The sequence below is a fragment of the Stegodyphus dumicola genome, chromosome X1 (assembly GCF_044657685.1).
Source record: "Stegodyphus dumicola isolate Sdum_Otavi_A_Nest chromosome X1, ASM4465768v1".
NCBI classification, from domain to species: Eukaryota; Metazoa; Arthropoda; class Arachnida; order Araneae; family Eresidae; genus Stegodyphus; species Stegodyphus dumicola.
In genome coordinates this window covers 53,893,464-54,181,821 of record NC_140780.1, presented here as the reverse complement: position 1 = coordinate 54,181,821, position 288,358 = coordinate 53,893,464, and the positions used below count along the sequence as shown (strand labels likewise).

The 288,358-nt window shown below is 32.8% G+C and overlaps 1 protein-coding gene and 2 non-coding genes across 3 annotated transcripts; all 3 read right to left on the bottom strand.

The window, feature by feature from the left end:
- Positions 1-43,584: 43,584 nt before the first annotated feature.
- On the bottom strand, positions 43,585-43,657 carry TRNAS-UGA (transfer RNA serine (anticodon UGA)). The gene has a single exon. It is a non-coding gene; the product is annotated as a tRNA-Ser (tRNA).
- A 41,603-nt stretch (positions 43,658-85,260) lies between these two features.
- On the bottom strand, positions 85,261-264,532 carry Tbh (Tyramine beta hydroxylase). Its single transcript, XM_035351496.2, has 12 exons — positions 264,144-264,532; positions 241,097-241,243; positions 218,784-218,957; positions 210,221-210,307; positions 194,041-194,220; positions 184,997-185,099; positions 134,720-134,886; positions 100,554-100,736; positions 97,122-97,181; positions 94,709-94,836; positions 92,234-92,387; positions 85,261-85,525 (listed from the first exon to the last, which is right to left on the bottom strand). Exons 1-12 carry the CDS (start codon positions 264,462-264,464, stop codon positions 85,415-85,417), a joined length of 1,815 nt encoding a protein of 604 aa, XP_035207387.1. The 5' UTR covers positions 264,465-264,532; the 3' UTR covers positions 85,261-85,414.
- TRNAT-CGU (transfer RNA threonine (anticodon CGU)) lies at positions 168,558-168,630 on the bottom strand. The gene has a single exon. It is a non-coding gene; the product is annotated as a tRNA-Thr (tRNA).
- Positions 264,533-288,358: the final 23,826 nt, after the last annotated feature.

The window sequence follows — 288,358 nt, the reverse complement described above, 5'->3', positions numbered from 1 at the left end:
TTGAAAGGCCTGGATAATACCTGAGAACTTCTTTTAACTTTTTGCTGAAACAAAACCTCTTTCAGCGAGTAAAGATGTAGTCTACCCTAGGGATTCTTCAAACTGATGAAGTATTTGAGGTCCGGTGACCTCATGTAGAGATTTTATATTGGATGGGGTCAAACTTCATTCTTACTGGAGTGAGTAACGGTAATAGGGTACTGGAGTAGTGGAAGGGGAAAGAAGGCCACTTGTCTCAGATGAATAATTATAAGGGGCTGCAAATTAATTGTGGAAATTTTAAAGTTTCCAAAAAAATTAAAATATTTAAAACATAAGAAACGGCATTTTCAAACATCATGTTTAAAGTAACAAAAATTTTATTAAAAAGATTTACATAATTAAAAAATATTGTCCCGCCCCCATTCTTGATATTTCTTTGATTCTCCCTGCTAAATGGCCAACTGTGGTAACTGATTTGCTTCCTTTCCTTTCTTCAGTGAACTTATTAATATCTATATGTATAGCTATTTATTTATCTATTTATCTATCTATATATTATATAATGTATAGGTTAAAAATCACATTTATTTATATATGTGTGTGTATTATCGAATGGTTTCCATTTCTTTCTAAAAAGGGGTAAAGTATTCTAGTTGAATTGAAAATGGAATTAGTGATATTAAATTGTTGCAAAAAATATTGCAGTTTTACAGTAACGAACTCATTGTCTTCTAATATTAAAATCTATTGTTGGAACTAATGCTCTGAAGTTTATTTGCGTTTATAGAAATGAGCTGCATAAACTGAACTTGCCTAGAAACCACCATGCTGCCAACAGCATTAATTCTGTGCAGTCACGTTTTAATCTGACTTATTGCTCTTAATGCTCTTACTTCGTCAAAACAAACTTTCCAGAATTCACTAACTTAATGTGAAAGACGCAGCGCCAGAATAATTAAGTTTTATTAATCAGACCTAATGCACAAAATTCCATTGGCACACAGAACATTAGGAAATTAACCAAGGATTTCTGTAAATTTAAAGTACCGTATTATCAGTTTCTTTCTCCAAAGTGAACTAATCAAACTGTTATAATAGAGGGATTACCATTTTCCTTATAGAGAATAAAATACTATTTCTGGGAATGAATTTGAGAAATATGAAAATTTAGCTTTAAAGACAAATAAATAAACAGAATGTGAACAGAAGCAAAAAGTAGAATTAATAAATAATATTTTGCGCCTTTTTAAGAAAGACACGGTAACAAGAATTTAAATTTTCCTAACCGACTAACCTAACTCAAATTTAAAATAGGAATTGCGTTGTGTGTTTTAATTCCGAACAACACTTTTTTTATCAAACTAGAATCTGATCATCTGCTGAAATGTCAGTAGTAAAGTTAAATAAAACATACTAGTAATTAATCTAGAAAGTATGACAATTTATTTACTAAATGACATTGTTAAATTCAATAATCAAGTAATAAAAATCAAGAAAAGAAAACAAAACAGAATATTATTTTTCCGGAAAAATCTGAAGAAAAACAGCATCAGCTTACCATACTATTGCACATTACCATTTGGAGTTACATTATCAGATACAATTTAATTTTCTAATGTATCAATGCATTAATTTGCTTCAGAGGAATAGTTGCTAACATCTGGTTAAAGCTAGAAGTACTAGCCTAATAGCACATAGATTCAATCATTCAAGAATAATAACTTTAACAGATCCATTAGAGATATTTAACTTTTGGTATTAATTTTCACACCGGAGTTAATATACCAAGACTTATTATCGCACATACAAAATCAATTTATCATGAAGAATGGAAAAGACTTTAGCAATTCTCTAGTGATAAAACAATTTTAAATTTTACAGTAAGAAATTCTTATCAAATATTTCCTAACTCTTACGCATAAGGCGAATTTGGTAATTACTAAGATCATTGGGATTTAGAAAATAATCATTTTTGGGAACCCACCTACAGCTCCATATAGAAACAAAACCCATTGATTATCAATAACCTTTTCGCTAAGGAAAATTTGCATTTATACTTCCTAACCAAAACTTAATCGAACTAATACGAAGAATTTAATATAGCCTTAAAGTGATTAAGTCTATGAATAATTCTGCTGCATTTGGACTTAGATGTCCAAATGCATCAGCGTAGATGACAGAAATTCAGCAGCATAGATGATAAAAAGCAGCAGTTGGTCTCATCAAAATCATCCAGATGCAGAAGGCGCTCGCTCCAGACCTCTTCTGGGACATCGGGAACTGAAGGAACTCAAAGGCTGATTTTTTTTTTCTTTTCAAAATATTTAACGGTGAGTCAGGAGATTCTCTCGGGTACTGCACATGGTTATGGTTCGTACGTCAAAATAATAATTGCAACAGGTGGAAGAAGAATAAACAGGCAGGTTAATTTTTTTAGCCATGGATTGAGAGGTAGGGTAGATTACAATTTAATGTCTGTGACAACTTGCAACGCCCTTTGGGCGAATGGCCCCGTAGATTCGGCGGGAAGAATCACCGCCATTTCGTAAAGACAAACCTGAGCGTGCGACAAAATCGAGCAGCAAGCGTAGAGTGACGAGAAACTGAAAAAGTCAAGGTTCTTTAATACAGTACTAAAGGTTAGGCCAGGAACGGAAAAAGCGTGCCATTGGTTGCTGGTAGTGACGTCACCCGGGAGACAACACAGCCAACTCTATAAGTCGGCTGTGGGAGACAAGACGCATCGGCCGACGCTTCTACTACATGATTTTGGTAATGGAAAAAATGTAAACTAAAGCAAAATGATCATTTTATATGTGGTAGATACACCGGAAGTACCGGGTATATACTTTCCGATTAAGTATTTTGTTAAAGCAAATGTTTATTTTATGCACAGAATTCGTACGAATGCTGAAAATAATTGTAAACATTAAATTCTTTTCGTAAAGGAAAGCATTAGAAAATGAAAAACGATATTTAAATTAATTAAAGGAAATAAATATTGTAAAACAAGGTATTTTTCAATATTTTTTCGTAGTATTTTTTACACTAAATAAATCTTGTTGAACAGAACACATGATGGCATAACTGCTAAGACCATGGTAAAAACATAATCAAAAGTATTATTCTATTTATTTTCATTGCTCATGCACTTTTTTTAATACAAATGAACTTTGACATTCCATGAGAAATATATGATTGTGATTTTCAGTTTAAATTACATATCTCAAGCAAATATATATATAAAAAGATTTGACTTAACAAATCCATATTTAAATACCATAAAATTCTACAAATTTCTTAATCTCCATCATTATATTTTTAAATAATATACTTATCACATTCTTTTTAAAGCGAAAAGTCACTGATTCGCTTCAGATTTTAGCAGAAGTGCATATATTTTCAGTATAATCTAAAAGTACTCTTATAATCCCTTACACTCCCAAGATTTCTATATAACATTTATCCTGACGTGAATACTTGCTATAGTAAATAATCTTCGATATTGGCATCCTATTCTTCCTTCCATACATTAAAATGGAACAATTAAAATACATTTTTTTAAACATATACGCACAATAATAATAATAATAATAAATATGCCTTATATCTTAGTTTTGGCCCTCCAGCGGCCGAGCGGTAAAGTCGCTGAACACTGGTAGTTCGGTCCGAATCCCGCGAACGGGCTGGCTGCATGGGCGTTTTCGTGATTTTCCTCATGTGTAACGTGTATACGAGCCAGTTTCCCTGAGAAAGTCCTCCACGAAGGCATCACGTACGGTTCGGTACACGACGTTACCCAGATAGCCCTAGTGTGCTTTGCCATAATTAAATACACCACCACATCTTAGTTTCAATTCAGCCTGTACACAAATTAAATATACCAGGAGAACAGCGAAATGAACAAGATACCTATCTCTTTAAAGTCGAAATGCTAGGAAATGGAAATCCCATTTTTTTGTCTGAGATAGTTGTAGCATCTTCGGGATACTGCCCTAAGTGTTGCAGATTTGCAAATGTCATCTGCATTCCATTTAACAAATTTTTTATTTGACATGAGAACGCGAATTTGATTGTCGGTAAAAATTGTCCCTAAAATTTTTGTAACTGCACTATGTACTTGTTTGCTTGTTACTTTCCTGCTCATTTTCTGAAAGCTACGCAATTTTCTACGAGAACCAGCAAGTTCAGTATAAATAATTTTCTTTTGCATTTTTAATTGACTGCACAACATATTTAATCTCTTATTCTCTTATCTTATTGATGGAAGATGTAAGTGGGAACAGCATTGGCTTTCAGCACCCTTTTAGGAGTTGAACCAAGCAATTCTGCCTTTAGATCTCGTAGGTAGTGATCAGGTGTAAAATGAAGAGCACATATTCTGGCATTTTCGATGTTGAAATTATCTGCTCTTTTGCAGCGAATAGTCCATAACTTACGAAGTTCTGGATCACCTGGAAAACGATGGTATGTGATACCTTGACTTTTAGTTTTCCTTCTATAATTCTGACACAACGCTATAGCACAACATGCCATTTCCGACTAGGTATAAAAGCAAATTAACAACACAAATCAAATGTATTCCAGATCAAATGCAACGAATGTAAACAAACGCCGAGAACTAACGACTGTCACCCACATGACGTCATACGCAGGTGGCATAATTTTCTCCCTGCACTACGCATCGCTCTTGGGCCACCCCTGAAAAAGTGACCTTCACACAACAATGAGATAATTAAAAATCAATTAAACAATTTCGGAGCAATCATTTTTCTTTGTAGAAACAGAGGCAGGTTCATAGTTCGCTCAAGTTGCAGTTGTGACAATGGCATAATTTTCTCCCTGCACTACGCATCGCTCTTGGGCCACCCCTGAAAAAGTGACCTTCACACAACAATGAGATAATTAAAAATCAATTAAACAATTTCGGAGCAATCATTTTTCTTTGTAGAAACAGAGGCAGGTTCATAGTTCGCTCAAGTTGCAGTTGTGACAAATTCAACTGGCTCCACATTCCAATGAGCTCCCGCATTTTGCTACTAAATTAAAAAAAATAGTAAATAGATCTTGTGCATTAATATGAAAATTCCGAAAAAGATCGGCTGATATAAGATTTCACTTCATAAATATGCCACTATGTGTAAATAAATGAAATGGTAGGTATTTTAAAACTCACAAACAAAATTAAGAGAAGAAAAATTAAACCAGGTAACTTTCGATTTTTCATTTTCTAACTAGTGAAACATTAATGTTACCAGATTCAGCTAATTTACAGTTTAGCACTTACCAAATATATAATGATGCAGAACTTTTTCCCGAAGTACGTAATTTTAAAAGCCACTTTTGTCATTGCTTCATATTTAAATCTTTCAAAGGTAACTGACGAATACAGTTTAGTTAAATTTTATCGGAATTCGTAAGTTGTGCTATAATAGTATTTAATAGTAACAGTGGATAGAAGTGAAAGAAACGTCCCCTACCTTTGTAGAGTCATTAGGATTTTTGAAGCAGAAAATATGTAAATGCTGCAAGACCCTCACTGGGATTCGAACTCAACACCTTCCTATTGCTAGCGGGTGTGTTTCAAGTTACACTATGAAGGAAAGCGGTCAGGAAGGATAAAAGCCTTACAACTAAGTACAATAAATATGATTTAGGATTTTCACTGGGTCAACAAAAGTTTCAAATATGGCTTAATGTTTTAAACGCGAATTAGGTAATCAAGTAGGTTTTGAAAAAAAAATATTGATGAATTTATTTGTAATAAAGGCGAGAAAAATAAATTTATAAGAAAATCTTCAAAAGAAATAGTGTAAAAATGTGTCATGCGCTATTCTTTTATTTGAGTTTGTGTATTAATTTTAGTTACGTTATTAATTTTTTCATATAAGCATAACTGTTTACATTCGTTTTCAGACAGTTGTCTTCTTAAAATTTACAGCAAAAACTTCAACTAAATTAGAACCTACTTCCAATTTTCTTCGCATATATTGTTACTAATTTTCCGTAAAACCCGTATGTCGCAATAATAATAATAATAATAATAATAATAATAATAATAATTCAGATTATTTCTTAAAATTTATTCAAAAAGCGATGAAAATAAGCTCGTATTTATAATTAAAAATCATGAACTTATGATGCAAAATGAAAACTTTATTCGTTTTCCCTGACACAGTAATGCACGCAAATTTGCAAACAAAACTTCAATAAAAAAACGTGTAAGCACAGTCAGAACTATTGTATTGAAGTGCTAAATTGAAAACTATAAAATACTGTTTGGAACAATTACTAACATTTAATTTATTTTAGGAGATATGTCAAATAAGTCATTTTTGAAGTAAAAGCATAGAATAGCCCGAAAGTAATAACTGTTTTAAGTTCTATATCTCCGTGCTTCGTATACAGCTATTCTATTTGTATTTAAAACATTGCTGTATGTAGAATACTGTATGTTCAGACCTCATGGATGGTGCTAGGTTGCTTTAAAAGAGATATGATTGCTCTTGAGCTCTTTGAGGAATTGAGAAACTGTTCTGTAAAGGGGAAACATACAGAAGGTATGCGAAAAATATTGGTGAGCTTTCATATTAGTTTAAATGTTCATAAATGTTCATCTTAGATACACACCTTAACATGCGCTAAAAGCATATGTCAGGGCATATTGATTAACATATATCTGTAGTTAATAAGTTTCTGGAAAGCATTTCTATGTTCCATATATGTTCGTTAATACCATGACACACATTGAAACTGATTTCTCTCTCAATTGTGTTTGTATCGAAGGGACAAGAATTTTCCGTGTTTCCTATTTAAGTGCTGGATGTCTAAATGCCCGCCACAGTTTAGATTAGCAAAAAACAGCCATCATTATTTATCAGACATCCATGAAAAGCTTTTTTCCTTTGATCTTCCAATAAATGTTCTTCTTCCTTATTTAGCTAATTAATTAATAATATATTCAATTTTCATTCATTTCACTGTCATCAGTTTATATAATTGACAAGAGAAACCTAATTATCTAAAATACTGACTAAGAATATGATAGATGTAAGTGTTAATTTAAATAAAATATTTTATTTTGATATTCATTTTACTAAATAAACTACTTGCACCGGGCCCTTTGTTAAATATTTGTTTTGCTAATAAAGCTTCTATATAAACTCTTATTAAATAAAGATATATAACTTTTTAAGTAAAATAAAAAATGTTCAAAGTAGTATGAGATGTACAACTACCATTATATAAGAATGTTTTGTGCAGGGTGTTCGTAAACTGTGTCGATAGGCTTCATTTTCTTACGTATTGATTGCAGACAGGTATAAAATGTCTCAAAATATTATTTTATACTTTTTCTTTGTAAATAAGAGAATTAAAGGTGACACATATTAAAGATGATCTGACTGAAAATATTGTATTTGGAGCTGGAATGTCTACGTTGAATGTACGTGAACGCATGTAGGCAGTCTGTTATTTTTCGATCCGACGCAGGGCACCAGGAGACAAGTAAGACTCTAAACTAAACAGCAAAAGGTTACCTTTCAAACTGTTTCAAGCAATATAATTGAGTTTTGAAGTATTATTCAGAAACGTAATAGTGTGTGCGAGGTACAAAGACGATAGAAGAAAGAATTTTATACCCTGCTTCAGTCAAATAAAAGAGTTATGAGATTGCATAATAAGCTTGTCAAGGAAGGAACTGCCCGTAATCTGCAGAAATAATGTTGCAACAATGCGAAACTATCGGCCGAAATGCAGCGATGGTATTACAGACTTTCCACGTGTACGTCAAAATGCCACGGGCAGGGATGGTGTAACATATGACATAAGATGGAACCTCTCAGAGTATCTCCTTTTGTTCAAATTTCACCCGCACTTTGTCGGTTTATACTATAGTTTGTAAACATTATATTGCTGCTAATGAGTGCAATTTTAAATGACTGTAATTTGAAGATATGTGACATCAACATCTGTTGTAATTAGTATTCCTACAAAAGAAAGGAAACCTTACATTCAAAATTTGCAAACATTATCAAAATGAGATAACGCCTTTTCAGCAATGTGGGAAGTAGAACAATTTTGTAAATATAAACTTTTTGTATGCCTCTCTGTACTGAAATATACCCAGTTAGTAAACTATTTATTATGCTTTGATAATTTAAGTAATTTTGACCCAAGTAAAATTCACACCTTTATAGGAGCAGGACTCTTTTTTTAAAATCTTTAAACAAAATGTACTTAAAGTGAATAACGAAGTAATGTTGCAGTCTGGCTGAGATCCAAAGGGTTGTGAAAATTTAAGGCAATTAGACGAAAGTCTGAAACAGTTTTGGGAGCTGGAAGGAAAATTGAGGCATACAAGATGATATTCCCAATTTCGAGGTTGATTACGCTATGAAAATTATCATTAAAACAACTGCATTTCGTGATGGCCTTTATGAAGAAGCCCTCCCTTGAAGAAGAAATGGGGAGAAATGAAGCGACAACCTTTCTTTAGCTAAGCAAATGTGGCATACGTTAGAGATCAAATTGATAACGGAGTAATCCAGAAAATAAAATACATAACTAAGCCAGGCAGTAAACCGATATTCTATTTACCGCGTCACGTTGTAATGAAGGAAGAAAGCATTACTAAAAATTGAGGATTGCTCACACAAATATGGATAACTGTTTTAAAATGATTGTCTTTGGCCTGGTGTTAATTTAAATCCTAATATTTTGGATTAATTAATGCACTTTCAGTTCTGTAAAATTGTCTTTCTACCTAACATTGAAAAAGCATTTTTATAAATTTCAGTAGCGGAAAGGGATTGGGATGCAACAAGATTTCTTTTCCCGAATTATAACGCAGATGTTGTTGAAGATAAGAATTTACAAATATTTAAATTCACTCACATATGAATGCATGTGCAGTTTTATTAGCTGCTATGATCACAAAGTATACTGAATGTTTTCGCAAGGATTATCCGATAACTACAGAAATACCTGGCACACGCTTATAGGTCGACAATCTCATAACGGGTCAGGATTTTCCCGAAAAAGCCACCGAAGTTTCTCGCGAGGCAAAATTTATTATGGAAAAGCCTAGCTTAAATATTCAAAAGTGGATAAGCAACGATCCACAATTGATGCTTAAGTATCAAGAATAAGGGTTTAACGTGGACCCTGCTTATTCATATACTTTCTTAGATAAAGTTTTAATACTGTCGTGGTACTCCAAAGAAGATTATTTTAATCTCGATGTTAACAGTGTGCTTGAGTGTGCTTATCCTTCCCTACGAATACTAGGCGTTCATGTTTGCAAGCTATTGGAAAAACGTTCGATGCATTAAGCATTATACTGTTATTTACTATCTGTGTGAAATGTCATTTGCATGAATTATGTAAAAGGAAGATTCCCTGGGATGAAAAACTGCTCCCTGATTTTCAAGCAGAATGCTATCATTGGTTCAAGAATCTTCCTTAAATCTCGAATTTAAGTATTCTGCGGATTTAAGTATTTTTTAACGAATTTAAGTATTTTTTAACACAGCAAAGGAAGAGACTAATGTCGTAATCGGAATTTATATTTTCGGTGATGCCAGTAACACGACTTACGGTGTTATAGTTTGCACAAGAGTGCTTAAGGAAAATACGGTGAAATTAACCTATTCGCATCCAATAATTTAGTTTCACCTTTGAAAGAAATCACATTACCAAGGTTAGAATTTCTTTTTGCTTTCTTGGCAACACGCTTAACTGATAAAGATATGGAAATTTTTAATTTAAAGAAACCACCAAGGTGTTTCACCGGACAGATTCCAATATTGTTCTTTATTGGACTAAAGATGCTAACAAACCCTGGAATTAATATCTAGCAAACAGTGTGACTTAGATAAAAAGTTAAAGACATTCAAATTCTTGACGTAATTGTTCCGGTAAAGACAATCCATTAGTCACAGATATTGTGACTAATGGATGCTAATTTTTTTCTAGAGAATACAAAGTGACAGCATGAACCATCCTTCTTAACAGCACAAGAGTTACCTGCTGTAAATGAGGACACTTATGTTCTGAAGAAGACTACCGTCCTGAGATGAATAGGAATTATATAGACTGCAATCTTAATGAGGACTCGACGTTAGTTCTATTACTGCAGCACAAATCCAATTTCCTAGATTCGTTGCTTGATATTAGTAATAACTTTACTATAATTATATACGTTTTAGCATATATTTTCAGGTAATATAAGGAATTTGAAAAAAGAATGAATAGTAAGGTCAAGGGGGTCCCCTTAAAATCTGTGAAGAGAAGGCTGCCAAAGAATTTAATGTGAGAGATATTCAGTTAAGGGTGACATCACAAATTTAAACCAGAAAGCGTCTGTGCAACAATCCAGTCACCAGAAGGAGCTATTCGCCATTTTAGATGAACATGGGTTACTAAGAATTAGATGTAGATTGCGTAGCACTGAAATTAAATATAACTGAAAGCCGTCATAATTCCCGTCCAATGATAATTTAAATAATTACAAAGTATTTCATGGAAGATTCCGTCATGCTGGTCCTCAAACACTACTCGGTATTGATATTGGTCTTTAAACGGTCGGAATGCGCATAGGAAAATTTTACACAATTGTGTTCAATGTTGTAGCAAACAATAGAGCAAACAAGAAATTATAACCCCCAAAATTACAGATTTGCTGAAGAAGAAACAAATCCATATTTCGTATTTAGCCATAGGAACAGAATTCTGCCGCCCATTCTTTATACAAAATAAGAATCTGCTGAATAGATTCGATATGAGAATTTATATTTCTCTTATAACCAAATCTTGTCATTATATGAAAATTGAATATTTTAATATAATGACATAAAAAAATATAACCAAATCTTGTCAAATTTATATTTCTCTTATAACCCAACCACTTGGAAATTGTGTTTGGCTTAAGGTTCATATTCACTTATATTACTCACGTTTTATGGCCGGGTGCGGAAGGTGAACTAAGAGTTTTTTTTTATAATGGTAGTAGCCTGATTCGAACAAATAAGGATTTGAAAAATTTTTCCAAATTAGTTATGCATGATGAAAATTTAGAAAACATATTGAATGCAAAATTCTAAATTATAATAAATAAATAATTCTAAATAAAAGTACTGAATGCAAGTTTCTCTCAACAGCTCCAAATTTTGGCGGATTCTGAGAATACGTAGTCAAGTCATTTAAATACTATTTCAAACTCATTATGAGTGATTCGAAAATGAAGTATGACTCATTCTTGACTATCATGATTCAAATTGAATCTACGTTAAATTCATGCCCTCTAACGCCTTTTTTGGCGGATATCGATGAATCCTGACTCATTAGACACCCTATTAAGAAATAGGGTGTCTAATGAGTCAGGCATCATTAATAGGGTGTCTAATGACTTCTATTCCCGAACCATCAGTTGTTAACATTAGAACTAATAAATTAAATCTGTGGGAAAAAACTTCGAAAATGACACAAACCTTTTGGATATTCTGGAGTACCAATTATTTGAATAATTTACGACAGCGAACAAAGAGGTACTTTGAAAAACATAACGTAAATCTTTGTGACATGGCTGTGATAAGTAAGAAAAATTTTTTCATCTAAATGGTTATTAGGCCGCATAGTAAAACACCTATGCCGAAAAGGATCGAATGTTTAGGGTAGTAAATAGATGTCAAAACTAAAAATGGCATCTTAAAGAGACCTATTTCTAAATTAGGAATTGTACCTCTTGAAATGAAGTCCTAGAAATAACAAGGGTATTGTATTCTTACATAAAATGTATCATTCTTACTTGTTATATCTGTATCTTATGTAATTAATTCGTGTTTTTTTTTCTTTTTTGAAAGCTTCTAGTTGTTAGAATTCTATTTTCCATATTGTAATCATGTTTAACATCAACTTAAAAAAATTGAATATTTTCAATATTGTTAGGCCGGGCGGCATGTCCGGCCAATGTATGCGTTTCATATTTGATAGCGTAGGCATTCAGTTAAAAAGTTAATTGAGCGAGATCAATCGATAGTTTATTTATCATTTACGTAATAAGACTTACAAAATAACGATTATAATGTTTAACAAAAATAAAGTGGCAACACTAGACATAATTCTAATGGAATTTAAAAAGATATTTAATTCCTTCATTAATTGTTCTCCTATGACAGCCAGATTGCGGTAATATACTTAATTTATAATATTATTCTGAAGCAAGCTTTTCTACCGCTCTTGCTATCAACTCACGCTTCCGGGCTCACCCAATACGAAATTGCTAATGCACTTACACCTCGAAGAAGCCTGCCTTTAAGCTCGGACGCAGCAGTCGTAACTTTTTGCGCCTCTGGCACTAAATGCAGTAGAAAATGGGAACTTAACCCTCCGATAAATTTTAGAACTGGGTTCTTCCCATCAGAAGTTGCTGCTGGTTTAATAGCAGCCTTGAGAGTTTCAATGATAAACCCAAATCCCTCCATGGGACTAACTGTGGCCGGCCAACTTTGCGACGTTCACGGGATCACACTAAACGGTAAAATTTATTGTGATTTTTTTCTTCTTATTATTCGGGCGCCAGTATAACCTCTCGTATTCTTAGGTAGCATAAACTAACTAGACGTTAGAAGACTGTAGGAAATTATCTTTTAATTGCAACAAAGTCCAGAAATGGGTGTAAAAAATTCTTTATTAACTTAAATTAAACTGCACATTTTTATCTCTCCTACTTCAAAAAAAACCTAATTACTATAACAGTGGCGCCCGAACTAAAAGGTAGTGGAGTAGTGGACGATAATTCGTCACCACGAGGAACTGGCGATTGGCTCCCTAGTCGCCGTTTAAAAGGGGGAGTGTGTAAAGTATTTGCTCCCTTCTTTCCACACGCCTTTCTGGTGCAATTGGAAGCATACTCAGCACGTATTCCAGTTGTCCAGGTTCGAGTCCCTGGCAGGGCATTGCACATACGTCTATAGCATGAAAAATTCTAATGACTCTAAATAATGAAGCGGATATAATGTTCCATTTTGTGTCTTGAAAATCTCCATATGTATCTAGAACTCTTGTTCCGTCGTTGTTAGGTAATTTCTACAGCTCTACAGAGGAAATAGTAATTGTTAAAACATTTAGTCATCATAGTCATTCTTGAAAATTTAGAAATAGAGTTTGGTACCATGAATTAAAAATAGTACTCAGGTCTCTACATAAAATTTTACTGTAGACAAAATATAAAGCTTTTTCATTATAAGTTTTCATAAATATTCTTGAAAATTTGAAAATAGAACTTGGTACCATTAATTAAAAAGTATTCATGATTTAAAATAGTAGCTTCCATAGAATTAATTACATTAGTTCTTTTCTCATAACTTAATTAAGTTCTCCATGTCTTTTCATCGGATTCTGTATTACCTGTAAAACGATTTCTGCAGTCAGTAGTTACTCATTGCTGTGTAACCAACTTTACAGCTTACGATATTTATTTTGAGCTCACTGAGTTTTAATTCAGTACAACTCCAATTATCCGAACTCAAACTACCCTAATCTCTGATTATCCGAATCACTTTCAGAATTTAAGCTAAAAATTCAGACTAAAAAAAATTAAGAGTGTGGCCACTTGCAACTTCTAATTGTCAAGCGGATGCACGACTTGGCTGCCCGAAAACTGTCAAACAGCTTACTTTTACCGAGATGTTTAGCAAGCAATGACTTTCAGCACTTGTGAGTACTGTCCAGTATACTATATAATATGTACGTAAAATATTGCCTTTTCATTTTATTTAATAAAAGCCACTTTTTCTTTAAAAATAGTTTTTTCCCTTCCATTTTCAACATACAGTAATTAATTAAAACGTACGTAGACACTTTCTTCAGAAAAAATCCAATTATCCGAATGGGGTTCGGTCCCGATTGATTCGGATAACTGGAGTTCTATTGTGTATGATAAATACTGCCCTATCTTCTCTTTAGTTCAAGTCATATGTATTTACTTAGGTCAGACGGTTATGCTAATGTAAAGCACTCTCAAGCCGTTTCGAAACATTAAAGTTAACTATAACTGAAACGCTCAGCGTGAACACTTTACTTCGTAATTTATATTTGACCAAGAAGTTTCAGCTAGTTGAGTTTGGAAATGTAGTTGTTGTGATCTTGAACTTTCACATAGAGTCACATGACATTCTAGAGAATAAATGAATCCCTTCCGCAATTAGTTAGATCAGGATTAGTCCATGTATCTTTTTGTAAAGTTGAAAACTTTTGATAGCTATATATAGTGTAGGGAAGATCGCATGAATTTTTTAGTTTCGTGCCAACTGGCATCGATCTTTTATGTTGCATAATTCCTCCGTAGTTGCAAACCACATTTGGTAGTCAAATAAAAGCAAATTTGTTCATATTATTCTGCAATTTGTGTAACTTTTATTTTAGTGATGCGATATCTCACTGACATTTTAGAGAGCTTAAAAGCCGATAAGGGAACACAACTTTAGAAAAGTGTAAATGCAGAGTTATTAATAAATTCAGGCCGGTTCTTTTATGAAATACTCCAGAGAGGCGTTTCTTTCCGTTGCAAGCAGTCCTAACGTGCTTAACGGAACCCAAATACAAAATTTCACTCCTTTCTCGTGAAGAACAAAATAATGCTTTTGTACTAACAATACAAAATATGCTGTTATACTATATTTGAATTTTTTGCAAGCATTTTACATCAAACTTTATATAAAATTTCACTTCAGAACACAAAGCTATGGTAAGGATAGTTTGGAGTTTTTGCCTCTTAAAAAAGACTAGATGATTTGTTTACATTTACGTTTCACCAAATTCCTCGAATTATATTTCCTGAACTATGCATTAAATGCTTGAAACTCGAATAGAGCTACCAGTGTTCAGGGACTTTACCGCTCGGCCGCTGGCGGGCTTTATAACTGTAATGAAAATTGAAATCATATGAGAATTTCGACTTCTTATATATCGTTGTCTGTATTAAAATTATCATAATTGTGCATGCAGTAATATTCAAATGTATAGTTATGTATACTTACAAACTTGATTTATATAGCTTTATTAATATTAGGAAAACAATCTGCGTTTTGAAGGATTTGAAGGCTATTTTATCTCAAAACATATATATCTTACAATATTCTTAACATTTTAATTTTCCTACTTGGGCATATGATTTCTATGAAATCGTTAGTTAATTTCGAGAAATTTTGATTAATTATAAAAACTCAGTGTAGGTATAAAATGTCTAGATTAAAAATTTTAAAATCAACAAACATTTAAACGTAAACATTTCAAAAGCTGCCCATCAATTTATGATTAAAAAATAATAATGATAATTCGAAAATCTGAAAAAAAAATTTCATTTTAGGAAAATATAATTCGATTATTTTTAAAGTAGGTCCTTTTAATGATTTCAATTTCTTTCAAATTTGGGAAAACGATCAACTGAAAGTAGTGATATTTTTATCCATAACGCAGCGCGCAGTATTATATTACAGTTTTACATCTATGATAATGAAAGTTATTATTTTTATTTTATTTAAAATATTTCAATGTATAAAAAATGAAGTAAGATAAACAAATACAATAACATAATATTGAAATATATTTATGAAATATAAGCATTATAAAACAATTATTCATAAAAAAGTATTAAGATTTAAAATATATTCTAGTACTTAGTAATTTGACAGTAGTACAGTAATTTGACATGTTAAAGACAAACCAAATTTACTTAATTACTTAAATTTTGCCTCCCACGAGACCAATATTCATAAATCTACTTTCAGTACGATAAAAATAAATTTATGAATATTAATGGTGTATCTGATATCAAAACTACTATTCCCTTAGCCGTTGATGGATCGGAACTTGTTATTGAATGTTATAAGTAGGAGATCTTAATATGATACACAAAAAACTTATATGCAAAACTGAAATGCAAAACTCATACTAAAGACAACATACAAGGTGCCTCAGTACCACGTTTCAGAATTTCTAGCAGGGGTAGGACGCACCCCAGTGATTCCGAATCATATAGCAATGCAGGATCGGAAATGCTTTCCTGATTTAAAGGAACTATCGAATTTTTATGACAGTATCAACTTTCACGTTTAAATGGTATATGTATGGATTATAAACATTATGTATTTATATTTACTACGTATTCCATTCCATTGAAAAGGAATAAGCTTCTGAGTTTCGAATATGTGCCCTAAATTATTATAAAATTCTTGCTCTGTCTTCAACTCATATTTGTGGCCAACGTCTATAATCCTAGATGTTTTAAGCATATTTCTACGTACATTTGAAGAGACGTTACGTTAAAAACCGACCGCAAAACACATAACACATGCATGAAAGGATGTTTTTTCAAACATGTGATAATATAAACATTTCTTCATTTCGTGTTGCCTTATTTACTGTTAAGTGATATTATTCCATGAAATTTTAACTATATATAAATAAGCTGAAAAAAACTTCAGATTTGATGTGTAGCACTGGCTGTATATATGTGCTTAATTTTAAGTATGTATTTTTTTCTCTTTTGAACACACGAGAGTTATTGTGACATGTAGTTAGATGCCTATGGAGTATCCATGTGTAGGGAAGAAGGAAATCATCAAACAAATGGACGCGTTTAATACTTCAATGTATGTGACCTGAGAAACATCTCATTCAAAGATTCGACATAGGCCATCCAGCATGTTTTGATTCCAGTAATATTTATGTAATTTATTATTATGGGCAATTCGAATGAAAGTTTTCAAAGCTCTCAAATCTACCTACGCCAGTAATACAAGTAGAAATTTCTCAGCAACAGGTGCAAACGATTAGCCAAATCTCATGGATCTCCATAATTTGGGAATGTTATCTGTCAATTAATAGCTCTCTATCCTAGAATTAATGCAATACTTTTGAAATATTCTTGAAAGAGTATCATAGAACTTTTTCAAATGCTAATTGGCTTCACTGATCCATTTATGATTCACTGATATAATTGTAATTCTTGTCGTCGACATCATTTCAAATATTATAGAATCATCATACAAAATATAGAATCACCTCAAAGGAGTAGCTGTTCTTAGATCTTATACATAGACATAATAAAATGGAGATTGGATAGCTTGGTATTAACGCACGTCTGTGGATACGTTTAGACTTTTTAAGTGTTCGAGGAGTAAAATATTCGTACAGTAAAACAGAAGAAGCATGATAAGCTCGTTCTTAAAACGTAGTTAAATAACGGAGACAGATATTTCTATTATTCACGCACAATTATTCGTTCCAGAGTAAATGCAACACATCATAAGATAACAGGCTCCGTGTTTGCCGATCGCCCAGAATGCGGTAAGAACGAAAAGATATGAAGATAATTCAAGGATGAATTCATTTAAAAAGACAAAAATAGGAATGCAATTCGGACCTCTTTCAGCTGTCATTGGTATAAAACTACTGCTCATTTGAAACCGGGGAGTTGAAGGATCATTTTTGTTAATTTTCAGATAAGAGAGTGAGAATGCAAAATACTATCTAATGGGTAGGGAGACGATATTACACATCCTTAAGTGTGACAAGTAGGCGTTTTGTAAATAGAACTTCATAGCTGAGGAAAGGAAGAAAGAAACATTTCTAAGGCTAGTTTTAGGTTTAAAAAGGTTTATCTTTGGAAGAAAGAAAGGCAAATATTTGAATTTTACAGGTAGGTGAAGTGGTCAGAGATATTCAAGCATCAGAAAACGACGCAAATAGCAGCACCATCCATTCCAGTAAAGCAGTTTTTATCTAACCATTATTCATGTGTTAGCTAACAATAAACTTCCTAAAATCTGAAAAAGTGACGCAGAAGCCAGTCTAATCATTTTCATAATCGCTACGGTTTCCCGTCCTTTAGAGCAAAGTCGAAATTCTTCAGTCCTCTTAGGAATTCAAGGTTATTTTCCACTACTCGATGTTATAAACCACTACCCATTGCTGTCACCTTGACAAATGAAAGTAATGTTATCTGAAGAAATTTTCCAGTACTTTCACATACTCCATAAGGAAAATTCCAGATAGTCATTTCTTTCAAATTTAAGTTGACTTACTGAGAAAGCTTTTTTATCCTACCATTTATCTGCCTTTCTTGCCTGAATTTAGTTTTCAACTTTTTAAATGTTTTAAGCAAATTGACTTCATCATACCATTTAAACTTATTAAAAGAACAAAAGGCCTATTACACAACTGCATTTACAAGGCGTCTTGATTTGTTTTGTAAAGAAGGATTGAAATATCTATACCTACAGATTAAAGTATTAATACTGAGTGCTAGAGGCCATACCCTATATGTAAACTTAGAAGAAGTGAAGAAACTGAGCTACTTTTGTTCTCCATTGTTAGGTTTAAAAGTAAAACACTTGATTCTAAACACAGTGAATATCCTTGCCATTTAAGACAAACCTTTTAGAAGATTCTGAAATGTTCTCCTTGGAAACAAGCTAGTCAGCCACAGATCTCCTTTCTGTTCTTTTCTCAATCAGAGAAACTTATCTCAGTTCCCCACCTACATTTTACCTCTCAATCACTTAAATTTCCTTGTGATGTATTATACTTTCCACTGCAAAATGATAGCATTTATATTACACAGTACATAAATCTGTACTAAATTTCCGCGAAACTGAAGATTTAGAAGAATAAAAATTTACTTATTACTTATCATTAATCTATGCTTTACGTAGCTTCTTTTGATTTGGGTATTAAAATCTGAAATTGCATAAATAAGAAGAAAAAATGCATAAGACCACAAAAAAGAAGACATTTAGTTTGGAACTTCATTTACAATGATATCTTACCTCAACGGCTTCCAATATAAGACCACCTCTAAACACTTCTAAGAACATAACACCAGTATTGATCATTTAAGCAGCAGCAGTACTAGTAGTGAGCCTTGGGGATAGCTCCTGACCACAGGTATGAACCAAACACGGTTTTTAGCTATCTCCATGGAGTAAATTTTCTAACTGTTAAATCCTAAGTAAGGTTGAATCGGCAATTCAAACCATATTTTAATAAGTAAATTCAAATATGGCTTGAATTGACATTTTTCATGGTCATTACAATATATACCTCATACAAGGTTATATATTATGTAATTCTTTAGATCAAAGTATAATTTTACTATAAAGTTCACTAATTAAAATAATCTACTGTCGCTTAATCTTCTGCTCATCATGAACCAGAAATGAGATGAACCTTTAAAACAAATTTCGCACAGTAGTAATCATACTTATAAAAACTTTTGATTCGGCTTCTAATCAAAATTTTATGGTAATGAAACTTAACAGAAATCAACCTATTACTCTTTTCTTTAAATTAAAAAAAGTAATTCTGTAGATCACTTGCAGTGTTTAAGATTTCAAATGGTTTTAACTTTTCTATTGGCGCTTTTCATTCTAAGCCTTAACTTCAAGAAGAAATACAAATCAAGCATAGGTTTTTATCTTAGCAAAGACGAATGAATTGATCTTATTATTTCACTCAGAAGATAGAAGTTACGGTTTGGGAAACACTAGATAAATGTTCGATGGCAGGGGAATGTGAAATTAATGTGAAATTGTTGTTATGGAAAATTCCCGCAATAAATAACTAATCGTTACCACCAATGGAATACGTTTAAAAAAAGAATAAAACAGAAGCTAAATACTAATGGTTCTTGTTTTTCATGCTATAGAAACTTAAAGACACTGCATTTTTACTTTCTCATATATCAATAAGGCAACCGTGTGTCATTTTGTGCGATTGACACAGTTACCGTGTGTCAATCGCACAAAATGACACACGGTAACTGTACGACACAATGAATGCGCGTTTGCATGTTTGTTTTTAACATTGCAGTAACTACGGCAATTATTAATGGGCCATCATTTCACATTCGAAATCTGTGACCATGAACAGGTAATCAAATAAATGTGTTACCTAGACAATGGCTTTACGTCCATTTCATTCCTCTTAATTGATTTCTTCTGTATGTTATGAATTGATTGTCTATCAATGAAAGAAGATTGAAAAATTAAAAGTTAAAATGAAATAAAGTTCATAAAGTCCACGGTTCATAAAGTCCACGGAAGTTCATAAAGTCCACGGTTCATAGAGTCCCCAACATTTGATCAAACATTCATAAAATTGGTCATGAAAATAACCATAATGTCTTAATTAAGCCTTTACACATTACGCTCATAAAATAAAGTTGCAAATAAAAGTGAGTTTACGAATAAAATAATGAAATTTGAGGTAGAAATAAATATGCTACTATTATATTCTTTTTTAAAGCAAGATGGAAAATACTTTTTTTCCAAATGCAGAAATCAGATTAATAATTATAGAAATTTGCGAACAAGATATCTTTGCTTAATCGGGAATCTTTAGAAAGAAATGACATTAACTACAAGAAATTCAGTATGGTATTGTTTCTTCAAGGGTTTTTTCACTATACACTCTTAGAGAGAAAACAAAACGATGCACCACGTCGACCGAGAAGATATAAAGCAAATTGGACACAAATTGATATGCATACAGGTTTCGACGGAAAATGCAAAATTTTACATTTTGGCTGCCAATGAATGAACAGTTGTCGCTACAGCGCATCTGATCTGCGCAAGTGGCAGGATATTTACTAGAAGAAATTAGGATTCCAGGTCATAAATTCTTCACGAATTTCATTCCGTGTACTCTGGTAGACAATGCTTGGAGTAAGGGGCTCCCGACCTGAAGACTATTGCCAAACGGGATTAGTGCCACCCCACCCACTGATCAATCTACAATGTTTCGAACCCACAGAGCAAGGGCAGACAAGACAGTGCCAGTACGGTCCCTGCCGAGCCTTACCCTGTCCCGAGACCCCTCAGGCCGTCTGTGAAGAGTGATTATATACTCCCGTGGTTGAGACTGCCTAGGTACAGATCCTAACCAGTACTTCCCAGGCGTTCGCCTGAGTCAACCATCGGGGGAAAACTCTGGTAGACAGTAACAATGCCTCGCATACAGGTACAGATGTCAGAATTTGAAAGAGGTCGTGTAGTTGGATTCAAAGAAGCCGGTTGGTCTTATCGGCGAATTTGAGCAGGAGCGATGTCACTATTAAACGATGTTGGCAGGAATGGGTGAACCAAGGCCGCACACAGCCTCAAGAAGGAAGCTGTAGGCCTAGAGAAACGACAGAACGTGAACACAGAGCAATCATCAGAGCGGCACTCACAGCCTCAGATGCATCATTATCATCGTTTGCACGTGCAACTAGTGCTTCAGTGACCGCAAGGACCATTCATATACGGCTCACAGAAAGGAGGCAGACGTCACGACGCCCCTTGCGCCGACTACCATTGACCTCTGTACAACGTCAAGCCCATTTGCAGTGGTGTCGGGCTCATTCGCACTGGAATGTTACTCACTGGAGTAGAATAGTCTTCAGTGATTAGTCCCGCTTTGAACTTGCCCCGATGACCAGCGAAGGCGAGTCTGGTGACGCCCCAGACAGCGGTGTGATACCAACCTGAATGTCTTCCGGCAGACAGGCCGACAACTAGGAGTGATGGTCTGGGGTGCCATTTCATTTCATAGTATGACCCCTTTGGTTGTCATACTTTGCAACCTTACAGCACAGAGGTACATCGACGAAGTTCTAAGGCCCGCTGTGTTGCCCTTCATGTCACGCCACCCTGGGCTTACATTTCAGCACGATAATGCCCGTCTCCACACTGCACATGTTTCAACTGCTTGCCTTAGTGCTTGACGAACATTACCAGCATTGGCCAGCAAGGTCACCGGATCTCTCAACTGTTGAGCCCGTTTGGAGCATTATGGGCAGAGCCCTCCAACCAGCTCGGGATGTTGACGATCTAACGCGCCAGTTGGCCAGAATTTGGCACGATATTCCTCAGGAGACATCCACAACCTCTATCAATCGATGCCAAGCCGTATAACTGCTTGCATAAGGGCTAGAAGTGGAAAAACGCGTTGACATTTTTAACCTTGTGAAGCTCTATCACTTCAATAAATCAACCAATTTTTCTCAAACTGTAATCATTTGTTTTCCTGTACATGTACATCACTTCTACCGATTTTCGTCCCTTCTTGTTTCGTCTTTTTTTTTTTTTTTCTTTGTCTAAGAGTGTATAATGAGCAGAAAATCCGATGTCTCCCCAAACACAATAATCAGTATTGGTAAATACATGTATACAGTAAAATAATGCTAAGAGTCCATGTACTGTTACGTACTATCTTGATAACTGCGGAATCGAATATTACGAATTAGATCAACTGTTGATAGTTAGTTAAAGATGCGTATTCCCGGTTTACGAAATTTCCATTGTTCTTGCCCTTTCTCAGTATGATTGTCAAGATATATTTTTCAAAATATGATCTACGTCAAGCAACGGAAACATATTCCGCATTATAATTTTTATCGGCCTTTCTTATTAATTGGTTAGCTAACTTATTGCACTCCCGCAAGATATTTTACAAGTACAGATATAACCTCTTACTCTTTCTTATGCTACATGTGCCCCTATCTAGTTTGTAATCTCTCAATCAAGAAGCTGTTATCCAAAGTTCATTTAATGATAAAAAAGTAATTTTCAGTTATATAGCTCATCCATTTCTCATAATTTCTGTGTGAAACCATAGTATCCTCAAAAAATACTAATGTATCCTAAAAGTAAGATGACGCTAATGAGTGGTAACCATGCCTTACGCACATTTTTCTTTCACGCTATAGACGTTTCACTTTTGAAGATAAAATATGCATGTTTAAAAAATAAGTGATTCAAAAATATAGGTAAATAATTATGTTACATCATTCTGAGAAATAGTATGAGTGTATTCCATTTGTCATCAAAATATTTCAAATTTCAAAGCATAAATGCCATAACATTATAACATATAAGGAACAATCTTGCAGTGCGTAAATTCATTAAATGTTATAACCCACTAAATGGTTCAGTGTAAATAAATGGTTTGTGTAAACTAAACTATTAAATGAATAGGCTTGTTTAGTTTAAAAGAGAACATTATTTATTTTGTACTTTGAGAATGTAGTTCACAACCTTAATTATAAGAACGACAGAAGATGCATAGGTGGCAGCTGGTTAAATAATAATTCATGATAAATATGTAAATCATAAATACCTTGAAAAACCTGGGAGGTGACCAGTTTCGTAAACTGGTCTGCTTATAATTTTCTGCATAATATAATCATTATAAAAGGATAATCATACAGGTAAAAAACTATAATACATGCAGCTTAACAATTCATATTGTCTAAAATATCGTACAAAAAATTTCCAGTTAATCAATGGTAAATTTCATTTCTTTTTCATATGCTGACAAAACTACAAAGACAAGTTAAAACACCGGGTTAAAATTTAGACTATCCAATTACAAACAAGTAAAATTTTTATGATATATATATATATATATACTTTACATTTCTGATCTGGATAACACCCGGAGGCAATTAAGAATTTCAAATTGCATCTAACGGTCGTAATATTAAAACAAATTACTTAAGTTCGTGATTACTTTTTCACTGGATAAATATTACTTGTACGAGGGAGGAAGGGAGAATTTCCTTTGGACCTTGTATTTCGCTCATTTTATTCTCGAGAATTTCTGAAAGACCATATCTGTTAAAAAAAGGAAAAGCAAAGGGATTTAGTGCATATAGTAGTGGTTTTAGGACTGGAAGGACCTTTCCATTCCTTGAGCCAATCAAGGTGGACACAGCTCTCCATGATTTCACTGACTGACTTCTCGATTTCCACTGATGATTATGACCTGTGGTGAGTAACCCCACTTTCCCATCAATCAAACCGAAGAGGATCGCTAACCTCCAGCACACAATAGTGGGACTTCTACGAGATGCATCGACAAGAGAGTCTACCAGAAGTTCGCAGAAGAATTTACTAAGTTACAAATAGTCAGAAAATACCAGCTGAATCAGAAAATAGAGGTTCGTTAATTGTATAAGAAGTAAGGGGAAAATTTAAACAATTTAAATTAGCAAATCAATTAAGTTTAAATACTATTAAAAGGGACATAAAATCAAAATTGAAAATTAATGAACCTAAAGTATAATACCAAACAAACAACAATTAAATTCAAAGTAATAAAACTGAGCAAGCATAAATTGCGTTTTCAAACAGAAATGTAAGTTTGTTCTTATCATTACTCACCAAGTAACTAGTGTTCTGTTACATGTTTTTAAAGTTTGGGGCCATAGTCAGGTTAGGTGTTTAAAAAAAACACGTTGAGTGTTAGAAAAGTTTATTTTAAACTTAAATCTGCGTTTCTGTTACTCTGCTTAAGAATTTACGACTTCTTACTCTGCTTAAGAAAGTTGTTTTATGACCACAAGTTGCTACGATTGACTAAACGTTACCTGTCTGTCTTTACGATTCTAGGAGTTAGCATTTAAAAGAGTAGAATTTATGACACAGTTAATTGGGAAAGAAGTAATTGTCGGAATATGTTATTAAGAAAACCATGCATGGGTATGATATAAAATTACACTTATTTTATAAAACCAAAAGATGATGAACAGAAGGATTTCTAAAGAAGCGGTAAGTATATTAAAACTCTATTTTCAATAATTAACAAATATATTTCCAACTTAACAAGTTAATATTTTCTACACCCAATAAATAAGAAATTTCCTAAGTGTATCTGTATATAATCAAAATTCCAAAAAACTTTGCATTGCTCTAATAATGTAACAAATAAGCAAGCTCTAATAAAGCAACAAATTTTCCTCTAGTGCCTACAACAAAAAGCACTTTTAATTATAGGAAACAATAAGACTTTTGTTTATAATATATAAAGTAGTAAATATATAAATGAAATAAAATATATGGCTATCATATCTCTTAAGATTCTAATGTTTAATAACAAACATAACAGTGGCTTTAAATTCCAAGAAACGTTAAAAAAAGACAGAAAGAAAGAAAAAAAAATGGTATATCGGACTGTACTGCAAAAGTATTCTGTTATAAGTTGATAACAGCAGTACGACTTACTGTTTTAATGCATGAATGCATTTAATAATTACTTAAGTCTCAGAGAAACATGCCGCGTCATTTACCATCTTGAAAATCCGTTTGGATAAAATTACTAATCTTTAAATTCATTTCATTCGTTCAATTTTGATGCTAACATACGCATCCAGAATGGACAAGCTAACAATATTCATAAAATACATAAGTACTATATTTTTATAAAACTGAGACTATCAGCGGCTTTTCGTGTCATTTAACGTGTTAGAAGTAGTACAACCAAAAAGCAAATCGTTGCCGACAAGCTAATTAGAAAACTTCAAAATCCAAAGTACAGTCGTTTTAACTTGCTATTCTCTCTGACAACATTTGAAACTGAGGGTTGTTTATACTTAAATTATTTTGCATCCTGGTGGAAGATGACAAAATCAGATATATAGAAACCGAAAATAAAAAGATAACTGGTTAATTTAAACCTTGTAGGTTCTTGGTACATAATTAGTATAAAACGCTACTTGAAAAATGCGGAATACGGTCTTCAAATTCTTAAATACAAGAATCGGGAATGATGCTAGAAAAATGTAAAGTGAAATTCCAGTATCCATAATAAAGTTATTTCATTGAGAAATAAAAAATAAAATTCAGAGCATAACATTCGCAGTGCAATATCAGAAAATGGTTTCGTTCTTCTCAATGTGTTTGCACCTATGTCATTTCAAGAGAAAAAAAATTACCATTCCTCTTTTATATTGATTTCGTTCCTTTTAAAGATGTTTATTATGATTTCATTTCAAGAAAACTATGTTTATGATTAGAATTTATTTTACTCTTTATTCATTCAGTAGCAATGCATTGCTTGATATGTATTCAGAATGAAAGATATGAATTCAATTTGGTGAAGCTTAGAAGCAAAGATCCTACTTTTATTGGATACAAACTTGTTGATACAATTCAAATCAAATTCTCTGTGACAGGTCTCATGGTTTTCAAATTTACCTTTGCTAGTACAATACATCTGCGGTATTAATTTAAAAACTAAAAACTGTTCACTTTTTAAATATAGAATAAATTGCAAATGGTTTTCAAATTTACCTTTGCTAGTACAATACATCTTCGGTATTAATTTAAAAACTAGAAACTGTTCACCTTTTAAATATAGAATAAATTGCAAAGTCAAAATGGATTTCATCTCCTTTAAAAGTAAATATTACACAACCGAACTCAGGGTATGAGATCGCACCCTTTGGCTATCATGCGAAGATAGATCTTTTTAAGCCAAGTGACTTCTCGCACAGGCGTGAGGAAATAGTAAATAGTTTTTTCCTAAGTATGAGTTTCAGAGATAAACACCATATTCGTTTTATGAATTTTGAGAAAAAACAGATAAGGAAATATTTTCAAAAATATAAATAGGTGGTCAGATACATACAAGTTAAAGTGAATCAAATTTATCTGTTTTCAACTTTGACAAAAGTAATTTCTTTATATATATATAAAATATTTATTTTAGTTCTTCAGATTACATAGAGACAACAATCATGTTTACAATCCGGTGTAATTTCAAAAATTTAAAGCGGACGCATCGAAAAAGTAACTGCAAAGGTAGTTCTGAGAATAGTTTATGTTTTGGGGCAAATGAAGCACTCTTCTTTAAACCACAATATAATATTTAACATTATAACGAGTATAACCAATTTCATATCGACTGATTAAGACATTTTTTATAGATATAAGGTGGGATTTTTATTTTTATTTTATTCAAAACTTTATGAAGGTAAATTTTGCAGTGTAACTTTATTTATTGAGGACTACAATATAGTGAAAATAATGCCCCAGCTTGAAAAACATCTTTTATAGCTAACTCAATACAAGACAACTTAAAGCGAGGTTTTACACTACAAATCAGTTTTTAATAGCTGTGTCTTATCATATTTGAAAAGCTCAATTTCTGTCTAATGATAATTGCTCCTAAACATGGTCGAATCTAAAAACGAAACGTAGTCAGTAAATAGCTGTATATCTAAAAATCATCTTCATTCCATCCTTGTGGAACAAACATCTGCCCATGTTTTTTTTTTTTTTTTTTTTTTATGCAACAAAGTTTCAAGCAATGATTCTATGAAGCCATACAAGCTGGAGGATCATCTGAAAAGGTGCCATAGTGATAAAGAAGGTAAAGACTTGAAATAATTTCAAACACTGAACGAGAAACTTTTACAAGAGACCCACAGTGAAGAGTATGTTCGCCTCAAAAATAGACGATGATGAGTTGCCGGGGGCTTACAGTATCTCAAAACTTATCGCAAAATCATGAAAGCCGCGTTCAATCGGAGACTAGCCAACTTTGCCAGCCATTTGAGAGGTTTTGAAAACTATTCTACACAAAGCTTCACATGATGTACTCAAAAGAATCCCTTTGAGCAGTGACAAAGATAAACGATGGAGTAATGAAATAAATGATAATGATGAAAACTTATAAAGTATTTTGTCCCTCCTTCTAGCATGCCTTCCTAGTGTAAAGATAACACACTCGGCGCTTACTCGAGAGGTCTCAGTTCGAGTCCCGGCGAGGGCACTGCTCACTTTTCATGTCTCCTGCTTCAAAATATTCTAGTGACTCTACAGTGACGCCTGATCTAAAAAGGTGGTGGACGATAATTCGTCACCATCAGGATTTGGCGATTGGGTCTCCTGCTCCCAGTCGCCCTTTAAAAAGAATACATAAGGTATTTTGTCCATTCTTCTAGCATTTCTTCGTGTCATAACAGCAGCCCACTCGGCGTGTATTCGATAGTTCCCGGTTCGAGTCCCGGCGAGGGCAAATAATAACCAATAAACTTCAAAATAACCTAAAGACTCTACAAGCTTCTTGCGTAATTATCTGAAAATGATCCATTTTTTCACGCAGTTGGACGAATTAAATTTTCCTGGTAATGAAGCACTATTATTCGCTTCTGTTCATTATATCATGGACGAAGAAATCCATAAAGCACTGCTTTTCGCGAGGACTTTGGCAACAAACACTGAAAGCGATACAATGTTTAATGTTTACACAGATTATGTAATGGGAAAAGCAATCCCTTTATGTGATATAGCGTGAGTAGGAACAGATAGAGCACTTGCTTTGTTTGGGTGCTATCGTAGTTTTGTAGATCAGTTAAAACAAAATATAACTGGTATATGTTTGCAATTCACTGTATCATTCATCGGCAACATTCAGTTGCAAAAATTCGGAGTGGCAGACTGCCTTAGCCTCTTCAATCCGTTCTAAATGCAGTGAAACAAAATTTGGTGAAACACTCTGAATTCTAGGTTATCTGCGCCGTTGTGTGAAGATGATGACAAGAACTTTCATAGATTACTCCATTACGCTACAAAAGGCTTATGTTTGACAAGATTTTTTTTCTACTTTTAAGACGATTTTAATTCTTGGATGATAAAGATCCCATTTTGAAAGAGCATTTAGCGAAATGGAAACGAAATATTGTTTATTTAACATATTTGTTTATTAAATCTCAGTAGCTTAACTTGCAGTTACAGAGTGGCAATTTAAATGCAATAAAAACCAAGTCCATCATTGCACGTTTTCTTACCAGATTGAATCTAATAAATCAAAATATTGGACTGAGGCACTTTTCCCAGTTTCCCAGTTTGTCACAAATTGACAGGATGTTGAGGTTTCGGACTAGGTTCAACATTTAAATGCCCTTCATATAGACATTTAAAATCAGGTCTGAGGATGCTTTGACTATGGAAACACCACAATGAATTATCAACCTAATACGGTGATAATGAAGAACAGGATGTTACATTACAAGAACTGATTGGATTAAGCACTAATAAAGAACTTTAGATACAGATTAAAAAGGGATATCAACCACTCTAGCTTTAGAGAGACATATCTCTTACTTATCCTACATCGCGGACTGTCGCAAGAAATGTTTTGATAACTGTTCCATCTTCCTACCTCGTGGAAAGGGTTTTAAGCGAGGTTACCAGTCTTCTTACAAAATCAAAATGAACAGACTTGCAATCACTGAAAAGATTTAAAGTTAACCCTGATTACTTTGAATCCAAATATTAAAAATATGCAATGAAAGCATTAGGTTCATCTCTCCGATTACAAACATTGGTTTTTCTGTGTGTATACTTACTTTATGTAAGAATGTTAGTATGTTTGCATTTTGTGCCGTGTTGATTAATAAACATATACAAATAAAAAGTTTACATATTCTTCATTTTTAGTATATTTGTATTTTGTGTCGTATTGTTAGTATATTTGCATTTTGTGTCTTGTTGATTAATAAACATATACGAATAAAAAGTTTACATATTCTTCATTTTTAGTATATTTGTATTTTGTGCCGTGTTGATTAATAAACATATACGAATAAAAAGTTTACATATTCTTCATTTTTGAACTTGTCAATCTAGAATAAACCCTGTCAAAGTGCTTTGTGTCAGCTGTCTGAGCTGATGACGCCTCAAACTGATGAATTATTAAAACTTTAGTATTACGGTAGTGTTCCAAACCATTCAGCAGGTAAAAAATTTCGCTTAACAGCTGTCACTGTCAGGTAACTTTTCACTCTACCAATTAAATTTCGTATGTCTCATGTGACACCTTACCTTAAGTTTTACTCTGTAAACGTTTTGGAATGTTCGAGTATAAATCTTACACAGCCTTCCTGGCTTTGGAAAAACCTCTAAGAAGGGGTCAGTAAAAACAGAAAAAAAATTGGCAGATGGTCTACGGGGGCAAGAACTTTTGGGTACTTCAGATTTAAAGCTTATTAATCATGTTCAAATGTGTTTTAAACTTTCCTAATGACTTTAAATTTGTTAAGTAAATTATCCAAGCAGAAATAATTCTGTCGGAATATCTCCTTGTGGTGCAAACTTTCGTGATAGCCCACAATAAAATTACTGAATATTAATACAATATAATATTCATAGAAATTTGCTCTGCAAAAGCATTCACAACTGGAAGTTGCATGCGAGGGAGAGAGGGAAAAACTGCGCTTTATTATCTTATATAACTGCGATCAATAGATTTTTATTTACAAATAAAAATGTTTCCTTGTATCGAAACACGCAACTGCATTTTGATAGAATAACATAATCTCCATCAGACAGAGAAGCTCAGATTTCCATTTACGTAATTTGATCGTGCAATGATACACTGAATTATGTAATTACTTTTTTATATATGGCATGAGCAACTACTTTTAAAATTAATTTTCGGTATTAACGTTTACTGTTAGCAATACATTGATCAAAATCTATCGACAAAAAAGTCATGAACATAAAACCTCTAAGGATAACAAATAAGAATACATGTGATTGAATGAGGCAACGAATGAAACACATTAAAATGCTATAAAAATTGATAACAAGTAAAAATATTTTTATTCAATAATTAAAAAATTCACTTACTTTTTATTTAGAAAAGCAGCTAACACTTTTTTCGAACTTCGAATTATTTTATAGATTTGTTAGAAAAATTATTTTATAGATTATTTTAATTTTAAAATGTTTTGCCCTCATATTTAGAAAAACAAAATTTTAAATAACAATTTAGCGAGTGTTTTTTAACATTAATTAAATTTAATATTTGAAACGTATTTATATTTTATTAGATGCATTCACTTTAGATTATTTTATTTAAATGAAATAAAATTAGAAAATGAATCTTGCGCGGACTTTAAATTCTTGAAAAAAGCAGACTTAGCATTTCCTCATTCTAAAAGTAACGCTGATAAAGAAAGGTTAGAACAATTATGTCTAAAATTGGTCATATCACGACGTTTCATTGACGTCGGCAAATTAAATTTCCAAGATGCGACGACAAATATTTTGCTTATTTGTTGCGTTGTATAGACATTGTAAAAGTAACCATGGTCTCATTACGACTTCTCGGACCAATTTGCAACATCTTTGATAGAATACGTCACTTAGCCTTGCGTCACTATCCCCGCCTCCTGTAACCTGTCATTAACTTAAAGCACTTCAACGATTGCATCCCCTTATGTAATTCTTAGTTGACTTTGGGTTTGAAATTAATTTGACGTCTTCAAACTGACTTTGTGCTAAAAAGAGCAAAAGTTGGCAAATCCCAATTATTCCTTTTATTAGCTCGGAAGAGCCTTCTATCAAGCAAAATCAAAGATCCTTTCTCTGCATCAATCATTAGGCTAATTTTATGCATGCATATACTATCTGGAATACCACTGCAAAGACACATATTATGAAACTCCAATCCTTCAAAGTCATACACTACGTTTATCCTGGTACGTTTGTAGAGACATTAGGTTATTTCGAACCAGGAGAGATGGTTAGGTTAGGTTAGGTTATTCAATTACGGCAAAGCCTCGAGGGCTATCTGCCTAAGGGGAGGGATGCCTTCGTGGAGGACTTTCTAAGGGAACTGGCTCGTATAGACGTTACACATGGGGAAAACCACGAAAACACCCATGCAGCCAGCCCGTTCGCGGGATTCGAACCTCGGACCGAACTAACAGTGTTCAGCGATTTTACCGCTCGGCCGCTGGTGGAAGGAGAGATGAAAAATGAGCAATGCCCTCGGCGGGACTCGAACCACGGACCTCTCGAATTCGCGTCGAGCGTGCTGACCACTACACCACGAAAGCATGTTAAAAGGTCGGGCGAAATACTTTATACTTTCTTGTAAACCCTGGTACGTCCGTAGCAAGATAATTCATTCGAACTCGCACATTAAGTCAATTAATGTCTTAATTAAAAGAGTCAAACTTTATTATCTAAAATCGAACCGTTTGATAATCGTGAACTTCAGTCCATTCCTGCTTATGACTCGTCGATTCCGAGTTCTGCAAAATGTCCTCATTCCGTGATTAGCTTCAGGAGTCTTCCGTCAAGACCATATCTCACTCACTCAACTTCAGTTCCAGCTACGACACTGTCTGTGATGGGCGCCGCTGGAGCTGTCGTTTCTGTGACGTAAGAAGTGCTTATTCAACACTAATATTGGTATATTTCTACAACTTCTTCACCATTCACTAACAAAAATGTTCTTCAAGTATTATTATCAATCTCTTTAACTTCATTTATACATCTATTCCCGCAGGTTAAATTCTACCTCTGTTATTACTAAAACATAGTCTTATCATTAAATATCATTAAAATAAAAATACCTCCTTCACTCATCCCAGATACCGAGCAATCCAGAAAAACTAAAGACAAAACTTGCTCACTTACCTGGGTAGTGTGATGTTGAATCTGTAATAAAAACTCTAATATGTTGATTTATCTAATTATATTCTCTCTATACTACAAAATATATACATTTTTTAACGATTGTCGGGAAATTTTTCTGGCCCCGAAAGTTATTACACTTAATCAGTTCACGTCACGAGGTCGAAAGGGGAAAACCCTTTTTTTCTTCCTACTTCAATGACAGCCAACGCCATCTGTGTCTCGTACATCAAAATGAAGAGATTTGTTTTTAATATTTGTTAGATACAGCTAATCAGTTTCACAACACTCCCACCTTTTTGATTTTCAGAAGGAAAATCAAAAATCAAATAATGGTATCCTTAGTACAGGAACACACTTCTAGAGGGTACAGTTTACGTACAGGACGAATCAGTATGCCATTTCTAGTTTTCACTTTTACAACTCTTACACGTCCATCTCTGCTTGTACAAAGTTCTTGGACACGAGCAATTGGCCAGTTCACTCTTTTAAGGTTCTCACGACCTATTAGCACGATGTCTCCAACTTTTAATTCACAGTCCGTCTGTCCATGCTTTTGTACTAACTGTCCAAGGTACTCCTTGCGGAAACGGCTACGAAATTGTTCTCGAAGTTCCTGGCAGAAACGCTGACGAGCCAAGAGTTTATTTCGATCTAAAGCATTCAAATCTGCTGTACCTGAAACCTTAATGTCCTGTAAGAACATGGAAGCCGTTAATGGTAGAAGATCCTCAGAGTCATTTGACACATAAGTTAGTGGTCGACAGTTTATTACGGCTTCCACATCACAGATGACGGTGAGTAACTCTTCGTAATTGACTGCAGCTTGTCCTAAGACTCTCACAATCAAATTCTTGGCTGTGCGGATTAGACGCTCCCACCATCCGCCCCACCAAGCAGCAGTGGGTGGAATGAACTTCCAAGTGATGGGATGCAAAGTTTCCTGAGCAATTACCTTTACCCAGTCAACCTTTTTCAGCAATGCAGATGTACCGACGAAATTTGTGCCGTTCTCTGAATAAACTGTAGATGGCCGACCTCTTCTGGCTATGAACCGACGAAACGCTTGAATGAAGCATTCGGTACTTACGGATGTCACTAGTTCCAAATGTACACATCTATATACAGCACACGTAAACAGTACTACCCAGGTTTTGTTTTTATTTTTGAGAATCAGAGGGCCACATAAATCTATGCCGGTAACTTCAAATGCGAACGCATCTCGAACTCTGTCTAATGGTAATTGAATGGGTGCAGTAGTTGGAGGTTTTGCTGAAAATCGTTTACAACGGACGCACTGTTTCACCACCGATCTAATTCGGCGTCTTGCACCAATGATCCAGAATTCTTCTCTAATTATAACAGTTAATGCTTGTACGCCGGCATGAGAATGCTTTAAATGGTAATCTCTAATTAAACAGTCAACAATATAATGCTTAGAAGGTAATAAATTCGGGTACCGGAATGCATAAGAATCATCTCGTTCGGTGATTTTTGTTTTTACTCTTCTTAAGCCACTCTGATCTCGTACGGTCAAAAGACCATTGATGTAGTCTCCAGTCTCTGGAAAACTCTCCCCCTGAACAAGTGAAAGAAGTATAATTTTAGATTCCTTTATCTCGGAAGCAGACAGAAAAGGCTCTTTATTTACAATTTTCTTTTGACAATTTTTGATAAATCTTTTTATCCAACCTAAAACTATTAACATTTTTGAAAATTTAGAGAACTTCTCACACCACTTAACTTTATCCGCTTTTGTAGTTATACTAAGATTTACATTTAAATTTATGCCTTTCCTGCGCTCTGAAAAAACTAAAGTTTCATTTGGCTTAACCTCTAATTTTGGCCAGCTATCTCTAGGGTCTTTGAGCCAAACAGGCCCTCTCCACCAATTTAATTCGAAAAACTGAAGAGGGGAACAACCACGAGAAGGTAAATCAGCTGGGTTAGAATGACCCTGTACATATGACCACTGATTTGCTTTAGTGAAAGCGCAAATTTCCTTCACGCGATTGCCCACAAAATCCCCCACGCATCGTTTCTTTGAATCCAAGATATGGCCGTGGTGGAATCGGTCCAAAAGTATTTCGGGATGTCATCCAATGTAAGAGCTTCTGTCACATATTTGGAAAGACGCAAGCCCAAAAGACAGGCCATAAGTTCTAGACGGGGAATAGTAAGTTCTTTTAAGGGTGCGACTCTTGACTTAGCCATTACAAAACTGACTAATGTTTCTTCTTTAGTTTCGCATCTCAAAAATATTACCGTGGCATAAGCATGCTGGCTAGCATCACAAAATACATGAAGTGTCCAGGAACTTCTATCTCCAAAACCTATACGTCGCGGTATTCTCAACTTATTCAAAATTTGTAATTTATTATACCACCTCGAAAATTTACTTTTGATACTATCTGGTATCCCAGTCTGCTTTTATCGCCCAAATTTCCTGTAGCAGTAACTTTGCAGGCAGTAAAACAGGTGTCAAGAAACCCAAAGGATCAAACATTGTCTGCGTTACTGACAAAACCTCTCTTTTAGACAAATCATCCGAAACCAATACAGTCTTAATTTCAATATAAAGGTTATCTTCTATTCTGTCCCACATAATTCCTAAAACTGGTACAGAATTCTCCATTGTGGACTCAGTGCACAAAGTACTTTGGGTTAGTTCCACATCTTTTTCTACTGGGCCATAGGTCCACATACGTAAGTCCATTTTTGCTTCAGCTAATATTTCAGTAGAAGATTTCACAAAATTCACAAGCTCCTTTTCGTTATCAACAGAAGTCACACAATTATCAATATAAAAGGATTTATTTAATTTCTGAGCAATAGAACTTTGTTCCTTTGGTACTTGTGCCAAATGAACTGAAATAACCGCTCCTAATAGAAAAGGGCTAGACTTTACTCCAAAAACTACCCTCGTATGGCGGAAAACCTTCAGTACATTATCTTTCTCCCACCATAAAAATCTTAAAAAGTCCCTATCTTCTTTCCGTAATTCAATCTGTAAAAATGCACGCCGGATATCAGAGGTTACGCCAATGCATTTTTCTCTAAATCTTAACAAAATTGAAGGGATTTCTTCTATTAAATTTGGTCCTTTTACTAAGTAATCATTAAGGGAGGGCGATCTATTAACTTTACATGATGCGTTAAAAACAGGTCTTATCTTAGTTGAGACACTGTCTGGTTTAAATACTGGGTGATGCGGTAAGTAGTGCCCTTTATAATTCAGTTCATTGTCTGGTACTATTTCAATTACACCCTCCTCCATCCATTCATTAAAATTTCTATCATATTCTTCATATTTATGTAAAGACTTGAGTTTTCGGGTGACACTGAACAATCTTTTTTCTGCTACATGACGATTTGATGGCAATTCTGCGTTATATACTAACCAAGGTAATCCGACACAATAACGACCATCTTCGTTTCTGGAAAGAGAGTTTAAAAATTGTTCGTGGGCAATTTCTTCCTCAGCAGCGTTAGTTGAATTCTGATGAGCATCTAATATTCCGATCGTTTCTAAGCTCCAAAGATCGGAGATTTTAAAGTCCTGACCCACTAAACATGCACACAAAATGGAAGCATCTTTATCTTTGTGATTAACAAATTCCTCCGATACACCACAAACTGTCCAACCAAGTTTCGTACAAACTGCTGTTAGTCCTCCTTTTAATTGTTTTACTGATCCCGTGAGAATTTTTCCATAAATATCACTACCGATGAGCATTTCTATTTTTGGACAATCTGCTCCCAGATCCGACAACCAAATGTTGTTTCGTTGTAATTCTTTTAATATTGGACCCTTGGGTACCCGAGGTATATCCCCACATATTATGTCTTGATCTAAAAATTCAAATTCTAGATCTGAATACTTACGCGGACTGGCTGAACATAATTTTACCAAATATTTGTTATGCATCTTTGCCTCTGTTCTGGCACCTCCAAATAAAGTAAGAGCAACATTTTCTTTGGAAATAATTGGTAACCCCAATTCAGTGGCTAATGACTTCAAAATATACGATTTCTGGGAACCACAATCTAAGAGTACTCTAACATCTTTATGCTTTTTCACACCAGCTACTCTTACGCGTAAAGTCATTAAAGCTACGTCAGCGGTACAAGTTTGCCTGGCTGTAGCCGTATGTATGTTGTCTATTTCTGATTTTTCTGTAGGAAGTTCAGTTTCATTATTAATGTCCGGACACAAAATAACTGAGTGTGATTTACCACAAGCAAAACACCTAACAAACTGTTTACAGAACTTTGCCATATGATTTGTTTCCAAGCATTTTAAACAGCATTTTTTCTCCTTAACTTTAGAAATCCTTTCATTAAGAGATAATGAACGCGCATCGTAACAATTTTTACTATCATGCATTTTACCACAAAAAATACATGCATGTTCTCTGGTTGTAAGAAAACCTGTGGCAGTGGGAACATTTCCCTGTTTCTTAAATTTAAATTTACCTTTTGTTTCCCTCTTTGCTTTATCATGATATCCTTCTTTACGACTAACACCATCGAGTCCATTACGCGCCAATTTTAATCTCTCCTCACCCTCCACTTCAGACTTTAAAAATTTCATTAAGTTGGTAAGGCGAGAAAGATCAGTTCCTTCAGGCTGGTTAAAGAGCGAACTCCTTTGCCACGCCTTTAAAACATCCTCTGTGAGGCACGATTCCACCATCGGAAATAACCACGATGTGTTTTCGCTCGATTTAAGACCTAAAGACTCTAAGGCTCTCAACTGAGCTTCAATTTTATCATACAGTTTATCAAGAGGTAATTTATCCTTTTGATCTGCCTTCACATTAGAAACAATTAATTTAATTAGTTCCCTAACATACACTTCTACTAATAATTCAGGTTTCCCAAAACGTTCCTTCAAAGCTAAAACAGCTTTATCTTAATTTTCCGAAGTCACCGGATAGCTTTCAATGAATTCTTTAGCACGTGATCCGGGCTTCATACACTGAATCAAATAGGAAAATTTGTCACTTTCATATAAATCAGGGTCAGTGTGAATTTTCTCAAACTGCGACCAAAACGGTAACCAATTTATCAATTCCCCATCAAACTTCTCAAGTTCGATTTTCGGAAGTCTATACTGTTTAATCTTACTACAACAAATACCAGCACCATCATTTGGTCTTGTTTCTAAATTGATTTCATCTGAAAATTGCAATTTTTCATTAATTTGCCGAGTTAGTGTTATGAAATCATCAGAATACACCTCGCGACTTTCGATTTCTTTAGTAACATCATCCTCTAAAGTTTTCCCGTCTTCAGCTAACAAATCAAGAATTTTATCATCTACATTTTTTTATATCTGAATATACATTTTGTAGTTTAGTAAGTTTATCTCGTACTAAATCTACAGAAAAATCTTCTTTTACTAATTCCGTTTTTAAAATATTAGCAGTTTTTGCAAAATAAGTGCGTAAACCTGCCCGTTTAAGTTTCAGAGCCTTTAAAGCTTCCATAGTTAACTTTCAAAATAAAACAAACTGCTTTACAAAAAATAGTTTCGAATTTAAACTTAATTATACTTTAATACATCAAAAACTATCTATAACCATTAAAATATTTTTTTTACAAAAACTATCTATAACCATTAAAATATTTTTTTTAAAGTTTATTTCTTAAGAGTCCTGTCGCGGACGCCACTTTTTGTTATTACTAAAACATAGTCTTATCATTAAATATCATTAAAATAAAAATACCTCTATCACTCATCCCAGATACCGAGCAATCCAGAAAAACTAAAGACAAAACTTGCTCACTTACCTGGGTAGTGTGAGGTTGAATCTGTAATAAAAACTCTAATATGTTGATTTATCTAATTATATTCTCTCTATACTACAAAATATATACATTTTTTAACAATTGTCGGGAAATTTTTCTGGCCCCAAAAGTTATTACACTTAATCAGTTCACGTCACGAGGTCGAAAGGGGAAAACCCTTTTTTTCTTCCTACTTCAATGACAGCCAACGCCATCTGTGTCTCGTACATCAAAATGAAGAGATTTGTTTTTAATATTTGTTAGATACAGCTAATCAGTTTCACAACAACCTCGGATATTTCGAATTTACCAATACTTTTGTTAAATTAAGAATGTATGACCACGTGACCTCGGAAACCATTAATCTTAATCTCTTTTATATTAACTTTTATCTTTTGTGTTCAATTTGTGTCAAAAAAATTTAGAAATACCAAAAAACTTACATAGTTTGAAAATAGAAAGATCTTGGTTCTTTCCCGAGCTCAGAAGTTAACGCGCTACTTTCGTATCCGAACGATCTCAGTATCGACTCTAGCTAATCACTGTTGCTTTTTATCAAGTTTTAAATATTGTTAAACGTTTACTTTTTCTCCTTAAACTGTCTTAAGTCAACTTGACTTTCTCGTAAATAAGTAACCTTAACATCTGTTATATAATATTTTTTTTTAATTCTGCTCGTTATTTTCATTTTTATGATGGGGAGGTACAGGGTCATTAACCCTAGGCACCCCGAAATATTTAGTCCTTGGGTCTTCGTGTTGTCTCCAAACATCCGAAAATTGGTTATTGGAAAAAGATGCGCTATTAGAATGCGTAACTGAACAATAGATATCTATTTACCCGACTTTCCCTATGTTCCTTAAGCTAAAACTTGTACGTATTTAATCACCTTTTTAAATTCGCAATTAAGTATGAAAATGACTTGTTATTGTCTCGGGGCCCGCATTATTGCACATTTGATGACTGCTTGGCCACTTAAGATACTGGGTTTGACAAGCCAGCCATACATCAAGGCCTGTTCTTGCTATGAACCTTTAAGGTATTTCTCCCGCCTTCTTGGCGTGCCTTCGTGGTGTGGTGATCTGCACGCTGGGCGCGTATTCCAGAGGTCCACGGCTCGATTTCCAGCGAAGGAGTTTTCTCATTTTTCACGTCTCCTGCTTCAAAAATATCTAATGTCTCTACAAACTTGCTTTTATGTTTTAATCTGTAAAATAATTCACGCTTTTAGATTTTACACATATTAGCAATATGTTAAGTACATGATATATATATGTGTAGATATATTATTGTTACTTGTACTTCCTAACCATTATTTTTGAACAGCTATGACTATTCAGAGAGAAATTTATACCTTGTCAACTTCGGAGTTAAGTTGACTGGCAAACTTCGGGGGGTAAACAAATAAGAAATGTTCGGTGTGTAAACAAATAAGACAAGGATAAGAAAGGATGGACAATTATGGATTTGGATTAGGATTATTTAATTATGGCAAAGCACACGAGGGCTATCTGCCTAAAGGGAGGGATGCTTTCATGGAGGAGTTTCTAATGGAAACTGGCTCGTATACACGTTACACATGATGAACAATTATGATAAGCAAGATACTTTAGTAGTTGAATTAATGTGAAGATACTTTAGTAGCTGAATTAATGTGGCAGGAAGTTAATGTACAAGACAGGAAAGTTAATTGATGGAATTGGATCTTATTTCCAGTCGATAATATACGGCGGCATTCGATGCTTCTTCTTACAGCATTTTAACCAATGCCGAAAGGTAATTTCTCTCTTCAACTAAACAAACTATTTTAAATACTTTAAAATTTAAAGCAGACATAAGGAAAGCGTTCTAAATTTAGCTTCAGTGTATGTGAATACTAAGCATTAGCTGCTGTTGAGATTTAAGAGTCATTTAAAAGCAGATCGCTTTAAATGTTGCATTATTACAATTTTCCTGAGATATCAAATAGTTTTTTATGTTTATCTATTTTCAATATATGTCTTAGCAGATCTAAGTTAAAAAGGTCTTAGAATGACTCGAGAAATTACATATTTAACTCTTACGTTAACCTGAATATACTCTTAAGATTTAGTAATACTTCCAATGTTTCTAATCTCGAAACGTCTTAAAGATATTTCCGTGTTTTAAAGTTACAAAATGTATAGTTTAAACATAATAAAATTAAATCAAGTTTGTAATCTCTGCTTGCAAATTTCCATTTATGCACAACTTTCAGTTGTTTCAATGGTTGAAAATAGCGAAACACTAGAAAGCAATTTGGCTATGTTAAAATGTCTTTGTGGAGTGCTTTCTAACATAAATTGTCTGAATTTTCTGATACCTAGCCTTAACCACACTAGTCAAAATTATCTGAATAATAATCACTTTCATCACAGTGCAATCTCCGAGATCGTTGTATAGTATATGCAAACTAAATATTTATTAAACAGAATAAATGTAATAATTTATTTATTACTTGCCAATATTATAAAATGTTAAAAGCATAAAATATGAATAAGATTAAGCTCTAGGTTCCTTATGCAGTATGAAATTTTAGCAAGTAAAAAATTGTCATGAACTATAAGATTTCTCCGTGAGAGTTTATAATTAAACAATAGAAAAAAAGCACTCTCGCAGCACGATTGTTCTACAGCTAAGTATTACTCAAACTCGGTATTAAACGGCTTGTACATTACCTTTAGATATTCAGGCAGGTATGTGTTTATAAACCGCACAACATTTCTATCATACTAATATTTACCACAACTATACAAGAAACTTCAGATAAAGAAAACCTCAATCACACTATATGTTGGAATACAAATTTATGAAAAAGCCCTAAAATAAACATTGTTTTGATTTCAAAAATCGCAAATTCTGTAAAGGAAATCTATACGTACTTGCTTTCATTGCATAGAATTTTAAATCTTAATGTATGTTTTAAATGCATACGTTTCTATTGTTATATTCATGATTTTATTGTAATGGTATTGTCAAAAGATATAACGGTTTGGCCACAAATTAATAGCATTACAAACAAAGGTACAAAATACTTGCTTGATCGTAACTTTAAAATTCTGCTCAAAATATGAACTCATCCAGACACATTTCAAAAATTATTATCACATTAAGAATTAAATTCAGGAAATATGTAGGATTTTATTCGATGTAATCAAGGTTATAATATAATTCTAATGATTATTATACTTTACTTCATTAAAGCTTCGTTTTTAGCCGTTCTACAAATTAAAATCCAGTGATCAAAATAAAGCAACAACATTTCATTTAGACGTTAGAGTTTAATATTCTGCTTTAAATCTCTAAGTCTCAATTAATATGTAAACTAGAACTATAAAAATTCAAGTAACTTCTTCGAAAATATAATCATTTACTATACAAACATTTTTGTATATATCTGTGCGTATGTTTTATATGTTAGAACTATTTTAATAAGGCCAAGAAATTTTAATATGGTTATTCAAAGCTCCATTTATACATTATCTGTTTTCATTTCACCTTTCCAATGATACGTTTATTCTTTTCAGATTTCGCCATGATCAGAGTGCGTTTACAGATCTCACAAAATATTTTTATTTATTTTCAAACCGCATTTTAAATTTTATCTCCTATTCGTATTTTATTATAACTGGTATTTTCTTCTATTTCTACGTAACTGGAATATAGAACAAAACGTGATTTCGCGTGATAAAATGTACTTCTTTATCCCCTGTAAAATCTAAAGGTATTACACTGCAAACATAATAAACAAATATGTTTCTCGTAGCTCGAATAGGAATTTTTAACACGTTTGTTTTCAACCATTTATTTACGATCTGATATTGAGTGTAATATTAAAATGCTTTAATTGTCAAAATATAGGCTAACATTTAAATTTGCTTTAAAATATACTTAAGTCCAACAAAAGAATTCAGAAGTAGCAAATAAATTTATATTGATAATCCCCCCCCCAGAAAAGAAAATCTTAGTTTTCCCCAGATAAAGAAAATTAAAAAAAGAGGTAAGATAGTAAAATGTTTAATCTGAAAATCATAGATAGAAATACAAAGCCCGCAAATCTAGTTTTAAAAATAATCTAGCGATATTTATTTCATAACAGCTACATGTAATTCAAAATAGCAATCAATTTCAGGTAGTATAACATTTGATAATTGTTAGCTTTCAAAACAAAAAAGTAGAGAGAAAAATAATGTTAAGCGAAATTTTTAATTGTTGCTTGGAAAATTCGAATTTTTAAGAGTGTTTTAAGCATTCATAATGAAATAAAATAGAATCCATGATAAATCTTCAAAAGCGATAGGAATATAAGACTTGTGAGTGAAAATGAGACAAAAGTAAAGTATTAGACGAAAATTAATGATCGATAAATTATAAATTTGTAATTTTTGAGATTTATTACATCGTTGAAACAAATACTACATAATTTCTACAGCGGCTTTTGAAATAAAATTTTGCGGAAATGCAGTAAGAAGCATTTCATGATCATTTTTAAGAGAGAAACTGTAAAACAAATTTCCGTTTCAAGTCTGACAAAGCGTATAGGCAAATCAAGCCGTATAAAAAGAAATAAGGGGAACGAAATAAAACTGCATTTAAAAAGAGGAAAAATTGAAAACGGGATCTAACTTGTGATCCACTGCTTTTTTGTACGATGTTTAAGTAACATCTAATTGTGACACGTAATACATAATTGTACTCTACTGTTAAAATTAGGCCTTGAAGAATATTTCATTCAAACAGAAATAAGCTGTATAATTAGCATTCAAACAAATTATAAAATCGCATATGTTAAAATATAAATCGCATAATTAACATTGTTATAAATCGCATAATTAACAATCAAACAAATTATAAAATCGTATTTGTTTTACATTTATATTTAGTTTTACATACAACTTTCCTATGAAACAATAAATAAGCAAATGTTAATAAAATTGAAGGCAAAAGCGCAAAACATCTTAAACTATAAGACTTAGTACATTTATATAATTTGTGATGGGTAATTTTCAGAAATATAAACATAGAGATTTAATTAAAGTACATACTGTCAGACAACAAAAGATCAAAACAAGTGAATTAAAAATATCGCACATGTTTTGCCCCTTCAGTGACACTGTTGTTAAAATAAAGCATATGTTTCAAAATCTTATTATTATTTAACCCACCAGAAAGCAAACTTCATTTAACGAATTGTGACTTTCAAAAGGCAGAACGACAAAAGAGTAGGTTTCAAAGGTAGTTCAAAGTTAGAGGGTTCCTCTGCCAATAAAAATATTTCAGCTTAATAGCAGCTGCTATCAGAAACAATTTCTTCCCTGTTGTAGGAATTTCAAACTTTCCAAAATATTTTATTTAGACAAAAAATAGCTTCTTGAGTCTTTCATACACAGCGCACGAATGATATCATATCGCACTGAGATTGAACAGTATTTCTGAGAAAACTGTATTGTTACTCTGGCAAAGAAGAAACAAAACATTTAGACACATTGTAGAGAGATTAGGTTATTTTGAAGCAGGAGACATGAAAAATAAGCAATGCCCTCGCCGGGACTCGAACCATGGACCTCTCGAATTCACGTCGAGCGTGCTGACCAATACACCACGAAGGCATGCTAAGAAGGCGGGAGAAATACCTTTTAACATTATTGGTTGATATAATTTAAAAGAAATCAATAAATGAAGATAGCATTAAAGAAATGGTTGTTGAGGTAAAATGCAGTTATCATTAATTTGTACTTCAAAGTCAAGGTAAATTCATACGAAGAATAGATTTTGTGGAATTTGATGAGCGTTATTTTGGAAAAGATGGTCCCTTTTCTTAAAAAACAAAAAAGCGAAATTAAACAAAAAGAAGAAAATAAAAAAACACTGAGAACATACAACATTTCCATAGAAACAAGAACTATTGAGAAATAAATCAAAATGATGTATGAACTGTTGGGGAAGCCACAAATGTAAAATGCATGCTTTCAGAATGATTCATTTCCACTCCTTATCGATGAAATAATTTGTATTGTCAATAGTAATTGATTAAACCAACTTTTATTTTAAGGGGGTTGTTTATAATGGACTTCAAAACTCTGAAAAGTAAATTCAGATTCAAATCCTGAAGGTGAATGAGTGTTTTCATGTTTTTCTGGTCCGTATCCCGACTACCAATTCAGGCAAACAGATTGTTCAGCTGAATGGCTGGTTTAACGGTTAATTCGCATGGCAGCTCTTAACGGTTTTCGCTCTGTGTAACGTGAATGCAAACCAGGTTTTCTTAAACTGTCCTCCACGAAAGCACGAAGGCATCCTTTCCCTTAAGCAGATATCTCTGGTGTGCTTTGTTACATTAAGATAACTTAACGTAACCGCTTTATTTAGTATGAATAGAAGTTAATTTTCCTTAGAAAGGATTTCACTAAGGCATCTCTCCTCTTTGGTTAATGGCTAGCTTTGGTGTAAACATCTACAAACAAATACGCTTTATCATTATTGAAAGATCGAAATTTTCATTGGAGGAAGACAGCAAAAATAAAACCATTAGTCCATATTCTCTAGAAGTAGTCACAGGATATTTACAAATAGTCAGAGAGGAAGAAGATGAAACTTCTGGGACCACTAATAACGCAGGACTGAATTCATGCATTGTTTTATTCATATAGTACAGTACTATTAACTAAATACAAGTTTTTTGAATAAACAAAAAATATGTATATTTATTTATATATTGAGGTTTTTTTTAATTTAAAAAAGCATTTACCAAGCTCTATATATATACACTGAAAGCTTCTGTCACTATTGCTGTCCATGGCTCCACGGAATTAATTTCAGTGTATTTTAAGCTACAGCAAAATGGAAGATTTAATTTTAAGTTTATAGACCCGATTACAAATTTGAAGGCGAATGAATTTTCTTAAAATTCCTACTCAAGATATAACTTCGACCCATAAGCTCCGTCGATGTAAATCAGTTTGCGAAAGCTTCAATTTTTGAAAAATAATTCAATCACTCACATTTGCTAGAAATCCCATTCACGTTTGCAAATTGACAGGAATTTCATTGTAAAAACATTCAGTTTTTTGAAAGAACCAATGCTGTTACTTCTGAACTATTGAAACTCCCTTCTGTTATTGAGGTATTCTTGACATGCTTTGACACAGCTAACATATCCAGTGACTTCACAACGTTTTATAACTATTTTAACACTTTTCCAGTAAATCTGCCAAATAATAGTTGACGGCATTTATTACTATGACATCTCCACTTATTATACTATCCGCTTATGGATAGAATTTTCTATGCATCCAGTCGTTCCTGTTAAGATCCCCCATACATAATGCACTTAGCTCTGTGACAGCCCTAAACTAAGTGCAGAAAAAGTCTCAAGAGCTTAAGATAGGACTGGCTGTTACAATACCACAGATGAGGATATGGATATGGGTAATATTATAATTCCATATATAATGCTATATGTAACTATATATGTAGAGACATTAGGTTATTTTCTAAAGAGCAGGAGTGATGAAAAATGAGCAACGCCTTTGATGGGAATCGAACCTCGGACTCTGGAATACGCTCCCAGCGTGCAGACCACCACGCCACGAAGTCATGCCAAGACGCCGGCAGAAATACCTTATATATATTCCAATTGTACAGAACTCGTTGTTATAATTAAAATTTGAAGGTATTTTCAGACTTAATTTACCCACGCAGTCACAGTTTGCTTTCATGACGAGAACAACTGCTGTCCTAGATTCGAGAGCTGAGCCAAGACTAGTAATAATGTTCTGCTATAAAGTGGGAAAAATAAGAAAATATTTTAAGCAAATTGCGTCTGGAGATGAAGCGTTGTGCTTTCTTTACGATCCTGAGACAAATTAGCAATCCTTTCTGTTCATAAAGTTGTCTCGCAGCTAGAAAAACGTAGATTTCAGAAATCGCCAGTTAAGAATTATGTTTGTAAATGTTATGATAAACAATGGATAATTCACAAGCGGTTTGTTCGTACGAGACAGATGATGAACTGCCTATTTCATACAGACATAATGGGCAGAAATTTGTAAATAACTGCCCATGTTAAACAGGAAAATTTCAATCGATTAACTGGTTCCTGTTTTACGACATTACACCTTGACACAATTATATTCTCATCAAGAAGTTTCTAACTTTCTAGTGTTCACTTCCTCTCTTATGCGACAGATTTGGCATCACCAGAATATTTACCTTTCCGTTACGTGACATTTAACATCAGAAGACATTATTTTAATACAATTAAAGAACTTGAGAAAATCATAAACAGAAATTTAAACGATTATTCCAAAATATGTATTATATGAAGGAATCAAAGAGCTGTATGGACTTGCCAAGCATTGTATAGTCAATACAAGGATTGTATATTGAAGATAAAAAGGAAAAATGTTGTTTTCTTCAACTTTCGATTCTTTATAAATATAGTCGAATGTTTATAGACATAATACGTAATCAACTATAAAGGAAAATCTGCATTTTTCTCGTGGCACTTTTATCTTATAAAAGTTTTAAACCTAATATCTTCTGAACTGTTAACGATAAAAGAATACATACAGTATACAACTATTTTTAAATGTTAAATATAAATTTCAGCCAAAGAGATGTGTTATTAATGCTTGTATATGTTGTTATTGTCGTCTTGTCCATGTTATATGGAACAATGGTTGCCAGAGCCTACTCCGAAGAGAAATTGAACTTCTATTTTCCACCCCCAGTTTTGAGGGAGAGCATCCCGGGGAGGGATCCGGGGGCTCCCACCCCTCTCCCCTTCCACCAATCCACACGAGACGAGTTTCGTCTCGCGCATATTTAGAGTGCCGCCATGCCACACCGACACTATACATTTACAAACATCCATGTCTTCTCCGGGATTCGGACCCGGGCCTTTCGGTACCTTATTAGGCTTCCCTAACAACTATACCGTCTAGGCGACGATATTATTGTTTATAAAGGAATGTTGCAACATCTTTCCCACAACTAAAAAAATATATATATATGTATATATATATATGATTTTTTTAATTTGAAGAAACAAAGAAGTTAATAAGCAGTAATTATATGCATAGAATAAAGAATAAAATAAAAAAGGAATGAAAATTTTAATAAAATCAAAATGGAACCAATAATGTCAAAGTAATTTAAAATTAGTTAAAGAATAATTAATAATATGATAAACTAATAGTAGGAATAAAAAGAATAACTAAAGTTTGATTCAACCTAGTCAGAAAAAAACGGCTGAAACACTTTATTAATCCACGTCTATTCCCTTGAATCCACGTCTATCCCAGGTTGAATCAAACTTTATTCCTTTTCCTATCATCAGTTTGCCATATTACCAATTATCTTTGTACCAGTTTTAAATTATATTGATCTTTTTGGTTTCGCTTCGATTTTATCACATTTTATTAATTTTATATTTTTATTCTTTTTTCATGCATAATTTTTCGTTTCTCATTATGCAGTTTGTTTCTTTATAGAAAGAATTACAGTTAATAAAAATATTGTCACCGTTTAGTTAATTGTTGTTGAAACTAAGCAGATTTAACTAGTATGCCAGGAATTTCAAAAATTTTATTTAAATTTATTTTCATATATACCTATATACATGAAAGCTGCAAAATGGACAGCTTACGAATATATAGCGAAACCTCCATTTACGCGCTTAATTCTTGAAGGAATTCTTTCCTGAAGGCTTTTCGTCATCAGAAACGTTCGTAAACCGAACCTATTATTCCCATAGAAATTAGTATAAAATAGGTTAATCCGTTTTTGGATCATAGGTGTTTATTTAAAATTTACAACGGAATTTTGTGCACAACTTCATGCACACTAATGGGAATCATTACATTTAATTTATAAAATGTGATGTGTACACCACATGACTTCCTTATACGGAATATTAAATTATACGCATTTTTCTTGCATTTTATTTAAACTTATTAGATTGAATTAAATCTGCTTTGTCGATAGCGCATTTACCACAATAGAATAAATGCCACTTTAAAATTCACTATATTTGTTAACCATAGCGACACTCTGGCGCTAGGTTCCCTTAACAGCGTTATATTTCGTTCATATTAAAACTCAGAATGTACAAAATTTGTATCATTAGCTAAGCGTTGCCTCATGTTCTATTCAAATACTATAATAAATCTAGAAAGATGTATAAAAGAAAATAAGCAAACAAAACAAAAAGGAAACAGTTTTTCACAGACGATTTAGTATTTCTCATTCAATTAATTCAGTTCTCACTTCGCGACAAGGCAAAAATACATAAAAGCTCAAAATATCTTTTTTAAAAATTACGAAGTAAATCTTAAACATTTCCTCGAAAAAAAATCCAGAAAGGATTAAGCATGATTTAATTCGCAATAATAAATAAAGACGTTATCTTTGTTGTTGCGAAACTTAGTCTCGCTAGATTGGCAACAAATCTAATATTCCGCTGTTTCAAATGTAAACAAATATGTCCACCATGTTATTTAATAATTAGGCTTAACTGCACTTAAACAGCTTTTAAATTTTTGATAATTGTACAAATATTGCTTGCAGATTTACTAAAGGCATAAAAACCTTAACCGTAAGATAAGAACAACATAATTCAATCATTTTTAAAGCAAAAAATGCACAATTTACGAGGCGTATAGTACCGTTTTGGGGGAAAAAAAAATAGTAAAACAATTTTTTCGAATCCAATTTTATTTTTACATGAAAATACATGTCTTAAACTATTTTTCAACATAGTTTCCGCCAATGATCAAACACTTGTCATAGCGGGTGACCAGCTTTTGTATACCATCGTCAAAGAAACTTCCCGCCAGTTTCGATAACCACGACTCCACAGCATTTTTCGTGTCATCGTCAGATCCAAAGCGCTTGCCAGCAAGCTCGCGCTTCATGTGCAGGAACAAGTGATAGTCGGACGGCGCCAAGTCCGGGCTGTACGGCGGGTGATCGAACTGCTCCCAACGAAACTGTCGAATTAACGATTGAGTGACACCAGCAGTATGGGGCCGAGCATTGTCATGGAGCAACACAATTCCTTTACTGAGCATTCCTCTTCGTTTGTTTTGAATGGCACGCCTTAGTTTTGTTAAAGTCTCATAATATCGTGCCGCATTAATGGTTTCACCTCTGGGAAGAAATTCAGTAAGCAAAACGCCTTTCCTATCCCAGAAGACAGTGCACATGATTTTTTGTGATGACATTGTCACTTTGAACTTTTGTTTTTTCGGAGAATGAGTGTGTCTCCACTCCATCGATTGTTGTTTCGATTCTGGTGTTAAATGACACACCCAAGTTTCATCACCTGTCACAATTTGGTTTAAAAAGTTTTCTCCCTGATCACTGTACCGCGTGAGAAATGTCAGGGCACTACCAAGTCGCTTTGTTTTGTGAACATCAGTGAGCATTTTTGGAACCCATCGGGAACACAGTTTGCGATAATTCAAGCGGTCAGACAAAATTTCGAACAAAACAGTACGTGAAATTTGTGGAAATGCCTCTGAAAGAGTTGTCATTGTGAAGCGTCTGTTCTCATGAATTGCTTCATCAACTTTCCTTACCAAATCATCGGTGACAACAGAAGGCCGACAACTCCGAGTCTCGGCGCGGACATTTGTTCGACCTGCATTAAACATTCTTACCCACTTTCTCACCATTCCATCACTTATCGAGTATTCACCGTAAACTTTTGTCACTTGACGATAGATTTCGGCCGGTTTAACATTCCTCGCGTTCAAAAATTTAATCACGGCACGAATCTCTCAGTCAGCGGGAGAACTAATTGTCTTAAACATTTTGAATATGCACAGCAAACTGAAAACAGAACATAGAGCAACCAAAATGGCGACAATTGAAAGTCAGTGAACAAGAAAGACTAGTGCGCATGCGCGGAACGCCTACCACAGCGCTGCGGCGGCGCTATAATGAAACGGTACTTAGGTTCCGAATACGCTACGTATAAACATAATAAGAGTAAAGAAAATGTGATCATTGAGGCAGGTAACAGAGTGGATATACATATAAATATATTTATATACGTTTGGTGCGGCCGATTGCAACCAAAATACAATGTGCACATCTACATGTTATAGCAGTCCTATACACAAGCTTTCAACGTTCTGAGGCTAATCGTTTTTGAGTTATGCGAGATACGTACATACATACGTACGTACAAATGCCACGAAACATTTTCTTCAGAATTCACTTTAAAGCAGTTTTATAATTTTTTTGGAGGAAAAGAGTCTTTATATTCTGTCCTTACGTACAGACGTCACGCAAAAACATCGTTAAATTGCATTCGATAGCGGTCAAAATGGATATTTTCAAATGGATTATGTTGCCTGAACATTTTCGCGATTACAATACTTCCTTTTTACTTCGTACAAGGAAGTGAAAAACTGAATGCTAAAGCAGGCGAAAATTCAGTTTTACTTTACTCGAAAGAAGGAGGTAGATGGCATAAAAGGGAAAGTTATAACGAAGAGAAAAGGAAAATATGTCGTTGTGTCAATGAAAAATTCCTTTGTATAAAACACCAGTAAATTGTCGTTGAGCATATTCTTTCAAGTTCTTTCCCCTTCACTTAATATTTCATTGCTGTTTATGTTTTAAAATACTACTTTTAAAGTGAGACATGACATTGTCACTGAAAATTATTTACTAGAGCTTGCTTCTGTTTCATCAGGGTGGTGTCGTTAAATCAAATTTTGCATCTTACCAAGCTGATATCATAATTCACATTTTGCACAACTTTCGAGGATCAAAGAACTAGGCTCATCTTCTCTTCCATAGTTTTGAAAACACTCCCTTCATAATCTCCTCTTGTTCTGCTTCTAAAGATTCTCCAAACACCTTTTCTTCAGGTCATTTTTATAGTCCTTTACCACCTTCTCCTAGTATTTATGTTAACTTCACAGATTATGGCTTTATCTAGAGACACAATATCGGAGATAACAAAGTATTTTCAGCGTCAAAGCCCGTAAAATACCTGCCTGCAACAAAACCTCGCCATACTTTTCTCTACAGAAGCACTGCAATATCGTGTCTAGAAAACACTGAAGGGTGTCAGATTACCTCAAAATAAATGTCTTTGAAAATTATGGAATTCCAGATAACACTCGTCACTGAAGCTGTTTTTTGTTCTGGTGATTTGTTCGCGAACCGATTTGTTCAAGATGAAAGACGTTTATGATCCAAGACGTTTATGACACTGTGTAAAGTTATAAGGTATTTCTAACGCCTTCCTAGCGTGCCTTCATGGTGCAGTGGCTCTGCACGCTGGGCCGGTATTCCAGATGTTTATAGTTCAATTCCCGGCGAAGGCGTTTGCTAATTTTTCATCTTTCCTGCTTCCAAAATACCTAATGTCTCTACAAAGTATTTTCTTCCTCCTTTCATCATGCGTTCGTGGTGTAACTCTGTAGCACGTATTGCTGGCAAACGGGAGGTCCTGTGCTTAAATTCCAGCAAAGGCACTGCATATTTTTCATGTCTCCTGTTTAAAAAACCTAACGACGCTACAGCTGTATATATAAGTAAATTACCCAATTTTATCTGCTGAGAAATCTTTTTGAAGATCACCAAGTCTAATCTGATTTTAAAATTTTCAATCGTCAAGTTTTAATATCTACTTACTACAAGTATTATACATGATTTAAAATGTTCCTCGTCGTAACGAAAATTAATAATTCGAACATTTATAGGTATTTCTTGCATGATTCGCATCAAAGAAATGAAATCAGAACAACTTGTTCATTTTCCCAAGATTTCGTTCAAACTGAGATTAGAGTTTCACTTTTATGCTCGAACCAGACATAATTCCGTATAAAAAGGAAGCTTTAATTCCATTATGATTGCATTATTAGAATACTGACGCAACTTATGGCATTAATACTAATCTACTACATGAGCTGAATCATTTCAAATTAGGGTAGCTTTAAACCTTGCTTATTAAATTAGATTGTTAGTTTCATGTACATACATACGTATTCGCATATATTTACCATAAGTTGCTTCAGAATGAGGAGAAAAATAAAATACGGCGTATAGTAACTTTTGCCGATATGCTGTATAAATTCATTTCGCCTATTCATTGAAAACTTTACCTTTTTCCAGTTTTTAAACTACAGTTCTGCATCTAACTGGCGTGTTTCATTTATTCCTATGTTTGTATCTCATCATGCAAAACTAACTACTTCCGTTGCTTTCAGATCTGCGATATTCCAGAGTTTTAGATAAGAAAAAAAAATATGATAAGAGAAAAGCATCGTACATAACAGGATCAGATTAATTTCCGGTTTGCAAAACGAACAGCGTTTTCTCGTAAATTTCTGTCTATCTTCTCACTCTTCATTGGTTTTATTCTACCTTCGGAACATTTATTCTCCTTTATATTCTTTTAGAGAAGTGAGAAATAAATAAGCACTTCAGCAAGGTTACTTAAGCTTTACTTGAAAGTTTAATATTTACTACGAACAGATACTCTTAATTAATTTTAAGTAAAATCATTTCTAAACCTTTGAATGTAACTCTGTTTTGATGAAAATTTTTTGAAACATTAATATATTTATCCATTTGCATTTTTTAATGTCTATTGCTTGTTTGGGACAGTCGGGAGTTTGTGTTTCTTAAACACATGACTTCAAGTTACAGAATTTCTTAGAATAAGAGAGTATTATTTAAATGAGGGAGAACAATAATTTTATGAAAGCGGTTTTAATAATATAAGGAGAGTCTTTCCAGATCACCACATACATTTCAGTACGACTTTTGTAACGCCGGAATGTGGTAGCCACATCAGACTTTTATACCATTAAATCATCTGTGCGTTCTTCAACCCGTTAGTGCCAAATTAAGTTTATAAGGTGTTTCTCCCGCCTTCTTAACATCCTTTCGTGGTGTAATGGCCAGCACACTCGGCGCGTACTTCGAGAGGTCCGAGGTTCGAGTCCCGACGAAGACACTGCACATTTTTCATGTCTTCTGCTTCAAAAATAACTTAATGCCACTCTAGTGGCCCCCGAGCTAAAAAGGTTATGGATGATGATTCTCCACCACCAGGATTTGGCAATTGGTCCCCAGTCGCCCTTTAAAAGAGGAGTATATAAGTTGTCTCCCGCCTGCTTAGCATGCCTTCGTGGTGTAATGGCCAGCACACTCGACGCGTATTCGAGAGGTACGAGGTCAAGTCCGGACTAGGACACTGCTCATTTTTTCCCTTTTCCGGCTTCAAAATAACCTAATGTCTCTACAAGTTGTTGTTGTTTAAAGTTGTTTCACACTTTTTCAACGTTCTACTAAAATTTTAAAGCACAGAGTAGATGATGAGAAAAGCAAGCAACCCTTTTCTGCTCAAACATTAACACTCAAACATAAAAGCAGCTTTATCAGAAAAATTTGGTGTTAAAGTCTGGTGAAAGAGGTGTAGTCCTATAGTAATAGATGTGCGCTGGTAGTGCTGGTAGTACTGTCAAATTCAAAGTGTTACTAAATACTTGTTTATATTTTAATTTTGCTAGTTATTGCGTACATGTTATTTACAAATGTTAACATATCTGTTATTGTTGAATTTGAGTTTGCGAAATAAGCTGAAATTGTCTACAGTTTCCAGTTTAAAGTTACAGAAATTATACTTTAATTCAATCTGTGAAATTTAGCTGTTGTAAAATGTATAATCCTTTCAATCTTTTTTCTGCACTTCATCGGTGATATATACTTAATCCGTAATAAGTAGAGTGCTTTGTAAAATGTATACCTTAGCATCTAGGATAACTGAAATATAAGGCACATTCATTTTGGCAGCATTTTATCCTTCAATTTCATTTACCTTTTCGGGCTCAAATTAAGTTATCACGTACTGAAAAAACAATTTTTTGCATGAAACCTACTAATAGTGCGCGTGAAATCGATTAATAGTGCTTATAAATGCTGACAAGAAATAAATATCATGGTATACATCAGTAATAAATAGAATGAAAACATAAATAAATAGACACATGCAAATTATGATTCCGCATAAATCACTTCATTTATTATTTACAGTTTGCTCCCAGACGGATGATTTCAAGGACTGCTGAAACTTAAGGTGTCGCAAAATATGACTTTCTTTCCTTCAGTTGTTATGATTTGTTCTTATTCTTTTTTCAGTATTCCTAATTTTATATTGTTAAGACCCGGAGAATATAGCGCTAAGTTCTGGGTTTTATTATTATTATTATTTCATCGGAGGATCCCAGAAATGCTGAAGAGCACCTTAGTCACTTGACCAGTTATTCTGTAGATGACGCAAGAGAAGAAAGAAAAAAGATCGAAAAACACTTCATGACCATTTTCTCATGTTTCATTTAATTTTCTCCTGCCTATAACAGTTCAGCAGGTGACTTTTATATTTCCTTAACATAATATATTTTAGTACCTTTATATATATATATAATGATAGCACAAATTTTGGAAGCACTATGCTTAGATACTTGAAGCTTAGAGCGTCCATCCATTTTGAAGAAGAATCAGTCGAGCCGGATTAAATTCCTTTTATTTATTTAAATTCCCTTTTGTGGTCACAATTCACTTGGCACTCTACTTGTGCCTATTAAAGGACATTTACAATTTTGATACTATTGCTATAGAAGAGAATATAGCAGCACACACGTGATTGCAGAAAGATATCTGGGGAAGAGGAAAGCACAAACAAAAGTGACGCATCAGTTCATAGAAAGAAGGGAGGGAGTGAAAAGTTTCAGTTTTTAGGTTTGGTTTGCAATTTGGTGATTGGTCAAGGGGCATCTGCATTAATCATACGTAAGATCGCATGATTAATTTGAATGATGCAGTTTAGACTTACAGCACTATTTTTAGGACAGATAGATGAAGTTCCCAAATGAAATAAAAAATAAAAGAGGTTATAGTAAATTAAATTTAGAAGTTTGCTTTCATATTTTTTATCTTACACATATATTACATTTTTTTATACTCGATGTACACACACAGACATATATATATATGTCTGTGTGTGTACATCGAGTATAAAAAAATCACGTTTGGAGAAAAACACGTTTTTATGTAAAAATCCTCATTGATCAAAGCAGTCGATGACAAATTAAAACTAGATTTTTTACAGTTCTAACATATATATATATATATATATAAAGATAAAAGTAAGATAATATATATATATATACATATATATTCATATATTTTTGTCTTCTAATACAATATTTGTTCATATATTTTTGTTTCTTCAAAAACACTGAATGTAAAATGTTGACAGACTTAGTGCCGCTTTTCAATATGAGATCTCTGCGCACCGACTTGACAACCTCTTGTTTCACTTCCGCAAAATGGCTTTCAAATATTTCCAAAAATTATGTTTTCTGTTCATTTTATCATATTTTACTTCATTAAATTTACTTCATTAAACTTTTAAGGGGTATCAGCAACCCCTATACCGACAATGTTAAACTGGCCATTTTCGATGTACCTTCTTTCAAAATCTGCTGTAGATACACGCTTGAAATTTTTTGTATACTTAAAGTATACCTATTTGATTATACTGAAATGATCTTTTGAAACATTTTGAATTTTAGAGTAATTTACAGAATATTTTGTTAGGCATAGTCAAATTTAGCACTTCTCACACAAAAAATTTCGGTTTTTTTCCTATCACAAAAAGTTCATTTCGGTAAATATTAGGAAGCCTAATCAATAAGCCATAAAAAGTTTAGATACCTGTGAGCAGTAGTTCCTGAGAAAAGGTACATGGAGTATAAAAAAATCACGTTTGGAGAAAAACACGTTTTTATGTAAAAATCCTCATTGATCAAAGCAGTCGATGACAAATTAAAACTAGATTTTTTACAGTTCTAATTTTCATAGAGATTAATGAATGGTATTTTTAGAAAGATAAAAGTGTAGAGAATTTGAAAATGCAAAAATGTGAAATCACAATGTTTTGAAGATTTGGGGGTTCCAACACCCCTTAACTCCATTAATAGTAAAACTATGAAACTTTTATTTGTCTGTGTTTTTCTTCTACGTATTTCCCACTGTTATTTGTAATTTATTAGCAAATGCCTTTTCCCTTTAACTTAGCTAATTAATGCTTGTAAAACAAAACCAAATGTCACAAAATTTATTTTTTGACTCTCTAGCAATTATTTCTATTTTTTTACTTAAGTGCCTGATGTTCCTTGCACGTGTATTACATGTAACTTTTACGGAAGACATTAGCTTTTTTATCATACGAAATGGGAGAAATCCCCAAATGATGTTTAAGACATAGTGCCATTCTGTTTTTTATTTTAAAGGATAATTAGTAAGCTTCTGCATTTTAATTCTGTAATATTTTTGCTGTTATTAATGATGACATTTCTTCTATCTTTTCTTTTTCTCGCCACAAGACCTTTGCATTTATTTAATTAAAACTCGTTTTTTTCTACGTTGGGGACCCTTGGGACTGCTGTGTGAAACGTTTGCTTCATTTTCTTCTGAGTTCTCTCAAATGGCATTACATACATGCTTTAATATTAGAGAGATTTCCATATATGCTTTAATATTAGAGAGATTTCTATACAAGTCTTCAAACTCTCAGGAAAAGAATAAAAAGAACCCTAACTTTTGACGGCACACTTAATGTGAACCTTTTTTATACTATCATGCCATATTTCAGGTAATTAAGATATTATTATACTGAATAGGTAAAATATGTTAGGTTTAAAACTATGTGCACAGCAACCGAATCTCTATTTGAAAGAAATTGATAGATAGTCGCAAATGGTGTCTGAAAAAAAGCACCTTTTATTTTTCAGTAGTGAAAATATTGACAGTAGTATATGTTCACTACAACAGGATACTCTAAAACAAGGACATGCAGACAAAATCAACCCCATTTTAAAGCCTTTAGATTAAAATTTTGAATTTTGGAATTTCCATGCCATTTTAATCAGCATTTGGTCTCAGTCACAAATGATACCAAGACAAAATTTTATAAGTTGTTTTTTTCTGTTTTTTTGCTCAAAATATGTCCCTTTTACACAAATTTCAATTTTCTATTGAAAATAAAAAGCTTAAAATCTAAAATCACCATTTGAGACATTGATAAACAAAAACAAATCTCTTAAAATAAAAAATACTTAAAATTAGGACATGTATGAAACTGAAACACCCTATTTTCATAAATTCCATCTATTTTACACTATTTATTATTTATTCTTAACCTTTTTACTTTCATTTAATGTATATTATTCTTATAAATATTATATGAAATTATGTAAAAAACAATACATATATATATATAATATAAAATATAGGACGCTTTTGCTCTATGCGAACAAGCAACCTTTAATTAGCTTTCTGCATATTCAGGATCTTTCCCCTAGACCAGTACTTTCCAGAACATTCCAGCCTATTACGTAACCGCTTCTATAAATAGAGAACTAGAGAACTCACGCCATTTTGCATCATAGAGAGAGACCGCTTTCTGCTCAGATCTGCGCTGCTGCTCTTCTGCCTTTCTTTGTTAGAATACTATGACGCATTGAAATTAATTTATTTAATAAAGAATGATAATATGCCTGTGAATTGAATAAAGTTGTGGAATCAAAAAAACAATTAAGTTCTGTGCCGTCCTTGGATTGCAAAGCTTCACTCATGTGCCCGACTGCCAAAATATTATATATATATATATATATATATATATATATACAGTACAGAGTCCGAGATCCGGACGTCCAATATCAGAAATGATCTAATATCCGTACCTCAAAGCCACCACCAACCATTTTCTTTTTTAGGATTTGCTTTATGCGTTAGCATTTAATTTTTTAAAAATTATATGCTAATGCATAAAGCAATAATAAAACATGCGGAAAGTTCCGATTCTTAATCTCACTTCGGCACTAAATAAAATACCTCATTATTGAAGAAATAATCATTTTAGCATAAACTTGTGTTATCAATAATTTGACTTCGTACCTGCGTATCTGCTTGGCATATAACTCAAACAGAAATATTCTACATAGAAACATCGTTGATTTTACACCAACTAATATTTTACATCCTTGACGCCAAGCTGGCCAATCATTATTTATTAGATTTTGCTTTTATCCCCGCATGTTTATCAACGCATGACAACTTGAGTGATGACTTACGCAGCGATGCTTAAACATTTTTTATATTAGTAACGGAATAACAAAGAGTATTATCCGATTACATCCGTTAAATGAGCTAAGATATGTTGACGAGGAAAGATTTAACAAAAATTTCTTTCCATATGCTAAAAATATATTTTGTTAATTATACTCATAGGCCAAAAGATTACATTTAGTGCTGTTTTAATTAAGAATAATTAATTTTTTATTTACATAGAGCCAGAACCGGTGCCAGAGCTCGCATGGCCGCACTGGGCGGCAGCATTTAGGGTGTGTTCGGTGTGTATTTAATTATGGCAAAGCTCACTAGGGCTATCTGCCTAAGGGGAGGGATGCCTTCGTGGAGGACTTTCTAAGGGAAACTGGCTCGTATACACGTTACACATGGGGAAAACCACGAAAACACCCATGCAGCCAATCCGTTCGCGGGATTCGAACCTCGGACCGAACTATCAGTGTTCAGCGACTTTACCGCTCGGCCGCTGGTGGGTCTTGGCAGCATTTAGGGAAGAAGAGTTAACAGAAGTTATTCATCGCGATGACAATGCCCCAATCACCAATCAATTGACGGACTGCGATATCTGTAGTATGATTCTAGATCCAGAAAATACCGCTATCGATAGTGAAAAAAGTGACAGAGAAGTTAATGAAAACGAAAAAATTTTGATTGACAAGTTAGTCGGAATTCTCGATATAGCAATTACAGGACTTTAAGAATGGAACGTAGTAACTGAACAAGAAATTATGTCTGTCTATAGAATTAAAGAGAAAGTATTAGCACAAAAAACAAACACTTGAAAGAAATATTTAATAAGTAAACATATAAATATTAAGCTCTTTTATTTATCGTTAATCTTGATACCCTTTAGATTATATATGCTTCATTATTTCATAAATCATGATTTCATAATTTTAATTTTAGAATTTCTATATACCATCTTACTAGATTTATTTGATGATACTGATGATCTAATATCCGGAAAAATCCCAAATCCGGGATCGCTGAAGTCCCAACGAATCCGGATCCCGGACTTTGTACTGTATATATATGTGATGTACCAGCTTCTGTCCGGAATAAAAGATTGGTGAAGAATCATAAATGTAGTCGTAGCTTAAATTATCAGACGATAAGTTTAAAAAAAAACATGATCCATTTTTTATTATTCATGAGAAATAGCAGTTACAAAATCAGATATCCGGAGTAAATAAAAAGAATTACTAATAACTTTTCGTATGAAGTTTACTGCATCGTGACATTAAAGAAAAGCCCCCGATATTCCTTTGCGAGTCCTTTTATAGCCTCTGGAAAGGCAGAGCTTCCAAGAAATGACGTCAGCCAATCCAGTTCGCTTTAAATATTTCCAGAACATTCTATAACTGTACGTGTAGAAAAGGCGGGAAAAAACAACTTGATTACGGGGCTGTAGATTTAATTTCACGTACTTTCAAATAAGAGACCGTCGCCATTAAAAATGAAAAAGAACATTTTTTAGTGTAATTTAGAATTTTAAGTTAAGAATTAGTGTAGATTAAGAATTAGTGTAGAATTAGTTAAGAATTAGTGCAGTTAGAATTTAAAGTGTAATTTTTTGAATATGGAATTTTATTATTACATATATATATATATATATATATGTATGTATATTAATTGTTTTCTTACCATATTAATCTCTTTGAATAACATCATCGTCTCCAAATGATGTATCTTCCTCTCTAAAAATTTATCCTTAAATATAGCCATGAAAAACACCAGCTGAAGTTACATATTTAAAAAGATCAGTATCACTTTTCGACTCCTATAGAATAATAATCATAATAATATTCATCAGAATATTTCTTCCTAAAAGCTTTTATGGAAGTGAGAACGTCAAAATAATCCCTATGTCTAGTGTAAGTCAATACAGGGATGGACAAAAATATGGAAACACCTAATAAAACATATTTCTGTGATTAATACGATGTAAGATAACGATTGGCATTCATAATAGTTTGCAGTATTCTCAGAATGAATAAATAGAGGTCTTGTATGATTTGCAACTTCATATTGTACCATTCTTCCTGTAGAACTTTTGCGAGTCCAGTTAACGTTGATGGTGGTGGTTAGCGCTCGAGCAGATATGTCCCCAAAATAACCCATAAAGTCTTAATAATACTGATATCTGGTGAATGTGGTGGGCGTAGTATATGTGAAAGCTCGCCCTTATGCTTAGAAACTGAGTCCTGGACAATGTGAGCTATGTGAAAAAGCCTCTGTCGTCTTGGAATACGGCATCATCATTGGTGAACAAAATTTGTACAATGGGACAAAAGTGATCAGCCAAAATGGTCACGTAATCCTTTGCAGTAATGTAACTCTCCATAGTAATGATCGTTCCCATAGAATATCACGATCTGGCTGCCCAAACCGTGACTGAACCCCCGCCATATTTCCCTCTCAGCAGTAAACAGTCTCCATCATAAGTGTTCGCCAGACGTAAACTCGCCCAGATGTCGGAAACAGTGTGAAGCAAGAATCATGTGACCAAATGACAATCATCTATTGCTCTACAGAGTGCAGGTTTTATGACTTTGGCGCCACTTTCTCCTCTTGCAGGAATTTTGATGAAGGATTAGTGACTTTTGAATTGCAGCTCGCTCTACCATTCAGTTCAGCAGTCACTTTTGCTGCAGACCTCTTATTTTTCATCACAATCGTTTTCAGTGATTGTCTGACATGCTTACACAAAACAAATTTTCATCCGAGCTGTAATTTAGAGAATGCGGTTTTCGGGTTTTCCTGTGTGAGTTAAAAATCTTAGATAAATGTGATTCTTGAAACACCAAACACTTTAGCTACTTTGGTTACGTAAGCACCCACCATACGAACCCTAAACATTTGTCCGCGATTTATTTAGCTCCAACATTATACACTCACAGCTGCACAAAGCACTATCCTCTACAACGAATGACACTTGTAAAGTATTGAGGATGTTGTACAAGTGGCGTTAGTGAACAAACACATCAGCGCCACCAAAAGCTTTTGCAAGAATAAACATTTCAGTTTAAACATGCATTTTACGAGGTTTTTCTCATATTTTTTTTCAACCACTGTATATAAAGTTTTATATATACTACAATATAATCTGCCTTTAAAATGTTCCTTATGAAATACATTGATTTTAATATCTAACAGTGTTTTAACTCAAAATCGTAAAAACAACCTTGTATTTAGCGTAAGTATAGTGAAACACTCAATCGATTTCGAGGGCAGCTAAAGGTCCCTCCTCATCAGGAGAAAGAAACTGGAGTATTACTGGAGTCTCTAAACTGATAAATGAAGGCCCATACTGCTCGATCCCTAAAGATCCTTCAACTTCGGACCTCACGAAAGTTAAAAGTGCTATTAAATCTTCCCACATTCTTCCAACTCAGTTGAAGAAATCACTTATTCCACCTATTACTAATTGCGCTAGGCTTTATGCTCTTCCAAAAGTCCACAAAACCGGAATTCCTTTTCGACCAATTGTTTCCAACATAGGTACTGCTTCATATCCTTTGGCCAAATATTTAGTTTCCAGATTTTCTCCTCTACTTGCTAACAATATTCACACTGTAAAAAATTCTGTTGTAGTCATTGATAAATTTAAAAATATTTCTCCACTTCGTTCCATTATGGTTTCATTTGATGTCAAATCACTGTTTACTAATGTTCCGGTCGAAGGAGCACTAAATTGCCTTGAAACTAGGCTTCGGGAATTTCACTTCACACATACTGAAATTAATGAGTTGGTTTTGCTTACTAAAGTTTCTCTAAGTCAAACCCACTTTGTTTTTCAAAATGCATATTTTCGTCAAGTTGAAGGATTGGCTATGGGTAATCCTCTCAGTCCGGTACTTGCTGACATTTATATGCATTATTTTGAGATGAAATTATTTGATAAACTATCTTTTCGTCTTTGGATTCGGTATGTTGACGACACTTTCGCACTTTTTGACGGTTATAAATAGGATTTATCCGAGATTCTATCTATTATGAATTAAATTGATCCAGCCATGCAATTCACTCTTGAAATTGAATCCAACAATTCGCTCCCCTTCCTTGATATTCTTATAATCCGCAATGAAACTGATTTTAGCACCACTGTGTACCGTAAACCCTTTGCAGCTTGTTTACCACCCCATGCCAAGTCATGCCACCCTGTTAAGCAAAAAATGGCTTCTTTTTACTATTATGTATTCCGCGCGCTTAAAGTTTGTTCCTCTGAATCTTTGCTTACCAATGAACTTAATTATTTGAGAGCAGTTGCGATTGACCGTGGATTTTCTCCCGTGATTATTGATAAAGCCGTTAAAAAAATGTTCAGATTCCCATCAAAGAAGACATTCCACTGTTAGAAATAATATTAATGACCTTGTCGTGCTACCATTTTATCCTTCTGTTAGCTATAAAATTGCACGGATTCTCCAGAAATTCAATTTTCAATTTTCAAGTCGGTTTCTCCCCTATTAATAAAATTCACCCTTCGATTCTAAAAGATTGCGTTTCTGTCTTGAATTCTTGGGGAATTTATAGTATATCGTGTTAGTGTGGTTTAAGATATATTGGCCAAACAAAAAGAGCGTTGAAGTTTCGTATCAAGGAACATGAATCTTATGTCAGAAAAGGCGAAATTAACAAGTCTTCAATAGCGTATCATAGTTGGACATTTAACCATAATTTTGACCTTTGGGTCTGCAAAAATGATCCAAAAGGCTTCTTCCATAGGTGAATTGGATTTTCTTGAGGCTTTTCACATTCACAAAGAATTAGCAGGTTTAGTTAATGATTTGAAGTCCAATCCAGTCCTTCCTAATGCCTTTAAAATTCTACTGTCTTAATTCAGTTATTTTTGCCGATAGATGGCGTTACCTCCTCACGTTTGGTACTACCAGAGGGTATAAATAGCCGTTCAGTGATTGCTTTCCATTATATGAAGTTCAGATTTTGAGCGTGAAGTTGCATTTGCCCCTCGCTCCCTATTTTAACTTCGCTAATTTTTCTTGTCCTTTTTGCTTGATCAGATAGCCTGGCTCAGTAAAAGTAGGCGGCCAGTGCAACTCTGATTAAAAATCCAGTTATAACCACGTGCAGTGCTGATAATGACCACGTGTTTCTGAGACTCCTTCCCTCCCCCCCCTTTTTTTTTTTTTCTTCTTTCTTGATATTTCTTTCTCCTGATGAGGAGGGACCTTTAGTTGCCCTCGAAATCGATTGAGTGTTTCATTATACTTACGCTAAATACAAGGTTGTTTTTACGATTTTGATTGTCACTTAGCGTGTTTCTCTTCTAGTCTAGTTTTTTAACTATTTTAATATGCTCTTAATTGCATATTTTCAAAGTAATCTCATGCAGATCATGTAATTTAATGGCCAATGTTTTTTATGTAATAATTTTCCTTTTTAATTGTACGGAATGTCATTTTTCGTTACTTTTTCGAGTATTAATTTATCGCTTTAAAGATCAGCATTTTGAACTGCTAGAACTATTACTATAGATCTAGCTGAACAGATATTATTTTTAATTCGATAAATACGTCTGTTCTTTACAATATCGGATTTATTTAAGAATTCTATGTGTTTAGTAATTCAATCACTGCATACGGATACTCATATTCTGCAAAATGTAATTCTTTATATATAATTTTATGATTTAAAACATCCATAGGCATTTCAAAAGCATCTTTATAGGCATCAAATAAGAAGGAAAAAGTTTTCCCAGTCTTGGATTATACGTAATAATATCTGTTTTAATAGTTTACCAATAGCTTTCCTAAATAAAACTTTTAAAATATTATAATATTGATCAGGTTTCAGTTCGTTTAACCTTGCAGCTGTAAAATTCTTTTTATATATTTCATACCATTTAGTGAAATTTTCATGAATTGTTATAGCTGTACAATCCGATTTGAAAATATTTTTAAATTGTTCTATATTTTATCTTTCTTTTCCTAGACGCAAATTAATTTGTATGTTTATTAAATTTAGAATTGTGTGAATCTAATACATTTCTTAAATTTCACCCATCTTTTGTAATACTTAATGAACTGTTTTTATATAATCCTTAGGGATTTAATAAAACACTTGTATCTACTATCTTTTCTCTTTTGTTATATTAGATTCGAAATGTCTTGCTTTTTACCATTTTTCAAGTTTAAATAATAACAATTTTGTTTTATTTTATATCTTTTATTTGGATATTTGATAAAGAGCTTCTTCTTCCTGTTTAAATAATAAGTCATAATTCCTAATAAATTTATTAAAACAGATTTATATTACCTTCTTTCTTTAATATATTTAATTAACAGTTCAATGAAAATTTCTTTACTGCAACCTCTATAATCTTTTACATTTAAATGCTTTAAAGTACTTTAAAATTTACTCACAAGTTTTAGTATTAATTGCAGTTCCACTTATTAGAAAATACTTTTATAAAGGTTTTTCCACAGTGACACTCTTAAATCGATATTTTGAATTCAAATACCTCTTTTTATGAGCAATAACTTAAAATTTTCCATATTCATAATAACAATTAGTATATTTAATGGTAGATTTACAAGTATTTCAAATACTCTCACGATTGAATTTGCTATAATTTGTATGTTTACAAAAATCCTTTATTTTTTAATGTTATACTGCATAAATATAACCTCCATTTATTTCGATTTATTTTTTAAAGAATTTTTTATAAAATTATTTAAATTTTTTCTATTATTTTTTATTTTTAAATTGTTAGCAATATGAAAGACGTCCCTATCTAATTTCATTTGCATGACATACTTTCCAAAATAATTATATTTTATGAATTTTTTATGAAATCCTTTTCTCTTACATATGTTTCTCCTTCAGATATTTTTGCACTTTAAACAAAATTTTTTAATTCTTTGTAAAAATTATAAAAATGTCTGTACTTCTCTTTTCTTTCAACTATGTTTTAAGTTAAATCAATAACCTGAACAGTTCCAGCTGGTCAGCTTAAAAACGCAAGAAAAAAAAGCAGTTTCTAATAAACTCGTTCTAGTTAGAGTACCTTACTTACCGTTAATTAATTAAGCGATTTACTGAAATGTTTATAGAAACGTAAAATATTTTTAAATAATGTTTTATTTATAGTTTTAAAGCTTTTACCTCTAAATATCAGATTAGGATTACAGAAATCTAACATTAAGAAAGTTTAATGCTTTTGAAGAGTTTTTGTATATAATTTATGATATTCATGCATTGAATAGTTTTCATTTATTTCTCGTATAATTTTGTGAAACTCTTTTGCTTGAAGATTTAAAAATATAAAGTAATCATAGCTAATTAGAGTATCTTTAGCAGCTGAATAATAAGATCGTGTTAAATAACAAAAATTTTCTATGTAACTCTGTAAAAAAGCTGTGGAGTTCCAGTCTTTTATTTAACAGCTAAATGTGTAGAAACCTCGGGAACAAGTAAGCGAATATTCAGTTTAGTTCAGAAACAGATGCGTAAAAGTCCTTTCTGAGAGCATAAATCAAAGCCTCCACTTGGGCTTGAACTCAAAGTAATAAGACATAAAAATTAACAAATGCTTAACTAAAACGATATAGCCGAGGCTATCAAAATTCTAAGTAGTTGGCCCCTAAATATCAACTAGACTGGCGAAGGTATCAAGGGCCTGAAATACGAGCCGAGCGTAGTAACAGCTTAGAGAGAGTGTAGTCAAAAGGCAAACACGCTAGTCAGAATCTCTGGCTCTCTAACTCAGTGGAACTTCGACTTAAATACTGCTCTTACTCATTTGCATTAACCTTGATTCTAAAAACACATTCTGGTAGGAAACTGTAAGCTGAAATTAGAAGGGATAGGAAACTAAACTACTAACTAAACTAAACTAAAGATTTAACTAAAGATAACTGTTAAAAACTTAGGATAAACCTTACAAAGCTCAATATAATTGTAGCTCTCTTTTATGCAATCATCGGAAAAACTTTTAATACAGGATGAATCGAATGAACATGGAATATCAAACACTGAATGAAATGAACATTGAAAATAATTTTTTATGCAAAGTGTCATCGAAAACAATTTTGAAATGATAAACTTTAATAAAACCGTTCAAATATGGATAAAATACAACGTACTCTCTTTAAAATAATCTTAGTAAAATTTGATTCTTCTTAATCTCAGTAACACCTTCTTTATCTACATCTTTACATATTTTCTGGATTTTATGAAGTTTCCCTTGTAGTTTAGTTTTATTTACATCTTTTACCCACTCATACACATCGCTTCATGATTTAAATATTTATATATCAAATTTACTAACAGATCAATTTCCCTCGATATTGATAGTCCAACAATTAAAACTTAACAAATATGCTTAAGCAATAAAGTTTGTAGATAGAATCAATAAATTCATCGAGTTCATTACAATCTGCTATAAAGGTTGGCTCCATTTAATTTTAATACTTAGTAAATTTATTTTTGATTTCATTAAATTTACTTTACCTTAGGTAAAGTAAAAGAATAGAAAGTAATAGAATTAGGAAGAGATAAAGACTTAAATAAGGCATTTATATTAAAGTAGTAAGTTTATATTAAAGTAGTAAAATTAGATAAAGAAATTATAGGAAATATGCAGATCTTGTAAAAGAAAAATTAGGTATTCAAAAAAACTTCAAAATGTTTTCATAAACTTGTTACGAAAGAAGCAGAAAATTCTGAAAAATCAAATAGAGAAATTGTAAAAGGTATTAAGAACATATCTTTTCTTTCTTTAGAATCTTTATAAGTATATATCTTTATTTATATATCTTTCTTTTATTCTTTTTAGTATTTATATATCTTTTCTTTCTTTAGAATCTTTATAAGTTTAAGGATTAATCCTTAAACAGAATATGATGGCTCATTAGAAAAAAAACTTTTTTAACAGAAAAAAATCACCAGAAGGCACTCAAAGAACTCTAAAAGATAAGATTTATACCACCTTGATAGGGGCTTAGATAAAAATTTCTTTGGAATGTACGGATTTAATGATCTTAAAATGAAAGTCAATTAATATTGCATGATATAATAAAAAAGGGGGAAAATATAAAAATAGAACTGTGTTTACTTCAGATAGCTCTACATAAACTAATGCAATATCAAAAGGCAAAGATGTAAAATATGATCATTAATCCACATTAAAAGCAAGTAAGTGCCTCTTTTATCTTTACCTATAAAAAGATAATAGTATCTTATTATTATTAATTTTTTTTGAGTTGATCGACTTATTAGCATGTCTACACTTTATATCGCCACCATTTTCGGGCTGATATTGCTTAATCTTCAATTAGAATAATTTTTAGGTCGATTTCTTGTCTCTAGTAGCAGGTATCTTCTTCTTGCTTTGTAGTCCTTACTTTTCAACGTAATCTGAGGATACCGTCGTTTGTTTTTAAAAATCGTATTATATTGTGCATTTAAATATTCGTGGAAAAAATAACAAAAAAAACCTAAATTTTTTAAATAGAAAAAAATGGCGGGGATTGACTAAGAGAGGAAAAGTGATGATTCACAGGTGATGGATCCAGGACAATGTACTACTAGCACTAAGAATACGGAAAAGAAAAGAAAAACTATTTATAAGAATATAATGAAAGTTATTTATCATTTCGGTTTACTTGGAATGTAAATGATATGGGCTCTCAACCTCAATGTTTGCAGTGAACTATTATTCAATCAAAATATGCAACCATCGTTTCTTGAAAGCCATCTTGAATCTAAGCATGCCAGTTTAAAGGATAAATCTGAAGACTATTTTAAGAAGAAATTATCGGAGTTCAAAAATAGTAAACAAGTAATGAAACGTTTCGTTAATTCAAGTAAAGAAGCTTTGGAAGCTAGTTACCTAGTAAGTCTAAGAATTGCCAAGACTAGGCTGGCTCGCACTATTGGAGGAAACCTTATATTGCCAGCGGTCAAAGATATCGTTTTAGCTTTGTTCAACGAAAAAGCGGCTAATGAACTTAATAATACTCCGTTTAAATGATTCAGTCATGAATAACGATAAGTCAAAGAATTCATGAAATGGCAAATCCTATAAAAGAGAGACTTATTCAAAAAATAAAACAGAAGTGAGTTTTTCTCATTTGCAGTTGAATGAAAATACTGATATAACGAACTTACTTCAATTATTCGTTTACATACGTTTCAGAGAAGATAAATGAATTACCGAAGATTATTTATTTTGTGAATCTCTTCATGATAGAGCGAGTGCAAATGAAATTTTCAAAGTAATTGATCATTTTATGTCTGAGAATGATATTCCTTGGAATAAGTGCATTGCCGTATAAGGTGACGGAGCTCGGGCTTTAAAGGGATTCTCAAATAAAGTCACACCGGAAACTAAATTTGCTCACTGCTCCATTCATTGTGAAACTTTAGTAGCCAAAACAACCCCCCCCCCAAAAAAAAAAAAAATCAGTAAATCGTTTTGAATCAAGCTGTGAGAATTGTTAATTCTATTAAAAGCCGAGCTTTAAACTCAAGAATATTTACGATTTTATGGCAAGAAATGTGCAGTGAACATGAAACGCTTTTGTTACATTCCGAAGTAAGGCGTTTATTCAGAGGCAAAGTTTTAAATCGTCTTTTTGAACTTCGATCAGAAATTCAATTTTTAGTCTGTGATTCAAAATTTGAAATGCAAAACGTTTTATTTTGTGAATTATGTTTGGCGCATTTAGCAAATTTAGCTGATATTTTTGGAAAGTTAAATGTGTGTGTGTGTGTGTAATTATGGCAAAGCCTCGAGGGCTATCTGCCTAAGGGGAGGGATGCCTTCGTGGAGGACTTTCTAAGGGAAACTGGCTCTTATACACGTTACACATGGGGAAAGCCACGAATACGCCCATGCAGCCAGCCCGTTCGCGGGATTCGAACCTCGGACCGACCTACCAGTGTTCAGCGACTTTACCGCTCGGCCGCTGGTGGGCGGAAAGTTAAATGTATTAAATTTAGGATTATAAGGTCAAAGTGTGAATTTGCTTAGTAGTAGAGATAAAATAAATGCAATGATTAGAAAACTCTAGCTATTAACCAAAGAATTGGATAATAATATTTTAAGCTTTTTGCCACTTTTAGAAAGTTTTCTAACCGAAAATAATTTAAAAATTAAAGAATTAACATCCGAAATTAAACATCATTGTTTTTCATTGATAAATAATTTCAACATGTATCTTCCCGAGGATTATGAAAACGAAAATTGGATTAGAAATCCATTTTGTTCACATTTACCTGAAATTTTATCTCGTAAAGTAAAATAACAATTGATAGAAAATTCCTGCGATCGAAATCAAATTGAAGATTTCAAAAATAATATACTTGCTAACTTTTGGCTGAATAGGAAGAGAGATTATAAACGCATTTCAAATAAAACTATTACATTTTTATTGGATTTTTGTTCAACTTATTTATGAGACCAAGGATTTTCTTCCGTGTTATATTTGAAAACTAAATTCAGAACAAAATTTAAAGTGAAAATTTACGCTTAAAAGTAAGTGAAATAAGACCAAAAAGAAATTGATCTCTCTTAAACAGGCCCAAATTTCCCACTAAATTTTAGAATTAAAGTATTATAAATTAAACTTTGATAATTGCAATGGAACCAAATTTTAATCAAATATTTTTTATGTGTGCGTATTTAATACAAATAGCCAATAGGTTGTGCAAATGGCAAAATATGTATTCTTTTAATATTTCTATTGAGAAATTGAAATAAAATCATTGGAAAATGTAGTGGTGGTACTAAACTTTTTCAATTTTTGTTTAGCTGGTAAGCGTTAGTTAAAAGGTTGAGAACAGCTGATCTACGGTGTAGTGACTAAGGTAATCTATGGTGTAGTGACTTCATAAAAAATAAGACTTCCTAATATAGCGTAATGGGAGAGGCAGATTTTTGTGAAAGTCTGCTACATAACAGAGTACTGTGCGCGATTTATAAAAAAATAATGGAGGCAGTCATCAGAATTTTGTTTTTGACAACTATGAAATTTTCAACCGTATATAGTATTCGACGTATGTAAAGAAATTTTCAAGCAGTTCCCCCCCCGAACTCCTCAGACTGATGAGCATTCGCCAACCGTGAGTGTATTTTCCCTACTTTATTAATAACCGCTAAAGTGAATTTTTAAAATGTTTAATTGATGTTTATCACTTAAATTAAATTAATGGATAAGGGAAATTTTAAATATTTCTGAAAATAAATTGTAACTGATTTAATGTGCATAGAATAATACATCAAGAAATTTAATTCTTTACTAAATGTCAGCAGATTATATTATTGCTGAATTACTGATAAGAGACATTTGTATGTTCCTCGAATTTAGCTTTATATATGAGTTTTAATTCATGAAGTGCTATTTAAATGAATTCAAGAATTATAAGGTGATTCCACTATGATTTCGGTAGGATTTGTAAAATATTAAAAATGAGAAATTTCAGAAACTAAATGAGTTTTAGTGTTCAGTGATAATTATATAATTATGATAAAGTACACTGCTAATAATTTGGGCAGAATATTGGTCGTTGTTCAGAATGTCATGTCAAATGTAAAATTGTAAGTAATCTTGAAAATAATATTTCTGTAGGGATAGTGTAGCCAGCTATCTAAATTTATGCTATTCTAGAAAATTTAATAAATGCTTTAATGATTTGATATTGTATGTTTTATTTGAATTACTTCATACAGTGGCGTATTTACGTCATATAGTGGTCTATTTCCTGACAGCCATGTAATCATTTAAGAAAACATGGTTACTTATCAACGAACCTGGGTATTAAAGTTATAGAGGATGGTGTAGTTGAGAAATCAATTTCATGAGCTATACGATGGGATTAAGTATTTTAAATTAACTGGTGATTTGGTTTTTACTTGTGTGATTAATTCTTCCCTGGTGTTTTGAGGTGTTCTGTATTTATATTTAAATGAAAAGCGTATGTTGCTATCTGGAGAGTTTAATAGTTGTTGTACAGAAATTTATGTGTTTTCGGGAAAGACAGTTGATATAGTTTTAACTTTGAGAGGGATAGAATTTGAAAGTGAATTACATTTCGTGTTTCACTGAGAAATGATCCTTTGATTATACCAAAACACCGGCAAGGATATTATCTTTTCAGTGATGACTTAAAGGTTTGAGCTTTGAAATGATAAAATTTATTTTACAATGTTGATAATTTTTATGATTTGGTTTAACCTCTATCACCAGTCTCTGAGATTCGGAGATTTTATGAGAATTTTTTTTTCCTTTTTTTTGTCCGGCACCAAAGAGAGAAAGTTAAATCAGTTAGGCTGTTAAAATATTAATACTAATTTTTTCCCTCATAACAAATTCATCACTCCACATAGAATTCTACCAGCTGGTTCTACCGTTTCCAATACTGCTTAGAGCATACACAAATCTCAAATTTAAATCAAACATATTTACTTTCGATTCCGTGTTTTCTAATTTATCAGTGCTGAAAAATTCGAAAAAGCTTTTACAATTTGTGAAAAATATTTGTAATTCAGATGCAAGGCCTATTCGCCTTTTTACTTACACAGTTATGCTTCCTTTACAGTTTTTGCAAGCAGCAGTTTTATCTAAAACATTCTGCAGAAGATTTAGTAATAAATTTTATATTCAGATTCTGATTTTTCATCAACTCCATCGTACTGAATGCATGAAGTGTCTAACTTGTCACTTTCTGTCATCACAGTTTCGTTGGGCTCAACACCAGTCTCAGTATCATTGACAACTGGTTTTCCAAAACTTTTACACTTTTTAAACAGGCACGTACTTCGTGGCATTCTAAATGAACTAATTAACTATATAAAAGCAGTAAAATGTCATTTACTAACAGCATTTAAAGTGTATCAGCCGAGATACAAGAGAAAAACCAGCAAAAAAAAAAAAAAAAAAAAAAAAGGGCAACGCACGAGCAGCAATAGAAACAGTTAAAACTCTTAAAACAGCCACAGTTAACTTTACTGTTGCCAGTTCATCAATCATAAAAAAGTAGAAAAAGTTCAACACAGCACAATTGATGCTATAGCATCAACTGTGCGACTATGTGAGAAGAGAGGTTTGTTTACATTCTTCAGATGTTTAATTGGCATGTAAGCTGTGAAGTGCTTTGAAAAAGAATAACAAATTCTAATACTTCTGTTGTTTGATAAACAAGTGCGATACATCAATGGAAAGATAAAAGTTTAAACTATTTAATGTAACTAAAAACAAAAAAATCCATTTTTTATCGAATTTCACTTACCTGGTTCTAGAGTGGATCCTTAAAATGATCCACTCTAGAAAAAAAGGAGACCACGTCCACCTAGTTGCATATCTTTGACCTACGTGCCCCTAGTTGTATATCGTTGATCTACGTGAACCTACTCACATATCTTTGAAGTATATTGGGTACCTGATCGCAGACAGGCGAAAGATATTTTGAAATCCCATATAAGGCTGTATAGATGTACTCTTGGCTCGCTGGTTTTGCTAATGGATGACAATGATCGTCCGCGTTGAGTATCGCTGATGTCAAAAGACTTGGACATAGTTAGAATACACCCTTCAAATGAATTGGCTAATTTATGAATCAGATGTGAATCCGATTGAGCAAGTTTGGGATGGCTTAAGCTCTCGAATTTCAGGAAGCCAAATGCATACACAGATGCTCCAGAATCTAAAAGTCGCACTTTCAGAAACGTAGCATGCAATTACACATAATCTGATCAACCTCCCAATAGGAATAGACCACGCATTTCTTATCGTTTTTATGTTGCGTTACATGAATACGGCAAAGTAGGATTATTTTCCTAAGAGGAGGGATAGATTTGTGAAAGACTTTCTAAGGGAAGCTGAGACGTTCACATTGCACATGGGGAAAACCACGAAAGCCAATCATGTAGTGAGCCCACCTGGGTTCAAACCGCGGTGGAACTACCAGTATTCGGTGATCTTAACCACTCGTTAATTGGTGTTGCCCAATCTTAAAGTTGTTATTAAAATTCCCTGAAAAAAGGGAAAAATTTACTATTTGTTGAAAACTAATATGGCTTTTAAGAAACGATATTAATAGAATATATTATTCGTTAACTTGAAAAATATAGAAGTAATTTAATACGTTATTGAAACTTTGATTACATATCATGAATGTAGATAGTGCTTCTTTAATGCAGTAATTAATATTTCTGTTTTAAGAAAATAACCCGCACATGGGGAGTGTAACGATCGCTGAACTCTAGTAGTTCAACCCTGGTTCAAATTCCAAAGAAGGGACTGACTGTTTGGAATGTTTTCTCTGTGTGTAATGTCAATCCGAGTGCACTTCTCTTTAAAGTGTCCTCGACGAATGCATTACTACCATTCACCATAATCCACGATATCCAGTCCAGTTTTAAGTATGATGTTAAATTTAAAAGAGATTTGTCCTTGTATTAGATTGGCAGCAAAAAAAAATTCGTGTAACGTAAAAAAATCGCATACGAAAAGGGTAAAAAATACGAAAGTAAAAGTAATATTACTTCACTCAATACCGATAATTGATTTTTGTGCATAACGAATTTGCGTTAAACGGATTTTTTCTGATGTGTAGAATGCACTTTTTATCAGTTTACTAACAAGATTTAGAAGCATTAGAATTTTAATTGCAGCTGAATGAGTGCGTTTTATCTTGAGAAGTATAATCATTGTTTGCTGGCCGATGGGAAAGTTTTAATGATCGTCAGGTGGACTGCATTGATATTAGCACAGATTTGAAAAGTTATGCTTGAGAAAATTCGCATATACGGTAACATTTCTGATACACTTTCGTTTCTCATCTTATCTCTTTTATAAATATGAACAAGTTTCTCTTAGGAAATACTCCACGAAAGCATCCCTCTATTTAGGCAGTTTACTCTCGTGGACTTTGTCGTATTCAGTATTCGTAGTTTTAGTATTAAAAACAAATTTAGTACTCTGTTTGATTATTTATTAGTTTCCTCATCTGCCAATTTTTCGGCCACTATTGGACGAGTGGGTAAAGTAGGTGAACACTCGTAGTTCGTCCGGGATTCGCTTACCTTACAAATTGGTTGGCTATATAGGAGTTTCATGGTTTTTCCCATGTGTAGCTTAAATACGGGAGAGTTTCTCTCCAAAAATCCTTTATGATGTCATCTTTCTAAAGATAGCAAATGGACCAATTTCACTGTCCAATGCACTGCTTACTTCACTTTTATCAATTCAATTTATACAAATCATCTGCAGTCATACAGAACGTTTCCTAAACCAACGATTTTGGAATTTTTTCATGCTATCAATACACGCTGTTGTTGTATGAAAAGTTATAATAGACTAGTTGTTTTCCACAATTAAAACGTCTCTGCATATTCTTAAGTTCTTAGTTTATAGATCTGGTGGAAGATTGTTTTCATTTTCAAAACTTAAACACATTTTTAGTAAGAAAGTCTTAAAAGTTATCAATAAAAATTGACATGATTTTAATTAAAAGGTGCCTGACATCTTGTTGACAATTTCATTTTGTTGTCTCTTCTAGCAAAAGAATGCGCAGTATATCTGTATAAAATAGCAAGAACCTTCTTCGACGGAAAAGACGCGGACAAACAGTCAACATCTTCACTTAAATGTGAAAGGATGCATCATTTAAAAGTACTTTCTTCGATGGATAAGACGGGGACAAACAACCACAATCTTCCTTTAAATGTGAAAGGATGTGACTTAATGTGACAGGAAATTTAAAAATACATTTGGCGTTAACCATATATTCGTTTTTGATTGAAAAGCAAGTCATGTGTTTTATGGAATGGTTAAATTTTGTAATTTTTTAAATCTTTATTTCAATTTACGTTTTAACGAGCTGAATTTCAGAACTTTTTGTACAAATATCTTTCTTTTCTTACTTTGAGAAAGACAGAATAAAATTAACAAACTTAAATTATGAAATGTAGATCTTTTGTTAAAAGTTATTTCTAACTATAGATATAAGTGCTCGCTGAAAGCTTCAGGGACCAAAGGTAATGAATTCTTTCTCTTTCTTTTCTTTCCTCTCTTAGTTATTACTTATATTACCTTCCTCTTTCATACTGCTCTTAATCATATCAGAAACCTGACGATAAGTCAGTCTTGTGATATGATGGAATAGATGATTCCACGAGGACATATTGAATTTCTTCCATAAGAAAGAGAAACGTCATTGAATGCTGGGCATTAGAGAAAGCCAATCATTGAAAAGGACACAAGTTTTGGTCTACTTATACTTCGCGCAAAGCCTAATTGCCTCTAATTGTAAGCCTCTAATTGTATTTTATACTTGCATTTCTAAATATATTTAGGCTTCATCAAAGAATGACTAGTGAGATAGCTACACTGTTTAATTTTTCCTAGAAATATATTTATTCTCATGATATTATTGATAATTACACTTGCTACAACATATCAAGAAACATTATTCTGCTGTATTATTTTTCAGAAGCAAAGATAACTTTAACTTTCCAAGCAGAAGTGAAACTAATTACGCTTATCACAGCTAATTATTAACCGAATTGAAAGACCCCCTGTCTTTCTACATTCCTAAAATTTCTCTATTCTGCTATAGTTTCTTCAGACATTTTCCACTAATGACGCCGAATGAGATTTAAGGCGAATGAAAGAAAATTGACGCCGAATGAGACATTGAAGTGAAATTTAAATGTGTGTCTTATTTGGGACTGAAAACTAAAAATTTGTTTGGCTTCCAGAAAACGAACAATCTTCAGCAGTGTTGAGGGCATACAATCGGATTTCCAAAGCAGAGCATGATAGCTTAAAACTCAGTATTTAATCGTAGTTTCCCGATATTCTTCACTATATCCAAGCAAAGATTGTGATTTATAGACACTGGCATGTCACGTTAGGTGCAAAATTTGAAACATGTTTCTTCGGATAATCAGAAAACTTGAGGAGCTTAATAAAATTGAAGATCGATATGTTTTTCATTCTTATGAAAAGAATACAATGGATATGACTTTAATTAAGTTAAATTGAAGATAGGTCTGCTTTTCATTCTTTGAAAAGCTGTCGCGTACCTACGTTGCTGGTGATAATTCATTAAAGATTTGAGGTGGAATCACCTGTTTCGGTCTATATGTCAAGGTAGAAACAAAAATAGCAAATAAAGAAAGAGAACCTATAAAACGGCTTTACTTTTTTCAGTTAGCAGTCAAATTCTTATTTAGAATTGTTGTTTGGTTTCTGGTGATGTTGAGAGTATTTCGCAATAGAAAACGTGATTGTCTACCAAAGGAGAATAATATGATGTAAGCGATAAGTAAATTTTAGTGGTTGCTTTCCTTAAGCTTTACAAAGGAGGTTATCAGTATACAGGGTGATTCAGAATTCATCATCAATATTTGGTGGGGAGGTAGGGAATAGGAAAATAAGGAGATTTCACATAGGGTATGGGTATGGGCGCAGACGGGTATGGGCATGTCACATAGGGTATGGGCGCAAACGAACGCATGGTGGTGTAGAGAGCGGCCGTACATTGATAAGCTTCGTAGTCAAATAGAGTTAAGGGGCCAACTCGCTTAGAATCTTGATAGCTTCGGCTATATCTCTTTAGTTAATCTTAGTTTTAGTTTAATTTTTAGTCTCTTGAGTCCAAGCCCAAGTGTCGACTTTTATTGTACACTCCAAGACAGAGTTTTGTTAAATCTTATTGGAATAATAAAGGGTTAGTTACCCTTCCATCTTGTTGTTTCTTGTTACACGAACTTAAGCGATTATTCGCTTGCTAGTTCTTAAGATTCATCACTTTTTGCAGTATCTGAGAAATACACTAGTGAGAATTTTACAACCTTTTATCTCTTCATTTCTTTCGCTAGTGTTATCTGTGTTGTATGGTTATTCTACTCACTCTTTCAATTATTAGTAATTCACCGAATGCTTACACTGATCCTTGATGCGTCTAATAAGTTCTGTTGCAGTATGTCACCAGCTCGTCAGATACCTGACACTTTCACCAACGAAATTTACTCATTCATTGTTTAAGTATTTTGGCATTTCTTATGTATCTTTTTTGAAAATTCAACCACCACTGACTTGTTTGAACTCTACTGTCAACTTATGTCTTGTGAACATTAAAAGATACACCAGAGTGTATATGTAGAGTTCGACCTGGGGTACCTGGGGACATATGTAGAGTTCGACCTGGGGTAGGGCCTTCGGTCCAGACACCCTGGCGCTAGCGCCGTTCCACTGTGAGTGTGCAGCCAGTCGTCATTCTACTAGATGACTTTGCAGATATGCATGTAAATGCCAGGCATATTCCAGAAGGTCCGGTTGTCGGTGCAACGCCGTTGTGAGTCATGCATTTTAGCACATGGTCAACAGTTCGAGCACCTCTTGTAAGTCTGTAAAACCGATGCCAAGAAATGTTACATGTAAGATAATAAATGCTTTTTTCCTTACTACTTCCTTTTTATGTGTTCTTTCCATCATTGAACTAGGGTCATTTGGCCCTACTACGTGGCATATGCGCCCATGTATTCCTATATGAAATCTCCTTTTCCTATTGCCTACCTCCCCACGAAATACTGATGATGAATTCTGAATCACCCTGTATATCAACTTATGACATGTTAGAAAAAACATAACAATAATAGCAGGGATTAACTTGACTGGTATAAAACTGTTGCGTTATATCAGTCTAGTCTACAGCGCAATTTATTTAGGTCGGCAGGTGCTTGGCTGCAACTCCATGTTATACTCTATATTAATACTCTCCGGGACACTCTGTTAGATTCCAGTTCCTATTCTAGTCCGCGACAGCTATATTCCATGTCGGGATTCAGTACTTTATTTCGCCGAGCCATGCTAAAGAGAATCACGGTTACTGTCCACGTCGATGGTTATGTTATGTCCTGGTTATCGACGTAACACATCGGGAGAATGGACTCAAAACTCTTCACACATTCCTTTGCTTCTACTGCGGTATTGCACACTTTATCCTTTTCAGCACAGCGGAGTTATCAAGGGTAATGTAAATTTTACAACAAGAATTTCGTACTGAAAAAAATTTAATTAATATAATCTGCTTCAGTATGTTTATGTGGCTAACACATGAAAATTTACCTTTAGGCAATTTATAAGATTTATGTTTCTCTTTACTTATTACTCAAAACGCATGGACATATTTGTTAGATTTTATTATATATGAGATTAATAAATGCATATTATTCATTACATTAAAGATTTAAAAGGATATAAAAAATTCATGAATATTCAAATGCAAAATGTTTATGCTGTGAATGATTATTATTATTTTTTTTAATTCAGTAAAGAAAGCATGTATGTTCTATTGGTATTCCATTTCGTTCGAGAGACAATATTAAAATTATCAATTTCATTTTACTTAATCGTTCACCAACTAGGGATTATTTTTTATATAATGTAGCATTAGAAACAGTTTTAACCTCGCTTAAGTTCGAAAGGAAATATTTGACATAGTCGATAATTCATTTATTTAATTTGCCTTTCGTAGAGAAAATAATACAATACAAAGGTAAAACCTGCTTCTCGTTTAAATCCCATCGCAACCGGAAATTCAGTTTTTCGTGGGAGTAACCTGAATAATGTTTCGACTTTCTAAGTTAAGGAAATTTAAAGCAAATACATCAAAATTCCAAAGTTCGAGGGCAGGCAGTTTCGCTTTAATTTCCGTTCTTTGATTCTTGAGCTGAAGAATAGTTTTTTTAAGGACAAATGTAGTGAAATAAAGCATAAAACTTGCGCTGATATTATTTGACCTTTAATAATATTTTAATAGCCCTTATGTGTAGGAAGAAAACACGTCAATATATCCATTTCAGTAGTTAGTTTTATTGTATTCTTCTCTAAAAGCCTATTAAAAGTTAAATATCTGAAAGAATACTATGGACAAATACATTTTTTTAAATAAAAAAGTGGATTAATTCAATGTGGAACATGAAAATATTCGAAATGGAAAAACGGTATAATCTTAAGACGTTAATTGATTTTGTCAAGCAAAACTTAGACTGGAAGCTCAAATAATTAAAATTTCTACGAGTATTCTAAATTAATTATTGCCAGGACAGATTAATTTTTCAAGCTCTACATGTTAAATAAAGGCATTAAAAATTGCTAAATATGAAGTTTTTAATCGCCAATAGAGAACCATCTCTGGAAGTATTAAAAATTTGTTAAATCTCTAAAACAGCGCTTCAATCCCAAATATAGTTAAATTTTCATATTTTTAATTCACTACTCACGTTGCTTTAGCAGCCAATTACTTCCTGTATAATAAGTAGAATTTGTACTTATTTTTGTGTAGCGTTCCATTTTCAAAAATTTCAATTTTTCTGCCGAAAACGCTTCCTTGGTTTTTTTTAGTAAAACTGCAATTAAAAGTAAGCAAAATTAATACATTGCTTTTTGAACCATTTATAAAGTACTATTAGCCATTAAAGAAATGTTTGTATTTTATACTCTATTCATTTCGACTGAATAGTCTTTTCCAATTTTAGAGGCTTATAATGTATAACTCAAGAATACAGTAACCCTTTATTTTCGTCTGGTAGTTGTCTTAAATGGCTGAAGAGTAGGGTGTAATTTTAATAAAAATTACAAATTTATTTTACACATCAGGAAATTTTGTCATTTTGAAAAATCATGTGCAATTCTAAGCTGTGTTGTCAAAAAAAATTTGCAATAGTGGATGCTCAAAACAAGGATTTATTTTGTAGCTATTTCGCCTCTCCCGGGAACTGTATTCTCTAACTACTCCTTCTTTATAGTGAACTTAATTTCTTTTCATTTCGCGCATTTGAATAATTTATTCACTTTGATTAATTTACAATAATTTCACTATTTTTGCATATACTTTGCTTTTACGTTATATTCAAGCTATAAAATTTTAAAGCAAGTTTGTCCTACAAAACATATACCGCCCACGAAATCCCTTTCTTCTAAAAAATTCTGAGAAGCTTTGAATAGGTTCATTTGATTGCGATACAGTACAAAAGAAGTATCTACTAAAGTGGATTTTTTTTCTTGCAGAACTTTCTCACATAAACTTGCTGATATTTGTATTATCCAACAGTAAAACCACGAAACTACCATATAGAAAATTCATTCATTTTTGAGGAACAAAAGGAGGTACGAGATGCCAGTATATCTCGGCTTCAGGCACACTCCTATTGATAGGTTCATATGATATTTACTTAATGTTATTTAATTAATACTCATGCTGATGTTTACTCATTTGTAACTTAATTCAATTTCCACAATTTTGAACTAAATTCAGAATCAATTTCTTTGGGCATGTGAAAATTCTAAGTTTCATAGTAATTTCATTTGTAATTTCATAGTTTCATAATAAAAGTAATTAATAAAAAATCATGAATTTCAGTTCTTTAAGTAATATTTTACTACTTCAAAACAATTTACGTTCACCATCGCTATAAAAAGTAGTTAGTTAATGTGAAAGGAAAGATACTCATTCCTTTACGTAAAATTTCTTTTAAGTTTAAATTTCATAATATCAGCCAGCTTAATCTATTTGAATTTATTTTGTTTTAGCAGTTATAAATTTATGGTCTTTAGATGACCAGAGCGAATTATTTTATGTGAACTGTTTCATGTGCATTAAAAGAAACGTGATGCGCTAGAAGCATATATTTGACATAAGTTTGGGGATTACTTGCTATGATGAACGTTTATAACTTAAATTAGAGTAGGTTAAGATGATCTAAAAAGAAAAAAAAAAAAAAGAAAACATTGTTTTATCTGTTGGAGAATCTAAAGTACTCTTTAAACTTTTATCATAAGCGTAAGAATGAAAGCACGTAAGGTTTTGCAGGTATCCTTAAATGCTTACTTTCAAAGTTAAAAACTAAACTAACAAACTTACCTTCTGTTCCCTACTTAAAACCAGTGAAAAGTACTTTTGTGTTTTTTCATCATGAAACATATTTATATTATATCTTAGAACTTCTAAGCTGTCTACACAAGCCTCTAAGCTAAATGTAAATAAGTAAGCTGATAAACATTACTAGAGCTACATGTAGTTGCTCACACATCTTTCTGTTAAATATTTTTAATGCGTTTACAACAAAAGTTGTTAGAAATATTTAACAAACATAAAGAATTCATTGTGGAGTATTTGTTTGATTCTAGCTTCACTCACAACATGTGATGCAGATACGCCTACTGAAGTTGTCATGTGCAAACATATCACATATCATGTGCAAACAATCATACTTAGCTGTAAAGTAGACAAAATATTTTCGCTGCTGGTGCTGATAAAGGTGTGAATTCATGCAGCTGATACGCACACATTTATTAAGTAATATTGTTACATTATTTATCTTTACTATTAATGTAAAAATTATAATGCTAACAAAAACAGTGCATTTTAAAACAGTGCATTAAAGTATAATGAGCTAAATATTACTAAAATAGAGTTTTATTTATGACTCATAAAAACGGTAATTCATAGGTAGAAACGAAAAATACGCATTTTAATTTTTATGCAGAAGGGAGTCGCACAGAAATTATAGTTACAAAGGTTTCTATTTAATTTCAGTAAAAATATATTTATTTATTTAATTTTATTTAACAAAAACCATTCATTTTTTTTTCTTTCAGATATTTTCCCTGCTCTTGCTTTTAACCCCCAGCATTGTTCACTCATCTCTTCCTGCTTTCACAAAGGGTTTCTGAAACTGATAGGCAATTAAAAAAGACGCCGAAAATTGTATTTAATCGAATTCCGTTCAGCTGTCCATGAAATATTTAAAATATATTTCACCTTTTTATTTGAATGTGCATTTTTTAAGTTTTCTTTTACTTTCTTCGTGTAGCCTCTTTGGAAAAAACACAGAGAGGGAACATGTAAAAATTACATTTTAATTTTCTCTTCGCTAGAAAAACTTGGTTTGGTTTGCTCTTGTTTTCATGACTACAAAGTAAACTTCTGAGAAGTTTATTTCGATAGAAGAAGCATTTTTGTTGTTGAAAGTTCCAAAAAGATGAAATGCGTAGTCTTTGTGGCATAAACATGCTTTTGAGATAATTTATTGTATTCTTTACCTTACAGATTATCAGTGTTTTAATACTGTGTACTCACTAAGCTAAAACTAATGGAATAATTTGAAAGCGTAACACTTTTCCCTAAATTTCGATTATTGTTTCTAATAGATTGTGTAAAAATCAAAAATTAACGTTTTAGTTTGGCGTTTTTAATTATGGCAAAAGAATCTAAGGCTATCTGTCTAAAGGACAATATGCTTTCGGGGCGGACTTGTTTGGAGAGGAGCCAGCTCGTTCACCGTGATCGGAATCTAAATCGAACTACCAGTGATTAGCATATTATCGCACCACCACTTCTGGGCAACAAGAATTATCACTACCTATTTATAGGTATACAAACCATGCAGATAAACGCATGCGTTTTCCAAATATGTTAACTGTAAGTTTATTTAACGTAATTCGTTATGATGCCTGCATTGAAATTATCATGCTTTCGTAAAATTGCGATTGCCTTCACAGAATTTCAACGTAAGAATTAAATTCTCATTCTTCATAGCTAATGGAGTTTCCATAGCTAATAGCTTTTTCTTCTCGAACACATTCTTGTAGTTTTAATCTATTCTTGATTTTAATAATATATGTTAAAGCTTTCAGTGCATTACAGAACAGGTTTAAATCTGTTCATTATGATGTAGTAGTCTGCTGACAGCATTTATTCTTATTAGAACATGGTGCTAAATTTCCAAAAGAAGCATAAATTTTAAATATTTAATTTTAATGAAAAATCAGTGCATTATGTTGTAATTAAAACGAACTTCATTTTTAACTTCATCCAATGAGCCATAAATTTCCTGTAGTTGTTATTGTAGAATAAGCCTGCTTTATTTTATTTTCCCATTGGAGTTATAATGTATTTCTCCCGCCTTCTTAGTATGCCTTCGCGGTGTAGTGGTCAGCACGCTCAATGCGTATTCGAGAGGTACATGGTTGCAGTCCCGGCGAGGACATTGCTCATTTTTCTTGTCTCCTGCTTCAGAATAACTTAATGTCTCTACAGAGTATCTAATGGCATCTGAATCTGTCTTCAAGAGGATTTCCAAAGGTTTGGTGAAACAAAGAATAATATTGTTTACTACTGGCTTTTATTACATCACTTATATCTAAATTTATAATATGAACAACCCACAGAAGAAAAATGCCTCAAGATTTGTATTTCAGAGAAAACTATGAAGTCCATTTTTACCTCTATCACATTTACTTCTGGTAACATTCGCGAATACAACATATTCTGTAAAGGAAAAATATCACAGTTTTTCGGCTGTTTAATTATCGTTTCGTATGAGTAACAACCTGTAGAAAATCAGCTTGCAAACAAGGCCCGATTATGACAATCAGGGACTCTACTCAGAGCGCTGCTTCAGGTTTCCCTAAGCTCACTCTCGTCGTTTTCAAGGAAACAAAATTACGATTATTTATGAGATCCTTTTGGAGCCAATAAAACGTGGAGCCTTGCAGGTGTAGCGATGCAGGTGAGGGTTGCTTAATCAGGTCCTTCTCTCGAAAAGTCCGAAAAGTCTTCACGGATTTCCATTGGTCAATCAACACGCAATTAAGAATGGCAATAGGCTCAAAAGGTTACGGAAGTTCCTGTAACTGTCTATGCTGCTCCAATATGTATGGTAAAATAGAGAAAACTGTACAGTTAGTCCAGTAGTGTTAGTGAACCAGCTTACTAGCCATTCTTATTTGTGCAATCCTTGACTACTGCTCAACAAAGAATAATATTTTCAACTTTTGATTTAATTTGAACTGTTCTGTTTTATGTTTCATCATCATGAGTTGCGGAAATTGTAGCACAAGAGAGGGCCTTCGTTTCTAAATTCCGTGGGAAACAAAAAGGTTATTTTTAACCTTCTCACAACTTTGTCGTTGTTTCAGACATTGCGATTATTCTTTCTACGTCTTTTAGGGATACTGAAATAATTAGCTTTACCGAATCAAATGTAACCCTACAACGTCTCAAATAAATGAAGAAATTGTTTCTTTTTCCAGCAACGTATGAATTACGGTTTGTAGAAAGATTTACAATTGAAGAAATAGCTTGCTAACATCACATTAATTTCAATGTACACTGCGAAAAAAAATTAAGAGACAGTTTCATATCTCCCGTTCTACTGTGCCGATTGACGAAATGCATCGAAAGGTACGAACCTAGCGCCAGAGCGCCGCTATGGTAAACAAATATAGTAAATTTCAAAGAGTGCATTTATTCTATTGTGGTTTATGCGCTATCGACAAAGTAGATTTAATTCAATCCAATAAGTTTAAATGAAATTCAAGAAAAAACTGCATATAGTTTAATATTCCGTACAAGGAAGTCATGTGGTGAACACATCAGATTTTTGTTTCAGTGTACCTTAACTTATTAATGATATTTTGCAGTTAGTTCTGGAAACGTTTAGCAAAACTAATGTTTCCAAAACACGTTTTATAAATATATTTTACATGAATACAAGAAACAGTGAAAATTTATGTTTCCCAAATATGGACTAAAGCAATAATAAGCATATAACATTATGAATTAAGGAATTTTGACGAGAACTGCCTAACATTTAACATTACAAGTTTGGAAGATTACAAAACTTTCATTTAGCCAAATTGTTTAGCTACCAGGGATAAAACTCAACCAGACAATTCTTTTCCAGTGTAGGTTTTTCTATTCAACTTCACATAGGAATAAACTTGTAGAAATATGATCTATTCAATAACAGTTACGAAATATGATATTCGTCTCAGATTTACAATATAGTAGTTTAGGGAGAAAAATATTGACTTAAATTATTTTAGAGATTTGGAAATGTAATTAGTTTAAAGCGTATATATTTGTGACTTATAGCACGTTACTGTTTATTTAAAACACGCTTTTGGTTATTTATAGATATATATTAGTCATTCTGGTTTCATTTAGGTAACCCACAAGTTTTCTTTAGTAAGTAAAAAAGAAACAAAGCTAGCAGTTTTAGGGAGATTTTACTTACATGTAACATAATCATTGATTCAAAGATATCATATTATTAATAATTTTCGTTCAACCCTTTTTAGTTCACATCATTATTCAACGTTACACAAATACACATAAATCACATATCTATGCACAGATCACATTCAAAGATCTTCATCATAAATCTTGTTTAATCTCATGTTACTGGCACATTTCCTTTTTGGTTCAGAAAGAGGATACAGGACATCTGTTCTTGGTATCCCATTCCAGTAGCCCTGAAAATAATATGAGACATAGTTAATTAAGTATAAGCAATACGTCAAAATATTTTAGTATTCCAGTTCTAGCGACTACAAAGGTATTTCTCATATGTTAAGACCTGATTTAGGTAATCATGCTATATTTCCACTAAACCTACGCAGCATAGGAACATACAAAATGAGCAAAAGGTTTAAATCTCTTAGCTCTAATATTTTTAAAATTAAAATGAAGATTTAAAATACACGTGAGATCTTGACATTAATCATATACCAGTTTTGAAACAGTTAGATCTAATTAAAGGTGACTGAAGTATAATTCATACTTTATAAATTAACGCTGATCACAACAGAAATAAAAAAAGAATAAAAACTAAAAACTGATGTAGCATTTTTCGTAACATTTTCGTTCATTTTCAGGTCTTTCGTTTTACGAGAAATACCATCCTTGTTTCTGAGCCATCGAATGAAAAGTTTATCAAGGCGTAAGTAATCTTTAAATTAATTAAATAAAGCAATTAGATTACTAATTAGTTGAGACAGTCTTCAAGGCTATCATCCGTAGATAAGGAATTATAGTAGTACTTTGCTAAAATTCATATATATAAATTAGATAATAGAATTCTGAAGGGGCAATGCATAGACTTATTTGATGCTATAAATAACGTTAAGCAAATTAAACTGCTTTCAAATCATGCAGCAGCAAGTCTACTGGAAGCTTGATAGCAAATTAACGAATTTTTTCCCGAAAAATGATAAATCTAAAAAATGAAAAAAATACAAAACTTAGATCAGATTTATAAATTACTAACGAACGAAATTTACGAGTCACTATCTATGGCTTTCGACATGAGATAAAAATTTTGACATTAGTAGACGTAATATTTGGCCCTACACGTTGAAAATGCCATTTGAAAGGGTAAAAAGAAATATAAAAATAATCAGTTATCTAATGCAGAACAAAACGGAAGTAGATAACAAGATTCAGGAAGCATAACATAATGACTGCGGTAATTAAGATTGCTGACCGTTCTGCAGCAAAAAGAATTGATGAAGATTAAAACTTTACTGAAAGTAATCAAATGTAAATAATTTAATCGTAAAATCTCTACTTTATTAATAATAATAAATTAAAATCTAGTAAATCTGAGCTACAGATTAATAAAAGTGATAATTTATGAATTTACACAAACGGTAATTTATTAATTTTCTCAAGAGGTGTTAATTTATGAATTTCACAAAAGGTAAATTTTTGTTTATTAGAAAAGCAAAAATTTAGGTTAGCCGTTCGTTTCTGTAACCCTGTCTATAGATTATAAGTAACCTGAGGTCGAGTAGAATACTAATAGTTATGGAAGTGGAAATAAGGGGAAGAAATATGTTAAAGTAAGCAGCATTTCGTCTTAGAGAGCTAAGGAGTTGAATATGAAATGAACTCATATGTTAGTGAAAGAAAAGAAAATTTTTAAACTATTTTTTCAAGAATATTATCTAAAGTCTAAAGCATTTTGAAATAACAATGTTTAAATTAACTGTAATAAAATTTTCATTTTGTTTCCTTCAGCTAGTGTTTAAGTATGACTTGTCAAGTATATTAACAGTTTAAAATCAAATAGTAATTAAACTCTTAATTGTAATTTTGCGATTTACTTTTTAATAAACTTGTAAGAAATGTTTATTGTTTTTGAGGATATTATTTGAAAGGTTGTTTTAAAAATTCCTCAATGTTGATAAAATTTTTCTTATTCTGATTGTTTGATTAATAATTGTACTAGCTAGAATTTTCTTAGAAATGTTTCAGTACCAATGTATTTTTGTACAATGTTTGAGTATCAATATAATTGTAATGTTTAATGATTTTAAGTAAAATATTCTTTATTTATGGAAATTTTTAATTTTGTTAATGCTGAAGATTTTGATGCCTAAATATTATGCTTCTATTTCGTTAACGTTAGTTTGATTTAGTTTAAGGCATTTTGGATAAATTTGATTTCTAATTTCATTGCATTTATTTATTATAATTATATTAATAATATCGTAAGCTTAAATATGTCTGAAGCATTAAACTTATCAATGAAGCTAATTTAAGGGAAAAAGCTTACATTAAGTTGTAGAGCATATGCACCCATTAGAACAGCATTAATTTCCTGATAGATTTTAACTTGAAATGTAATGAAACTATGTGCAATTGAGGACGGTTGTGTTTAAGTTCTAATCTGATAATTTCTTTACTTTCTGGAAGCATATTATAAAATTCAGTGAGATTGCTCTAAATTCAACCAGAGATACTGATTTTGTGTGTTTTCAGTTACTTTTCTACAATTTGATTTTTTTTTTTGTGATAACTTGTATGGATTATGTTCCTTGTATGGATTATGTTGTTGAATAATCCTATTGCTATGTCTATTTTTATGAGGGCTATATTAACTAGTTGACGATCTTGCTTCAAAATATTGGTAAAGCTTAAATCAGTTACTTTTTGTGGTTCTTAACTTCATTATAGCCAGTAACTTAAGGTTGATTGGACTTTGTGAAATTTGGGCGGTGCTTATATGCATGGACATTTATTGTACTGAGATTTGCTCAAATTTTTGAGTTCCTTGATTTTTAAATTTTTTTCCTTAATCCAACTTATAATTATATTGAATTTATCACAAAACTTAAACAAAAAAAAAAGAAATCATTTCTAATCAATAACGTTCATACGAAAGTATGTCTAACATCAAAGACTTCATGATGAAATCGAAGAACTCAGAAACAAATTTAATATTACTATTTTAGAGAAATCAAACTACAACATTCGTATTGTTAAAAAAAGTTTCTGTGAGGAAATTATTGAAAAAGAATTAAAACTGAAGTCTCTTACAAAAATTATTTATTTCAAAAATTATTTATTCCATTATCAAAAACTTGAGGCTTATCATAAAAAACTTAAAATTTCGAGACAACCTCAATATGATGTAAAACAATAGTAGAGCGTAATTAGCAGTTAACCCGTAATTATCAATTTTGCTTATTTTTAGTGTAATTATCAGCTTTCCTAAATAGGAACTTATTTCTTTGATATTTTAGGCTCTAATTAATTCCTCTGTTCGAGCTGTTCATTTAATTAACAGATTCTATTTAAATGGAGTTTTTTTTAAACTGAATCAACAAATACTTCGCCGGTCTTAACGCATCTTCTCTTCCTAAGTGGACATTCCTTCCTAACTGACTTACATCATGCTTACATAACTGGACATGCTTACTGGTTGTTTCTGGCAGTATTCGTACTTCCTTTACCAGTTAATAAGCAGCATTTTATACTTAAATACGTAAGATAACTATTTTCCAGAAAAATCGTTTGCTTGATCCTGGAATGTCGAAATATTAATACTGAAGAGAAAGAAGAAATTTTCAAACCATAAAAATTTGCCTTTTGTGCGTCTTCTAATTGTATGTGTAATGTTCACGAATATGTTTTTGATAATAAATCGTTCACAGTAAGTTGTAACCAAGCTTGTCGTTTTGAGTATGCGGGAACTCTACATAAAATATCGTAAGCTCTCATATCGCAATATATCGTTTTAAATATTACAGCATTTTATTATTTGATGATGCACATGTAACAGTGAGAGTCGTTCTCCTTCTTTTAGTATTTCCTCAAACTCATCAAAAAAGATGATTTACAAAATAACTACTTCGTCCTGAAAAACTGATAATTTCTTCCTTTGAAATCTATCTTGTACTGCATTGTTTCCAATGTTTTCATTTTCATTTGTAATGTTCTAAAATATTCTGAGAATTTGTAATTTGGTACTATAGCTGAACATTGATAGCCCGTAATTAAATTAAGTAAAAACATTTGATTAGTCAGAAATCTAACTTGTAAAGAAAATCTAACATTAATCTTGAGTTCACCATTTTGACACGATCTTGATTTATCGAAATTTTCAACTTAACAAAAGTCTGAATGTTAAAAATTTTACTTTTCTCTGATTAAGCAGATTTATTTGTGTATTTGTGTCAATATATCAATGATTTAAAATACATTTCTTACAATACGTTTTCACGTCAATACAGCAAACAAATTACAATTTATTTTCCTTTTCAAAACTTTGTTTCCGTTATTCTAATAGACATGGTAATTATTGCTTAGCTAAAGCAGCATAAATTTTAAAACGTTTGTTAAACCAGCTTATAGTCTTGAATACTGCGAATGAAAACGGAATGAGGGGGCATTAATTTTACCTATAAACTCTTGACAATTCAAACGTTTGAAGTACGAAAGACGATACAGGATGATAAAAGATTATATATTTTGAAATTTCATTATCAACATTCATCAAGACTGATATATTATCTCCAAAGAAAAGTAAAAGATTACTTACATTATATTTCTTAATTGTGTCTACGTATATATATATATGTAATAATAAAATTCCATAGTCAAGAATACACTTAAAATTCTAACTGTATGTTCTTTTCATTTTTAATTGGCGACGTTCTCTTATTTGAAAGTACGTGGAATTAAATTCACAGCCCCGTAGTCAAGTTTTTTCCCGCCTTTTCTACACGTACAGTTATAGAATGTTCTGGAAATATTTAAAGCGAACTGGATTGGCTGACGAGACTGACGTCATTTCTTGGAAGCTCCGCCTTTCCAGAGGCTATAAAAGGACTCGCAAAAGAATATCGGGGCTTTTCTTTAATGTCACGATGCAGTAAACTTTATACAAAAAGTTATTAGTAATTCTTTTTTATTTACTCCGGATATCTGATTTTGTAACTGCTATTTTCTCCTGAAATATAATAAATGGATCCTGTGTTTTAAAACTTATCGTCTGATAATTTAAGCTACGACAAAAGCTGGTACATCCCATATATACTGCAGAAATTGCTTTTCACTCAAAATTGAATTGGCTAAAATGCTTAATAGAAATAAGTTCTTTGAATATCAGCATTGGTTCATAAGCCCTTCTATTCACGGAAATATTTGGCCTGACTTGAATTGCCGATTTGGCTTAGCCTTATTGCTCGAGTAAAGACGAAACACCTTCGTATTTATTTATTAATTATTGTTCAATGAAAGGGAGTTGATTTGTTCCCCTTGAAAAGTCAACTAATTTCCGATCAATGACAATGATTACGTGCATTTAATTTGTTCCTTTTACAATTGAAATTTTGTTATTCATGATTTAATTCCAGTCCCCGTTAAAACATTTTAACATTTTTCTTTCAAGTTACTTTAAAACATCTTTCAAAATATTACTTACTAGTATGGATTCACTCTTTTAAGATAATCTTACTATAATTAAACTTATTAGATAATATAATCAATTAATCAATATTATTTAGTAAATAAATTATTATTAACTTACTTTGCAGCAATTGCGCAAGTAGTAGTAACTTGTTTTCGCACTAAATGAATTTAAAATCATACAACATATATATATATATATATATATATATATATATATATATGAATACAAAAACAAGTCCAAATGCGTGTTGAAAGCAGCAACAAATGGTGGTAATAATGAAAATTGAGTTCAAATAATACGTTTAAAATCCATCCTTCATTTCGGAATACTCCATATGAAAATAGAGCAGAAAGGAAAAAATAGATCAGAAACATAGTGGCAAACTGCATGATAGGCGCAAAAAATGCCAAAACTCAAAATGAAAATGAAAAATGAGATTTACATCTTTCGCTGTACCTTCATCAGATGGTTCGTGTTACGAAAGAAGTAAATATATCAGCTTGTCTTAGAACCAGCAAGGACAGAAATCAAAAGTTTAATACTTAAAAATAATCTCAAATTAATCAAAGTATCTTTACGTCGCTACAAGCCGTAGTATGTGGTGCAAAATATTGCAAATTTATAGCATAAAATATCATAAACAAGCTTGAAGAAGGCTTAATTTTTGTTTTATTTTGAGTAGACAGAGTACGAAAAACGAAACATGTATATATAAGCCAAGTAACTCGTGAAAAAAATCGAAATTACACAGGCCCTAGACATCTTTTTTTTTTTTTTTTTTTTTTTTTTTCAAAATTATAGCATCAAAATATTCAGCAAGCAAAAACGTTTAAACATCTAAGACAGTTTCTTTCCTGCTTTAAGCGGATTGAATCCAAAAAACAAAACATGTAAAGAGAAGCAATCCAACATATGCAAAAATTATAAATGAAACTTTTAATCCAAAAAGATATAAAAATAAAGAAGAAGATTTAGTTCCTAAACTCTGTAACATTGGAGCAGCAAAAATTTTGAAATGAAAAAATGCTAATTCGACATGTCCGGTAGCAAAAGACTGTTACTTAGTCTAACATGGCGGCCCAAAAGCGGCTGAGCGCTAAAGTCGCTGAATATTGGTAGTTCGGTCTAGGATTTGAATTCCGGAGAACAGGTTGGTTGCATGGAAGTTTTCTCGGATTTCATCATGCGTAACGCGTATACGAGCTAATTTCCCTCAGAAAATTCTTCACTAATGCGTCTTTCCCTCAGGCAAATACTCATAATTAAATAAAAGTGTTTTTCCATAATTAAATAAGCCAGAGCAAACTAAGCCTAACATGCACTAAGTAACGAAATTATCTTAACTACAAATTTTGAGCTGATTAATAGTAATAAAAATAATTAGAAAAAATCTAATTTGACACTAAATATAACTTAGTTATGCATATATATATACATATTTATAAGTAAAAAGAAAAACATCAATTCGAGACGTTCAACTTACTGGAAATCTATCTCCAGATGACTGATTACATTGCATCGAGAGAGGCGCATCAGAATATAAATGACTCAAGAAATCGGCATTGTTTTGGCTCCAGTGAATTGAATGATAATTATCCGCAACAGTTTTTTCATCTGAGGTATCTTCATCATTATACCTAAAATAAAAATGTTCTAGTTGTATACGAAACTTTAATAATTGAATAAACATACATTGTAATCAACTGCGAATTTAAGAAACTTAATGTTTTCTGAATAACGAACTAGACGTTGTCTGAAAACAACAATTATAATATTGATTAAATATATCTTGGTTTTATTTATTAATGCATTACGTTATACTCTTTTAAAATGAAATGGAACAAGAGATTTCGTGAACATATGATTTAGAAAAATGAAATAAAAATAAACATAAAAATGTCTCATCATGTCAAGTAAATCAATGATAAGATTGGTTTTAAGCAATTCAATAAAGAACAACGGAAATGCATTTACTGCTGTTTACATAGCTATCTAAGGTAATAATATATCCAGTAATAACTCATGTGCATGATTTCGAAAGAAATTTACACAACGCTTTCTTTTCAGTTCTTACATAAGATTTACTCACTAACTGTTCTTACGTTCATATAAGTTAGGTTGGACATTTGTTATAAAACAGTTTTATTGTGAGTGGTCGAGGTGGAAAGACCTTGTTTAATGGAACAGCGAATTAACGTGAAAATTTTCCCCAAGTAGGAAAAAACAGAAGAGAGGTTCATTAGGTACTAAAATGCATATGAAGAAACCACGGTGCACAAAGCAACATTACTCAAGTACATTAAAAGTTTCCTGGAGGGGCGATATTATTTGACAAGATGGCTTCCAAATTTCCGCGTGGGCGGAGCATAGCTTTGGTGTCACGCGGTGCGTGTCGTGCCCCGCGATCAACGAATAACTGTTAGTATGTTCTAGTCTCCAGAAGAGTTAAATTTTAGATTAACGAATGTTTACATTTTTTTATGAGAAATAGGGAGTGAGAAAACTGCAAACATGGTTCTAAAAAGTCAGATTGCAGAATGAAAATTGAAATGGACGAGGTAGTGTATTGACTCATCAAACTGAGATTGCTTTCAAATGTCATTACGGGTGATGAACACTAGTTAGAATTCAAGTTGAAAAACAAAGAATGGAAGAGTTGCGGGAAACATATCTCGAAGAAGCAGGTCCAAAATCAAAATCATGGTCATTGCTTTATCCGTCATGGAAATGTGTGTGCATCACGAATTTAACTCAGGCAGTCAGTAAATGCATTTTACTATGTGAGCTTCGGATGCCTATAAGATCATGTGCTCCCCAATCATTGCAAAAAAGCGATTGAATTTTTCATCATGACATCATACACAGCTGAAAATTTATAGATTACTGTTTAAATACATTATAAAATATTTCTTCCGCCTTCCTAGCGTGTATTCGTGGTGTGGTGGTTCTGCACGCTGGGCCGGCATTCCAGAGGTCCGTGGTTCGATTCCCAGCGAAGGCGATTGCTCATTTTTCACCTTGCCTGCTTCCAAAAAATACCTAATGTCTCTAATACAGACATTTTTTTGCATGCGAACAAATATCAAAGATGGGAATCTTCGCGTTCTATATAGGAATTGAAGAATTTTGGATTATTAATGCTTGATATATTACAGTATATACCTATGTTTTACGCAAGAAATATTTTCAGTGACAAGGTGAGTGTTCTTTCTCGTAGGGAACGTTTCCTTCTATCTTCTTTTGTAAGAAAGTCAGGCAAAATGCTCAGCAAGTGTGTAAAATATCATTTAAAATTTTCACTTTAAAACTTTAAGAAATAATTAAAATTTTTTCTAGCATTTTGTTTTTCATGATTTTCACATTCAAAGCATAACCCGATTTTACAAGACAGCGAACATCCATCATAATGTGATCTATCTTTCGAAGTTATCTTCGACTCAGAATAGCTACACAATTAATATAGTAAATAAGAGCATCTTTTCCTAGCATGACCTCCAGCTGTAATCCACATAGCTTGTCTTCTGAATCCACGTTAATGATCTTTTGAATTAAGTATCACTCCTCAGAATAAGAAACATTAACGGTGTTGCAACTATTAAGCAAAATTTAGATTTCGTTTGAAGTTTTAGTCAGAGTGGTAGTTATTATAAGCGTGATTCTTATTCTTTTGTCCGAAAAAAATACTAAATACGGAACTACTTCGTGAAAATTTGAATTAGCGATCATAATTAAAGAATACTGATATAAATCATATTCACAAAATATATAAACACAAATTAATTTAAGAAAATTTTCTTAACATTCACATTAATACAAATAACGCTGCTTCTTTATTAAAATAACATAACATTGTAGCATTTTATATCAGCCACATACAGTTAGTTTTTAAGATGCTTTCAGATGCATAGCTTACTGTTAAATTACGCTATTTTAGTATTTCAAAATATGAATTACTCACGTGTTCATGTATCTAAAGTAGCTTTTAAGGACCTTAGTGTCGATACTGCTCTTGCACACTTCCAGATTCGTCTTCGGATAATAATGTACATAATTAACGCACATCTCGTCGCTTATTGCAAATCCTCCCTATTAAAAATATATAAGAATTACATTCAGCTGTGTTGACAATCATATTTGCATCAAAATACATTTAAAAAATAGATTGCGTTGAATTTTTATTTTACTGCTGAAATTTGAAAGCAAATCTATTTAGTTAATTTACTTATTTTCATACAGACTATATTCTTAATCCTCTTAAACAGTTTTGTCAGCTTACAAATATCATTTCGAATAAATAGTTACTTTTATTTAATTTCGAATGCCTATAAAAATTGTCATAATTAATTCAATGGTTTTATTACTCCAAATATACTTTTAAAATTCAATAAATAAAACCGTTAACAATTCAGATTAATTTTTAATTCTTGATATAAAGCTTTTGGCTTAGCTCAATTTATATTCAATTTAACATACAAATCAGAACTATCAGAACGTATGCACAAAATTTTACTAAAGGTGCTTATAACAATATTACACTTCGAAAGAGATCACTGTTTTAAGAAAAAATATCTGTCATTATAATTCTGAATTTAAAGCTTGTTAGAGGCTATTAGTATCAAATTCTAAATAATATATAGCTTCTTTTACTTTACTTTTTTGTTGTATTTCAGAATACGTAAACTGTTGCATCTTCAACGCATATAAATATTTTTCCTGTGTCAAGCAACAATCTGAATATTGGTAAAATATGCTTTGTAGTGAAGCAAAATCCGTGCACCACGAAAAATCAGTGGAAGATACCGACACTTAACGTGCAAATAACTCAAACTCAGTTATGCACGCTACTAAAGATATACAAGGACTGAGCCTGTAGAGACATTAGGTTATTTTGAAGCAGGGAGTGTTTGAAATATGAGCAATGCCCACGCCGGAATTCGAACATCGACCTCTCGAATACTCGCCCAGTGAGCTACCGTTACACCATGAAGGCATGCAGAAAGGAAGGAGAAATTACCTTATAAACCCATAGAGCGTATAGTGCAATGCAACCAGACATATAAAAAGCGCTCGTCCAAGGTGTCAATTCGGGCCAATTTGTGTGGTAGTGTTATTGCCGTAGCCAAGATGCATAAATAAATACCTTTGAAACCAACCTCAATGTGTCACACGAAATCAGGTGAGGTTTAGAGGGGAATACATCATCACATTCTGGATCATACCTCTAAATCGCTAAGAATGAGGTTCGAAACGATGAAACAATCAGACGATGATGTCAACAGTTCTTCCAGCTCGCCCACTGTCAGAGGGCGGACAGCAGCAACAGAACACGAAGGGCGACCAGACCGACATGACCAGCATGGACCGACATGGACCAGCATGGACCAACATGGACCGACATAGGTCCGACATGGGACCGACATGGACCAACATTGTATCGAATAGAGCCATTAGACGACGACTGGCGAAGTATGGATTACATTGTCTTAATTATGTATAATATTAACGCTGGCTTATGGCTAATAACGTATGCTCTGGGGTCATTCCCGTGAAGAGTAGAAAGTAGCTGATTGAAGTCGTACTGTTTTCAATGATGAATATAGCTTCCCGCTTAGCCCGAACAACCACAGTGTCCACGTGTGGAGGTGGAGAGGTAAACATTGCTTATACTACATTGTTGTGGAGCTGCATATTTGCATCCTGTCTGGCGTTTCCTTGAAGAGTATTATTGCGTATGATATCCGGTTACTTTTAGTTATCTTACGTACCATTCTCACCGGTAAATGTATGTCGACGACAGTCTGCCGCTTGTTATATTACTCTTGTTTCCGTCCCTGCCGTAGTTCGATTCCCGGCGAAGGCGTTGCTCATTTTTCATGACCTCCTGCTTCCAAAAAATCCTAATGCCTCTACAAGCTTTTTAAGGAGAATGAAAATAAATTGACATCAGAATTCTATTTTATCAAATTATAAAGTAACGTATTCAGAGCTATTCTTCCCGCTGGTATCTCCTAAATCCGTCACAAATTTACAAATCGGGCAATCATTTCTATACGAAAAGAGTATAAATTTTAACAAATAATACAGTTATGAAATGAAATCTTAAGAAACTGAATTACTTTCAGAATATTATTTCTATATTTGAAGCCGTCATTGTTTACATCGTTGACATTCAAACTAAAAACAATAGTGCACAAAATATCCTCATACTTTCAAAAATTAAAAAATTTATTATTTTTTCTTAAATAAATAACGCTAAGTTTAATTTATGACATTTAATAATGAATACGTTTAGGAAAGTATAAAGTACTCAAATAAGTATAAAAGAATCTAAAATGCAATCATTGGAACGTAGAATACAAGTCAAATCTTACCAAAGTGATGTTCTCACGGTCATTAGTTGAGTAATGGCAAGTTGTTAGCAAACCATCACCCTAGAAAGAAGAATTTTATCTCAAAGGCCTTTCACAGACTTCATACATTAAAACAATATATTAAATACATTCGTATTACAATACAAATTGGTTTTATTAATAATTATATTCTTTTACTGAACTATTCATTATTGAAATGCGCATGCTTTGGCTAGCTTCTTTCAATGTACTGAGTGGTTATAATTAAACTTCCCCTATAAACGTCATCCTACAGCCCAAACGGGTGAACGGAGTGCAACGAAATTTTGCATATGGGCTATACAAGTGATGCGCCCACGAAATTTCGAAAAAAACATTTTTAGTTCCAAAATGTCCACCAGAGGGCGCCTTACCGGGGAAAACAGGAAATTTAACACAATAAACGACCAAAACGGAATACAGAAACAATATTAACATATATTGACTAGTTTTTGAGCACTTTGTCATCGAACCACATTAAGTAAGGTAAGGGAGATACGAACACAGTTCAGTTTGCAGAAACAAGAACAGATTAGGACGAAATTGCACAAGAGGAGCTGTTGTTAATCGTGCGCAAGACGATGTAGGGAAAGGTGCTCCAGGTGACCATCCTCATTCACCTGCAAAATTTCAAGTCGATGGACAGTGTGTTCAACAGCAGATCGTAACTGATAAATTGCAAGGCTTCGCACATGAAGTGTTATGGAATTCTTTAAGTCATTCAACGTCTCGCTCGGAATTAGATCATGCGAACATGGTGGCCATGGAGCGACTAATAACACGTTCCTCTGTGAGGTGTTGGAGTAATAGCGCCTTCGCAGACCCATGGATATGTGGGGAGCACCGTTCTGGATGAAAATGGTCGATGTAATGACACGGCAGTTGCGGCACAACAATCGTCTGCAGCGTGTCATGGTATCCACGGTCCGTAATGGAACATGTGACAGGCCCAAGGGATGACCCAAGGATGAATGTCGCCGTGAATCCCCCCCAGACCTTTTCAGACTGTAGAGGGATTTCAGTGTGGATCCGCGGATGTTCCATAGACCAAATGCGGCAATTCTGTGTGTTGACTGTCCCATTGAGGTAGAAATGAGCCTCGTCTCTCCACAGAATATTCCAAGGCCATGACAGTTCAACAGTCAATCTCTTGATAAAACTGACTGCGAATGAGAGACCTTGTGGCTTGTCCCTACGAAGCAACTCCTGTGTATGGCGGATCTTGTATGGGAAGTAGTGCATTATGTTTCTGAATACTTTTTGGACGGTGCTGTAAGAATAGCCTGTCTGTCGAGAAACTGCCCCCAAATTCTGATGTCTGTGACTGTGCGTCAACAGATGTCTTGACTGCATCAACAAATACCGGTGTAACATGTTTACGGCCTCTTCCAGGTTCAACTCCTATTTTCCTCATCTCTTCAAATCTCTTAATCATGGCTCGGATACCTTTAATAGACATTCGTCCACGCCGTAGGTTCTTTCTACGACGAAATTCACGAATTGCAGCAGAAGCATTCCTCTTGTTTTCGTAAAACAGCCTCAGCAATAACGCACGTTCAAATAAAGACACCGTCATTAGTACAGCCGGAAACATCGGCTTCCTCTTCTTCCCAAGCATGCAAATTTCGACATTTTTCTTCTACAGCTGACAGCTTTTCCCAGTTTTGCATTTTATTAATCACAATTCCTGTTCTAGATTATTAACATTATTCCTGTATTCCGTTTTGGCCGTTTATTCTGTTAAATTTCCTGTTTTTCCGAAAAGGCGCCCTCTAGTGGATATTTTGGAACTAAAATTTATTTTTCGAAATTAATCACCTGGTATATTTATATATCCAAACTAAACAACAGGAAACAAAAATGAAAATAAATAAATAAAAAAATTTGAAAGGTTTCAGATTTTAAATTACGTCCAAAGGGGCGCTTTTTTAATGTTTTGTGTGTTACCTTTATTTATTAAATATCATGTGTTTTTCACTTAAACCATAAAATTCAGTTCAATAGCGATGTCGCAAAATAATTTTAAAATGAGCATATCGTTAGAATTTCCGATACACAGTTCCGCTCGCTGGAGATAGAAAGGTCCCCTTCCCCGTAGAGTGTTGCCATTGCTCCCTTTTAAATCGTTGAGTTTGTTACTCAAAAATTTGTTAAAGTTTTACAAAATATGAAATCGATAATAAAACAAATTCCAAATTTCAAATTTGGTCTTCCACATGCCCATATTCGTAGGAGGGTTACATCATTCAAAATTCGTTGTTTTATCATATTGCGAGAAATATACATACATTTATGCAGATTTGTCATTATTTAATTTCTTCAAATGTAATGCAGGACTCTAACATTGTTGGCAACAGTTTGAAAAATGATTCGCCGTTTATAGTGATTCGACGAAAAATCGCAAAACGAAAACAATAGTCCTTCTAGGACAAATCCCCTTTGGACTAATAAAGAGTTTATAAAGTTTTATTTAGTTTTCCTAACCAGTTATTTTATGTTAATTACCTTTCCCGTATTTTATGTTAATCACCTTTCTTGTCTTTCTCGCTTCCCATTTTCCTGCCAGAATGCAAATTTGTAGTTCCCGTGTGTTCATATGAGGTAGAAAAAAGATAGTATTTAAAGGAACATATTAGAGGGTAGAATTAGAGTATGTTTCGCCTGCTGAAGGCCACGTTTGATAATTGATTCTTTTGAGAGCAGTATATCTGCGGCGTTGCGTTATTCTCGCCGTTGGGCTTGTCGCGTCGCTATTTGTTCTGAGGCAACTTGCGCGTTTTTCTGTCTGTGTAACTGTCGGACTAACATACATTTTACTTAGTTAAGTCAAATTCGTTATTACTGACTCAAGCCATAAATGCTGGCTGTTCTGTGAGCACGAGCAGTGTCTTCTCTTCAATTTTTATCTGAGTTAAATAAATTTTAAACTCTTCGTAGGTTTCTGTCGTAATTTCAAAGACGTAGTCATAGGTCACTTTCGTCTTTAAAATTCCTTGTACAATTTATACTACCAAAGCAGAAAAAACTTTTTTTTAGGTTTTTCAAAATCAAGTTTAAAACAACTGCAGATAAATAAAAGGTAGAAAATAAAGAAATAGAAGTAAAAGGATAAAGATGCAAAAATAAAGTTATGTGTTTTACTCATTGTATTAAATAATCTATACTTGGGGAGGAAAACAAATGGGAGGAAAACAAATTTTTCTTCCTTTTTCATTCAAATTTATTTCAAAGGCTTACATTTTTCATATCTTTCTATTTGCTATTAAATGCTTCATTTACAATCTTTTACCTTCTCCTTTCTATTATTTATACTTTTAGTAACCCACAAAATCACTTATGTAGGTTTACAATAATATGTCATAAAACTACTTTTTAAAGCACAAAAAATATTTAAGTATTTAAATATTTACTTACTGGTAAAATACGGACTTTGCGCTTCAAACGACGAATCTCTTGGAAATGCGTGCTATAATGGTTATCTCTGTTCAGTTCTGGTAATTCAGCTGATCCTCGAATGTGTTTGGTGTAGACTACTGTACCAGTTAAATGCGTATGAAGTTGAGAACCAAATATAACGATGCCGTCAGGGGGTAAACCCTGAAAATATACACAATTTTATTAAAAAGTGTAAATAAATTTTGAAAAAATTTTTTTCAAAGTAGTGCAGTATAAATCGTATCCTAACATACACTCACTCATAAGTGTCAAAACTTTCTGTTCTATATTTATCATTTATTTTACATTCCAAATTTTTCAAGACGAGCTTTAAAAGGAGTTAATGAATACATTTTATTTCATTAGTCATTGGATTCAGAAAATTGGTTCACATAATATCAGACCTCGCTTCATTAAACTCTTACTATGCTAAGTTACCAGTTTCAAAAGAAAGATACTTTTGGTTATATTTTATTGTTCTGTTATCACATTATTATTTATTTTAGGCTAGTAGTTCACTGATACGATAAAAATCTGACATTCCTGTACTGCATCTCTAACTTCAACATTAATTAAAAATGCAAAAATCACAACTTTTTGCTAACTATCACTAATCAAATTATTCTTAAATATACAAGTATCAAAATTATTCATTTCTTGAAAAATTCAAAAGAAGCAGGCTCTCGAAAGAATGAACCTAATTTGTTTGTTGAATAAACGCAAATCATCCATTTTTGACCTCTACAATGTATTCTATTATTATCATATCATTTTCATTGATGTATGAAGTTATTCTAAATCTGATGTCAACATAAAACACAAATACAATGTATTATCGTTAATTTATTTCTCCAACTATACTTTGAAAACATGTAATCGCTTTTAATAAATTTATTTTCATCTTTTTGTAGATAAAAAAAGCTCTTTAAGCTTAGCTCTTTTCGTTTCTTTTGTTTTACGCTTATACCGAGTTTTTGTCGCTTTTTTTCCACCAAATCTAAAACGATGGCAATGTAACTTCTATTTGCATTGGAGTTTATTCTGTCATGATTATAATTACCTTAGCAATTAAATAAATTTTAAAATTATCGAAAGTGCTCCAATGTAGATGACCATCAAATATCTTGGAAAATATAATCTCGTACTGAAATCACACATACAAGCGTGAGCTAATATTACTTTTCAGCTTAAAAATCATTTATTAATAACTTCGGCTCGTCTATTTACTAAGCATAAAAACATTCCTACTTCGCCTCATAATTTCAAGAATCCATGCGAAATTATTTTCATTTTACATCAGTTGACTTGTGGATCTGATTTATTTACCCGTTGTATGTATACTCACTTCTCATGGACTTATCACTGGCTTTCGTACGGACTTATCTTTATCTCTATTTCCTCATTTGTAGTTCTGCAGTTAAAGAAGAAGGTTCTAGAATTTAAACTTTCGAAAGTAGTTCTGCAAATTTATGAATATTATGCTGATTCTTGTAGCTTTAACTCCTTTAATAATCTGTAACACAAGTCGAGAAATATTATGATAAAAATTTGATTCAAAATGGAGAATTTCGCAAATACAAAACTCTAAGAAAAAAGATTGCAACGGATGTTTCCAAAGAAAGAAGTAAATAGTGTTTTTAGTTGCTCTACTATTAAATATGGTTCCAAGTTAAATTTAAACAAAGCTATTTTCATCTCTAGAGACGGTGTTGTTGAATTCATATCTTTTGCGGCTTCGGAAATAATCCTCTGAGAGCTTCTCGGTTATGATTCAAACAGTAAAGGTCCCCATGCGAATATTCCATAGAATTTAACTCCAGCCGTTTCACTTCATTTTCCCGTTCCAAATTTTATTCCGAGTTAGTGCTTCATGTTTCTATACATGATACAACTCCAGTTACCTCTGAGGAAAACTGGTACTCCATGAAAATGGAAATTTTGTTTTCAACATAATGCTCCACTTCGATAAGATTAAAGATAGATCTATGATTGTGGCGTAAATTTAAATGCTATTTCTTTTACCATAGAACATTTTTATCATTTTAACGTATTGTTGGCTACATTGTAAAAATGTAGAAGGGAGTACAAGTTCAGTATTTTAACACTATTGAACTATGAAGCTGATTTATATCAATTGTAAAGATAAAAAAACAATGAAGTTCTGTTACAAAAGAATTCATGCAATTATGGTAACCAGTCATACTTTCTGTTAAATTTCATTTATTACTGCTTGGATACTGTTTGTATACCATCACTACTTAAACCTAACATACAGTTCACACCTCCTTATAAGTAATAAAATTATCATTTATAATATTTAAATTTTAAGCTAAAGTGAGGATCGATAGGGATTAATAAAAGTGATAATCAATATAAACGCACTTTATATTGAGTTTTAATTACGATGAAGAATAATTGTTATAAATATATATTTAATTGATAAATTAACAGCTAAAGAAAAAGCTGAAACTTTTTTTTGAACAATCTAACATCTTAAACAGATGTTACATTAACAACTCCACTTAAGTTTAAATTTTTTTTAATTTTAATTGCAAGTATAAAATTTCTAAAATAATGCAATCTTGATACGGAGATAATCGGAAACACTTTTACTCGAAACGTTACATTTGGCATACTGGTTTCAGAATTTCTCCCCCTCCCGCCCACACAGAAAATGAAGATATCTAACCTAAAACGTCGTATTTAAAATAAGCTCTTCAAAATTGCACAACCATAAGCAAACAAAAATTTGACATTAAATCGCGATTTTTACCAGGCCCAAGAAGCAAGGTTTACGCATATTGCTATCCTTTGATACCTTAATTGAGTAAGTATTTGTCCAACTTCGTTAGAACTTATAAGAGAACATCTTGATGGATGAATTCGAGGGCCTCCCATCCCTTTTCCATTACTTCAGCCTCTCGATAAGTCTTTCGGTTTCAGAGCATTTTATGTGCCCCGTGCCACAAAGATGCTTTGCACTTATGAACATTACGCCTTCTTCGAGATCCAAGTTGTGCCAAAATCTACAGCACTCGACTTCCTTATCATAATGCCAACATGTTATATTGCTATCTTTGTAGAAGAAGACATTTAATCACGCACACTAAGGAAATTTCCAACCATTACAAATGTCGCCAATCCAGAATGCCTTTCGGTAGTCGATGTATATTGCTTTCAGCACAGCAAAGTAAAGTATTTTAAACAATTTATTCTTTTGTTATAAATGTTAGTATTGTTTTTAGTCCTATATGTATTTTATATTACTCATAATATATATACAACTTATTCATTATAAATATACAGCAGCGGACAGACGTTTCTAACACCGTGTATTATGCAGTGTGTAAAAAAAAATAACTTTTTTTGGGGGGATAACATTTTAAAAAGTTTTTAATGCAGTTTAAAAGTATAACTGCATTTAGCTTTTAAAATTGTTCCGTTTAATGAATGACTATGCTGTGATCGACTTTTGCTACCTTATAATGCCCTCCTAATCGCAACTATTTTACATGTGCAGCTTACTAATTAGAAAACGCAATATGATAACTATCATTTATTCCTTAGCATTTTACATTATTACGTTATTATTAAACATACTATCGCACGCACTCAGTACATATAAACGTAAATAAAAAAACATAATCTAAAAATGTGCTGTAACACATAAGCACATTTTCAGATCATGCATTCTTATCCCCAAGTAATATTTCACTATTACAATTTCTCCAGCCCTCCACTAAATTTATCGGCTTGGTTTGGTTTTATTCCATTACTGCAAAGCAAGCTAGGAGTAGCTGCCTAAAAGAAGGAATGTCTTAGTTGTGGACTTTCTAAGGGAAATCGGCTCTTATCTATGTTGTAAATAGGGAAAACCATGAAAACACCCATGTAACCAAGCCGTTCGCCTGGAATCAAACTCAGGTTGAACTACCAGTGTTCAGCGATTTTACCGCTCGGGCACTGATGGGAATAGCTAAAGCCGATCTCGTTTTGTAAAAAAAGAAATGAAAAGCACTACCTGAAGGATGGCCGGGAGAAACGGTGAGTCCTCAGTGTGCCTATTCACTGTGCTCATGTTTTTTTCATTAGTGTTACAGTTTATCGTAGTTTTTATTTTATTTTATTTTATTTTTTTTTTAAATTGATTTCTTTGATGGTACACTTTTTATCCTCAAAGTCACTAAAGATTTAACCAGTTAAAAGATGCTTTTCATGTAAAACTGCTCTCTCTCTCTGTCTATATATATATATATATATATATATATATAAGTGATGTACCAGCTTTTGTCCGGAATAAATAGATTGGTGAAGAAATATAGATGTAGTCGTAGCTTAAATTATTAGACGATAAGTTTAAAAAAACAGGATCCATTTATTATTGGTCAGGAGAAAATAGCAGTTGCAAAAATCATATTTCCGGGGTAAATAAAAAAGAATTACTAATAACTTTTTGTATGAAGTTTACTGCACCGTTACATTAAAGAAAAGACCCCGATATTCCTTTGCGAGTCCTTTTATAGCCTCTGGAAAGGCGGAGCTTCCAAGAAATGACGTCAGCCATTCCAGTTCGCTTTAAATATCTCTAGAACATTCTATAACTGTACGTGTAGAAAAGGCGGGAAAAACAACTTGACTAAGGGGCTGTGGATTTAATTCCACGTACTTTCAAATAAGAGACCGTCGCCATTAAAAATGAAAAGAACATACAGTTAGAAATTTAAGTGTATTTTTGACTATGGAATTTTATTATTACATATATATATATATATATATATATATATATATATATATATTCATGGCGAATTGTACCACTCTGTGTATTTTTAAGAATTATGCAAAACTTATCTTCAGAAACGAAGATTTACCCTTGGTTACCCAAACTTTCATTCCCATCGAATTAAATTTAAGAACTCTCGCCTTAATGTATTTCCTTATTATCAGTTCTCCGCCAGCCGTAAGTTTAATCTTTAATAAAAGCTTATTCTCATCCATCAAGCATTGGACAATAAATATAGGTTTTCTTGCTGAGGGTTAGAATAAATTTATCTCAAATTAAGATTACATTTTCTAAATTAAAGCACTGACATGGTCTTGAAGACTAATACAAAAATTAACTTACGATTCCCTGTAGTTATGAGAATAAGTATGGAAACCGTCAAAATAGAAATTTTTCGATATCTGGGTATTACATTCCAGGATCTTAAATTAATTTTTGCTAACAATTAATTCTACTATCATAATTGTTCTCGTTAAATAAATTTAATTTAGTAATGCGAGATACGGTTATGAAGAGAAAGAGAGATTTCACAGTGTACATGTAAATTCCTAGTTCTGAAGTGTGCCGTACTTAATACTTTCTGATTAAATATTAAAATCACTTTTATTATCCCAATCAAAGATATGATGCAAGAATTTTTATTTAAGAAAGGTAGTACAAACAGTGGTTCATTCGATAAATTTATTTTACGATCCGTGGGAAACGTAATACTTTAGCTTTCTAATGTCAATTTATCTTCGCTCTGTGCCACGTAATCAAATCAAATTAAGTATTTGAAACTAAGATCATTTACCATCTTCTAAAAATTCTGCGAATCAAATATATCAATTACATTAGTGAGCGGTATAACCGTACGACAAATAATTGTAATCCCCAGTTGCAAAAGTCTCTAGATTCGCTTTCGCCTTCATAGCACCACCAAATACTATTCCACAGCAAGATTAACAGCGATGAGTAAAATAACTGAAAAGCAAAAAATCAATGAAAAAATTATTGGCAGGAATACTTTGCTGGTAGTAAATGTGCGAATGCTTTTCAATTTAATCTTTTCTTAGCATTTAGTTTGACGAACTGAATTTCAAGAAATTTCCTTAATAAATTTACTTTGTTACGTATTCATAGCTATGAAAGTAGATAAGAATAAGCTTTTTTAATTTATAATAATTTTGAATGGCATTTGGAATTAAAATGAAATGACAATGACAAAAATATTTCAAGCAGCAATTATTCTTATTTTGATAAGTTTTACTACACATGGTTATCGTAGTTTTACAAGAAACTTGATTTTTTTCCTATTTTTACGTTTTTGTAATTATAACCATATTATAATAGTTAAACTGCTAACTTATTATAAGGAATGCCCATCCATTTGAAGCCCCATCATCCAAGACAACTATCCTAGCTTTGTATGCATATATAATATCTAATTATATAACGGCATACATCCTGTCATGTAAAGTATAGATGAAATTATTCGTATTATTTGGAAGCGCGTATTGTAGAAAAATGTAGTAATCGGTTATAACGTGTTCTGACTTATTTCAAACTTGATATACTGAATATCAAATTATTTATAGCTTTGACGCTTGGTAAAGCGTTAGCTACTCATGAAATCTCACTGAAAGTGTTTTATCATCATCTCTATTCATCTGCTTTTCTTATATAAAGTAACTATTATCTTCTGTCCTTGATTTTTATTTATGTCGCTTCATTTTTCATTTTTATAAAATGAGCCAACTTACCTTGTATTTGCTCTTTTTAAAAAATTCATTTTAATTTATTTATTATTTGTCTGGGTTGGGCGGCAAAAGAAAGTAGTTTTTACTATATGTAGATACGTGCATTTTTTTAGGTGCATCTTTTAAGTAAAAGTTAATATTTTTCTTTACCAGTTTATCCATGCACATCCCCACATTCATCTTACTCTGCTATACAAACTACTGCTCAACGGCCTGCAATTCTAACAACTGAAATAGGTATATCGCCTTTTCTCAACGCGATCACTCCTTGGTTTTCCGTCCAGTATATATCAACCGTTTCATACTTAAGTGTTATAATTTAAAACTCGGCTTTAACCCTTTCTGGCACGCTACCTTTTAAAGTCGGCGTTTTGATAAAAAAAAAAGAAGGTAGGCAGTCTAATTAGGCCTAGAGGAGTACACAAGTACAATTTCGTGAAGATAGCACTTATCATTTTAATTCTGTGGGTGTGCCCAAAGTGGCACACTGATTGAATAGAGCTTCGAAAAGAGTGTTGAAACGAGCATTGCTGTCAATGAACTGACCGATGAGATGCGGAGAAACAAAGAATACAGACTCTCAGTTGTGCTAGATTATCGGTGAGCCCGGTCTGGACACACCTAGGGTTCGCCGTTTGATTTTAAGCAAGATTTCAAGGTAAAAATTTAAAACTAATATAGAATAAGGAGATTAGCATACAGCCAAAAAAATAACATAGAAATTTCTTTTCAAAGAATTCCTTTTATACCCTAAAAAAATCTGGAAGATTTCTTTTAAAAATGAGAGTCTTAAAAAACTAAACATGGCTAAAATATATGGACTGGTTTGTGTTGAGCTGCGATCTACTATAAATAAAGAAGGTTCAGAGTAACCTATAGTAACCTATAAATCCTTTTTCATTCAATTTTTCTGAGCATACAGAAGGAAATTTTTAGTTGTGTCCAGACAGGACACACTGTGCTGCAAAGGGTTAAATATTCGTATAATTTAAATTATGTCAGCAACTATAAGTTATACCATCGGATAGAATTTTAGGCAAAACGGAACGGAAGTAACCATGCTATACAAAGCTGACAAATTTCATATGTTGAGGAAAACGGAACAGAAGTAACCATGCTATACAAAGCTGATGAATTTCATACGTTGAGCAAAAAGAAAAGGAAGTAACCATGCTATACACAGGAGACAAATTTCATATTCCCTAGGCCTTTCTATTTTACTTGTTACCTAAAAGTCAGAGATAAGGCATAACTGTTACATATTTATGCTATTGTATTCCAATTACAAAGTTTCCGAGATAAAATTTCCAAAACAACTACTTATAGTCTCATATTACTGAATGGCTCAATTTTGAATTCATATATTAAAAAATCAAGAAGGTAAATTTTTAACTTATTTTTTTCAAGCATTTTTAGAAAGAAAAAAAAAAGAGTACATGAGGAAATACAGAATGTAAGGGAAATATTTCCCGCTTTCTCCTCGAATGAAAAAGTTTATTTTTTAATCTTCAAAATAAAATACTTCGTTTACACTAAGGATCAAGAATAAAATGAGTTATACCATGATGAATTGGTACGAAATTACTGTACGTTCTTGCCGGTGAAATAATCATAAAAGTGTCGTCTCTGTCATTCTACTAAAGCTACGCTGGGGTCATTTTTATTAAGTGAAATTAAAAGAAGGAGTTTTCATTTTCAGAGTGTAATATTCTTTTTCGATTATTTCCGGCTTTTTTTTTATATTATAAAGGCACATAGTACATTTAGTCCTTTTCCTCATCCAATGTACTGTGCTAAAATAAAACAAAACTTTTCTGATTTTTCTTTCTAAATTTTTTTTCTCATTTTTATTATATATTACGTTGTACTAAATACACATTAATGTTTAAATAATTCTAGGAAAGAAATCTTGAAGATGAAATTTTCTAGGAATACAGTAAAATCAGAAAAGTCTCTCATGAAGTTCAGGTGACATGCAATGTTACTGTTACATTCAGTTTAAGTACGATATTATTATCGATTACCATTACAGTTGGTTTAAATGAACTGAAGGTTTTATACGGTACATTGTAAAGAATCATGTCGCAATGCTCATTATAAACGCAAAGCGAGATGAAAATCTGAAATCCAGATTTTAGTGTTTTTCTCGATTCAAATTTAATATCGTCATGACGCCTTTGTTTAAAATAAAAAAGAAAAGAATAAAATTGAATACATTACATTAAAGTGCTCATTTTTAACTGGCGCTTGAGAAACTATAAATTATTGCACCAACGATTTTAATGCATTTTGTATCATCATTCTTTAAATTAAGTATGTCTTTACCTAGAAAAACCACCCACACTCTCGCACTCATATAAGCCATATGGTAATGTTTCAAATAATTTATTGATTTTACTAATGGCAGTTTTTTGATAGAATAAAAATTTAAAGAACATATTCAGCTATCGCAAAAATGGAATAAATAACAACAAATACTGAGAAATTTTCCTTTGCTTCGTTAAAATGTCTTTAACCTCAATCACATTGATTGCACAAAAAAAAAGTGTGTAAATAAAATATTTTCATTTGAAGGTATCACGACATAACTTATTCGTATTATCTAGTAAATAAAAAGCATTATGTGCCAAATATTCTAGTTGGCCTTCAGCTCGGCGTCTTAGTTGTGCATTGAGAAACATTCTTAGATATGGTTTGGTTTATTTAATTACGGCAAAGCACACTAGAGCTATCTGCCTAAGGGGAGGGACGCCTTCGTGGAGGACTTTCTAAGGGAAACTGGATCGTATACACGTTACACATGGGGAAAACCACGAAAACGCCCATGCAGCCGGCCCGTTCGCGGGATTCGAACTTTGGACCGAACTACCAGTTTTCAGCGACTTTACCACTCGGCCGCTGGTGGGCCCGTTCTTACATATGAATGTCAGCAATAATACTGAAGTAGCATGCAAATTTTGCTACGAACATTTGTCTCACGTACGCAGCCATACGCAAGACATTACGTAATAACTCAACAAAGTAGAATTTGGATGTGGTGAGGACTGTTTGTATCTCCTGTACTCTACCTAAGAAACCTAGAAGATGGCTTTAGGAAACCTGAACTTAGAATAGGTAAATGAAGAAAAGTTTCAATATTGCTTCAATCACAGAAATGTATTTTGCGAAACACAATATTTAGTTTATTTAGTTTGTATTGGTGCTTTATGTACATTTTTATTTGGTTGAAATATCCCTGCTTCTTACTTGTGAGAACTTCTTGTTGGTCAAGATCCTCTGTTATTAAAACCTACCATGGCCGAGTGGTTGGAACCCAGGCGAACGGAATGTCTGCATAGATAGCTTTCGTGATTTCTCCCCATGTGTAACATGAAAACAAGCCAGTTGTCCTTAAAAAGTCCTCCACGAAAGCATTTACCTTTAAGCAGAGGGTGATTTGCTATAATCAATCACTCTAAACCTCTATTCTGAACATTTCCTCTTATGGAGTCTAGATAAAAAGATCACGAATTAATGTTTTTTATTTAAATTCCGCCACTATAGTTGACCTGAGTGGCATACCTTACTTCGTGAGAAAATTTACTATGATCAGTGTAGATCATTAGTGGATTTAATGTATTATTAATCGTTAAGAAGAAAAATCAAGCTCATTAACGAAATGTACTTAATAGCATAAAAATCGATCATAAACTCTGTTTAACATACAAACCCAAAACACTTTTAAATTGCAAATGAACAATGTAGACATGAGAAGTTTGAAATTTAAAAATTTAAGCTCTTATGAAAATATCTTTGCTTCATATTACTATTAATGTTCTTTGTTAAAGTAAAAACGTACTATAAAAGAATTTAATTAAGATTAAAAACGTCTGTATAGAGGAACATGGATGTATATGAGGATCAGTTTGAAATTTTTGAGATATTGTTAAACGGTCAAGTTAAAACTACCAAATCTTAGATGTCTTCAAAGCAGTTTTCTCCATAAATCAATGCACTTTTTTGGTAGGCGAATTTTTCAAAGATTAAATGCTTCAAACTATCCATTTCTTTGAACCGGTGAAAATATGCTTTTATGGCTTTATTAGTCTCATCTTCGGAATGAAATTGAGAACCACGTAAATTTTGTTTTTGATTAAGAAATATCCGAAATCCGTATATAGCAAGATCAGAAGAAAAAGGTGGATGTTCTATCACTTTGATGCGATTTCGTTCAAGGAATTCAACTCTCAGTCTTGTTGAATGAGATGATGCATTATCATAATGTACTATGAGTCTCCTAATGTTCACTTCTTGAAGAATTTCTGGAACATATTTAGTGGTGCGCCAGGTAGTTGTAAACTGGCTTCTGTCCTTCTAACTTGATGGCTTTGACCATTTCTGCACTTCTGAAGAAAATGTTGTATATTATTTTTTTCATTGCTCGTTATCGTTTCACTATTGTTGGTTAGAGATCGTTATCTACTTTCTTGATGTGCTAGGTGTCTAAAAGCAATACGTACATATCATCATCAGCTATGATTTTAGAAGTATCGCGATGTTTACCATTATTACGTAATTTTAAAGTTTCTTCACTGATTCTGACACGCTTCGTTTTTAGATCTCTTAATTTATGGGGGACACAACGAGAAACTACTGTTTTTTCATATGTAGTTCTTCACGAATAATTTTACGTGTATCTATGGATTTAATATTATATTCCTACTGTATCGTTTGGCAATTACGGCGATTATCATTGAAGACAATTTTCGTATGGCCGACATATTTTTGAGGACTATAGCTGACTTTTGGATTACACAAAATTTGATTCCACAAGACTACTTGTGTAATCTTCATCCAGGAGAGAATTTCAGCTTCTACGAAATTCTGTAAACTATCTGAATATAATGGCACCAAATGGAGCTTCATTTACTTGTGCTAAGTGTAGACTTATTAGGCATTCTTCTTGATTTATCCGCACTTTATCTCATAGATAATTACAGCCCAATAATGTCTTTGCGTCAGCTTCATTTCCCTTTCTTTCAAAGGTTATTGTTGCGAAATATTTGGTGTGAAACCGCTATATAAATTTTAAAAAAATTATATATTAAGCAAAATACTTTCTTAAAGTTTTGAATTATTCCCGTTAAAGATGCAAATTTTAAACATGAGCTAATGAGTATTATCTCGGGAGAAGTAGGAATGATGCTGCATTGCGAAAGCAGCTGATGAAATTAGTGCTAGCTATGTTGAATGGAATAATATTAAAAATTCAACATAAAATGAAAAAGAAATTGGACATTTATTTTTCAAATATTCAGTAGAATAAAAACATGTCAGAAATTACAATCAGCATATGATAATAGCGTGTTTAAAACTTTACTTTTACTTGATATATATGCATTATATTGTAGCCAACATATTTTAGTAAGCATCGGTGATAAGGCTTCTTAAATATAGCAAGAAAGAAACCAAAGCATGTGAGCCTAATTTAAGAAAAATAACCTTAAATCTTCAAAAGTTTGGAATTTATAGCAAATTATAATAAACAATTTATACTGAATGGTTGCTAAATTAAAATAATATACTAAACAACTTTTTGCTGACTCTTTTTTATCAACATTTAAAATAACTCATTGTAGAGACATTAGGTTCTTTCTAAAGTAGGAGTCATGAAAAATGAGCAATGCCCTTGCCGGAACTCAAACCTCGGACCTCTCGAATACGCGCCGAATGTGCTGACCATTATACCACGAAGGAATGCTATGAAAGCAGGAGAAATACTGTATATACTCTCCCTTTTAAAGAGCGAGGGGGGGTTAGAGGCCCCAGTCGCCAAATCCTAATGGTGGAGAATCATCATCCATCAATTGTTTTAGTTCGGGCGCCACTGTAAAGACATTAGGTTATTTCGAAAGCAGTAGTCATGAAAAATGAGCAGTGCCTTCCCCGGGACCCGAACCTCGGGCGTGCCAAATATGCTGACCATTACACCACGAAGGAATGCTAAGAAAGCGGGAGAAATATTTTTACCCATAAAATGAAATTTAATTTCTTCGGGTGTATGTATGTCTAAATTTCTTAAATTCATTTTCAATAATTTATCCTATCTTATTTCTTTTGTAAAGATTTCTTTTAAAAATTTTCACATTTTTTAAGTATCAAGATCTTATTTTTTGAAAGCATCTTTAAATTATTTGGTTATTTTCCTGATGATTCCCATTACCTTTCAGATTGGACAGCTGCATTCACTTCGCAATTAAACGCTTAAAAGTATTACATATTTTTGCAATGGAAGCCATTTAGAAGACGAAATGACAACTAATCAGCTTTACACTTTGAAATGTACTAAAACAGGGTACTAGAAGACTATAATAATTAAAATTTTCTCTAATTCACAGAATATTGTTGCATGAATTTAATATAGCAATTGCAATATATTGTCCTTATGATCTAAAAACCGAAAGTACACAGCTCATTCGAAGTTATTGTAATATTTTAATATGCCTTTTATATATTCGGCATGAAATTCAGGATACAACTTTTGTTCTATAGGTTTTTCATCTGAATCCTTATACATCACTTTAACTCTCGACTGAATTGCTTTAAAATTGCAAAAGGAAGTATCTAGTACTATGAATGAGACTTAATGCCGCAGCTCCAAAATGTTTGCACTTTCATAGAAAAGCGAAATGGAGAAGCTAGAATTTGTATCGAGAAAGCAAAGCAGCATGCAAAATATTTCAATTACAAAGACTGGGAGAGTAATTATTATAGAAAGCTATACGTTTTGTATATAATATGCATCCAGAGAATAAGAAACATTGTAACGGAAAGACAATGATTATACAAACATCTAGTCTAATATTTAAATGCTTCTGAAAGAAATGGAAAAAAATACGTGGTTTGACAACGCGAATACTTCACTGATATTTTTACTGATAGACTGGGTGAATATATTTCGTAACCTCTAAAATCCAATAACACCAAGTTACAATAATCAAGTTCTGTGTCCTCGCGTCTTATTTCGTGACAATAAAGGAAAAGATAAATTGGAGTCTCAATATGTTTCACAAGCATCTTTTTTTTTTTATTAAAAACTTGCTATTAGCTTCGAAACGCGAGTTTGCGTGGTCCAGTGCGTTGTTTCACTTTTCATTCGAAACAGCTGCCATTCAGAAAAACCCAAAACATTATTCTTTCATATTTAATTTGTATACTACTGATAAACAAACCAAACTATTTTAAAGCTATAGATGCAGTTCTTAAAATGATTTTTTTTTACTTTTTAATCTCATTGATTTAAATAAAAATGCTTTTAATTCATGATATAGCTAATTAAAGACATTAAATATTTTTATATTTTTAATTTTTAATCTCACAGATTTTAATAAAAATGCATTTAATTCATGGATATAAGTAGTTAAAAATATTACATTGTTTTGTAGAATTACATTAGACATTTTTGTACTTTTTAAATACACGATAGATATACACTGACGAACCAAAACATTATGACCTTTGCCAAATTTTTCAGTGATTTCGGATTTTTCAGTGATTCCGTGATTTCAGTGTATATGGATGACGTAGATGGCATGCGATTAAGTGGAAATGGTATTTAACTGCTGCCTGGAGAAGGTAAGGAATCATTCTTGCACGTACTTTTGCGAACGATGGAAAAGATTGCTGATCTAAGGGAATTTGATAGAGGGTAGATTGCAATGACGCGAAGACTCAGAACCAGCATCTCCGAAACTCCACGACTGGTAGATTGTTCCCGATGTGCCAATGTTAGTATTTATGCAAAGTGGATAAATGAAGGTGAAACCAGCATGTTGGACGTCCACGCATCAAAAAAAAAAAAAAAAAAAAAAAAAAAGGACGTCGGAGACTGTTCCGCTTGATACAGCAAAATCGGCGCCAGACAGTGGTTCAGCTAACAGCCTAATTGAGTGAAGGTCCAAGTGCAAATGTTTCGAAACACACAGTTCAGAAGACACTATTGTGTAAGGGACTGCGCAGCAGATGTCCCATTTGTGTGCCTGTATTGATCAAGCGTCATTGTCAACTACGCCTACAGACGGCCCTGGAACATCGAGACTGGACCATGGATAAGTGAAAAACAATTGTCGCACCGGATGAATCGTGATTTCTGATTCATCATATCGAGGCTTGTGTGCCAGGGTACGCCGTTTTCTAGGCGAACAGTTGCTCCCTCCCCGTACAGCAGGCTGCTGATGGTGATATTATATTGTTACGTTTTTCTCCTCACGTTCGTTAAGAGATCGTGGATTTGGAGTGAATAACGACGACAGCACTTGATGAAGTATCGAAACACAATTTATTAACCAGGATTATTCAAGCTCCATTATTCAGCTCCATTAACACGTTTACAAGTCGTAGAAAAACTACTATAAACACACTGAAACAATCAGCGAAACAGCCTCCAGCCTATCAGGTTATAACGGTGAAGACAGCTTCACGGAAAAGCACCAGAGTACAGCTCTCGACTCTGCTCGGTCGTTCTTGGAACTCTACGTACTTCTGAGACTCTTCACGCTACAATTCGTGATGCAATAGACTATACACTACAGTACAGCTCCCGACTCAGTTCAGTCGTTCCCGGAGCTCAACACACGCTAAAATGAAACTCGACGATGCACTAACTCACGATACTTTAAGTGACTCTCTCGATGCATTCGACGACCAACTCGGCACTAGACTTTGAGACACTTCGCTCACTGACTCGACTAGGCACTCTCTGACTGTCTATCGACTAGATGGACTCCGCACTGACTCGCGATAGGCTCGCTAAACGAGACAGTAACTACGCAAGGACTGACTCTCTGCGTACCAGCAGGGTTTATAAAGCTTTTGGCTTGTGTTAGAACATTCTGGATTAAACCAGTAAGAATTCGTTCCAGAAGGTTCTCCATCCGTTTAGGGCATATAGTCAATTTTGTCGCCAAATTTCACCAAATAGGCGATTTCTCGCCATATATGGCAATCCTGCATTCCCTTGTCATTTTCTGGCAACCCTAAACCTGCTTTACGGGGAAGCCATTCTACCGCGGCTAGACATTTTGTAACAATACTTTGGGAGACGTTCTCATAGACGGCTCTGGGCCCCTTAGTTATAGTAGAACAGACCATTAAAGCTGCGGACTATCTGAACTTTACTGAGAATTAGTTGCATCCCTACATGGCGTCTGTCTTCCCAAATGGAAACTAACTAGCTGCATAACCCGATAGAGTACATATGGGATGTCATGGAGTGGCAACTCAGAGCTCAAACACCATCAAGTCGGAATATCTCGACTTTGTCGCGCAACGCATTATTGAGCAGAGCAGGTGTTCATAATGCTTTGGCGTTTCAGTGTCTAATGTTTCCATGTTAGTCATTTAGTTACATATTCATATAATATATAATAAAATGTTTCGCTATTCCACCTGGGTCATCGTTATTGATAATTTTTGCTGATAAACTTATTAAACTTTTTAAAAGAACCCCTTTGGGCAAGCATTATCTGAGCCCTTTCAGAGTTTTTTATTTTATTTATTTATTTAAATCTTTCAAAGTGTTGCATGAATGAGACAATTTTTCATCACTCAGAAATTTTTATGTAAAACGTATTGTTTGCTACAAATTAGATAACTCAAATTAAATCAATACTTGCTTAGTAAATTAATCATTATTTTGAAAGTGCAGAGCCGGTCTAAATAAATTTGGTGCCTCCTGCAATATGGGATATGGAGGCCCCCTAACGGTGTCCATCTTAAAACTGCATTTCATATAGCATGTTTAAAATACTACATCACTTATTAAGGCTACCAGCGGCCTAGCTATACAATCGCTAAAATTTGATAGTTCAACTCGGGACTCGAATCCCGTTGAACAGGTTGGCTGCATGTGCGTTTTCGGGATTTTTTTCATGTGTAACGTGCCTAATTTCCCTTAAAAGTCCTTCACGGGGCATTCCTTCCTTTCGAGAATATATAAATTATTGCTACTAACAATTTTATTTCGAAATTAAATATTGCAGGCACTTAGGTAAAATAATTCGTACATTAACAATTATCAAAATACGTTAATTTTTCACAGCCAAATAAGACGCAAGTGTAGTAAAAAACGCCAATGCGATACTTTCTTCCCTAAACTGCGCTCATCCCTGCTACAAAAGGAAACTGTTTTTTTTTTTTTTTTTTTTTTTTTTTTTTTTTTAATTTCTACATTTGATATAGTGAATTGAAGAACAACCCCTAAATATGCAACCAATTCGTTTGCTTGTTTATAACTTTTTTCAAATCCATTTACTGGATTCTTCAGTAACATATATTGATACAGTTTTAAGCTCATTATAGTCAATAGTTTTTAATTACATGTCTTCCTATTGAATTACTGCATTGACATGATTAAAAATATTGTACCAGCTCACAAGACTTAAAAATAAATTCAGTGTTGTGATTTCTTCCAATAAAGTAAATATCTTACTAAGACAGAGGGATCTCTTTCAAATTTTTTTGAGCTCTTTTAAAATTTATATTCTTAAGTTCAAACTTAACAAAGTTAATACTTTCAGTTCTCGTTTATCATCTAATTTCAACGAGAACTTTCTGCATCAGTTGCACATGAGTAGTCAGATATTTTCAGTATTTTATGGACGCAGAAAATAAAGGAAATAATCTTTGGCTGCCCACCAAAGCAAAGTACTGCAATTTTTGGAGATTTATCTTCATCATTAACAACCAAATTAAAAGTAATGCCTTGAGTGGATTGCGCATTGAAAAGAATTAAGAGTTATATTTTTCTTCTGCTTCCCGAGTTTGGAAACTATTATTTTTGTCCCACCGCTGGCTATTACCATTGTCGCATAAAACTGAATCTGCAGTTGCTTATATTATTTCACTTGTTTTCTTTATGTTCGTATTTTCAGAAATTATTTTCCCCAATACCTCGTGCTATATTTAGAAAATCTATGGCAATGCATTTTCTTTTCTGTCTGCGTATTTTAAAAGTGAAGCATTTTTGTCAGATTCGGTTTGTGATATTTTATTACTGTAGTCATTTATTTTATTTCCCGTACCATTATGTTGTTTACTCACAGTTGCAGAGTCATCTTACGTTTCTTTAAAAATGCATTTAATTTACTTTCCTCTTGTGATGTTTTTCTCCAAAAAAACTTTAACAGGATTTTCTTTTTGAGCTTTAAATACCGCACGAATACAGTCTACGTTTAACAAAAGCACTATGCAGACAGAACCTGCATTGGCCAAAAATGCGTGATCTGTAAATATATTTATATGCTTTCATAAATAATGGCATAGTGTTTGCCCCGTTCGGAATCCATTTCATATATTGCAAAAGTATTCTAGATAAAAACACCTGTTCGTAAACAATAATATATCGTAAAATATGATTATGGAAGATATTTCTAAATCATTTGTTTATGCTCAATCTAATCTGAGAGGACTTGCTGTATTAAAAAGCATAGCGTCTCTCAAAGAATATAATTCAATCGTATTTAGTAGGGGTATTTTAGAAATAAAGCAATGAAATATAAATGTGGAGAAAAGCAACTGAAGTGAAAATGACGCTTAAACACATTTCTGTACGGAACAGTAACACGCTAATGTGAAATTTAAAATTAGAAAAAAAAACGCACTCTTACTTTGGAATAGATTTTGATGAAACTTCTATTGATTTCGAAGGCATTGCGCTTGAAAAAGACGGACGTGTGTCTTCCTGCCTTCGATATAGATAAAATTTAATTCAAAATCTATTGCAAACTAAGGCTATTTGTTGCCTAATTTTAAATTCTAAATTTCTTTTTGAGAATGTAAGAGTTACTTGGCAATTATTTAATTGCTAATCAGTAGGGATTCCATTTATCGCATATCCGAAAACTTCAGGAACCCCTATATTCTACAGTTCTCCCACAGAAAAGCAATCAAACATAAAGGTTAGTAGAACAAAAGAATGGACAGCAGTTATCATTGGGTGCCTGTCCAACAAGAAACTGTCAGTAGTCCAATTGTCATGACCCTAGTGATCCACAGTTCTGATTTCAAAGATTAAGCAGAAAACTACAGTTTCAGTGGGAAGCTTAATCTATCTTTATCAATATTTATGTATGCTTGTGAAACAGTGGTTCTCTACTGAAATCATTTGCCTTCATTTGTCTCACAAAATCGCACTGTAATCAGTAATCGGCACTGCTCAGATCTGTGGTAAATGTAACAAATTGTGTAGAACTCCAATCCGGTCCTGGTTCTGCCTGTTTCCTGATATTTCCTTTAACCTTTTCGGTACTCAAAGAAACATTTGAATAATAATATCCTTTCTTTTACTTCTTTTAATATCTTCTAAGCAAATACTATAAGCCAACTACACTTTTATGTGGTTATCCTTTCACTACAAATTCCTTTTTGCATATGATTGTAACTAATTTTTTTAGTACTGTATAACACGCTCTAATTGTTTGGAATACAGATTTAATAAATCTCATTTTCACACTTAAGCGTAATTTTCCAAGGGTAATTTTTCAAGGGGGTAAAACGCTCCAATTTTTTGGAAGGGATTACTTCCACGGATCATGAATTTTTTGGGACATATGTTATCTTATTGATAGATAAAAGGATCAACAGAGAACTATATAGGATTTTATGAATAATAATATTCGCCTATATTTTCTTCGTTTTCCAAATCTGACTTCTAATTTCTGCAAGTTGCCCCAGGGATACTGAAAATGCTCTCAGTCTGTAGTGTGTAATTGCTCTTCTGCTAGTAGACAACATATCTACATACCATAGACTAATAGACCATTATATCTGCAAGTAGACTAACTCCTAGTAAGCCATATATCTATCTTTTCTACCTCTCTATATCTATCTATCTACCTCTATACATATATATATATATATATATATATGATATAATTTATAAGCAAGGAAAAGACGGAAGCAGTATTGATGCGTACTTAGATCCATATTGAAGAATTCTGACTGCGTAGTATGGTAATATCTAAAGAACTTAGCAGTCGAGGCGGTTTTATTCCACTTTTATTTTCCAGTTGACAATTGTGGCCACATTCACTTGGCACTAGTCGTGCCTTTTTACAGAACATTTACATTTTTGATATCATTGCAAAAGCAAGCAAGACAGTGAAGTTACATTCCAGCAGGATAGAGAGCGAAGTTGAACTGCGTAGCTATGCAAGATGGAAGCACACGAAGAGAAAGGTTTTGTTAGGAATTAAAAGTTTCAGTTTACAATTATTACGTCATCAGAGCTGCGCAGGCTGTAGAATGATCTAGAAATGACGCACTCTCAAGAAGTCATTACGATTTTTAGAACAGAGAGGGAGAATTAAAGTTTTACCGTTAGTTTAAATTATAATTTTTATTTACATATTTTTTAAGTTCTTTAGATATTACCAAGTCAACCTATTACCTTATGACGCAATCAGAACTCTTCAATATGGATCGACGATCTATCTTATCTGGGTATTACGCATCAACACTGCTCCCGTCTCCTGATATAATAATAAACGCAAGGAAAACGCTACTGATGCGTACTTAGATCCATATCGAAGAATTCTGATTGTGTCGTATGCTAATATGTTGATTTGGTAATATCTAAGAGAATTTGGCAGTCGAGGCAGTTTTAATTCCATTTTTATTTTCCAGTTGACGTTTGAGGCCACAATTCACTTGGCACTACTCAAGAACATTTCCATTTTTGATAGCGAGCAAAACTGAAGTGCGTAGTTATGCAAGATGGAAGCACACAAAGAGAAAAGTTTTGGTTTGGGTTAAAAAGTTTCAGTTTACAATTATTACGCCATCAACATTGCGCAGGCTATAGAATGATCTAGAAGTGACGCAATCCTGAGAAGTTATTATGATTTTTAAAACAGAGAGGGAGAATTAATGTTTCACCGTTTATTTAAATTATAATTTTGATATACATATTTTTGTCTTACTTATTTATATATAGATTACATACACACATATATATAGTCTCAGCACCACGTTTCAGAGCTTCCAGCAGAAATAGTGTGCAGCCTAGTGATTCGGAATCATATAGCAATGCAGGGTCGGAAATGATTTCCTGACGCGCTGGTGTACACAGAAACATCAAAAATTAAAAGACCAGGTGAGTTAATATTCATGTTAATAATAAATTTACATGAACAAAAGTAACAGCTGTCAAAGATCGCGTTCGATGTTTCGTCTGGAGAATTCTATGCAGGCCTCACATCTACGGCGCATGAAATTCCGAATATTCTGGAAAATTCCAGATATATCTGGAATTTCCCCTGCAGCTACTGCGAATCGTGAAACCAGCTTTTCGGCATTGTCAACGGGGGTATCTTACAACAGCGTCTTCATATGCCCCCATAAACAGAAATCAAGACATGATAGGTCAGGTGATCGAGCAGGCCAACGCACCTGAACACCACGCCCCATTCATTAAAGGCCAAATCTGACGTCTAGGTGGTTACGAACGTTATGCATGAAATAGGCAGTGGCCCCATCATGTTGGAACCACATTGTCTGTCGCATTGATGCAGAAATGTGTTCGTCATCTAAAAGTTGTGGCATTATTTTCTGCAAAAAAATCAAATAGTTACAACGGTTAGGCGAAAAGGCAACAGGTAAATTCCGCTGACGTGATCCATCAGCCAGCTCAAACATTAACTGAAAACCGACTCTGAGCTTGCCGACGTCTTATAGCAAGAGGGTTCTCTACAGCCCAGAGATAGGCGTTACCTGCGTTGGATGCATTTCGTTTCCTCTGAGAATCCTCTACATGCTAAAACAGGATACCCCAACAGCGTGCGCTACACTTGCTCACCCAAACTTGGAAGCCGCCCAACCGGTATAGTGGTTAGCGTTGCTGACTGCCGTGCCGAAGGGCCCGGTTTCGAATCCTGGAGAAGGCATGGATGTTTGTAAATGTATAGCGTCTGTGCAACATAGGGCACTCTAAATATGCGGCGAGTAAAAGTCCTCTCGAGAGGTTGGTGGTAGGGGAAGAGGGGTGAGAGAACCTCGGATTCGTCTCCCCAGGTTGCTCTACATCAAAATTGGGGGCGGAACTGAGCTAAATCGCACTGTCACCTATAAGGTGCTCAATGATGGATGGCCTATTACAATCTGCAATCTGCAACCCCATGTTGTGTAGAATTGTTATGTATTATTTTAGAGTGCTTAGTGATTATATTAATTTACAGTGAATAGTGAAATTTTAATGTTCATATTTGAGATTAAATTTTTTAATATATAGTATTGTTTAAATTCATTTTTCGCTTGATTACAGTAAAACACTTATTTAGCCGGCGGAAAGTCTTGTACAGCTAAAGACGGGTGATTTTCTCACTAAGAGACCACTTTGGGGTCAAAGGTTGGCTGCCAGCTGCCTCTTCCTTCCCTTATCCTTCAGGGTTGAACACGTGTTTTGCTCGTTCGGAGGCGGATAGCTCTAACGGACGGCGCTACTTGACAGAATTATGAATTGAAAACATTTCCATGTTGTTTGCGCGGGAAAAAGGTATGTCACTTTAATAGAAGAGATGATTTTTGCTTCAAACATTGCAGGTTAATTATTGCCTTTGTTCTACTTGGTTAGGGAGGGTTCCAGTTTTGTGTCAGAGCGAGTAGATATAATTTTATTTATATTTCGAGCCAATAGTGAATATTGAGGAGTTCTATATATTGAGCGTCACCGAGGTTTTAAAAGTGGTTGCACGAGAGGCAGGAGCAGATCTTTTAGCAGTTTTTCACTTTTGAAAATTTACAATTAGAAAAGAGGAGCGAGTGTAGCAGCCCCGATGGCCTATGGGGCCGACCGTGGACTACGAGTCCAGTTTTCCGGCGACCCTAGAGTTGATTTGTCGCGTTTCGGCGCAGTATTTCCGGCCACGCATAAATCGTCGCCTAAAGAATAATTCAAGAGTATCAGAGTTGAAAACTCGCATGGGGACTGTTAGAGAGTATCAGTGTTCCCATATTGGAAAAGATCAGCTCTTTTCCTTTCTTCAAAACGTTATTTCCAGCCGCTGAAATAATTGCGTAAACTTTCATCAAAAGCTCTGGACTTCCGATTGTAGAGAATCAGCGAGGCTGACTGCTTGAAAAACGCCCTCTACAAAGTGACGCGCGAAATTCTTGAGAAGAAGTTGTCACCAGACTTTGTTTTAGACAGCGATGATGTAGCCAACAGTGAGTGCCTCGAACAGTCATCAGACAGTTTTTTTTGTTTTGACAATTTATTAAATTTTGACCGTTTATATATTTCGATGAGGGTTAAAGAAATCGTCAGGCAGCTCCCCAAGCCCCACAGACTGATATGTATCCGGCACCCGTGAGTGTTCTTCTTTTTTGTGGTTATTTTTTTAATGTTATTAATAACTAAGAATGTGATTTTTTTAAATGCTCAATTGTCTTGAGTTATTACTTAAATTAAATTAAGGGAAAATGATTGCTTTTTAAAAGAAAATTTCACTGAATTAATGTTGTAGTGAGTATCAAGTAATTTAATTAATTACTAAATGTCAGAAGATAAATTACTGATGTGTTACTAGTGAAGGAATTTGTATGTTTTTTCTAAATTAGCTTCAGATGTGAGTTCACATTCATGAGTAACTATTTAAAAGAATGTATAACAGGAAGGTGTTTCATTATGATTTTAGTAGGATTCGAAATTAATTAAAAATGAAAAATTGTTTGAAACTACGTGAGTTTTGTTCAGAGATAATTATGCGAATATTATGAAGTATATAACTAATAATTTGGGTACAATATTGATCGTTGTTTCAAATGTCAAATGAAAAATTGTGAGTAATTTTTAGATAATCTCGAGAGCTACCTAAAATTATAGTTTTTGTAGAAGATTTAATAAATGTTTTATAGATTCATTATTGTATATTTTATTTGAATTTTTATCTGGTGGTCTACTGTAGGTCACCCATGTGATCCTTACGGAAAACGTGGTTATTTCGTTTTTCAGTTCGAACCTGGGTAACTTAGCAGGTAGTAGGAAAATTAATTTTGAGTGTGTTGTGACTATAGGATCAGATTAATTAATTTATCTGAACTGGTGTTTTGACTTCTTACTTGTGAGATTTATTTTTTTCTGGTGTTTTGAAGTATTCTGTGTTATATTTAAATAAAGAGTTTTTGTTGCTATTTCTAGAGTTGTATTGAAATTTATGTGTTTTCAGGAAGGAGAGCTGATATAGTTTTATTTTACAGTGAGATAGCAATTTGTGGAATTACAAGCTGAATCGCCTTTTCGTATTTCATTGATAAATAATCTTTTCATATTTTACCACATCTACGGCGCATGAAATCATCTCACATCTACGGCGCATGAAACATGGAAGCACCAGGGAGGATATTATCCTTTCATTATTGACGTAAAGAGTATGGATCTGATAAACTTTATTTTACTCTGTTGATGATTTATGTAATTTAATCTAACTGAAAGTCTTGTTGCAATCAACAGTCCCCTTATAGAGTTAAGATATTTTTTTATGAGAGTTTGCGTTTGGGTTCTTTTTTTTCTTTTGTACAGAGCCAAAAAGAGAGAGGAGAATGTTAAGTAGTAAGCCACACAGTAGTGAAAAATATTAATACTTAAATATGTTTCTCCGTAACACCCATAAGCCAAATGAATAATCAACATCTACCAAGTCAAGAAAAACAATTCAGACCCTTCATTGCTATAGGATTCCTAGTCATTGGCGTGCACCTTACTATTCCTAGAAGTTCGAAACCGTGGTGCTGAGACACCCTGTGTCGCACCCAAGAATATATATATGGTTATCCACACCCACATACTCAGATATGTATATATTGTAAGGTTTATCTTAAGTTTTGAACAGTTAATTTTTAGTTAAAGCTATTTTCCTATCTTTCCTAATTTCAGCTAATTTCCTACCAGAACGCGTTTTCGGAATCGCGGATAAAGGCAAATGAAGGAAGAGCAAGTATTTAAAGTGGAAGTTCTACTGACTTCGTTAGAGAGTCAGAGATGCCGACCAGCGCGCGTTAGGCTTTTAGGGTACACTCTGTCTAAGCTATTTCTACGCTCGGCCGCATTCCAGGCCCTTGATAGCTTCGCCGTTTAGTTAGCGTTACAGGGCCAAATCCTGTAGAATTTTGATAGCTTCGGCTATACCTTTTTAGTTTAGTTAAGTTTTATTTCTTATTGCACAGAAGAGGAAAGTAAAAATTAGCTAATGCTTTAAAGCACATTTGATACTGCAGTTCCAGAGAAATTACACCAAGTATAAATAAGAATAGAATATTAAAGAAGTAAAAGTTAACACAAAAAGAAAACCTACTGCAATATTTACAACCATATATACTTCGAAAACAAAAATGAATTAAGTGAAGTTTTTTTTACAATCAAAAATTTTATATAATGCACGCAAACAAAAACATTTTAAAGCAAAAGACATTATATACAAAGAATTGCAAAAAAATGTTAAATTAGCCCAATTTGAAGTTTCTTGCGGACTTATCAGGGCAAAAGCGCAAGAAAACTCCAATTTAGCCAATTTCCCTGGCGCGTTTCGTTAAAAGAAAGCAATTGAGACAGAAAGCGTAAATATATACACATACAAATACATAGACACATATATATATACACACAATATATATATATATATGCTGTGCACATATATATATGCTGTGCATATATATGTGTGTGTTTGTGTGTGTGTGCAGAGAGCGAGAGATGAAAAATGTGTAAATAAAAATTTTAACTTTAATTTAAATTGTTCTTTGAATTTCCATTTTTGTTTGGTTATTTACGTTTTCTGAGCTAAAAATAGTAATTGCATATAAAATAATTTCTTTAACTCCGTCATTTCAATATTAATCCATATCACATGACACTTGCATAACGCTAATGATGTAGATAATTTGGAAAATTGAAACTCAACAACCAATGAAATTGAAGGAAAAATCAGTCTCTATCAAACTTTGATTTTCAATACTTCATATTAGGTCTTTGCTATTCTTCTTAATGAGACGTCCTGATTCTGCTGCCTGCAACAACAACATAAATTGAAAGTTTTAGACCAGGCGCTTACTATGCCGATTTATTTGTATTGGAAAAAAGATGTTTGAGAATAAAAACGTATTTAAATTTACCGTTAAAGCAGCTTTATTCGCCAAGCTCTGTCGAAGCCCTGACCGATAACCTCCGGCTGCTGAATCATTGGGGTCGGATTCGAGTTCCAGAGAAGCCATGGTTGTTTGTAAATGTACAGTGTTTGTGTCGCAAGGGCGTACTAAAAATACACGCAAGTCAAATGTCCTGTCTAGGAGTTAGTGGTAGGGGAAGAGGGGTGGGAGACTCTCAAAACGCTTATCCGTGGTTTCTCCATCAATATTCGGGCGAAGCTAAGCAATTAGCAAGGTCCGGTGATACTTAATGTACCTTCAGAACTTGACAAGCGCCGGCCTTGCAAATTACTTGCAAATTACATTATATGCAGTGGCGTTATTAATTATCATATGGATATATCATATTATATATATATATATATACTAAAGAAATATTGATTATATCCTAAGTTAGTAAATTCAATTCCGAAAATTGTTTTAAAGTAACTTGAATGTAAATTGTTAAAAATGTTTAACTTTGACTTGAATTAAATCATGAATAACAAAATTTCAATTGTAAAAAGAAATAAATTAAAAGCAAGTAATTAAATTAAAAGCAAGTAATCATTGCCATTCATCGGAAATTAGTTGACTTTTCAAGGGGAACAAACCAACTCCCGTTTGCATTAAGTGAATTTAAGATGATACAACATATATATATATGATTTAAAAATATCACTCACACATACACACACACATATATATATTCATATAATATATAATTTATATATTGCAGCTGAGACTGAAAGCGTAATTTATAAATATCATTTTTCACACAAAAAGTTGATATTATCCGGAAAAGTGAAAGTATAATTTTCGCTGGAAATTGTAATTTGGAAAACAAAAAGCAATTAAGATAAAGTAGGTTTAATTAAATTAATTGTTCATAAATTTTAAATTGAAAGAATTTTTCTGTAAAGCGTTAATCACAAACTTATAATTAATTATTCATCATCCACTGTTTCAAACAGCCTCATCAGTTCCTATAGTCAAGAAAGATGAAACCCATTTTCAGAACTCTTTAACTCCTCTTGTTCAATGATTGAAATAATTACCAACTGATGGATCCGAAATCCGTCTATATGACTGTGCATGTCTTCCAATGACATCATTTTCTATAGGCTTGGGAATGCCTAAATACCGTTTGTTTACATTTTGACAGTGGTACCGAAAAGATTTTTTTATAAAGTACGTTATATTTGTGTTACCATGAAATTACATTTATTGAGACATTGTTTTGTGATGAATTTAATATAAAATACGCAGTGTTTTGTAGAGATGCATTAGTGTTAAGGCAGTGCGGTGTATTTGTGTTGCCATGAGTTTATGTTTAGTAATGCTCTGTTGTGTGGTGAATTTAATATAAGAGATGCAGTTCTTTTAAGATTAATTATAATTTCTCCTAATATGCTAATTTTGTTAATGTAGGATGTAATGTAGAATGCATGAAATTTCCAAGAAATCATTCCTTGAATATTTAAAACATTTCATATTTTAAAAGTGTTTTCATTATTATTTCGGGCCCATCAGCGGCCGAGCGATCAAGTCGCTGAACACTGGTAGTTCGGTCCGAGGTTCGAATCCCGCGAACGGGCTGGCTGCATGGGCGTTTTCGTGGTTTTCCCCATGTGTAACGTGTATACGAGCCAGTTTCCCTTAGAAAGTCCTCCGCGAAGGCATCCCTTCCCTTAGGCAGATAGCCCTCGAGGCTTTGCCATAATCACACACACACATTATTATTTCATTATTTCATATTCATTATAAATTGATTCTCTGCACAAATCAGATGTCGCAAATGAAAGAAAAGTGGAGCGTAATGTAATAAACATGAAATTCACAATATTTGTAGTCAGTTTTAAAAAGTAAAATTTGATTTTTAAGGTAGATAGACTACTGCAAATTTGAGAACGAGAAACAGAAATACGTATATTTGAATTGTTTAATAAAGAGTTTTTAAAATGGAGCTTTGTATGAAAATAGTCTTACCAGAAAGGAAAGTTTCTTTTCTTACATGCGTGAATTATAGTCAGCAAATATATTTTATGATGATAACAGTGAATATCTTTTTCTTTATGGAAAACAGCAGAATATTATAATTTGGAAAGAACACTCAATTGTTAATTTATTTTAAAATGTAGTACTTGTTGATGCACTTTTTAGAATCTATATATGAGAAAACGTATTCAAACAAACAAAAAAGCACGCATGCACTTAATAAAAATTCTTGTCTGATTAACAACTGCTCGCCAGTGTTCCGTTGGATAAGACACCTAAATACTGCCACTTCCTTTTGGATTTGGTTGATTGATTTGCTATGCGTAATTTGAATAAGGGTAATTTTAATAGAATGTTCTCCATGAAACATTTCTATTGTGCTTTTCTGTAATCAATAACCAGATTGTGAACCTTTTATGTCACTATCTGTATGTTGAAACTTTTGTCCTTTATAATTTCTTTATAAAATAACAGTAAAATAACAGTGAATTATAAAAAACAGTTCCTTTTCCCTGTCAATTTTCAGTACTCAATACGTAACATAGATTATTTTTCGGTGACGTAATATAGATTCAATAAATAACATAGATTATTTTTTCGGTATAATTCAATCAGCTTACATAAATCTTCTCTCGCTCTTTATATTGCATTATCGTATTAAAGAATACAGTAAACCGAACCCCGTTTTAAACTTGTAGTAGTATCACGTTTCTGGCATATTTTGGAGTATATCCACTACAATAGCCAGCCTACGCAGGTGTATCAATCTACATGTTTAAGTCCAAGTGGCGTATTTAATCGGTTCGTTATATTTGACCATTATTAAAATATCTATTGGCTAAAAAATGCAAATATAAATATTTGAAGTTTCATTTAGTTTTTTTATTAGTTATATGAAGTTTAGTTTTAGTTATTTCAGTTATATAAAGATTTGGCCATATTAAGTTTCATTTTTCCTCATTAAACTTCATTCTTTTATAAAATGATCCTCTTTACTTATTGATAGAGAGGTACCTAAGGCTCGTTAAAAAAGCCAAATAAAATGTTTTTCACAAAATTATAAATGAGTTGCCTACTTTTCATGGGAACATCAGAAAGTACCATAAAAGCAAATGCTCAACACTATATTATATTTACCGTATGAAATTAGAGCATAATATCCAGTTACATGTTTCAGTTAAAAAAGATACTAGTAATAAACTATTGCAAATGTTAATTACGTTTGACTTACATTGCAATAACTGTTTAGTTCGACTTGGAAATCTGAAAATTTTGAAATATGTATATAATTTTAAATAATTTCATTCGTTCCCAATCACATATCATCATGTTATTTATTTTCTGATAAAAATCCTTTTATCTCATTATCTACGTAACAAAACCTGATAAAAGTGGTTCTATGAGAGCAATATTTTCATTGGTCATTGACAAACGTTAATCAAAATTATATATAATACCTGCAATTTGTTTTCTATTTCTATCGAAGAAACTGGTAGCATATAATAGCAATCATATTTGTTAGATGCTGATGTAATAGAAATAATTACATGGAGAGGGAACACATACTTACGAGCAAACAATCGCTGCACATTTGGGACAGAGATCATCTAGCAGTCCAGTGTATTTTAGTTCTTGTACTAAATTTAAGAACCAGATGTTTATAACATCTAAGAATTTAAGAGTACTCATCATATTAAGAGTATCTTTAGACGATAATATAATTTTGTTACTCCATTAAACAGGAAGGTCATCTACAGAGAGTTAGATGTAAATGTTTTCATCTGGTATTATATTTCAAGGAAAAGAAACGAAACTTTTCATGCGTCAGTGTCACTTATACGTGTCATTCAACGTAAACAAAACCATAGGAATCATGCCTAAACGCCATTACGCCAAGGCGTTCCGAAACGTACAGGGAATGATGTCATCGGAGGTAAAATTTTCTTGTCTCTGTAGAGCAAGGCAAATGGGGAATATTTCCCATCTTGTACTGCGCGGTTCACTTAATCTTAGTAAACAACATGACTAATATGCAGTTTACAGCTTACTGGAGAGTCAGCGGAACTATAGCGTTCATAAATATCTGGTAATGAGATTCAGTTCAATAAAGAATTAGATAGTAACGTATATGATACGAAGGAATGTAAACACATACATTTTAGCTGCGACTGGATGTATAAGAAATGCTTTTCAGATTAAGAACGAAACGCAAAGGCCCGAGACAGGGATATCGCCTTGAACTCAATAAATTAAACAGAATGTCGCTCTGGGTATGCCAGTTTTAGTGATATTAAAGTTACATTTATAAAAAAACGCAAAGTTCCATCAGAAAAGCTGCCGTCTTTTGTGAAGTAACATTCTGTTCTCTAAATATTGCATATTTAACTGTACGTGCATAAATAATTCTAAAGGACAAAGTAAAAAAAGTTTTTTTAAGTAAACTTTTATTTAAAACACATAATTAATTAAGTTTGGTGGGGACAAATTAATTATCCATTTTTGTGAGATTGGTACAGAGATTAAATACGTCTCTTCACAAAGTATATTTGCAATTTCGTATCACAAATAATAAAAATATGGGGCTGAGGGATACCCAGCCCTGAATTTGGGAGAGAAGTGCCCATTTGTTAAAATGGAATCTCTTGAAACCAGACTAATTTTTTAAGTAACAGAATAGATTCAAATTCAATTGTTTGCAAAAACATCATCATTTCTTTTTAATATTTAAACTAAAATAAATTAAATAAATTTAGTTTTAATGAAATGTAATTTAATTAATCAAAACGTTTTCTAATTTTATGGTTTAACGTATTGTAATCTATAAAAATATTCTCTTTTTATATAAGCGTTTCCATAATATACATCCATCCTTCAAACTAACACACTGATGTTCGTATTCTGAAGGCAGGTTGTAAGCATTGCAATTATTTATTATTATTATTTTATTATAATAAAATAATATAATTGTAAGCGTTACAATTACATACTTTGATTTTACTATCATAATTTTCTTGAAAATATAGAGACGCCTAGTTAAAAACACTGAGAAAAATTCAATTTGAAAAACTGAAATTTTCAGAAATTTTGAACTTAATATTTCAGCTTCTAACACATTATTAACGTCTACTATTTCAGCATAGGCAAAACTTCGTATTTCTCTTTAGAAACCTCCTACAAAATTACTGTTATGAACCCCAAAGTTAAATTTTTATTGTGTTTTTCATATGAAGGAAATATGAATTAAATATACATTGTTTCTTTTCTTTCCATAATTAAAAACCGAGTTTTTATTACCCTACCGATTTTCTAAGAGCTTTCCTTCTGTAAAAAAATTAGTGCACTTTACTTGCAGTTTCAATTTTTCAAATATTTCTAATCTTTGTAAGGTATGTTTTAATTTTATAACAGTTATTTTAGTTTTGTTAACCTTTCCTGTCGCTCCGCGTTTCAACTTACAACTCCCTACCAGAATACGTTTTTAGAATAGCGTTGAATGCAAATGAATAAGAGATAGTAAAAGGAAAGTTCAACTTACTTCGTGAGAGAGAGAAATCCTGAGTAGCGCCCGTTTGCCTTTGGGCTAAGTCTCTTCAACTGATGTTGCGCTCGGCCGTATCTTACATGCCTTTTGATAGTTCGCCAGCTAGTTTCAAACTAAGGGCCAACTACGTTAGAACTGTGTTAGCTTCGACGAAATTTCTTAGTTAGTTATAGTTAGTTCTTATTTCTTATTTTTGAGTTTAAGCCCAAGTGGAGGCTCTGTTGTAAGCCTAAGGAAAGGGGCCGACTGTTCATCTTATTTTGAGTGAAATAAAGGATAGTTAACCCTTCTTGAGTTTACGATTTCTGTTCTTTGAACTAAGCGATAATTCGCTTAACAGTTCACTAGGTTCCTCGATATTTAATGTAGCAGAATAAGAGTAAGGAACACTACACCTTCTTTCAATAGTTTTAAATTGTTCACAGATATGAGAAATAATAATTTGTTATATTATTTGCTAATACTGCATTTTAATAATTCAAAACTTTGACCATTTTCTTTCGGATATGATTTTATGGTAATCAGCATTTATTACGTTTTCTGGCAGGAAGTATTGAAAATCAAAGTAAATTTTCTGATCAACTGTTTGAAATTATTAAGGTATTACTTATGTTTGATTTTCGTAAGTTTCAAAAATACAAATTACCTCACATTCACTACGTTATGTAACACTAGATGAGACTTGTTGCAAATGGTGTTAGAAATTTATCCGCTGCCGTTATAGTTCATGCCATATCTACACCAATAATATTCATTAAAAGACTGACATCGAGTAAATTTTGGTTACTTGACTGAATCAATAAGAGGTGTTGGTATTTCCGAAAAGTTGCTGAGAGATAAATTGAAATTTAGTGCTTTGTCATGGAAATGTTTTGTATAATCATTAAAGGTTTTTAGCTCTATGGGATTAATTTCCTAGTATGAAAAATGTTTAAAAACATTAATGAAAAATATGTCTCATAAAAGTGTGTACCTACGTGAATTCTTATAGGTGTTTAATTCTGAAGAACTAGTGACTTAACTTCCTTTTAAATATTTTAAAAATTTTACATTACTGAGAGAAATACCGTTTGAATAAAGGTTGATTTATTTCAATACACTCCAACCAGCATATTTCCATTACAACTATCACTACCCAATAACTTCAGATTTATTATTTCGCAAATGCTATATTATTGCCCACACTTAAACATAATTCGTATAATAGGTGCAAACTTTTTGTTTCTTTCTTTTGCATCAAAGAAAAAAGAACCTTCAATATCATAACCTCAACAATTATAATGCTCATTTTAAGTCTTTGGAGAATCATGTGAGGCTGTTGTCTTGTGAAAGAGACAAGTCGAGTAACTGATTTATTACTATAAAATTATAATAGGAAATCTGATTTCCTGCAGAATTTATGAAAAACTTTCTACGAGCACGAGTCTGCCATATTTTTATGAATAATGATCCAAACTTTCCAGTGTTCAGAGTTATCACCAAAGAAAAATGCAAAGATTATGTTTCCGTCTTAATAGAATTTGAAATAACTCAGTTAATGGACCACCGCAAATAATAACCTTAGCTTTAATTAATTAGTTATGAAAACTTTTGAATTTGCCTGTAACATCATGCTTGTTTCAAATAACGTACCTAAATTCAAATTTATGTAAAAGAAGAAACATACACATACAGGGAGGGGGTATCCTGAGTTTTTATAAAAAGCATGCTTTGTTGCAGATTTAAAAGAAAAAAGTAGTTATAAATAGAAGTTAGAATTACAAATTGGCTATACTATTTGCGCATCAAATATTTCGTTATATATTGCACAGCATGTAAATAATGGAATACACACAATAAAAATTTTTAATTCATCAGATTTAAGGTCTGAAATACTGAAATGGAAAGTTTTCCAGATAAAGTTTGAGAAATTTATATATCCTAGTGTTATAACTCAGTTTTCTTTACTGGTGTGTATCGCATTGCAACTTATATTTCCAAGTATAATCAGTAAATAAATTATGTTCACCAATTACTAATTCACCTAGTGCTAGATAAAAGATGAATTATGGCACAGTTAGTACTGATACTGGTAAAATCAGCGACTCATTCTATTAAGATTCACTTATGTTACGAATACTAATGCTATTTACACATGGTTTAAATTTACGCTCAAATTTATTTTCAGTCTCAAGAGAAAAATAGAGAACATTCAATTCAAATAATTCGTAGGACTAGTGTTAGTTACATTTAATAAATTGTCAGATAAACTCGAAGTGGAAAAAGGGAATTTCTCTATGATTTCTCTTCGCACTTATTATTAGAATCAAGCTTTCCGCTTATTTTCTTGAATATATTATAGTTTCGCACTGCAGGTAATTAATAACAGATTTTGTTTACAGACACATTTCATTCTTGTATATAGACACATTTCATTACGTCTCGTAATTTTACCTTTATATTTACTATTTTAAAATTTGCAAGCAATTCTTTTCAGAGCTTGATAAAAATCAAAAATATTGGTTGAATTAATAGCCCCTTTAATAGCCCCTCTGTTTCATTTTTATCTACGCTTCAGATTTCCGAAAATATTCCGTAGCACTCTAGTTATCAATACAGATAGTTATCACGTACCATGCCCTAACTAGTTATCTACCGCCTAAATAATACTTGCTCCTGCAAATCATATCAACCCAGTATTTTTACCGCATTATAGGGGTATTTCATTCCAGATATGCATTATTATTATTTTATTACATTTAAGATAGATGCAAACAATTTCACGGACACCAAAACAGCATTAAAATATCGCAACTACAGTTCCTTAATGAATTATTTACAAATTAATAGAAAATTTTCGCACCGAATTCAGATTTATTTGAAATGTAAAAAATATATAACAGAAATAAAGCCTACAAGAGGATTCGCTTGTAATAAGAAATGAATTTATACTTACAGCGCGAGTGCATTCCGCCACGCAATATCCGGTTAATGCGAAGTCCGGTTGATGTGGAGGAATGGCCATTTTGTCAGTATATTCTAATCCAAGTTCCATTACCCCCGCGTCGTATTCCCGCAAGGAAGGAGTATAAGACAGCGTAACACCTGAGCTATCAACGAGGCCTGTAGAAGAAAAATGCACAAATTTAATATGCTTTTTAAACCATTCTTAAAGCAAATATTACAATTACTGAAGCTATATGAAAAGACAAGTGTATATCATAAGTTTGAATATTAGCTAACAGTTCATTTAATTTAAAAGTGGCATTTTTTTTTAAAATTTTTTTGTGAAAAAAGGAATATGATTTTTAATTTTTATTTTTTGCATTGAGATTTGTTAATCTACTTATTTATTTATTTATTTATCTAGGTATTTATTGAATTTATGCGTGATTCCCTATACTATTTGTTTACTTTCACGAACGTGTTCTGTTTCCATAAATTTTAAGTCTTCTAAGCGGCGTTTTGTTCATTAATTTAGTCTAAGTGCTTTGCAGCTTAGCTGGGAAAATTATAGAAGGGATCAGTTTATAAAATCGAAGAATATCCATGCGTGCTCATAGAGGATATAACAGTTTAGGGAAATAAAATGCTTTATATTCTACTGCTCTCTCAACAGTGCCATTTGATAACAATAAAAAATACGAAAATTTTGGAATTGTAAATAATTCACTTACAAAATTTCAGTAAAATCTAATTGCTTTCGCATTTGCAATCTGCATGCATTGTCGAAGTATGTTTTTCTGATATGGGACAGCTGGAACTAGTAGAAAAACTTAATTACGCTGACACACAGGAAGATTTCGTGAGATATTATTTATTAAAATTTTATAAATTTTTTACTTCCTTAAATTCTTATCCGAATATCTCAAAACATGGATTCATTTCTCTAAACAATTATTAGTGGGTAAATTTGTAATACATGACTCTGGAACCCATTACGTTTTTTATTACATCGTATTTTTTATGGTTCCTGATGCAACCATTCGCAAGTAAGGACTGTAAATTTATAGACATTTTCTACCAAGTATCGTTAATTCGGCAGAATTGCTAATTTAAACCAGTTTCCAGGTAATTTACCGGTATGGTTTCTCTCCAAAACTTTTTCTGAAATATATAAGTGTAAATAATACAAAATTAGAAATTTTATTCAAATCTTATGAGACACTAGGAAAAAATGAGTAAAATAAATTATATTAACATAAAATACAAACGTCTTTGTATAGAGATAAAAAAATAAATTATTTATAGTGTGTTTACAAATCATTTATATGTTACCAGCGCCTAATGGTCACATTATTGTCGTAAGTTGGAGATTTGCTGGAATTCGCGTACTAACGGTACACATTTGTAGTGGCCCTCCCTTGAGGACTTCTTGAGGACCAGCGCAGCCACGGGACCGAAACCCTGAAATGGAAAGCGTTTATAAAACGTCACGTGACTGTGATGTATATATAATGTGATGCTACAATAACTCTTCGCTCTTTAACCCCTCGAGAATCAGCGCGCGAAGAACGGTCCAGCCACGGGTCCGAACCCCCTGAAACGGAACGTCGGCCACCAGCCCATGCATTTTCAGCAGTTAAGCCTACTTTTACAAAAAAAATCATATAAAATGAGCATTTTAATATAATGACCTGAATTTCTGAAGTTACGCGCTTAATATACTAATTATTAATATGTATTAATATAAAGAATATCACATGAATAGAAATGAAGCATGCGAAATACTGAAATTATAACTATAAGCATGAGAACAAATACTATACACATGAAAACAAAATTACAAATACGAAATATAAAAGGAAATTAAGCAATAATTATCTGTTAATAATTAAATTCTGATTTAATAATTCTGCTGTGTGTGGAATAATTCAAAACGAGAATCGACACACAGGACAATGGCGGAATTTTTCGCCGAGCATATGCCGAGCAAGTAAGATGCATCACGCATCGGGAAAGCTGATATCTTTTCCCTTCTGTAATAATGCTGTAAAGTTACTTTTTAACTAAGCAAGAAAGTCTGTGCTAAGTTTTAAAATTAATATAAAAAGGGGCAACTGGTATGAGTTTTTCCATCACGGAAGTTCGGCGACGTTACACTCGCTATAGTCAGCTAGATGCGTTTTCTCACATCCTTGTAACCAAACAAAAAAGGGGGAAATAGAAAACATTGAGCTGGATGCATTTCCTCACATTCTAATAACTAACAACGCAAAAGAATAAAAACGAAGACAACAAAAAACGAAATTTCTACCGAAATAAACAAACACGCCGGTAACACTTTAACTTAAAGTGCTGTGATTCCAGTTTGTTTACTCCACTAAATCTATAAAAAACAGATGCACAGAACATAAACTGATGCTCATACATGAAGGTCAAATCCCACATGACTTACCGATGCGAAAACCGTTACCATTTAGCACGCACCATCTACTAGCATTTAAAAATTCAAATAAATCGTTCCGTTTTCCAGTTCCTTATACGGGACGCTAGGCTGGTTAAGTGTGGAATCGTTGCTTCGCGTTTCTTATTTTCCTATACGACTATAATTAATAGGAAAATAATATTTTACTATTAATTATTTTTCCTATAGGCCATCAAACTTTGTTTTGCCAGAAACTTGAACGCAATAGTTCTGAATCTGATAGCATTGTGAAAAATGAAATATTTTGAAATACTGCAAACAGCAGATATAATTTAATAAAATTCTTTTGTTTCAAAAGTCCATTTCTTCCGGGTTCCGTAATGATGCTTTCAAACCAACCAAATCCAAAGATAAAGTTTCAGTTCTTCCAGGAAGTGAAATTCTTTGGAAAAGTAGAAATAATAAACCTCTGAAGTTGGCTACTGCGTCTCTGTAATGAAGCTAAGTTCCTCGAAATTATAAAAATAATAAGCAACTGCATTTATACTATCTGGGAAATAAAAAAATAACAAAAATTTATAAAATTCTCGTAATTCAATACTTCTTCTACGGTAATGAGTAATCTTGCTAATGTTTATACACGAAAATATATTTTTGTTTTTGTTATATGATGCAAGTTGTACAATACAAAGATAAAATTTATTCAACCATAATAATGCATGAAAAAGATTTTGTAAGTGAATACTTATTTTCGTGACTTTATTTCTGGTGAACTAATTAGCTATCTATTGTAGCATACTGGCATAAAACGAAGCTGGAAACAATTTGATATGCACTTAACAGGGAAATTTCAGTTGCAAATGACGGCAGATATACACGTTTTTTATCAAAAACAAAATTTAATATTTACAGTATTTACGAATGCATCTTCTTCTTTTTTTAAGCTTATGCCTATCAAACAACATGTTACTTCTTTTCAAAATCATCTGTGATAATACAGTCATGTGAAAAGTTTTGAATTTTAGATTTTGAGTCACAGAAAAGTCCCTTTCTCCTAAAATTGATTGAACAAAAACCAGCAGCTTTCGCTGTCACAAAGAAAGTATACGCATGTTTTAAACTAAAAGTTAAAAAGTGACTATCAACATTGCAGAAAAACGCAATACATTGTAAGGTGAGCTTTTAAGAAATTATTTCAATCAAATATACTTAATTAATTTTAATACATTTGCATATATTTCTAAAAAATCTGTTTTGCTTCTGCCAGATAAAAAAAAAAACCTTCCTCAGTTGGTGAACTAAAATCTGAGGCTTTTCACATCCTTAAGGCCTCTCTACTTTAGTTGACGACTCAAATACTAACATATGCTTCACGCCAATCTACAAACAAATTAGGTTTTATTTGTTTTAATTTCGGATTGCAATTTTTACCCATAAGTGGTGTGTTTTTTTTGTATGTGTTTTATTTTTTTATTTCCTTCACCATACAGACATCACTTTTCATCTAATGAAATGTTTTCAATGATTGTTTGATTTCATTCAAATTTTGCAGCCAGTCTTTCTGCAGCCGAAAAATGGAATGCAACAAAATTATCAAAACAGTTTCTTGTTTAATACATACGTGCTCCATTTTCTTAATTTTACTAAATTAATTAATTACATAATTTTAAGTTCTAATTTACCTACTCTATCTCGCTTTATCTTTACGAGTTAAATAAACGTACTAGAATATAGATATGTAGATAGCTAGGATTACGAGTTTGCCGTAAATAATCAAAATCAAACATCAAGACAGTTCTAAGATCAAGACGATCACTCAAGCGGACCATGTAATATTGGAAAAAAGTGAGTCAAACTAAATTATAATTTCTGTCATGAAAGGTAAACGCACCTATAATTTGTAGCTGTATGAAAACTGAATATATTGCTTTTTTATATCTTACCATATATATTCTAATTTAGTGGTACACAAGAATCACAGATACCATTATGACTCATCTGTTGTTTTGAAGCTTTTACATCTGAAGGATATTTCTATCCTTCTTCAAACTGAAAACAAAACTAAGAACGTTCTGTGTTTTCCATAATAAACAGTAATCTTCCAATAATAAGTAATAATCTTCCATTTAAATCAATCACAATAATGTTTATGCCATTTGATTAACCTTTACTTTTGGATTTTATAAAAATTGTCAGAAATGTTTTTATGTTTAGCTTTTTCCTTGCTATTTATTCCAGATAGCAGAAGGATTTTCCACTTTTTTAATTTCACATTTGAGTTCTATTCTTACATTTGTTGTGTGTTGCAATATATGTGAACCCATACGGAATAAAGGAGTTATTTAATTGGTCAAATATACTAAGTATGAACAGAGATTGCGTTTTAAATTTAATGTTTTTATCTCGATCAAAGATATAAATTTTACTTTTCATGTGCTATATCAATAAAGGTATTGAAGTATATCGGATATGTTTACATGGTTGTTTTAATAAACAAAGCTGCTCATGCTTACAGATAATGAAACGCATAAAGGACACTAGTTACAGATCCCAGTATCAGCTATAAATATCAATCAATGAAACTGTAATAAACTTCAGGAGAAATATATTAGCTGTAAAAACAGCGCTGCTTTGGTTAATAAAATTAATTATAATGGTAACTTTACATTACGTTAGCAAGAGAAAAAAATCTGATGCGTACGCCACAAGACTTCTTTGTACGGAATATTAAATTACACACAATTTTCCTGTATTTCATTTAAACATAAGCTACGGTACCGAAGGGCCAAGGTTCGAATCCTGGAGAAGTCATGGATGTTTGTAAATGTATAGTGTCCGTGCGGGATGGGGGCACTCTAAATATGCAGCGAGCCGAAAGTCCTCTCGGGGGTTTGGTGAAAGAGGAGAGGGGTGGGACACCCCAAAAACACACCCTCCCGGGGTGCTCTCCCTCCAAATTGCGGTTAGGCTCTGGCAACCGTTCTTTCATGCCATATGGACACGACAACATAAAGGATTTCTAAAATTTCGCGTGGATCCCTATTCCAGCCATTTGAAGCAGAGCAAATATCTATTATTAGATGATTTTTTATTTTTCACAAAAAAATCACATATTCGCAGATCAATTTTCAGGTGGATGTAAATGATGCCCTTACGCTCAGTATCAGTGAAAATAATTTTTTATCTGAGTCGTTTTTAAATACTTTTATCTTAAGATATGGGGCCCTACTAAAAGTAACTACAGATAAACGTCCACAGTTCATGTGATAACGTTTTGAGGAGATGTACAAAAATCTTGATATTAAGCATTTTGAGATGGGTTCTTATCGATCACAATCTAATAATGCAAAACGGATAAACTGAAAACTACCCATTCATTGAAGAATCATATAAAATTTTACGAATACTGTTACTGATTACTAATATACCTTTTAAAGTATACTACTGTTTACTAATGCCTCTATTGAAGAATTACGCAATTCTTCTGACGAATACTCTCAATTTAATTTTCAGGTGACCTTGCAAACTTTAATTGCAATTTTTTTTTACTTTCTGCAATTTTTTAAGTAAAAAAATGCATGTAATGTATCAAACATATATTTATAATAAATATAAAAAATTGATGCTAATTTTTTGTATTAGTGCTGCTAATCTATTTATTTTGTTTAATATCAGGTTTACAATAAACGCTATTGGTACACTGATGATTTCATGCTCTGAATCTGAATAATAATTTTACAAATGTAACGCAAATTACTTTCCTTTCATCATTAATTGAAATATAGTTGCCAACTTTAATTAGGTATATGTTTATCATGTAAACTTTAAAAAAAATCCCTTTTCAAACCTGACTACCGATATTTACGATAAATGGTTGGCTTTTCCGTTTAAAGTTATAAGGTATTTCTCCCGCCTTCTTAGCATGTCTTCGTAGTGTGGTGGTCTGCAGGCTGGGCGCGTATTCCAGAGGTCCATGGTTCGATTTTCGGCGAAGGCGTTGCTCACTTTTCATCTCTCCTGCTTTCGAAAAGTACCCAATGTCTCTACAAGTTTTCTGGAAACCGTAGTCTTTAATATCGAAACCCTTAATTCTGATGCAGTTTTTTAAATCATACTGATCTGTGGACCACTCTGTAAATTATCAACCGTCATTTATACAAGGCAAGAAGATGAAAGACTGAATGCATATAAAAGTTGCGTTTAAATTATCGAAGGAATTCTTTTAAGTTAATTCCAACACAAAGGTTAATTTTAAAATATTCAACTTTATCATAATTTCACCCAAAACTGTTAGTAACAAAGGAGAAATAAAGCAATAAAATATTATACATGGCATAGTAACTGATTAATGTTATTACTTTTACTTCGTACAACGTACCGTTTTGATATTTTTTCAAGAAAACAATTCAACAAAATGATTTTATGTAGTCTCTCTGACCTGTTTCGTTTAATTCTATGGACTCATCTAACACAATCCAAGTTTTAGTACATAGTGGGAAACTTGCTAGTTTCCTTAAGATATTTTTTCTTCCATTTTAATGCAAGCTTTTTTTTCTTTGAAATCCATCTTCAGATGGATTTTGAGAATCTTAAGAAAAGTTAGAACTTCTGTCTTAATATATCTGAGACTATAAACTTCAAAGTTAGAAAAACTTCAAAGTTAGAAAAAAGATGTTTCTCGGAGATTCACTTTTAAAATATTTTATTGAAAATCCTAGATTAGTAATGCTAGGATTATGCTTCCAAATATACGTAAGATTTCTGTTTATGCATTTGGAAACAGTACTTAATTTTTGAAAAGTATATATTTTAGACCAGTGCTTCCAAAACTTGTGCAACCCTTTTTAGAAAAAGCTTCTCGGCGAAACTATGACCTAATCTATGACTTACGAGTTAACTGTGTTTAAAAGTTGTGTTAACAGGGTGGAAGAAAGGATAGGGAGTAAAGAAATATAACGTTATAGAATCATTAGTTTTATATATATATATATATAAATAAAGCACGAAACTTGAAAAATGTGAAACTCCGCCAGCAGGCTTCAAACACCAGACCTCCCGACTGCTACTCAGATGTGCTATCCAATTTACTCTACGAAGGCACACTGTAAGGAGGGAGAAAATACCTTATAAAGTAAAAAGATTTTTAAACATTTGCACAATAGCTATACAAGGAATTTATTTTGCTCATATTTACTATAACACCTCACCTTATTCTCAACTACCACCAGTATCCATGGAGAAAATTACTCAGTTTATAAGGTATTTCTCCCGCCTTCCTAGCGTGCCTTCCTGGTGTAGTGGCTCTGCACACTGGGCCGGTATTCCAGAGGACCGCGGTTCGATTCTGGGCGAAGGCGATTGCTCATTTTTCATCATTCTTGCTTCCAAAAAATACCTAAAATCTCTACAATGACGCCCGAACTAAAAGGATTTTGGATGAGGATTCTCCACACACAGGATTTGGCGATTGGGCCCCCTAAAAACCCCAGTCGCCCTTTAAAAGGGCGAGTATATAAGGTATTTCTCCCGCTTTCCTAGCGTGCCTTCGTGGTGAAGTGGTTCTGCATGCTGGGCCGGTATTCCAGAGGTCCGTGGTTCGATTCCCGGCGAAGGCGATTGCTCATTTTTCATCATTCTTGCTTCCAAAAAATACCTAAAATCTCTACAATGACGCCCGAACTAAAAGGATTTTGGATGAGGATTCTCCACACACAGGATTTGGCGATTGGGCCCCCTAAAAACCCCAGTCGCCCTTTAAAAGGGCGAGTATATAAGGTATTTCTCCCGCATTCCTAGCGGGCCTTCGTGATGTAGCGGTTCAGCATGCTGGATCAGTATTCCAGAGGTCTGTGGTTCGATTCCCGGCGAAGGAGGTTGCTAATTTTTCATCTTGCCAGCTTCGAAAAAAAAATACCTAATGTTTCTACAAGTTCTTCTGAACTACATCTAAATATTTCTTAAACTGTGCACAGAAAAAAAATTGTACATGTAATATATTAGTTTTAGATTACAGTTTTCAGATGATATTCCTGTTGGAGACATATCAAAGAAAATGGGAAAAAAAGACGCTCTGATACTTTTCCGTAAAATCTTAACAACGATCTTAAGACGTTGACGATGAGAGACGAAGTTAAACAGGTATTTAGTCATTTTGCTAAAACGACTATCCCAGATTCAGATGGTTGAAGTTATAATATAGTTAAAATAACATTTAAGACACATCATGCATTTTTCTTTAAATATTTCTATAAACGCTTTGTAAAATATTTCCCAAAATTTTCAAAATAGTCCAGATTATATTTTTAAGAAAGTATAAAGAACCTAAACACGCTCAATATTTGTAAAAATCTGATTGATCTCTTTCTGTTTTGTGTCAAATATGTGAAAAACGTATCATCACTAGAATTAAATATAATATGAATAGAAAATATTTTTAAATGATCGCAATCTAAAGCTATGGTTGCCAGCGTTAGTGAAATAGCTTAAAGAAGCACATTGTTCCTTAATTTTTTTTAAGTTATAATAAATTACCTATCCAGCATAATAATAGGATAATAAAAAGGAACCAAACAAAATATTGTCTTCAAGGATCTTGTGCTGGTCCGGAAACATGGAATATCACTTTTATTAAAATATTTATCATTGTCTAAACAGTTGTATTGTTATGGTCTCTGCAGATGATACAGCATTTATTGTTAATAACATTAGAGAGAAGTTAGAAATCATTTCAACACTTTTAGTAATCCGATATACAGTAAGACCCCGCTTAACGCGGGGGATACGTTCCATCGAAGTAGAGCGTAATGCGAAACAGCGCTAAGCGAGGCTATCTTAACATGTAAATAATGGGGTTAGGGGAAGACGGATAAAAAATGGTTAGGCATTAAATTTAATAATGTTTTTTTAATAAAAATAAAATCAAACATTTATTTCTTACAAAAATAAAAACAATGTAAACGCATATACTTTTAAAAACAAATAAAATTCTCAGTCAGATCATTCAGTCTATTCTGGGTTTCCAATTTTCTGCCTTTTTGTTAAGAAGGCATTATGATAGATTGGCTTAATGGCATATTGCGTTCAATTTCGTCGTCAATCCATATAGACAGTCGTTTTTCCATTTCCTCTATAATGTTATTTCTAGAACGGGTAATTCTAGTTGCAGAGCTTGACGTAGTTGCAGTTGCCGATGACAGTATTTTTTCTTTATTCTTAAGAATTGTCCTTATTGTTGAAGTTGCCAAAATCAATGCAGCGCTAATTTGAGATTGACGTTCACCAGAATCTAATCTTCTAATCACTTGCATTTGAGTTTCCAGTGAAATGCTTTTTCTGGTTGCTTTCTTTTCTTGTTTTTTATTATCACCCATGATAAAAACTAAAGATCATACTATTTGTCACTATATTAATCGTTATAGTATTATATAAATTTAAACTTACAATAATGTCAACAAATGTTTCAAATGATAAAAATGCGTCCACCAAGCAAGAAACACAACTACACTGTTTCGGATATGTTATTTGGAAACCTAGCGCTGCGCACAATTTCGGAGAATCCCCGGGTTGAAATAAAAGAGCGCTAAACTGAAACAGCGCTAAACGAAACAGCGTTAAGCGGGGTCTTACTGTACTCCCATCCAAATACAAATTAGTCATCTCAAAATGTTAAATATTCCACTCTAATAATCACTGTACCTTATGGGAAAATGAAGCGTTACCTTATACTCAAATGCATTGGAAAGAGATGTGAATATTGAAGAAAGAAGTAAAATATTTACGTTTATTATAGTATGGAAAATTAGATGGATGTGTATACAAAATATAAAACGAGAATTAAAATTATTGCAGATAATAATGAAATATATCAGGGTATAGTTTGAATCCCTGTATGCAGAAGAAATTATACAGCACTGCGCTAGACAATATTATTACTTATGCAGCATTCAGCAGTTATTTTGACATTTCCTATGCAAAGTAGAATACTTCTTCTAAGCGTTTTGCTCCTGAAGGAGAGGGAGTTGTGTCTCATTGTCCACGAAATCGATGGAGAGCTTTCAAAATCTGTGCTAAAATTAGGCTGCAGTGTTGCCTAATTTTGAATTGAGCATTCAGTGCCCATTTACTACAAACATTGCTAAGACTTACAGTATTTCTTCTAACACAATAGCCACTGCACTTTCAGTATGTCTTCTATTTGTGTATCTTAGTACAATATGAAACAATACTCAGGATAATACAACTCAAAAAGCAAATAAATTATAGCGAGGCACTTTTGAACCCACTAGATAACATTAAATGCCACTAGAAAACATTCATCCATCATATATCATCAATAAAGGTAATATAGAAATATAATCTTAGTATTTATCATATCTTAATAGAACGTCAAGGATCTAGTCAGATGGCATTCGAATTAACGATAAAGCGGTTTGCGTATTCGTTTCATTAGATGCTGGTTCATTTCAGTATCAACGAAAAGGACATATTAACAAGGAGGCCACTTTAAAATTTTTTAGATATAACTTGTAGAGACATTAAGTATTTTTTGGAAGCAGGAAAGATGAAAAATATGCAATGCCTTCGAAGAGAATCGAACCACGGACCTCTGGAACACGCGCGCGCCCGGTATACAGACCACTACGCCACGAAGTCATGTCAAGAAGCAGGGAGAAACACCTTATACACTCCCCCTTTTAAAGGGCGACTGGGTTTTTAGGGGATCCAATTGCCAAATCCTGGGTGAGGAGAATCATCATCCAAAAACCCTTTTAGTTCGGGCGCCACTGTAGAGACATTAGGTGTTTTTTGGAAGATGGAAAGATAAAAAATATGCAACGCCTTCGCCGGGAATCGAACCACGGACCTCTGGAATACGCGCCCAGCATAATATGCAGACCACTACACCACGAAGGCACGCCAAGAAGGTGGGAGAAATACCTTATAAATTAATGGTAAGTAATAACTGAATATAACTAAAAGTTAAATCTGTCAAATCTTAGGTGTGTTCAAGGTAATTTTTCCCAAAATCAATGCACATTTTTGTGAACGAATTTTTCAAGCTATCCATTTCTTGGAGTCGATGAAAAATACGTTTTTAGAGCTTTATCAGTCTCATCTCCGAAATTAAAACGACGGCCAGGTAAATTTTGGTTTATTCTTAATTAATAAGCGAAGATTACACATAGCAAGATCAGGAGAGTAGTGTAGATGTTCTGTCTCTTTGATGTGCTTTTATTCAAGAAATTCAACTTTCAGTCTTACTGAACTAGAAAATGCATTATTATGATGTACTATGATTATATTACAATACAAATGTTTCCTGTGTACTCTTCATCCAATGGAGAATTTCGACTTTTACGAAATTCTGTAAACTATCTGAATACAGTGGGAAGAAATGAAGATTCATTTCGGTGGGCTTATTGTAGATGTTGAAGGTATTTTTCTGTATATGACCAGACTAAAATCATAGATAATCATAGCGCTCTGGCATCATTTCCCTTTTCCTTTCTTTCAAAAGTGAATCTACGGTAGATAGATTGCAATTATTGCCACAAATTATCCTCTGACGATATAAAAGATTGCAAATTTACCTATTTGACAAATAATTGTTGTTAGCGCATATTGTCTGGCCTTGTCCCAAAAATTTCGGAGTTACCTATGTATGTTCTAAGTAGAAGAGTTGAATATAGTGCAAACAAAAATATTATTCATTTATATATCTATACTATAATATCTCAGTACTTCTTGCAATTTTAAATTGTTTAAAAATATCAACATTAATTCACAAGATTCGGTATTTTTTGGAAAATAGCAAACAGATTCATGTCAAAATGTTTTGGATATAAGCTCATCGATTTTGGATATTGGCTTTTGGATGTACGTAATGAGATGGCAATTCATTTTCAAAAAAAAAAAAAAGCAGTTAAAAGATGCTGTTTAGAATATACTCAAATTAGCTGTAATACACTCTATTTTGAAATTATCTTCTTTTGACAATTTCAATAAAAATAGTAAAATAAAATATTTGTGAACAGAGCAGACGTGGGGTGTAATTATCTACCGTTACTTGATCTAAATAGCAAGATTTCGATACCGCAGTTATGAACATATACTGTACTAAGCCATGGTCCCTTTGCAGCATTGAAAGGTAAATGCATATCTACTAATTCTGATCAAAGTGTATGTTATCGCCAGATCATTATATAATGGAATGTCCCTTAACGAAACAATCTCATGTTAAATTGTGTCACTATCATGTTAATGTTAATTCTTTCTAAAAATTCTTTATTAAACAAAGATATCTTCTTAAAGTTTGCTAAATCACAAACCTACATTTTGCAAGGTATTTGCGAAGTAGCTTAATATATTGATAGCTGCATATCTCGTAACATAGATTTAAATTTTCTTTACATATGTATATATAAGTACAATTGGCAAGTACAATTTCTTGACCAGTGCAATCTTTTTTACCCAATGCATTTGATGTTTAATTATTATTATTTGATGTTGTTTCTTATCAGGAAGTGCTAAAATTTATTAAACATTTATAATAATAATATATATGTAATTAAAGCACAAATTTTGAAAGCACTGCATTGGGAGTTAGTTCCACGCACCTTTTCTGAAGAATTTGCAAAATGAAGTAAGTACCATATTTGGATACTCGATGATATCTAACTTTAAGAAAGATGAACTTGCAAATACTTTTCCCACTGGAGTTCTAGGCAGCAGGTACACAACATCCTGTCGACTAATTGAAATAACAAGAAAAGCACAAGTAAAAGCCAGAGCAGTGTAGATGCGCGCTTAGATCCATACTGAAGAAGAAATTTTATTTCTTAATTCCATTTTTAGTTGCAATTGATATTTGTGGCCACAATCACTTGGCACCCTACTCGTGCCTTTCTACAGAAGATTCACATTTTTGATATTGTTGAGATAGAAAGCTAGCCAGCGAAATTACATCTTAGCACAGTAGAGAGCAAAAGCTGAAGTGCGTAGTTATGTAAGATGGAAGCACGCGAAGAGAAATGTTTTAGTTTGCAATTTGGTGATTGGTCAAGAGGCAACTGCATTAAAGGTTACGTAAGATGGCATGATTAATTTGAATGACGCAGTTTAGACTTACAGCGCTATTTCTAGGACAGAGCGATGAAGTTTCCAAATGAAATAAAAAATGAAAGAGGTTATTAATGAATTAAATTTAGAAGTTTGCTTTCATATTTATTATCTTATATATACATATCTATAGTTTATTTCTTCTGATAATAAAGGCTAAAAGCTTTTAAATTATGGGCATTATGGACATTATGGATTTATCTGAACTTAGGAATGTTTGATTTTATGAATCTTCCATTTAAGTTTATGGACATTATTGAAGTCTTGGTTGCTTGCATTGTGTTTAATTTGATTCCCTCTACTAAACTCTAGTTAATGAAGGCTATGGGATTATACGTGTTAATCATTAGCAAAGACCAGGTGTCCCCATTTATTATCATCTGAACTGAGCACGTATGGCTTCTGTAATCTTCGACAACACATCCCTTAAGTTGTCTGCGAATAAATCGCGGAGAAATTGCAATGTTAATAGTTAGGCGTTTGCCTTTGTCTCCTCGTGTATTGCTTCTAGGGATATTTAGAAGCATACAAGATTTGCATAGGAGCTGGACAGTAAATCATTTACATGGCTTCCTATTACACATTATGCAAATTCCAAATCGGTTAGGTGCATCCTTACTGGTACCACAAGTTTAACGGCCTGCAACGCATTTGTGTAGAATTGTCTTTAGATAGATGGAAAATGCTTTGCCTCTTAAACGCTCCAGCTATTTCGCTTGACATAAACAGATGTCAGAAATCTATTACCATACATTTCCTAATTTATATTATGCCATTGGAGAGAAATTTCAAGTTTTTTAAGTAATAATTAAGCAGAATATTTTTTTAATGCACAATTTATTTTTTCCTGTTAAAGAATAATATAATTGTAAGCAGGAAACTGAAACGGAGAACCTTTTCTCTAGAAGTATGCTTTTTACAAGGCTTCTGTAATAAATGTTGGCAAGTGTAACACATAAAACAAATCTACTGCACATTTGCTTGATAAAGCATTTTTCAATACATCACATAGTCTCACAGTTTGTTAAAAATGACTCAAGATCCTTACATATACGTTATATTTTATACTCTTTAATTTAGTTTTATTTATACTCTACAGCAAAACCCATGTACTATTTTCTATAGAAAGGTTTCGTATTTGTTAAAATAATTCTAGCATTTAAAATGTCTTTGAAATAAATTTTGGAGGTATGCTAATGAATGTCACAATATATGATAATCTTTAAAAAGCGCAATATTAAATCTAGTTTATTACATTAACACAGTACTTTTCATACTGCGTGAATGGTAGTTTACGTTGAATTATTGATTTTTATTATTGATGGTTTTTTATAAGAAAGTTGGAAACACAGTTAAGATTTTGTGACCAACAAACGTAGGACAAAGCGATTAAAAATGTATTAAAAATTCTCGTTTTAGTAACAGAGGATAAAATCTTAGTACGCGGAGCGTGTAACCGTCAGGCTGACGACTAAATAAAAGGTTTATTTTAAACATTTTTCCTAGATGGTGCTATTTTACATAGAAGTTTAGAAAAGTCAGTGAGTCATGTGACTGTCTGGCTGGTTTTAAGAATGAGCATTCAGAGTAGTTTTCATCCGTAAACTGGCATCCAACATGAATACTTAAAGAATGCCTGAAAATAACGCAAGTTTCATTTTAGCTCCTGTAACGTTGCACACTGGAGGAATGCTGGCAAACCTGATGAAAAGGCTCGGAAATCTGCTATATGCTATGCGAGCTTCGATTATGCCAAATGTCAGTTTTATGTTAGAAGCTCAGTTTCAAATTTCGAGGAAGTTCATATCAGATATTTTTTTACCGTATCCAGCTGGACGCAGTAGAAAATACCAATAAATGCATCTCTGTTGGAGGCATGCCATGAGCTGATTCAAAGGCTTCAAAGGGTCTGGAAAACCTCTTTTTAGGAGAAATGTGTCAGGAGACGTATAATTTTGAGGTTTTCAAGATCCGAAGTAATTAAAAGTCCCAAGCATTTGAGTCCCGAAGTAATTAAAACATTCGCCGCCTTAAGGAATAAAACTCGGTTGGAATCGGGACTATTCGGAACATAGCAGGTGGTCTCGTTGCTGTAACGATGAAGTATTCAAGCTACTGTATGAGGAAAAACCTATTTTGGAAGTGATATCTATAACAGGTAACAGCAGCTCTGGTCATCCGTTCGTAGTCAATCCCGAATGTAATCCGATACTTGCAACTATCTAGGGCAGAAAACTTCCCCGATCGCAAAACGCTCGACCGGAAGTTTATTTAGATTTTCCAGCTGTTATTACATGGCCAAACATGGGCAACACAAAACACTTATGGAATTCTACAACACTGTAATATAGTGTTTACACATATTATAAACACTTAATTTATGAGATGCAAGTGTTACACTGCACTTACTTACAAGGTACTGCTTCTATATGCTGATACGATGAGACGCCTTCAAATCTTCACTTACACTTTTACGTTTATGGAGGTCCACATAAGCCTATACACATTAAGCTAGGGATGTTCTCCACATACGTACATGTGAGATAAAAATACTCATACGAATTTTGTATTTAGATAGCTAATTTTAATATAATTATAACTAAAACTGTTGTATTTCCCTGTACTATGCAGTGCGAGACAAATTTTAAGAGAAAGCTATGCCGGACACACTCTTTTTTCTTCCCATAAATCTCGAGAAGCAGAATGTACTAAAAAGGTCTCGCACACCCGGTTGAAATCTATAAAAGGGCGGAGAGAGAGCAGTTGTTTAGTTAGTTGCTTAGTTATTGTTATTGCGAGTTATTTCCGCATTAATTGAGAAATCCGAGTTAGCTTTCTCTTTATATTCGCTGAGTGTTGCGTTATTTGTTTAACGTTTTTAGTAATTTGAAGTACAACTACTGATTATATTGCGTGGTATTGTGAATACTTGTATGAATATCTCTGAGGAAAATTCCAGAGTTCTGATATATTTCTTTTGATAAGAATAAATTTTATTAACCTAATATCGGACTTGTGCATTCAATCTACTACGAACTCGTACGCACACAACGCACGTAAGTCAGAATCTTGACTTGTAATAATCCCTTAACTCTGTGTTTCAGTTTGGTCACTGTCCCCTGTCTAATCGTTCTTCCTGTATTTGACCAAACTTCATATTTAAGGTTATCCTTAAATTTCATTATTTTTAGTTTCCTAAAAATAGCAATTGCTTATAAAAAACTCTTTAGGCTGTTCCATTTCAAAATTATTTCATGTGATACGATGTACCGTCAAATATGCAAGCACCTGCAAAAGGCTTCAGTCATTAATGGTTTCAAACTTACAAACCGAAACTTAAGCACTGCTTAGGGGTAAACCTGAACTAAAACTAAAGTAGTCAGTTCCAAACTTTCATCTCCGACATGTGGCATTCTCTCTCTCGTTTCCGTCCTGCCAGCCTAATTGTTCCCCATTGCTTCACTTTCTTTACTCCACTGAATTCCATTCTTTCCGAGATGTAGCAAAGACACAAATGTGATCAAAACTGGCACTGTTCTGTGTAATTCAAGTTAAGAATGTACTTCTAAAAACAAGTTTGTCCCTAATAAAAAGAGCTTTCAATCGGCCATGAGTGTTATTTTATGTTTTCTGCGACATCAGCTTTTAAATAATTATCGGCCTTCATTCCAAGTATCTCCGTCTTCTTTTTAAAATTATTACGAATATATGCCCTTTACACTAACGAAATTCTACATATAGTGCTGCACAAATGCTACACATTAATGAGCTTTACGCTAATGCAATTTTTAATTGTAAACGACCCTTTGCTATTCTACATTTCTGTGGGGTACTGTTTATGCAAGTGACACAGTGCATGTTCTTATTATTCAAGTTACTACTAATTATTTTCAAGGTACGCCAGGCCACAACACCACTGAGTACCTATGCTTGTAAGGATCTTAAGTTTTACTAACGTTTATTTTATTTTAAATCTTTACTATCACTTCTTATTTTCTACTTCCGGCCAGAATTAAAAGCTTTAACTTATTTATGCAAATTTGTCTTGCGAACGCCAAGTACTTAAGTTGTGGCTTTTTGCCAAGCAAGAGAGAGGAAGGAGTGATTAGGAGCGGGCCGCTTGCCATTGCAGTTTTACTCGGTTGCTGGTTGCCTTCAAGGCCAGTGGTTTAATCCTCTTGATAATTTTAAACGTATCGTAGTGTTAACAGTTCTCTGTACTACATACGGCCTTTCTGTTAATATACGGCCAATCTTCAACTAGACACTTGTTTATTAATCCAAAGTTAGTTTAGTTAGAATTTAGTTAATATTTTTATATTCTTACGTTCAGACCACAAGTGGTTGGTCTCTGTATTCCGAAGTCCGGAAATCATTGTAATGAGAGAAAAATAAAGGGTTTCGTATACCCTTCCTTTGTATCTTGTCTACTTCCCACATTTATTGAACATAGCTTTAGTAAGCTCCCTGTTCCGAGTCAGGTCATTAAATGTTCCCCAAGCAAGTAAGGAGGAATACTGAACCTGATATGCTTGCAACAGTTGCAGCGGGTGCAGTATGCATTTCAGCAAAAGAATCCGAAAACGGTTAATCACAAAAAGATGTGGTATACCTCCAAGACAATGTGCAATTAATCCAAGATACGTGGCAAGGAAGATCGTGTATACCATTCAGCGACTTATCTGGAATACATCGTGCTTGCCAGACCTAATACCGACAAATTACAACCTGTTCCATTTCCTGGACAACGAACTCTCTTAGAAGTCCTTCAGCAATGAGGCGGATTTGTGACGTGCACTCACCGACTTCTTTGCATCCAAGATCCTGAAATTTTATTGCCAGGGCATTCGCAAAGGATGAGCAATGCTGATGGAGATTACTTCGAGATCTAACTTTGAATACCCTGCACTGCATGTCCGTCTGTTTCTAACGATCGCAAACAGTAAGAACGAGTTGCCTTGTATACACGACTATCACAATTAAAAAATTAAATAAAAAATTCTAAATTTGAGTCTCATGATACTGTTAACTGCTCTAGAGCAATTTCAGAAAACCTTTCTTGATGGTTTTAAAATGACTACAGCATCTTGTGGTGCTTTCTTAGATTTTTGCTATTACTTATTGGTTGATGTGCTGCAGAATAGGGACTGTGGTGTACTTCCTGTTGGTATTAAGTAACTGTTAATATTGTAAATGCTTTGCAAGTAAATTTATCTAACATATCTTACTCCTTTCATGCAGTTTAAGGTTTTAAACTAGAAACCTCACAATGTGAATATTGTGAACTTTCAATATTTTATTGATATATATACTATGTTTCTATGTAAGCATAACAATGTACGTTAACTATTCAAAAATTAGTTAATACTCAAAAATAATTATTAATAAAATAAATAAATAATTATTATCATCAGCTTGATGAACGTATAAAACGTGTGTGCGTAATGTACATATATCAGCATTTGAAAAGTTAAATGAGTAGCTTTATGTTAACAAATTAAATTTGTTAAGAAGAAAATAAATTATATAACTTATTAATGTACGTTTACATGCAATGTCTAAGAAATATTAAGTATATAAAATTTCTTATGTGTTTAATTGCCTTTTGCAGCAGTTGCGTAAATGTTATGTGTGTTCATATAAATACGCTCTTCAAATATGCTTTCCAGTCGTAATTTTCAGTTTATTCCTTTTAACTAACTTATACTAAATCCTTTTTTTATTCCTAACATTTTTCGAAGAGATACATTTAGATATATCTGCAGGGAAATAGAATTTTCTTTTTAATAAAACGAAACCATTTGAATATCTTTGTAAAATATCATTTGTTCCTTAAGCATATACATACCACTGAAGGATTTAAAGCAACAAGAATCAGCGAAATATTCATAAATTTGCAGAAATAGTTTCGAAGGTTTAATTATAGAATCTTCTATTTCAACTACAGAATTGCAAATGATGAAAGAAAAACCAGTGCTCAGGTGATAAGAATTAGAGGAAGGAAGTCAAGCTAATGGCCTCCTCTCTTGATGAAAAATGAAAACAACTATGAAATAATTTCTTTAAAAGCTGAGGGTAAAGGTAGATTGGAATTGAGATTGTTATCTAGAACTGAAAGATTTTTATGAATGTGATGCACTTCCGGGAAAGAAAATCTTATTCACCAACGTATATGTTTTTTGAATAATTTTGGCTGTAGAAAGATGGAAAATAATAATTTTCTGACTGACAGTTTTGAGCAACAGGGGATTTATATATTTCCTTTTCCTAGCATATTTCTCACGTTCCTTAACTGGAAATTTTAAGACTGTCTTAATTTGACAATGTAAATTAAGCCACATTGGCAAGGAATCCTGTATATAACTCTTGAGTTCATATCAGGGCGCAGGGCAAATTAAGGGAAATCTTTTTGCATATTCAAATGAAAAACAGGAAAGTTGTAAAGCATCTTATTGTAATTAACCCATTATCTCTTTATTTGAGTGAACTAGCCTGTCAATTTTGCTTTTCATTAGCTCTCACAAGAATGTAAACGAGATAACTGTATTTAAGGACAGGTTTCTTGAAAGTCAGATAGACAGCTTTGACAGCAATGCTAACAGCAGTACCATTTCCTTCCTCTGCGACTTATGCCATTGAGCATAGGCATGAGTAGCTTGGTTTGATAAAAAGACTAACGTGGTTAACGTTGGTAAAAAGCCTAACTTATCAAGCCAAGCTACTAGTTAGAATTTGAAGCAATGCTTATTAGGCTTACCCGCGGTAAGTCTCAAGCATAAAAACTGGTTTTAAATTTTAAGTTCACTTTTATTTATCAGCAATAACTTAACTTATTTATGTTAAAGTCTCGCAATTAAGGGATATAAAACTGTAGCTGTTAAGTTTAAAGTTTTAACTAAAAACTTTGTAACTTTGTAAGTCTTGCAGCTGTTAAGTTTAAAGTTTTAACTAAAAACTTTGTAACTTTGTAAGTCTTGCAGCTGTTAAGTTTAAAGTTTTAAATAAAAACTTTGTATAAACCTTCTTCTGTCTCAGCTGTTATTTCCATAGATGAGGTGCTAACTCGTAGGATAGCCTCAGTAGGATCAATGAAATTAAGTTAATTACGAATTTGAAATCCTACAAAGTTCCATGTAACAAAACTTTCTGCGGAGAACTTAGTGCCAAGTACCTGTATTCGTATTAGTTTCAAATTAAGTAGAGCTCTCATTTTCTTTAAGTTTCTGGGTTAACCGCATAAAGCATTTTGATAGACCTAAATGGTGTCCGCCGATAACATCGCAGCAAAAACATCGCGGACGAAAACGTCGCGGAGAAAACAACGCAAGGCGAAAACGTCGTGCTACAAAACATCGTGGGAGAAAACATCGCAAAGAGAAAACATCGCAGTTCTAAAACATCGTGGTACAAAACATCGTCGTCGAAAATAAAGCGGTTCAAAAACTTCGCAGTTTAAAAACATCGTCGTCGAAAATATCGTGGTAAAAAATAAAGTATCTACAAATCATCGCATGACGATAACATCGCAGACATGCTTTTTTCAGGCTTTAATAACTGTAAATGGATATTCCCATAATGATTTGTGAGCGCAAGATGTAAAGAAGGATAATTTTTACTTTCATATTTTTCATTAAATATTAAATTTTTGCTGAGAAAATGTTGCGTTGTTTTCTCCGCGACGTTTTCGTCCGCGATGTTTTTGCTGCGATGTTTTCGGCTGTAACCACATAAATAATACATAATTTTAATTGTAAAAATATAGGAAAAAATAAATACGACGAAGGAAATGATTACATTGTTGGCATGGTCTTCAAAATAGTCATTATTTAAAGGGACTGAGCTACGACTACTCTTATAATGTAGAATTAAAAATAATCAGGAACCTTAAATGTATGTGCAAATCATTTAAAAGATAAAGTATCAAGCTAAGAATAATAGCTAAAATATGAATCTCAATACTCCACTCGAGGGACGAAAAACCTGCTCAGTATTCGTATTATGCATTATAGTTCTCATCCTACCGATCATGTATCATACAAGCCTGGATTTGCAAGTCTGAACGTATTAAGTACTTTAAAGACAAGTATTCATCAATCTCTCAATAAATGTAAACTGTACTATAATAAGCAAGTAATATGCACCATGCAAGTATTAATTAATATCATTAACTATTAATTAACTTCTTAGTAAATGTAATCAATATTATGTAATGTGTGTACTAGGTACCATGCAAGTCTGTAAACAATAATGAATGCATAATTATGTTTAATTAATATTAAAATATTGAACCTTGCGGATGCAACGTACCTTAAACATAAGTAAAAACAATTTCTGAGTAAATGCAATATATAGTATGTAACGTGTGAGAATATGTACCATGCAATATGAATGTATATGCATCAAGCAAGTTTGAATAGGGTATAGAACATATAATAGTCATGCAAGTCAGAATATGGTAATAGGTACCATGCAAGTCTGAACATAACGGAAATAAGTACTATTAAATTTCTCAGTAATTGTAATCTGTACTATTTAATGTGTGCAACATGTACCATGTTAATATTATTGTAATATGTAACATGCTAATATTCTCAGCAATAGTATTTTTTGTAACTGTAAATTATAAATGTGTGTAATATGTACCATGTCAATATTCACAGTACTATTTAATGTGTATAATATGTACCATGCTAATTAATTAGCATGCACTATTTAATGTGTGTAATATGTACCAATGTGTGCAATATGTACTATGCAAACTGTAAATAATAATTAATGCGTAAAGCCAACCTATGTGTTAACCTAAGCACCCAACTATACATACTTATAGTAAGAATTGAACCAAACAGGTGTAAAGTACCTTAAACATAAATATTAAGTACTCTAAACAAAAGTATTAATCAATCTCCTCAGTAAATGTAAATTGCACTATGAAATGTGTATGATATGTACCATGCAAGTATTAATTAATATTATTAATTAATAATTAAATTATTAGAAATGTAATCTGTATTATGTAATGCGTGAACTATGTACAATGCAAGTCTTCTCAGTAAATATAAGCTGTACTATGTAATGTGTATAATATGCACCATGCAAACCTGTAAACAATAATGAATGCGTAGTGTTAAACTATGTGCTAACCTAAGATGTAAAGTACTTTTAACATAAGTATTAATCAATCTCTCTGTGTGTAATATGTACCATGCAAGTCTGTAAATAATAATGAATGCATAGAGTTAACCTAAGTATCTAATCATGTATAATTAACGTAAATATTGAACCTTACGGATGCAAAGAACCTTAAACATAAGTCATATTCAATTTCCCAGTAAATGTAATGTGTAATATGAAATGTGTGAAATATGTACCATGCAATATGAATGTAAATGCACCATGCAAGTATGAATAAGCAAGTCCGAATATGGTACGGCATGTGTAATAGTCATGCAAGTCAGAGTATGGCAATATGTACCATGCAAGTCTCAATGGGTAGCGATAACCTAAGTACCTAATTATGTCATTCTAGATAAGGGCGGGCGTGGTGCTCATACCAATTAACCGTAACGGTAGAGGGATGGTGCCCACGTCCTCCGTCACTCACTCACTCCTACTGATCATAGGCGATATTGTACTTCTCAAAGGAGCCTTAATGATATAACTAGAAGTGGTTGTCTTGAAACTATGTGCCATCTGTATTAGCATTTTGTCGATCATGTCATTAATATTGGAAAATTCGTGGACACTTATCATTTTGAATGATGGAATTTCCCCGAACTACCAATCATCGAAAATAAGTAAAAGCATCTTAATATGAAAATCTAAATGTTTTTCAGAAGTGGTGAAAGTAGCACTGCTGCAATGTGCTACAGAATAAACTTTGTCAGGTAACAGTTTTTTGGAATCCATTCCGGTCGTAGAGCCGCGCTTTATAGATATACTACGCGAGATTGTTCTCCTTTATACATGGAATATGAATTCTGTTGAGCGAGGAAGCTCTCTGAGTATTGGAAAATTCTTTTTGTTTAAAGATGAGCTAAAGTTTATGACCACTACCGCGCTGTCTAATGCATGTTTATTACACTTTCAAAATTTTATAGCGAGATGTCAGCGTAGTCATTTTCTTGATATCACTTCTGAAAGCATGGAGCTTTGACAAGTAAAACAAGTTTTATATCCAGATGCTTATAATTTGAGAAAGTAATGTATTTGAATTCTTCATATCATACCTAACATAAATAAAGAAAACATATGAAAAGTGCATTCAGTATCTCTTCAGTGATTTTTATGATATTCAAGTTATAATTGTTAAATAAGATAAAATTAAAATAAATGTATCAATTTAGATACATTAAATTAATGTCAGCATTCAATATTACGACTGCAACTGAACGTTACGGGGCTTGGGAATCAAACACAGAATAAGGAATGAAGTTACAATCAATTAAACTATTTCAATTAAAGTTCTTAGCACGTATAGGAACTATATATAATCTGCGAGTTCAGTGCCATTCTCTTTATTTCATCTTCATCTAACCTGCTAAATAAAAGTAGCATATACTTTGAATACTTGAAATTTTCCTTGAAAACATGCCCTTAAAGTGTTTTATTTATTTATGCATTAGCTTTGTCCTACAATATCTGGGCGATCGTGTGTAAATGTAACGAACTATCGCACTGTATGTATTTCAAGCTATAAAGGTTAATACATCCAACTAGTATAGTAGCATTGACGGTCGGATTCCTTACAAGAGCGCAATTTATTTTTTATGTTTACTACTCTAAAATATCTAGTTCTCCGTTCACTAACACCCGAACTAAAAATTTAATTGGCGATAATTCGTCACTTCTTACATCCGAAAGACCTTCCCTGTATTCGTCGCACTTTAAAATGTGTAGAATATAATATTTGACTTGGTTTATTCGAATAACGCAAAGCACTCGAAGGCTATCTGCCTAGGGTAAGGATGTCCTTCGTGGAGGGTTTTCTAGGAGAAACTGGCTCTTATACACTTTACGTATGGGGTAAATCACGAAACCGCCGATGCATCCAGCTCCTTCGCCGGTACTCGAACCTCGGATCCGAGCTACCAGTGTTCAGCGACTTTATCGCTCGGCCGCTAGTGGGCCACAGAATATAAGGAATTATAGCATTACCTCGTTTGAATCCTTATCACATTCGGCTAGTGGCTGAAATACCAGTGGTTCAATTCCCAGCATAGGCATAGTTGAGGTTTTACGTTTTCTATTCTAAAATCTTGGAATTCAGTAACGTGCTAAGAACTTTAATTGAAATAGTTTAATTGATTGTAACTTCATTCCTTATTCTGTGTTTGATTCCCAAGCCCCGTAACGTTCAGTTGCAGTCGTAATATTGAATGCTGACATTAATTTAATGTATCTAAATTGATACATTTATTTTAATTTTATCTTATTTAACAATTATAACTTGAATATCATAAAAATCACTGAAGAGATACTGAATGCACTTTTCATATGTTTTCTTTATTTATGTTAGGTATGATATGAAGAATTCAAATACATTACTTTCTCAAATTATAAGCATCTGGATATAAAACTTGTTTTACTTGTCAAAGCTCCATGCTTTCAGAAGTGATATCAAGAAAATGACTACGCTGACATCTCGCTATAAAATTTTGAAAGTGTAATAAACATGCATTAGACAGCGCGGTAGTGGTCATAAACTTTAGCTCATCTTTAAACAAAAATAATTTTCCAATACTCAGAGAGCTTCCTCGCTCAACAGAATTCATATTCCATGTATAAAGGAGAACAATCTCGCGTAGTATATCTATAAAGCGCGGCTCTACGACCGGAATGGATTCCAAAAAACTGTTACCTGACAAAGTTTATTCTGTAGCACATTGCAGCAGTGCTACTTTCACCACTTCTGAAAAACATTTAGATTTTCATATTAAGATGCTTTTACTTATTTTCGATGAATGGTAGTTCGGGGAAATTCCATCATTCAAAATGATAAGTGTCCACGAATTTTCCAATATTAATGACATGATCGACAAAATGCTAATACAGATGGCACATAGTTTCAAGACAACCACTTCTCCTAGTTATATCATTAAGGCTCCTTTGAGAAGTACAATATCGCCTATGATCAGTAGGAGTGAGTGAGTGACGGAGGACGTGGGCACCATCCCTCTACCGTTACGGTTAATTGGTATGAGCACCACGCCCGCCCTTACCTAGAATGACATAATTAGGTACTTAGGTTATCGCTACCCATTCAGAGTTGCATGGTACATATTGCCATACTCTGACTTGCATGACTATTACACATGCCGTACCATATTCGGACTTGCTCATTCATACTTTATAAAAATGGAGCGTGATGATAATTATTCACCATCTGTATTTCTCAGCTAGGTTTCATGCTTCTCCCTGATGGTATCCAAACAGGCTGTAGAAAATAGGTATTTAATTCCACACAAAGAGATGTATAATACCATTTACGGCTCAACTGAGTTAGTTTTCGCAACAAAAAGTTACTTTTTACTTTTGGTAAAACACAATTACCAATTAGTGCAGGTATCACAGATGCTATAAATAAAACCAAAGATGATTTTGGTGTAATAGAGTATATAACCTGCCTTCATTTTTTTAACTTTGATTTTCATTGCTAGAATGTCGGGAGTAAATACTTTGTGATGTGAATTCAAAATAATAATATATAATAAATTTATCACGAAACATTTTGTGCGGTTAAAGTGTTGGTGATTGAAAGTTAGTTTTAGTTAATTTAAATACAAACTCTTGCAGAAATTGATGCAAAAAAAGTGTGTATGGTGCAGGTTTAAATATGTCTTCTCAAATAACCCTATTCCAGGTAGAGACTCAGAAATGCAAAAAGTCTTTAAGCAATAGGAGAGAATGAAAACGTATTATGGGGGGGGGGGTGCTAAGTCAGATAAATAACATTCACCACCCAGACTGAAGGAGTTCGGTAAATGGAATTCCTTCATTCTTTCATTGGTCTTGAAGACAATTAAGAAAACCAATGGAATAAATTCTAATAACGAAATAAGTTTAAGAGTGATCACTGGTTTATTACTAAAATGAAGAAGGAAAAGAAGTACATTTTATATGCTCGGTTGTGTCTTAAAAACGTAATATAGGCTTATACTACTGGTTTAATAATTAGATCTGCGGAAAAGATCTGCCAAAATTCCAAAATGGTTCAAAGGACAATTTAATTCGTTTACTAAATAATTCAGAAACATTGCTTTATTTTTATATTATTACTTTTTTTATGTTTGTTAGATTTGTGTTTTGATATTGAGAACCTGATAGTTGAAAAGAATTTTTCATGGACCTTGTAACTAAGCAGAACTTAAAAAAATGCTAGCTAAGAGAAAGCTTAGTAATTTAATGGTAAAATCATTTGTTTTCTTTAGTCTATTGATTGCTTCAATTTGTACATGACAAAATTTATATTTAATAAAAGGCAGCGTTTTTCTAGACTTCAATTAAATGCTTAGAAGTAATTTAAAACTTTAATAAAATAAAAATATTTAATATAAAGACATGTCCTGTAAAATCTTACATAATTACACTCAAGTTTTAAAAATTTAGTTTAAGTAAACTAAAAAATTAGATCCTTTCTTCTAAAATGTCTTTAGTTATTGTGCAAATTACCCCCATTTACTGTTTCATCATATTTTGGTAACAATGTTTTTTGTTTAACGATAACAGAAAACATAACATATTAAAACTAGCATAAAGACAGTTAAAAGCAGAAAAGTAATGAAATTGATTGGAGATTTAAATTTGCGCTTTCTTTACTTAAACTGTGTTATGAGATAAAATATTTTAAAAAATATTTCATTTCTCTTTTTACTTGACTTTCTATGCTATTTATATTAATTATTTAAATTAAGCACTGCGTAATTCCATTCTTTCCAAGAGAAGCACATAAATATAATTCTTCAGTATCAACACTGTAAAAATGAAACACTTTGCTACACAGACGGAATTGAGTATTTACAGAAATATCTGATGATATATTCTATTTTGTTTAATAGTATAACAAATTGTGATTATTTGCCATTTACCATTTCAGTAAATAGTGTTTTCAATTCTAGCTGCCTACATACCATTTCTTTTAATCCTCTACAGACATTTCTAAAGATTCAATAAATAAATCTTTCAAATGACAAGTAACTCGATCCATGTAGCAGGGATTTGGGAAAAGGCTAAAACTCTTCCACCTACTCTTTTCTGACGTAGTCACCTTGATCTGAGCTTAAAAAATACTCCCACTCACGTAAGTTTTGATCTTCCCAGATTTCATTCTTTCCGAAATATTTTTCCAGTTTCACAAATTATTTTTCACTGAATATGGATCCTAAATTTTCTTAGCAATAGCTGAAAGCATTAAAGGAAAATTTTTCAAATTCAAAGGAAATTGATATATTTGTTCCTTGCCTTTTATGTTGCGTAACCGAAATTAATAGGTAGTACAATAGTACAACAATGTTTGTTGTTCCGTTTGTTGTTCAAAATAAAATGAAGCATATCGCCTTGAAATATCAATGTCAAATGCATTAAAATTTATAGACTATTAAATACTTCGTAGAGATGGACATATATGTAAAGAACAGAATACAAATCGAGAAAACTTTTCTAGTATAAACGCACAGGATAATGACTAACATCTGAAGAGGAGGTTAATATACACCAAGATTAATATCTGTATAAAGTCTGCTATAAATTAAATTAAAATATATCTTTTGATTTTCACTCAAATGCTACTATAAATGCTTCTAAACTCACCTTCACCATCTGTAATTGAAGAAATAATTTTATCTCCGTCATTAACTTTCCAAGTCAGACCATCCAGACGGTATACTGATTAGGGGAGCCTATTGCAGTAGCGAAGAGCCCGGGTTTGAATCCCGGAGGCATATTTCACAAGTGCACATCAGCGTAGCCACTGAGGGAGGGGTTTCGAATATGAACCAATGAGCTGTTATTGCTCTTGTGACGCTAAATCTTCGTGCATGTGAGCATATGTTGTTTGCGTTTTAATTTGCATTTGTTTCGCAGTTATAAATATATGGCGTAATAGTAGAAATCTTGTAGTGCTTTCGTTTTCTGATTTTAATTAATCGCTGATATTTCACTTTCGTGATTTTTATCACGCATTAATATTTGAATTGATGTTCAAGGCATATTATGTGGATTAAGAGAATTCAAGTGTATATTTTTTTAATTGAGCTGAGAATGACTGAAAGGGTTACAATGAATCTTCTTATTTCAGTGCTTGCATTCTTTTGATTTTTAAAGTGTAAGGATCAGAATCCATTGATCCATTGCTAACATTAAAAATTATATGTAAATAAATTGAATATATTCGTTGTGAAAAAGATAAATGTTTGATGAGTATTTCTTGTGTATGTAGTGTATTTAAGAGTGAGCAGTTATTAAATCTGAAATTTAACACACTAAATGTATACAAATGTAAATTAGTGAAAGTTCGCATTGAATAAAATTCTGCATTGGTTATTATTATAACACATCTTTTTCATATAGATTGCAATAAAAAGTGCTGACTTCTACTTACATATATAATTGATGTAAATATTTTACTCATGCGCCTAGTTTTATGTAAAGATTGCATTTGGGCTCAGATGTTTATCACATATTTCTTTCTTCATCTTATTTACCATTTATTAAGTAATATTTCACATCGATATTTTTGCGAAGTATCCAACATGTGTTTGTATTTATTTCAACCAGGTAGTGAAATCTTCATAATTGCCTATATTTGATCTAACTTCGCAATGAAAAGTTTATTTTGTACAGAAAATTGCGTTGCAGAATATTTTCAACCATCTTGCTTAAATCTTAAAGCACGCGAAAAGTCATGTGACATGACAGAAATATTACCGGATCCTCATTGGTCCATCCTAGACGCCACTCCCTCGGTGGCTACACAGATGTGCACTTGTGAAATATGCATCCCGGAGAAGGCATGGATGTTTTTAAATGTTTTTGCGGCATGGAGGTACTCTAAATATGTGGCGAGCCGAAAGTCCTCTAGAGAGGCTGGTCGTAGGGAAAGAGGGGTGGGAGAACCTTGTACCGATGGAGCTCTCCATCAAAATTGGGAAGCGGAACTGAGCGAAGTCGTATTGTCACCTGCGTGGTGCACAAGGCTCTTGCGAATGACAGGCGCATTCTTGCTCCCCTTGCCACGATGAATTTCGTGGGCTTGTTCTGATGTGACTGTCAGACAGGTGAGATAAGTCACAACACAATTTTCAAATGAATATGAAATTAAATATTTTTTAATTAACAAAGTAGATGCCCTAGGAATAATTTTAAATAACTATTTTTACTGAAATTGTTTGCGACTTTAAAAGTTTCTTCATTAAATTTTAGTTTTTTAATGTTTATGTTCTCAGTCCAAACAAGAGTTTTACGAAAACTAAATAAATAATTTTTTTACAATTAATATGCAGTTAAAGTCGTATGTGTTTTTACCTTTTCAAATCGGTAGCATTAGTAAACAAAAAACGTTCATTAGAATGCAGAATATTTTAAAGAAAATATAAATCTATGAAAGCTGTAAAATAAATTATCAAAATTAATAATTTACATATCAGCAGCCTGGTTTAATTTCATTAACAAATGCTGACACGTATATGACGCTTGCAAATTTGATACACTCCAAAATTACAATGACAATAGATATTTAAAGGATTGCTCCAAGCAATATTTAAATGGGTTTTAATTAAAAGATGAAGCTGTTGTTATGTGTGTTCGCCATGATAAATACTTAGACTTTGTTGCATACAGAATTTTAAAAAATATTAGTTAGCAAACCCAGGTGGCATATAAAACAAAGCAAAATAAAAGCATTAAATATAATCTAAGCATTAAAGGAATAAATACTTAAACTTTTAAACGTAAAGTAACTCGCTAGCAATGCAGCAGAGCAACAGAATTCTAGGGTTTCGAACTTCTTATTACAAATAAAACAACTGCATCCCGGAGAAGGCATGGATATGCATCCCGGAGAAGGCATGGATGTTTTTAAATGTTTTTGCGGCATGGAGGCACTCTAAATATGTGGCGAGCCGAAAGTCCTCTAGAGAGGCTGGTCGTAGGGAAAGAGGGGTGGGAGAACCTTGTACCGATGGAGCTCTCCATCAAAATTGGGAAGCGGAACTGAGCGAAGTCTTTGAGACGGCTTTACTTTTTAATTATTTAATCCTTCCTTACTTTTAATTCAGGTTCTCGTTATTTAATTATTTTATATTTAATATTTATTAGACCAAAGGGGCAAATTTCCCAAAAGGGCTATTAATTTCGTTTTGTCATTTTGCGTTGGTTCACTCTAAACGGCGTTTCACTTTTCAAATTGTTGCCACCAAGTATTAGATCCCTGCATTATATTTAAAGAAATTAATAAATGAAGAATATGCATGAATGTATGTATGTTCTCGCAACTGTGTAAAACAACGGTATTTAGATACATCAAATTTTGAATAACATTGTCTTCCGTTCGAATATAAGCATCTGGAAGTCCAAATTTGGAATTTGTTTTATTATCTGTTTCATATTTTGTAAAACTTTAACGAAGTTTTTATTAACAAACTCAACGATTTCAAAGCGAGCAATGGCAACACTGTACGGGAAAAAAATTATCTTCAGCGCGCGAGATGTGTATCGGAAATTCTAAAGATAAAATATGCTCTTTTTAAATTATTTTGTGATACTGCTGTTGAATTGAATTTTATGGCGTAAGTGCAAAGAACATGATATTTAATAAATAAAGGTAAAACACAAAACATTATAATAATGCCCATTTGGGCGTAATATAGATCTGAAAGGTTTCAGATTTTTTCATTATATTCAATATTTATACATTTTTAAATAAGTGCATTATTTGTTTTAATAACAGTCCATTTTCCATAGAATTTAAAAATGCCGGGATTCAAACCAGCCAAAAGATGTGCGCACTTTATCGCGGAGCCATAGCCAGACACTCAAACAAATCTGTTTTTGTTCTTTTCCAGAAGTAAAAACAACCAGTATGTCACAAGGCTGGAAATCTGTGCACTCGCAAGCGTGTTCCAACGTGCCCAAACCGTTTCATAACTTTGTGCATCTCTGACAGCAAACTGAAATATTATTAAGGCATTACTTTAAATTTATTCGTTTTTTTAGCTGTAAAATTTTGCTCTAAAATGCTCAGGTATTTTACTCCGACTACCTATTATTTTACAATGCTTCCTGAAGTTTCCTAAAATTTATATATTTGTTCCTTTGCTAAAATGTGCATGAATATCCACATTTAATCCTTTAACATTTATTTTCATTTATCACAATTAAATTTCCAATATAAGGTTTTTAAATAATTTCATGTCCCACGAAATTTATGCATTTGCGATATTGTTGTGTTTTGACAAACGTTTTCAAAGTGCTCTCTCGGTAGTCTTTGAGATATTTCAAAAATGTTTTCTGTTTGCTTTTGGTACCTGCCAATGTATTTCCGATATTGTTTTGTTAATTTTCAGCTTATGTGTTCTTTAAACACTTAAAATTACGTTTACAAATGGTTAATATTTATTATTATGGTATATTTCTTGAATGTTTTGGCAGTCAGTATTTATTTTATTCACGAGAATGAAACTGATGTTTTCTATAGATTTTATTATTCAGAGTATTTAATCAATGTGCAACAAAATGCAGGATTTGTTGTCATTATTCAACATTCATACGAGCTTCAGTATTCAAATCTTTCACGTAGCTGTGATTTTTCCTACCAGTAATTAGAAGATAAGTGGAGTAAATGCAGGATATACTGACATGATATAAAAATTTTGAAGTAAAAAAATAAAAGTTCTACAGATCTAGGAAACTGAGGTTATTTACAAGGATGTGCAAATATTCTTAACGTTCGAAGTTTTTTTTATTGACCTAGCATAAAACAAATAAACTTACAAGTAGAATAAGAGCAACTTTTCTGCAATATCTGATAGGAAATTATGCAAAATTTGTAATCCTTCATAAAAAGTGGTACTAGCTAAGAAAATAGGCCTGAAATCTCCTGAAACTCCAAGTAGGCATCTGATCTTTGCGCTTACGCAGAATTTACTGTTCTAATAAAATTTTTATAAGAGGGAAGAAAATGTGCTCATTTAGTTCCGATGTGTTCCAATGCCCTGTAATATTTGCAGCTACGGACCGTCAAAGATGGTGCATTTGTGAAGACTACTGCTTGAGTAATAGAACACGGGTATGTTCGATCATAAGAAAATAATAAATAGTGTTGTGGAATAAAAAAATATATTGCACAATATTTGACAAATAGCTGGTAATCTTCTTTGTGGTACAAATATTGTCAGGACTGCTGTTCCTTCTACTTGCCTTTGGGAACATCTAGAAATCCTGAATGGGAGTAGGGAGCTTACTCAAACTATGCTCATGTGTGGGGAGGAGATACAACACAAATACGAAGGGACAAGTAGAAGGACAGCAGTCCTGATAATATTTGTACCACAAGAAGATTACCAGCTATTTGTCAAATATCGTGCAATATATTTTTTATTCCAGAACACTATTTATAATTTTCCTATGATTGAACATGCCCGTGCTCTATTACTCAAGCAATAGTCTTCACAAATACACCATCTTTGACGGTCCGTAGCTGCAAATATTACAGCGCATTTGAACATACAGAGATTAGTAACGAGAAGATTGGTCTTTTTACACTACGTATGTAGTTAGCGAAATGCAAAAAACTACAGTACGTCTTCAAATATCAGGGAGGAACTAAGTTCTGGCCTTAAAGACAGACATGAACAGACTTGAAAAGCACACGCGTGGTAAGGCAGTGAGTAGTCTCTTTTCTCTTGGCTAAAATCTACATTTTAAACACCTACACAGTTTGTCACCTCATTATCATAAACAATTCTTCTCGCGCTTATTCTGGCCGGAAATGGAAAATAAGAGAAGATAGTAAAGTTGTACAGTCATTAGGTTATTTTTGAAATAGGAAGACGTGAAAAATGAGCAATGACGTCGCCGGGAATCGAACCAAGGACCTCTGGAATACGCGCCCAGCGTAAAGACGACTACACCAGGAGGTACGTTAAGAAGGACGGAGAAATACCTTATACACTCCCCCTTTTAAAGGGAGACTGGGGTTTTTAGATGACCCAATCGCCAAATCACCAAATCATCATCCACCACCCTTTTTACTTCGGGCGTCACTGTAGAGACATTAGGTATTCTGGAAGCAGGAGAGACGAAAAATGAGCAATGCCCTCGCCGGGACTCGAACCACGGACCTCTCGAATACGCGTCGAGCGTGCTGACCACTACACCACGAAGGCATGCTAAGAAGACGGGAAAAATGCCTTATAAAGTTTTAAAATAAAATAAACGTTAATAAAACTTAAAATCCTTACAATATTAGTGACAGAGGTGATGCAGAAATACTCAAATGACGATGCGGTTTCAACGTACATTCCCGAGCATTTTGTATGGGAATTGTAGAAGCAATAGATGTCTTTAGGAGCATTTGCTTGAAAATACACGACAACGCTGACCATAGTGGTAAATTGTCGTCTTAGTTCTTGTGACAGGGGTACAATGGAACACAAAGTGGCATGAATTCGCCACTACATGATATCATGTTCAGAAATGTAACGTGCGACTAACAATTGACTACGGATATTTTAAAAGTGCTACAAATAAGCAGTTATTCTAATTTTAAATTTAGCACGTATTTCTCTCATTGCCTCAAACGCATTTTTTGTTTTGCACATTATTTGAGTTTTACTCTAGGGGACACGTGCATCACTTTTCCTGATGAGTCTAGTTCTATTGGTCATGAACAAATCAAATTTCTTAGCAGTCGTACCTTCTCCCACTCGCTAAATTATCACTCCATGGATTGACTTGTTTGTAAAACATGTGCAATTCAAAGAAGAGGTGGGGATTTTCTATTGATAATAGACTGCCTCAAACTTCACAGATACATTAAGCATGCCATTCTTATAACTGAAAAAATTGGGCACCAATCTATTGCACGTGAACCACTTTTCGGATGCTGTAATCAATTCTGTTTTGTCTGGACCATAATGTACCATGGCTATATGCATTGCCATTGGAAGGGCTCAATGTCAGCCTTGTCTGCTGTTCAGTCTTTAGCCCCGGCTGCAGCAATTCCTCTTCCAAAATGGTAAGAATGCGATTCGTCATTAACCTACCAAATAGAATCAATGATTCCATGTTTAGGAAGTGACCTAAATGGAAATAGTTTTTCTAGCTAAGGAATTCACCCACTTGTCAAATGAAAATATTCTTTTTAAAAAATAAATGCTTGGATAACTCTACATTAGGTTTCATAACCAGTTTTATGCTCAGATTTTGAATTTTTATCTTTAATCCAGGCTCCATATTAATCAGGTCGCAAGAAAATAATATTTATTGCTTGTTAACTTTTGTCTATCATTCATTTCGTATTACCTGCCCTAATCTGCTTGAAACCTTTGAAAATCTTATTTTTAACCTAAAAACTAGCCACATTTTTCGGAATTGCATGAAATCTTCCCTACTAGAGATCCCCTCCTGGTGGAGTCAAATGACATTTCAAGTGAGGTAAGCCATTAATTTCGATAATTTTCCTACTAATTTTTTTCAGCTGGATGTATACGTCACAAATAAAGGGGGCAATTGCTTTTTTATTCTGCATCTTGTTAACCGGTTATTGCTCATACGCCACGTATCAAATGAGTAAACATTATTTTCATTCTGTATCTTCTCATCTGAATATCACTTACTTACCATGTATGAAATTAATATGATTTATATTACTGTAATTAAGTGGCACACTGAAAAAAATGATAGCAAATAATCTTAATTTTATAAATTAATCTATGACAAGAAATTTACAATACTATCTGTTTCGACGACGAATAAGAACAATGAAATTTAGTTTTCAAAAATCATTCTAATAGGATAGCATTAATCTTCCAGATTCAAAAATTGATTCTTGAACCTCTACATTCCAGTCAACTAGCATTTTAACTCAAATAAGATAGTAATTTTGGCAGTTATTTTCTCTATCTAGACTTGTGAAAGTTCTTATTTATTCAGCATTATATTTGTGTTTTAATTTTAATATTATCTTTAATATTTTCTTTAATCATTACATTTGTGTTTTATCTTTAATAATTATATTTGCGTTTTATCATAATTCCAGAAGTGAGAGGAAGTAAGTACGTTAATATTCCCTAATGAATAAAGGGAAGACAAAGTGTTTTCTCTGACTACTAGTTAACGTCGCATACCAGTTCATGCGATTGACCATCAAATTACTAAACATATGCCGTCACCCAATCACTGAAAGTCTATTCATTCAAATCAACAATTATCACCAAACATTTGCAGCTTTTCGGGCACGAACAATATCTACTGTGATAGTTCTGACTACGATCGCATACTTTGAATAATATGTACTCTGATCGCTTTAAGAGCTGTGGTCAGGATTGACTCAGATTTTCTCCTCGGGAATGCATTATTTATGTACTTCAAAGGGAGCAATGTACTTGCATTGCCATAAAATATCAGTTTTAAGAATTGCTCCTGGGCGCGTCTACTCTCCTATCTCTTTAATTTCATTCATAATGGGCATTTAAACCTGCATTGGTAGTAAAATGTCATTTCTATGTCTACTAGAAGCATCATTATCTTTACACGATTGTTTCATTCCGTGTTTACGCCCGAAACTTTTGTAGGTATGCTTTAGAGCAGCGCTTCTCAACCTGTAGTACATGTACCACTGGTGGTACGCAAGAGAAAACATGGTTGAACGCAAAGAAACAAAGTATTTTTAACTATCAAATTAAAAAATCTCGTGAAGAAGAAGAACAATTGATAGGAATTTCCTGTGATCATTCTAATTGAAGATTCCAAAAATAATATACTTGTAACACACACACTTTTGGCTGAAGCGAAAAAAGAATGACGTTTCAAATAAAGCTATTAATTTTTATTGCCTTTTTCCACAGCGTATTTGTGTGAACAAGAATTTTCTTCCATGTTTTATTTGAAAAATAAATACAGAACGAAATTAAAAGTCGATCCTAATTTACGGTTAAAGTTAAGTAAAATAAGACCATACACAAAGAACTTGATCTTTCTTAAACAGGCCGAATTTCACACTAAATTTTAGAATTAAAGTATTATAACTTAAATTTTGATAATTAAAATGGTAACCAATTTTTATCTAATATTTTACGTATGCATATTTAATACAACTATCCAATAGGTTGTGCAAATGGCAATATATAATTTTTTTAAATATTTCTATTAAGAAATTGAAAAACAATCATTGTACAATGTAGTGACGGTACTGAAGTTTTTCAGTTTTTGTTTAGTTGGCACACGTTAGTCAAAAGATTGAGAACTGCTGCTTTAGAAGATATTGTTTCGAGATGAATAATGTATTTTCGTTAGATCTTTTGCAGTCTCTAGTAATTTACTTCACATTTGGAAGAAATTTCTTTCTTCTCATTTAGAGTAGTAGGGCTTCGGATTTATCAAAATCAGCAAAATTTTGATTCCTTTTCTGGACATTCTCATGGATTTGGAAGAAAAGTGAAGCTTATTTCTCATCACAAAAAATTTATTAATTAATTAAATGAGTAATATATGTGTAAAAGAAAAATACTTATAACGTAGAGAAAATGTATTCCATTCCCTCTAGATCAACTTTGTCCTTCGAGTTAATGGTTAGAGGAGGGAGAAAGCTTTATATTTTTTCTGGTAAAACAATGTTTGAAGTATGAAATCACTCGTCGTCTTCTTTTAAACGAGTTAGAGTAATCAACCTTAGAATTATATATAAAATGTGAAATATGTACATAAAGCTTTCGTTATTTTATATTCTCTGCTGTTTTCTGGAAATGACCTTGCACTCCTTATAAGCATGTGCATTTGTTGAAATATTATTTTGTGTAATGCAGAAAGTAAACTGTACATGCTCCAATATAGTAATTTCTTTCCCCACTGACCATTTTTTAATTTAAAACATTTTTAGAAATATCTTTATTCTTCCATTGCTTCTCTGAAAAGCGTTACCATTTATGTTAACCTCCTTAAAACGTTTCATTGATTTCATTCTTAAAAACTTGTCTTTTACTGTGCTCATTTTAGTGATTATTTCATAGTATAATCGGATCAAATTTTACACTTGAGTTAAGCTGGTATCAACATATGGTGAGTTTCATTTCGTAGCAGTGACTCTCTCGTCAACGCAGGCATCTAATTGTTCACTAAACTGATGCCTGCCTCCAGTGACATACCTGAGTTCCAATAACCAGCTGAAAACACAATTAATTGATTTGGTTTGGTTTATTTGATTACTTGAGAGCTATCTTCTTATGTGGAAAGATGTTTTTGTAGAATAACACAATTAAATATTACCTTAGTTGTCACTGAGAATACGTTAAGGATACTTAATTCATTATAACTTCGTATGAGAAATTTTATCCTGGTTTACCTAAACTTCTTTATAGATTATTTAGGAGTTGTGTTGCCCTCTTTCATCTAAAATACATCTATCACTATACGATTTAAATGCGTGCAAATTAGATCTGGACTTAAGGAACAAAGTGTTTAATTCTTTTTAAATCTAAAAGGGAGGCATGCATGATTTATAAGATACTTTCTGTGAGTTTTTAGACTCACGGTGTTTTAATACAATCAATTATAAGCGCTCTGAGATTTACTCCCTCTCAACTCTGTACATCTGCCTAATTTAAAATACGAATGACTTTTTTGAAGGCAAATTTCTGAAGAACTAACAGCTTTCTAAAAAATAAATTAATAAGCCCTCATTTTGAAAGTTATGGAAAAACACAAAATTTATAAACACAAAAATCATTTTATATTCATTTTCTAGGATTGATAAAAGTATTTAAGCATTTACATTTTAAGATTTAATCTATTTTTGTTGCTGCGCGTCTACACATAAACGCTACAGTTAATGAATCTACAGCCATTAGTTTATCCTCGATCCAGGAGGCATGAAACGTGTGAAATATCCTCACCGGGATTCCAACTCTGGACCTCTCGATAATGCATCGGTTGTGCTTCCTGTTACACCATGAAGGCACGCGGAAAGGAGAGAGAAAATACCTTATATACTCCCCCTTTAAAAGGGCAACAGGAGATAAAAGGAACACAATCGTCAAATCCTAGTGGTGATAAACTATCATCTACCCTCCTTTAGTTCGGGTGTCGCTTGCGCAGCCAATTTTAGAATTTTTCGAAGCAAGAAAATCGAAGAAATTAGCAATGTCGTTACCGAGATTCGAATTCCGGACCTCCCTACTACGCGTTGGACGTGCTTTCAGTTACACCAACGAAGGCAAAAGGAAAAGAGGAAGAAATTGACTTATATATGTATTAAATTTGGGAACATTCCCTTGAATGCTTCTTAACGAGAAACAAATTATACTGTTTTAAAAGCTTGGTAAGTGAATTTACTAATTGGCTTAAATTTAAATTTTGTGAACTACAGGATAAAAAATTTGGCAAAAAAGAAATTATTTATGTTGAAATTATTAAGTATTACGTGATTTAAAAAACGCTCTTACATAAGATATTTTAAGCGTTTGCCACTGGAAATTTTAAAATTAAAGCATCGGACTACTAAACAATCTCAGACTAAAAAATATGCATACGCAGTCTATGACTATAAATATGTGTACCCGGCTAAAAGATTACATCGTCTGTTTCAAAGCTTCAACACGCAGTTCTTCGTAATATAGTTGATCTATAATTTTACCTGCGCTCGGAAAGTAACATTTCTATGATTAAACATCTATTTCATTAAGCAGTCCACCATTTTATAGAATTTGTTCATGGATCTTCTCTATAAATAATAGTTAATTATATCTCCTTCATAACAGCAGAAATATCGCAAAAACATTCTTAATTTCCCTAAGGACTTCTGTTTGTTCTTCTGTTTATCTTACGTTTCTTGATAAATAATAAAAAGTACAACAATTCTTTCATTTTTAAATACCGGTCCTCATTTTTGCCAGCTTTTAAGATGGTTTACCACTTGTTTGACTGCATACACGTTCTTCATAATTAATTCTAAGCACATTTCTTTGACTATTTAATTTTACATATTCATTACTAAGCTTTTATTATTTTTCTCATGCAGAAATAACTGAAAACCAGCAACGTGTAATGGATTTAAATTTTCATCTCATTTTCAGAATTTTAAACTGCTTTTTTTTGTTTTCATGGCTTATTTTTTATGATAAATTATGAGTAAATTTCCTTGTCTTGGGATCGGCGGAGAGAAGTAGAATCAAATCTGATTGCCATTCTATGACTCTTTGCTTTTAATTCAATTTGAGCACTATTTTAATGCACTATTAAAGTCCATTTATTTGATAGAAGCTTAGGAGATGCCAAAACTAAACATGAAACTGCCTTATTTCAAATCTCTCGGTGTTTTGTTAGTTACACGCATGATTTTTAATAAACTGAAATTCTAGTATTAATCATCTAATTTATATCTTGTATGCCCGAAAAGTTGAAGAAAACAAAGAATATTAAAACGCTTTGTTTTTGTCTATTCAAAAGAGTACAAGTAAGAATCAGCAAAACGAAAATGTCCCTGTATGTAGATTCCTCAATATTGTTATGCCTAATGTTTGAGAAAACTATACATATATTAAAATATTATTATATAGTAAATAATTTTCCTTTCTTGATGTAATTACTAACACATCCAACTAGCACTGAAAGGCCGGAAGTTCGAATCCCGGGGATCATCACTGATTTTTCCTGTTTCCTATTCCAATAAATACTTAATCATTTTCTAAGTTGCAATGACTAGAGTCTAATAGGATTATGTAGCACGAAACTCAAAAACTCAGAGATGCCTTCGCGGGTTTTCAATTCCTGGACATTTCGATGCTAATCCCCGAAGCAATGCTAGTTGCCACATCGTTGAAAATTTAAAAAAAAAAAAAAAGAAAAGAAAAAAAAAGAAAACAAGTTTTCAGCTTTGCTTTCAAATTATCATTAAAATACTGTTTTCCTATAATAGCTACATTTCTTCTTAACTAAATGAATGTTTGTGTTGCCGTATATGATATTATACACTGCTGGCCATTAAAATTGCAACACAGGGCCATTAAAATTGCAACATTTAAATTCACAGGGTTCACAGGGTACCGGCACTCGGCTGAAAAGATGGCGTTGTGCCACTCCTGTACCCAGCTTTGTCGTTCGACGCACCAAAGTCATCGTCTCTCTATGCTGCATTGTCAAACGAATCTGAAGAAATGGTCATTGTGTTGCTAGTATACGCTGCTGCAAACGTCGACGGACCGTACGAACAGATTCCAGGCGTGCTGCAAACATGTCCTTTTCCTGACTAATGGTCCGTGATGTGGTTGTACGATTTTTCAGGGCTTACCTCACAATATGTCTATCCTTTCAAACGTTAGGCATAGGAGGGCGTTGAGCTTCTGCATGCCGTTCAATATGACCCTGAGCAACCCATTGATTCCATATTCACATGACAGTAGTTGGATGTCGACCATTGCGACGAACGAACCATAATCCATACTCTCGATAGGCAGCAATTCTATCTGTATCGCATTTCGACACATACTGGTAAGCATTTCTTCTTATTATTCGTGACATAACACGATATTCTGAGCAAAATTCTACTTTAAAAAGAGCTTTCCGAATGAGAAATCTACTACACAACATTTATTTTATGTAGATCTCCAGATGTCGCTTCTCCCTCTTGCGTCGTCTAACTGGGCTGAAATACTAATCATTTGCATATCCCAACCTCTTCTTCCTTTCATATGCTTTTTGACGTTCGTCAGATTATTCCTTCCTGGTGTTGCAATTTTAATGGCAAGCAGTATATTTCCACAGATTTTTAAACCGTTGCAACAATAATGAAATTAGTAATCACGAATTTTTTCTTTTATGAAATCAAACATAAATCATTTAAAATCGTTTTCTCCTTTTCAAAGCAAATATTGATACAATACAGACTTGTGCTTTACCTCACAAATGTTATTTTCCTAAGGAGAGGGATAGTTATGTGAAGGACATTCTTAGGAAAAATGATTATATATGTATATATGTATATATTGACATAAAGTAAGAAATTTAGAACTAATAGTTCACAAAGACCAGAAAACTGTTTTTCGACTCTCATCTATTTAGATTTCTCTTCTGTTTCGACTCTCATGTACTTAGAATGGAGTCTAATGAGAGTGATTGAAGTTCTTAGTTACTTTTTGTGTGTTCTTAATGGGATTGTTTCAACTAAATCTTAATTCATTGGATTATCTGTTTAAAGGTAAGCATTTTGATTTTGTATTTTTTCCTGAAATTTATTGCTTTTTCCCTTTCGTTTTCAATTCTTTTAAAAAGAAAAAGAATTCTCTTTTTTTTAAGATCATTCAAATTTTTCTAATTAGAATTTACTTTGTCTTTTTCTTGCTTTGAGGAGGAGCCAGAATTTTCGGGTGAACTATTATATTTATAATTAAAATACGTTGAAATGGTTAATCGGCTAAATTCTGGATACATAAAAGAAGAATTTTTGTAGAAGAGAGATTTCAATTAATTTCAAAGTTACTCTCCTTGATGAAGTGACATTGAAATTGACGGAACTCCTCTTCTGTTTTTGTTCATTTTTCATTAAATTTCATAAATTTTTTGAAAGGGGATTTTGCTCGTTTGAAATGTTTTGGTTTAACATTTTAAAATTCTTTGTTGCATTTATATGAGTTATTAATTATGAATTTAATTATGAAAATTATTAATTATGAATTTCAATTTCTGGTCTTTGTGAAATATTAGTTCTAAATTTTTTAACTTTATGTCTTTAACGATAATTTTTCTGCAGCTTAATGCGCGAAAATACTAGGCATGTTTGTGTTTTGTTTTCAAAAGAATTGTTTTGTAATTATATTGTAAGCATTATGTTAATTTTATTAACAGTTAAATTTTAAATTAAAGTTCCTTTCCTGCCAAATTCTTAAGTTCAACTTACTACTTCCGGCCGTAGTTTTGGAATCTTGCTGAATATTTAATGAGGACGAGCGGTATTTAAACCACGAAGTTACTTACAGAAGCAGAGAGAATCAGAGTTTCTGATTTACGCGCGTCTGCCTTTTTGGCCACTCTCTCTCTCTCTCTCTCAAAGCTGTTATTACGCTCGGCCGTGCTCAGGCCCTTGCTAAGCTTCGTAGTCAAATAAGTTAAGGGCCAACTCGATTTGAACCTTGATAGCTTCGGCTATATTTTAGTTAATCTTAGTTTTAGTTTAATTCTTAGTCTCTTAAGTTCAAGCCCAAGTGAGAAGCTTTGTTTGTACACTCCCAGGCGGAGTTTTGTTAAATCCTATTGGAATAATAAAAGGTTAGTTCCCCTTCTATCTTGTTGTTTCTTGTCACCCGAACTTAAGCGATTATTCGCTTATCAGTTCTTAAGATTCTTCACTTCCAACATTAACTTAGAATTTCAAAGTGAGGAACCCTACAATATATATATATATACGCCCTACAATATATATATATATATATACGCCCTACAATATATATATATATATATATATATATACAATATATATATATATATATATACGCCCTACAATATATATATATATATATATACGCCATATAACTGAATATGCCTGAATATATGCCTGAATGTTATTAATAATAGATGTAGCACTGAGAAAAGCTTAATTTCTTCTCAGTTTTCTTGAATTACAAACTGAACAGTATCAAGTAAATTAAAAATGAACTAAATTAAAACGAATAACATCAGCTTAATACTAGCAATACTTATTTAACATTAACAATTAAGCTTATTGTAACATTTCAGTCAGCTTACGTAAACATATCAGGAAAGAGTCAATATTACGTTATTCAGTAACACGTCTAGAAATTCAATTATGACATGTTTATTCTTTTCCTTATATTTTAACTTCCGTATTTTAAGATTTTGAAATTTAAAATATGAGGTAAGTTTAATTCACCAAGTACATGGTGGATTATGTTCACGACGAGGAAGTTTTACCAATCCTGTTGTCCTGATGCTTAATGCAACCAAGCTCAGCTATTGTTTGCAACATAAAGAAAACTTCATAGAATTAACAAAACGTCCTTTTTACTTAAATGTTGTAGAACTATAAAATAAAATAAGACATGTTAAAAAAATAAGCTATTTTTCGTGAAGATGCAGGAAGAGTTATAAAGCTGCTTAACAGCCCTCATATTCCACCATCAGCGTTTAAATAATTCGAAGTATATCGATGAAAAATGCATTTAAATAGTTACAGCTAAAATAAATTTATTTTCTCAAAGGGAAAGCTATTGAATGAAAAACTAATCAATATGCTTCACAGACTCATTATGTATTTCACCACTGAAACGCCTAAAGATAAGAGTTTAATAATAAATAGTAGAATTATTTCCATTTAAAATGCAATAACTTACATACTTTATGTCTCTAATATGATTCATAACGTGTTCAACTTTGCGCATTTAATTGTATTCTAGAAACGTACATAAGAATGGAACTTGAAATCTTCCAGAAATCAAACTTAAACTTCCCGAAACGTGCTGAAGAGTATTAACACGTTTCTAACAGCATATTTTGTTAATGAAATATTGTTACTACCTTCAATAAATATTAACTGTTACAGTTATGAGACGTACAATGCTAGAACTATTGACCCTTTATATTACGGTTTCTGAGTAACCGGATTCAGAAAATAATTAGCTAATCCATAATAGTTTAGGTTTGGTGTCCCACAGGTATATTAGAGTTTAGGTAATTATTCTGTCAAGTCACACCAATTTTGGAGTTGTGTCCACCTTCTGTTTAGATCGAATGCTGGTTGGTGAATGTATTATATAAACGAATGGTGCTATGTGGAGAGCAAGTGTAATTTTATGAATTAATTAGAAGTGTCTAGGGCAGGTTGAGTGAGTACTTCATTAGGATAAACACGCAAATGGAGCGCATTTTAAGACACGCTCACACGTTATTTATGAAATAATATCATGTATCGCTGATTTGAATATTCAGTCAAACATTTGGTTAACCTTTTTCGTGTTTTCCATATGATTTGAGAAATATTAGTACAAAAGATGCAAAACTTTAATCTGAAGTACTTTATCCCTTTAGTTAATTTATTGTGAAATACTTTCAATACACTGAAACCTTCGTTTTGATACAGAAATATTTTATTATTCATAGATCTCAGTGAATCCATATAATTTTCTGTCATTGATTACTGAAGTTAATCATTGCATTAATTGATTAAAAAATAAATCTCCCATTCCTTATTTTCATATGTATAAGTCTAAATAAAAAGTTTAAGAAGCTGCCTGGATTAGGGAAAAGGAAACCGTTGAAAAACATTCTTAAATTAACCGTAATGAAAAAGAAAAGTGTTTTCATACTGAATTTGAAACGCCTAAAAGGACAGCTAATCGCCTACAATTTTATAAAGCAAGCAAGAAACGAACATTTATAAAGCAAGCATTTTATAAAAAAGGGATTAGAGTAGTAATGTTTATGCTGTGAGAATTTCCACAAATAGTTTCATGAAGCTGTAACATATTTTCAAATATTAATTTTTTCGTGAATATTGAATATTTCCACAAATTTCTTGTTCTTATAACTTTTCAATTTCTATTATACTTTATAGATTATTTGTAATTTGTAAGTAACCTGTTTACATTAGTATTTATGCACAAAATAAACTGCAAACTTTTCCTACTTCAAAAGTCATTCAGAATTGCTCTCGATTTTGCTCTGGAATACTAGAGAAAGCCATTTAGGTTATTTTGATTATCGGACAACACGCAACAAATAATTTTCTACAAAATTATATTTGCGCCATTCATTCTCATTGGTCACTGTTCAGTTGTAAGTAGTAGTAAATGATAAAATGATTTTGCATTCTACATTTAATTCCGTTTTTTATCGAAATAACTAAGTTAAGAAATATGTAGGTTACGTTTAGAAACTTTTTACCGTATCCGAAACAAGCTGATGACAAAAGTTATTTTGCTTTTCCTGTTCTTCCGAAGTATCAGGTTGGCGCTTATATCTTTTTAGAGCAAATTGTTTGGCGTTTGTAGCCGTATAACGGAAAAGATACGGTCATTTTCCAAGCTTACATAATTTCTCCCCCTCCCGGCAACTGTCAATTGTGACAAACAGTTTAAAATCAATCAAAATATTTTTATTTTTCTAAGTGTAAAAACAGGTTACTTAGCAAAAAAACATTATATCTGTTTACAATAAAGTATATCACAATACTAGCCCCTTGAACAGTCTGATATAAGGTCTTGAGTCTTCATCTCATATAAGGTCTTAAGTCTTCATCTCATATAAGGTATTGCTTATGTTAGCAGAATTCATTTGATTTATATAGTATTAGAGTTAATAATTATAAATAAAAATATGTTAGAAATTTGTAAAAATTTAAGCTTAAGGCTGAAATGGTTATTTTGTTGTAGCTGAATGTTAATTGTTTGCGTTATACCTCAGCATTTATTAGACTTTACATCTTTATTGAAATATTAGTATAAAATTTAAGTTGCCACATTTTTGAAAAACTGTTAACAACCCAAGCCGTGATAATTTCTTCGAAATTCAGTTCTCAGTACGAAATTGCTTCGCAGTAAACTTACTGACATAATTATGATTAGCATCACTTTACTTATCTCAATATTTATTGTATTAGCTTTTCTAGATCACCTGAAAAACACAGAAAATCTTTTATTGTCAGTAAATTTTTACCGAAATTAAATCTACAGATTTTTGCTTTCAAAGTAATAATAATTCCTTATTTTTAAAAGAAATATTGTATAAACACAACATCAACAGCAAAGAGAATTATACTGCATCAAAATGAATTACGTTTTCCTTATACTGAAGATTAAATACTGCTATGGTATTCCAAAAAATTTTCCGTTTGAAAATTTGATTTAAAAAAGAATGCATAATTAGTTTATATGCTTTCGTTAAAAGACTGACTAATTCTTAACTCAGACTTTTTTTTAATAATTCGCGAACATCTTAAGCTTGAATTGTTTTCGATTCTTATTTCTTTTCATGAAAGGCTTTGTTTCCTAATTCTTCTTATGAAAGATACGATCGCATGACTCTTTACAGCTGTTCTGCGTCTCATTTTATCTGTAGTTTCTTGAAGAACGCAGAAACATCTACCTAGAAAATAAACTTTGTAGCCGTAGTTTCATTATTTTCTACTTAAATTTTCAGTGCCAATTCCCGAGGAACATTAAACCGTCTTTTAAATTTAAATATATTTAGTTTCTATCGGGCATTTTCTAATGAATTAAAAATAAAACTAAGCGATTGAATTATCCAGTATGAAATGCAGCATTTATTCAAAGCAGTGGCGCTTCAGGTTTATCATAATTTATATCATAAAATGGTTCTTTTATAAATGACAGTTAAATTATACAGAAATACGAACATTTATAATTTAATTATATATTATTTGTAACAAAACATTCACCAGACTCGAATTCAAGAATATTTAGTAATTGTGTCATTATAAAAGGCATTCCAAAAAGGACAGTACAGGTTTATTTCTCTCTATATGTATCTTAAATATATGTTTACATTTAGAAAGTTTCTCAAAATAAGGTAGTGACTTTTACGAAAACAGTTTCAGTATCGATGCTAACAGGTTTTTCTTAATAAAAGAAAACCTAACTTAACCTTATTCCCGTAAGCCATGCATCCAGATTAGTAATATAATCACAATGCTTTTAAATTAATTACATGAAATTCCATTCCTTCAGAATTTTCAGAATAAACAAAGAATTTACTGACTCAGAGCAATTTTTAGGGTCAAAAGTATTTCAGCAGATTTTAAAATCAGCTGCAGCCTGGATTTGACTGAAATGACGACAAGGCCACGAGGACAATCTAAGCGGGGTAGAGCTTTCGTGAAAGGAAATTTCGTCAGGAAATCCCTCATGCAGCAGCCCGTTCGTCGGAATTAGAATCCGGGTCGACTGCTTGGCCACCGGTGGACCCACCATTGCCGAAAATGTTCTCAGAAAATAATCTCTTTTCTGAGCCAGATCTAAGCCAGTTAAGAAAATGCAGCTAGATATTTTTAGCACCCTGTGTGAATAAGAATTTAAGTAAAGACTTGAATTCTCATAAAACAAAATTCATTCGGCACATATGAAGACCTCAGTAAGCGTATGGAGAAATATTTTATCACAAATAACTGATTGGGGCAATAAAATGTTGGTTTACTTAAGAAATAAAAGTTTGTATTAGTTAAAGTTTCTTCGTGAGTTAAAATAGCCACTGTAAAAATATGTTTACTTCGAATGTTGCTCTTTATGGTATCCTGAATGAATAAATGAAACTTTTTCAGCAAAATTAAAGTCAAAAGGAGTTTGGCTGTGTATAGTAAACAGTTTGCGTTTTACTGATTCATAAATGTTCAGAAAAAGAAATGTAAGCTGTATTTAAGACCTACAGTCATGCAGAATATTTATTTATACTTTAGTTCACTAATAAAAATATAAGTATATGATGTCATTTTTATTTTCGCACACTAATTTAAAGATTCTGTATTTGTAACAAAGTGCGGCAATATATTAGAAATATTCTCGCAGCTTTGTTTCATTTAACTAGACGTACGGTTTAAACCTTGAGCCAGATGTAAACCTCAGTGGGTTATCCAAAATAATATATCTATTAATTATTATTCTTAAGTTTATAACTCCTATCTGATTTGAGTAAAGGTCACGTTAAGCAAAACCGTATACTAGTAGGAATTTTTTCAAATATTTACGCTACTTTTACTATCAGTATATACTGAATATAATAAAACCAAAACACAAAATATTTTATTATTATATAAACTTAATTATTTTAGCGAGTTTCTTTGATCTCGTACGGAAACAACCAAGCGTCCACTCCGAACTGTGTACTAAAGTGTAAATAGTAGAACTTTATGAGAATAATATGAGAAGTTGGCGATAGCTAACATAGTTGCTTTCGCACAAGATTTAAACACACCTATGATAATACTAATTCAGAAGTCAAACAACAAAAATCAGCGTTATATTTACAAAATTTATTAAGTTTATTAAGTTATTTAAGTTTATTAAGTTTATTAAGTTATTTAATTTATTTAAGTTTATTAAGTTTACAAAATTTATTAAGTTTATTAAGTTATTTAAGCGTTATTTTGTTGTTTGACTTCTGAATTAGTATTTATTCGGCGTGTTATTGTGTCTTACCTATGATAATATTAGTAGTTTAAATGCTTTATTAACTTCATGAACACCGAATTTAAAAACAAAAATAGATTTCTACTATTATTATGTTTAAGAAAGTGAACTGCTACAAAAAAAAACACATATGTACGTTTTATGATATTTGACTAACAAAATTACTCCAATTACTTATGGCAATTCACTTTACCACAGATTTCAGTTATCTTTTCAAGTATCCTATTTCGCACGGTATGCGATGTACATTTTCACCACATTTTTGAAATCTGCATACTTCGAATTGTGGACACTACAAGATTCAACTATCATCTAAATCAAATTGCGGCTGTATTTTAGAAGCATTCACTTCTCATAAAATTTGTGTAAATGTTTCAAAAGAAGTGAAACCTGCGGTTTTCTGTCCTCACTCAACTGAGCTGATAACTTGATATTTAACGACATACATATTATTAGTGACAAACCGGAAATATTCTAATCATATAATAATTGTGTGGCGATAAGAGACTATGAATTTTTTTTTATTAGAAGCATATATTTTTAAGTATAAAGAAATTCACATTAATTTACCTTTCTACTTTTATTAACGAAGATATTCGTAAATAAAAATATAAGCATTAATTATATAAATATTAGATTCACTTTTTAGAAGTATCCATTTTTAACTCCCAGCCAGAAAATTTTTACCTTAGCTTGTACTATTAATTTATGAATAAGGCTTGTATCAGAAAAACTGTATCAGAAGAAAAATGGCTTTCTTCTGCTTTGCTTTGTTAAATCTGTAGCCAATATCCAACGAAATGCAAGAAAATATGTAATGCGGCTAATTTATTATGCAAACTAGGTAACTAATTGTACAATCTGAGATTTTGGATTCGGCTTACGCTAATTTTGTTAAATTATTTAGTAGTTGGAATGCCGTAATTTACCACACTGCTCAGTATTTCAGTAAATACGACATGAAAAGTGCAAAAATAATGCATTTGTATGAAAGGTACTAGTACCTCCTAAATTAAAAGCGTAATAATTGTTTTCCTAGTTGAAAATAATATTTAAACTGAAACGAGCTCAGATACTTACACTTGATACCAGAATTCTCTTTACGCGCACAAAAACAATTATTTTTCGAACATAGTTCAATAAGTATCGAATGAATTCATTTCCAGTTACACATAGCGTTATAACATAACAAAGTGCGAACAATTTAACTCCAAGAATAACCGTCTAGTGTCGTTTTTGATATAACGACATTGAAATCAAGGGTATATTCTTACTTAAACATGTTTGAAGTAAACATAATTAGTTTAAAACAGCAATTTAAATTAACATATATTGTTTTAAATAGTAATATACTAGAATTTGTAATTTATTATCATATTGCACATACCTTCTTTAAGTTCTGGATTGTTGTAATGCACTTCTAGCATCACGTAGCGTGAGAATCCAGGTCCTCCGATTGGTAATCCTGCTTCTTCTGGATAAGTGAAAGGCTATTGAAAAACAATACATAGCTTACATGTATCTTAACTGAAAACCAGCGAATAAAAAACGGTAAAATGACAATTATTTTTCATGTTACAACTATGCAATACAATTTAAAAACATCATTGCAAGTCATGAATAGTGTAAAATTTTATTTTTCATGATTTCGGAGGTTGATTTTAAATGGCACTAAAATCACTTCAAGACATTCCAAAGCATTGTTTTATTATACTCACTTAAAAGTACTAGTCAACATTTCTCTAAATTTTAAGAAAACATTCTCAGTAAAATATTTATATATTCTTCAGATTTTTCTTTCTTATCATTTTTAATAAATCTTTTACTGCAGGCCTTAAGAAATGCTTTATTGATTAATTTTACTTAAGAAATGCTGCATTAATAATACTTAACATAATATATTAATAATATAATAATATTAAAAATAATTAATAATATAACTATTTAATAATAATAATAATATTAATAATATTATTATACTGCATAATATTAATATTTAAGAAATGCTGCATAATTAGTAAAATAATCCCGTAGGTTGTTTTATGTTAAAACCTAAAAGGAGATTAAGTAAAGAGCCCTCATGTTTTTTTCTATGTTTGAATAACTCATTCCAATGACTAAACTAAAACTGTAACGGCCCAGATTAGATTTAAAGGCTTATTAGCATTACAATCTGAATTCTTCACCTAACTTTTGTTTTTTATGGTCGTTAGAAACGAAGCAACATAATGTTAAAAATAAATGATTATTTCATGAAATATCTAGCTAATCTGTTTCTCACAAACGTTTTCAAATTTTGATGATTAAACTATTTCTTTTTTTTTTTTTTTTTTTTTTTTCGAGTGTTCAGACGCTTATAAAACTAGTCGGCATCTACTTTAGAAAAATAGCTATACCTAATATAGCCATTCTTTTCTGAATTTTCAGTCAAATAAAAGCTCTCGTAATTTTTTGTAATGCAATAACTAGTGTTATCATTTACTCTATATATAAAATACAAGGCAGAAAAATAATAATTATGGCAGTTCCAACCGAAAGAGGTATCCAAATTAACTGGCCGCTGCAAATGTTTGAAGTGACCGTTTTATTCCAGCTCTCATTGTTGATACACTAACTTATATTGTTATACATCGTTTAGTACTGATACTATAACCCTAACAGGCATGTAGCTATTTATAGCTCTATCTGAGGTAGTGCAACAAAATTATACGAAGGCTTCAAAACAACATTTTTATTTAAAAAGAACTTTGAACGTAAGTAACGACTTGGTGTTACGAACAACCACAATTTTTTGGCAATGTAATATAAGAACATTTAATTCAAATTAACCCTTGATCCATAGTCTAAGACCGCACAGTGTTATTATCTGAGCTATAAGCTGCTCAATAATTTAACGGTTCGTAAGTTTAAAGTATCGGTGGCGAGAGAATGCAAAGCCGAGGTAGTTACAACTAGATAGAATAGTCGAAATAGTTACAATTAATAGAATCTAACCATGCAGGGAGCATTCCAGAAACAAAAGATCCAAAAACCTCAGCTTAAATACACGATCACCTGATTTTCATTCTGTACGGAAAGAAGAATTTAAAGTAAAGATCCAAATCATTTTAACTCGTTACTTTAAAATAAAAATCTTAACAAGCTCTTTTTCCCCCATACGACATATCAAGACGTTTTCACTTTGCAGTCGATTTTAAATTTCAACACTGTAGTATTATGCGTTTCAAGTGTGCCAGTTGTTCCGCCTCTGGAGCACAGCAAAGTGTTTAGTAGCAATGATTTCAATTTATATATTGCTTTCTGTTATACCGAAGTTTAAAGCTTGCCTGAAATTCATTTATATATATTTTATGTATAATCTATAATGATATATCAATTTATGTATAATCTGAATAATTGTTACTGACATACAGAAAAATTTCCCGCCTAATAAATTTTAAGTATATTCCTAAAATAATGATACACTTTGCAGAGTGTTCCTAGTAATTAATATGCGAACTTAAACTGAGACTGGCAAATCCATGTTTTTCCGCTATGAGTTTAACGAACGCTTAAACTCTTTCCGGCACGCTGCTTTTTAAAGTTGGAATTTCGATAAAAAAAAGGGTAGGCAGTTTAGTAAGGCCTAGAGAAATACACAAGTAAAATTTTGTAAAGATAGCACTTATCGTTTTTATTCTGTGGGTGTGCCCGAAGCAGGCACATTGATTTAACGGAGCTTCGAAAAGAGCGCTGAAACGAGCATTGCTAGGAAGCGCGTAAAAGAGAAAGAGATTTTGCCTTAGATTAAGAAACACTGGATTCTGAATACTATAGCAGATTTAGCATTACCCATGGTGTGTCACGGGGAGATCTGCTACTCTACAACCCCCTAAAAGGCTTGTGTCTTTTATCATAACTGGTTATATGATGATTACATGCTTATGAATGAAAAAAACGTAACTTGGGTATATGATATTCACATTATTTACATCCGAAAAAATAAACTAATATTATATCTACAATTTGAAATTATAAACTATAAAATAAAAATATAAATGTCTACAACTCAAAACTATTAAACGTAGCGCTAAGAAAACTTCTTTGAACCAAAGTGAAAGAGAAAAAGAGAACTGCTCTAGTGAAAAACCAAACAGCTAACTGATAAAATTATCCCTGACCTACAGAAAATCACCCCAACAATTTCTTGGTTGATAACCAAACCTCCCCTCCCCCCCCCTGAAAAAAAGGGAAAAGGAGAAAGAGAAAAACAGAAAATGAACCACAGATGTGGACCCACCTTTCTATGTTAATGAGCTGACCGATTTGCTGCAAAGAAACAAAGATGCCTTTCAGTGACCTAGACTCGCAGTGAGCCCAGTGTGAGAACAGCTCGGTTCGCCGTTCGATTTTGGAGCAAGATTTCAAGGTAAAAATTTAAAACTAATATAGAATAAGGAGATTAGCATACAGCCAAAACATTAACATAGAAATTTCCTTTGAAACAATTCCTTTTATACCCTAAAAAAATCTGGAAGATTTCTTTGAAAAATGAGGTTCTTAAAAAACTAAACATGACTAAAATATATGTACTGGTTTGTGTTGAGCTTCCATCTACTATAAATAAAGAGGGTTCAGAGTAACCTATAGTAACCTTCAAATCCTTTTCCATTCAATTTTCTGTGCGGACAGAAGGAAATTTTTAGGTGTGTCAAGACCGGGCACACCGTGCTGCAAAGGATTAAGTAAGTATTGGATTAAGCATTGTAAATTTATTACGTCTCAGGCGAGCTAACCAAGCTAAATAAGTAGAATTCTTTAACTTTTCTTCATGATGAATGTAAATATTACTTAAATGTCTAAACAAAGTCCGTAATGGAATGTATGATCCAAGACAGATAGCCCTTGTGTCTTTTGTCATAACTTAAAGCTTGGGGTTACCAGCACATAAAATCAATAATTTTTTCAAACGAATTTTCTAAATAATATTAAGCTTCTTTTCATAAGCAATATAATGTTATCACAAGATTTTGCAGGATTATAGAATTTTCTTTTCATGAGAAAAGAAATAAAATTAACTATGTTTATTAAGCTGTTTTATATTTCGATCAGTTTTGTATGTTCAAGCTTCAGAACTTAGGACAGTTTAGCAATCGGTAGACGTCTTGGATGTTGCTTGATTAGTGTATGATCCCCTGTATCAATTATATGCTGTGTCAACTGGTTCGACCGTCGTCAGAAGATAAGCGGGAGGAAACGTCTTGAAATTCTTGACTGACACGTTCTGCATCCTTTTTTCTCTTCATGGCATAACTATTCATTCTGCAATAACTCCGATACTAGGCTCTCCGAAGACGCAGAGGACTACTGGTCATTTAACGCAGGTCATTGGAGTGCATGCTGCAACCACTTTACCTTTTCTAATGACTTGCACCTTATCACTTTACATAGCCAACTTTCACCATGATACGGTCGATAAGTCTACGAATGCCGAGGATACCAATACTCCTTACGGGCTGCTACAGTTCTTAGGATATTCCTTAATGCCGTACAGGAAATTTTTATTTTCAGCTACGGATCCAAGTAGTAAAACTTTTGCTCTTGCTCGTACTGTGATATCGTCTTGGGCCATGATTTTTGTGGACGGATTCAAATCCTTCATGGCATAACTTACGGGCTGCTACAGTTCTTAGGATATTCCTTAATGCCGTACAGGAAATTTTTATTTTCAGCTACGGATCCAAGTAGTAAAACTTTTGCTCTTGCTCGTACTGTGATATCGTCTTGGGCCATGATTTTTGTGGACGGATTCAAATCCTTCATCATTAATTCCAAACAGGGTTATATCATCAGAAGCAGAATGCAGTTTGTTATTTTTAAGGGCCAAAGAAAATTGTATTTCCTTAGAAAGTCTAATCCGAGTAATCAATTGTCTGTAATTCTTGCTACATATGCCGCATGATGGTAGGTGGCACTTCCAAACGTAATGCTAATATTTAATTTTCCGTCTATATCTATTTTATCCCGATACATTGTCTGGAGAATAATGCAAGGCGGAGTCCAGATGAGTTTACCTTCCAGTTGTTGATTCCAGTCTTTTCGTATGATGCTGATTTTATCTTCAGTATCTATGGTCATATTTACGTACTCAACACTATATACCACGTGTTTCATAAACTGTATGCCGAAATATGAACTGTACTACTGTTGTGTAGCGAAATTCTACTGCGAACCATGTAACAAAACACCAAACAAGCAATGAAACACGTACCATTATCACCCCCCCCACCAACAAAGCACCAAACCGAAACACAAAAGAAATATGTATGTATATCTGTGAATAACTTATTGTATTTATCCATTCAACTGAAAAGTACCCGTGTAAAGTATATCTTAGTCAATATTGTCCGTAATGCAAATCATGCACTATTAATATGTAACTATTATGAATGCTGCAATGTAAACAAATGCCCGAGCATGGCGTTAGTGTGCCCCGTCAGGGTGCACTTCTATAGATGGTTAGTACAGCGGGGCAATAACAGTTTTGCCTATGGCGATGTTTTGGTGCCCCCTGTACTTCTTTCTGTCTGTCTGTCTGAAAAGAACTCCACTGATATGTCCCATGATGAAGATTCCATCACTACCGCCACTCATTGAAGAAATCTGAAGCACTTTAAGATGGAACTCACAATATCTGACAACCTCCGCTTTTCGAGATGGCCTCTAATTTGTTTCCTGCGTCCCTGCTGGGGAACGGTATATTTTCGATGTCTTGGGATGATCTGCAGCTCTTTCATACGGGGATTTCGACTCTGTAGTTCCAGCACTTTTGGGTTCGTTTTTTTGCACCTTCTGTTTCATCTCAAAGTATTGACTTGCCTGGTTAAATCGTTTAAAAAAAGTAATTACTTGATTCGCTGGCTCCTGGACTTGAGCAGCTCTTACTAGGTGGCGGTCTCTACGAGTTGCTTGCTGTTCCACCTCGAATTACATGGCATACAATAAAACCGTTTTTAAATCTTTGACATCCGCGATTCGCAGGGCTTTCTGTATCTCAGCGTCCCAGATGCCATCGAAGTAGTACTTCAAGGACAATATCTGACTTGTTTTCTGTCCGGCAGTCCGAAAAGGAGAGATGAGCAGTCTTTGCACATTCTTGGCAAGCTTCTATTCGTTAGATTTGAACCGAAACCTGCTATAGCCTTTGAAAGACTTCTCGAAAAAGCGCAGCTCCAATGCACCGAATAGAGCTTTGAAATCTACCCTCCGGTTTTCGGGCAAAATTTGAAGGATATCCGGTTTTTTCTCAGATGTTTTCTTTCAGAGAAGCAAAAGGATGGCAGGCTTACCTTGGGAATCCCTTACATTTGCTTTCACTGCTACTGAGAACTTAATCTTATATACTTGCCAGAAGGTCGTTCCATCATATGTAGACAGCTTTAGAGAGGATCGGTCAGAATTGCTTTCTGCTGTCGCTATGAATTTCTTTAATCTGTCACCATCTTTGGCGACAGCAGAAACTCTGTAATTGATTTAGTACTAGACAGTAGAAACTTTCTCTTCGATTTGTTGTTTGACAGCAGTAACTCTTTCTCCAATTTGTTGTTCGGCAGCAGAAACTCTTTTTATCAATTTCTCCAACTTTAGTTTCAACCGTTTCTATTCTGCCTTCCATAACCAGGAATTTATTTTCTATTATGTGAAAGTAATTTCTCTTTTCATTTCCTTTTGATCTAATTCAATCCTTTCTTGAACTAAATTTATAATTTTGTAAGGATTATGCTAATTTTTTTAGCAGTTAAATTTTGAGTTAAACTTCCTTTCCTATCGCTTCTTAATTTCAACTTACCACTTCCGGCCAGAACGTAGTTTTAAATTCACGTTGGAATGCAAATTGAGGAAGAGTGGTATTTAACCGCGAAGTTCTCTCGCCATGGTTAAATTCATAAACGTGTTCTAATATTACTATCAAGTAGATTAAATAAGTTACAACTATAAAAATTTTATGGGTCAAATATCAGATAAGTTGTTCAGAGCGCATTAAAATTTTCATAAAAATATTACTCACCTGCCAAATATGCTTTATCAGAAATAATTTCACAAATGCAAATCTGGATGTATACTTATTGTAAGTAAGTTAAATCATGAATAGTGGTAAGTTACCGGGGGCTAGTTACGCCTCATTTCCAGATTATTGCTCTTAGTTCTGTATCTGTGCTAACGAAGGCAACACAAAAAATTGAGCTTATATACACAGATTAGTTATTAAATATAAATTTAAGACACAAAATTTTGAAATAACGAAAACTAAGTTGTTAATTTGCTTCGAGATATCATCGCTCCTCGGCATTTTAAGTAAGCTTTGACTACATGCAAAATACAAACTTCCTTACTGGCAAAAATATGATAGTGGTATAACTAGCATTAAATGTAACGACCAGTGATAAATACTTCTCACGTGTTCCCCACTGGAAAGTAGCATCGTGACTGTCTTGCGAATTGCTGTTTAAGGGGGGGGGGTTAATAGCTGCATTAAACTCTTTAATGTTATTTTCATTGTTATCGAAAAAGGCAAGAAAATGTGTAAATTCAAGATATTTATGCGCGCGACGTTGTTATAAAACTAAATCATATACCGCCAAATTACGATGTAACATCTAGTACGGACTAAGAGTAAGAACATTATTTTAAACTCTTTTATATGGAAGTTTGGCAGAGTATGATTTATCCGTATGCTATTCTATTGCGAGTTCAAATAACTTATTACTTTATATTTTCATTATAATTTGAAAGCTTAGATATTTAATCATTTTCAACACGCTCTTAAATAAGCTTTTGAGCTATGGGAACACTCGTGTCCAGGTGGGCTGAAGGGAGCCTCAGATTCTTAAAATTCTTACACTCTTAAATAATTAAAATAATTTTAAATCCAAAAATTCATATTTTAGATGTTATTCTCTATTTCATTTAATCTATAAACAAGCAAGAATAAACGAAAGGGTTATCTATAACTTACATAAAGAGAACCAAGCATTTATTTTTATTAACTCATTAACTTTAATAAATTATTTTAGATAACGTCCCTGAAAACTATCTAATCTCGTTTTGCGAAGTGTTAATTTCGTGATGAATACTGGTTAGCATATTTGTTTTCTCCTTGGAAAATTTTTGGGCAGCACTTCGGATTTGTTGAAACTTTTTAATTAATGGATGTGATTGCTCTTCCTTCATATCTTTAGCTAAAAACATCATTTGAATAAATTTACTAAGGATTTAGCGAATTTACAATTTAAATGTCTTCAGATGAATCCGTCACACAGAAATTATTTTAATTAAAGTAATATTCATAATTGAAATATTTTGAATATATGTGCTCTGGTACTTTTTTCTAAATGTCGTGTCTGCATGGAGGGGCAGAGAGACGACTTTTGATATTCATTATATCAAAACATTCTTTAATAGATTTTACATTAATAAATAATTCCTAATGAAAATCCATCTTGAATCGCCGATGTGAAAACTTTATTAATATAATTACATCGCAAGGCGTCTTAACTCATCCAATTAGAATTTTGCTCTTGATATATTTTTAGAATCCCTTTAAATTTTCAGAAATAGCCTTTGATCCACCGGCTACAAAACCGAAGTAATAATTAGGGGGGGCGAAATCAATTTTTGAAGAAGTTAAATTCGTTTCGTCATCTCAAAGATATGCAAACTCATTTAAAAAGTAATAGAATGTTTTTGTCATGAGATCGTGTTTCTTTCGAGATATTGCATGCTTTGGTTTGTGTTTTGCATAGTTTTCCGAACTGAATCTTTTATTACAAACTTATTAGAATATTAAGCCATGAAAGATAATTTCACTTAAATTCCTTTTAACACTTTCATTCCTTCCAAAAATCACGATATATTTTAAATTCATGAAAAAAGTTAGTTTCTTAATTGAGTAATACAGTTCTGAGTTGCGTTTTTCAGAAATAATAGTATTTGATAAACAAATTCTATAAATCAAGCTGCTGCTAGTTATACAGAAAAATATTAGATAAATATGTCTGCAAAATAATAAAAGACATGTGAGAGTTTAACTGTCATGTTATGTACAATCAATCATATGTTGTAAGTCGAAATTAATGTAATGCCGTCATTTAAAAGATCCGCGACGAAAAATACTTTAGATCACAAATATCCATTCTAAAGTCCATTAATGAATAGTGTTGCAACTTGTTAACACTACAGGCAGTGCGTCAACACTTTTCAATTAATCGAAAATTGAATTCAGGGGTTTTCAAATGCATTTAGCAGCAGCTCCTGATTTATATATCACAAAGGTCAATTATGTGACTTTCTACTAAGCATTGATGAATTGTGACATTTAAGAAGTTCGCTAAAATCTCAATAACTAGAGCTTTCTAAGTGTTTGATGGGAAATTAAATTCACTACGATCTTACCAATGCTCCCATAGCCCAGGCTGCTAACACTCTTTTACAGGCTTCGAGTACTCGAGGCTTAGCTGGGCTTGTACAAGGCCCATTCCAGGGAGGTAGCTTCTTGTTAGCATCGACTTCGCAGTGGAAAACTTCCATGTGATGAACAACGCCTTGATTTTCTTCTTGAATTGCAGCAGCATACTAAAAAACAAAAACAAGTCAATATACAACTTTTAAAGTTCCTTTCCTATCAGCTATTGGACTTCAGAATTCAAGTCATATTGTATTTTATTCAAGAAATTACATTGATATGGAATCATTCATGTTTGCTAGACTATCGCATTGCATTTTTAATTAAATATTGAGTTAAATACTAATGTTTCTTTCCAATGTATTTAAAATTTATTATTAAACTCTTCATGTGAAAAATCAATACATCGCATAAAAATCGATTACAAATATATTATGGACTATAATATTTTATAAAAGTAAATAAACAGATTGAAATTAAGCAAGTATATGATGCGTACATTTTTAGTTTCTGAAAAAAATAAATAAAATCTCGAAGTACAGAGCCCTACTGTTTGATTTATTTTAATACGGTGTTAACCAGTGTATTATAAAATATGCATTCCAATCAATGTTATAAGATAGTTACGTTAAGTTACAGGAAATCAACAGATAAATAAAATTTCTTATGGACGTTCCCAGTTAATTAAGAAAAGTGTAGAAGTTTCTATTAAAAGGTGCTAATCAAAATAATAATTTTATAACTAGTGAATCATTTCCTAGACTGTCTTTTATTTTTTCCTTATAACGCTTGAAAAACTGCTTGTTTTCGTTTAGTGTAGATTTGTAAATGACATCTCACAAAATAAATTGTGGCAAGTATCAATCGTCACAAAATGTGCAGGTAGGTTTTAAGTAATTTAAGTGCACGACTTGTAATAAAAAGAATAACATATAAGGCAATTTCGAAAAATTTTTTTTTTCAAATTTCTAGTATAATGCGCCGACTTCCTTTGAGCATAAATGCGGTATTACATAGATTAGGTGAATGTTCTGAATTAAGCTTGATGTTACCTCTCCAAAACGATCATCATATGAATTGCATGACTAAAAATTTAATTCTGTAGCTTTCTCGTCTTGTAAATCTAAGATAAAAAAAAAAATAAGTGACTTAATTCACAGAGGACTATGATGATGCACGAGTGCTGTCATTTCCTATAACTTATTTTTAATGATTATACACATTAGTCCTGCTTTATTTTTTTTTACTTTCACACGATTACTGCACTAACAATCACTTGAATATAGGTTTCTGACTGTTACATGTAGTAGAAAAATAGGTATAATAATTTCATTTGAAGCAATATATTACAGCAATCAAAATTCTGCGCAATATTTATAGAATATTAAACATCCTGTTGAAGCAATAGTTGAGGAAATAAATCATTTGTTCTAAAATTTATCACTTGCCAAATCAATGTGGTATGTGCGATACACTGTGCGCTTTTATGCGCAGTCTCATTGCACATTCGTGGGATTTTTACAAGAAGTTCCGTATCCAGTACGCGGCAAACTGATCCTATGCTTAGTATGTTTGACCGCATAATATATTTTTCAGCTTTCGTATTATGATGATATATTTTCATTTTCGTATATACTGCAATGATTTCAGCATTTCATATTAATCATGAATAACAGTTTTCCCAAAATCCAGCACTCTCAGCAAGGAGGTAGTTTCTGCCCATCAAGTTAGCTGTACAAAATTATTATACAGTGGAAATCTCAAGAATAAGGGTTGGTTGTTCTGAGCGTCTAAGGACTAAGTGGATGAGAACTCTGAGAAATCGTCTTCGGGCCAGTTCCTAGCTAGCTAATTTTTTCTATTTACTCCACTTAAAGGTAACCAATTTCCAAAAAGATCTCCTCTATGAGTGTTTCCCTTATCACATAGGGAGCACTCAAATACTTTTCCATAATAACTACACTATACTGAGATAAACACATTGCGTGTACACTCTAAATTGTGTTTCTTACACACAATACAGTAAGCGGATTTTAAAGGACTTGTATTGCAAATCGACAGGATACATGGAAATTTTATAAAATATTTCCTCGTGAGTGAAAGTGATCAAATTTATAGGCGAGTGATGGTGTATCTATTTGCCCAACAGAATTTTTTTGTTACACAGAGGGAAGTATAAATACCCTCTAAAACTTCTATGCACCAATTAGTGATCCAAATAAAGCCAGGAAATGTCAATATAACATTTCAGAAGGGGATTTGGATTTATTGAACAATGGCAAATCACACTAGTCAGGAGGGGAGGAATGCATTTATGGAGCCGCTTTCTCAGGAACTAGTTTGTATTCATGGAAGTTTGTATCCATTAGGAAAACTCTACAAACCTAATGCAGCTACCTTGCTCGCCTGGTCAAACTGCAAGTTTTCTTTGACTTTGCCCCTCAGAAACTAGTATTAACCAAAACTAGTTCCTTTTTACATTAGTCATTAGAAAGGCTCAAATTTAAAATGATACCCAGATAATTTAAACACAGTTTATTTCTTCAGAAACAATATATAATTACACTGAACTCTCTCGGTTACAATCTCTCTAAGGTAACTAGTGTTTCTGAGAACATAAATAAACATGGTTATTTAACATAATCTTTCTAAGATGATAACATTGATAGAAGACTATAAAGGAATGGAATCGTGAATGGTCGCTTTTAAAATGATTCTTTATATTTAAAATTACATTTAGTTATTTCTTATAAGTACTTTAAAAATACTGCTTAATTTTTTCGGATATAATTTGTCTGAAGATGTTTTAGTTATTGCTTGATTGTTTGTAATATATGGTGAACTAACTACCTCATGGCAATCGCCTGCCTAAGAAACAATCTCTCAAAATGCTTAGTTGTGCTATGAAAAATCTGCGAACAATGGTCTTCAATCTCACTGCTTTAAGCCGAATATCATAATGAAGAATAAATTAACTAAAGCCGGTTTGGTCGCTTTAGAGTGGGTTCATTTTACCTAACTTTCCCATTTAAGTATTTTTAGCTTAATTTAAAAAATATTATTTAATTTTTGGAATATTTTTTATTTGTGCCGACATCTTCTGGAAATTATCAGTATATCTATGAACACGTGTAAACTACGATATTAAACGTCACCTTTCTAAGATCCGCAAAAGATCTCCGCAGATGATCCAAATCATCTAAAACTATGGGCGGTGGCTTAGAGATGGTTCACTGTATTTTCTTACTTTAATTAAATTTCAGATATGCATACAAAAGGTATAGATAAATACATAAAGCTGTAAACTACTGGAAGAGTTAATGTCTAGCAATTGAAATGGCTTCTGGTATATAATATTCCTGACATATAAAATTAATACAAGCCAGTTTCCTTTGAATGCTCACCATTAATACATCTTCCTCTGAGTAGAATATACTTGTGTGTTTATCTATTATGAATAAATACTTTTCGTATGAAAATTTGGTTGTAATTTTTTATCTGTAATTAATTGGAAATTTAATTTCTCAGTCCATAATGAAAAATAAATGCAAACAATATGCTCTGAATTAGCTGAATCATAGTGAAATATATTAGCTATTGAAATACATTTATAAATCGGTTTATTCCAATTACACCATTGAAAATAATGAATATGCTAATTATTTGTATGAATACTTCATCCCACCAAATCAAATGTATGGCAAAACATTTCTTTCATCTTACACTCCAGAGGAGAAAGAGAAATGGCTTCTCTATTTTGATTTGGGCGAATATGTGGCTTAGCATAGGTGCCAACAAAGTTTACATTAACTTCGTATTACATTTTAATTCTTAAAATTTAGGTAAGTAAATAAACATGTAAAGGATGTAAATGCCATATATATTCATAACAGGATTTCAAATTTATTATATGTGTAATTTAGTATTTGATCTCAGCGTGTAGAGACATTAGATAATTTGGAAGCAGGAAAGATTAACAACCGCCTTCGCCGGGAATCGAACCACGGAACTTTAAATGATATTTTACACACTTCTGGAGCATTTCGCCTGACTTGCTTACAAAAGAAGAAATTCCCTACAAGAAATAACACTCATCTTGTCACTGAAAATATTTCTTGCGTAAAACTTACTGTAATATATCAAGCATTAATAATCCGAAATTCTTCACTTCCTATATAGAACCTATATAAAACGCGAAGATCACCTTTGATATTTGTTTCCATGAAAAAAAGTCTGTATTATTGTTATGTTGTAGATATATTAGGTATTTTTTGGAAGCAGGCAAGATGAAAAATGAGCAGTCGCCTTCACCGAAAATCGAACCACGGACCTCTGGAATACCGGCCCAGCATGCAGAACCACTACACCACGAAGGCACGCTAGGGAAGGCGGGAGAAATACCTTACATACTCCCCCTTTTAAAGGGCGACTGGGGTTTTTAGGGGACTCAATCGCCAAATCCTGGGTGTGGAGAATTCTCACCAACACCCGTTTTTAGTTCGGTCTCCACTGTAGCGACATTAGGTAATTTGGAAGCATTAAAGATGAAAAATTAACAACCGCCTTTGCCGGAAATCGAACCACGGACCTCTGAAATACCGGCCCAGCGTGCAGAACCACTACACCACGAAGGAACGCTGGGAAGGCGGGAGAAATACCTTACAAGCATTGGTACATTTGTAACACTATTAACTAAAATAATTTCAAACATACGTTTTATTAGCTTGAAACAACTGGTGTTTATTTATCCGTATTTATTCTGAAATATTAGCAAAACTAAGCATAGTGAGACCTGTTGTCCCAATAACCTAATTAGTTCTACTTTGTTACAGAAGTTGTCTACATCAGACTTTAAATGATTAATTTATTCCAAAGTTAATCAATTATAGCAAAACGTATAAAAAATGTCTGCCTTGGGAGAGGTATATCTCGGCAGATTTTCTAAGATTTTTAGAAAGAGATTAAAATGTTATGTTATTTATTATTAGTATTGTTAATTCTTTGCCCAAAGAAAAGAAATGTAATTTAAATCGCTCTTTTTAACCCAATTAATCAAGGAAATGATGTATCAACTAACTAAATATATGTGTGTAAGATATAACAAAATACGATGGCTGCTTTAAGAAATGATTAGCAACCTCAAAATTAACTAATTAGCAACGACTTCGCCTAAATTTGGTGATCTCCCCACTAAATTCATCCGTTCTCCCAAATTCGAGATCTTTGCATGTTACAAAACGCTGCTTGATAAATGGAAATAAAACCCAAAATTAACCAATCACAGACTAGCTGTAATTATGCACCTAATAATCTAGTATAAATAGCTACTAACTGCGTAGTCTCTCTCTTTCTCTTTCGCCTGCTTGCTGACAGCGTGTCGCTCAGCCTCTGCTGTCTGTTCACCATTATTTAGAATGTAATTAACTGCATACCTAAATTTGCGGGGCACGTTTCGCATTCCTAGTTTTCTATCAGTTATAAAGATACGTGTTAAGAAATTCGTCATTCAAAATAAATTATGCTTAACTATCAAGCTGGGGTCGTGCTTCCAAAATTCCATCGGATTATTCCACTATGAAGCAAAATATGACCTTAAAAAATAAAAGACCTCGGCCAGTACTGTTCTATCGCTAGTATGAGACAGCTTTCCTTAAAATGTTCTCATCGAAGCCACATCTCCTAAGCAGTAAACCCTCAGCAATTTAGCAGCAGGCGTGATAAAACGCCCACCTACAGAATTTATGAAACACGTTTACACAATAAACCGATTATGGCTCACTCCCAAAGGGACGTCGCTACAGGATGATTTATTATGTGTTAAGCCAAAACAAGTCCTAATTCAAAATTTTCAAATAAAATGATCAGAAAATGAAATGTTTACTGTGGGAAATAGAAATTAGCTAAATCAGAAAGTTTAAGGTGACCATTTACGTTTCTAAATTATCCCTTCTATGAATCTTGTCATCTTAAGATAGGTGGAATAAGCTTTCACCATCTTAGATAGGTGGAATAAGCACCCCCTAAAGTAAGTTGCATAATTTACTTTTAGGGGTGACCATCTTAGGAAAATGGTTCACTGTATGCTATAAAAGTTAAACAATAACTACAAAATTTGCGAATAAAATGGTTCCGACAGAATTACACAATATTTTTAAAGTAATTATAAGAAATGTTTAAATTTAAAGTTAAATATAAAGAATCCACTTTAAAAGCGATCAAAAACTATTCCACATCCTTTTAGTCTTCTCCGGATGTGGTCTTCTTAGTGAGGTAATGTATAAATACCTATAATTATTTATGTTATCGCCGTCACTGGCCGTCAGACAGATAGAACACTGGCCGTCAGGCTGATAGAAGATATTCACCATCAGCATTCACTGTAATTTTATATTATTTTTGAAAAAAATCTATATTCGTATTCTCTAGGGATAATTTTAAATTTGTGTTTGTAGAGACATCAGAATTTTTCGAAAGCAGATGTAAAAAATGAGCAATGCCCTCCCCGAGACTCGAACCACGGACCTCTCGAATGCCCGCCAAGCTTGCTAACTACTTCACCACGAAGACATGCTAAGAAGGCAGGAGAAATACCTTATAAGCTTTCCCAATGACTGGTGAATGTTCTCTTATTATAAAGGCCACCAATGGCCGAGAGGCAAGATTGAAGAACACTGGTAGTTCGACCCGGCAAATGAACTGGCTGTTTGCGATTTTTGTGATTTTCCCTAATATACAACGTGGATACGAGCCAGTTTTTGAGAAATTCCTTTACAAAATATCCTTTAAGTAAATACCTCTAATGTGCTTTAACAGAATCCAAGTCCTCTGCTGATATATTATATAATTTCCGCTTGACATGTTTCGTCTTAACTAACGAATCAACATAAAATGATTAATTACATGCCGTAAATAAAAATGTTGATGGCTTTTTAAGAAGGCAGATAAACTGAAACAAAACAAGTTTTAATTTTTTCTAAAAGAATATCAAAATAACAAAGTGGAAGAAAATAATTTTACAGTTAGATAATTAAAGAATTTTAATATAAGTAACGTCACGCAATTACTCATCTGCTCTTTTCTAATCTTGTTTAGAGTATATTTTTTATGGAAAACTACGAAGAAAATTTTATAAAAGATGTTAATTAAATAATAAATTTTAATAGTTAACTACAGAAATGTGAAATTCTATTAACTACTATAAGTAGCATTAATTTTTTTAGTCATTTTCAGGTTTTTATGTTTAAAGCTCTTTTCAGTTTTGTCTGGAATAATTTATCAGTTAACTAAAAAAAATCTGAAATATGGAAGTAAAATATTCCCTAGTTGTTCTTGCCTTTACAAATCAATATGCGAATAAACATTTACAGAATTGAAAGCCTGAAAAATATATTGTCTGCAGTGTTAGCATCATGCGATAATTTGCAGGTACATTTACCAAGATATTTTCTGCAACGATTTTTTAAATAAAACTGCGATGCTTTGGAACTGCTTTGTTTTCGACAATGTTTTATATTAAGACTTTTTAGAACTGCGATGTTTACAATTTGCTTTCATTTCTTCCAAGATGTGTTATACGACGACGTTTCTGCCTTATATTGTTTCTTCCGCTATGTTTTCGCCGCAATGTTTTTCGAAGGACACCTCTTACCCATTACGATGGTTGTAAAACTCACTTTTTGAAATTGATTGTTTTGCAGGGTCAGCTAAGTCTAACTCGTAAGGATTTTTTTTTTTTTTTTTTTTTTCGTAACAAGTACTAATATGAACATTTTCTAAGGCGACGAAATTAGCGCACCGATATTGCAGGATTACAATTGCAACTTTACGAGTAAAACATTTTCCAATAAAATTAGTAAAAATAGTACCTTGGATATGGATAGGTATTAAAAACAGAAATAAGAAAAGCAAGCTCCGTTCCTCCTAGCATAAGCAAACTCTGTTAACAGTGCTGGTCAAAAGGTGGTGTATGGTGGTGGGGTGTATTTAATTATAGCAAAGCACACTAGGGCTATCTGCCTAAGGGGAGGGATGCCTTCGTGGAGGACTTTCTAAGGGAAACTGGCTCGTATACACGTTACACATGGGGAAAACCACGAAAACGCCCATGCAGCCAGCCCATTCGCGAGATTCTAACCTCGGACCGAACTACCAGTGCTGGTCAAAAGTCTTGCATTAGCTATTGTTAAAGTGAACTCATTCCGCTTACAGAACTGTGAATTTCATAGTAATTTTCAATAATGAACATAAGTATGCGTCAGATAAAAGGAAAATCAGTGGGAGATTTAAAACTTTACTAAATATCTAAATAGAATTACATTCACGTAAAGATTCAATACTATCTTGTTTAAGATGGTAAATCATCCTCATTATAGGTAAATTCTCATTCTTTAAGAGCAAATAGAAATCTTTTAGCTATTGGTAGATATTCAGAGGAGTTTCTTTCAGAGCTTTCAAAATTCATTCTTATAATTTTGTACATACTTTTGTGCATAAGTGAAAACTATTTTTTAACAAAAAAAATCGTCTCAAAATATTTTATTTATTAATTTTTTTTTATCAAGTTTGCTTGGTTTTAACACACAGTTCCAAAACAACACCAACTACAGTAAATATTACATCAGTAATTATACTATATGTCTCAGGATTTTTTTTTCAATGTTCCCCATCCAAAATAAAAACAGAAGGATTAAATTTCTAGCTACTCAAAAGCAATCAACAATGATATCTAATTTAGAAGAAAAGGAAAAGCTAATTAAAACAGTTGGCAAATGTTGAAAACTGCTATATTTTTATGTATGTTATGAAAAAAAATGTAGCAACTAACATAAATCTTTAGTTATTTGGTTCCAAATACTTGAGACGTTCGACTTAAAGGAAAGTAGATAATGATATAAATGCGAAATGTAATATTAAAGTTTATAACTGGTTTGCAGTTTCAGAATTACGACATCAAGCAGTGTATTAACTGCTGCTGCTGTGTACTGAAGTTTAAAAAAATTCCCATGAATATACGGCGGGAAATGCATAGTTTGTGGGCTACGAAATGTTGAACATCGAACACAAGCGAATTCAAAGGTTAATTGCCTGTCCCGAGTGTTATGGATACGTTGAACAACGTCCTCAATAGACTGCTGAGATTTGTAAGAAAAGTAAATAGACATTCAAGTGCTGAGGGATTCACAAGAGACTTACTGACAAGGAGGAAGAGACTTAATGGCAAAACTATGCGAAGCTCCTCGGGACATAAATTACGAAAGTTGTAAACTACATATTCCCCGCTCAATCTTGTCAGAGATTATTTTTTTGCTTCTATTCAGTCTTAGAAATCACTTCCATTGTTTGGCAAATCCAATTTTGCTGGGACGCCCTGCATAAGCAGTGAGTAGAAGACTAGAAAGTCTTAATGAGAAAGCTTAAAATCAGTGCAAGAAAAGAAATTATTAAAGGTGCTTTAATACTGAGAATTAAAGCATGAAGTAATGTAATAAATTATGATAGAAAAAAGAAACATAAAACATATGTACTGTAATCTGTTTGTCTTAAAGTAAATGCTTCAATTTAATAAAATGAACCATTTACATTAAGAAATTTTATCTCAAGCAGCAGAGCAATGTTTAAGTTTAGCTTCCATTTGTTTTTGTGTAGAAATGCTTATATAGTCATTACATGCATTTAAATAGAAATAATACATGCATTTAAATAGAAATTAAATAATTAAAAGCACATTTAGTGTTTCTACTTATTAAATTTGTGCTCTTATTTATTGCAAAGACAGATTCTTGGAAACTAAATGCTTTCTCTACAGAATAAATGGAATCGAAAAGCAATTTGGATTTCTAATCTCTTTTTCTGTTTAGTTGTTATCCTTCTTGGAGACTGTTTTCTATATTCCTATCTTTCATAAGGTGTCATTTCCAGATGTTGTTAAAAAAGAACTCTTTTGCTTAATTTCTTTGATAAATAGCTTCACTTCAAAGAAAGTCTAAGAATCTCATTGAATTTAGAATTAAAAGACTTAGAAACTTTCTACCTGCAAGCTGACATAATTTATTATGATTATATTTTTAAGTAAATTGTTTGTAGTTTAATGTTAAGTCTTTAGGTTTCTGCTTTCAAATACATTATGAATTCTGCAGAAAAACATTACGGTGACGGATATGTATGAAATAGAATACTTTCACACACTCAATAAAAGGAAAAAAAAGAAACCAGATTTTGAAAGGAGAAAAATTACGTTCATTCTAAAAGTAATTACAATATATCTTCTTCTAACTTTTCTTAATCTAAATTGTATAATAATTTTATTGCAGACTTATTAAGTAAATAATTATCTGGAAATCAGGCTAAAATAAGTTCAATAATTTAATTTCAAAGATTTATTAAACAAAAATCTTTATATTGTAGATCAGTTCGGTCTTCTTATTGAAAAGGCATTCGAAATACGTAAAGCTATGCACAAGCATGGTATTACGGTCTTTGCAATATATAAAGCTATCTACAAGCATTTATACTATAAAAATGAAACCTTTTTCTTGTGGAAATGTGTGTAATTCTTGTATTTAATAAAGAAACCATTAAAATTAATTTCAAGGAGAAAGCTTTAATTAAAAATACTGATGTTTTAAAATAAGCAGTATTGCATTGTTTTAATTATATATATTTCAGTATCATTTCGAACCATCAGCAACTCCAAAATGAAATTATCAGCAACTATTCAAGACATCATATTAAATCTCAGAAGAAACATTAAGAACTTCAAAATAAGAGTTACGAGTATTTGATGGGCAAAGAATTGAAAATTAATTTTTCATTTAAAGTACATTAATCTTTTTCATTTCTAACATCAGAACTTCAGTGCGTTTCTAGCTTTTTAAGTATATTAATCTTCAAATACTCAGAAATTACCAGTTCTGAATTTTTATTACTTTTTATAAGAAGGGAAATAGTTCGAATAGAACAATTATAATTGTTTCAATAGTTGCATAATACATGGATGAAAACATTTAACTTGATCCGTATTCATTAATAAGCTATACTATTCCCTAAAGCAAAATAATATTCTCTAACGGCTAAAATGAAATAAATTACTCTTATCGGTATTCGATTTTTCATCTTCCAATAATTGAAATTAATGAATTGTGGATGTTCGTAACTTGCTTACATCGCTTTTCATTAATGCTATTGCTTCAAACTTTCTTATCAAATAATATTCCTCTTTCTATTAAATATGATTGCTACAGAACTCCTAATTATTTATCAAATATCGTGAAAAGAAACCTTATTAGCTCTTAGCTGCTCGAAAAGGTTCATCTTACAGGATTTAATTTCAGGCAGTTCCGTATTCAAAGAAGGAGGGAAATGTAATGGTCTAGGATGCACAATGCACAAAGTCCATTGTAAGAGGCTGAAGAATGTAAATGAAATTTTCAGTTTTAGGCTCTCCGTTTTCGCTAGGTAGGCTCCAAGCCTTAGCACTCTCATGCTAAACAGCATAATTCATTGGTTATGAAAAAATGAAAGCTATAAACATAAGTTATATAAAATGGTCTCATGATATTGTCTACACTAGTAATGAAAACTTTTGTCCTGCACTAGGTCGACACTGAAATCCTAGCACTCCGTGCGGGCAGCAGTGAACCCATATTAACTATATTAATCAAATAATTAAATTATGTGCTAGTAGTTCTAATTTTTACATATATTACTTTTGGAAAGAATTTCCCGAAGGTAGCAGGAGCGAGTACGAATTGATATGGAAATTAACTGATGAGAAAATCTAAAAACGAACGTAGCGCCGTCTGTCTTGAAAAATAACAATAAAATGTGAAAAAGCTAATATATTGAAATTCTAAAAGCATTAGTAAGAACCGAATGGGAGTTAAGGTCAGTAACTAAAGTAGATATTGGTTTGAAACATAAGTAATGACCGTTTATGTTGAAAATTACGCGGTAAAAATAAAATGTGTTTTGTGCTATTGGAAAGATAATCTTTCCCTCTAAAAGATGGCATATTTGGTTTTTTTTTTTTTTTTTTTTTTTTTTTTTTTTGTTTTGAGATAATTTTCGTTATTTTTTAGATCATTAAAATGGAGTGTGAAGTCGACAAAAATAAGCGGTTTCGACACATTCTTCTTTTTGCGTTTAATCGAGGCACCAATGTTGCAGAAGCTGCCTGAGAAATTTATGAAGTTTATGGAGAAGGTCAATGCCTGAAAGAACAGCAATAAATTGGTTTGCTAAATCAAAAATTTTAATTTCGATCTCGAAGATGCTGCTCGTTCCAAACGATCAAATGAGATTGATGAAGAGCGTTTGAATCAACTTCTGCACGAAGACGCGCATCACACCACTCGAGAATCAGCCGAACGAATGGGTTGTAGCCAAATGACTACACGTTTTCGACATCTTGGGTTTGTGGGGAAAGTCCAAAAACTCGAATATTATTGATTAATTTTTTTTTTTTTTGTTTTTGTTTTGTTTTGTTTTGTTTTGTTAAAATATTTTTTTAAATTAAACGGCCATTACTTATGTTTCAACCCAATAATCTTCCCACTGTGGAAAGCTTCAAAAAGTCTATTTCCTCAACTGAAGACATTTTATTGATGATTTTCGTAGAATCAGAGTCAAAATTATGATTAAGTGGCCAGCTATAAACAGGTATCGAATATATGTGTACGTCTCCTTTCCGAACGTAGGATTCAGCAAATCACACTGGCAAGATATGCTATAAATTACCCAAGATTTAAAATCAAGGAGAATGTCTTTAAACACTGAGCAATGAAGTCTACTAATTAGATGAGAAAAGGACGTGAAAACTGAACTTCTTTAGGATGCGATCAGTTTTATAACGATAGAAGGATGTAATGGGATAAACAAAATTTTTCTATGCCTTTTCTTAATAAATGAATGCCATTTATGATATCAAGACAAAACTTTTCAGAACTTTATCAATGACCGTGAGAAAAAAGTCATCTATCTATGCCACGTGTTTTCAAATAATTGAGTTCCTGGAAAAGAAAAGATTAGCCTGGAGAATTCAAAACACATAAAAACAAAAAAGAGCTACTTTTTCTTTAACAGGATCACGTTAATTTGCGTAAGGAGGTAAGCAAACACAAAACAGTTTCAGTAAACATAACACTGAAATCAAATTAATTGCTTAGTTAGAATTTGAAAGGAAGGAAAGGAGCAATTTCATTTTTAAATAAAAAGAAAGTTGGATAGCTAGATCACTCCAATTCATAAGAGATAAAATCTTTACGAAATTCCCTTTATGACAGTCTAAAAGTACGAAAATGTCATTACCATAGCGAATCCAGAACCAAAAAAACGTTTTTCAAATCTTTCCTGTTGACAAAAATTTATCTTCTTCATTTAATGACATTAATCAATCCAGTGTTCTTTATGTTTTCAAAATTTTAATTAGCTTAGTTTTTTTTTCATGTTTCATATCTACTTTCCTCGACAGATGACGCTACATTAGTTTACGATTTCTTTGCCCATTGACTGCCATATAAAATGATTGTTTTCGTCCTATCTTTGCGAAAACATTTATTGCGCTTTGTGAAGGAGGTCTTATGGCTGATCGCCCCCGATATCGATAAAATTTTATTCAAAATGTTGACCTCTTTAAGGTTGTTTTTCTGGCCTAGTTTTAAATTATACACAAACATAGGCATAGTATTTTTAATTTAAAAATAATTAAAAACCTGGTTTACCTTTACTTCTCGTCAAAATGTTTTTCAATACTCGGTGATATGTTCGAAGTAGGGACTCCAATTTTTATTCACAAGATGATTTCGATGATCATTTTTCAAACTTCCAGTGTTATATAGAAACTTAACATACTTCTAAAAAATGGGGCAAAGGGTTCCTCCGCAAAGTCAAGTCATATGAACTCTCTTCAGAATAAAATACTTGTACTTTTCAAGCGACCGCTTAGTACATTTCACTTTTTACTGAAATTTTTACACTATTCTAAGTCTATATTATGCTATCCTAGTCGCTATCCTAAACTAAGGATAGCGACTATCTTCGAACCGCATGCGAGCATGTGAAGTCCTGCATACGTCGATGGATGACAAATACTGATATATACTATTTTCTCAATGCATCACAGCTTTCATGTCTCTACGAATTGATACGCCTAGTTCACAAATCGTGTTACCTGATAATCAGTATAAGACCAGTTGTTTTATATGATATTTTAGCACGTGATGTCTGTGATGAACGTTTCTCATCATCACGATTTCAACTTGTTTCGGTGTATGTGAGTTTAATCAAAAGGATTCTGTTACTGAGATTGTTGAAATGGAGTTTATCACAAAATTAACGGGGATAACTACTCTATGTGGTCCATAAGAATGACATTTGTGTTTCTCACTTTATTAAATCCTCAGCTACTCTAAGAACATCCGGCTAAGTAAATTACGGCTTAATAATCTCAATGGTTTACGTTGCTTTCTTTCTAAAGCTCGTTTGGACACAAAGGAAGAGAATTAATTGCAACAGAGTTTGCAATTATCATATTTCTGCATCCATGAGCTTTAGCAGCGTACCTTCCCTTTAACATACTATCCTATCTTGTAAGATCGGGAAAACCTTAATGACTGCTTATTAAATCAGCAGTGTCCCAATTTTATGCCGGTGACACTTTGAGTATTTTAACCGTTTGAGTCCGGCGAAGCGCTCACTTGTCCGTATGCCAAAAATACGGCGTAGCGCGATAGCGCTTCTCTTGTTTTGTATCGAGAATGCGAAAACGCTGCTGCTGGTTATTATACTTTACGCAGTTATTGAGAGCAGTTATAGTGATATCAGTAGCAGTTGTTTTATAGGAATTGGAAATTATTTTCATTTTTTTTACCAAGTGTTATACTGATAATTACGAAATAACCCATGCCAAGTTCTGATTCATTTGAAAGTGACTATGTTATGAGAAGTGATAATGAAGAGTATAGTAATGACCTTGAAAGTGATAGTGGAAGTGACATCAACATTCATTCTAAGAGATTACGAGTTATTAGTGATAGCAGTGATGATGATGAAGTAACTGCAAGTACCTCCGATGACGATATTATTGATGAGTTTTTACCCGTGGATACAATTTTTTCGAACGAATCGAATACTTTTTCTGAAGTACCTGGACCAAAGCATGCCCCTCCTCCTGATGCGAAACCAATTGAATATTTCAATAATTTTTTTTCAATTTTCAATAATTTTTTTCAAGTATACTAACCAACAACAGCGTCTTCGCATTCTCGATACAAAACAAGAGAAGCGCTATCGTACTGCGCCGTATTTTTGGCATACGACAATTGAAGCGCGATAGCGTTTCGCCGGACTCAAACGGTTAAATACTGTGTCCATTGATAATAATACTGAGAGGCACGCTAAGCTAAACTTGTTTCGAATACTTTATTTCTTGTTATGCATTCATTAGTCACTGCATCATTCCTCTGGAAAACCATCAAAGGTTTCACAAAAATACAAGAGTGAACTCTTTAAGTTAATTATATCTTTTTATTCGTTCACTCCAGTATTGTTATTTTGATTCTAGAACTATGCAATACTGCATCTGATGCGCAGTTTTACGTTATGATACACATTTTTACTTGCCTGAAAACCGTAATACATGTAGAATTTGTATATAAATACGCAGATCTCTAAACCTCTAACTTTGTATAGCTTTAACTTTTTAATTTAGTAACATAGGGCAAAACTTATTTCTCAAGAGTGGAGTGTAAAAGGAGTAAGATTTACGGAAAAGTAACGTCTCATTTTATTAAGTTTTAAAAATGTTTCTGCTGAGCATTATATGATTACAGCTGCAATTATAAACTAATTACTTATGCATTAAACGTTATGTTTATAAAGTATTTCTCTAGCTTTCCTAGCGTGCCTTCGTGGTGTAGTGGTTCTGCACGCTGGGCCGGTATCCAGAGATCCGTGGTTCGATGTCTGTGGTCCATGCTCTTGCTCATTTTTCATCTTTCCTGCTTTAAAAAAAGTACCTAATGTCTCTACATGTTTAATAATTAAGATTTTAACTACGCAATAAATTACTTCTGTAAGACCTTCGTTTTCGAAAAACAATAATTGCTATTACCACTATTCGTAGCCAAAAAAAATCGTTTTCAATTTAAGAGGAGAGCATAAAAATGTCTTCACCTGAATGATGTGATTTTTATTCTCGAAGACTTGAGGTAGCCGGTGTAAACTGCACCAGTAAGTAGTTTCAACATTGGGAACAGGAACCTAACAAAAAATTAAAATATGAGGTAAAATAAATTTACATAATAATGCAGACTTGTGTAACAAAATAAAAAGAAACTTAATCCATGTCAATGACACATGCTATTAATATAATAGTGATTTACAGAGAAATAAATGTTCACACTAAAGCTGAAGATTTTTGAGCACATGGTTGACTCCGAGATATAGTTTCATGAATCCAGATTATGACTGACGTAAAGCTGATCATACAAATTTAAATATTACTTAGTAATAAAATTCATGTACTTATACAGATTGATTAGGGCTTATTGTAAAGGTTAATAAGAATTATTTAGCAATAAATCAGGTGCCCTTCTGAGAGAGAGAATAAGATTGACTGGAATAATGGAAGTTTTAATAACTTATAAATCCACAAACGTTTATAATATCTAGGTATGTTTTAGACATATTCTAGATAAGTATCTTAATATGTTTTAGAACTCTTGTGGGTAAAGTTCTTCCTTAAACAAATTAAGCACAGTGTGTGACTCTGTGGAAGACGAATTCAATCACAAACAGCACACAGGTGCACACTTCTGGAGATAAACTGTATTATGAATGGTATTGCAAAACTCAGTTTAATGAACATAATTTTAACCATACTTACTCCACTTATCCGTGTCCATGGATAATATGCTCACCATTCGTTTATGTCTTCATCAAAAGAAAACTATTTATAACTATTTACATAAATAACCAGCGCAGTATAATAAAAAATGAAATTTTTTAATAATATATCTTGTAGTGATTGAGTATATTTTTCATTATTATTATTATTAAATAAATATAATTATCAGAGGCAAACTCACTTGTTTTTAGAAACTTGTTCACATCGAATAAACGATAAAACTTTCATCTATTACATTCATGGGGAACTGTTGTCTGATTTGCTGCAAATAGGATAATGTTATCTATCACCGAGCTTATTTCAGAAATATATTTCTTTTGCTCCAGCTGCTTTCGTAAGTTTCTGTGCTCCGTAAATGACGGGAAAGTCATACTCGTATTGATAGCTTATCTATGTGATACTCAGTTTTTGCAGTTTCCAATATGGTTATTTTCCAATATTCACTGTTACTAGAACGAAGTATGAGAACTTAGTCAATAAATTCGGTGACATTTCGACACATTTCCAATTCGACACATTTTATTTTAGGTATTTGGATCAGAATTATTCGAATAAATGTTGTAACAAGCTCAAATGGCATCTTTAAATTCTTAGATTTATGATATTTCAAGACTAAAAAGGCCGGTTATAGATTTTTGCCATTTAAGAACTAAAATATTCAAAACGAATCGAAATATAATTGGGTTATCAATCCATAAAGTTAATGTTATTCCAGACATTGAGGAGACTGCAGATAGCCTTCAATTTATGAACCAAAAAAACTGAAGTATAATTTTTCTGTCCATTTAGAATATGGCCTAAAGGAGTGTTAAATATCACGCTGTAGCAGCTATTAAGATTCCTCTCACTAGTTTTCAACTTTGGTTTATCTTATTTACTCGTATTATTATGGTGCATAAAAGAATATCAAAGAATAGGGTACTTTGGTTAGAACATAATATTGGAGTTTTACACTGCCAAATATTTTTAATTTTATAAGTATTGTAAATCAAGCTACACTTCCCAACATAGGAAATGCAACACCGTAAAAATTTAGGCGTATAAATATGTAAATTTCGAGTAATAGTAGCGGAAAAAGTCATGCAGATTATGTAAGATGTAAGTTTGTCTATGACGCGAGATAAAGGAAGCTGCGGACGAACCAACAGTAGTTACTCTCTGCTGCTTACGGAATCCAGAATTTCGAGAAGTTCATCATTCCAGAAGACACGTGTGGCTGAAGAGATGTCTGGACGATGACACCGTAGGCAATTGCCAATTTTACCTAGGGGTCGAATTGTGGGTTTACCTACTGCTAGTTGGTCTCATTCTCATGTCGCTGCTGAAACGCACGTAGATGGAAATGCAAACAATCGCGAAGGATCAGATCCATCTAAAAGTATTACAGATAGTACAGATCGATGCATACAAAGAGATGTGGTAGCGGCCCCACAACCGACTGCTATAGAAATTTTGCGGAATGAACTTTCAATGCTGCAGTATCCAGGACAAAAGTTTCTCGAAATTTGGTTAAAAGCGGCTTCCACGCAAACCGCCCGTTGCGAAGGCTGCTATTAACGCCAAACCATCGATACGAAAGACTGCAATAGTATATTCAAAGAGCCACTTGGACATCCGAATGGCCCAATGTGGTATTCAGCGTTCCAGTTTCTGTTTGTCTCATGATAGTTCAATGGTTAAATATCGAGGCGTTGGGGAGATAGATCCAATCCGTCTACTACTGCTGAACGCACTGCTCGTCAGCAAGGCATAATGTTTTTCGGAGCCATCAGTCATGACAGCAGGACACCCCTGTTACCCATCAGGGGCACACTGACAGCACGACGATACATTCATTAGGTGCTGGCGTCCTTGGCCTACAATGTTCCCTAATCTTTTGCCAATCGAACATATTTGGGATGTGACTGGCCATTTTTTGTTTGCTCTGCCCCAGGCGTTATCGGAGGACGAACTTTGGAGGAATATTCAGAACATAGGGATTTCCATCCCTCAGGACACTATCCGCAAACTATCCTCGTAAGGTTGCATGTCCTCGTAAGGTTGAATACATGACCATGAGCGTTGGTCTTACTGATTCCCCGTATATTTCAGCATTGTACAAACTTATCTTTCTATGAATAATATCACTTATTGACATATGCATGCTCTGTCTTTGTATTAACTGACATCACATTGTACCCCATCATTCATGGTGTTTCATTTTCTACTTTGGGAGTGCTTTTCAGCTAGTAAACGATGGGCTTTTAAATCCACTTGATGTTTCAGATTGTCACATTTTTTACGATGGTCAGTGATTTCTCTACCTTTAGTGAAGATGCATTACTAATCACGAAATTCTACAAAATTACATCAAGGGAATGATATCAGTACAGCTGAACTCCATTTTTTAAAAGCAGCGAAATAAGCACATATCCAACAAGAAAATATGAATTCTATATACGGACAGTCGCCAGAATACCCATTCTCCTACTACTCTGTGTCACCATACGTAAACAGTTAGTTCTTGTTAAGATCTATTCTCTTGCGATGAAATGGAGAAAATCTATTCCTTTCAACATGAACGGCATAAACGGAATAGCAGGCAAAATTCTCATTATAAACACACACAAAAATCATTCCGCAGCATAGCAACTGTAGTCTGCTCAACCTGCAAAAGATTAAAGCATGCAGTGGTGTTATATGTAATAAGCTCATCTATACTTTCGTTAAAAATACTATTGATTCAACTCCCTTCCTCCTGATCCCAGCACCCTTTCTAAATAAATTCCTTAATAATATTTCTATAAACGAATAGCAACTCTCTTAAGGACATAAGTAATAGTTCGATTCATCAATCGAACCATAGGGATAGGATCATTATAAGGCAGCGTGAAACGATAGAAGTAAAAGAGAATTACATAGGGTGTAGTCAAGAGCTGCGTTAGATGCTCTGTGAATATTTCTATTTACGAGGAGAAAGAAATCGTAATACTTCTTTTTGGTTAACTGGAAGCTTCCACTTTTGACTGCTTGCTACGATATAGACGGCACAGCAGCAACTAATGGCCATATTCTTCAAAACTAGTCTTAAAATCGTCCTTCCCATAAAATCCTTAAAGAACAATTGAGGCAAACTATGCAGAATATAATTTCTGCAATAATTCTTTGCTCTTTGATTATTTTTTTCTCTACTGCATTTTTATGCTTAGTACACCATCTGTTCTGCCATTTCGTCCTTGAAATAGGAGTCAGAAGTGATGCCGAAAGACCTTAGTTTATTAAACCTAGTTGTAACTCGAAAGCCCCCGGAAGTTCTGTTTGGACATGATTTTTTAATTCCCATTCCATTCCACAATGGCGATCAGTAAGGCATGCATCTTGACACCTCAAAGCTGAGGTATAAGCCTGATATTATTCATAAATGATAAAATATCATAAGACATGTTGAGAGAAGTTTTATCATATTCTGTATCAAAGCAATGTATTCCATAATGGATTTATACCCGACGATATAATATATATTATTGATCATTAGGTACATTTCTGAGTGTCAATTCATAGCAATTAAACGCCTATTTTTAAATTCGACGATAAAGAACTCCGAAATCTATTTTATTCCATCGGAATTGTCTAGTTTACTGGAGACAGACCTCATATTCTGTTATTTGGAATTTTTATTCCGAAGTATAAAGTATCCGTTCAGGTTTTCTTTTGAAGCATGTGTTTATGTTTTGCATTAAAAGCGTATTTCTCTATGAAAGCATTCTGCTTTCAATAATCACAGACATAATTTTAAAGTATCACTATCCGGCCATGAATTAAATAGAAGAAAATGAAGCAAACTTAAAATGAGATAGAACTATATCATGCATTCTAAAATGTTTGTTTTAAGCTATGCAAAATGTACGGTTTGGTTTATCTAGAAGGTAAGATGTTAAGGAAAGCTGTTGCAAAAAATATTTTCAACTTACTTTAAAAAAGTGCCCCTCTCAGTTGTTGCAGTTTTGAGCAATATATAAGTTGCAAGAGAATTTTAAGGAAGGATAAATCTTAGAATTTAGTAATATAGCCTAATTTTCCCTTGCATCGGATGGTAAAATACTGATTAGAATTAGGATTATGATTCCTTAGATCAGGTATCTGAAACCCTTTTCTTGCATCAATCCGTTCTTAAAGAATGGTTTTCTTCATCGATCCCCTTATAATTTTCTTTATAAAATCTAGCATGCAACGTAATAATAATGGAAACAATTGAACATAAAATACCTTAAAGATAGCAATTAGACTAAAAATATGAACAAAAGTTTTCAAAAAACAATAATTTATTATATTTATGCTTTATTAATTTAATTTTTTTATTTCTCAAATTTAAAAAGGTTGCCAGAAGCAAAATCTCATATTCTAATTGTCCAAAAAGGTTCGATTTTAATTAATGTGATGGTTGCACTTGATATTCATGCAACTGTTTTAATATTTGGCATAAAATTTCGTAAAATTAATTCTTAAGTCACCTTGCTAATCATTTTGTTTCTTATTTTCTGTAGTTAATTAGAAAGAGTTAGAAGGGGAAACTAATGACTGATTTGACTAATCAGTTTGATTGATAAAGTTTTTTTTCAATTAAGATCTTGATTATGATGATGAGTTGCTGATGCAAATTTGTCTGTCGACCCCCTAACCTGATCATCACTAATCCCATTTAAAATTGCATCGACCCGCAGAAGATCAATATAAACCCCGCTGGGAATCCCAGCTTTATATTACGGCAAAGTTCTCAGGGGCTATCTGTTTATGGTAAATGATATATTTGAAGGGGGCTCTTTAAGGAAAACTGGTTTGCGATCACGTTACACACAGGGAGAATAACAGAAACTCAAGTTCAACCAGATGGTTCGCCAGGGCTTATTCCCGGGTGAAACTAAAAGTATTCTGGTGTTTTACCGCTCTATTTCTTATGGACTTTTACAGTCCTAAAATATCTAATAAAATATTTACGTCTGCAGCTTTTATCGAAATATTTCAATAAATATTAGAATCTTCAGAGCAACTAGATGAAAGTAGCATACATGTACTTGAATAAAATTCACTTCTGTTTGTTATGTTAATGAAGTAACTTTACTATTTTAAAGAGAAAGAGATACAGTTCTTTTAAATCCTTTGGAAGTGTTTACTGGATTTGTTAAAGTTAAATGCACTTATTTAAAATGCGCTATACTTTTGTTTAGTTACATATGAAGGGCATAATTTAAAATAGCGAAATATATTGAAGTTTCAAATTGGTTTTTATTTTTGTCAGTTTTTCGGTTTTGTACTTAAGTCTTTGATTCTTACATACAAATCTGTTCAAATAATGTTTCTTTTTTTAATGAAGCAAGAGACAGGATTTTATTTTCTTTACTTTTATTTCATGCTTTTTTCTGGCTCCCAGCCGAAACCTTCAATTTGCTGATCCTTTTGATAACTGTACAGAATTAACCATGCCCCACATGTCAGAAGAAACAGTTACATATGTCTTTGTTTTTAACTGTCTCAGTTTCTACAGTCATACGCTATGTCCATGCTGATTCATTTTCTGTTTCAACTGCGTATTCTTGATGTAAAACAGTATGGAATTGATTTCCTAATGATTGTCTCTCCTCTTTCTTCTGCCTCAGTCCTCCTTCAAATTCTTGCATTTAATGCTTTTTCTCAACCTACTCCTGAGTTCCACATATTATTGGGTTACATGGAATGACTGTGCTACGGGTGCTAATTTTCTGTGGAACACCAACAATTAGTTGTTTATAGGATTTGGATTTCTCATGTTGTAGCCGGTTCTTTATTGCTTTATACCAACCTCAAACTTACAGCTAGTTCAACTTTGATTTGTTTCTGCCTTTGATTTTCCTAAACCAATTAAATTTTGAGATCTTCTTCCCTTTCATTTTCTAGTGTTACTTAATATAATTACTGACTCAAAGACTACGCAAAGTAAAGTAATTACAAATGGAATGCTGTTAGAGGATAATCTGTGAAGTCCCTCATATTGTTATGTCCAGTAATTATTCTCCTGCTTAAGTGCCTTGTCCATCTGTTATATAAGGAAGTTAGTTGGAATCCCATTGAAAACTCATTGACCATTTCAGTAAACGTTATTTAATTTAACATCTTGCAAGTTAGCATCTTGCAAGTTCTTTAACATCTTGCAAGTTCGATTTAAGTAGATAATTCTTTTCATATCTGAAGAATTCTTTAATTGAGCATTATTGTTGGCTGTTATATGGGAGTAGGCTTGCGTATAGAATGCGTCAATTCAATAAAGTGAGTTTATTTTGTTTTGCAGTATGGATTTCCTTGCCCGAGGTTTTCTCCATATCTTTTGCTTTTTCGCACAGCTCACGTAATTTGAAATACTCAAAGACAAATTAAACTGCCATATTCTTGTACAAGATCCAATATAAAACTTCAACAGGAAAGAGAAATAACAAATGTAACATGAATACAATGTACATGATTAATTGCGAAAACGGTAGACTCACTTTTAACTATTTCTCCGCATCAATATAACATTGTTTGTATCATTCTGTTCGATTGATCACAGAGTAAGATATTATCACGTAACAAGAATATCGTATTCATAAAGGAACTCTATATTTTTGTTTTAAAATTACGTTACTTAAATGGCAGTCATCAAATCAAACACATTTTTGAAGTCCAATACGGCGATCCCTAATTGCTTACTGTGTTACTGTGTAAATTTGTTCTGGATAGCAGCCTAGCGACTCCTTTGAAGACTTTTGATGTCGCGTATCGCTAAAGGAAGAAATTGCAAATTTCGAAGTCTTATAAGCGTGCTGGTTGAGAGTTGCCATCGTCAAGCAAGATAAAATGCTGTGGAAAAGCTCTGTAAATGTGCGCTTTTTACTGTTATTAATTAACCGCTTGTATCCCAGAGCATAACAAGGCAGTCTACTGTAATAAGAGCATAGTATACCGTTCTCTCCCAGTCTGAAAACAAGCGTATTTGTCCTCCTGGAGTTTTTTTTTTCTTCTATTTCACAATGATGGGATTTTTCTACTGAACTGCAATTGGATTTCCATCCCATAATCTGAGAGTTTTTAACATGATGCACTGTATCCGTACTATTTTTGCTATGGTGAGTTCGCACAGCCTGACGAAATCGATATGGATCTCGTACATCACCTTAACTAATTCATCATAGCAAACGCAATAAAGAATTTCTTCTTTTCCATCAGACCATTATCTTAGTATCAACTTCGCTTTGGTACTGATGGCGAAAATATCAGGTTTCCGGGTCATTGTTTTTGTATCTATTAGTGCCTGAAGTTTGGATATTTCCTACATATTCCTGACTCTTACACTTAATATTCCATAAAACAAATGCTAATGATTTCTTAAATTTCTGAGATTTATCGTACTTCGATCGTTTACAGTAGCATATATGAAATTTTAAGGAATTCAAATTCATTTATCAAATTACAAATGTTGATCAAAATATAAACTAGATTTTGATTTTATTTTAATGTAATTTGGAAAAATCTTTTTACTTTTTAGTGTAATTAACCTTGCCATTATTTTGCAGGTAAATGAGCGACAATAAATCTCTGAAAAGTTTTGAAGAATATTCACTCATTAATGACCAAAACAAAATTGTAGGACGTTGATATTTCGAAACAGATTGCCTTCATGGGCATTTTCGTATTTCCCCATATCTAACATGAGGATAAACCATTTTTTTTAAAGTATACCACCAAGGTACCCTTTACCTTAACAAACAGTCCTAAAGTGCTTTATGTAATTGATCAAGTGATGATCATAAGCAGGATCTAAAAGACAATAAATGCACTTACCTTGTCATTATGTATCGTTAAAGATTGGGCGTCATCTGGAAAAACTGGATTAGGAGCAATATTCTTCAATAGCTGCACTCTTTGAAAACCGTGTTTTTCTTTAAATAAATTCATGCCATCAATTCTGCGGAGAGGCCCATGACCCATTGCATACACTATGTGCGTTGTCCCATCCTGTTAAAGAATGTAAATGTTATAGTATTTTGCATTACATTAATGTCGGCAAGAAAATGCAATGCTGTGAACAGCTTTGTAAGATAATAATGGAAACATATATTGATTAAAATATAAATATTCAACTTCTTCTCCAAATGATTCACTCATTTACATAAAAAACATCATATGGCTTAATGCACTAGCAAATTTAAGCGCAGTAACTTATCAACACAGTTTCACACTAATTATTATGCAAAACAGGCTGCAGAGTCAAAAGGCAGTGCAAGGAATTTCGCAAATATTCGATATGAAAGGAATCAAAACCAACCTGCGTGGTGAAAATGGCAGTTAACCAGCCATAAAAAGTTATTCTATTGTAAAAGAATTAAATAGTGCAGATAATCGCGAAATTTGATCTTCCAGCTCAGAATGGTAACAAGCATTTTGTTGCAACATTGTGCACTTAATTTAAACAAACGCCAGTGAAAGATGAATATATACACATTTTTCCCAAAATAATTCGATGATTTTATGAGGAAAATAACCTTGTGCAATATAAATTACAGACAGCGAAAAATTTCAACATACAGATTAACATATATAAATTTAAAACTCATGGATAACTGCAGTTTCATCAGTCTTCACTCCAACTTGGTCAAAGCTTGTTCCTACCAACTAACACTTGTATAGAAGGTTGGTCGAAAGAACAGAGGTGGGACTCGGAAAACATTCTTTTGCCACTCCCAACAGGAGAGGCATAGGAGCTACTTCATTAAGATGTTCGCAGTAAAGGAAAATTTCCGAAGCTTCCAAAGCTGAATTTTTTTAGGAAAAGCCTACGAGAGCTATCTGGCTTAGCTAAATCCTAGTTTTCACGAATGGTTTGTAGGATTCCGTTATAATTGGGATAGTTTAATAAAATCATGCAGGCCCTACTCGGAAGATAGCGAGTTATTTATGGGTCTAAAGCAAGTTTCAAAATGCTGAAGAAGGTTAAAATAACCTTTTTATTTAGTTATAAATGGAACAGAACAGGCGCAAATTAATGCTACAGACGTAACTTCTTGTACTTGAGGATATTTAAATTAACACAATAGACAATTAAATTCAAACGTTGATAATGTAGACTAAGACTACACATAAAATAGGTTACTAAGCTGGCTCAGATAGTTATGAGTAGTTTAAAGCATCGGCTAGGAAGGTACTAAGGCCAGAATATAACTTTCAGCAGAGCTGGCGAGAGCATATAATAGCAAGATACGGTTGCCATAAATTTTAATCTAAAATTCAAAACTTCACCTCAAATGCCCGAAAACTGAATTTGCATTCTGGGGAGGAATATGGAAAGAAGAAGTTACAGTGAAAGTTTATAGCATAATGATTATTTAAGTAAAATAAAACCTTACATATTTTCCGCGAAATTGACGCTTAAGATTTTTTACATCTCTTCTCTGGCAACAAATCTCTCCTAAGGATATTTCGCTTGACAGCTTTTAAGTGCCGCTGTAATGCAGACACCCTACAGTCATAAACATCCATGTTTTATCCAGGAACCCGTCATCCTGCGCTGACCGCCATAGCATATGGAAGCCAAAGTCTTCCAAGAAACGGTAACTAAAGGGAGCAATGAATTTTTAGCAACTAAAGCTATCTATCTACTTTATTAAATTACATGCGTTTGACAGCTAACCTTCAGACGTCACCTCTGTGTGTTGGTGAATTATCGCCTCTCCTTAATGCTTACTGCGGACGGAAGATACAATTCAAAATTTAAATATTAACGTAAAAACCTTATTCCTCACAACTTGGGGGTTTCTCCCTAAAATAATTCAAAACAAGATCTATTCATTTTTTTTTGTTGTTGTTGTTGTTGACGGCTATTTACTGGAATTCAACAATTTACTGGTTACAACTCCAGCGACTTTGCTCAAAGTTACAACACTAACTGGGTCAGGCAGGAAAAACACAACTTTCAATACTTATGACGCGACAACGTCAGGCTTTCACTACCACACGTTACAACGCCAGGCTACTCGACCGTACGTCGCTCTAAGAAAGCAGCAGCATTCAACTGCCAAACTTCTACATAATCATACTGATTATGATTACCTTTCTTCTTTTAAACTACGCTGCATGTCATAACATTTTCATAGAACTCTGGTCTGGGGGGTGCGTGACGAAACAGGGTATAAAGTAAAGAATCAACATGAAGCTAATTATCAGTAGAACTTAAGTCAAGTGTCAAAATCTTAGCTCCAAACACTGGAAGTTGAGATTTTTATATTATCCTTTAAAAAAATGCTTTTTAACTTCTCTCTGTTTAACATAGGAAACATATTCACTTATCTTGAATATTACAGATCTATAGGTTTTTAAATGCGCCATAAATAAAAGCCGGGTATTACTCTGTTATGAAAACTAATTCCAGGTTATTGATAGGTTTCATGAATAAGAGAAATTCATACAGTTTGAATCATTTAAAAATAAGAGGGTTGGATATAGGGACAAAACAATTCTTTCTTCACTGCTAAGCAGAGCAAGGCTGAGCTCAGTGCTTAGCGAAATGAGCCTAAGCATATAAAGAAAGCTTAAAATTATTACTCTTGCTGTGTAAAAATAATTCTGAAAGGCCACAGTTTTTCTATCTAATCTACTAATACAAAAGAATGACAGTAATCTAATGCTTTTAAAATATTTTTTCTTCAAAAATTTTATTTTTTAAAAAGATTTTAGTTTTTTAAATTTATATTTTTAAAAAATTAGAAAAATTGAACTCTTGCAATGAATAATATCTGCTTGTTATTTCCATTTCTACATGATGTGTTACGATGTAAAACAGTAAATATCGTAAATCGAATTTCTGACAGAATCAAATAACGTTCAGTTTCTCATTTATAATGAATTCATTTATGTCCAGTAAGAAAATAGTGCATACGTCCATTTTCTCACCAAAATCGTGCTGTGATGAACTCGGCGGAAGAAATACGCAATAAGTGCCAAAGCTTTTCATAATATTGCCCTTGTTTTCTTCACTATGAACTGTGTATGAATTAGAAGCCAATATAATGCATACGAGACATCTTTCTGTGCTTTGATGTGCTCTAGTGAGTAAATGAATTGACAAAATTATTTTTGAATTAAAGGTTAAAGGCACAGAATGTTTCGATATTAGGCACAGAATGTTTTGGACAACTATACGTAGTGCAGCAATATGCCTTTAGGATTTTTGCAACTTCTCTAATGTCACTATATACGCTCGACTTTACGCAGTTACACAGAAAATCACCACGTTTAGAAAAGAGATATAGGCATAAAAACGCATCGGTAAGTCTGAGTGGCTAGAGCCCTTTCGAAACGATACAGTTATAGTATCAGTAGGTGTTGATTTTTCCGATAATAATCCTATGTGTTATATCTGACTTCGAATCTAAAATTTTCTGAAGAACACAAAAACCTTGTCTAAAACTTAAAGGTTTATTTAACTGGAACTTCAACACTGATGAAAACTTAACATCACAAACAAAAACTTAACATCTTGGGTGGAAAACTTCAAAGTGCTTTAAAGTAACAGCTATGCCGGCACGGTGAAGAACACTTTCCCCTAAAAGACAGAATCCATCTAGCCCTTTCGGCGTATATCTCCAGTTCGCTGAATTCAGACATCCGCTTCTACGTGTTTTGAACTTAAACGGCCAGGCTGGAACTGGAATAGGACTGGATCAGGACCGGAACTGGACTGGAACAAGACGGGAACCGGAACAGGACTGGATCCGCAACAAGACGGGAACCGGAACAGGGCGGAAACCGGAATCTCTCATCCCCTGGCTTCTCCCCGGGCAGGTCTATTCTGGCTCGAACTAAAAGGAACTGCGGTGCCACTAAGGAAAGCACCTCCTTTTATTGCCGGCGGTTGCCGTTACTACAGGCGACTTATGCAAATATTTAACATCCTTCCACCTAAGGGGAAAAAAAAAAGAAAAATTAAAAAAAAGTGAACTTTCACATCAAAGTAAAACAATGCCAAAAAGCCTTAATAGGCCAGTCTGTCCGGCGGAGTTACAGTTCTACCAGATCGTGTTACAGGCCTGACAGATTTATCATCTATGTTGAGTTTAAGTTCAGACAAAGAATCTTGTTTTTCATTCTGCAGCTTCACGGGTACATCATTTTGCGCTACCTCTAAAGGATACAGAGCTCGAACTGCTCTAAGCAAAATTCCATTTCGGGTCTTTACTCTTGCAAGTCGATTTATTCCATCAGGTCCTGGAAGTAGTTCTATGACACGACCAAGTTGCCAAAAAAGTCTTTTGTCACTACTACCGATCAAAACAATATCATCTAATTTAATAGTAACTTTCCTTTCAGCTCTTTTATGCGAAACCTTGAGAATTCTTTACGAAATCTATTTTTAAATGCTTCTCGTACAGTTTGAATATACTGAAATCTTTTTTGTAAATTACTTGATTTAATACCGTATTTTATATCCCGCAAACTACTAGTTCTAATTTCTTTTAAAAAGTCGGCAGGAGTTAAAGCTTTAAATTCAGGATCGGAAGGAATTACTGTCAACGGTCGGTCATTAAGAATCGCTTCACAGTCACACAGTATCGTGTACATTTCTTCATAATTTAAACAAGCATGTTTAAGAACTTTTTTAAGGACTTGCTTCATCATTCCGATCAGACGTTCCCACCAACCACCCCACCATGGAGCACCAGGGAGAATAAATTTCCATGTTATCCGCTCATTGGCTGCCTGCCGATTAATTTGTTCAAAATCTATTAATTTCAATGCATTTGAGGCTCCTACAAAATTAGTTCCATTATCACTGTACACAGTTGTGGGTTTACCTCTTCGTGACACGAACCGATGAAAAGCCTGAAGAAACACTTCTGTAGATAGAGAAGTCAGCAACTCCAAATGGACCGCTCTATAAACGGCACATGTAAAAACACAAATCCATGCCTTTTCTTTGTTTCTCAACAATAAAGGACCACAAAGGTCTATACCCGTTACTTGAAATACTGCTGAATCATTTACTCGCTCTATTGGCGGTGGAGCTGATATGTGGTCAACAGGTGCAGCAGAATATCTCTTGCAAGTAATGCATTTACTCAAAACAGAACGCACCGTTCTTCTGCCAGATAACAACCAAAACCTTTCCCTTAAGGTATTCAGTATATATTGTACACCTGCATGTCCTTTCTTTTTATGTTCTTCCATAATTAAATTCCTAACTAATGGATGTTCTCCTGGTAATATTATAGGTGTTCTAAACTCTAACGTGTCATCTCTTCGAAACGCACCAGTTTTAATTCTTACAATTCCCGCATCATAAAATGGACTAAGAGTTCGTAAGCGTGCGTCTTCTATATCCTGAAACGATTCCGATTGAATCAAGCGAATAACAACCTTTTCTGCAAAATCAATTTCATCAACAGTGAGTTCACCTTTCTTTTTTTTCTTATTTCTGCAATTAAAGAAAAATCGTTGAATCCAACCAACAACTCTAACTGTTTTTCGAAAGCTAGAAAATCGCTCACTCAAACTAAACCTTTCAGTAGACACTAGAGATGAAACTACTGCCTTTTTTTTCTCGCTGGCTATTTCCGCTTCATTAGTTATAAATTCGGCACTCGGCCAATTTTCTTGCGATTTTAAAAGCCAGCTCGGACCCTCCCACCATTTTGACCGGGAGAGTTGGCGAACTGAACACCCTCTACTTGGAAGATCTGCAGGGTTAAGGTGACCAGGTATATGCCTCCAATCCTCCACACGTGTCAAAAGCCTTATTTCCTGTACTCTATTTTCTACAAATGTCCCCCATTGTTCTTCCCTTTTTATCCATGCAAGGACAGTAGTTGAATCTGTCCAGAAAAATATACTTCTGGCCTCAAAGTCTTTTAGAACGTCTGCAGCAAGACGAGATGCAATAGTTGCTGCTAACAATTCTAATCTTACAATAGTAGTTTCCTTTTTACCACAAGGGGAAACTCTAGACCTAGCCTGAAGCAACTGTATTTTAACTGATTCAGGTTCTTCTACACGAATAAAAACTACTGCCGCATACGCTGCTTGACTGGCGTCACAAAAAACATGGATTGAACACTGTTTTGGCTGATATCGTATCCACCTTGGAATTTTAATGTTTTTCAAAAGAGAAATGTCTTTTACCCATTTCAAAAATTTACTTTTAACTTCGGTGTTAACTTCTTCGTCCCATTTTACTTTTGTTTCCCATGTACGCTGTAATAACATCTTAGGTAATATAAGGACTGGACATGTTATACCGATGGGATCAAATACTTTATGGGCTATTGCCAAAATACTTCTTTTCGTAACTTTCTCGAAACAAAGATTTTGTAAATTAGCAACATTTATTTGAAGAGTATCGCCTTGTCTTTCCCATAACAAACCTAATACATTCGCAATAGTTTCTGTTTCTAAACTACAGTCGGTATATTCCCAACCCCGTAATTCAAATTTTCGTTCTGCCATAACATCTGAAGATACTTTCATGAAGCGCTGTAATTCATCTTCACTTCCGACACTTGTTACACAGTTATCAACATAGAAACTATTCATTAATTTAACAATAATGTTGGAAGAATATTTTTCATCTGCATCATTTTTCTCCAAAATTGAATTTAAGTGATATAGAATAACAGCTCCAAGTAAAAATGGACTACTGGTTACACCAAATACGACTCGACAATGACGAAAATGCTTCAAGCCATCTTCACCCTTTATCCAAAGAAATCGGAGGAAGTTTCTATCACTAGAATTCAGGCCAATTTGTAGAAATATATATATCTACAAATATCAGAAATCACCCCTATTTTTTCTTGGCGAAATCTATTTAAGATTGTAGGAATAAATGAAATAAGGTTTAATCCCTTTTCAAGACAATCGTTGAGACTCGGAGAACCCTTTACTTTAGACGAAGCGTCAAATACTGGCCGTAACTTCGTAGTACTATGTTCCTTAACAACATGTCTATGTGGCAAATAATGATGGGGTAAATCTAATTCATTTACGGGTACTTCCTCTATTATGCCCTCTTTGAGCCATTCTTGGAATATATTTTTATACTCTTGGCGAAGATTATCTATTTCAAGTTGCCTAATCGTACCGTGCAACCTTTTAAGCGATAACTCAAAATTATCCGACAGGGGAGGGTGCCCTTCCAACCAAGGCAAAGACACTACAAAGCGGTCATCTTCTATTTTTACAGTATCAAGAAAATGTTGCCTGGTAGCCTCATACAATTCCAATTTACTCTTTTGTTCGGATGGGTCCGTAATACCAAGCGAGTCGAGGGCCCATAAATCAGAAATACAAGCCTCTTTATTCAACATTGATGTAACTAAGAATGTTGAACCTTCACTATTCAACTCCCCGGTTTTTCCCATAACCGTCCATCCTAACTTTGTTTCAATAGCTACAAGACCGTTTGAAATTTGTTTACGATTCCCCGTTAATAATCGTCCTGCAACATCGGCTCCTATTAAAATTTCTATGGGTCCTTCTAAACGATCTGTTAAACTTATTCCACAGTCAGCAAGCTCTTTAAGCCATATTCCTTGTCCAATAGAAGGTATATTATTACAAATAACAGGCTGACTTAACGCATCAAAATTACAACTGTACGAGCCAGACATATTAGATAAATGAATTTTGTAAACTTTATGTTCACACAAACTGGTCGTTGTACCGCCAAATAATGCGTGGCTAAGGTATTCCTTTACCGTATACCTATAACCCATATCTTGAGCTGCGCTTTGCAGAATATACGACCTTTGAGAACCAGTATCAATTATAGCTCGTGCCGAACGAGATTTTTTATGCCCTTTAATTATTACTCTTATTGTTTGCAGCAAAACTTTAGGAGACCTTGAAGAAATGTTGGCGAGTGTTTCAGCCTGATTTGGAGGCTGTTCCGTTGCCCTTGTCTCACTCATTTGTGAATGGCCCTTACATAGAAAAATATGATGCCTTTTGCCGCATGTAAAACAAACTGTTTTTAATCTACACCTCCTGACAGAATGTCCAGATTTCAGACACAGATAACAAGAGCGTGTCCTTTGGACCAAAACTTCTCTTTCTGACAACGATAAGTTACGCGCCTGAAAACATTCCGCAGAACCATGATTTATACTGGAACAAAATATGCAGCCTTTTCTAGCTTCATTAGAAGAAGTAAACAGTTCAGCTGCCGTAGGTTTTAAGCGAGGTTCTCTTATCTTTAAACCCGAATTCCCTTTCTTATTACCGTGAGCCAGTCGATCGGAAACATTGAAAGATTTAGCTGCTAAAGAAATTCTTTCCTCACTTTCAACTTCACTGCGCAAGAAACATAAAAGGCGCTCAAGGTCAGATTCCCTTTCTCTTAACTGGGCGTTTTCGCCGGTTAAACTTTCTGATCCTTTACGCGAAAACCTAAGTCTCTCCCACGTTTTTGAGACTTCATTCGGCAATGCTGATTCTACCAATGGATATAATATCGCGCAATATTTGCCTCTATTTATTCCCAATATCTCCAAGGCTCTTAGATTAGATTCCAGTTCATCGTATAGTTTCCGCAAAGAGTGTGTACCTTGTTTTTGAATAACAAGGGTTAGCAAATCACGAATATAAATCTCCGTTAGTAATTCTTTGTTACCAAAACGCGTCTGCAATGCTTCGATTGCGCTCTTGTAACTATCGCCGGTTGGCGGAAAGCTTTTAACTATTTCCTCTGCAGGAGAATTCTTCTCCATAGCCTGTGCTAAATAAGCAAATTTATCATTATTATCTAATGAAGGATCTTTATCAATCTTTTGGAATTGCCCCCAAAATCCTAGCCATTTCTTCACGTTGCCGTCACAGATAGGCAATTTAATCTTCGGATAATGTAACATTTTATTCTGAACAAAGGACGGATCAATTAAAGTTACATTCGGGGTTCCAGAAGTAAGATCTTTTACTTTACTTTCCAGAAGTCTCCACCTATCAAAATATAATTCAGATTCATCTATTTCCTTATAAGTAAAGTCTCATCTGTAATTTCTTTAAACATTAATTCTCGTATTTTCATTTCAGTATCAAACAAAACTTTAGCTTTCTCGGAAATAACTTTTATTTTAATTAATTTTTCTTCCTGATTAAATTTAGTTTCTTCATTGTCAAATTCATTACAAGCTTTACTGAATAGTCTTCTATATTGAGTTCTTGCTAATTTTAAAGCTTCCATGATTCAAAAATAAAAAAGTCGCTTACCTTGCAGACAATGTCTTGTCGCTTGATGCCAAATGTTGATTTTTCCGATAATAATCCTATGTGTTATATCTCACTACGAATCTAAAATTTTCTGAAGAACACAAAAACCTTGTCTAAAACTTAAAGGTTTATTTAACTGGAACTTCAACACTGATGAAAACTTAACATCACAAACAAAAACTTAACATCTTGGGTGGAAAACTTCAAAGTGCTTTATAGTAACAGCTATGCCGGCACGGTGAAGAACACTTTCCCCTAAAAGACAGAATCCATCTAGCCCTTTCGGCGTATATCTCCAGTTCGCTGAATTCAGACATCCGCTCCTACGTGTTTTGAACTTAAACGGCCAGGCTGGAACTGGAATAGGACTGGATCAGGACCGGAACTGGACTGGAACAAGACGGGAACCGGAACAGGACTGGATCCGCAACAAGACGGGAACCGGAACAGGGCGGAAACCGGAATCTCTCATCCCCTGGCTTCTCCCCGGGCAGGTCTATTCTGGCTCGAACTAAAAGGAACTGCGGTGCCACTAAGGAAAGCACCTCCTTTTATTGCCGGCGGTTGCCGTTACTACAGGCGACTTATGCAAATATTTAACAGTAGGTTTATTTCAGAGAAAGAAATAGGAAACATTAACAATGCCCTTGTCGGGATTCGAACTCCGGACCTCGGGTCCGATGCTAGCCGGATGGGCTTTCGATTGCGCCACAAACGCAGGCGGTGAGAAAAAAGAATATTCCTTACATTCCTCCCCACTTAAAGGATGACTGAGGAGGAGAACACTGAGTCGGCAAACCCAAGTGGGAACGAGTTATCGTCCACTGCATTTTAACTCAGAAGGCACTTGTAGAGTCTTTTAGAGTTTTTCTGCGAAAATTTTTGAATTTCTCCATATTCAAAATTCATTCAAAATTATTCGGGAAATAGGAAGAATCAATGATGTCCTTACTGAGATTCGAACTCCAGCCTTCTGTTATCTAGCCGAACGTGCTTCCAGTTGCACCATCAAGTCACGTGGTAAGGAAGGAAAAATCTGAATTATCATCTAATAAATATTCTAAACTATTCGTCAAACATAAAAAATCCTCCGGCTCCTACAGCTAAAGAAATAATATATTTCTTTAAGTGAGATTTTCCTGTTTTATGAACACATCCCAAAATTTTCCATAGCTGCTTTTGGCTGCATTTCAAGTGCTGCCAAAGACAAATTTCCTTTGAATGCGCTAATACATGTAGAATATAATTATAAACCTCTGAAATAATAGGAAAAGGGGATGAAATGTCCAATTAATTCCAAATTCAACAAATTTGCTCAAAGAGCAATCAAAGATTTATAATCATTTCATTGTTGACACAGAATATGAAAAAATAAGGCGAAACTATTATTATTTCTCCTTCTTTTTCCATGCTTAGCTAAGTTGATAAATCAAAATACATAATTTAAATTGAAAACAAATGAAGGAAGCAGCTGTTAAATTAATATGGTATTATTATTTAATATATTATATTAATTAGATATTTATTACTTTGTTCAGGTAAGCACTTTTACATTGTTTAAAATTATAGTGGTTTTATATGTGTTATGGTAAAGAAAAGGCTTATCAGCAAAACTTTCCAAAATGAAATGAAGAGAAGATTCAATAACATTTCTATTAAAGTATTCCAAATATCAATGCTGGATATATTTTACATTAAAAGACATAAAGTGCATAAATTAGTTCTGTAGTTTTGTAATATTGGTACAAATCGAAACTATAATTGCAGTAAAATCTTTCGATGCTTTGAAATTGAAAATTTAATTATGTTATTTATTTTACTCTAGAAATGCATGCATTAAGAAAATCTTATTAAAAAATGCTTTTCTTTAAAATCCGATACTTCTTCTTTTTCAACCGTTTAAGCATGTTGCTTAGACATTTTAATTAAAATGAAGGCTTTTAGTAAAACTTTCAATTACTGATCGAGAAAAGAAGAAAATAACATTATTTTACAAACTTATTTTCTAACAAAAGAGAAGCTTGCATTAATTGTCAGCAACATACCCAAATACTGCTACAAGATATTTGTTTCGATAATTAGTCAAAAGTTTAGTTTCGGGCTTTCTAGGTTTCTTTGAATGTCGGGAACATTTTGAAAAGTTAAAAATTATTAATTAATTTTAGACAATTGTTTTAAAGTGAAACTTAATTCAACCGTTTTTTGTTAGTCGTTTTACTAGTTTTTTCCTTGTTTAAAACAATAAAATCTAAATTTTGACCGAAAAGTCAAAGAACAGATTTCCCCCTCCCTGTTTAATAAATGCAAGATTCATTGAATTAAAAAGTCTATTAAATATTAAGGATAATGTATGAAATTACGGCAAATATTTTAGTATAAAAGTAAAACAACAGAATGCAGGTTTAAAAGTGCATTTCTATGCAGTGTCTGTAATGGTCGATTTCTTTTGCTTAAGTGCTGTTTAGAGATTTTGACTAATTATCGGAAACTAGTGACAGAAAGTGAAAGGCAGGCGCTAGTAAAACTGACTGCGATTAGGATAAAGGATCCTTTTGCCTTCTTGTCTGTTACAGAAAAAGAGAGAATGCCTTTTCCTTCTTTTAATGAAAATTAAGTCTCGAAGACTGACGAACGGAAAGATATTTGAAAAGGCTTTTCTTACGGATCTGTGTTGAAAGCTTAGAAGAGGAAAGTTAAAATTGAATTCCGTTGGGGAATGTTACGTAGCGGCGACTTTGTATAAAAGAAAAGGCTTGAGTGGGAACTGACGGCATTTATTGTTCCTTGACTTATGATGCAAAGAGAAGTAGGTTAACATATTGTTTCCCGGGAGACATTTTGTCGGGGTGTGTTGTATCTCTGGAAATATCCTGCAGCGAACAAAAGAGGAAATACCTACACCGGGTTTTCTTCGGGCTTGCTAAAAAAATTCTGCGGTGCCTGAATTTAATTATTTCGTGGATATAATTCGTTTGTAAAAGGCTGAGGCAGACGGTGATTGACCAGATGTGTTCAAGATGGCGTGATTGCATCAGAAAAGTGGTTAATTAACAATCACGCCTGAAGTTTAAAATAAAAAATTTTGTGAAAGGAGGAGGAGAGGTTCAGTGAGACGTCTTTCTGTTGCAGCTTCGTTCCTTTGCTTGATCGAGATATGTAAAAGAAAAGAAAAAAAGGAGAGATGGAAGAGTGTTCATTTTTTTTCCTGCTTTCCATTCAGACATGAAAATGCTTCCTGTTACGAACTGTGTGGAAGTCAGTGTTCTTATGAACTGTATCGAACTGTGTGAAAGTCAATGCTCTTACGAACACTACCTATCTGTGAAAATCAGTGCTCTTGCGAACAAAGCAGCAATATAGAAAACTTATTCTGAAACCAAAAAAGAAGTAAGTATTCTTAACCTCCTTCATGCATACATGGATGATTGTGTAAATTATGCGGTAAGTCGTAAATGGTTAGTCAGGAGTTTATTTTAAATTTAGGAATAAGTTTTATGTGTATATTGATTGTATCTTTTATATGGTAATGAATATCTTAATGGCTAGTTTAAAACAATGAGACTGTGTAGCTAAGAGTATGTGAAAATTAATAACATGTTTCTGTTCACTACAGTAAAGCAAGGAAATTTAAATTTATTATTACGTTATAAGGTATTTCTCCCACCTTCTTGGCATGCCTTCGTGGTGTAGTGATTCTGCACGCTGGGCCGGTATTCCAGAGGTCCGTGGTTCGATTCCCGGCGAAAGCGATTGCTCATATTTTTCATCTTGCCTGCTTCCAAAAAATACTTAATGTCTCTACAATGTAAACCGAGTCTGGGTATGTGTAACTACGACAGCATTTGTACATTATTATCAAACGTTCATTAAGAAATAAGATTAAAAATTTGGTATTTTATTTTCAAAATGTGTGATGTAATTATTAAGGAATTTCAAAATTTCTTGCTTTGTATTTTCACACCTTATTTTCCCCTACACAACATAAGCAGGGAAATCATTAAATTTAGGAAAACATTAAATATAGGAAGTAATTAAATTCTCATATATGTTGGAAGCCAGAATTTTATAGTTCCAACTAGTATTTCGCTCTCTAAATCAAAGTGTGAAGACATAAATTGAATCATTTGCTCCAAAAAAGCATAAAGATTTTCCAGTTCGGATACTTAGCGTTATATTAATTACTCATTTTAGTCTTCGGTACTCATTCCCTTTAGAATTACATAAATCACTCTTCAATATGAATTCGATCTGTATTTTGAAGAACCTTTTGCCATTATTCCATTATTAATGACATTAAAATACTGATTAGAAAATATATTTTCGGACTTGTGTCTGATACAATTCACATTTTAGAGATTTCATTTTCAAACTCATTGTAAATTGGCAAATCTCACTTATTTTTCTCAACATATTTTATGCGTAAAAAATACTTCCTACCTAAATTTTTAATTAAAGTATTTATGAGGGTCACCTTGTTTAAAGTACATTAAGAACTGACACTGAATAACTTTTGCTTTAATTAATTTCCATTAAATAACTGCAAGTCTTGGTTTACTTTTCTTAGGTTTCATTTGCTTAGTTGTAGAGTCTAATGCAAGAGACGTGAAATATGTGCAATGCCCTCGCCGGAATTCAAACACCGAACCTCCCAGTTACGCGTCGGATGTCCTAACCAATTACATCGCAGAGAAACGCGGGAAGCAGGGAGAAAATATATAGTGAGCAAATTACGTATGGTAGATATTGCGGACGGGATATATTAGGTTATAAGAAAGATGCATAATAACAATCGTCGATTATTTGTTTGTTTAAGTTTCATTATCAAGTATGTATGGTAATTTGATGCAAAAGTTTAGCTATGGAACTTTGAACTGGAGATGATATGCTGAGCTGTTATTAAATTTGAGGTTGATAAAATAATGCAAACATATACAGAATTGCTGTTTGAAGAGAAAAGCATATTCATCAACAAATATAGCAATTCCCAAATTATATTAGTGTAAAAGACTTGAAAGATCAACTTTTCTGTTGCAAATTACGCAATAAATTACGTGGTAGACATGAAAATCAGAATTGAAGCACAGTATTTTGCGCTTAAATGATGAAGTGAAACATATTAGCGGGAAATAGAATACGATACATAAAAGTATAGAATCATGCAGCAAAAGATTTTATAAAAAAGCGTAGCATTGGTAAAAGTCTCTTAGTGTCGTCCTAAGAGGAAGAAAACAAACATATGGTAAGGGATATGACCTCCCTTAAATGCGGTGTTTGCATTGCACTTTCTCTCTGTATCCAAAAACAGATGAATGAACAATTCTTGAAGTAAGAGTATCCATTCCTTAATAAAGTTCTTATAACTTAAAATTCTTTAATAAGAATTTGTTTCATTTATTGCCTTTTCGCCGATGTATGCAATTGGGCGGAAAAGACGTATCCTCAAAGCATACATCTTATTTCCTGTAAATTTCATATCAGGAGAGTGGCAAGTCTCTACTCTAGGTGATATCCTCATTTTATAGCAGCATTAGTATGATTTCTTCTGGCGTTATCATTCATAAAAACAAAATCTGCATTAATGGCATCTAAAAGCGGATGCATGCAGAGGAAGGTCATTTACTTATAATATCAAAAGCCATTAACGGCACGTTCATCGAAAATGTGGAAATCAGTGTGGCTATTCTGTATAACGCTTTCAGAAGCAAGCGCGCAAGGACAACAGTTAACTCTTTCCATGAAGTAACAAGGATAAAATTGTGTCTCCACCTCTCTAGACAGCAGTTGGCGTCCATATTATTGGTGATAATGAAATGATTCTTGTTTGTAAAGAAGGCGTGAGCCCAACAGATAATGCGTCCAAACTTTGCGCTCCTTAGGATAGTCTAAACGCTGCCGCCTATGGGCGACCGTCAATGTAATACTCATGACGACGGGTGAATAAGTTCATGATGACAGGCAACTTTTATGACGGCTTCTGGACACAGCAAACCGCAACACTCTTGTAGATCATCAACTGGTGTCTGTCTCCTTTCCTCTGCAGAATGGTATGCCAGTCATCCATTGACTTTTTTTCCTTGACTAGGACAAGTCGTTCTCACATCTGTATCGAAGTTTTGGAAGACTTTCCAAGTACTTGGTCACCAACCTTGCGGTAAATACTAAAATCTTGAGCTACACACGTCATGCTACTCCCCTACTCAAGTGTACCTATCATTTTTGCTGATCTGAAGTCGTTCAGATGATTACGTTTAATTACATTACACATACGATTCAGTTGTATTTGTAATGAAATGTCTTTAATTAACCCATCAGCCTCTCTTTACTAGTCGCCATGGCTTGTGCACACCTACTTCAGGCGTTTTGCGCGTTCTCCCTTGACTTTTAATATCTACTTAAAGTGTTGCGCTCTATTGTAATTCTCGCATTTTAAAGAATTTTAATCTACATAAAGTAGATTTATACATATATACTGCGTGTTTGAGAAACTTTTCGCCGAAAATGTTGTACGAGTAACATTTTCAAGTGTGTCTTTTCAGCTGACTATAATGTGATCTCTAAATTCACGCCTAACACTTTCTTCACCCTCTTATTCAAATGTCTTCCACATTCAATGAGGAATATTATTTGCAATTAAATAAAGCTAAAAATTTTCAGAGATAAATAATTATCTTTCTTCCAAAGTCATATGATTAACTGCATCTAACTCTTCACTTTGCTACATAAACTCACTATGTAAATTTGTTGTTCGATAAAGCCAAGGACGTCTCCTTATTTGGGTGACTCTTGGTAAGCAGAATCGAATAATCTAACCTAACTTAACCTAACTGTAGTCGCTTGAGATATGTTTTTGCCTTTCTGAACACTAAAGTGATAAGGGGAGCATATAAATTAATGTCTTAATACGCAGGAGAAACTTTGAGCAAGCAGTTTATTTATTACATATCATAAAGTAAGACAATAAAACTCATGCTTAACTTTCTTTTCATCAAAGCGGTGTATTCTCTAGCTGTTTCGTATTCGGTGACACGTAACTGGTAAATGTCACAGGTTAATGCATTTCTGAATGTCGATTCACTATAATTACATGCTGCTTTACAACTTTTCAATTGTCTTTTCTCTCCTATCACAGAGCGTTGCAGAGTTACGTTTGATAATCTTCCTAGTTTTATTGCAAGGGTAACTTTATGCGACTGCTTCCATAAGGCTGGGCTCACCCATTTTATTACAGACTTTCTTTTGTATGCAATCTAGTACAGTTCCTTTGGATATAAAGGAAACGTATTTGGACTCTCTTTTTTATCCTGTATTTAAGCACATCTTCAAAAATTAAGGATAATACAAATTTGAAATGAATCCCTTGCTAAATACATGCAACAAATGTATCTGAAATGATAAATAAATATCTATAAATTTTGTGGAATAAAACAAAAGTTCTCACATGCTTGGTTGTGCTACTAGAAACAAAATTTAAAAAATTGCTTAGGTGAAGTAAATACATTTCTTCACCAAACATATATTTTTAATTACGGAAAAAATGGTTATTTTTTTGCATGCATTTTAATGGAAAATGATATGGGCCTTGTTCTTAATTTAAGCTCATAACGTGCAGATAGTTAGAAATAATACGATAAGCCTTTATGATGCTTAGGAGAAAGGGCTTTTGTAAGGCTTGTAACTGCTTTTTCTTCCTTCCGTTCACTGAAAGTGTTCATATATCTGTCCCATTGTTTACAATAAGTGTTATTAAAAATTAATATAGAATGTTTTGGATGTGGGGCTCCAATCTTAATTTGAGTTCTCATGCGTTTGAAATGTTGGAAGCTTTCAGATATGCGGAGTTCATAGATATGATGTTATAGGCATATGGAATTGCTAATTTTAACGGGAAACCACTGTGAGCTTGTACTGGAAGCGCTGCCTGATGAGGCATATTCCGAATCATCAGACGTTTGCACGGTTGCAGAAAGTATTATATGAAATAGATTTTGTCGAAAGACGTGTTATGAATAGGAAATAGATAGCAAAGACACATTTAAGTTGAAGGGATGATGATCAATGGAATAGCTAGAATTTGATTTTGGGTGGTGAAATCTCCATCATCATGTCAAAGTTACCTCATGTTAGAGTTACCGTTGCTCCATTTTTTTATTTATAATTTTGACATTTAAATTGAATTTAATCTAAAAATCATATATCTGCACATCTCAGATTATTTCAATACAACACATGATATTCATTCGATTGTTTTTATTCCATTGTGCTATTAATAGGAAAAGATTAATGAAATACCAGTGAACAATGCAAAAATACTTCTAAATTTTTAGCATTTCAAAGATATTCGTAAATTAGTTTTTTAATTTACGTTAAACATATATTAATGTTTATTCTGAGTTTTTTATATTTAATCTCCTTCTTTTCAACAACAAGCACCATCTAAATAAGTCCTTTTTACATATGCTATTTCCTAAACAATGTTTTAGATACGTTAACGCAGAAAGCGATATTTCCGTGATGCATGAGCTAACCCCTTCTGTTATTACGATTTTTAAAAAATTGAAATATTAGGAAAATTCACCTTATTTTAAGTCTTTAAAGCTTCTATTGCAGATAAACTATTTTTTCCTCTTGATAGGATTTCCTTTGGCAAACCTGATATTAGCATTTGAAATGCCAATATTACAATCCCAAAATTCAGAAGAATATACAAGTATATTTAAAAGTATTTCGCGTTTCTCGTCATATTTAGATTGGAGAGGGAGTTTATTCTTTCAAGGAATTAAAATATTAAACTAATTTAATATTTCTTTATATTTAATAAAACGTCTTTTTAAGTGCAAGATCGCATCATCGAAAAAATTATTAAAATTTGATATTCGAAAATAGGATTATGTTTATTTAGTTATAATATTAAAACAACGTTTGCTTACTTGCCTATTGTGGAAGAAAAATATCAAATTCTTCTTCATTTATTTACTGCAGAACTTCAGCCTACTCTGAATATAAATCGCGCTGAATTATTTTTCTGAATTATCAGGAATTTCTTGTAGTTCTTTTAAAATCTTGTCACATAATTGAATTGCTGCAGTGAGATCTGTCTATTTCGATTGTAAAATCCTACATAATCGCAGTGTTTATGAAAATATTTTTGCAACAGAATATAAAGCACTCACAAAAGCAGAACATTTCAATAGCTTCAAGAATATGTACTCCTCAGAAAATGATTCCTTATCATTCCAATTCTTTACTGTTTTTTGAGAGTGAAACAAAGTTTTTAGTAATTTTACTTTAAGTATAATAGATTTGCATCCCCCTATCCAACAAGTGATATGAATTTTTTTCCAAAATTCTTTTTCTCAAAAATTAGTACGAATTTGGTATATTTTCTAGGAAAACATAATTTTTTGCGGTGTTCATAAAAGAATACCATTATTCTATCACTTATATGCAATTAAGAACATCTTTAACATGCCCTGCAGCAGAAATTGCAAATTGAGAGAATAAGAAGAATAGTGCGTATAAAAAGCTGAATAAAATTTTCCTCTCACTAGATTGCACGCCCCTGAATATCCCGGATATGGCTGCGGAAGCTTTTATGTATTTCAGATCTAAGCCTATTGATGTCATATTATCTATAATGACATTAAGGTCCGGACAGTACAGGTACGAATTATGGAAAAATTTCTATTAAAATAGTTTTTCTTTCGAGTTCTTCCACATATCTCACACAAACAGATGCTTGCGGTTGTAAAGAAATGGTCTGTAGTTTTATCAGTGTTACTGGAAGCACTTGCATTTAATTAAATTAGTTATTAGTTATTAACTAATAAAAATAATTATTAGTTAATAGTTAGAAATTATTTATTATTTTATTATTATTATTATTTATTAGTTAAAGATACCATTTGTTTTCGATAATTATTCGATGTTTCTCTTTAAATTATGGGCAAATCAGTATAATTAAAAAAGTATTATAACGTTGTAAAGTTTCCAAAACAAACAAAAATGACACGTATTGCAATAATAAATCAAAACTGAAGTTCTAACAAAAGTATAATAAAGTAAAAGTATATATATATAAGTGTTTCTTAACTTTGCTGACTGTCCTTTCTTCATCAGATCACGAAACTTAGCAATTACCACAAAATCATTATTAAAACCCAGTAATAAAATGTTTTATACTATAGTCAGAGGGGATAAACTTACAATAGTAGAACTGATAACAGCTCACTATACTTAGAAAATTAACTTTTTTTTTAAATTTATTGAAAATAAAACATTTTAGAGGGAAGGAGTAAATATAATTAAAATAAAAAGATAATACTATGTATCGAGCATTATTTAACCATAAAATGATTAGGCAAAGCAATAACTTTGTATTTGGCGCAGAGTTTAGTCACAAATAAAAGGTTGTTCTTTTACCTAATTTTACGCATGTTTCTCTTCTCTTTCGTAAACTTTTTATCGGAAATAAAACTTCATTTGAAGTTTCAAGTGAAAAATCTCAATGTACAGCAGGACAAACGTAATTCATCTTTTCAAAGAGTAACTTATTCTGTGCTCTCTAATTAGTTCAATATTCTCGAATAAAAAAATGAGAAGACTCCCGTCTTGCATTTTATGTATTTATAAATACAGAAAAAAAGCAATTTATAAGAAATACTTTGAAAGCGCATTTGGGTGGAAAAGATTTGAATTAAATTCATTAAAGGAAGTTGAGATATTTTCTTTCACCATCTCACGCACAAATTCGATAAGCTAGCATGATTTTTAAGAGTTCTACTTTAGTTGGGCACTGCGTTAATGATTTAGCTTTTGCCAATCTGCAAACAAATTCTTTCCTTCTGACCTATAAAAACTTTTAATAAAAGAACTTTTTTAATTTTTTTTTCTATTTCTTGCGCTGGGGCCCTTTTAAATTCCAGACTTGATTTTTCCAAGCATAAGCTTTTGCTGACTTATTTGTGAAAACTGTTTATCCTAATTATTATTACCCTAACGTAGTCATAAATTATTTTAAGCTAATGTCGCTTTTCAAATTATTTCCTGACACTATTTATTTTTCAAGATATTCATGTACTTAAAGATTTTTATCTCGTAATTTTACATTCGATATTTCTTAAAATGATGTATGAGGAACTGTTTAAAAGTTTTAAAGCATGTTTTTTAAACGAAAGCTAGAAATAAAAGAAACATATTCTTGATACATAATATTTAAGAACAAACAAAAAATCCAAATCTGAGATTAAGTGCACAACAATTAATGCATATTTTTAAAGTTAAAATAATACTGCATTTTTTTAAACTTCGATTCAGTTTAACTCAGCCTGTATCAAAGTTATCTAGTCTACTAATAACTTAAGCTTTATATTCCATTTTAAAACATTTTAGTAGATTTTCTTTTCCTATGATGTTACTTAATTAAAAAATCTTTCTTAAGTTAAACGGAATAGGCAATGTTAATTACAAGATTCTAATACATTTTAATTTCGTTTAAATTTAGTGCTACAACAAAATTTAGTGCAACACGTAATGAAGCTAAAATTGTCCTGATAAAAAGCTTCAAATATTATCTATCGCTATTTTCTTAACAATATACTAAGGTTCTTACTATCTACAGAAGACAGTTGTGTACTTTCGTAATTTCATAATACGAATTTTACGCTTAAAATGGTAGCCAGGTAGACCACTGAACAGTAGTAGTTTGACTTACTCTCAAACCTAGGCGAACGGGCTAAAGTATGAAGTTTCCGTGTTTTTGTCATGTATAACGCCAATTACCCTTACGAGAAATCATACACAATAGCATCCTTGCCTTAACAATAGCATGATTTGCCTTAACCAATTAACAAACTACCATAAACCGTCCCCCTGAGGCGCCCTTCTTCAAAATTAAGGGAAAAACTGAGCAAAAACATACTGTCACCTGCCTGGTGCTCAAGACCAACGGCAGACGCGGTCTTATACTCCTTGCCACGATGAATTTCGTGCGCTTGTTCTGATGTCAGTGTCAGGCAAGTGCGATAAGTCACAACAACAACAGGAAGTAATTTTATAAATGCCCTAAAATATTTTCTTAATTAATGAAAATATTTTACAAAAAACCAATGCAAAAGTAATACTCCTCTACTAAAACTCTCCTCTTTGAAACTTTTATTTAATTTTCACTTTAGTTGTAACTGAAGTAAGTAAAATAAATCTGACTCGCTAGTTAATTACAAATGTAATCAAAGGATTAATTATTCCTTCCTATTAGAAAATGGACTCAAACTTTTCTGAGAGAATGAAAACTAATTCAGTGTTAGCTAAATGCAGAAAAATATATCATCCATAAATCATACTTCTAATTCTTAATTAGCTCTATGCTTTAAGACGCTCTAAACTTCCTAATAATTTTAGAGCGAAGCTCATATAAAATGCACATCCAAATTTTAAACAAATTAAACGAAAATTTAACACTGAATTTTTAATAGTGATGTAAAATGAAAGACAGAGAATGGTGAGCTAAACATTTTAGTTAAAAGAATTCAAATGTGGCATCTAACAGTAAAAAACGAAACCAGAAAATTATTAATATTACACATTATGACCATTTAAATGAAGTAAATAACATTTTCTGGTAATGATTTTCCATTAAGCAATATGATTGAAAATAATCCTAAGTAGATAAATTAAATATCATTGATTGTGTCAGTATATTTATTTTAATTCCCCTTTTTCTTCAGGTAAGAAAAAAAATCAGCAGCATTTGTATTACATTTATAAATATTTCTTTCAAAGTTTTCGAGAAGTTTATTTCTCAAAGGCTATAATTTACAGTGATGAAAACGACGAAGTTTGACATGTGAATATTTAATCTATGACAGCAATGGAACTCCATTTGCAACGTTCGTTCAAATTACCTCAATATAATAATCCTGGTTGTCACAGGTATCGAATTTTCTAGACCAGGCGTATCTCGTTATGTACCCTCTCCTTTTGAGACTTAGTAGCTGACAGTCATCATGGTCATCCACGGTGACATATCCAATTTCGTCCGTGTAAATATCCTGAAACACAGTAATAAGCACTTTTTAGTAAAATAAGCATAATAAAAGGAACTGAATCTGTTTTTGTATGATAGAAACAAGCAGAGAGATACGTTTAAGATATAGTGGATAATGACGATGTTTTTAGAAGCGATTCTCTAGAGGCACGCTAAACATAAGCAGACCTTTTATTTGTATTAGTTTGCTTATTGAATTATGAGATCAAAGTTCATTTTTATGCTTATTTTGTATTTTGAATGTACAATAGTGTTACGTGCGTACGGTTTCGTTACGAAATGAATGCACAAGTCCAATGAAAAATGAACAAAATTTATTATTATCACAAAATGCTTAAATTCCCTCAGATATTCTTTCAGTTTTACAATATCTCACAGTAGTTATCTTTTAACTACTCAACCGTTCAACAGAAGTTAATTCAAAACAGCTAAAGAAAGCCTATCCGCGAATTCGCTACAATCAACAAGAGTAGTTTTCTAAACAAACTCTTAAAACAACAGCGAACTAACTAAAATCACTGACTAACTGAATTGAGAGGTTTTCCTCCTTTTTATAAGATTTTTAAATCGCGCGCGAGAACTTTCTGGAACTTTCTCGAAATCAAAAAGAGATGTTTATTAAATGTTACATGCACGCGCTCTTGTATTTTCAATTTTCCGGCTTAGCTTTCTTTTAATGTTCGTCACGCGCTGCACTGCGCGGGAAATAAAACCATTTAATTTACAATTCAACTAACATAAGCTATTTAAATACAAATCCGTAACAGTAGTATCCAGATTTAGAAAAAAAAATTTCTAGTTATAAAAATAAAATGTTTTCCTGTGTATAAACAATGAATATATATTTTTTTTAAACGGCATGTCTTTAATAGGGACTAAAAAGCATTTTTCTTTCTCTTTATAAATTCGGCTTATCCACAGGTTATTATAAATTAGTATTAAATTCAAATTAATTTTAGCTAAATGTGAGATTTTCCATTTATTTATTGGCATTCATTTCAAGAACGAAAACGTTAGTTAATGAAACGAAGATACGTGATGCCAGTTTCAATGTTTCCTTCCGGTGTGCATTGGAAAAACGGATTATCTCATGAAAAAGTATAAAAAGTGTTTGATAAATCACAGCAAAACTGACTAGTATGGTTACATCTGCTAGAAGTAATTAATAATTACTCTATTTTTTAAGCCATATAAAGGGTTAGTTATAATTATTATTACAGGCAGTTATTAAATTTGCTTTTTTTTATTTTCGAGTTTCAATATATGTTAATAATTTTACTCGATATATCATTTAGTATAAAACTCATGGTTCAGATCCTCCCTCCGAGCATAGTTCAAAATTCAAACCCTTCTTTCGAAATACATATATCCGACTGAAATGCACATTTATAATTTTAACTAATCATTTTATACCTAAAAATAAAAAAGCACTAAAAATTAGTAGCAAAACATATTGACGAATTTTTCTTCAAAATTTACTTAGTACAGACGTAATCTGCAGTTTTTAAGCCATGATGCTAACTGCAGGAATATTTTATCCATATTCTTCAAACATTGAAGTGTCTTCATCACTTTCGCTTTCAAAGTTTGTGTAAATAAAACCCTTGTAAGATTCTACCTAAGTTAACTTTACTTGCCTGCTAGATATTTACTTGAATTGTGAAGCGACTATTTATTAAGTTGAAACTGTATCAATAAGAAGACGCAGGAAGAGTGAAAAGTCCCTTGTATTCAACTCAAGAAAGAATTTACAGACGGTACTCCTGGTACTTGGGAACTTAGCCAATACTTTAAGGTGTAACTCAAAATAGAAATATAAAATTAAAACTGAGTTAAATAATTAGTCGAAGCTGTGCTGAGATAATTAACGCAAGTTGGCTCTTAATTCTACTACAGACGTACACAAACCGGCAATTAATATACACTGCCATAAAATAACAAACTAATACGTTTAAAACTAAATACGTCTTTACACCCTCTTAAGGGAAATAGACCTTTCCGACAGCGAAAAAACAATAAAATTTCCTTTATTAATAATCCTACTATTATCGTAGTAAAACTCATTGCAGATTCAAAATGTTTTACTTTTAGGAACTTCACAGTATTATTATTATGTTATAGTAAGATCTTAATTTTTATTCTCAATGCTATATTTTCGCGAAAAGGCTTGACGGGTCCTTCAAGTGACAAATTTCAGGCACATGATCGGACTTAGATGAGCATAAACATTTTTCTTATGCATGAAACCACTTCGAATTTACATTGATATTTGCAAATATGTTCAAAACTTTAAGTGAATATATTTTTATTTTAACATGCAGAAATTTTTTAATTCAAAAAATGTTAATTCTTAGAATATGTAGCATATTTTTAGGTAAAATCAGGTTCTCAATAATTCGTTTCTTCTTGGAGATGAACTTAATATATTCACTCAATGATTAATTTGCGTCCTGGTCGGAGCTAACGAAAGCATAAATACAGACGAAATAATAAGAGAGCTGGTTAGTTTATAAGATATTTTCTATCTCCTTCCAGCATGCTTTCGTGGTGTAACACTCGGCACATATTCGAGAGGTCCATGTTCGAGTTCCGAAGAGGACATTGTTCATTTTTTACATTTCCTGCTCTAAAAAATCCTAGTTCTCTCCAAATTAACATAAAACCTTTCAATTTAGAGACAAACGAATCCTCGTTCATAATATTTTTCTCTTCAACCGCCTTGACTAGGCCGGCATGCCGAAAACCATTTCGATGGTTGATCCTCTAGCAAGTCGTCAAGCGTTTCCTAGCGCTAGCATTGCTGATTGCTGTACTTCTTCAGAATGCTTAAAACGAGCTGCTTTTTAAAATGAAACTTCAAGTTCCTGATCCCCCATTGTTTTGTTAGTTGAAGCATTGAAGTAATAATAGGTGGCAAGAAAACAATCTACGTTTTCGCCTAATGTGTGAAATACAAATGTCGAGAAAGTGTAGAATCTGTGGTGTTTGGGCCAAAATTTCATTTACGTTCGTAGCTCTTCTCCAAGAGTTACAACGTCACTCATACCTTTCGATAATCTTTACAAGAAACAGAAAGAATTAGCAAAAATTAGTTTTAAGCATCTTGGCTTATGCGATTTTTCACTTACCAAAAATCTACATTGCTCTTGAGCCATTACGTTGGAGCACACAAGAACTATCACTCGCGCTTTTCCCTATCTTCCTCCAGCGCACCTTTGTTCTTTAAATTTTAATGCTTGGTTTGGCGTCATCTTATAGCCCATTTTCATCAGTAATGAAAATATATAATTTTTTTGTAGTGGGGCGAGATATCATCCGATTTTTTTCCAATTTCTCTGCATCAACTTATGAAGCACACTCTGATTCACGGAGGAATTTTCCTACATAATATTATATAATATTTCCATATAATATCCCTGAATATTCTGCTTCTAGAAGCTATTCAGCTATTCATTTGAACACAAAAGCTTATCTCTCCAGAGTATTTAGCAAATTCATTGCGCATTACCTGAAGCATTTGACCAGGTATTGTTGGATTGTGGCTTCTGTGAATGGTATACCATTTTCGAAATGCTTTTTCAACATCCTTATGCTCGGTCTTTCTAACTTTTACCTCATATGCAAATTCTTTCCATGAGCAGAAATTACGGAAGCATCATTTTCCGTGTGGTAGACTGTAGATTTTTGTAAACTGTAATTTCAAGTAGACATTTACTTCGTTACATCCATTCTACATTTTTCGAATCATGCTTGTTTTATTTTCAGTGTAGAATGGCATATAAAACTCGCCATGCGGATGAATTTTTGACAGAAATTTTCACTAATAGAGAGTGAAGAAAGTTTAATTGAAAAATATGTGAAATTTTACTCATCTAGGAAGACTGAAAAAGGTAAGATAATTTTACCAATCTCTTCTATCCAATATTAAATGAGAAGGCATTTATTTTCCACGAGCCATGAATGTCTGCAAAGCAACGGTGCAATAATCCTTATAAGAATAATCTGAATCTTAGGAAAGATCTAAAGAATGCAAAGAAACCCCTCAGTTTACAAGGCAGTCTTTTGGGCTGCGTTTGAAATGCTGGAACAAAACAACCATTAAAGATAAAGAAAATTTCATTCCGTAAAGAAGAATCACCTAGTACTTTGTTTACTAGAACATATTCATCATTTCTCCTCCCCACAGAATAGCGAAATTTTCAAAATTTTCATCACAGCTTCAGGTTTGGCTAGAACTTTTAACTTACAGATCAAAGAAATTGAAATGAAACAGAGAATCCATTCAGGTTCTTTGGCTCAGTGTTCATTTTATGACACAATATGACTTCTTAAAGTATGCTTATTCTGAGCCCTGGTTTCTCAAGAATTGACTTTTATGTGTGCTTCGCTTAGCCTTTGTTTAGAACTCGAAGAAAGATGAGGTGAAGGTAAAATACCTGTAATGGTGTCTGCTCCTGGTTAAATTGCCCCACTAATAGCTAAATGGTTAAAACCGCTTAATATTGATAGTTCACGCTAGATTAGAATATAGAAGAACAGGTTGGCTGCATAGTTGGTTTTTGAGGTTTTCCCCATGTGTAACGTGAGTACAAGCCTGTTTCCCTTAGAGAATCATTCAGGAAAGCATCTCTTCCCTAAGACAGATAGCCCTTGTATGCTTTCCCTTAGACAGATAGTCCTTGTATGCTTTGCCTTAGACAGATAGCCTTTGTATGCTTTGTTGTACCCAAATACCAACAAACAAAAACCCTCGCAATATTGCTTTTATATTTATAATTTTAATGGTTAAATATTTTCCATCGAAACTTGAATTAAAAAATAGAATTTTTCATAATTATTGACACTAAGCATTATGCACTATTTTATTCTTTCCAGTTATTTCTTGATTTTATGTATCTTTTTTAACTAATACAAGCATTGATTACCGTTCCAGCGTGCGACGGAAAAAGATAAAAATTAGGAGCTGGAATTTTATATCATTATCTTCCATGTTGCCTTTTATCCTTTAATTAGACAGGCAGTGTTTCACAGTTCTTGAGACAAAACGGACTATGTATAAATTAATAAATAATGCAGGAAATGATTCCTTTTTGGTTGGTAGGAAAAATAATGTTTTTTGAAAGCGACATAATTAAAAAAATTGCTAAAATTATTCATTTTTAATGAAGAACTTTATTTATCTTAACGTGGTATTCCAGCTAACACTAATATTCATTGTTTTTAGAACAAATTTATTCCAAGCATTCAAAATAGTTTCCACTGAAGGATTTTATAGTGAATATTTATTCTGTCACATAGTTTGACTGTTAGAGAAACATAGCAACAAGATCCTTATTTTTTCACATCTTTACATATGATTTTATATAGTAATAACTTACTTTTTCATTAAAACGTAAGTGTTAAAAACGGATAAGAGAGTAGCTTAAACTCATTAATGAAGTTACATTCTGTAAATTTCGAATCTAACTAATAAAATAAGAAAAGGAAACTTATTAAATAGAAAAAATTTACTACTATTCCATTTTCTTGATACAAGGGCAATTGTAACCCACATAATCAAGTATGAGAGGTTGTGCGTGTACATGACTTTAAAATTATATTTTTGCTTCCTGAAACTCTTTTTCATAATAATAATGATTATTAAAACGACTTATATAAACGTCTTACCCTTTACAAAAACAAGGTATTAAGATTTCCTTTGTAGCTTACCATTCTTGTCCCAAGTGTGTGATTTATTTCATTTACCATTAAAGATAATGTTTAACCATCATATTACATTATTATTAATTACTTTTTCCTTCACTTATTTTGAAGATAAAATTCTGGAGATAATTCTGATTGACTGTGTTTTAGGCGCATTTCTCTTCCTTTTCCCTTTTGTTTTATTTTAGACCATGGAGTTTTCCTTCTATAAAGAATGTTGTCAACAATTTAAATTCATAATTCCACTGTCAGACAGCAGTCAAAATGAAGCATACAGATACTAAAATAATACATAAATTAAAAAAACGAATTTATTCATTTAATGAATTGGAATAATTTAGATTAAACTTCGCTACAAGTTTGATTAGGGTAATACTAATATGACTGGGACAAATAAGAAAACAGTCAAACTTAGAAAGATTGCTTTGGGTAATGAAATTAGTTTCTAAGATGGAAAGAAACAAAGAATGTCTGCCTTTCGTTCTAATACGTCATTGTTCGGTTTTCTCTATAAAGTTTCATAATCGCTTCTGGCTAATGTAACTAAAACTGCGCCATTTTGTCTCAAACTGATTTCATGCTTTGAAAATGATCAGCTTCTATGTGTTTTTCAAAAGCCTCTTTTGAAAAACACATAGAAGCTGATCATTTTCAAAGCATTCTTCATTATGTTTTTAATCGAAATGCCCTGACGCTTTAAACTTAATGCATTCATCGGAAATGAAAAAAATCATTAGTCATTAAGCTTTCTTATCACCGAGAACATTGCCCAGGGGGCACCGACAGCGACCGAATTGCCGCTATCAGAAAAGAAGAGCTGCTTCCAATTTTGATAAAAAATCCTCAGGAATCGTATCCAAGGGTCTCTTTCGCAACTTGCCTACAATCAGACTCTCGAGAGCACTTTCGGCTTCACTGTTTTTATATCTCCTCATGCCGTATAAACACCGCACGCTTGCAAACATCCATGTCTTCTCCAGGATTCGAGTCTGGGCACAGGAAGATAGCAGTTGGCTTCCTTACGAACATTACATATTTATAGCGAAATCATAAGTTGCTTAACATTATATGCTACTATCCCATTATGATTAAATGAAAAATTACGTATGAAACTTTTGCTATGCAAGCAAAATATGCGTCAATGGAAATTTTTTTTTTCAAATAGAAATGACTTAGGGTGTAAAAATATTGTCAAATTTTAAAGCTTATTAATTATAACTGACACTCTGTTGTTCCTTAAACAAGCAAAAAAATCTGTCATATTTTTGTAACAATACTTTTAAGCCATAGTGAACGTTGGAATAGCATTTTTTCCTGCTTCCAGATTTTTAGACATATTTTAAAATGTCTCCTAAATAGTTGAAAAACGAGTAAAAGTCTTTATGGTAGATATCTGCTGCAAATTCAGAAGATCAAAATGACATAAATGTCTTTTCCTTAAATTCACAAGGAAATGCTTTCGAACCCATGATCGCAATCCACTTAACGGTAAAAGGAATAACGAGAGGTGTGCAGGAATTTTGAATTTTAGAAGCTGTGAGGGCTATCAGTTCGGTATACGCTAATAAACTGATTTATATGTAGCTCTGAAAATAAAAGCAAATAATATGCTTCGCACTATGATAGTGCTAATTTCTTCAAACTAAATTCACTGGGGAATTTTGGGGAACTAAATTCACTGGGGAACACTTCACTGGGGAATTTTGAACTCAGTAGTTCCTCTGGAATTTACACTTATCACAAGCCTAAGTTTCCTATGAAAATTCGGGTTAATGCTCTTGGGAATTAATGTTAAGATTTAAACTTTTCTGAATAGAGATCAATTTATCCTTAACGTACGTGATTAACAGTATTAATGCGCACTTCACAGATCAAAGCTTTAAATTAAATCCTGTTTACATAACTCAAATTAAGATCTATACGTTCAGCTTCCAATAGCTATGGAATCTCCTAATCTTAAAAATCGTAACTTTACACTGTTTTAATGAAAGCAAAGCTTTACGAATATCGTGCAGCAAATATACTAGATATGTGAATGTATTTAAATGAATCTAATTATATATATCTAAACACTATCCCGTCTGAGGAAGGAAGGAGTTACGTGTAATTCAACCTAAAATGAAAATTGTTTAGTACAGTATGTAGTATGAGGTTTTACAAAGACCATTAGAAAACATTAATATCCAACATACTTTAAGTATGAGCCATTGTTACGTTCAGATTAAAAATGTTGATTATTTAATACCTGTCTGTCAAACATAGTTCTTTATAAAGTAACATAAAAGGAATAAAGAACGTACTCATGCTCTGAGTTCTTTGCTTTATATGATCTCTAACTTTAGATAATGTAAAATGTAAAACTAATATTAAGGGGAGTCAACATTTTTGCACAAGACAAAAAATGAGAATTTTGGCTATTTTCGAGTTTTAATAAGTCAAATTGTTATGGTCATAGATATATGGAATTTTCAGTGTGTCATCTCTATGCATAGATGATTATTTTTCTTGATTTATTTTACAAATAGTGTATAAGAATTTGTTTTATAAAGAAAAAACGAACTGTATTTTTCGAAAATTTAAAATTTGTATCGAAGCACTGCGCACAAACTGACAATAATACAAATTTAATTACAGTAATAATTTTTACAATTTTGTGTTGGAACATCATTAGGTATGATTCTTCACCTATTTAAATTTTAAAATATCAAAGAATATTAACACCATTAGAATAAGATCTTAAAAAACAGAAAAAGTATTAAAAATCTTTATGTAAAGTTATATAAATATTAAAAAAATAATTTTTCGAAGAAAAAGGTAGGTGCATTTTTTCAGCAATATCATCATGTACGTACGCTGAAATTTTTAAATCAATAGCTATGACAGATTTTTTTAAACAGTGCGCGCAAGTATGAAAATCACCATTTTGAGAAAAATAGTTTTAAAGTTAAAAGTTTCAAAATTTCCAATATATTTTCTCTCAAATAACAGTAAAACAGTTTAAAACTGCCCAGCTGCATACACCATACCCTCCTGTTCTTCAATAGCTGTTATTGCAACAAGTTTGGCTCTTTTTCTTGCTCTGCGAGCATCTATTGTTAGACATCTCTGCCTTATTTCGGCTAACTGAATACGATGTTGATCAGTGTCTGCTGCAAACTTGACTGCATTATCACCAATTCGGTATCCAAGTTCATTCAAAGTATGTAATTGCCCAACTTGACCATCATTGTACATAATAACTGCTGTCTTAACAATGTTATAATTACACCCGGAATTTTTAAGACACAATTTCCAAATTAAAGCATTCAACGATTCATTTGGATTCTTTGTATATCCTCCTAAACACTTTTTTTAGTAATAATGGCATGCTAATATCGCTAAATGTATCTTTTATAGCATCCATTACAGATGGTGGAATTGAATTTTTATGTTTGTACTATTTCAGATTTCTACTTGCACTCTCTCTCTGACCAGCACGAACCCTCCCCTGTTAGGCAAAAATTGTGAGTAGGTTCCACGTCGGTTGAACATTTATGGTAAAATATTGCCCATACTGCTTTTTGCATATCTTTTACAGAACTTCAATGTTTTCTAACAGCATTTCCACAATAAATTGTCAATTGATTTATAGTATCGTCCGTAAGGAGACCTTTTCCACTAAGAGTTTTACTGTCACTAAGTTTCTTCCCCTTCATTTCTTATTTTCTCTTTCGTAATTTAGTGGCCATTCATTTTTGAATGTGTACGACACATTCAGCTTTACGAAAATACATGATCTTAACAGTAAAAATTAGAGCAGTAAGCAGCTGGGCGTACAATTGTAAATAAACGTCAGATGATGATTTAAATGCCCTATCTGGCAATATTTACTTCAGAATCGTTTCCTTTGTTTCACAATTTTTAAGGTTCTAATTCGAATATCGTAGCGCCGTTTGTTTTAATAGACTCAGAAATGTGTGCAGTTTGTAAATATGCAAAAAAAAATAAAATTCGATTTTTTGAATGTGTAAAGATGATGACTCCCCTTAAGTAATAATAAATTTTCTAAAATTGCTTTATTAAAGCAAGTTATTTTCTGATGCATATATTAACCATTTTCCAAGCATCAGAATCTTTCTGATTCAAAATTTATTTCATTTTCGCTTTTGTATTTTTCAAACCTTCCGCCAATCGGTTATTTTTCAAACGGATATTTTTTTAAATAATTTATCAAGCACTATATACCTCCTTTTTTGTTAATGTATTTCATTGTTTACATACTTATTATCTTTTTAGCCTTCATTTACCGTTATACTGTAATATGCCTGATTTCATGCGCAATATTAATATACGACTGACTATCATGCTTTATTTATCAAGGTTGAAATGGATAATTTTCAGTTATATTACATGACAGAAAATTATCAAATTGTAAGATATAATATTATGGTATGAAAATGAAGTATTTTGGAAGAACCCTTGTCTAAGTTTAGAAATAGTACAAAGCTCAGATGAAGGCTTTTATTTCTTAGCTTCCGTTTTAAATAATTGTCTACTTACTCTTGTATTAAAGGCTTTGATTGTGACGAATCTCCAGTAGTATAATTAAAGTTTTTATTTGATTACATTTGAGCATACTATTATTATTATAATGAATTTAAATTATGTTACTTCTCCACGTACTATTACTAAATGCAATTAAAAGAATAGAAAAATAATGAAATAGATTTTGTAATTTTAATGTAGCTAAATTATTATAAATGAATAGTTTTAAAAATGGGTACAGTTAGCGATATGTTAAGAAAGAGCATTTGTTTAATTAAATTGTAAGGATCTTAAGTTTTACTAACGTTTATTTTATTTTAAAACTATACTATCTTTTCTTATTTTCCACTTCCGGCCAGAATTAAATGCTTTAACTTGTTTATGCAAATTGTACTTGCTAACGCCCAAGTATTTAAGTTATGGCTTTTTGCCAAGAGTTAGAGAGAGAGGGAAAGTTAGGCGCCTTGCTACTGCATTCTTACAAGTTTTCAATCAGTTGCTGCTTGCCTTTAAGGCCAGAGGTTTAATCCTCTTAATATTTAAAACGTATTGTAGTTTCAGCAGTTTGCATATTATCTACGTAACCTTTTAAAAAGGCTAGTCTTAGTGTTAAGCATTTGTAAACCAATTTAAAGTTAGCTTTTTAGTTAGTAGTTAGTAGTTTTATATTTTCACGTTTAGACCACAAGTGGTTGGTCTCTGTATCCCGTAGTACGGGAGCACCTGTAACTTTATAGAGAATAAAGGGTTCAGTACACCCTTCCTGCTTGTGTCGTCGATTCCACACATACTTGAACATAGCTTTAGTAAGCTCCCTGTTCCTATTCAAGACACAGCATATTTCCAAAGCAAGTAAAAGGACATGCAAGTCCTGACAAAGTGTCATATATATATAGCCTTTCTTGTACTTAAATTATAGTTATTCAGCTGACGCCACATTTCGTTTTCAGCACAAAAACGTACTAAATTTAATAAGTACACATACTATTTATTAATCTGTTACGATATGCAATAATCATGTAATGCGTATATATGTATTGCATGAAATCTAAACATTTCTTGATTAGTATTTTAAATAAAAATACTCTTTTTTCAAAAGTGTTTTGCCATATTTTATACCATATTTATAGCCCATCCTTTCTTGCGCGGACGTGTATGCGGCGTGTCCGTATAAATCCTCTTGTCTTTAATAGATAGCCAGAGCATGGCTAAGATAAAATGGCTGAGGTAATCGATCTAAATCTAAATTAAATCTGAAAATACTAGCACAAAAAAAATGAAAATGAATTTTTACCAAAGGGAAAAAAAGGACTCCTTCTTGAATGTTTCGGGGCCACTGTACGAATTCCTATCCCACACGTCGACAAGAAATTGTGCATATTGTGATCTGCTGGCGGTTATTGTGAGAGTGACAGACAATGGGATTTACCAATTTAAAGTTGTGAGGACATTTTAAATCGGCTTTAGATCAAAAATCGCAAAATTCAGATTTATTTAACAGTCCAGTAAAGCTTTAAAAATTTCATTTAGCGAGTCGCTCTTATTAGTAAATTATTATTAGATAACAGCAATATCAAATCTAAAACTCTCCGAAATATTAATCTAAGATATTCCGCTTCTTTATTTACATTAATTATATTAATTATTAATTATCAATTCATATGGCTATCGAAAGACTGATTGAGAAGGACCACGAAGTAGCTCTCCTGTCCGCCACTTCTGCTCTGTCCACGGCCCGTGGCCAAGGATTCGAAAAATGTACTTGCAAGATAAAGTGCCGAAATATGGAGTACTTTTATATAAAATGGCAGCTTAATGCAATGCAAAATGCCATTGCAGTCTACCTTGCAGCAAGAAATATTTCAGAAACGATCTTTTACTCTCTCTTCAGAAACAAAATCACTCACATTGCATGTATTTTATACTTCTTTCATTTACGCATAATTATTTTCAATTGATTTACGTACCTTTTTTCATATTTTACTGTACTTCTGTTTATATGCCATAACAAACTGAATTTGTCATACCGTATACTGTCTAGCTGTTCTAAACAGTGCCTAGGAAAAGTAGGTAAAATATTACGAAAAATAGACATTTCAAATCAATGCAGATATGCTTGCAAATAATTCTGCTTTGGGGTATTTGCGACCTTTAGATTTATTGTTTGCAAAATAAATTTATTTTGCTTGCATAAGATTAGAAAAGGCCAATTATTGTCTAGGAAGCAAATGCTACTAATCAGTGAAACTAGCGAGTAAATAAGTACAGGAGTGGAGACCAAAAGAGAATTTCCATCCCATTTTCCAGGACTTAGCATGCACCTTTTAGATATATGAAAGATAAACTTGCATCTCTGAAACTAATGATTAAAGAAATTGATCCTCTCAATAAAAAGCAGTAATGAAGGAAAAAAAAAGAAAAGAAAAGAATATAGAGTACAGATTGATAACGCTTAATATTTACATATATTATGGCTATAAAAGTCATAATAGTAGAATTTGCTTTCATGTGAAAAAAAGTCATTTTCAGTTAATTTTCCTAGTATGGATGCCAAGAGTAGCCGAATGGTTACGACCGCTGAATACTGAGAGCTCTATATGGCTTCGATCCCAGGCAAACGGGCTTACTGTGTTGTGGTTTTTTTTTTTTTTTTTTTTTTTTTTTTGTGCTTTTCCCTAAGTGTAACTTGAATATAAGCTAGTTTCCTTTAGAAAGTCCTCCACGAAAACATGCCATATCTTATGCAAATAGCTCTCTTGTGCTTTCTCACATTCCCATAACCGTAGAAGGTATTTTCTCTTTCCTTCCTGCATGCCTTCGTGGTGTAGAACTAAACTCGAAGCGTATTTTAGAGATCCAGATTCGAACCCCGGCGAGGGCATTGCTCACTTTTCATGTTTCGTAATGATTCTATAGTGGCTCCCGAACGAAAAGGTGATGGATGATATGATTCTTCACCACCAGGATTTCGTAATTGGGTCCCCTAATCCACAGTCGCCGTTTGAGAGGGTAAGTATATAAGGTATTTTCTCTCTCCTTTCTGAATGTCTTCGTGGTTAACGGTAGCACACTCGGCGCATATTCGAGTGCCGGCAAGGGCATTGCTCATTTTTCACTTCTTCTACTTCAAAATAACCGAATGTCTCAATAACCTAACCTAACCAATAACTTTTGAACTTCAGATAATACTGCGTTGCTTTTTCTTCCATAAATACGCTTTTCAGTAGCACTACAAATTTATTCAATTATTTGCACTCAGATTTAACTCAATCCGTTTGGTTTCTAAGCGAGTATCACATAATAATCCAAGCTTAATATTTAAGTGCTTTTCCACAATATCCTATCTTATGCCACAGAAAATAAAGATTATAAGCGTTGCTAAGCTACGAAGCAGTTTTACTGCATATGCTTCAAGAAGAAACATCTCAAATTAATTAAAAGAATGAAACAAATATCTTTACAAATTACATAATGGTTAAATTATTCCAGAATGCACACCCTTCTTCATATGGTTCCCACTGACGTACACTTATCTTTTACACAGCAAATCAAGCTCATTTAATTTTTCAAGAGAGTATTTCCATTTTCCTTACTAGGAGTAATGGAACGTCGTTGAACCGCAAGAATTATAGATTTTTTTATTTTCGTGCTTGTAAATACTATTTACTTTCTTGCAAAATTTACATATTCTTTCATTAATTATGCCTGTATCTGAAAACCTGAGTGCTGGCCAGATGGATGATGTAAAATGGAAATGATTTCAATGTCAGCTTTAGTTCTTTTAAACACTTAAGGAGGATTTTAAGTAAGGAATTTTTATGTCAGTTTTAGTTTTATTAAACTGTTCAGGAAAACATTCAGGAGGATTTTATATCGACTTTAAATTTGGTATAAAATGCTCCTGTGATATGACCAAGCCAAATGATACAAAACCTTTCTTTTAATTTTATTTACCCAATTAATTATCGCAAAATTCAGATTTATTTAAAAGTCCAGTAAAACTTTAAAAATTTCATTTCGCGAGTCGCTCTTATTAGTAAATTATTATTAGATAACAGCAATATCAAATCTAAAACTCTCCGAAATATTAATCTAAGATATTTCGCTTCTTTATTTACATTAATTATATTCGCTTCATCAATAGCAGAAACATAAAGTACAAAAATTTAATGATTCTTTTCAAACAATAAAAGATTTAATGCGCTGGATAGAAAATCTTTTTCCCTCGAATTATCAATTTCAGTTTCTTATATTTATTAAAACCATTTATATAAATCGCGCAGATTTTTCTCAGATTTTAAAAAATAATATGCAACACGAACAATGCACTAAACCTTGACGTCTGAATAAACTAAGCATCTACGTATTTGCTTTTACTGTCCCTCTAATGGTTCTGTAGAAGTAAGAATAAACTTTCCACCTCCATGAAGGGTCCACCTCGGCGCGGTGGAGGAGCCGCAACGTTCCCCGAACGGGGAGCGGCTAACGAGCTTCCCAATATGGATATGGTGAGGTGTGGTGGATACCCATTGTTTAACCATAAACATGGGGAGTGGCATGAGCAGTTTCTCGGCCGTATATCTTAACACCACACTCACGAAGCAGTACTCGGCAGTGAGCCCTCTCTCCTGGCTGGAGATGCTCGTAACGGGGTTGTCTTATCGGGACAGGTAGGCGTGAGTTTTACAGCCGGTGATGCCTTGGAACCGGATAATTCCCCCTATGTCTGTTTTCGCCAGTCCAGTGATATCCTAATCTGTGGGGATGCTGGCCAGTGTATTTCAAAGGATTCCAGCCCCCCCCCGTTTGTCATAAATTTGAAAAAAAAATGTAGAAATCCATTCTCATTAACACTTTTAAGAAATTTGCAGTTCCAGAACTTTACGGTAGCCCTCCTAGATTTCATTTTACAGAGTTTATAAGGCATTTCTCCCGCTTTCTTAGCATGCCTTCATAGTGTATTGGTCTGCACGCTGGGCGCGCATTTTAATTCTAACAAACAGAGTATTAGAAAAAAGTTTAGAAAGGAAATCGGAGAAATTTTAAAAAACAAGATTTAAAACTGACCAGTGTATTTCAAAGTAGATGAGATACTGATGTAGTGGTACTACAACAGCACCTTTTGAATTAGGAGGAGCATATTGAGACAACTAAACGTACATTAACTGGGAGATGATCACGGCGATATTTCTGGACAAAATGAAGTGAATGTTGAAGAATTAAAATTTCATTCTTTTTTCTGAAGGAAATAAGAGACTTACAATTCTCATAAGTTTTTTGAAATAAAGTTTTCTATCCATTACATTATTCAATCTTGTTAATGAATCACTTCGATGTGGAAGCAAAGTATCTAAGTCACGAACTGTTATGGCATTTCTATTGCACTTTCTTGCTTTCCCCAACACATATTTGAAAAAAAGAAATGGGCGATCTTAAAGGGATAAATAAAACATCGTTCAATAAGTCCTGGGACTAACCAAAAGATGCTGTTAGTAGTATCAACTTGACTTCATTGTTCGAAAGAACTAACCTTCAAATGACACGTGTCTAATTTTCATGGCATTCGGACCGGAAACAGCGAAGCTACTGTGGTGAAAGTGACACTACTTGTGCATTGGTGGACAAAATGGAGAAAAACGAATTTTGAGTGTTGATCAAACATATCTATTTAATGGGCAAAAATACTGTGCACGCTCAGCAATGGCTTGAAAATTGTTATCCAGACGCTGCTCCATCGAAAACAACCATTTGCCGTTGGTATGCTGATTTCAAGCACGGTCGTACGGATACAAATGATGCGGCACTCTCGGGTAGGTCAAATGAAGCAGTCGCTCCGGAAAATGTGAAACAAGTGTTGAAAATCGTGATGAATGACCGCAAAGTGAAAGTTCGTGAGTTTGCTGAGATGGTAAACATATCAAGTGGAAGCGCGTGTATGATTTTACATGAAAACTTGGGCATGAAAAAAGTGTTTCACAAATGGGTGCCGCGTGTGCTCACAATGGAACAAAAGCAACAACAAGTCGATGATTCACAGAGCTGTTTGTCACTGTTTATTCGCAATAAACAGGATTTCTTGCGTCGATATGTGACAATGGACGAAACATGGATCCACTATTTCACTCAGGAGTCAAAGCAGCAGTCAAGTGAGTCGCGTGCAGCCGGTAAAAGCCATCCAAAGCGTCCAAAAACTCAGCAGTCAGCTGGCAAAGTCATGGCGTCTGTGTTTTGGGATGCGCGAGGAATAATTTACATCGACTACCTTGAAAAAGGTAAAAATCTATAGATAGCGCCTATCACAGTGAGTTATTGATTCGTCTGAAGGACGAAATCGCAAAAAAAACGACCGCACATGAAGAAAAAAATCATCTTCAGTCAAGACAATGGCCCCGTGCCACAAGTCAATGCAAACACTAGTTACATTGAACGAGTTGGGCTTCACTCTGCTTCCCCACCCACTATACTTCCTAGATCCAGTTTCCAGTGACTACTGGCTGTTTGCTGATCTCGAAAAGATGCTCCAGGCGAAAATATTTGGCTTAAATAAGGAAGTCATCGCTGCCACTGAATCTTATTTTGCGGACAAGGACAAACGTTTAACAAGCATGTTATCGAAAAGTTAGAAAAGCGTTGGAATGATTGCATAGCTCTTCATGGTGATTATGTTGATGAATAAACGTGAATTGTTTTTTAAATGGATCTTGTTTTCTTAGTTAGCCGCGGGACTTATTGAACGATGTGTTAAAGAGGGCAGTTCATACGATGAAGTGAATATTGAAATAGCAAACTATATTGAAATGTGAATACCAGTTCCTAAAACAATGCTCAGTGAGCAAGAATAACAAGGAAATGAGTAAATCGGTCATCCGAGGTTTTCTACAGTTCTCAACTCCAGTTTTCCTAGAGTTTCTAGTTCTTGCCTTTTTATTATAGAATTATTAGGAGCTGTTAGTACGATCAGAGCGCTTTGATTCGGGTAATTTGAAATTAAGAGACTGCCTGCACTTTTAACTTTTTTTAAATATTACTACTTTACATATTATTTCCTATCATTATTTTCTTAAAATACATCTTAACTAACCGCTTAAATACAGAGTCTACGGGCAGAACACATCATCCACAAATTTAAAGCGTCTTCTTTTCAACATTTCATTTTAATTGGGTTACAGTAGAATTTCATAAAACAGAATAAGATATGATAAGTAATTTCTTCATATGATCCCCAATGCACATCAGTAAAGAAAGTGTAAATTGCATGAGCGATACTTCTATAATCTAATAAGCGTAAAGAATTTTGGCAGCTTCCACGCTTCGAATCTGCGCTTGAATATTATCACCCATTCACAAAATATCAATAGGCTGCTCCGTGTTATTTTCTCAACCACTATCAAATATAAGAATTTTAGAAATATGGACATACAACAGCTTTATTAAAATGGACTAGAAAAACTGTCTTCTTTTCCACTTAATTTCTCCTTCGCAGTTGGCCGGTGTCTCACACATTAATAATGCAGCGTTCTTAAATAAATTCAATAATTATAAAACGTCAGAATCTCACTGTAAAAATTATAGCTGAAAGATATTAATATTTATAATTGCACTTCGTTTCATAAAACACATTAGTATAATTGATAAGGTCCGATTTTCAAGATGATAACTAAGCAACATTTTAAAAAATAATTAAAAATCTTCATACAAAGCATTTGATTCTTACAACAATGAAACTTTTCGATACTTACTTTCTGCAACATAACATCTAAGATATATATACTAAGACTTAAGACTTTGATCATTAACTTCATCACTGTTTTCAAAATTTAAAAGAAAAAACTCTCAGCAAAAAAAAATTATGTCAAATAATTCATTTTCCTAGAATGTCCAGGGGAAAAAAAGTGAAAGCTGAAGATATTTTCAAATAAGATATTATTATATGTAAAAAAAGCAACACGTTTCTTATCACATCTCAAGGTTTAAATCAAATTGGAGAATATAAAAACTATTAATTTTGCAAAAAGATTTATCACTGCGCGCTGATGTTTAATGTTAAGTATCTCAGTATTTTACACTGATCTCTAAACAACCAGTATTTATATGATCGAATTCAAAAGCCACTGTTTTAGATCAAGGCATTGTTTTATAAGTATTGATTAAGTCTTATAACTTGTGTGGAATTTCGCTCACATTAATTACAGCTTTAGTTAATTTGCTTTTACCTGCTGGCTCCCTAGTACAATGAGATTCAGAGATATTTCATAGGTATCTAACATAATTATTTATCTTTTAATGGTATATGTTTTTTACTTTACTTGAGAAATAAAAGTATGTTATTCAATTTTAAGAAAAGTAATAGTAGAAATACTGCAATTAAATAGTATAATTTTATCGAAACATTAGTATTTTAAGTTCTTCAACCAGATATGAGTTCTTAGATCAGTTTGTGTTATTTTTCTCTCAACTCCGAAGCGTCATCCATCTCCATAGAACCACAGGAATGTAAAAGTTAAATCCGTATAAATAAATAACTCTGAAGAAGTCGTTAGTAAAATGTTTCATAAAGAATAGTTGAAGGAATTAATAGAATGATATTTAATAAACATGCTGTTATAACAAAGTATTATTTGAAATTAACTATTGTCTTTAAACTAACTATGCTTCATCTCCGATTAATTCTGTTTTGATAAATTAATATCTAATTTGACTTAAGACTGTGAAAACAAAATTAGACTAATATTCTAAAATGAAAGAAAATTTACAAATTAAATTAAATTGACAGCATATTGTTGTCATTGAGAGTTTTCTACCCAAGTAAGTTTATACAGTTTTGTAAACCGAAACTTTATTTAAATAAATTGCGATTATGTGTTTTAAATATAAGTTGTTTTAAAACAATCTTAAATAATAATTTGCTTTTAAATTAAGGTAGAGTACTTATTTGTAGTACAACTATCTCGAAGTGCAATTTAGTTTCTATACGTTAAGCGAATTTTAGAACTTGCTCAATTGTCTTTCATGCCCTTAAGATTACTACAGCTTACACAGTGCTTTTACAAGCAAAAAATATAAATAAGTTAACATGACATATCATAAAGGAATTTGAGCATACATATATATTTATTTTAATATTAAATATTACTTATATACGTACACATGTAGGTAACATTTAATATTAAACGTAAAAAAATTAATTTAATTATTATTATCATCAATATGAAACTCTAAACCGGTGGATATGCTACGTAATAAAAATAAGCCGCACTTTAATTTTTTCAATATTTTTCTCTTCATCTTGCCAAGAATAAATGGTCTTATTCTACTGTTTTGTTTGAAAAATAAATCAGCATTTCTATTTTGTTAAAAGTCTAATTAAATCTATTAAGTTATAGGTTAGGTTAGGTTATTTAATTACGGCAAAGCCTCGAGGGCTATCTGCCTAAGGGAAGGGATGCCTTCGTGGAGGACTTTCTAAGGGAAACTGGCTCGTATACACGTTACACATGGGGAAAACCACGAAAACACCCATGCAGCCAGCCCATTCGCGGGATTCGAACCTCGGACCGAACTACCCCAGTGTTCAGCGATTTTACCGCTCGGCAGCTGGTGGGCTATCGAGTTATAGCATTCCGTAAGAAGAAAGCAACAGAAATTACGTGAACATAAGAAAGGTTTTTAATTAATGCTTTAAATAATTGCACGAGAAGTTTCTGCAAATTTCTATTATATTTTTTAAATTAATAATTGATAATTAAAGAAATTACTAAACTAATGAAAGAAATTTTTTTTTAGTCTGTACAAAAACTGCTTGTTGAAAACAAAGTTCCGGTACTTATAAGTTATCGCCCACATTTAGGGACCCCTTTAAAAATTATAGTATTTTTTTAACTTTTGTTCATTTTAAGTTTATTGGTAACTAAAACATTAATTAAATTTTAAAAATACTAATTTAGTCTACAACCTTTTAAATACAAACTAAAAATTATGAAAGAACAACAATTACTCTGTAAAACCTATTAGGCTTTTCAAAACAGAAAATAGGAAAATCAGATACTCAGCCACCGAAGTTCGAATCTGGACCTTCCGATTACAAACCCTCCGAAAATACCTACTTCTGAAAATATTTCAATTACATCACTAAAGCACACTGTGAGAAAGAAGAAAAGTCTTTACAGCCATTCAACTTAAGGGGCACCTGGGAAAGATGGAGCCAGTCGCTAAATCCAGGCGAGGCTGAATTAACATCCACCACATTGTAGTTGGGCATCACTGTAAAGTGTTTAGAAATTTTTGGATCTTAAGAAAGTAACCTGTTTCCTCATCAAGATTCGAACCCCAGAAATCCCGACTGCCAGCAGTCTCAAGTGCTTCAGTGTTTCCTATTACACTGCTAAGACATGAGATGACAATGAAGAAAATTCGTTATAATCCAAAATGCAAAATTTTAGAAATTAATATCTCTAGACAACTGCGATTACGAAAAATATGTTTCAAGACTTGAACATTTATCAAAGCAGCATCTTTAAATTTCGTGAAGTTAAAAACTCTGTAAAATGCTGAAAATCACAAAAAAATAATGAAATCTCAGCGCTTACTATATCACCAGATTTTCAGTTATTCTAGTTTTTCTCATAATAGTAGTCAATACTAAATTTAATCTTTTATGAGTACTGAACTTCTAAAGGTTTCATGGTTTGCGTTAAGTAGTTTAACAGAAGCCTACAATTCCAAGAAAACGCACAAATTAGATTTTAGTGATCCACCTTTCCTAAGAGTTTTTAAGCTATTCCTAAATGTTCCACCACATTTTCTTTTATTTCAGGATTAAAAAACTGTTTTCCCTCCTAACCGTTAATGTTCCTTTTGAGTTATGTATTTTGGAATGAAATGCCCACAAACTTCTTTTTGATTGAGATTTAAGTTAAACTTTTTTCTACCGCAAATGTTCTTAATCTCTGAAATTCAAGTTTCAGGAACAGTTTCAAAGACTCACAACAAAATTCACCAAATTTTTTTGCAGTATCATTTATAACACTTATGCCACTAAACACATTTTCATACTTTCAAACAGGCGTATACATCGTTTTGGAATTTTTGCCAAAATAAAGCAATGAAACTCATTGCCATTCTGTGTTTTGCCGCAAAGAAGCATTGTTCAGTAACTTCTGTGAACAACATGTCATACATGTAGGTTTTACATATGTTAAAACAGTTTTATTACGTCAGAATGCCTTTTTTTAAGCAAGACATTTAAGCAGAATCGGCAACTCCATTCATGCATTGTGGCCATGCATAGAATCCACACTATCTTCGTATCCATTCTTAAATGAAATTAATAGCATCTGAATATATGTATCGCAATATATATAATAATTATGCAAATTAAGAGTACGAAGCGAACCAAAGAGAACATTTTTTAATGTTTTCAATGCATATACAAGAAAAGTCAAAACTCAAATCTTTATATCTATTTAGCTTATTAAATAAGGTACAAAATATATGTCACATACTTTCAGTACATAATTTTAAAAAATTGCCTATTAAACTATTTAAATAAGTATTTTAGCTTATTTATCCCACAGTAAGTCCAAAAATTAAAGAAATAAACAGGATTTTTGAAAGGATTCTCTTGACATATTGCCACAGCAGGTCAACAAATCATCTATCGTGATGTTGATTTGTCAACTATCATGATCGTATCAACTATTGTAATACCACAGCTTTAATTCTAATTGTTCTAGGATAAGTATAAAATGTTTGTGTTTGTGATAAGTATTATAAGTATAAAATGTTTATAAAAGCTGAAACATATAAGTTTCTTTTCAGTTAAAAATCGGAAAAAGTAATATTTGACTGAATAATTTCATCAAAAATATATTTGTATAGCTTTTAAACCTTGTAGAATTCAAAACACAAAGGCATTCAAACACACTTTATCAAAGGTGAAAGGATAACTCTGACAAACTGTCAATTTGTGGTATTTTTCTTAAGTTTGACAAGCTAAATCATGTTTGCAATTTCATTTTTTAAAATCATAGAGAATTAAAATATTCAAAAGCATGAAGATTATTTTGCCTCTGTCCTGAATAAATTCTCTTAAACCTTTAGAAAAATAGACATGTGTTAAATTTAGCCAATTGTCAAAAACACTTGAAAGGTATTTATAATAGTTTCTAATTTATTACGTAATCAAGAAAATCTCTCACTGAGGATCAGTCCTCATAAAAGAATAAACAAAAAGAAAATAATATATTCTCTCATGAGATGAAGCCCCGTTATTGTTAATTTAATTTGTGACTGTTTGTGTGTAAATACTTGTTTCAAATTAGAATATTCCTTTAAAAAATGCAACTTTTACTCTAAATAATTTCATCACTAACGCTCTGAATAAACACTGGTAAATTTTTTAAATAATTCATTCTTAAGGAATATTGCATATTTAAATACGTAATCAATGTTCGAATAAATTCTGTGGTACAGAAACCAAACTATATCATGCGACCGGAATTATTCAATGAATTATTTTGTTTAATAATAATTTTAAATAATGCAGTTTATCCTGTTACGTATTTAACCAAAACTAAATTTTCGAAGTAATGTATTCCGTCATTGACGAGCTCTGCAATGACGTTCATGTAACGGCCATAAATCTAAGTAATTTTTTTTTAATTTTCAAAACTGCTTACCTGAAATTGGTTCTTTCGTTTCTTATCAGTCCATAAGACGCAGAGATCGGAATTTGTAATGCTTCCTCTATCAGAGAAACCAACCCCAACCCAATCATGATCAGATGCACGAACTCTCAGTTCAAAAGTAACGGTTTCTTCTTCGTAGTCTACTGTCCAGTAAAGATGCAATTTATCATCTTGGTCTAAAGTTGTTTCAAAATACGGTACAGCCTTCTCTTCATGATAAGGAACACTGCTGAGTGTGTTGTCCACTGCTGCGAACCGCAGGCCTTCTATGTGGAATAAGAATAAGACAACTAAGGGCCCCCGCAGCAACATGTTTGTTCGCTGACCAGACAATGTTGAAATCTAAGCTTCTCAAGATGGACGATAAATGGAAGATCTCGAAATAAGGGTAGGGAGGAAGGTGTTAGACTTTGTAAATGAAATGACTTTAAGGGGGGGAGGATCTCTAGGCTGCGTCACTTCGTCATAATACGATTCAGAGTTCGGCGCAGCTTAATGAAATACCTCACATAACTCCCAGCAGGATTCCTTTAGTTATTAAAACCCAGGAGAAAAGCAGTTTGCTGGAGTTTTATGAAGGTATGCGTCATTGATGGCCCGTCATCTTTAAAAGAGGCTGCACTGAGGCAGCGGGATGCAGCCAGCAAAAGAAGAAAAAAAAAAAGAATTTTAATATGCCTAGTGCATCTTCGGCCAAGAAATTCAATATAATTCTCGGGCATTTATCTTTGGGATTGCGGTAAATACGCTTCCATTTGAATGCTCGACGCATTTTCAGTCATACCCACTGCAGCAAAACAAATCTATTCTACATTAAAAATATTTAATCAATCAAAAATCTTTACTTATTTGTTACTGCTTTTTGCCTTAGTTTATTGCTTCGAGATTCGATAACATGCTTTAACTCAGAGTGGAACAGAAAGTAAAATTTATACTTACATCAATTTAAAATTTCGGTTTCAAAATTCGCATTCAATAGCAAATTGAATTGTAAAATTTTTGCATAAATATGCGCAATATAGTTAAGGTTTTAATTTATTTTAAATTCATCACTGAACGTTGTTGTCTAGGTAAACATTAACAGCCATATGGTGCAAATATCTTAATGATCTTATAAAACAGTTTTAATTGTGAAATTTCCGAACAGAATCTAGAGAAAAACATTTTTTCTTCATCATTTAATTTTCTAAATATATTACGGATTTTATTATCACTTAACAGTCCTTAGCAAAGATAATGATGATAATGATGGTAAAAAATTTATTGGTGACAATCATCAGTCACCTCTTTTCACCGAAGCAGTCAATTATTTTCACGAAATCCGATCATCCCTGTTAGCAAAATATATTAAAATATTCTTTCATCTTCTACCATAATCTTTATGTAGCATTTTTGTAATGATGCACCCACCGTTTACTTATAAGATTTCAGCACGAAGAATTTCATTTAAGCTATAGAACATAAAATGAAACTCGAACAACTTAAGCAAAAGAATATTTTTTCTTATCACAACTACAGGAAACAGTCGTTAACTAAATTGCATAGGGAAATTATAAATTATAAAATGAAAATAAATTGCATTATGTGGAATGCAATTTGTTATTAAAAGAAAGAAATTTAGATAACTTGCACACAGTTGTATTACTTGAAAATTACTATATATATATATATATATATATATATATATATACACTGTTGTGCAAAACTTAAGCAGCTTCTCTGATTTCGGCCGTACTTCCTCAAACAATCAACTGCGAGACATTAAATTCATACTACAGAGGCCCAAGGTATACTTGCGCTCAAAAAATAAGCAACAAACGCTAAAAGAAAAGGTACGCATGTAAAAAGAGAAATTAAATCATACAATTTACATTTTGACGCGAAGATTGCCTCGCCTAATGTAAACCGGACTTGTGCATCTGTTCGCAAGCAGTGATAGTTCCGTGTAATCCGAGGTAGCATGAGCTGAAGACACCATTTGCACGGTGAAATTCGTTAGAGGCTATTGGTATGTTGTAAGCTAGTGTAAGACAATCCGCAGCTGCCAAGGGGCTTAATGTGCATCACAGTGTCATCAACAGACTGTGGAATCATTATCAAAGGGCTCAAAACCCCTGTAAAAGGCGTTTGTCTATACGTCGAAGGATTACCACAACGACAGGCGATCGCTTTCTATTGCTATGTGCATGACGCGTAGATCACTAACAGTACGACAGCTCAAGTGTAGTGAACTCGAAGTGAACATTCCAAACTGCTATTACAATCTGGAATGTCTGCATCGAGTGTTAGAACGTCGCCCAGTAAAAGCGTCACTTTTCTGCTGAATCTTGAGTGCTATAAGCTTCATCCTGCAAAAGCATCATTTATCTGCTGAGTTTTTCCAGGGCGCTTTACTTTTATTTCTTTTCAGGTATGAGTCAACAGGGGACATAATAAACACAATTTACAGTGATTTCGTTATTTTATGTGGAATGCAATTCAATTGTTCCTTATTGGATAGGAGAGATCCAATGTGTTTCTGCACCATTCTCTCTTATTTGAATATTGGGTCACAGAGGTGAAGTTTTGTTTCCTCTCCCATCACAGGAAAAAAATGTATGTACGTTTATCATGGAGAACAATTCTTCAGAACATTCGGCCCGTCGATTCTTTAGTTTTGGCATCAGCATTCTGGGCACTTATCTAGCGCAGACTTTCAACATCTCAACTTCTCATGCAAGAGAGTTTTCACTGATCTAACACTGATGCACATTTCATTAGAAATGTGGGCAGCATTCACTCATCTGTTTTCCATCACATCATATTCTTCTAACTTATGTAAATATTCAGTAAATACGTCGATGCTGTGGACTATTGTGGAATCTTCTATGAGGAAATCTCTTCCTTGTGTAACCATAGCCGCTTACGTTTCGACGATAATCTAGCAAAGCTGTGTCGTCATAGACTGCGACTATTCGTCTTAAATGTTTGTCAGTATTATGCCCTTTTTTATCGGAAACTTAATAATTGAACAATGTCTGACGTTTTGATTATTAACAGATATTACTAACTGAAAGCATTTAATAGTTTTTCAAAACTCACGTACTAGTACTTGATTTGTGCGTTTTCCTTTTTATATTTTTTAAAAAAATGCAGCTACATGTAAAGAGACAGATCTAAAGTAGAGCTACAGGTGTAGAGATGTTAGGAATTTTTTATACTGAGAGACGTGAAAAATGAGCAATGTCTTCACCGGGATTCGAACCTCGGACCTCTCGAATACGCGCCGCGTGTTCTGGCCATTACACCACGAAGGCATACTAAGATGCCGGGAGAAATACCTTATACAGATATTGGCAGATACGATACCCTCCCCACACTAAGGAACATTAGATATAATTCTTACATGTTCATTTTCTAGAGTTACATTGCCCCAGTTTTTAATTAAGGAGTAGAGACGTCATAGTATGCAGAATGGCGATTTCAGGGTGCTTATTTCTTTTAGTGTTAGTAGTTTCACCTTTTGTAAAAGTCATTAACGTGACTAACATTTCACTTATCCTCGTCTAGTGCAGTAATTCGTTATATCCGTTTTATTATTTTAATTCATGAGATACCGGCAAAAGGTGATGCACTCAGCTCACCAAGTTTCGTCATCTCCGATGAATTACACATTTTCCTAGTCTTACAGCTTATTGAATATCCCTCTTACTGTTGTGGTATTTTTGAGCATCTACTGTAAAAACCTGCACTTGACATTACTATACATGCGTTTTTTGTTTAAAAAAAAGTTATTTATTTCGAAATATCTTATCCCTCGTTAAAGAATCGGCAAGAAATTTCGAATTACCCTGCATTCATGGTGCAAGTTTAGCTCAATGATGTAATAATACATTCTGCTGCTTCTGATGTATTTTTATTGTAAATTTTTAATAAGAAATACAAAAAGTGATAACTTATTTAATGACACTAGTAAGACACGTGTTAAGAAGTCAGTCTCGGATTTTGAGTGAATATAGTATTTTAAAGATTAAATACTTTTATTTAACATGCATCGCACGCTATTACTGAATAATTATCCTTTCCCTTGTATTCTGATTATTATTCATAAGCTCAGTTTTAAAAATAAATAATTAATTTAATGAGATGAAGAGAGTAAAGGTATTTTTTGATAAATGCACTACAGCAAATTATTTTAAACGTTGCCACGAAATATGCCTTCTTTGGATCGATTAATTTTAATTTTAACTTCGCTTGGCCAAGGCCATAATTTAATTTATGAACACCTGTTAGAAAATATTCCAAAGCCAAAAACTGTGTTAAAATATTCAAATGTATCATTATCCTTAGAAGAATTTTAAGTTTCCCTCTATACATATATAGAAATTAGTAGTTTCATAACATTAAAAGTACGTTAAACTTAAATTCTGTACCTCCTTTGAATAAGTATTTTATTTAATTCACACAAAATGTACTCCTTCGTCTTCGTTTCTTTTAAAATGTATTATCGAAGTACAGCTTGCTTTATAGAGAGGTATTAGTGAATATTTCAGAATACTTTCACAAACAGAAAAGATTTCAAATAATTATACTATATATAAATACTTAAATTATACTATATATAATAATTATACTATATATAAATACTTAAATTATACTATATATAATAATTATACTATATATAAATACTTAAATTATACTATATATAATAATTATACTATATATAAATACTTAAATTATACTATATATAATAATTATACTATATCTAAATTTATCGCACCGCTGATGGTGGTATTCGCTAGATAAATGTGTATAATGTATTAAAGAGATACTTCGTGCTACTCACTATCATTTAAATTTCATTTAAATGGAAACTGTCATTTAATAATAACTGTTGAACGATGTGTTAATTTTAGAATATTTTGAATTGCAAGATAAATATATTCTAAAATCATCTCATAGCCTGAAGAAATTTCTTATGAAATTCGCTTAAATTTTAAGTATATTTCATAATCCTCATTTCTCCTGACTACTGTGGCTTTCATGATTTTATTTTTAATCAGTAATAAAATACCATGCACATCAATTTAACTGCTGTTGCAAGGAAATATGATCAAATAAAATTTGTTGTTTAGGAAGCATCACATAACATTATACAGACATTAGGTTACTTTTTTAGAAGCAGACGAGATGAAAAATTAGCAATCGCCTTCGCCGGGAATCGAACCACGGACCTCTGAAATACCGGCTCAGTGTGCTGACCACTACGCCACGAAGGCACGCTAGGAAGGCGGGAGAAATACCTCATACCCCCTTTTAAAGGGCGACTGGGGTTTTTAGGAGACCCAACCGCCAAATCCTGGGTGTGGAGAGTCACCCTCCACAACCCTTTTTAGTTCAGGCGCCACTGCAGAGACATTAGGATATTTTTGGAAGCCGGAGAGATGAAAAATGAGCAAACGCCTTCGCCGGGAATCGAACCACGGACCTCTGGACTACCAGCCCAGCGTGCAGAACAGCTACGCCACGAATGCACGCCAAGAAGGCGGGAGATATACCTTACAACATAATCATTAAATTCTAATCTGGTCAAGGTTAGGTTAGGTTATTTAATTACGGCAAAGCCTCGATGGCTATCTGCCTAAGGGGAGGGATGCCTTCGTGGAGGACTTTTTAAGGGAAAATGGCTCATATACACGTTACACATGCGGAAAACCACGAAAACACCCATGCAGCCAGCCCCTTCGGGATTCGAACCTCGGCCCGAACTACCAGTGTTCAGCGACTTTACTGCTCGGCCGCTGGTGGGCCCTAATCTGATCAAGAAAGATGCGGTAAAGTGATTTTTGACATTTACATAAAAGTTGTAAGGCATCTGATGTTTCTAAACAATTAATGAAAACGTATGCTGTGTGGCAAATTTTTATGCTATACATATAAATTTTATTTAGGGAAGCAATTTCAATCTATCAAATATGCAGAGTTTAGAAAATAATAAAGGAAAGTATTTCTTGGAAAATTGCTTATCTTCTCTACGCCTCTTAAATTATTTTTTTTTTTTTTTCATTTACAAGAATTATTTCATGAGATTAAATGTGGAACTTCATGAATTTTTCCTGTTTAGAATTTTTCATTAACACTAAGGTGCAACATTTTCTTATGTTAGCTAAGTGAATCGCTACGAAACTAGAATTTGGGAGGAAATTATATTAGCATTTCAGAGCACTAAATCTAAAAATTGTAGTAACTTTCATATATTCATACAAAAATGGAAATAAGGACTATCTTTGGAATAATAATTTGCATATAATTGTCTATAAAGTTCTCTTCAAAGAGATCGTGCGCATGTCACATTTAATACTATCTTCTTTGCTGTTTTTTGGAGAAATAGCATGCGACTTCTTTCATTCCACTGTTCCGAATTTTAATAATTTTAGTGAAATTATATGTGAAATCATTGTATTTATTTATTTATTTATTTTGTATAATGTAACACAAAAATCTAAAGATGCGTATTTTTCCGGAAAAGTAAAAATACAGGGTTAAGTATATTTAACATTGAGTAAATGGCTATCTTCCTAAATTGGCGAGATTTTGCGAAGATGGCGATGATTTTAGGCGACTAAATTTTGCCGGCAAATATGGCGAGAAATCATCAAACGTCTCCGAACTTTACAACATTCTTTTCCGGTTCTTGTATAATTGCAAGATGGGTATTGCAATTGAATAACTGAAATTGATGCTATATGTTGCGGTAACCATATAAGGCCCTCATATGCCTTCCAGTAATTTCGAGACGTATTAAAGATTTCTCAGAGGCCGGGGGAAGACTATACATGACCGGAGAGAGCATCTGTTTCGGAGTAGTAGTTGTTAGTTCAGAGCTGAATCGGAGTATTCAGATATCCGTGTTAGCTTCGCCCTTTAAATGCGCTTTGCAATGCGTTGTATTCAGAGTTTTCAGTAGTTTGAAGTTTAACTTTTGATTTTATTTTGTGATACTCTCAAGAGCTCTACGAGTATTTTTGTGAAAATTTGCAGAACTGTGAATTTTTTCGTTGAATAAAATAAATTTTATCAAGCTGTCATCGGTTCTGTGTGCATTTAATCTACACTCATGTCCATAAATTAAGGATAATTCGGAGTCACGCGGAAATCGAACTCTAAAATAAATATATCACCTGTAAAATCACTACACACATCTTCAAGAATCATTTGCAAATTTCAGGAAGTAACCAGATGACACCGATGGTACGTCACAATGACGAGAGTGTAAGAGAGTGATATATAAAGAATACAGGCAAAGAAGTAACATTGTTCACAGGCGCTTTATAAGCATTTCAGTGCAATAACCGAATAGTTATGACACAAAGGACGCATTTGGATGATTTTTTACGTGGTAGAATTATCGGCCGTCTGGAATGTGGGCGTACCCAACTGGAAGTATCAGACGAACTTGGAATTGCCCAGAGTGTCATCTCCAGGCTTTGGCAACGATTCCAAGATGATGGTAATGTGAGTAGACGTTACAGCACAGGTCGCCTCAGAGTTACAATGCCGAATGAGGACCGGTATTTGGCAGTTACTGCCAAAAGAAGCAGGTGGAGCACAGCCTCAGACCTGTGTCATCATCTCTCTTCAGCCACTGGTACGACAATTTCAAGGCAGACCGTGTACAGACGCTTAGGGCAGATTGGTCTATATGCTCGTAGACCTGTCAAATGCGTTCCACTTACTGCAACTCACTGCCGCCTGCGGTTAGCCTGGAGTAGAGAGCATGCATAGTGGACACCGCAATTTGTGTGATGTTTTCCGACGAGTAAAGGTTTAGCTTGCAGTCTGATTCTCGCCGGACTTTCATATGGAGAGCTCCAGGTACCCGTTACCACCAAGAAAACATCATTGTTACGGTGGTGCAGGAGTGCTCGTTTGGGGTGGAATTATTCTGGGTTCCAGAACTGACCTGCATGTTCAAATTCGAACCATGACAAGCCATATCTATCGGGACGTCTTTCTGGAACAACATGTACGTTTGTTTCGGGGCGCCATGGGCGCACAATTTGTGTTTATGGATGACAACGCCCGTTCTCACCGTGCAAACATCGTAAGCGAATGCCTTCAATCGGAGGATATCACCCGTATGAACTGGTCAGCATTCTCACCGGACTTGAATCCAGTAGAGCACGTGTGGGACATGCTTGGCCGACGAGTTGCAGCCCGTCAACCTCCTCCTACATGTCTACGGAACTTTGGAGAGCATTGCCTTTTGAGTGGTGTAATATCCCCCAAGATCAGATTGATAATTTGATACTCAGCATGCCTAGCCGTTATACGGACTGTATTGCATCGTCTGGGAGACATACAATGTATTAATAATCATACCAACCATGTAATATTGTTTTTTTGTAAATAGGTTTTTTTTTTTTGTAATTTGCTCCAGAGAGAAAAAACCGCTAATTTTTTAATAATATCAAACATATAGCATCTTATTTTGCTCTTTACCTTTTGTTTAATAAATAAGCTTTACAAATAAATCAAATTTGTTTTGCTTCTAACTCTTCCTTTACCTGATTTTGCATTATCCTTAATTTAATGACATGAGTGTATTACGAACCCGTACACATGCAACAACATTTACTTAATTGTCAAGCATCATTTTATCATAGAACTGGATGCTGTAAAATCAGGAAAAAAAACCCTCCTTTTCTTAGGACAAGCCCTGAACACTATTAATTCGTTCCTACGTTTCTTCCGGGAAATTGAATGAGCTGGCTGTATGGGCTTTTCCTCATTTTCCCCGCCTGTAACGTGAACATGAAATAGTGTCGCTTTAAAACTCTGCATGAAAGCAAACCTCTGTGGCGGGGAATAAACACCGATTTCTTTGCCGAAATAAGTAATCCAACCTTTCACTTTTTTCTCGTGTAACATGATCATAAATTAACTCTTTTCAAACGAAATTAATCGTCAGGGAAGCATTCTTCAGAACATCAGACATAATTTTAAAAAATAAGCAGTTTGTCATTTTAACCAAATCATAAAACGAACTATATACACCACAGATCTTCTAAAATATAACATCATTAAGAACAAAAGGTAGCACAGTCATATTTGCTGGAGACATACAGTTGGACCTTGGTTCACAAACGCCTTGAGTCCCGAGCAAATCGATTCATGAGCAAATTTTCCAAATGAAAAATATCTTGGATGATGAACGATGACTCAAGATACGAACAAGTAAACCGACAACATACACGATACTCCAAAGGATACTTAATGCAGTAGAGGAAATGTTTTCAGAAGACGGCAGAAGAGGTTCTCTCAGTTATTTGATCAGCGAAATTCGTGCAAAATGGCGTAAGGTGCAAAGGTTCATAGAACGTTATTCCCTCATAAAGCAGCAATAAAAATAAATGTTTCCAATGGCACTTTCATTTCTTACTTTAGGAACATTTTAAAACACGGACGTTAACAAATCACACTGGACAAATTATAAGGTATTTCTCCCACTTCCCTAGCTTGCCTTCGTGGTGTAACGGTAGCACGCTGGGCCGGTATTCCAGAGGTCCGTGGTTCGATTCCCGGCGAAGGCGGTTGCTAATTTTTCATCTCTCTGGCTTCCAAAATATCCTAATGTCTCTACAACATGTTTAATGGGACAAAGGCTAAACTATTCTTAACTAGAGGTCAACGATTTTAAGAGAAAAAGAAAAAAAAAACAGAGAGACAGCAGCTACCTGATATTTTTATGAAATAGGTTACGCTTTCAAATAATAAAATTTTGCATCTTTGGCTTCTTCACCTTTTTCTACTTACGCCGTCAACCTTCCTTAATAGAGATACGGTAAAATTTTATTCAATTTTTAACATATTTTATACGTTTAGTATTATGTTAAATATTGTGTATGCATGTGTTAATAATGTGTATATGTTAATCTTGTGTATGTGTTAGATTTAATGTATTCTATTGGTTTTGACCAATTAACTTCCATACAAAGTACTCTTTTCTAAGCAATTATTTGTTATCCGGGAACGGACTAATTCATATTACATTAATTCTTGTGGAAAAAATTGTTTAGGTTTACGAATATTTCCAGGAACGAATTAAATGTCTGAACCAAGGTTTCTTTGTAATTATAAGGTACAACGTGAACTGATTGAAATTACAGACCCGTTCGACTTTTGGAACACGAAGAAATCAGTATTTTATGTAGCTGCCATGGCTGGCGATAACTAAATCCTATTACGCTTTGGCTCAGGTGTATAAGTTTGCTAGCAACACGGCTGGCCAAAAGGCTAAAGCCGATTTACGTAATTCTGAGAGCTAGGCGAGAAATATCACAAAGCTCCGTGTCGCTGCCAAAAGCTCATTTCCTAACTTATAGAACTGTGTTCTTATATGCGCTTTAACTAATTTGAATTTGGTGGTAGCCGATGAAAGTAGAAATGACAGTACAGATGAAATAAAAAGATAATAGATTAATTAACATAAGACCTTATAAATTTTTAATTTATAAATTTTGTGTGGTATCTTTTGGCTACACTCAGATTAACGAAAGGCGATAGCTCGCCAACACACAGAATTAAACGTCTAAGGGTGAACAGTTACAAAAATTAGTAAGATAGCTAGAAACCCTTTAAAACGTTATAGTGGCACCAACCGGGAAAGTTGAGTAATTAGTTGTGAATTTATTGGAAGTTAAAATTTGGACTAGGAAATTTTTAGAAGTTAAAATTAGGGTTGTTTAAGATCTAAATTTTTGGTGTAACTAAACATGGGAATAGAATAACGGAGAAGACGCAAAGAATATTTACAATTTTTAACGCTGATAAAAGCACTGCTAAAAATTTAGCTCAAGGTTTCACCAAATTTTAGTACCAAAAACGTTGCAACCAAAAATGGCGAAACATTCTCCATTACTTTGCGCTTTGGTTGAACCATTATTTTTTAATATCTTGAAACATGAATTGGCAATATGTTGAATCAGGAATGGGAAGTGTTGAGCTATGAATTGGGAACATATTGAACACTAAATCTGGAATATATTACACCATGAATTGGTAGTGTATTACTCCATAGATTTTGAATATGTTGAACTATGAATTAGGAGTACTTTAGACCATTAATATAATTATGTTTACTACTAATTGTAGCAATTTTGAGCCATTAACTGTAAAGTATAGGAAGTTATTTGAGAACCCATGCATAAAATTTCATATTAGTCATTTTCTGCTCGTCGTTTTATTAGTATTTGTTTATTCAGTTAATGTTATGGTTATTTATTTTTCAGTTAATGCTATGGTCATTTATGATTAATTATGCTTATTTGCTTATAAAACTAAACAAACATATACCAATAATTACTGGCAATTTGTCTACCACAGCAGTCTGGCTTATTTAAGTAAGATAATAAGATTATGATACAGAACTTTCTCACCAATACAAATAAGCTAAAATATCACTGCCCATTGCAAAAGCTGAATATAAAATTTCAGGAGATATGTGAACAGGAAATTATGCTGCTAAAATTCACAGGATACTGCTGGTATGGGTTTCAATAAAAATTCATATTTGATACGTATGTAACCTCACTTGTAAATTATATTGCTTGATTATTATTACAACTTTTGTTGTTTCCTTCTACTAAACATGTCCTGCATGCATTATAAAAAGCAGATGTAACATATTGCATGAAAAGTTCTTAAATAATTTTTATAGAAGTTTTGTAGTTTATTTTATATTTCATGTGAAAATCTGTAAACAAATAACTTTCTTGTTTAATATTATATAATATAACTCTAAGTACTAAAAAAAAGTTTTTATCCATTAAATTATTGCTTACATATATGTTTATATTAGTATTTTGATAAATCAGGTACAGATGCCTAATTAAAAGTAATGTCAGTAAATTTCTTCAGAATCAAACTACAGATCTTGAATTAAGACTGCAGAGGCATCTCAGTTTGCAATATAAAATATTTTAAGATGTCTACATTCATGTTCATTTTGAGTAGAATTCGAAAGCAAACAGAGTTAAGATAAATAAAAAATGAAATCAGAAATGATTTTGGGAGCAAGATTTAAAAAGTCAAGCAGAATAATAACAAGACAAGTTTTTCAAGGTCTTCCTTCAAAAATCAGAATTTCAATTCAAAATTTTTTTAACATCTTCAAGTAGTATTAGTAGCTTTTACTATGCAAATTTCACATTATTTTACCTGTAGCAAGTATTTATTGAAAACTCTATCTATAAGTGATTCGGTTAAAAAAAAATGCAAAAACGCTTGAATAATTATTTTCTTTATTAAATAAATGAAAACATTCCCATGTAACATTAAGTTACGATACAATAATTTATGATCAAGTGTTTTCCCTCTGCAGTTTACCACAGCTATTTTTAAAAGTCCATTTCCAAATGCATACTGTTTATATAAATCTAAAGAAATTACAGAATTTATTTTAGTATCATTAATTACTGATCATTAATAAATTTTCTAAAAATTAACCCTCGAATTGTGAGTTAGATACACCAACGCGTAATTCTTCATAACTGTTAATCTTCACTGGCTTAGACATACTTAAAAATAAATTAAATACACAATAATTTAAGTAAATATCTTCTAGAAAATCATATATTTTAGTGGCTAATAACAGCTACCAAATTTTATTTTAACATGTTAAATCGAATCTGTTCTTTGTTTTCCTTAAGAAAAAGTATATGAGAAGTCTATCAACGGTTTACTTTTTATGACAAACAGCCCTCGCCTACTTTATGCGAGGGCTGGTTTGTGTAAGGGAAGGGATGGCTTCGTGGAGGTCTTTTTAAGGAAAACTGGTTCATATCCATGTTGCACATGCAGAAAACCACGGAAACACTCAATGCAGCCCGCCCGTTCGCCTCGAAGCGAACTCAGGTCGAATTACCAGTGTTCAGCGACTTTTACTGGTGGTTACTTAACTTAAATTCATATTTTCATTACACATGGCGGAAACCAAGAAAACTCAATGCGGCATGTTTATGTTGAATAAAACTTACGTCAATCTATGAGTTTTGAATGCTTTAGCCATTTGGGTGCAGACGACTTTCTCAATTTAAAATAAAACATAAGCCAACATTTTACATTTGAATATAAAATATGAAACTTCTATAGCACCAAATAAATCAGTTTGTAATAATAATAATAAATAAATAACATACAACTGAGAAAACAAATTTAATTTGTAAAACATTTTCTAGCTTATAGAAAGAAGGATGGTATTTCTGGCTTATTTTAGTTTCATTAAATTTGATTACAATTTATCTTTGTCATTTTCAACGAGTATTTTGCAGTTCTTTCTGAACTTGTACAAAATTAGCTATTTTAAGAACATAAAGGTACACCAGTAACAGCATATGAAGGTTAATTAAGGTATACGAGATTGAGTTAATGCAGTGTGTGCAGAATAGAAAATCACATCTCAGACTTCTCAAAGGCACTACATGCGTTTTTACTGCAAAGATTTCTTGAACCAGTTGACCTATATTAATACCGCCATTCTTTTTATATTAACCATTTCTTTCTACCTTTTTTTCTGTCTATTTCAAAAAACAACAAAATAAAATGCTAAAACATTTGGTTGAAAACATTATCAGTATTAAAAGAAATAAGAAACATACTACACTATTTTTGCAAAATGGTTTTAATTTCTCAATTTGGCATTCACTGTCATTAACAAGATTAAATGCAGGATTATAAATAACAAAATATTCCTATTTTGTTAAATGCTGCCATTCATTTTAATTCCAGTTAATACTCTACAACTCAGTTTTCAAAACAGATCATTTTTAGTTTGGGAAAATTGTGCATTAAAAAACATCTTTCTATCGAAAGCATCACTTTGGCGATTAGCTGATATTTACTATTTATTGTTTGAGCAATAAATAATAAATAAAAGAGACTGGTACGTCTGCTAAATTAAAAAAAAAAAATAAATCATTCGGTGTTGCGAAAAGGAAAAAAAAATACTTACGTCGATACTTAATTCCTTGAAACATCGCTCATACCTTGAAATGCGACAAATAATTTTATAAAATTTTACGTAGATGAAGAAGGCATGAATGTTAAAGTGAAAATATAAAAATTTCAATTATTTCATCTAAATATTAAATTAATTATCCAAGACTGATCTATAGCGAAACCTATTCACTCGCTAGACCTGGATTGGTCACAGTGTTGAATTTTTCTGAGGCGAAACGGTTAAAAGCCATGCTTCCTGCTTTGTGATGATTGGCCGCTATGATCAAGTACAACTCCCCCCCCCCATAATTAGATATGCGAGGAAATCTCTAAATTAGTACCTGAAATAAATTTATTTTCTATTGTATAATTTTTTATTCAGAGCATCTTTGAGTTAAATTAATAAATCGCTCGTACTTATATATTATCCCGTCTACCGAGAGATTGTCGTCAAGCAGCGTGATTTATTGTTGATTATGGATAAGTGGAATCAACGCACTCATAACATTTGCGCTTTTGTTTGGTGTAACCCCGACTGATTTTCGATAACCCAAGTAGCATATGACGTAGGAAAGACGTTGCAAACTGGTCCAAGAGGTTGCAAAGTGGTCTTGGTAACGTCTTTACTACATCATGTGCTACTTGAAAAGCCACCTTTTTTTTGTTTTTGTTTTTGTTTTTGCAAACAATTATCTACATTAACTCTTATTTTTCTATTTTTTCTTCCATTTAAAAAAAAGTTATTAATTTATTATTATTTACAATGTTAAAATATAAACCCTGTCTTAGTCTTCCCGTCCCTTCACGTGTCCAAATAACTTAACCTTGTAAACCCTGTATGAATTCAAGTAAGAATGTACTGAAGTAAGAATATGTACGTAAGAATACTCAAGTAAGAATGATGATGCCAAACTCGCAAATTAAGTTAGGCCAAAATTGTAGTTCCGTGAATTTTTTATAAAATTAAATTTAGAAACTGTCGCAGACAAAAAACTACCCCGACACGAATTATGCAAATAAATCGAAGAGAAACTAGATACTATTTATAAAAAATACATAAACAATACTAAAATAATACTAAAAAGGCAAGTAAAAAGTAAGTTTCAATTTAACGTACCAACTATATTTGTATTTGGAGAGTGGAGTAGCATGCCAAACTAATGATGTTAAGTAGTGTTATTTTTATAAATAGAGGCCGCTAATCTAAGGTAAAGTTGAGTGTTAAGCTGCTGTCTGTTAGATCTATTTTAAAAACATATTGCAAACTTTTAGTAATGTAAAATGTGTGTACTGTTGCAAAATTTTTTTGCTAATTGTGAAGTATTGTAAAAATGCTAACTGTAACGTAATGTGAAAAAAATGGTTGCAAATTATTAAGGATTGTAAAAAATTGAAAATGTTTTGAAATAAAATTAATTTTAATTTTGAAAATTAAAAACAAATTTTTTTAAATCTTTTTAATTAAAATAAGAAATTTATTGCAATAGTCTTAATTTATTAAAACTGAATCTCAACATGTTTAAGAGACACCTCAACTGCTTCCTCTCACCTGCTGTGCTTTAACACAAAAGGTGAGAGGAATACCAATGGGAGCAAACAGTTCTACACAAATCTATTAAACAGTTCTACACATATTAAGCAGTTCTACACATATGTAACCTATTTCTTTTTGCTTATGAATATAAATTCCAACTAAGTTTGAATAAGAATGAATTAAAGTTATTTGCAAATACATTTAGATACATTGATAATATTGTAACTTTCAATAATAATTCCGCTTTTGAACAATTCAGAATTTACTCAAATAGTTAAACACTTAATAAAACTAATACTTATCAAGATACTATTGAATACCTAGACCTACTCATAATTAAGCACAGCAAAATTAAATTATATGATAAAAAGAGGAATTTCCAATTTAATACTATTAAACTAATTAATCGGAACTCTAATATTTCTAGAAAAGTAATAGGTAACTTTTTATAGCCAAATAATCAGAATTAAAAATATATGTACTGAAATAGAAGATTTAAAAAAAGAAATAATAAAGCTAATTAATGTTCAAGTTAACAACCCAGTCCCAGCACAATTTATTAGTTTATATATTAAAAAGGCAGGAATTAACTTTTCTTTATAATGTTTTGACTCTTTATGGTATGATAACATTACCTTAAACCTTAACTGGAGGGTAATGAAGGATACTGAAGAGTTAAGGGATTATTTCGTAAATATTTGTAAAAATGTATATAGTTAATACTGGATTCTTTCCTTTTACTAATGAAGGGTAAACTCTTTTCAAAAGTCTCAATTATAGCCCGAATTGAGTGAAGATTTTTATCTTTTTCTAATTTTCCTTACTTTTTGGCCAGTATTTAGTAAGTTTTATTTAAACATGTTGAAATTCAGTTTTAATAAATTAATACTATTTCAATAAATTTCTTACTTTAATTTAAAAGATTTTTTTTTAATTTTAATTTTTCAAAATTAAAATTAATTTTATTTCAAAAACATTTTAAATTTTTTACAATTCTCAATGTTTCACAATCCTTAATAATTTGCAACCATATTTTCACATTATGTTACAGTTAGCATTTTTACAATTTTTTACACATTTTTACAATACTTCACAATTAGCAAAAAAATTTTGCAACAGTATACACATTTTACATTACTAAAAGTTTGCAATAGGTTTTTAAAGTAAATCTAACAGATAGCAGATTTACCTTATATTAGCGCCCTCTATTTATAAAGTTAACTTACACTTAACATCATTAGTTTGGCATGCTACTGCACTCTCTAAATACAGATATAGTTGGTACGTTAAATTGAAACTTACTTTTTACTTGCCTTTTTAGTATTATTTTAGTATTGTTTATGTATTTTTTATAAATAGTATTTAGTTTCTTTTTGATTTATTTGCATAATTCGTGTCGGAAGTTTTTTGTCGGCAAGAGTTTCTAAAAAATTCGATTTTCTACTCTTAATTGACTTTAATTATTCTAGTCTTTACTTGGTAATTTCTCTAAATTCCACTTGTTTAAATTTCGTTTTAGTAATCCACAACATTGGGTTTTACTTTTGGTTTTGAATTTTCCTTTTACCCTTGCTTACATGGTAAAAGGAAACGAAACACGAATTGAATAATTGAAGAATTAGGTTTGGAGGCAACTTCCCCTTGATAAGTCTGTCTCCTGCCTGCTCAACAATTATTCACTTATGCATTTTTATAAATTTTTAGGATTGAAGAATTTATTGGAATTATATATTATACATTTATTATATATTCTTAGATTTTGATACTTGCACTTGATTTACATATGCTCTCAGAATTTAAATGATATTGTAGACTAGTTCGCAGTAATAACTAATCATTTATTTGTGATTCAATTTCATTTAAAATTTAATTAACTTTAAATTTGCTTTTTTACTTATAGATAAGTAGATATATTTATTAATAATGACATAATATTATAATACATTAATAGAATTAATTACTATGTATAAATTTTCTTGCCTTGGATGAAGTAAATGTATCAATTACTTCATCAAATTCGATCATTTCAAATTTTTCTCTTTCCACATTTAAAAATGCTAGTTGACTTAGGGGATCTTGTCCCATCGTTTATTGTAAATATGTCAAAATTTATTTTAATTTGCTGAACGAACGTTCATAGCTAGCATTTGATAATGCAATAGAAAGGTGTATTTGAAATGCAACTCTTAGGTTTGGAAAAACATTTTCTCCATAGATTTGTAATGGAATTTTAGTTCAGTTGCTTTTCTGCTGTGGAGGTAACACCTTGCAAACACATTCACTGCTCAAAACAATTAGGGGATATTGTGCGTTTGGTATGAAATAACCATATAATCGACAACCTTTTCAACGAAAGGAAATAGAAGAGATTATAAAGGAAAATTATAACGTTTACGAAGTTGGGAATATGCAAATTTAGTCCGTGACATCGAAAACTATGCGTTTTATATAAGAAGTAAGGAGCGACCTGCAGCATTCCTTTTGTAGTAGGAGATTAAAAACAATTGACATGCGTTGAACGCTTTGTAGCAGTGAATATACGATGTCTGAGCAAGATGACTTAGTTGATTTGGTAGCCAGGAAGGCCATCAGTCGCTTACAGGAGAAGTCAAACGCAATCCATTGTAGCGGAAGAGGAGTTTCCCAAAATATCATTTCCAGACTATTGAATCGGTTTTGGGAAACTGGATATGTTTGAGAAATTCGGGACAAGGTCGTGTTATCGTTTTAAAATAAAATACGGGAGCTATATGTGCATTTCGTTTTTAAAAAAGTAAAAATATATCTCTATTTTAGAGAAATTAAAGTGATCAGAAAGAACGTTTCGTATGCGAATATATTTGGTTGATCTACTGTAAACATTTTATGAATCAAATGAAGAAAATAAATAATTAATTATATTACAATGATAATTAATTTTAAATATATTTTCTAGAAATCGATAAAAATAACTGAAATTTTCAGGAAAATCTTGTTTGGAGACCATTTTGCGAGCGGCTCCCGGGGCATCATACACCCCCTTGGGTTTGATTGCGAATATGTACGAATGTCCTAAGCGCAAAAATAGTATGAGATTAGTTGAAAAAAAAAGATGCGACAAATTTGTGTGAATGGAAGTTTCGTGTGTCCGGTCCTTGCAAACACGATGTCAAAAAGAGTGTGAGAAAGGGCGTTTGGTTTTCCGAGGGACGGATACCTGTGCGTCTGATCCTTCAATTAACATATTTGGGGGGTCAGAAATGTAGTATCGGAATGCAGAAATACGTATCACACAGACAGATTTTTTTGGGCATAGGAATAAAATTTAGCTCAAATTTTTACCTGTAGATCATGCTTCTAACAATATTCTAAGACTGTGATTAGAAATATCAAGATTATGCGGTATTAAGGGGACTCATACACCTTAAACCCCTCATGATCTTGGAATATGTGACTGTTGCAAGAATTGGGATATTTTATTTATTTTAAAAGCAATTACTTCCAACCTTTTACAGCTGACTGCATATTATAGCTGCTTTGGAAACTAGTAACCAGAAAGTTACTGTTGCCACAAATATTTTTGTAATTTAATCCTCTTTGTGACAAAATATTTCGCCATGTTTCCACCTTGCGCGCATGATATTTTAAAAATGACTAATGGTACATACTTGAAGTTTGATGGAATTCTTTATATGGGCACTATTTCCTAACTGAACCAATAATCTGATGAATATTTTAATATTGAAAAATTTTATGGACGAAAACATTGCAGATTTTTTTAATAAAATACATTTTATAAACTCAACTCCAAATAAAATAAAGATTTAACAATAATTTTTTAGAATTTTAGGTTCACAGCAGTTTCCAAATGTTATAAAAGCTATATATTAAATACGGAATTAAATTATAAAACATAATGTTTTAAACCGTGCGCGCTAGTTGGAAACATGACGAAAAATGTTGTCACAAAGCGGATTAAATTATAAAAATATTTGTGGCAACACGAATTTTCTGATTACTGTTTCAGAAAGCAGCTATATTCTGTAGACAGCTGTAAAAAGTTGGTAGTAATTGCTTTTAAAATAAATAAGTTATATCAATTCTTGCAACAGTCACCTATTCGAACATCTTATGGGTTTTAAGGTGTATGAGTCCCCTTAATTAGTTTGAATTTGAGAGTCTGTTATTTCTAACAGAAAACAAGCCGTTACGAGATTTCACCTTTTGCACCTTCTTAACCCTATGATAGTGTAGCATCATCTGTCGGTGAATATTTGAGTTAGAATTTGGACGTTATGCCCACAATTACAGCTTCCTTTATAAGCTGGAATTTTAAGTATAACATGCATTTTAATTAAAATATTCACATGCAAAAGTCTTTATGTAGAGCTTCTACTTTAATACTCCAGTTTGTTTATTGTATGTTATTATTATTTTTTGTACGTGCCTAAATTTATGAAACTTTGTGCATATAAGAACAACACAAATTGCACTTCGGTAAGAAACCTGCCTATTTCTATAGTAAATATTTATATCAGCGGTTCTCAACCAGGGGGTGGGATATGGTCAGCCTTTCCTTTAGCTATGACTAAAATTACGGCTTCTTTTATAAGCCGTAATTTTAAGCAAAACATGCATTTTAGTTGCATAAGTCCATACAGAAATCCCACTGTAATACGTCAGTTTGTGTATTCTGTATTATTGTTATTTTTTTAATGTGTCCAAATTTATGGAAATTCGTGAGTATAACAACAACAGCGCAAATTACACTTCGGTAAGAAATCTGTCTGTTTCTTTAGTAAATATCTATATCAGGGGTTCCCAAGCAGGACAAAATTCCCCCCTTGGAAGGAATTTCATAGAGTCTAGGAGGAATGTGGTCAGCTTTTCATTTAGCTGTTAAGTATTCAGCTTTAGTTTATGAATATAAAAATCTACTCTATTTAAGTTTTTCTATTCATTACCATTTTCTATACTTTTCGTTGTTTAATTTATAAAATACGTTAAAATGTAATCTAAATCTAAAATGAATGTAAACATGTGTTACAGTGAAACACGGAAATCTGGAGAATGTCGACTTTCACCGGTGAATGTCAACATTCACATAGTCTCTTGGTGTATGTCCGAAATATTTTCCAAATACTCTTATTTCTGACTTAACCGGTCAGTGTTGACATTCACCATGTACTAATGGTGAATGTTGAACATATAACAATATTATATTTTCTTCTTCGTAATTCAGTCGCGAATAAACGCACTTGAGACTTGAAATAAGAACTGAAGAACATGAGAACCTAAAACACACAATACATTCAAAATGAGAAAGGAAAATAATAGAAGTTAAAAACTTACTTAATTATACAGTACGTTCTAAATGAGAAAATAAAATAACAGTAATAAAAAACTTACTAAATTATGTGATTCAAATCTTATTTATTGCAACAACTTAAACTATTATGGCACTTTATGATCTCTCTTTTCGACTTTCACCAGAGCATATCTGTGATTGTCAACATACACCGGTGAGGGTCCGAATATACAAGAATGTACTGAAATATTCGGTCTTTCACAGACGTATTTCGTGACTGTTGATATTCTCCGGTGAAAGTCGACATTCTCCAATTTCGGTCTTTCACGGTAACATATGCATTTTTCGAGTTCGGGAAAGGAACGGAGTGAGGGCTGCTGATTCATATCACCTGAATAAAACTCAGATGATAAAACCAACGTTAATATTCTGCTTTCATAATTAATCAATCATCTCTAGAAAGTAAACACACTTAAAAATCATTAAATGTATCTCTCTAATTTTGCAAAAATCCGTAGTTTCACTCCATTTTTAAATTAAAATATTTAAAATTTATGCTCAGAAACGTTAGTACATTAAAAATTCATTGATGAAGCAGTCATCAGTTACATTACATTTTCACAAATGCATGGGTAAATTCCGTCACCCAGATGGATACGGCCCATGATAAAATTTAACTTCCAAAACAAAGAAGTCATATTCGCTATACCTTACTCTCCAATGGAGGTAAGAATAACCTTACTTCCTACCTCCATGTACTCTCCCGATGAATGCTCATGTGGATAAAATACCAGAAAAATTACGAAGACAGCTCACTAAACTTTCAAAGGATTTAATTCTGAAATCAAAGCTTAAAATTTTATTAGTTCCTTTAATTTTTACGATATAGCTGTTTTAATTTATTTTTTTCTTTTTTTCTTTATCAACAACTTAACTCAGTTTACTAATATTTTCATTACTCTATCTTTTTACATTTCACTTACCTTTAATACTCATTGTTTATTACCTTATTTATTATTTTATACATTTATTTTTTTTTTTATTATTCTCGGTGGTCTTCCATTGATGTTTCGAAAATCTCGGCATTTCTAATTTCAGAAATTAAGTCCTGACGAGTAAGTTATAATAACAATAATTATATTATACCAAGAAAAAAGTGCAAAATTTATGCTCAGATCGCGAAGGAAAAGCGGATATTTAGTAAGAGTTTTGAGACTGAGTACTTGCATTAAAAAAAAAAGAGAGAGAGAGAGAGAAAGCTGTAGCAGTTAAAAGTGGTAATAGATGTAACTCGTACGTCATAAACATCATAAATTTTAAAACTGGTACTGACATTTAAAAAATTAGCCAAATTCTGACAATATTATTAACTCCGTTACATGACAGCGAGATTTTCATTTAAGTAGATGATACTTGATTCATTTACAAAGGCTTTTCTTCTTTGTGGTAGTATCTGTTGCTCTGTAATATCTCAGATATTTTAAAGGATTATTCATATGACACTGCTTACAAATATTGCTGATAAGGGATACAGAGCTTAATTTTTAAATTTAGAAGTGCTAGCGCCATATGGAAAACTGTCAAGAAACGTGAACAAAAATATATAAATAAAATATGAAAAGACAAATAAGAAATTAATAAAATAAGTTAAATTAATGATAAATAGTCAATGCATTAAAATATGCAGGCTCATCATTTAGTTCTCTGGCTGGAATTAGAGTTTCACTCAAAAACTGAAAAGTACGAGAGCCGAGCTCCGGCGGACCTCGACAGAAGGAATGACAGCATTACATATTGCTTAAGAAATTACCTTCTATTTTTTAAAAGTTGAGTAAACTTTCCCTGAACTGAGAAACTGGTTTAGAGTCTTAAGTGTTATATCAAAGTCCCAGATTGGAGTTTGGATTATGGTTATTTTGAAATATTTTTTCGCTTAAATTCTAATGAAGAAAAAAAAAATTATGTATGAAGAATAATCTAAAAATTTGGTAGGGTACGAACTGCGCGAAATTTGATCGAAGATCCCCTCCGCTTTTTTATCTAACCCACGAACTGCCTCTGTTTCCTGTCCCCTCTTTCTTTACCAAGAAAATTGGGTGCTACAAAAAGTCATTTATCGCCATTAATGGGACATTTTATTGAGACTACAAGCCTCTATTTTCGTTTATTCATATTGTAAAAATTGTGCATACAAAACAAATACTAATTTAAAATCTGGCGTGTGCTAAAGTAAAAATGAATTTCTTTTACACTCATTTTAAAGTTTTATGATGCTTAAAAGAATGATGAGCCAGATCTTTTTTATTCTCTGTAAGAATTAAAAACTTTCCAAGTTGTAGATATTAGTCGCTATATATATATCACATATATATACATATATCAGTTTTCAATAATAAAATTGATAGATTAATGACATACACAAAACTGATACATAATCAACCTATCAAGTATCGGATTTGTAGCGCACCTTAAATAAGTTCTTGTCTAAATAAATATTAACAAATCATCTTAGATAGCAGAATGGTTTTAACTATCAAATTTACCATTTTAGGTAAACAGTTCTAATTTAATTTAAACAATTCTCTTTATTAAATCTAAAAATTGGATTTCTTAAGTGGTTAAATTCACACTAATATTATTGCAATATATTGCCATATTAAGCTTTCCATTTTTAGTCATTGAAGTTATTTAACTATTTATGGTTATTTTAAGTTTAAACTTTCTTACGAATTCCATATTTTAATACTAGAAACGTTTTAATATTTATTCTGTTTTCCAGTTACTCTCCATGATGTACTTTAGCATACATTTAATTTCTAATGCACATTTAATTAATAAATTGATAATTATGAGCGTCTGCAGAATTTTCATAATTAACCAAAAAAGATCTCTCTTTTCAAATCTTGGGATTTGCAGTCCCCTTTTAATCCATTCCTTTTTCACATATTGTTGCACTGTATTCAAGTTTCATATGTATGTTATCATAATAATTAAAATTTATTCACAACTTATACGTCAGAGTTCCAAACGCATACTAATGTTATAATAGATTTCATGCTGAGCTTTTTTTAAATTTAACTATTAATTTCTGCAAATATTTATTTACATGATTACTTTAATTAACAAAAAATATTTCTAGCACACTTTGATACGGAATAATCTTTTGCACGCCAGTGAGCTATACTAAATTTTCCAGTCTAGCTCAGACATCATGACTATTACTGATGTCATTTATAAAAAATACAATTGATATGCTTTATATTTATTTAATTTATGATATTATTATAATATTCCTTGCTGTAATATTGTAATTAATGAAAGATGTTTGTAATGCTAATATGTCTGTTTACTAATACCTTTTATTTTCTTTGTTAGCTCTCGCATTTATTACTGTTATTCAAGTAATTA

Coding starts and splice junctions, on each gene's coding strand:
- Tbh (XM_035351496.2), bottom strand. CDS start 264,464: ATGTTGCTGCGGGGGCCCTTAGTTGTCTTATTCTTATTCCACATAGAA. Junction 194,221..210,220: donor ATAAAAATCACATCATTCAG/GTGAAGACATTT, acceptor TTTGTTTTTTAG/TATGCTGCTGCAATTCAAGA. Junction 134,887..184,996: donor CAATCCAGAACTTAAAGAAG/GTATGTGCAATA, acceptor TTTCTTCTACAG/GCCTCGTTGATAGCTCAGGT.